Source organism: Bubalus kerabau, chromosome X (assembly GCF_029407905.1).
Source record: "Bubalus kerabau isolate K-KA32 ecotype Philippines breed swamp buffalo chromosome X, PCC_UOA_SB_1v2, whole genome shotgun sequence".
Taxonomy (NCBI): domain Eukaryota; kingdom Metazoa; phylum Chordata; class Mammalia; order Artiodactyla; family Bovidae; genus Bubalus; species Bubalus kerabau.
Genome location: NC_073647.1, coordinates 142,687,543 through 142,931,335, shown reverse-complemented (window position 1 = coordinate 142,931,335; position 243,793 = coordinate 142,687,543). Strand labels below are relative to the sequence as shown.

The 243,793-nt window shown below is 40.3% G+C and overlaps 3 protein-coding genes and 1 non-coding gene across 13 annotated transcripts; 1 reads left to right on the top strand and 3 right to left on the bottom strand.

Annotated features, from left to right (window-relative positions):
* Positions 1 to 290: 290 nt before the first annotated feature.
* On the bottom strand, positions 291 to 102,316 carry MAP7D2 (MAP7 domain containing 2). 5 transcript variants are annotated; one of them, XM_055564357.1, is made up of 16 exons: positions 101,536 to 102,310; positions 50,047 to 50,124; positions 48,453 to 48,616; positions 41,594 to 41,708; positions 40,621 to 40,686; positions 38,289 to 38,399; positions 33,543 to 33,673; positions 31,885 to 31,994; positions 19,145 to 19,422; positions 18,445 to 18,577; positions 15,152 to 15,374; positions 14,294 to 14,398; positions 10,704 to 10,760; positions 10,173 to 10,251; positions 6,089 to 6,275; positions 291 to 1,966 (listed from the first exon to the last, which is right to left on the bottom strand). In XM_055564357.1, exons 1-16 carry the CDS (start codon positions 101,774 to 101,776, stop codon positions 1,945 to 1,947), a joined length of 2,100 nt encoding a protein of 699 aa, XP_055420332.1. In that variant the 5' UTR covers positions 101,777 to 102,310; the 3' UTR covers positions 291 to 1,944. The 5 variants fall into 5 exon arrangements, with proteins under 5 accessions (XP_055420332.1, XP_055420331.1, XP_055420333.1 ...); XM_055564356.1 differs by having other exon boundaries at positions 40,621 to 40,719; positions 101,536 to 102,309; XM_055564360.1 differs by lacking the exons at positions 291 to 1,966; positions 40,621 to 40,686 and adding exons at positions 3,722 to 3,971; positions 36,324 to 36,446 and having other exon boundaries at positions 101,536 to 102,316.
* Positions 77,813 to 77,885, top strand: TRNAG-CCC (transfer RNA glycine (anticodon CCC)). The gene has a single exon. It is a non-coding gene; the product is annotated as a tRNA-Gly (tRNA).
* A 7,113-nt stretch (positions 102,317 to 109,429) lies between the features above and the next one.
* EIF1AX (eukaryotic translation initiation factor 1A X-linked) lies at positions 109,430 to 119,621 on the bottom strand. The gene is made up of 7 exons (XM_055563318.1): positions 119,386 to 119,621; positions 118,418 to 118,501; positions 116,289 to 116,392; positions 115,210 to 115,260; positions 112,329 to 112,410; positions 111,458 to 111,549; positions 109,430 to 109,536 (listed from the first exon to the last, which is right to left on the bottom strand). The coding sequence occupies exons 1-7, from the start codon at positions 119,399 to 119,401 to the stop codon at positions 109,531 to 109,533; spliced, it is 435 nt and encodes a 144-aa protein (XP_055419293.1). The 5' UTR covers positions 119,402 to 119,621; the 3' UTR covers positions 109,430 to 109,530.
* A 2,059-nt stretch (positions 119,622 to 121,680) lies between these two features.
* On the bottom strand, positions 121,681 to 225,886 carry RPS6KA3 (ribosomal protein S6 kinase A3). 6 transcript variants are annotated; one of them, XM_055563313.1, is made up of 24 exons: positions 225,392 to 225,449; positions 202,870 to 202,963; positions 201,850 to 201,949; positions 196,080 to 196,136; positions 172,597 to 172,713; positions 165,927 to 166,008; positions 157,466 to 157,546; positions 156,660 to 156,739; positions 155,956 to 156,062; positions 153,278 to 153,315; positions 152,904 to 153,046; positions 152,658 to 152,728; positions 145,194 to 145,282; positions 144,943 to 145,007; positions 144,759 to 144,861; positions 142,189 to 142,313; positions 140,091 to 140,216; positions 138,011 to 138,100; positions 135,657 to 135,815; positions 133,721 to 133,882; positions 131,075 to 131,151; positions 130,437 to 130,554; positions 127,939 to 128,079; positions 121,681 to 127,293 (listed from the first exon to the last, which is right to left on the bottom strand). In XM_055563313.1, exons 4-24 carry the CDS (start codon positions 196,119 to 196,121, stop codon positions 127,171 to 127,173), a joined length of 2,139 nt encoding a protein of 712 aa, XP_055419288.1. In that variant the 5' UTR covers positions 196,122 to 196,136; positions 201,850 to 201,949; positions 202,870 to 202,963; positions 225,392 to 225,449; the 3' UTR covers positions 121,681 to 127,170. The 6 variants fall into 6 exon arrangements, with proteins under 6 accessions (XP_055419288.1, XP_055419289.1, XP_055419291.1 ...); XM_055563314.1 differs by having other exon boundaries at positions 201,850 to 201,886; XM_055563316.1 differs by lacking the exons at positions 201,850 to 201,949; positions 202,870 to 202,963; positions 225,392 to 225,449 and adding an exon at positions 225,836 to 225,886.
* Positions 225,887 to 243,793: the final 17,907 nt, after the last annotated feature.

Sequence of the window (243,793 nt, the reverse complement as noted above, 5' to 3'; positions counted from 1 at the left end):
AACCTAGTATCTGGTTTGGTTTCAGCACACTTTTTTTCTTTTCTTTTTTTTTTATTTGAAAAGGGCTTTATTTCTCTTTTATTCTCAAAAGATATTTTCTCTACACAAAGAATTCTTTGATGACAGCCCCCCACACTCACCACCACTACCTCAGACTTTAACTTTATCCCTCCTTGTCTTCTGTTTTGCATAGTTTCTGAGAAGCATTCTACTTTCAGTTCTACTTCTGTATGTGATGTAACTTTTTTTTCATTGAGCCTACAGAACAAACAAAGCACTACACACCATCAGACTCTTTAATGAAAATGTATTTCACAGTAAACACAATGTACACGTCATGCAAATGAGGCATCACCATGATCACAATGGTGCTGTGAGGTACACCAGACTGCAAGAAAACAGACATTTAGCAAAACAGGGCTGTAAAAAAGATGGTGAGACAGTTTTTGAAAGTCAGATCATGCTACCATTTTCTGTGTGCTTGTCATAAAAGGGATTTTCCCCAGATAGTCATCAAGATCCATGGCACTGTATTATTGGAGGCATGTATTTTATTTAGTATATACACCATACACAAACATACACAGTTTCCATAACTAATAGTCTTACACTGTAGCTGGTTTTAAGAGCACATGAACAAGATTACTACTGAGACTTCTTTGTACATTCTGGTTGCAAACTTCAGTCAGAATTATGGATCTTTCCAAACTCTTTATTGTACAAGATAAAAAAAAGTTTTCAAAGAAGAAAAGGTTACTTTAATCTGAAAGTCACATTTCACCACAAGAAATGAAGAAAACATACTGCTGCTGCTGCTGCTGCTGCTAAGTCGCTTCAGTCGTGTCCGACTCTGTGTGACCCCATAGACGGCAGCCCACCAGGCTCCTCTGTCCCTGGGATTCTCCAGGCAAGAATACTAGAGTGGGTTGCTATTTCATTCTCCAATAGAAAACATACTATTATATGGCAAAAAAACGTGTGGAATATACATACATTCTACCGTCATTTTCCCCCGTCCAGATGTTTTTATGTTCAAGTCTATTATAGTGCCATTTTGGAGCCAGTTCAGGGCCCCTTGTCTCAGAGCACAATGCTTTTCATTTGTGCCTGCTTTTATTATAGTTGAACAAACAAACAAAAGGCCCAAGAGCCAAGAAGAAACAGCAACATGAAAAGCAACCACCTGTGCAGGAGATGCACAAATTATTCAATCCAGAAGCCACCCGAAGGTTTGGAGTGACTATAGCTTGGAGGATTTAAAGGTGCAACATGAAAAGGCCCTTGCAAGATTCAGGTGCCCAAGTCTGGAGGAATATGCCTAAGAGAGCAGACAGTCTTCCATGCTGTTCAATGGCTTCCTTAACTCAGCCAGACTCACTCTGCTGGCCGCCCAAGGAGCAATGAGAAGCAACACATTTTGCACGCGGCTAAGCTTAATAATATTAAATGTGGCTTCTTGATAGAAACTTCCAGCAAAGAACCTCAGAGATGAGGGAAACCCTCCAGAATTTGTTCTCCTTCTAAACAGAGCCAGGGAGATATGCAGCCCAGGTTCAGTATATGTTTAAATAGAGTCTGGGTAAATGTCTAGAATATTTAGAAAAGACATCTAAATGTTTATATGCTCCAAGTTTGGGGATAAGAATGGTTATAAGGTGACTTTTCAAGTCAAAATCACACGGGTTATTCAGAAGATCACTATGATAATAGAGGAGTACAGGAAGCGCTTTATCAGCAGCTAAAGCTCATAAATAGAACCATAACATAGAACTCTGCTAAAGCCCGAAAAGGCCACTGTCTCAAGCTTCTACTGAGAGTGGCCAGCGTTTGACATACTAACTAGGAATGCAGTTACATTTCAATTTAGTAGTTTAGAATTCAGCAGTTAAAGACGACTGAAGTTTCTTCAGAGGGCCGGCAGCTCAGATTTGACTACCAGCAGCTTCACGGCTTCTCCAAACACCACCTGTGTCAATTCAAAACCAAAACCAGGTGAAACCAATGTAGAGACAATCGTTTACAGTTTGTAGCATCTATTCTGTGTCACTAAAATGGTCATGCAGTGTGGGACTTTCTACCTTCTTAGTAACTACATTTCCTTGGCTTACAGTACCTCTCAATGGAAGTGCTGCAGCATTTTGTGTAGGACTATTATTTGGGGTGGGGGGGATCAAATTTTCTTCATGTGGGACTATCCTAAAACCTGCAGGATGATTAATGTCACAAGTTTTGCTTTCCAAATGTCAGTGCTGCCTCCAGCCATTGTGACAATAACCCGCTCCAACACATTTCCAGTGGGGGTGGTGCCAGCTCTGGCTGAGAAGAATTTGCTAACTAGACTATATGACAAATGAAAATATACAAGGAATGTAAATAAATTATTTAGCCAAGATTTTTTTTTTGGACAGGGATTTTGGACTTTTTTTAGTTAGAGAGGTAGAAAATAGATTTGAGGAGCCATGAACACTCTTCTAGGTTTTGTGGATTTTCTGGTCCTTATTTGATACTGAGGTAGGTGAACCAAAGGGTGCAATGTATGCTAACAACAAAAGAAACCTCTCACTAAATATTAATCCATGTAACTGTCAGGGAAATAGAACACTCAGGTGAATTTTTTAAGTGTCCAAAAAGTAGCTACTCTTCCAACCAGGGATATGGTTTATTTTAAAAACTACCTGTCACGCATTCCCTCTCATATGTGAAAAGGACCACAACTGCTTCCCCAAGAGCCAAGAGAAGAATCAAACTCTAAAATGTACCGTCTACAGCCAGTAGCTGAGGTCATGTAGAAATAAGCATTTGAGACATGGTGACCTCAGCCACATGACCTCCCCAACTTGTTTCCTTGTTTGAGAAACAGAAAGGTTGGACTAAATCACATCAGTTATCAAAGTACTGTTATAGGAGTGGAATATCATAAAACAAGGTGACTGACAGGATGTTGAGAACAGAAAACTTTTGTAACAGTCTACAATGGGAGGAGCAATTAGTTATGAAAGGATCTGATGATAGATTCTGTTTTCATCATTCAAAACTAAGCCCCAAAATCTGAAGTAAAGCCAACAGGAGGTGATTATAACTACACACAAATTCAGAGTGTTTATAACCCATAAATTTAACTTACTCAAAGAAGAAGCTTCTAGAAACACTTTGGGAAGAAAAAAGGGCCAAAGGAAGGGAACAAAAGCTTCAGGGCACAAACTTCAGTTCTTCCCCCCTTGCCTCAGGTATGATCCAAGAACAGATGTTTGCTTTGAAAGAATCCAGAAGAAGTCAACAGAACAGCAAATCACTTGGCCCAACAACTCACCAATGTATATGAGTGATTCTAGATAGAATGTAGGATATCACTGAATAAAACTAGCGGGGGGGCGGGGAGGGGGAATTCTCTTGCCTCTAAAAAGTTGCTACTTGAGACAGATGGCTGGTCAAACTTTTAGCCAGTGCTTCTACACACACTGCCCCAAACAGCAGGGGTGAGCACAAGGGGTGTGGTGCTGAAGGCTCTTGTCTAAAGGATTCATTTGAAATCTGTCTCAATTCTTGTGTGTGCTGCAGTATATACCATGAATTCACATTTATATTTGTGCTTTTTAAATAAAATTGACCATCCAGGAGGCTGAGTGATGTTTATCTTATCTTAACAAACCCAGGTTGAAGAGTTACAGATTTAGACTGTCATCAAAAGACTGTACCTTTAATTAAAGAGATGTTGTATTTGTCAACAGAAGGTGTTCAGAGTATTTTCTTGACCAGGACTGTTAAATCCTTCGATCAGGTTTTTGTTACAGTCATCCAGGCTGAGATTTTCACTGGATCTCTTGGGGAAAATGGGGGGGCCAGTGAAATCTAAGAGATCTTGAAGTGCTCGGGCATTACCAGTTCCATTTTGGTCCAGAGATACCCCAGGAATCATTTCACTCACTGGTGAAAATTCTGGGATAGAGATAAGCTCTTCTTTTGAAACAGGACTGGAGGGCGGAGGGAGAGAGGGAAGGAGAGAGAGATGGAGAGATAGAGAGACAGACAGACACAACTATTAATTCTACTTGTCATATTTTGTTATACTACTCTTCTTTCCTAGAGAAGATGGATTTAGAGCCAGAGTTTGTGTGTAACACATTATAAAAGATACAGGTTAGTTCAAGTCTGAGACACTGACAGAAATGAGGCCCCCATGAATGAGAACAGGGAAGTGGATTTGAGACAGGAGAGCAGGGGCAGCGCACAACCTTTAAAAGAATGACATAACCCTTGAGGATACGACAAAAACTAGTTAGAACTGATTAGGCCCAAGATGGTGGAAGACTGGACATCCACTAGACCTTGGGCCTCATTATATGCTCACTGTAATACATTAGTATACGATAAATGACACACGCGAAGTTGCCATGACAGTTTAGAGAAGTTCCACTGTGTGTCAACCATAGGGCCTAGCTCAGATGAGCAGTGGGCTGGGATGTGAAGTCCCCTCACCAGGGGTCTCTCTGAACAGCCAGAGTAGGGCTGCTGTCAGGTTTGTCTGTTGTTTTTTTTTTTTCCTCCTCCATAAGAGCCTGGAGAAGAATCTAGAAAAACTAGCTGAACTGCAGAAGCTCAGATGATCTGTCTCCCTCACACTGAACATAGTTAAAGCGAAGCAGCTGACCTAGCACCACTTCCGGTGGCTGGAGCCTGGGCAAACTGTTTCATTACTGGGAACGTCTGCCCCATTTCCACTGTGACCACCTCCATTCCCAGGATTTTATCAGCTGCTCAGAGCATGGGGAGGACAGAATGGTGCCATAAGCTTGGGCGCTGCCCCCAGGAGTCACCCTTCTCCAAATGCAGAGGCAGCCACAGTAAGAATGCAGCATACAAACAAAGCTCCTTCATTTCCTTTAACCTTGGCCAGTGCCAGGTCTCATCCAGTTCCCTCACCCAGAGGCAGAAAAAATACGCACAACTGCCTCAACGTGGCATGGGGTGGGTGGGTGGGTAGGTACTGCGTTATCCTTTATGATGCCTCAGCAGTTCCCACCTACTGGAGGGGACAGAGTGGCACCAATCAGGGGAAGTCTGCCAGGACAGTGGCGGGTGGTGGCAAGGGCTGAGGAGGTCCTGTTATCAGACTGCTCAGGACTCGCTCTACTGGGGACAGGGTGGCTGGACTCCGTGTTTTCACATTATGTGGCTTAAGGCCAGCTGCAATATTTACAATCAGTGTGCCCTGGGAAAGGCCCTGCTTCCCAACCCCTCACCCTAGGCCGAGGCTGGGAATTCACAGGAAGGAGAGAAGGGTAAGCTGCAGCAGGCTGGAGCTCTGGCAGAGCTTGTGCAAAATCCTGGCATTCCCTCCTGAACACAGAGAAGACCCCCACTCATCTCTGCCCCAAGCCCAGGCTGACTGAGCATTACTTTTGTCGGGGAATAATTTGCCAGGTGATGTTATCCAAAACACACCAGTTAAGAATTCCTTAAGTTGTTAGGATCTGAAAGCAAATTAGTTCCTTATCAAGTCTCCAATGACAAGTCTATTTAAACATGAGACACTGGACACAGTGGGTGGGCCCTTTTGGTGCCCTACCCAGATCCTCTTTACCTGCGGTTGTGCCCATCCTCCAGCTGCTATGGACTCACAGCTGACATGCTTCCTCTGGATGACTGCCTTGGCTGATGGAAGCGTCCCCACCCCAGATTCTCCACAGTCAACAGCTGATGAACACAGTGCCGTGAAGGCCCCGTCTTTATCACAGTCAGAGCCCTCTCTGGTGGAAGACCATCCTGCAGAGCTCCATGAGACCAGCTGAGACCACATCCTTGCTGAGTGACTTCCCCTGCCCAATCCTGCTTCCCTCCCACTCCCTTCTCCTGAGAGCTCTCCTCCACTAAAATCCATGCCCCAGAATCCCTGTTCCAGGTTCTGCTTCTAGGGAACTCAACCCAAAATACAGATATTACTTACACCATGGTTAGTTTTCCTGAATAGCAACTGCACCTATTTTAGGTGTGTACAAAGATTTGGGGGTGGAAAAGATGAAATCAGCTAAGGGATGGTGGAGGTATCTGGGGAAGAGATGAGGCTCAAATTCAAAAGCAATGTACTTACCTCATATCCATAGACTGAACTTCCTCGGTTGAATCATCTAGACTGTTTGATTTCCCATCAAGGGTGTCCAGATGAACAAGTCCCTCAACTGGTTTAAGTTCATCAGTGAAAACATCTTGAGGGAAAGTTTCTGGGGCAGCATGTTCCAAAACATTTACTTCTTGGCAGGTGTTCAATACACTGATTTCTGATAGAGAACACAAAGTCATTCAATCATAAAATATACCAATGAAATAATATGGGGAATATCTATGTAGGCAATTAATCCTCTGCTTTACCAATGACGCAACATCTTTTGTAAAAAGAACCCCAGGCAGTCACTTTCATACCAGGAAGAGAAGACAAATGACATCATCTGTGTTTGTGCAGGGCTCATGGCCCACTCTCCCCACTCCATGCATCACAGCTCTGTTGTGGTGAAGGGGCTTGCATAACTCAATGAAACCATGAGCTATGCCATGTAGGGCCACCCAAGAAGGACAGGTCATAGTGGGGAGTTCTGACAAAACGTGGTCCACTGAAGGAGGAAATGGCAACTCACTCCACTATTCTGCCTTGAGAACCACATGGACAGTATAAAAAGGCAAAAAGATATGACACCAGAAGATGAGTTCCCCAGGTCAGAAGGTGTCCAATATGCTACTGGGGAAAAGTGGAGGGCAATTACTAACAGCTCCAGAAAGAATGGAGCAACTGGGCCAAAGCAGGAACAATGCTCAGTTGTGGATGTGTCTGGTGGTGCAAGTTAAGTCCGATGCTTTAAAGAACAATATTGCATAGGAACCTGGAATGTTAGGTCCATGAATCAAGGTAAATTGGATGTGCTCAAGCAGGAGATGGCAAGGCTGAACATCAACATCTTAGGAATCAGGGAACTAAATGGACGGGAATGGCAAATTTAATTCATTATATTTACAACTGTGGGCAAGAATACCAAATGAAAGAGTCAACAATGCAGTCCTAAATGCAGTACTTGGGTGCAATCTCAAAAATGACAGAATAAGCTAGTTTCGTTTCCATGGCAAACGATTCAACATCACAGTAATCCGAGTTTATGCTCCAATCACTGGTGCTGAACAACTTTAAGTTGACCAGTTCTATGAAGATCTACAATACATTCCAGAACTAACACCAAAAAAAATATTTCCTTTTCATTGTAGGGGATGGGGAGGCAAAAGTAGGAAGTCAAGAGATACCCAGAATAACAGATAAGTTTGGTCTTAGAGAGTACAAAATGAAGCAGGGCAAAAGCTAGCAGAGTTTTGTCATGAGAACACACTGGTCATAGCAAACACACTCTTCCAACAACCCAACTCTATACACATGGACATCTCCAGATGTCAATACCAAAATTGGATTGACTATATTCTTTGCAGATGCTGAAGATGGAGAAGCTCTATACAAGCAGCAAAAACAAGACCTGGAGTTGACTGTGGCTCAGATCATGGGCTCCTTATTATAAAATTCAGGCTCAAAGTGAAGAAAGTAGGGGAAACCACTAGGCCATTTAGGTATTTGACCTAAGTCAAATCCCTTATGATTACACAGTGGAGGTGACAAATAGATTCAAAGGATTAGATCTGGTAGACAGAGTGCCTGAAGAACTATGGATAGAGGTTCATAATGTTGTATAGGAGGTGGTGACCAAAACCATCCCCCCAAAAAAGTAATACAAGAAAGGTCAACTGGTTGTCTGAGGAGGCTTTACAAATAGCTGAGGAAAGAAGAGAAGGAAAGGCAAGGGAGAAAAGGAAAGATACACCTAAATGAATGCAGAGTTTCAGGGAATAGCAAGGAGACATAAGAAGGTCTTCTTAAACGAGCAATACAAAGAAGGAGAGGAAAACAACAGAATGGGAGAAACTAGAGATATCTTTAAGAAAACTGGAGATATCAAGGGAACATTTCATGCAAGGATGTGCATGATAAAGGGCAGAAACAGTAAGGACCTAACAGAAGCAGAAGAGATTCAGAAGTGGCAAGAATAGACAGAAGAATAGACAGACTACGTAAGAAAGGTCTTAATGACCCAGATAACCACGACAGTGCAGTCACTCATCTAGAGCCGGACATCCTGGAGTGTAAAGTCAAGTGGGACTTAGGAAACATTACTATGAACAAAGCTAGTGGAGGTGATGTAATTTCAATGAGCTATTTCAAATCCTAAAAGATGATGCTGTTAAAGTGCTGCACTCAATATGTCAGCAAATTTGGAAAACTCAGCAGTGGCCACAAGACTGGAAAAGGGGAGTTTTCATTCCTCAAAGAAGGGCAATGTTAAAGAATGTTCAAACTACTATACAATTGCACTTGTTTCACATGCTCGGAAGATTATGCTCAAAATCCTTCAAATTAGGCTTCAGCAGTACGTGAACTGAGAACTTCCAGATGTACAAGCTGGGTTTTGAAGAGGCAGAGGAACCAAAGATCAAAATGCCAACATTCATTCGATCATGGAAAAGGCAAGGGAGTGCCAGAACAACATCTACTTCTGCTTCACTGACTATGCTAAAGCCTTTGACTGTGTGGATCACAACCAACTGTGGAAAATTCTTCAAGAGATGGGAATATCAGACCACTTCACCTGTCTCCTGAGAAACCTGTATGGAGGTCAAGAAGCAACAGTTAGAACCCGACATGGAACAACAGATTGGTTGAAAATTGGGAAAGCAGTAGGACAAGGCTGTATACTGTCACCCTGCTTATTTAACTTATAATGCAGAGTACATAATGTGAAATGCTGGGCTAGATAAATCACAAGTTGGAATCAAGATTGCTGGGAAAAAATACAACAACCTCAGATATGCAGATAACGCCACTTTAATGGGAGAAAGTGAAGAGGAACCAAAGAGCTTCTTGGTGAGGATCAAAGAGGAGGGTGAAAAAGCTGGCTTGAAACATTAAAAAAAAAAAAACTGAGGTCATGGCATCAGGTCCCATTACTTCATGGAAAACAGAAGGGGAAAAGTGGAAGCAGTGACGGATTTTATTTTCTTGGGCTCTAAAACCACTGTGGATGCTGAATGCAGCCATGAAATTAAAAGATCCTTGCTTGTTGGAAAGAAAGCTATGACAAACCTAGACAGCATGTTAAAAGGAAGAGACATCACTTTGCCAACAAAGGTCTGTCTAGTCAAAGCTATGGTTTTTCCAGTAGTCATGGATGGAAGTGAGAGTTGGACCCTAAAAACGGCTGAGCACCAAAGATTTGATGCTTTTGAATTGTGAAGCTAGAGAAGACTCTTGAGAGTTCCTTGGAGTGTAAAACCTGTCAATCCTAAAGGAAATCATCCCTGAATATTCATTGGAAGGACTGATGCTGAAGCTGAATCTCCAATACTTTGGCCACCTGATGTGAAGAGCTGACTCACTGGAAAGGACCCTGATGATGGGAAAGATTGAAGGCAAAAGGAGAAGAGGGTGGCAGAAGATGAAATGATTAGACAACATCACTGACTCAATGGGCATGAATTTGAGCAAACTCCAGGAGATAGTGGAAGACAGAGGAGTTTGGCCTGTTACAGTCCGTGGGGTTGCAACATCGGACACAACTTAGTGACTGAACAACAACATGACTCACCCAAGAAACTTGATGTCATATCCTGTACAGGTCCCCAGGCTCTTGAGCCACAAGGCAAAAGAGAAATGTGAAGAGTGACTTTGAGATGGATATATGTTTTCTGACTCTGGCTGCCATGAAACCTGAGGAGCTTTAAGAATCCATGACAGAAAAGAGCTGGACTATCCAGAAGTCCCGAAGGCAGGAGAAACTGCTGTAGAACAAGAGAGTCAGTTCTTAACAGAACGTGACCAGCAATTAAGCCCTCTGGAAAGCAGCCTAGCCAGCAGATGGCCCGGCTCTGGTGCTGGGGTTATTAGAGTAACTGAGGGACCTACTGGTTTTCAAGTGGACCTGTAGAGATGGAAACTCCCCGGGAGGGAGGGGGGTGGTGATGGGGAAAAGTACATGGGCTTTGTGCAGTGATAACACTCTTCAGACTGATAGGTGCCAGTTCTCTACAGGGAACACCATGAGCCCTCACTTTCTGAAATGAAGAACCTGAGAATCAGATCTCACACTCACCTATTTTGTTAGGAACCACGGGTTCTGTCTTATTTTCCACACAGAAAGCAGACTGAAGCTCCACTTTTGGGTCTTCTTTCTGAAAACAAACAGAGGGAAGGTAGGCTTTATGTACCAAGACAAGTGCTTTTGAAAAGCATCAGGGGATATTTGGAACCATGCTGAGCCATCTGTCCATTCCATGGTAATTCTTTGAATTTTCTGAGTGTATTATAAATCATCTGTGTTTCCCATAGTAATATGCCACCATTCTCTTTTTTTAATCTGTGGACTACAGTGCTTCTCCCTGCATCCCTACCTCCACTTCTCTGAGGAAATTTTTATTACCACCCCACCCCGGAAACTCCTCTCTTAGACTCTTCTTTCCTTTTAGACACCAACAGTCTTCTTAATCTAGCCAGGAACAAAGCAGGAAGAACCCATTTTTTTTCCTGGCTAATGCTCTCTGAGCCCTACAACATCACTGAATATATTCTACCATTATGTTCTTCTCAGTACATGAATTTTGAAAATGGCACTCTGAATGCCTACCTTCACTTCCAAAGACACATCACTCTTTCTTGTTCTCTTCATAATTTCATCTATTCTCTGGAAACCAAAAGGAAACAGGTAAGAGGACTACATCAAAAAAGATGTCCTTTTCATCAGAGGGGACTGGAATGCAAAAGTAGGAAGTCAAGAAATACCTGGAATAACAAAAATGTTTGGCTTTGTAATACAAAATGAAGCATGGCAAAGGCTAACAGAGTTTTGCCAAGAGAATGCATTCGTCATAGCAAACACCCTCTTCCAACAACACAAGAGACGACTCTACACAGGGACATCACCAGATAGTCAATACCAAAATCAAAATGATTATATTCTTTGCACTGAAGATGGAGAAGCTCTATACAGTTACCAAAAAGAAGACTGGGAGCTGACTGTGGCTCAGATCATGAACTCCTTATTATAAAATTCAGACTTAAATTGAAGAAAGTAGGGAAAACCACTAGGCCCTTCTGGTATAACCTAAATCAAATCCCTTATGATTATACAGTGGAAGTGACAAATAGATACAAGGGATTAGATCTGATAGAGTGTATGGAGAACTATGGACAGAGGTTCATGACATTGTACAGGAGGCAGTGATCAAGACCATCCTCAAGAAAAAGAAATGCAAAATGGCAAAATAGTTGTCTGAGGAGGCCTTACATATAGCTGAGAAAAGAAGAGAAGGGAAAGGCAAAGGAGAAAAGGAAAGATAAACCCACCTGAATGCAGAGTTCCAAAGAATAGCAAGGAGAGATAAGAAAGCCTTCCTTAGGGACCAATGCAAAGAAATAGAGGAAAACAATAGAATGGGAAAGACTAGAGATCTCTTCAAGAAAATTAGAGATACCAAGGGAACATTTCATGCAAAGATGGGCACAATAAAGGACAGAAATGGTATGGATGTAACAGAAGCAGAAGATATTAAGAAGAGGCGGCAAGAATACACAGAAGAACTATACAAAAAAGATCTTAATGACCCAGATAACCATGATGGTATGATTACTCACCTAGCGCCAGACATCCTGGAATGCAAAGTCAAGTGGGCTTTAGGAAGCATCACTATGAACAAAGCTAGTGGAGGTGATGGAATTTCAGCTGAGCTATTTCAAATCCTAAAAGATGATGGTATGAATGTGCAGCACTCACTATGCCAGCAAATTTGGAAAACTCAGCAGTGGCCACAGGACTGGAATACTCATTCAGTGGCCACTAAACGAAAAAGGTCAGTTTTCATTCCAATCCCAAAGAAGGGCAATGCCAAAGAATGTTCAAACTACTGCACAAATGCACTCATTTCACATGCTAGCAAAGTAATGCTCAAAATTCTCCAAGCTAGGCTTCAAGAGTATGTGAACTGAGAACTTCCATACGTTCAAGCTGGATTTAGAAAAGGCAGAGGAACCAGAGACAAAATTGCCAACATCCGTTGGATCATAGAAAAAAACAAGAGAATTCCAGAAAAACATCTACTTATGCTTTATTGATTATGCCAAAGTCTTTGACTGTGTGGATCACAACAAACTGTGGAAAATTCTTAAAGAGATGCGAATACCAGATCACCTTACCTTCCTCCTGTGAAACCTGTATGCAGGTTAAGAACCAACAGTCAGAACCGGACATGGAACAAAACCAGCTGGTTCAAAATTGGGAACGGAGTACCTCAAGGCTGTATATTGTCACCCCGCTTATTTAACTTATGTGCAGAGTACATCATGAGAAATGCCAGGCTGGATAAAGCACAAGCTGGAATCAAGATTGCTGACAGAAATGTCAATAACCTCAGATATGCAGACGATAACACCGTTATGGCAGAAAGTGAAGAGGAACTGAAGAGCCTCTTGATGAAAGTGAGAGGATAGTGAAAAAGCTGGCTGAAAACTCAACATTCAAAAAACTAAGATCATGGCATCAGATCCCACCACTTCATGGCAAATAGATGGGAAACAATGGAAACAGTGACAGACTTTATTTTCTTGGGCACCAAAATCACTGTGGACAGTGACTGCAGCCATGAAATTAAGAGATACTTGCTCCTTGGAAGGAAAACTATGACAAACCTAGACAGTGTATTAAAAAGCAGAGACATAACTTTGTTTAAAGGTCCATATAGTCAAAGCTATGGTTTTTCCAGTAGTCATGTATGGATGTGAGAGTTGGACCATATAAACAAGGCTGAGTACCAAAGAATTGATGCTTTTGAACTGCAGTGTTGGAGAAGACTCTTGAGAGTCCCTTGAACTACAAGGAGATCCAACCAGTCAATCCTAAAGGAAATCAGTCCTGAAGCTCCAGTATCTTGGCCACCTGATGAGAAGAGCTGACTCATTAGAAAAGACCCTGATGCTAGGAAAGACTGAAGGCAGGAGGAGAAGGGCATGACAGAAGATGAGATGGTTAGATGGCATCACCAACTCAATGAATGAGCTTGCTCAAGCTCCAGGAGATGGTAAAGGACAGGGAAGCCTGGTATGCTGCAGTCCACGAGGTTGCAAAGAGTCAGACGTGACTAAGTGACTGAACAACAACAACAAAGAGGACTACAAGACCAAAAATAGATACAAGTATCTTGGTCTGTATGCAATTTCACATTTCTCAGAGAACTCATAAAAGAGAAATCTTAGCAGAGGATAATGTGTATAGAAAGTGCCTCCATTGGTTTTACAGATATATACCTCTGCCATATGAACAAGGTCAAATGCTTAAGAAGTGAACTATTAAGTATCTAGAATCAATCATTTATATCCCATCTTTCTCCTTCCTCTCTTTAGATTAGCTAGAATTCAACAAATCACTACCTGTCATTCAAGAGGACCACCCAACAGAAACCCTAGCTGAAGAGCAGAAGAGGAGGCCACAAACTGGATACCACCTTAAACCCAACTTCACCCATAATTACATTAAATGTAAATGGTCTAAACATACCAATTAAAAAACAGAAACTGTCAAACTTGATTTAAATAACAAATCCTGACTCTATGCTGTTTATAGGTGTGCGTGCCCAGTCACGTTCAACTCTGCGACCCCAAGGACTGTAGCCCACCAGGCTCTTCCATCCATGGAATTTTCCAGGCAAGAATACTGCAGTTGGTTGTCATTGCCTTCTCCAGTGCTGTTTATAAGGGAAACATTTATAAGAACACAAGTAGGTTTAAAGTAAAAAAATTCATCATGCAGGTGCTAATCATAAAAAGACTGACAAAGTAGAATTTAAGACAAAAAGTATTACTAGAGATAAAGAAGGAATATTTCATAATGATATAAGGGTCAATTCAACAGGAAAACTTAATAACTTGAAATATAAATTCACCTAACAGTAGAGCTTCAAAATATATGAAAACAAAAATGTATAGAACTGGAAGGAGTAATGCACAAATCCATAATCACAGATGACATTTTCAATACCCATCTCTCAGTAAATAAAAGAAGATGACAGAAAACTCATAAAGATACAGAAGATGTGAATAGTATGATCAATGAACTCAACCTAAATAACAATTCTAAGAGCATTGTACTCAACGACTGCAGAATATAACCAGACTCCCTTCCTGTCCCTGCCTCATCCGAAGTACGCCTAATCCCTTAGCCCTCACCTTCTTCCTCTCCAGTCGCTCCTGCTCCATCTGTAGCATGATCTGTTCTCTTTTCAGACGCATTTGTTTAGCTGCCTCCTGGGCCTTTGCTTCTGCTGCTTCCTTCTGGTAGAAACATAGAAACCAAGGTATAGGTGTTACTAAGCTTAAGAAAACACCAGTTAATTCTCTGGGATTTGCACTTGTTCCTCCATCTCATCATCTACCCAAAGTGGATGCTGCTCCAATATTCAATGTGGATTTTTACAGCCTGCCCTATGACACAGCAGACATGGTTGGGTCTCACTCCTACGACCTCAGTCTACCATGCAAATCACCTGCAGACACTTTGCATACAAGGTCAAGGTCTTTTTGTGTCTGAGGGCAGTCTCTGACCATGAAGTATGCATGTGGCTAGGAGTTTCAGGAAGTTAATTCCTCAAAGTTACTTTCAACCACAAGGGGCAGGAGTTGGAAGATAAATAACCTGGTTTCCTCATCCCTCCAAGGGGTAATTCTAAGGCATATTCCATAGTCTCCTAGAGTTCCACAGGGAACAAGTTCCAGATGCCCACAGTAACCCACTCATCAGTGTGCTTACACTGGCTTTCTTCTCACTCCCCTACCAGCTTCCTAGGATCATCTTCCAAATAAACTGCTGACACTCAAATTCTTATCCAGGGTCTGCCTTTGGGAGAATCAAAACTGACATGTAACAAACATTGCCACTTCACTTGTGTTGCCCAAAGTAACTCAAATATATTAACTAGTTCAGTTAAAGAAAATGCTTCAAGGAAACATTGTAAGTCATTCAAATTTAACTAATTTTACCTAATACTAAGGCCCTTAAGGAAGTCTATATAAAGACTTGCACTGTACCTGCTTTACAATCATGGCTTTTTCCTGCTTTTCTTTTTCTTGTTTTTCCTTTTCTTGCTCTTCTTGCAACAGCAGCGCCTCCTTGGCCTTCCGCTTTGCCTCCTCTGCCACCTTCCTTTTCTCTTCCTCCTCTAGCTGCTTCTTTTCCTCTTCTTGTTTACGGGCTTCCTCTAGGCGAAGTCTTTCTTCCTCTGCCTTTCTTTTCAATTCCTCTCTCTCCAGTCTTTTGAGAAAAGAACTATTGTTACAAGACAGTGATGACATGCCCAAAAGACAAACCACCAAGAACTCTATGCTAACAGTAGAGCATAAGGTATGTGTGACACAGTCATAGACACATGTATGTGAATTAGCATCCACTTAAGAAAATGACTCATCCTTCCCAGAAAGCCACTCCAGTCCATACAGTTACCAAAAAATATTAACCAGGGTTGACTTCAAATTCTGTGATATCGAGAGTACTAATGTATTGATTTGTGAAAGACTGTAATGAAGAGACAGATGTTCCCTAATCAATTTACAAATGATCACAGCCCCATCATTCTTATTCAATGACAATTGTTTAAAAACTGAGAATAAATATTTAAAACCAACCTAAGCTAGAAAAAAAACTAGAAATGTCTGAATGGCTACATCTGTGCCAGACAGCAATTTAAGAACAGTGACTAGGAGCTCAAAAAGTTCACTTTGATTCTAATTAGAATATGACTTCTGAAGTAGCAAATGGAAGGAAATGCTCAACAGAAACCTGACATTTAATACAGAAATTAAAGCATCTATTTTCCATTTATTTTGTCATTCTTAAAAATTTTTTTTAGCTTTTATTCTTTGCTAAATGAAAATTAAATGACATTTAGGCATTTTTAACCCACAGGTGAATGGTTGGTGATGTAACAATAAAGAGATCTAAGCAGTGAGGGAAAATTCTGTACAGTCTTAAGTGCTTATTTTTACATTTCTAATGTTCTTCCTGCTCACGTGTCATTTCCTCATCTATGAAAAACTGTAGGTAACTATACTCATTTTGCAGTCAATTACTGACTGGCAACGTGCCACATGGCAAGACCAAGACTGCATTCTGACTGAACCACCTGCTGTGTGACCCTTCCTTGGAAAACCACTCAACATTTATGATGCCCATTCAAAACAATGGGAATAGCAACTTATCAGTGATACCTGCTTCCAAATAAAGATAATTTCTATAAATCTGTATGTTTTTTAGAAATAACTTCTCTTTGGAAGCATGCAGCACTGACTTACTGGGGTGTTGGTATGTTACTATAAAAGATCAAGACTTAAAAAGAACATTCTTGCATCCTAATGGTTGGCTTCAGAAATCGCAGAAGCTGCAGTGTGCAAAAGCTAGAACAATTGAAATTATTAACGAATATTCTAGAGAACTTTGGAGAAGAGCATTATGGGGCCTACTCAGAAAGAAACTCACAAGTTCTTAGATTCCGCAATGAAAGACTAGGATGCCCAACACAGGATTATAAAAACCAGATGTATCCATAACAAAATCTCTCCCAAGGTTAATCAGAGCAATATTTCAGTTCTTCTCTCTCTTCTAAAGAGCTAGTTGTGACTGTCTCAGGGAAGTTAATACACAAAGGATATGTTGTATATAAATTAACAAACAAGCTACTTCATCTTTCTCTTCATCCTCTGGATCTGAAAAGTCACTGTTTCTTCCATTTCACCATGAGGACTTCCAAGGTGCTGGATGCAATACCCATGAGTAAGTAACACATTCTCTTAGCCCCTAGGTCTCAATAATCATCCTCATCACTCAGAACACAAATTCCTCCCCAGAGGCCCATGAGCCCCTAAAATTCCCTCCATTTAACCACACTCTGTTTCCCCCAAAGTAGAGAAGAACCAGCTTCTCCTGTGTGAAGCCAAGAATCTCAAAATCCTCTGCAAGAATAAACATTCTTTCTCTCCCTGTTTAACGACCCAGAGAGAACACGGCTGTGTTCATTTCTCCAGCACCCCTCCGCTACAGGCAGCCCCACCCTGCCACTCTTGCCAGCATTACGGGTTTCCTCCCGAGTTCACCAGACCCACATGTAGTTCTGTCACCCATGCCAAACCCATCCCACTTCCTCACCAGGTAGCAAGTACCAGAAAGCTCTGCATTGCAGTCACCATTCAGTGGATGCATCCCTTATCCCCAGCCGTTGGGGAGGGTCTTCTGTATAAGGAAATGCAGGAGGGTGCTGGCTGGAAGGCAGATGGCTGCACCTGCCCCAGAACAAGCTACAAGCATGCAACTCATCTGCTCAGGGCCTGCACAGGCCCTGGCCTATCACTGGAGGTCCTGCAATTCAGCTTCCTCTCCTGGGACTTCCCTTCACATACCCTGTGGTCCACGCAACCCAGCCCAAGCACACCACTCAACAAAAAGACCTGCTGCTGTTGCCCAAAAAGTTTGAGGTGGGAAAATCATCAGAAAAGTCCAGAATTTGAAGAAGGGACCAGTCAGATCTTTCCCCACCACCCTTAAAAAAAATAAATCAGTAAAAGCATAATGAGAGACCATGAAAGACTTGTCAAGGTCACTTACAGATCAAGAGTATTCTATCAGTCTAAACTCAGAGCCAGTCGTGAAGTACTACAGCATGGTGGGCTTCCTGTTATGTTAATTCTCTCAATAGTAGTGGACTACACTCTGTGATTATCCTAAAAGCTTCCTATATCAACTTAATGATAAATTTACCTTGTCCTTCAACATGCATTTCTCTCTGAATACTAAGACTAGAAAAGGCAGAACTGTCTGTATTTTGACCAAGTGCTCCGGGGATAAATGCAGTGGTTCTCAAACTCTGGTGAAATACTGAGGCAAGACACAGCCTGGCCTGTGGATTTTTATCATAACCCTTAACAGACTGTGATACCCTCCAAAGTTTAGGGACCACTGCCATGACATCTTCTGTTCTGCTCCAGGATGGAGTCCCTGTAACTTGTGTCTCATGGACTATGAAGGTGGCTTCTGCCCCATCAACAGGTGTCTGCTCAACCCTCCTCTCTCTTACCTGGGGATGCGAGTTAGGATAACTGGGGGTGGGGGGGGGGACACGATTTAGGAAGCAAAATCAAGATGTTTACATCTTGGCATCTCCAGTCTTTTCAAAGAGAATCTCATTCTATAAACAAAACTCAAACTCTACTGATAGTTCTTCGAGGCCTGGCTGGTGCTAGAGTCCAGGCTGAGAACAGGGGCTGTCTGTAACATTGAGATTTAGGAGCTGGGCATTTACAGCGGTCTGAAAAGGTCTGAGCACCACCCATACTTGTCTTGTTTTTCCTTCTCCAGACGTTCCTGCTCCTCCTGTTCCTTCTGCAGCCGGGCCTGTCGTCTCTTTTCAGACAGGATCTTTGTGGCCTCTCCTGCATCAGTGGTGCCCGCTGTGGGCTTCCCTGAGGCTGCATCGGAGGAAAAGATCAAGGGACATGAAATCATGACTGCACTCACATGGCAGCTGCCACTTGGAATTGAAAAAGCCAACCCAGTGGGTGACGGGAAATGCTGCCGGGACCAGCACAATCAGCCACCGAGCAGAGGCTGCCATGGGCTGGCTGGGACCCTGGATGCATTCCACCGTGGAGGGCAGTGGAAAGGCGAAGAGGAGAGATGGGTCACCAGCAAGCCCCATGCAGCCTCCACCACTGCACCTGTCTGGGTGAACTCACCATGGTCATAGAAGCTTAGAGGACTACAGGAAGCCCCTCTCTGTGGGAAGGGCATACCCTGACTGAACATAGCTCAGCACCCCCCAGGGCTTCCACAGCCAGAAGCAGTGCCAGTCCCTCGGTCTCCTCTGCCAGGAGACACTCAGGAGAGCAAGGGGAAGGACTGGGCAATGTGCCAGCTGAGAAAGCAGCACCAGGGCATGGAGTCGTCTCTGGGGAAAATCCCCGTCTTTCCCCCAAACCCGAGGCTCCTGTGGGGATGGACTCAGTGGCAGAACCAGATGGGCAAGGAGGGCCTACCTCTGCCACCCTTGGCCTTCCCTGCCGTGGCCTCATGCTTCTCGTGCTTCTCGGTGGCCTGCCTGTCTGCCACGTGCTTCTCTGGGGCCTCCTCCTTGGGTGAGCTGGCTGCCTGCTGAGGCAGGGTGCCTTCCTTCTCCTTGTTGCTCTTCTCTTTGTCTGCTTTCTTCTTGGGTGTCTCCTGGCCAGAAAAGCTGGGGAGGCGGTACTTCACCGGAGATCCTGGGTATGGCGGCTTTGTGTTCTTTGGAGACTGCGGATATGCTTTTGAAGTTGCCCTGGAAAACCAAAACCACGGCATAAGATGATTACTGGGCCTGACCACAGAACCCTCTGTTCCGAAGACATCTGGCTCCAAAAAGCTGAACAATTTCATCCTTCAAGAGGGACAAATGTAAGGAGGAGCACACACTCAGCAGTCCCTGAAGTACTATCACCCTAACAGGAATGTATGGTACTTACAAGACATCCCCTACGGAAGGGACCATGTTTTAGGAAGCTCAGCTGATGACATCATGTCCTGATTTCACTTAAGTTTGATGACAACATGAGAGTAAAGTGTTAGGAATTTCCCCACCTCCTTTTTTTAGATGAACACCAAGGTTGGATCTGGCTTCAGCATACGGCAATGAACGAGCCCAGTCTTATTTTTTTCTAATTATGGCAAAATACACACAACATGAACTGTACCATCTTAACCACTTTAAAGTGTACAGTTCAGTGGCATTAAGTCAATTCACACTATAGTGCAACCATCCCTCCACTGTTCACCTCCAAAATGCTGTACTTTTTAAACACTAACTCCACATTCTCACCTCTCTCCAGCCCCTGGGAAACCACTTTACACTTTCTGTCTCCAAGGATTTGACTATTCCATATACCTCACATAAGCGGAATCATACAGTGAAAAAAAAAAATCACCTTTGCTGAGGTATAACTGACATCTAGTTCCTTTTCAAGTTCTGAGGAACAAAGTCAGTGAAGATGTGGGGAGAGGGGGTGTCTTTTTCAAGGTTCTCAAGGTTTAAAAGACTCTCTCCAGTTACTGGGAAGATGCAAAATGTAAGAACAAGCCCATGTCCATCCAGGGAAATACAGTTTTGCTAAAATATAGGACCTTGCCTTACATCTGTTGGAAATAGGTCCATTACATGTGTCCTAGCTGAGTCTGGCTCCTGGTGAGCTCTGGTTGCTGATGACATGGGTAACAGCCTAGATTCAGTTGCTGAGTATACCCAGAAGTTCACACATACTGGGGTGACATTTGTACAGAGTACTTTTAGGAAGAACATAAAGTACTCGGCTGACAAATTACAAATTGTCACTCTCAATCCTGTAGCAGGTTGAACAATATGAAACTGCTAACTGTCAACCATTGTGACCTATAAAAATGGCAAGTCAACATAATATTAAAGGCCAATTTCTCACCAGAGACATAAAGAGTTACCTAATCAGATACTGGTGGTAAGGAAAAAATAAGATCGGATCAATATTAAACTTGGTCTTGAGCTGGAAAATAATCCTCAAGTGGTATGTGCACTGGAAAAGATGCAGGCCAGTTTTCAACTGATGCTCTCATGGTAAAAGGCAAACTCTGGCTGTTGAAGAGAACACTTTTTCTCAGTCCGTGCCAGGCTGAGGGCCACACAGTGACCCAAAGAATATGACTTAAAAGTGACCTGGATTTTTAAAATTCAGATGTTTCAGCATCAACCATTTTACAGATATGGAATCCATCCAGATCCCACTTCCATGGTGAACTGTACACCCCTCCCCGGCAGTCCGCTCCCTAGCTGGACCAGTGTGAGACCAGGAAGGATCACTTCATACTAGCCACAGCAACTTCCCTTGTGCCACCATCCCGTTAAGTGTGGAGCCACCCAGAACCCCCTGACACCTTGGATGGTGCTTCCCCTCTGCAGACTGTCCTGCCTCAGTCCTGGGGCTCAGCTGACTCAGGCCCCACCATTTCCAGGGCATCTCTTGACAACCAGGTGTTTCTTTCCACATGCTCTAGATACCCCTGATTTTCTAATTCTGTTCCTAGACACCAACCAAATAAAAGCCAGGTAAAGAATCCTCTTGCCCCCTCCATATAAATATGCATATGTACCAGGGTTTCTCAACCCTGCCATGACATTTGGGCTAGATCTTTCTTTCTGTGGGGCTATTCTGAGCACTGTTTAGCAGCATCCCTGGTCTCAACTCACTAGATGTCAGCAGCAATCTCCACCACTCCCCCTCCAGAGGTTGTGACAATCAAAAATGTCTGCAGACATCATCAAATGTCCCCTCAGGAGTAAGATCACCCCCAGCAAAGAACCACTGAGGTAAGACATACATACAGCACCCCCCACATACCTTCTATGTGTATAAAGCAGATGAAAGTGGTGCTGCTCTGGTTGGAGGGGTGGTGTCCTAATCCCCACGCCTCCAAGGCCCACCAATGAGCTTCCTAAAGGGCCTTGGCTGGAGAGGGAATTCTTAGTGCCTCCAGTGTTCAGACAGAGTTGTACCTGGACCACCCCTCCAATAATGTGGAACTCAGGCTTCCTCTAACACCTTCCAAAACTCTGTTCATGCTTCCTGAGTGCTGTCTGCACACCAGCCCCCGAGCTAAGTGTATTTGTGTATGTATGTGTATATATGTCTGTCTTTTAGTTCTCAATAACCAGTTATGACACAGGTACTATTTTTTTTTTTTTTTTTAATTTTATTTTATTTTTAAACTTTACATAACTGTATTAGATTTGCCAAATATCAAAATGAATCCGCCACAGGTTTACATGTGTTCCCCATCCTGAACCCTCCTCCCTCCTCCCTCCCTATTCCATCCCTCTGGGTCGTCCCAGTGCACCAGCCCCAAGCATCCAGTATCGTGCATCGAACCTGGACTGGCAACTCATTTCATACATGATATTTACATGTTTCAATGCCATTCTCCCAAATCTTCCCACCCTCTCCCTCTCCCACAGAGTCCATAAGACTGTTCTATACATCAGTGTCTCTTTTGCTGTCTCGTACACAGGGTTATTGTTACCATCTTTCTAAATTCCATATATATGCGTTAGTATACTGTATTGGTGTTTTTCTTTCTGGCTTACTTCACTCTGTATAATAGGCTCCAGTTTCATCCACCTCATTAGAACTGATTCAAATGTATTCTTTTTAATGGCTGAATAATACTCCATTGTGTATATGTACCACAGCTTTCTTATCCATTCATCTGCTGATGGACATCTAGGTTGCTTCCATGTCCTGGCTATTATAAACAGTGCTGCGATGAACATTGGGGTACTCGTGTCTCTTTCCCTTCTGGTTTTCTCAGTGTGTATGCCCAGCAGTGGGATTGCTGCACTCTCTGACATACATCACAGCAGGATCCTCTATGACCCACCTCCCAGAATATTGGAAATAAAAGCAAAAATAAACAAATGGGACCTAATTAACCTTAAAAGCTTCTGCACATCAAAGGAAACTATTAGCAAGGTGAAAAGACAGCCTTCAGAATGGGAGAAGATAATAGCAAATGAAGCAACTGACAAACAACTAATCTCGAGAATATACAAGCAACTCCTACAGCTCAACTCCAGAAAAATAAATGACCCAATCAAAAAATGGGCCAAAGAACTAAATAGACATTTCTCCAAAGAAGACATAAAGATGGCTAACAAACACATGAAAAGATGCTCAACATCACTCATTATCAGAGAAATGCAAATCAAAACCACTATGAGGTACCATTTCACACCAGTCAGAATGGCTGCAATCCAAAAGTCTACAAGTAATAAATGCTGGAGAGGGTGTGGAGAAAAGGGAACCCTCTTACACTGTTGGTGGGAATGCAAACTAGTGCAGCCACTATGGAGAACAGGTACTATTATTACGGTCACTTTAAGGAGGAGGAAGCTGGGCTTAGAGAGGTTAAATAAGCCATTGAACTGTGGTCTGAACCTTTGACTTCCTGACTCCACTTCTTTCAACTTGGCCCCATTCCCTGTTTGCAGTATGGCTAAGCTGGAGTTTGGGGTCACCATGATCCCCAGATGTTCATTTTAGAAGGGGCACAGAGTAAGCACACAATAGCTGTCAGATATTGGTGTTAATATATGATAAAATAAAATCTGAGTTATCTTTACAGATGAGAACAAACCAAAAGCAGGAGGAAGCATAATGAGGGAAACCACAGGCCCTGCTACCTCATGATGACAATGTTCCATTAAGCATCATTTTCCAATTAGCTGCGAAAACCTATGTTTAGACTCAAACAGCCTGTATAACCGTATGGCAGGAGATGTGCTCAACAATGCCCTCCTTTCATACTGTCATCTAGGGATGCAATGATCCTATAACCACCAGGAGGGGGTCTTGAGGGGGCTGGTCCTATACACTGAGAAGATCAAAACAGGCCACTTACTCCCTGGAATGTCAAGCGCATGTTCTGTGCAGCTCTGGTGCAACCACTGCTGGGCAGTCAACAGTATAAAGAGTTACCCCTGGATGTGGGATTTGGAGAGGCCGGCCATAGGAAGGCTGCTGTTTTATGGCAGATGACGCAGACAGAAACATGTCCTCCTCCCATAAGCATTCCTAACTTGACTCATCAATTAGGAATGTCTGCTACTGAAAGGATTGGCAAAAAGCCATCTGCTCTTTTTCCTGGCCCTCATCCTCCTCCCCCAGGAGTGAAGCATGACCTCTCTGCTGGATGAGACAGAGCAAAGGTACCGGGTGCCCACCGCCCAGTCCATTATAATTGTCTAAGGGACCTGCTTGCAGCAAGCACACATCTGCACTTCCCTCAGGGGTGCCTGAGACATGGGCTCCCTGGGGTCCTAGTGCAAGTACCTGTCGCACATGTGCAGACATGTGAGGAGCTCTTCTGCAGACCCCACTTCCACCAGGAGGGTTTCCAGGGCTGGACTCAGGGAGGAGTGGGTAACAGGCTTGAAATGGCTACAGGCCCAATTCATTCTATAGTCCCACCTTAGCAGCAGAAAGCCAGCATCTGGATCCCAACATGATCCCATGGCCTGGTCTAAATGGCTCACGCTCAGAAGGGAAGGGAGCCCATTGAAGTCATGCCCTCCCCTCAGTCAGTGTGCTCAGAGCCTGTAAGAGGGACATGCAGGGCAGGACTATAATATCAAGGGGAAAGGCTGGCCTCGCCTGGGTAGGAGAGGTTCTGACAGCCTCAGACCTACTCAGCTCTGAGCAGCCTTGCTTCAACTTGCTTTAAGAGAACAGTCACACGTATGTTCTGTTCACACCACAGACTCTAAGGCTCTATTATAAATAAAAGTGGGCCAATTGTCCATGAGCACACATCTAAAAATAATTGCTACCTGAGAAGTAAGGGTGAATTATTTGGGATAAAACTATTAAGGAATAATTTGGGATAAAAATATTAAGGAATCTAGTTATATTCCCCTAACCCAGCCCTTGCCCAATAAAAAAATATAGTAATTTAGAACACACATGCACACACACACACACACACTTGTGTATACATACAAACATGAGCTTCAAATAAGAGAACAGTAAGTAAGTCATTGCCTTTTTTAAAAATACCAAATGACCAAACTACAGAATACAATCTTAGAAGTTCCCTATTTTATTTCCAAATCTGTAGAGTTTCCTGCTCATCCTGCCTCACTACTTCCTACATGGATGCAGTACCCTGCCAGCCCTGCAAGAGTTGCTGAACGTGGGCATCTTACACCAGGTGATGCTGGTCTGCCAGGCCCCGAGGCTCTCTGGCCCCCTGCTCACACCACTTACTGCAAGCCAAACCAAGTGTAGCAAAGCTCTTGTTTTCCCAGTTTCCTAGAAATAGATATCTTGGCTGATGAAAGAAATTAAACACAAATTAATCAGGGAACTCACTGTGCTTTCATAGTTTTATTCTAAAGTACCTTCTCATCTGTTTCATAAGGGTCTATTTGATTACCACGATAACCCAGTGAGGTACATAGGAAATTACTATTAACCATATTTTAGATTAAAAAAACCCCAATCCTAAATGCTTAAATGACCTTTCCCAAGAAGTATAAAGAGATGAGAGAGCCAAATCACTAGATTTTTCATCTTGCTTTTTAAAATAGTTTTTCCACTTCAATTTTTAAAAGCTCAATATCTCCAGTGATTAAAAACTTAACAAAAGGAATTCACAAATTTTGTTGGATTAACAGAGATAGGCCTCTTTGATGCACAAGGCAGGATTATATAACCTTTTGAGGTTCCGTGACTGGTAGGAAATATAAACAAACACCTCTGTAAGCAGAGCAGCAAGAAGACTCTCAGGAGAGGGTTGTCACGCTTCTGAACGTGAGTTTACTGCAAAGCATAAACCCAAAGGGCTTTTTTTCCTCCACATCTTGGAATCTAGTTCTATTTTTCTCCCAAGCCACTTGACTCCAGGCCAAGTAAACACAGCCCACCCACAGGATGGGAGGGGTCTGTTGCCTCATCAGCACAACTTGATCAACATGCTGACAAGTCTATTTGTCAATCACATTTTACTACTTTCTAGAGGGAAAAATGAGCGATTTTATACCAGAGAAAGCTGTGTATACCACCTCAACTCAGTGATCACAGCTATCATCACCAGTAATGAAACATGGCCTCCTGACATCATAGCCTCCTGACACGATGCACTGAGAAGGAACCAATATCCCTTCCACGAGACTCCTGCCCCCAATGTATAATCTGAGTCTAACCACGAGGAAACAGCAAACCAACTCAAAATGAAGGACAGTGCTAAAAAAAAAACCCCACTGGTCTGTGCTCTTTACAAATGTCAGGGTCATTAAGAAAGGCTGAAGAACTATTGCAAGTTAATGGAGACTGAGGTGGCAAGACAACTAAATGCAATGTGGGACCCTGGGTTGGATTCTGGACCAGAAAAAAGATGTTGTAGAGGATCTCACTGGGACAGCAGGCAAAGATTACAGTCTGGAAACTAACAACATCATGTCAAATGTTAACTTTCCTAACTTTTCACAACTATATTGTGGTCACACAAGAGAATATCTTCATTCTTAGGGATAAAGGGTCAGGATGTCTGCAAATGACTCTCGATTGGTTCTCAGAAAATGTGTATCTATGAAGACTGCATGAGAGTGAGTAGGGGATGGGAATGATGAAATCTGTGCAGCTACATGCTAACAGGATGAAAGGTATACAGGAGTTCTTTATTCTATTCTTGCAATTCTTCTATAGGATTGAAGTGATTTCAAAATAAAAAGGTTTTTAAAATTGGTCTAAACTCAAATTGTCCTCTACTAAGACTGACAAATACAGGACTAGGACTGGGTGAGTATATAATTATGGCTGTGAGGAGGGGGTATAACTTAACATTTTCAATTATCCTTTTCAAGAAAAATTTCAGGAAAGAATGTAAGTGTATCTGAGAAGGACGGTGGTAACACACACAATAGTTAAACCATCACTGCAGGGAGCCCTGGTCCACTGTAGATACTCACTTGGGCAGGGCAATGCTGCCACACATCTACCAAAGAAGCCTATGCAAATGGCGCTCGGCAGTGACTAATTAAATGCCCTCAACCATGAAAGACATAGACAGGTTGGCTCCAGGAGCCTGTGATTCTAAAGGGAGGTGCTTATTTTGGGCCATCAGACAACTTGCCTTAATTCCTTCCCTCATATGGACTCTCAGTTTTGTTTCTAATGCATGATAAAATGAAATTAACTTAGGTTCCTGATACAAAATTGATCTCAGGCAAGCTGTCTCTGAAAGTCATTATCTTTGGCAGATTAAATTTTCCAAAGATGGCCCCAATAATATCTTCTTCCACCTCACATGATCTTTTCAAGTTTATTTTTCCATTCCATTGAATCTGAGGTGTTTCCACTGCTTTGACCAAGAAAACACAGCAGAGAAGGAATGCTGTGCCAATTCAAGGCACAGGCCTTAACTGGGGTTTATGGGCCAAAATCCTTAATAGGCCATCTTGGACCTTAGGTTGTAACTGTAGCACCAGTTGACAGTGAACCATAATTGCACAGAAGACCCCCAGGGTGAGAACCTTCCAGTGAGTCCATGTTAATCCACAGAACCACCACATAAAAGACCCTAAGACCCTCCCGGTAAGCCCAAGTCACAGAGCTGTGAGAATTAATAACAAATTATTGTTTTATGCCACTAGGTTTTAGAGAGTTTGTCACAGCAGCAAGGGATAATGGATACGTTTCCCATCACAATGACCAAACCAATTTGGAATACATTTCTAAGAATCTGAAACCATTAGAGAGTATTTCACACAGAAGAACTAGGAGTACAAACAGCACCAACCAGCAGAGGCAGAGGCAAGACAGACTGGGTAAATCCACTTGGTCACACTCAATTTCCTTTCTCTAGGTTATAAGAGGCAATCTATGCTCCATCCACATCTTTAAGAGTGTTGCTGAAGCTAGTTTTCTAAAACCATACAAGTACCCGACAATGCCAATCAACAATGAAAATAAACTTAAACACTTAAAAGAGCAATGCTATTAATATGCACAGCTACCCTACAGTGATTTAACTGTTCAGATCTGGGATGAATCCAAAGGTGGAATTAAGATTGTTCAGAGAAATATCAACAACATCAGATATGCAGATGATACCACTCTAATGGCAGAAAGTGAAGAGGAACGAAAGAGTCTCTTGATGAGAGTGAAAGAGGAGAGTGAAAAAGTTGGCTTAAAACTCAACGTTAAGAAAACTAAGATCATGGCATCCAGTCCCATCACTTCATGGCAAATAGATGGGTGAAAAAGTAGAAACAGTGACAGACTTTATTTTCTTGGGCTCCAAAATCACTGTGGACGGTGACTGCAGCCATGAAATTAAGAGACACTTGCTCCTTGGAAGGAAAGCTATGACAAACCTAGACAGTGTATTAAAAAGCAGAGACATCACTTTGTCTAAAGATCTGTATAGTCAAAGCTCTGGTTTTTCCAGTAGTCATGAAAGGATGTGAGAGTTGTACCATAAAGAAGGTTGAATGCTGAAGAACTGATGTTTTCGAATTGTGGTGCTTAAGAGTCCCTTGGACAGCAAGAAGATCCAACCAGTCAATCCTAAAGGAAATCAACCCTGAATATTCATTGGAAGGACTGATGCTGAAGCTCCAATATTTTGGCCATCTGCTGCGAAGAGCCAACTCATTGGAAAAGATCCTGATGCTGGGAAAGATTGAGGGCAGGAGAAGAAGGGGGCAACAGAGAATGAGATGGTTCGATGGCATCACCAATTCAATGGACATGAGTTTGAGCAAACTCAGGGAGACAGTGAAGGGCAGGGGAGCCTGGCATGCTGCAGTCCATGGGGTTGCAAGGAGTCGGAAACGACTTAGCAACTGAACAGCAAAAACAGATCTGGGAGGAGAACAACGCACTGACAGAGCCATTCATCACAAGTCCCTTCTGCATTTCTGGATGAGTGTTCATGGTGATTGACTAGCCCCTATCCCATCCTATTCAAAGCCATGTCACTTCCAGTGTGCTTTAAAGAGCACACGCTTGGTCTACACAAAGGGAAAGCTGAAAATGCCCATGTGGTTGGGGTTTATTTTGTGTGATACCATTTTAAAAAAATCAAGTGTTTCTTTTTCATCTTTCTTCAGTATTGAGTATGCGAAAGATTATTTATAAAATAAAAAACGTATGAAGAATGATATAACAAACGTTCACACACACACCAACTAGTGCAAGAAGAAGCCATAATAGGCCAGGATCTGCCACATGTCCCTTCCTGACCCCACCTCCACTTCCTCCTCAAAGGTCATCATCACTCTGCATTTCATGTTTGCCATTTTCTTAGTTTTTCTAAAAATAATTTTACCACATTTATATTTCTAAAAACACACTGGTTGTGAACATCTGGGAACTCAGGATACATGGAATCACTGCTGACATTCTTCTACAACTTCCTTCTTCTGCTCTACACTGCATACCTGAAATCTACCCACTGCTTGTGGGCAGCTGAAATCCACTCTTCTTCACTGCTGTAGTTTGGTTGGATTTTCAGAATTTACTTGCAGTCTACTTGGCTTTCCATATGTCTCAGACCTAGCCCATACCCACTGTAGTTCACTCACTACTTTTCTTCCCTGGTAGAAACAACTTTCTTTCTGAACATTTTAAAATCAAGAAATGTTTGCTATTCCTTAGATGTCTTGACTTGGTAGTTCTGATTTGGAGGTGCCTGAGCAATCTTTATCACCAGGGCACCTTGTGCACAGGAAGTCCAGCTGCGGTAGTGTGTGCTCTTTCTCCTGCCTGTGCAAGAGATGGCATGTATAGGGCTCTGAAAATTAAAGCTAGTCTATCAATGTGTTGAAAGTGGTAGGAATCCTGTGCAGCATGGTACAGAAACCATTATCCCTCAACCTTTAAAAATTCCCCAAGTGAGGCATGCAGCCCAGAAAACAGAATGTTTAAGAAACTGCTCAGTGAGAGAATAAACTGATGAATGTTCCAGAAGGATTGAGGATCCAAAAGGCCTGAGTCCTTGGGTAGGTCTGGCCCCAGCACTGCCCATACCTACTCAGACCACTCTGCCCTCCAGATCCACCTCCCCCCACCGCCAGCTAAGCATCCACAGACTCATATTGAGCCCAGATTGTGCAACAATAAACTGAGTCAGCCCCTGCCCTCTCGGCAGCCAAGCAGGAAATCAAGTGCACTGAGGCACATGTCAGTTCATCCTGCTCCCTCACCTCATGCAGGGTGCTCTGCTCCAATGTCACCTCCTTGGAGCAGTCTTTCCTGACTACTCCCCTCTGCCATTCTCTGCCATCTGACCAAGGCTCATTTTTCTTCACAGAATTTATCACCACCTGATATTACATTTGCTGTTTACTCTCAGGCAAGCTCCACAAGGACTGATAAGAGCAGTGGACACAGAGTAGGTGCTCTACGGGTGTTTGATGAAGGAAGGACTGACACAAGTATGTTCTGTGAGCACAGCGAAGGGGGCAAATTCCAATCTGGCTGGTTCTGGAGAGGATGCCAGCTGAGCTGAGTTCTGAGGGACAAGTAGCTCAAGGTGAGCGGCTCTCTCTTTGGAGCAGGCCTAGAACTGTCCTTATTTGGGTCCACATCTACCTCCTCCGTCGCCGGGGGCCTGACCAAGTGGAGACTACTTTCATTTGCTTGGGGATTCTCCAGAGCATCTAGCACAGTGGCCTGCCCTCATTCATTCCACGAATACTTAGAAACCATCTACTAGGTGCCCAATACTGGACAGAGTAGAAATTTCAAATATTTCTCTAAATTGAACTACATTATAAAAAGTCTGGGATTGTGTTTGAGTCTCTTTAGTCAGAGAAAGATTTTACAAAATTCAAGTGTTATGTCCTTTAAAATATATTTCCTGAAACACAACCTTCAAGATTTTCAACTTCAAAGAAATAGCACAGAGCCCACTACAAGCCTGCTTCCAAAAACTGAATTCGTATCTCTATAGAGGGAACGCCCTCCACTCCCCCCACCCCACTGCCCAGTGCACCTCTGTAAAATGTACAATGATGGTAATGAAACTTGCCAGCTACTATCCAGGCAGGGACAAAGAGTCAATATCCAGCAAAGATAGGGTGGAATATGGAAAAACCCCAGTAGAAACAGGTTTTTCTCTCTGTTAATGTCAATGTCCCAAACTGATACCAGAGCAGTGATATGTAAATGGAAGGCTCAGAAATAAGACAGAGACCTCAAAGCCCACCTAATGGATTTAGAGTTTGCAAAAAAGCAATACCAAACCAAAGACAGGCAATACAGGCACAGAAAGAATGCAATGGACTTCAGGGGAAAAAAAAACACTATGAATTCAGTAATATGCTATGGAAAGATTTTCTCTATGGAAGGCAGATACATCAATAACCAGTATTAGCAATTTATCAAAACCACAGCAATGTCTGAGCAAAACAATATTAGTAGAACAGTCTCGGAAAGCAACAAATCAGAAATAAGAGCTGACATCACTTTGAAATATTTTTTTTTAATTCCAAAGTGTTCATTAAAAATCTGTGTTTCTTCCTATGTTCTCTGAACCAAACTGTTGTACTATAGAAGCATTATGCGATTCTCTTTCTATATATAGCTTCTTTTTTCCAAATTAAAATCATATTTCTCTTTCTTCCTCAGTACTTTTGAAGATGTTTCCATTCAACTGCTGGATTGAGTTATTTATTGAGTTATTCTTGTCAGTAAAATATTTAAAAGACTTAAGTCAGTGGTCACACAGTGTACATTTGTTTTTCAGTCACACAGGTTTTCATTGGTGAGTTCACTCAATTCTTAACAAAAGAATATAATGGCTTCATTATAAAAAAAACACACTGCTGATGGTGACTCAGAAGTTATTATTGCCTCTCTGTTAACAAAGAGACAGGTAAGATGAGAGGGTGTGAGAACAAGCATGGAGCACATGGGCTTCAGAGCTCAAGTACAATGCAATCCCTTCACTCCAGATGCAGCTGGAGAAGGCCAGAAAAGTAGAAGGGGACTGATGCGCTGAAAGAGAACAGGCCAAGTGGATCATCTCCATAAATCAGGGTCCAATATCATCAGGCAACAAAGCCCTCAAGACCCCATTGTTTATCCAGAAACATATAACACACCTCAGAGTGCTGGCCACGCCTTGTGGGGGAGCTGGAGGCACACGCCACCCCACACAGAGCCTCCCCCAAAATTGCTTTAAACATGTGACTGTGGCGAAAGAAAAAGAGGCTTACTTGGATGTCACAGGAGAAGACGACCTCTTAGAAATGCTTCTCAGAGGAGACATGAGGCCCACGCTGGGAACAGAAGCAGTTGCTCTTGGCCCCCTCTTCATCTTCTCTGTCTGTAGGAGACACAGAATAGGACAGCCATGGCCCATCACTGCTATGACTTCCATGATTTTTAAAAATACCCCAGATGGAAGTGATGCACAGCTTTTTTTCAGAAGGAACCAAACAAAGCTATACTGCTTCCCACCATGGGAATCTTTGCAGAAAAGCACCAGGGGATCATCCCATTTAGGTCATTCAGTTAGGGAAAAAAATTTCAGTCTTAAAACATAAAGACCTCCTTTTCCTTGTTATCTTACAAAAAGCTAACAAGGGAACCAGATTATGGTCCTGGACATACAGAATTTGGAATGACTACAAAGATATACAATCACTATAAAATAGCTATAGATGGGTGCGAGACAGTGAGCTGGGGACCTTGACAGTGTACCTGGTTTAACAGGGACTGTAACCTCTCCATCCCTCAACATCTCCATGGCCTGCCCCACATTGGCCCTGGGCCTGGCCCAGAGCAGATGCTCCATGACAGTGGTTCTCTTCTCTCCCTATTGTAACTTTTTGTAGCAAATCCTCATGGGGCCCACATTCATTAGCCCCCTTCCACAGTAATCCATCCAACAGTAAAACTCTAGCATCTGAAACATTCACTTCTCCTGTGAGAACCTCAGGATCATACTGGATTAAAAAAAATAAATATGGTATTACAAAATAGATGCCCAATGGTAATGTGGTATTTAAAATAAGTCCACATGTCATATGATACTCCTCCCTTTTACAGGTGGAGCTTAGTTCACTTCTCCTCAAGCATGAGTTGGTCTCTCTCTCTCTCTTTGATCTTTTGCTCTGGAGGAAGCCAGCTGCCATGTTGTTTGGACTCTCAAGCAGCTCTAAGGAGAAGTCCATGCAGTAAGGAATGGGGGCCTCCTGCCAAGAGCCACATGAACGAGCCATCCTGGAAAACCCCTGCCAAGTTTTCTGACGACTGCAGTCCTAGCTGCCTGCAGTCCTGACCACACCCTCATGAGAGACCCTGAACCACAACCACTCAGCTATGATGTCCTCAATTTCCGACCCAAAGAACCAGTGAGGTAATACACATTTGCTTTAAGCTGCTAAGGTTTGGGGTGATTTGTTACACAGCAAGTGGTAACTAATGAAAGTAATATGGCTATATAATTTCTAAACAAACAGACACAATGGAGGATACTGCTCAACATCTGCCTTACTGATGGTGTTATCAGGACAACAAAAATTTTCAAAGGCCACTACTGTGGATGAAGATTGACCCAGAACCTCAGTTCTAGTTGCCTGTAGAAGCAAGACTGGCCCAGAAGCAGACATTCTTAAAGAAGCAGAGAAAGGGCACTCGGAACATTCTTTCTGACCCCCAACCTGAGGGCTTTGAAAATCTATTTCAAGGCAGTAAGATTTAGGAGGGTGCAAAAAGTTACAGGATTTTCAAAGGTTGGGTGCCATTTAAAACCAAATCTTTTCCTTGAGCAGTCCCTGAAGACTGATGGAAACAGACCCCAGGTCAAGTGCAGGGAATAATCACGGTGTCAGATAACCCAGTCCCGAGGGGTGAATGGGTAGAAACCTACTGGAGAGGCCTCCACTCCGGCAGGGGCGCCTTTCCCAGCATCTCCTCCACCAGATGTAGATGCGATCTTCTTCCTCTCGACATTTCGAGTGGGAGAAGACTTGTAGGAAGATTTAAGGGAGCCAGCAGGAGCTACATGGGGACAGGCATGGGATACTAGAGTTACAGTATAAAAGCCAGAGACACAGGGAGAACAGACGGAAAAGTTGAAGGAGAGCAGAGAGTTGGGAAGAATACCACATTTCAGTTAAAACGTGAGACGAGCAATTCACATTCTCAAAACACGGCCATACTTTTTCTAGTATACGCAGAATAGATGTTATCTTAAAAGACTCCCATGCTCAATGCTCAAGAGTCTAGGTCATTTCAGGAATTCAAAATCTGGGCTTTGGAGCCAGGTGGACCTAGCACCATCACCTAATAGCTGGTTCACCTTGGGTAGGTTACTTAATCTCTCTAAATGTCAATTCCCTTGTACAAGAGAGAGTTAACATAGCAGACCTGACTACTGTCCTTAGAAGGCCCTGTTTATAAGGTTGACCCTTGTAAGCATCTGGAAACTTGGATTTCAGAAGGGTTCTCACCATTAACTGATGAGTAGGTCACTGTGCCTAAGCTGTTTGTACCAACATTATGATTTATGCTGAACACATGCTTTTCTTCTGAGTCTGGAATTTGAGCATGGACCTGGCAGAGGGTGCCCATGTGACCATCCCCCAATAAAAACACTGGGCGCTGAGTGTCTAATGAGCTTCTGTGGTTGGCAACACTTCACACGTGTCCTAACTCATTGCTGGGGGAATGTGGCCTGTGTGACTACACCGGGAGAGGATGCTGGGCGCCTACGCCTGCTCTTCCCTGGACTTTGTTCCATGCAGTTTCTCCCTTTACCTATTTTGCTCTGTAGCCATTTGCTGCAATAAATCATAGCTCTGAGACCTCCTAGAGAATCATCGATCCTAGGAGTGGTCCTCCTGATGCATTCTTTGTTCTCAAAATGGGGATACTTCCTACTTCCCAGGAATTTTTTGTTTATTTGTTTGAGACGTAATTCATATATCATAAAGTCACCCCTTTAAAGGTATATAATTTAGTGGCTTTTAGTATATTCAGAAGGTTGTGCAACCATAACTATGGTCTAATTCCAGAATATTCTCAATATCTGCAAAAGAAACTCTGTGCCCATTAAGCACCCACTCCCCTTCCTCTCTAGCAACCACTTGTTTGCTGTCACTCTGGATTTGTCTATTCCAGACATTTCATATAAATAGAATCATATCACTTGTGGCATTTTCTGCCTGGCTTCTTTCACTGAGCATAATGTTTTCAAGGTTCATCATGTAGCATGTGTCAGTAATCCATTCCTTTTCACAGCTGAATAATATTCTACTTTATAAATAAAAACATTTTTTCAATAAATTCATCTGTTGTTGGACATCTGGGTTGTTTCCACTTTGCAGCTAATATGAATAATGCTAAGACTTGTATACTTTGTGTATGCTTTCAGTTTCCTTGACTCTACATCAAAGAGTAGAACTGCTGGTTCATGTGGTAACTCTAACATTTTGAAAAACACGCCAGACTGTTTTCCAGAGCGCCTGCAACATTTTACATTCTCACCAACCATGTATGAAGGCTGTAATTTCTCCTCATTCTTGCCAATACATATTAAGGCTGACTCTTGAATAATACAGGTTTGAAGCACATGGGTCCACTTACACTCAGATTTTATTCAATAGTAAATACTATAGTATACTATAGTATTGGTTGAGTCTGTATGGGGAACCAAGACAGAAGGCTGATTATAAAGTTATATGCAGACTTTTGACTGAGGTGGCTGGTACCCTCAACTGCCAAATTGTTCAAGAGTCAACTGTATGATCTTTTTTCTTTGAATTTTAGTCATCCTAGTAAGTATGAAATGGTATTACGATTTTGATTTGCATTTCTCTAATGACTAAGAATGTTGAGCGTCCTGTCATGTGCTTATTGGCCATTTTATATATTCTCTGCTGTGCTGTTTCTACACAACTACCTGTAAACAGACAGAAGAAGGTAGAGAACTATATGTCATTTATACATTATCTCACTGAATACACTATATCTTGGGAACTGAGATGGAGACCCGACATGCCTAATGTGGGCATGGCGTTATTTGCAAACAGAGAACACTAGTCCCCATTCACCATGCCATGACAGTTTGATCTGCTTTGGTCAAGGAAAGGCTTTGATGATGTGGCCCAGTGTTTCCTGGACTTCAGTGTGCAGATCTGGTGGAGCCTGAGTAGTGAGGCTCTAGATATTTGTGCTTACTATGCCCAGCACTGTGCTATTTCATTTAACCCTCATGCCAATTTAAAGTAACTCCACTTTATAGATGAGGAAACAGAGGCTTAGAGAGGTTAATTAACTTACCCAACATGGTAAGAGCTAGTAAGTGGTAGGGCTAGTTATGGGATTTCTGAGATTGCAGTGTATAGGCTATTTTTACCAAACTGTCTGGTTAAAAAAGTCTACTAGCCTCCATAGCTCATGAAATGGATTTCTTTTCCTAATCCACATGCCCTCAATCATAAAATAACTTACTCACCTCTGTGACACTTGAAAGACAAGAAACATAGCAACAGTAAAACACTGGTGGATAGAAAATGTTATTAACCATTGAAGACATTTCATGAAGCCAGGGAATGGGCAGCAAGATACAAAAATTCAGGAATAACTCATAGGCTGACCAATACCACTGGGGTGCCTTCCTCAGTGTCACCAGCTTGGCCTCTTTTACCTGAGTCACTGGCCTGCTCAGAGAGCATAAGTGTACTTCTGCTTCTGGCTAAAGAAGCCTGTGTGGGTGTCAACAGTCGCATAACAAGAAATGTTTCCATGGGACTAAGGTGCATGCGATGAGCTGAGGGGTGGAATCAAATGAAAATTTTAAAAAGCAAAATCAAAACAAAATAAAATGCCTAAAACAACACAGTGCCTGATGAAAATCAATTTTGGGGTGGCAGAATGAATGTGGAAAATAAAAATACTGTAGCAAAGGATGGCTTTGGAGCTTGTTACAGTAAAAGAAAATGGACGATGTGTCATTTAGAGCTTGGGAGAGTGCGTTACTTCTCTTGGGGTGCCAGAATTCATTCAATATTCTACTACAGAATTACTGTATCACCAGAAGAGACTTAGCCCATTTTTCAAGATATAATATGGACTCAAGAAACCATTTACTCACCAAAGTAGCTCTAACACTGAAAAAAAGATTACTCCTACAAAACACTTGTTTTAGGTCCTCTGTTAGGAATATTTTATAACACACTGATTTTGTTAATGTAGAAATGTGCATCCTTTCATATTTTTCCCATATAAACAAGGGCAAAGATTAAATAAGAAACATAAAAATAAAAATAGCCAACTAATTATCAGCTTTAATGGAAGTTAAGTAGCAGTATTCATACTCTAAAATTTAGTGATGGAAATGTCATTTTGATGGTTTGGAACATATTGTATGATAATGGATTAACTTTTCAATTACTTTGTATTTTTTGGATATCCACTAGCCAGAAAAATGGTTTGGGAATTTCAAAGTTTCAATTAATAATCCACAAGCAGATAATTGAGTGGCCAGCAATATATAAATATCATACTGATTATCTTTATACATTAATCAATGCAAATATGAATTTAACATCAATTTGTTACCATATGAATGAATGAATGAAAACATACAGGACATACAAATAGAACAGATACATAGAGTTAAAAGCATGTAGATGTTTTCTCATCCAGCTCTTAGTTAATTCAAGGTTTCTAGCACTTACCCATGAACTGCATCAGAAATCATCAACACTGACACTCACGGGTTCTCTGACACACAGGACAGACCTCTGTGCTGGAGATGCAAAGTTAAAGCCAGAGGAAAAAAACCAGGAAGGCACACTGGCATCTTCAAAGTCACAAACATCATCCTGCTTACCCCCTGGTGATGACTTGACATGTTAAATATTCCACTGGCACCGGACACTTCTTCATTGATGCTAAGATACGCATTTAATGCATAGAGAGCTTCCCTCCCTTCCTTAACCTACACATTCTAAAAGGTATCAATGCAGACTTACAGTGCCTTCTCTGAGCCTCCATTAGAACACAGCTGAATCTATTCAGTTTCTGAAACTGGCACTGTCCTATATCCATCATCTCCCACCTCAAAACAGAAAATGCCACCCATCCTTTCGCCCTTTTAAAGATTTCATATTAGTTCTGAACTTCTATTTTCCAAACAGAAATGAGCAGGCTTACAGATCACAGACAAGAGCAGAGCCCCATTTTTTCACATATCTGAGTCTCCCACGTACCTCTGCCTCATCAATCCCGCTGTGTCTGGCTAACCAACAATAGCACACCAATAACTAGGCAGTTGCTTTTTTAACAGTCACATCTGTCCACTGGTCAATTAACTCCAGGCCATGATAACGTCTATGTGCACTGTGGAAAATGGAAGTCTCTTTCAGACTGGGAGACTAGCATTAACTCCTGTCCCTTTCCAACAATGACCTTGCTCTAAAGAGCAATGCCACTTTCCAAAGTCCCATTAGTGAGGCCCGGGGGCTCCCACACACAGATCACAAGGCTAGGAGATTGTGGGTATTTGAAGAAGGCTCAAGAGAGGGGCTCTCACAAAGACTGACATTAACACCAATGCTCACACTAGAAAGAAGAAAACTGGAGAGACCAGGTCTACATGTTCACTTGCCTCGGTCTGGGGAATAGGATATTGCCGCAGTGGATGAAGACAGGTGCTTACTCATGGGAGGCTCCGTCTGCTTTGGCAAATTCATGGTTGATGTTGAAAGTTTGTCACATGCTGCAGAGAAACGCATTAAAGACATTGGTATTCACACCACTCTCAACCAAGAAACACATTTTCCAAAGTGTTCTTCCTGTCCTCATCCACACGCCTCTAAAACCACTGCGGCACAGCACACTGCCTCCAGCTCCCTGCTCTCCACTGAGCAAGTCTGAGAAGGCCCGGGCCACAGCAACCATCTATTTGAAGCAAGTTCTTCTCTTTCACTGCTCAACTTTGTGCTTCTCTTTGATTTCAAATGTTCAACCTCACTCAACTGTTCAACTAAAGCCATGCTAATCCCACCAGCCAACCATTTCCTTGTGTCCAGGGACTTTTAAGTATATTCAGACCAAACGAAAACAAAACCAACCTGGACCGAGAGACCAATCACCACTGCCGAATGTTCTATGATCTGACTGAGACTGTGTGAGCTGAAACCGGACTTTTTCTGAGGTTATCTAGAGCTCAGGTTGCAGAGAGGAGTAATTTGTAAAGCAAAGAGCTGTATTTAAAGCAGAACAACCTTTAGCAGTTGGTTTCTTGCTCTTATCAAGAAATGGGGTCACAATGGCCCTTTCTCAAAAGGCTCTGACTGTTTATGGTAGGATTTCAACATGTGGTCCTGCGTTTGGTGCTCTTACTTGCAGCCATTATTTTAGACAGGCTTGTAAAGGAAACCATCACAACAACTGGAGAGGTGCTAACAGTACCAGCCAAGCTGTGTTGGAGCTTTAGGCAAAAGGAAAGATGTGTGGCCCCGGCTCTAAAGGAAGCAAACTCATCAATAATATTTTCAAAATCTGCTCTTCTATTCATCTTGTTTACAAATGAAAGAAGTGCCATGCGTGACAATTTTTCCTGACCAACTGATGATCCTAAATAATTTTTAAATAACTTAGACTGCAGTAAAACAATATTGTTTGGGTATAAATAAAATATTTAAACTTAAAATGTTATGAGTTTTAATATACTTTTCAGTGTTTCAGTAATTTTTTCAAGTATTTCAATGTTCTGAAAAAAATAACCATTAGAAATCACATAAAATCATGTCTCTAGGGATACATATTTCCCCTTCTGCCTCAGGCTCCCATATGGCTCAGCATGGTACTAGTCTTTGGAAATTCAATAGTTTGTTCATCATGGATTGTTCTGCAGTGATTTTGATTAAAATATTCTTTTATCTTGATTACTGAGATTTTGGGTGTTCCCTTAAAATAAGGGCTCTGGTCACATACCACACCTCACCCTGGCCCGGGGCTCTGGGTATGATTTCCAAGGAGTAATTGCCAATTCTACCTGCCCCTCTCTGTGGGTGGAAGGCCAGTGCCCACATGACAATGAATGTGGTCCAGGCAGCAAAGACTCTGCTATTCAGCAGCACCAATAAAAATTATTCTTTGTCAAAGAAATGCTGGAAATCAAGGATATTTATTCCTACTGCTATAATTTGACCTTCTGGGTAGGTGGTAAACATTGGATCCTTTACATCTTGTTTTTTCTTTGCCACCCAAAGATGGGTTGAATTTCTGAAGTCATCATTAAATGGGAGCAAGGTTTTGCTAGTTCTGTTCTTGATCTAGACCCTAAGAATTTCCCAGGCCTGTATACAAAACAGAGAGCCTATTAGAGACAGGAAATCAAGAACGAAGCCAATTTATCTCCTTGTCTGGATTCACAGTGTTAGTACTGATAAACTCAAATGCCTCTATAGGAATCCATAACATTCATACCTGCTGCTGCTGCTGCTGCTAAGTCACTTCAGTCGTGTCCGACTCTGTATAACCCCATAGACGGCAGCCCACCAAGCTCCGCTGTCCCTGGGATTCTCTAGGCAAGAACACTGGAGTGGGTTGCCATTTCCTTCTCCAATACATACCTAACACTGTATAATTATAGGTTTTGGTGACCAGAAGTGACTGAAATACACTACTACTTAATGCCTAAAACCAGTGATACATGAGAGTGTTAAAGATCTAAGTGCACAGAAGTCAAACACTGACAATATTTTCAAGGCAGAAGTTAGTGAGCTAAAGATGAAATGTCTCCAGGGTGCTAGGATGTAAGGCATGCATGTTCCACGATGACAAATAAAGAAATATGGGCACGTCATTTGTATCTCTAGAAAAAAAGTTCTAAGAAATCAATTGCAAAAGTGTTCCAGACAGACACAGTGATGGAGGAGGGTGACCAGGACAGTCATCACAAAACGCCATGGCACAGTGATGCTCAAATATACCGTTGGTTGACTCAGCAGCGGCGGCAGTGGTCCCTGGGTCCAAAGGGAGGGTGCTGGCTGCTAAACCTAGAGGAGGGGGTGGGGTATTTCCTGATTCACCTACACAGCAAAAAAAAAAATCAGACCAAAAAGAGGTAAAAGAAAAAAGTTCCAATTTCTGGTTGACTCTAGCTTGTATTAGGAAATTAGAAAAAGTAACTGGGATGGGTTGTTAACTTCTCCAGATTAAAACAGAAAAGTATATTCACTGACAAAAGGTTGTGTATGCTAAGTCACTTCGGTCGTAAGAACAATATAATAAAGTCATGAAACTGTACCACACATGTTAACTCATTTGCTCTAGGAAAGAGTTGGTATACAACTCCTGCATAACATAATGGCAGACACAGAAAAGAAGACACTAAAAAGATGGCAAAGCCACCCAGGGACTAGTAACAATCCATACATTAAATTAAACATCTGAAAATTTAAAGATGAGTATGAACTGGATAATGAAATAAATAAGTCACCTTGAAACAAAACTGAAAGAGCAACAGAAATAAATGATGTGGAGTGAAGAACCCCAGCCCCCTTTAGGGGTTACTGCTGCTCAGCCTTTCCCAGTCAAGCTGTAGCCATGACTTAGTCCACAGCCACTGACCTTCCCTGAAATCAGGTTACGTCTGGGCTTGCTAGGTGGATCCAATTAACCAGATTCTACATTCATTTTCTTTGCTTTTTCTTTTGCTTTACCTCAAAGCCCAGTTACTGTATCAACTGCTGTTTGCAAGCAAGAAGAATGAACAGATCTCTTTCACAAGAAATGCATACACAGAAAGCTTGGCAACTTTAAACATCACATCTGAAAAAGGTACCTGTAGACCGGTATAAAGCACCCCTAGATCCTGTGGGTGCTGGTCTGCCCATGGTCTCCCCTTCCTGCCCCGAGATCTCCCCACTGGGCCCTGCGATGCAAGGACAGTCTTTCACTCACCATCACGTCCTCCGGGCCCGGCAGCCAGTGATGCTCCTCCCGACGAGCACTTCTTCTTCAGCTCCAGCTGCTGCGAGCGCTCCAGAGACCTGCGCATCATCGCCTCCAGCCGCTCCTGTCCAGTTCATGCAAGAGAGAGCAGCATTAAGCACCCAGCCCCACCGCACTGCTGTGCCTCTGCGTGGGCGTGAGTCACCAGACAGGGCTCTCTGCTCTGCATCCAAAACCCAGGCACGCGTGCTCGCCCCACCACACCAGCGCTTTCTTAGTGGGCGGAGAGTAAACGCTGCGGCTACTGCGGGCTCCCAGCGTCAACACCTCTCCCTTCCCTGGAGAGAGGCGGCTGCTGCAGCAGCCAGGCTTTGATTTGGTTAAGAATAGTGCCAGGCCAGAGTTAACTCCTTGACACCAATCCCATCCAGCAGAACTGGAATTGTGCTCTAGAACCAACTGCATCCTCTCGAGTTGAAAAGCATACAGCACTATGATTTGAGCAAACTGAAATTAAGATATAATTTGAATTTTAGTAGCCTTAAGCATAACTTTTTGGGGTGATACACCATGACTTTGAAGTCTATTTTACAAGGTCCCATTTTCATCTTAGAACTTCTTAAAGGGGAATTAACTGTGTTCTCCATTGTAACACTTTTCTGCTCGTGATACATAGTATTCTGGGGATAATACTGCAGATTTCAAAATTTAAAAAGACACAAGAGTAGGGAAACTTGTGACTACAAAATTAAGCATTTATGTATTCTCACATGTAGATGGGGGGAAGGGGGGAAGAACTAAACAGTTTTTAGCCAGAAGATAAAAACAACAACCAGGTTTCTCTCCTAACAGAGCATTTATCAAAAGCACACACCTGTACTAACCCAACCATTCTTTTCATAAAGTTGGGCCTGATTGCTGGCAAATCTCTCCTCGGCACTGGAGTGAAGCTGTCCTAATTATGTGCTCCCCACAACCTCAATGACACTGCAAATCCCAAATCCACTCCCTGCCTCCACTGGAGAAAGTCTGCAGGGTAAGCAGTTACATGGACACCTTTTCACCCTCATAAAACTAACCCTGAGGTGCTGGGCTAATCTAGTAGAACTTGAAACCCAAAATATATTATTTTCTCATGGCTTAAATAAAGAAGTGAGCAAAATTAATTTAGAGCAGCACCAAAGAAGTGACTATGACTTAAGAAGTGGGGAAAGGCTCCTTTATTTCACTCACTTGAAACACAGAAAGGCCACTTAGGAGGCACGTGGATCTGCCTTTCTGTCCATACCAGAGGAATGAGATGAGCATTCTCCACATCGCAGACTCTGCTGCATAATTCTTCCTCCAAAGAGCACTGCACTAAAAGATGGCCTCTTCAGGGACCTATGAGCAGAAAGGGTATTTCTTTCCTCCAGTAAATCTCAGATTTGTATTTGCTATTAACTGTGCACTAGTTTCTGGCTGAGACTCTACAATCATGAGTGTGCATTTCCTGGCAGAATCCTGTCCTCACGACCCTGGCCCATTAAATTCTCATAGTTAGTCCCAGCAGTTTGTACAAGAAAAGATAGGGGCTTGGAGGAACTAGAACTTCTTAACTATTTGAGGACTGAAGTCTGGTCACTCAAGATTGGAGCTCAACGGTATTTCATTATGTAGATTTAGCATCAAGTATTTAACTTTTCTAAATGAAATCAGTCCTGAATATTCATTGGAAGGACTGATGCTGAAACTCCAATACTTTGGCCACCTGATGGGAAGAACTGACTCATTAGAAAAGACCCTGATGCTTGGAAAGACTGAAGGCAGGAGAAGGGGACCAGAGAGGATGAGATGGTTGGATGGCATTACCAACTCAATAGACATGAGTTTGAGTAAGCTCAGGGAGTTGGTGATGGACAGGGAAGCCTGGCGTGCTGCAGTCCATGGGGTCGCAAAGAGTGGGACACAAGTGAGTGACTGAACTGAACTGATTTAACTAATGACCTAATCTAAGTGTTGAAATCTTTCACCTCAGAGTGAATTTAGTGTTGAGTGGGTTATGGGAGACTGCCTACATGCCAGAAGGACCTCACAAGATAGTTGCTCATCTATTTGGACACTAATGAGAACTAAGAACACCAAGACTGATCAGCCAGCCACATCACTGAACAGCTATCTAGGGGCATAACCATAAGGGAATGCCATCCACAGCCAGACCTACTCCTGAGTCAGTAAGTTACCTTTAGAAAAAATACCTGTCATCCATCCCCAATCCACTGAGCTGCTCCAAACTCTACCATGAGAGATTAATTCCTTTGAAACATAAGCAGGCTTATGAAAATGACATTACCCCTGAGAGAAGACACAATCACTTTGTGTCTTCCACTTTGGGGGAGATGATGAAAAATAGGCGATAACCAAGGTCTCTGGTGGCTCAGTGGTAAAGAATTTGACTGCCAATGCGGGAGATGTGGGTTTGATCCCTGATCGGGGAAGATCCCCTGGAGAAGGAAATGGCAACCCACTCCAGTACCCTTGATTGGGAAATCCCATGGACAGAGGAGCCTGGCGGGCTCCAGTCCATGGGGTCACACAGTCAGACATGACTTAGCAACTGAACAACAACAAACCAAGCTCTATGGTGAGTGGGCTTATAAAACCCGAAGTTGTCAGAATGGGATGATGCTTTTTCCAAACATGTCAAACCAAAACTTCACTCTTATTAGAGGTTAGTCCTATTTGGTTCCGTATAACATAGTATGTGTGTGGATCTTTCTGTTTGAGCCTTCCTGTGATAAGACTGTAAAGAATCCTAGATTTAGAGTCAGAAGATATGAATTCAAATCCCACTTCTGCCTGCTATCTTTTAGCCCCATGATTCTGAGTAAATCATTTGATGCCGTCTTTGGGCATTAGTTCCCTCGTCTATAAAATGGGGATGATATTACCTATATTACAGGTCATTCAAATTTACAAGATAATAGCAAGCATAATAAGTCCAATGCTAACTGGATCCAAATTTGATGAGGAGGATTGTTAACATGGCAATTTCGAGCAGTGGTTCTCAAACATGAGTGAGCTTGCATCAGAATCCCCTGGAGGGCTTGTTAAAACACAGTTGCTGTGCCCCACAGCCAGAGTTTGAGTCAGCAGGTCCAAGGTGAACATCCTGAGAATACATTTCTGACAAATTTCCAGGAGATGTTGATACTGTTGGTCTTGGGATGGTACTGAGAACCACTGGTTAGAAGAAAGCTTGAGCACAAGGCAGCATGTTGAGAAACTTCAATCACATCAGAAGAACAGTATTAATAAATATCAGAGCTGCATACTGCAAATCCTGCCAAGTTCTAGCTCTCCTGAGTATCATCTGATCATCAACAGAGGATGGTGAAAGGGCAACGTAGACTCTTGTCCCTAGAATGTTCTCTCCTGGGTGGGGCTTAGCGGAAGGAAGGAATGAGGGCAACTTACCCTTGACCCCTTGAGGTCTGGCCCTAGATATGCCTGGATGAGCTTAACAGGAGAACCATGACCAGGGTGACGCTCTGAGTTGGCCAAGCAGTATAAAAAGCCTGTGGCAGGGCTCGGCCTGACCACTGTTACCCAGACAGCTATCTCAGACAGGAGTAGAGGGCTGACACGCCTTCCCCGTTGCCCTTACTCCATGCATTCTGGGAGTGATAGAGTGGGGACAAGCCCCCAAATGGTCCTAAGCAGGGCTCCGTGGAGGGCCTTTTTCTCTGGAAACAGACATGCACATCTGGCTAGAAAGCTATGTAATCACCATGGCCCTATGCCAGCCAATGCCCTCTAAGAGCAGCCAGCTCTCATCTTAAGAAGTTTTCATTTAGTTGAGTTCAGAAAGGTCTTGTTTTTACAATCAGCCTGGTGGGTTTTGTTAGGTATCAAGCAAGAAGAAGATGAGAAGCTGTGATGTGTTAAAGTAACTTACAGAGATGAAGGTACTCTTTGAAAGAGGCCTTTCCTGGTTATCTGTTTAGCAGGAGGAACAAGGAGTTGGTTCCGAGTCATGAAACTATACTTCCCTGAGTGGAGAAAGGTGAGTATACTGTGCTGTCACCCTTAACCCAGGGAGGTTAAGGTTCTGGTTCCAGAAGCTTGATGCTTGGGAGCTATGTGGCATGTGAGGGTTTCAAGAACCCACCTTGAGGAGAAGGCAGCCTGCAGCAAGAGAATGAGCTCAAGGTCAGGCTGCCAAGTGGACACTAGACTCCCCCTTCCCTAGGACAGGCCTGCCTACCTTCTAGCCTTTGACACCTCTGGGAGCTTCTGTGGTGTCAGAGAGGAGGCATCCACGCCAAGTCTGGGGCTCACCTGCACAGATGTGAGGTGTTACCAAGAGTGATAGCAAGACCAACAACCCTAGGAACCTGGAGCCAGGGCAGGGCTGGTGGGGAGGTGAGGAGTCAACAGGCCTTTTCTGAGCTTCTAACATCAGACTGGAGAGGCAGGAGTTGGTGGGGAACACACTTTCTAGCAAACTAGAGGAGCAAAATGGAGTGAACCATCTTCCTATAGAGGCTTCTCCCTGGTTGACAGAGATGGGCCCTGACAGAAAGGACTGAGATAATCCTGGCATTGTGGAGCATCTCCACAGCCACGTGCCAAGCAGAGAGCAGCCCTCGCAAAAGATCTCCAGTGAACCATGGAGGTAAATGCAAAGGCTTTCCTTCAGAAAGGCTCCCGCAGCAGAGAGCTATCCATCCCCTCCAAAGATCCCTCACGAGAATGCCAGTCGGACCTCAGCCCCAGCAAAGCAGTGATGACCAGGCTGTATGTGCAGAGTCCCTGATCTCCACTGAGGTCTCCTGGGGCTCTAAGGGCAGGAGCAGGTGGGGCAGGGAGCCCACTGCTTCCTCAGGTTGCTCTGCACCCATGGGAGGCCCAGCTCTCAGTCTTGCACTGCTGCGTCCGGGGAAAAGGGGATGAAAGCTTGGCGTGTGTTTGCCAGCCACAGGCAGGCAGGCCGCCCCAGTGCCTACCATCATCACATAAGGGGTGAATGGGAGCAGACAAAGCAAATAGGAAATTAGCCCGAGCACAAGCACTACCAAGTCAGCTGCATCAGGACTAACCAGCTGGCATGACATTCCCTCATCTGCAAGAGACTGGAGTCCGATGTAAAATGATTGACTTAAAATGCCTCTGGCACTGTTGTTCAATTAAAATAAAAGAGTACAGAATGCCTCAGAGGCGGGCCTGTATGGCACTGTCAGGTGTGGTGCAGGCTAAGGAAGTGTCTCCTGTGTCTCTGAGGCACCCTTTCCTGGAAATAGCAGTGACAAGCATTCCCTGCAATTAGCAGTCCCGCAGGGGTCAGGAGTGGAAGTGGAGGGAACAGGGAGCTGTGAGCCAAGGATGGGAGTATAGGAAGAAAGGGGCAAGCGAATCCAGCAACTCACGACAAATGCCCAGGCTGGGAAAGGAGAGGTCCGTCCTGGTCACTGAAACAGCCCAGCTCACTGTGGCTTTTCTCTTGGTCTCCACACCCTGTGCCACCATCTTTTCTGGGTAGCTCTCTCTTGACCATGCTTCAGCCAAGGTCAGCTGAAGTCAGTGAAGGGAGCAGTTATTCTGCACTAGTGCTTTGACGGCACTTTTACAAAAGTCACCTTCTTTAACTCCTGTGACCACCTCTCTGCTCTGGGCTGAGAAGAATGAGTTCTTAGAGGGGCTGTGGGACTTGGCCTTGGCTGCCGGCTGCTTAAGTGGGAGAGCTGGGATTTGCACCAGGAGCTTGCAAAGGCACATAGGGATCTGGCTGAGACAGCAATAGTGAACTGTGACTAAGACCTTGCCTCAGGCCTCCATCCGCTAAGAGGAACAAAGAAGTTGCCACTTAAGCCTGTCTGCTGTGGCCAAAGATGGTTCTAATTGTGTGTATGTGTGCATGATTGTGGGGGTTTTTTAAGTTAAAAAAAAAAAGACCAAAGGGTAAAGACAGTGATAATTCAGAGATTTAAAAGAAATACTGAATTTATACCAACATCTCTGTATCTTATGGGCTTCCCTGGTGGCTCAGATGGTAAAGAATCTGCCTGCAATGCAGGAGACCCAGGTTTGATCCCTGAGTCAGGAAGATCTCCTGGAGAAGGGAATGGCTACCCACTCCAGTATTTTTGCCTGGAGAATCCCATGGACAGAAGAGCCTGGTGGGCTACAGTCCATGGGGTCTCTAAGAGTCAGACACGACTGAGCAACTAACACTTCCACTTTTCACTCTATCTTACAGTGCTGGCAATTAACAAACCTCTATATTGTTCATAGTAAATGATGAGTCACTATACCTTATGAATAAAAAATGATCATCACCTGATACAAGGCTATGATTATACTCTTAAAATATATTTGTTAAGAAAATCTATACCCCAAATATGCTTTCTAAATATACTTTCAGAGTTTAGTAATAAAGGACTCTGTCAGGTAATTACATTCCATTTCTTTTTTAAAACATAACTAGAGAGAAAAGATGATTAAAGCAAGACCTGCATTAAAATATAAATAGACTAGCATATTTGTATTGGAAGGTAGGCTATTTGATTTTCCAGCAGTGACTACAAGATCACATTACCCTCTACACTCACAGCCCTTCCTCCAGCTTCGTGTCTGCCCCAGAAGCATGGATGCCTCGAGTAACCCTCAGGTGGATGTCACTCAGTCCCCACCCATAATCCCCTCTGAGTCTTATCATCAAAGAAGACATCTGAAAGAGGTCTTGGAGTCCACCAAGTCCACCCCCTGCACTTCAGAAACAAAGAAATTAAGGCCCAGAGAGGCCAACCAGCTTATCTGAGGTCACACAGCAATAAACTGCTAAGTTGAATGGATCTGTCTCTTTGCTCCTGTTCCGGCCAGCCCTCACCTCCTCCTCCCGGAGCTTCTGCTTCCTCTTCTCCTCCACAGCCGCCCTCTTCTGCTCCTCTCGCTGCCGCTGCTCTTCCAGCTTCTTCCATCGCTCCTCAATTTGCTTTTCATACTGGAGCTTGGCTCTCTTCTGTTTCTCCAGGATTTGCTGCTCCCGGGCAGCTGCGGGAAGGAAGGCAGAAAAAATGTGTCATTACCGGAGCACCCCATGCCATTTGGCTTAATACCAACAATGCAGAAGTGAGACTGAACCCCAAAAAGGAGCCCAGAGGGATCGTAGGCTGCAGTAACTGAGAGGAAGGGTTCTGGCACCTCTACCACTAGCTGGGTGACCCCAGGCCTATTAGCCACGTCTTCTGTCTGCCTCAGTTTCCTCCTCTGCGAGGTGGGGATGTACAACATCACAGCGTTGTGGAGACCGAATGAGACAATGCAGAGAAAGTAGACAGTCACTGCCCCTACACGTGGGAGCTCTGTCTGTCATCACCATCAAGTCAGACTTGTCCCAAAGGCTAGGACACGTCGGGGATTGAGAAATGAGAGCTATCAGGGTATCTTCATTCAGGGCACATTAGCTGTACATACACCGCACACCAGATGCTGAACTGGGTGAGAGTAAACAGAAGAGGATGAACAGGACTGCCTTCCTTCTTGAGACATGTACTAAAGGGCCTTAACTCCACCTGGCCAAGCAGGCAAGGGTTCCCTGCTGCTGCTGCTGCTGCTGCTACTGCTAAGTCGCTTCAGTTGTGTCCGACTCTGTGCGACCCCATAGACGGCAGCCCACCAGGCTCCCCCGTCCCTGGGATTCTCCAGGCAAGAACACTGGAGCGGGTTGCCATTTCCTTCTCCAATGCATGAAAGTGAAAAGTGAAAGTGAAGTCACTCAGTCGTGTCCAAATCTTAGCGACCCCATGGACTGCAGCCCACCAGGCTCCTCCGTCCATGGGATTTTCCAGGCAAGAGTACTGGAGTGGGGTGCCATTGCCTTCTCCAAGGTTCCTGGGAGGATGCAATGTCTGAGGTGACCAGGAGGAGGCAGTCAAGGTGAAGGATTCACAAGCTCCTCTTCCGTCTCAGTGCCCTAGGAAAGCCACTCTCTACCTACCTGAGGCACCCTGTGGGGAACAGCCCTGATGCTTCTGTCCATGGCCTGCAAGGTAGGACAGCCTTTCCCAATAGGACAGCCTTTCCCAATTGGTTCCCTGTCCTAACATAGAAATGGCCTTCTGTGTTGATTTCCTCTGTTCCTCCAAGGATGGCCCTTCAGCTGCCCTGGGCAGAGGTCACCTGAAGAGGGGGGTGGTGTGCAGAGAATGTCTCTTGTTCTTCAGCACCCTAGCCACAGCCGTAGTGCAGTGCCAGTAACAGAGCTTCAACACGTGCTCAGTGAGTAAATCAACTGCCCTGAGAATTATGTAATATCTGTGAGCAGACCAGTGGTAGTGATGGTTTGCTCCCAGTTTTCCACATTGACCTAGCAACTGTCCCAGTTCTTTTCTCATTTAGTCACAAATTTCTAAGAGTCCTGAGAAAAGACACCATCACATCTCTACTCCCTTGGACTTAAACAGCCAAAGTGCACAACTTACCAAGACATTTTTCTCTTTCTTCTCGTCTTTCTTTAGCTAGTCGTTGTCTCTCATCGGATTTTAAAAATCCTTCCATGCCTACAAGAGAGAAAACACCATCAAAGGCTTCACTCTCCCCATCTTCTGAGTGCCAGGGGGCGCTGGGGCCACACCCTGGGTCTGGACACACGCACACATCAGCATCAACATCACTTCACCTGCAGAGTGAAGTGATCCATCACTCCCTACCACAGGGGAGGATGGCCCAGACCTGAGAGTTGAGGAGCGGTAGCTGTGGCTGTCACGCTCACCCGCCAAACTGGGCTCAAGTGGCCCCAGGCCAGCCCTGGAGAACTAACCTTCCTCCTAGTTCTCTGGCTCCAGGCCTGGCCCCAGAGGAGTCAGAAAGCTCAATAAGGGACAGGCCTGGCAACATGCAGAAAAGCCTACCAGGCTTCCCCTGGTCTGGCTCACAGGGGAAGGCAGATGCATAAAAGAAGACACGATTATTACACAAATTATTGTTATTATTAGGGCTTCCCTGGTGGCTCAGATGGTAAAGCATCTGCCTGCAATGTGGGAGACCCAGGTTTGATCCCTGGGTTGGGAAGATCCCTGGAGAAGGAAATGGCAACCCACTCCAATATTCTTGCCTGGAAAATTCCGTGGATTGAGGAGCCTGGTGGGCTAACAGTCCACAGGGCCGCAAAGAGTCGGACATGACTGAGTGACTTCGCTTTTTTACTTTTATTATTATTAGTGAACATTCAGCTTTCTGGAAGAAGACAACTGCTGAGGGGCATGTATGAGTGAGCTGGAAAAAAGTAACGCTCAAGTTTGATTTTGGTTCTACTAAGTTTGCTCCCATGTCAATCTTAGCATTTTAGAATCACAAAGAAGGAATATAATGCACTTCTGTTTACTTGTTATTTCATTTTGTTTTATTATCAGTACAAGAAATAAAATGGAACAAATGGCAATTCCCACCTAAAATGTCTGGGAAACATCCCAGGAGCTCCGCATCTCCACTCATCTTGTACAGGACCCTAAAGGGCTTTCTGAAGCAAAGATGAAATGATCTTCCCAGTTGTTTTAGGATTAAAAATAATTTACTGTGCTTGCTCTGATCATTACTGATCATTCATTAGTATTACTTACACAGTGGTCAAGGACCACATTCTGGAGAAACTGGCTTTAGTGCTGCTATAACCGGACTGATGTGCCCAGTGCCTGGGTCTCTTCTGTGGTAATATCACAGCTGACTTCACGGCATGTGCCTTTCAGGGGTGTGCCTTCCACTGCCCAGGAGAGGGGCCTGGAGGCTTGGACCGCAGAGCAGCAGCAGGAATGCGGATAAGGATGGATGTGATAAGCTCTGGGTTGTCACAATTCCCCACAACCATCTAATTTTGCAGCCTGGATTATGCAGCAGGGATATTAAAGCTCAAGAGAGAAGTCTTGGAAAATCAACTCAAGTGCCACTTCCCATTAAAAAAAAACTGAAGTATAGTTACCTTCCAGTGTTGTGTGTCACTTTCAGGTGTACAGCAAAGTGGTTCAGTTATACATGTACATACACACATATATATATTGCTTCATATTCTTTTCTACTATAGGTTATTACAAGATACTGAACATAGTTCCTTGTGCTATACAGTAGGTCCTTGCTGATTATCTATTTAATATACAGTAGTGCATGTATGTTAATCACAAACTCCTATTTTATCTCTATCCCCCTTTCCTCTTTTAGTAATGATAAGTTTGTTTTCTATGTCTGGAGTTTATTTCTGTTTTGTAAATAAGTTCATTTGGTTTTTGTCAACTCTTAATCATTACGATTAATGATTAATGGCATCACTGACTTGATAGACATGAGTTTGAGCAAGCTCCGGGAGTTGGTAAAGGACAGGGAAGCCTGGAGTGCTGCAGTCCATGGGGTTGTAAAGAGTCAGACACAACCGAACTGAACTGAACTACAATGGTACCAATGACATGAACAGCATCAAGAATTTAAATGCCCAACTTCTCAGCTCATCAGTGCTGCTCTCCCAGTCTGACCCCTTTCCCTTACATCCCCTGAACTTGTATGAACTCCACTCACCTTCAAGAGCCCACAGTTTCCCAGATCCATGAACCTCTGTGCTCTCACATTGCTTGCAGAACCCTAATTTCATTCTGCTTAGCTGTAGAGCACTGTCTCCCTGCAGGGAGTGAGGGCCTACTGAGCCAAGGGCAGGTCTGCATCTCTGGGTCAACCCACTTGGGCCACATCCTACCCCCACAAGCCTCAAGGTGCATACACAACACTCAAAGACAGGAATGTGGTCAGTGGTAGGGTAGAGGGGAGAGAAAGCCAGATTTCTCCATGATGATTCTCTAAACATTTTCAAGCTCTAGTCTCTACCTTAAGCACTTGATTAATAAGGATTTGTTCTGTGTGAAAAGCTACAAAGAGAAGCCAACAACCCCTGGACAGATGCTGGCAACAGCACCCACTTCTACCCTCCAGATCTAAGATGCAGACTGAGAACCACTGAAAGTATTCTTTGAACAGAAAAAAAAAGAGGAAAATCTGAGGGAAAAAGGCCAAGCATATTTGAAATTGGCCATGATACCTTAAGGCTTTACCAACAGAAGGATGTCTGTTGCAGAGATATGCATGATTTTAGGCTGCCCCCTTGTGGGCACTTGTAAGAGTCACACCCTCAAATCATTTTTCAGAAAATCTTCATTATCAGGCTCATAGTCATGACCTGTTTTGTCATAACAGGAGGCTACAATGTACGAAACAAGTCCACTGCTTGAATTTACTTGGCCCAATCACCCCATGATGACAGAGGTACTATTATGACCCTCATCTTACAGGTACAAAAAAGGTACACAGAGGTTAACTTGTTCAAGGTTACACCATCAGAAAGTGGAGATGCAGATTCCAACCTAAGAACCTGACTCCAGGACTCACACTCTTAATCACTGCTTTCTCACGTGGCAAAAGAGGAAACGTAATAGCTCGATCTCAGCATTGATGAACGAATGCTTCGTGGCTTTCTGAGACTCTATTATACACAAGGAACAAGTTCCATCCTTGTCCCAAGAATGCATATGCAAATTCGGAGAGAAGTGCAAGACCAACTCATTAGAGAAGTACTGATTAAGCACTACTGTGAGCTGGGCACTGGCCAGCTGTGAACAGATGTGCTAAGTATTTGCTTCCTCTTCAAACTGATGGTTTGGAAATGTTTGGATGCTGCGTGGGGAAAGGGGATAGCCTGATGACCCCGGGGGCAGCCGTGCCACGGAATTTTGCTTGGGCCCCACTGAGGGGGAGAAAATGACTCAGTCCAAGGTGGGTAACCTAGAATCTCTATACGCTCTCACATGGCAGTGACAAGCCATTTTTCTCTGTTTAAGATAATAAAGATTAAATGCAAGGAACAATTCTGTTCCTCCATCACACTGGGCCTGTTTCAGGCACTCACTAGCCACATGAGGCTGTCAGCCACAGTACTGAAAAACAGTGAACCAGGAACCTCAAGGCTCACTCTCGTGATTCACACGTAACTGCCCTGGGACACACACAAATGAAGAAGAATTCAGCGTCCAATCAAGGTTGAGTTTTGCTGGGTGAGTAAGACTGTGGTAAGGCATCATTCTTCTACATAGCATCTGCCTCTCCTGATTAAAAGAACTGTCAAGCAATCATTTCTAGAATATCCATTTGAGGAGAAGCCAAATAATTATATCTCCATTTCCACCTCATGATCCCTGATGAACCTCTGGGGACCTCTGCCAAGAGGTTCTACCCAAAGGATGAAGGGGTACAGCACAAAGCAGACAGCCCCTATGTGTCTGGGGGCGTGGACCTGACCAGTTAGCATCACTGCAGCAACACAGCCTGAGAAGTCGAGGCAGACTATGATTCACAGGCCCAGGGCAAGTGACCTCAATACATGAATGCTAACACCACCAGGAGACTTCCACTAAAGACATGGGTATGGGTGGGTGTGTATGTGTGTGGGTGCGTGTGTGTGTTCAGTTGCTTAGTCGTGTGCAACTCCTTGTGAACTCATGGACTGAAGTCCACCAGGCTCCTCTGTTCCTCGGCTTTCCCAGGCAAGAATACTGGAGTGGGTTGCCACTCCCTTCTCCAGAGATCTTCCCAACCCAGGGACCAAACCTGAGTCTCCTGCATTGGCAGTGGTGACTTGAGCCAGGGTTAGCAACCCTAGCTTTGAGAGCTACTATTGCACTGAGAGTTAGTTCAGTTCAGTTGCTCAGTCATGTCTGACTCTTTGTGACCTCAGGGACTGCAGCATGCCAGGCTTCCCTGTCCATCACTAACTCCTGGAGCTTGCTCAAACTTTTGTCCATTGAGTCGGTGATGCCATCCAACCATCTCATCTTCTGTTGTCCCCTTCTCCCACCTTCAATCTTTCCCAGCATCAGGGTCTTTTCCAATGAGTCAGTTCTTCGCATCAGGTGGCCAAAGTATTGGAGTTTCAGCTTCACCATCAGTCTTCCAATGAATATTCAGGACTGATCTCCTTTAGGATGGACTGGTTGGATCTCCCTGCAGTCCAAGGGACTCTCAAGAGTCTTCTCCAACACCACAGTTTAAAAGCATCAAATTTTCAGAGCTCAGCTTTCTTTATGGTCCAACTCTCACATCCACACATGACTACTGGAAAAAGCATAGCTGTGACTAGATGGACCTTTGTTGGCAAAGTAATGTCTCTGCTTTTTAATATGCTGTCTAGGTTGGTCACAGCTTTTCTTCCAAGGAGCAAGTGTCTTAATTTCATGGCTGCAGTCACCATCTGCAGTGATTTTGGAGCCCAAGAAAATAAGTCTGTCACTGATTCCATTGTTTCCCCATTTATTTGGAAGTGATGGGACACCCCATGAAGTGGTGGGACAGGATGCCATGATCTTTGTTTTTTGAATGTTGAGTTTTCAGCCAGTTTTTTCACTCTCCTCTTTCATTTTCATCAGGAGGCTCTTTAGTTCCTCTTTGCTTTCTGTCATAAGGGTGTTGGCATCTGCATGTTGGAGAAGGCAATGGCACCCCACTCTAGTACTCTTGCCTGGAAAATCCCACGGACAGAGGAGCCTGGTGGGCTGCAGTCCATGGGGTTGCTAAGAGTCGCACACCACTGAGCGACTTCACTTTCACTTTTCACTTTCATGCATTGGAGAAGGAAATGGCAACCCACTCCAGTGTTCTTGCCTGGACAATCCCAAGGACAGGAGAGCCTGGTGGGCTGCCATCTATGGGGTCACACAGAGTTGGACACGACTAAGGCGACTTAGCAGCAGCAGCAGCAGCATTTGCATATCTGAGGTTGTTGATATTTCTCCCTGCAATCTTGATTCCAGCTTGTGCTTCATCCAGCCTGGCATTTCACATGATGTACTCTGCATATAAGTTAAATAAGCAGGATGACAATATAAAGCCCTGACGTACTCCTTTCCCAATTTGGAACCAGTCTGTTGTTCCACGTCTGGTTCTAAATGTTGCTTCTTGATCTGCATACAGATTTCTCAGGAGGCAGGTAATGTGGTCTGGGAGTCCCATATCTTTAAGAATCTTCCAGTTTGTTGTGATCCACACAGTCAAAGGCTTTGGCGTAGTCAATAAAGCAGAAGTAGATGTTCTTCTGAAACTCTCTTGCTTTTTCGATGATCCAGCAGATGTGCTGGCAATTTGATCTCTGGTTCCTCTGCCTTTTCTAAAACCAGCTTGAACGTCTGGAAGTTCACGATTCATGTACTGTTGAAGCCTGGCTTGGAGCATTTTGAGCATTACTTTACTAGTGTGTGAGATGAGTGCAATTGTGCGGTAGTTTGAGCATTCTTTGGCATTGACTTTATTTGGGATTGGAATGAAAAGTGACCTTTTCCAGTCCTGTGGCCACTGCTGAGTTTTCCAAGTTTGCTGGCATATTGAGTGCAGCACTTTCACAGCATCATCTTCCAGGATTTGAAATAGCTCAACTGGAATTCCATCACCTCCACTAGATTTGTTCGTAGTGATGGTTCCTAAGGCCCACTTGACTTTGCACTCTAGGATGTCCGGATTAGGTGAGTGATCATACCATCGTGGTTATCTGGGTCATTAAGATCATTTTTGTACAGTTCTCCTGTGTATTCTTGCCACCTCTTCTTAATATCTTCTGCTTCTGTTAGGTCCATACCATTTCTGTCCTTTATCGAGCCCATCTTTGCATGAAATGTTCCCTTGGTATCTCTAATTTTCTTGAAGCGATCTCTGGTCTTTCGCATTCTGTTGTTTTCCTCTGTTTCTTTGCACTGATCGCTGAGGAAGGCTTTCTCGTCTCTCCCTGCTGTTCAGCGTTAGTGCCACAGGGGAAACTGGGTGGTGGGTCCATGGGATCTCTCTGCAGTACTGCTACAGCTGCATGTGAATCTGCAATAACCTCAAAGTACAAAGCTTTCTAAAATGTAGTTTAGCCGCTCAGTTGTGTCTGACTCTTTGTGAACCGGTGCACTGTAGCCCATTTGCTGAAGTGTAAAACCCTGGGAGGGACCCAAAGACAAAGAGGGAGCAGGTGACACCTTCCCAGAAGGACAAGGGGCAGCCCTGCCCGAGTCACCTCTGCCTCATTCTTGATGCAGTAATGCTTCCTGGGGTGAGGACACTCAGGTAGTGTGTCCGTGAAACTGAGGCGTTTTCCTAGGTAATTCACCCCTAGAGGAAATAAGAATCAAACAGGGATCCTGAGCAGACAAACGACTATTTTATGTGAACAGAAGGGCATAAAATTTCATACTTCGCTGACCTGTTCTTGCTTAGAGTAACTTCCCATTATCCTTGGGCTGTGGCAAGACATTTTAAAAAACTAATTTAAAAATGTATTTTATTAGCCTCAGGCACTCTCTCCCTAGAATATCAATGAGCTGATATTAGTCAATTATTCATGGTATGTAATAACCATTATCGATATGCAAAGTTTTTAAGTGAAGCCAGCTGTGTTCGACTTTTAAAAATTGACTGCATTAAATGAATTTTCAAGTAATCTTCCTAATCACAGCTCACGTCTGTGCAATTACAATGACCAGACAAAAGGACGGGACTCAGGAATGAAGAGCTCATCAAATGGGAAGCCCCGTGTCTGCCAGCCCCTCCTGTGGGGGGCCCACCCCTCTGTGGACTGGCAGGCAGGGACGCACCAACAACTCGGTGATGATCTGTCTCAGGTCATGGAGACCACTGGTCCTCACCTGTGGCCACACAAGCCATCACCTGGGGAGCTCTAACAATTATGGGTGCCTGTGCCTCCCTCCCAGAGGCTGGCCCTGTCGGCTCAGGTGTGGCCAGGGTGCTGGTGCTCTAAGAGCTCCCGTGTGATGCTTCTGTTCAGAAGGACTGACACTGCTCCTAGCCTGCTGCTCTTCCCACTGCAGCACGGGTTGGAACCACTTGGAGGGCTTGTGAACCCAGAGTGCTGGACGGCACTCCCAGAGTTTCATGGAGTGGGCCTAGGGCCCACCAGAGAAGGGTGTCCAAGGCCCACACCTTAAGAGCTGCTGTTCTACTAGACTAGGCTGATTCTACAGGGCAAGGCCCTGCCTCCAGCTCCTCTCTGGATGTCCAGAGCCCAGCTAAGTGTGGGGCTCAAAGAGTGGGTCCCCAATCATGTCTGCAGAAGGAACAATCGGCCGTCTGCCTGCACCCTCCTGCACAGAGTCTGCCATGGCTGTTACTGCCCCCACGCTACTCTCTGTGCCTGTGCATCTGCCCTTACCCTCTAAGCCCCAAGACCTTGCACATGGTACTCAAATAGTTACTAAATGAGGGGCCATGAATATTATGTCCCTTTGATGGAAACCTCCCCATTTGTAGAGCATTAAACCAAGTATCAGAAGTGTCTATAAAAACGAGGAACATTTTAAAATATCTTTGTAGCCATTATTTTGCTGGATCTGTTCAGGAAATTCAAAGGTAAAGAAAGGAAGGCAGCTTCCCCCACAATTGCTAACAGTTTCCAGGTGATCAGGTCTCCTTTTAGAACCACCGATCTACTCCATTCCTTACCAGCTATAACCTTCTGAATTGACTTAAATTCTCTTTTCACTGCAGTGAAAAAGTCTGTATTACACTGTTGCCACCGAATTTGTTACTTCCAATGTGACTCTTTCAAGGATGATGTCATAATTTATATTAATACTTCAAAAAGAGGCAGGCCTGGAACTAGCATTTACGTTCAATAGCTATTGACTACTATAGCATGGAGGTGTACATATCCAGGTATCAAAACACATATTTAAAAAATGTATAGAGATACCAAAAAGTCCTTGAAAAGTTGGGAAATAGAGAATATAAGAAATAAGAATATATACAAATTTACACTGCTATTATGTTTTTATAAAATATGCTAAATTTCTAGCAGTTTCCTTTAAAACAACTGAATTAAATTTTCCCCCAAAATGTAAATGTTGTAAGAGTATTACTAAATGACTTAAATGCTTCCTAAATGAATGTCTTAAATCACAACTGCACAGCTAAGAGAAGGGCCAGTTTTTTTGCTTTTTAAAGTGTAGAATTGGGTCAAGTCCAAGCAATCACGAAGAGTATAGCACTTTGACATAAAGGTCAAACAATAATGGATCTCAGATCACATCATTCTTGCCCTGGAACCAGGAATCTGGTACATAATCATCACCAATCCACACAGATCTGCTAGGCTTACTGGAAGAAGGCAGGCACAACAGCCAAGTCCTACAGCAACTGCCCTAAGTTTCCTCTTCTGTAAGATGGGGAAACAGTAGTGCCTCTCTTACAGTAAGGATGTAACGAAAGCTCACGAGCACTGACTAACCATACCCAGGACACAGCGGGAGCACAGTGAATTCAGCTAGTCTGCGTTGCCCACGCTAGCCTGCCTGTTCCTAGTTACAGCTCTCCCTCTTCCGTTAATGAGGGCTCCTGCCCACAGGACCAACCATACTACCTTTCCTAACACAGCTGATGAGACAGAGTATGTACTATGCTGCCAGTCTAAAACCACAGCGAGCATTCCTTTCCTATAAAAATTATACTGGGAACACGTATACATGCCTTTGATGTCTCAGTCACCAACCATTACTTGTGTCTACACATGCTGGCATTCCCCTTCTGGTAACTCAGCAGAAATTAGATCTTATCCCTAGTAGGACAAGTAACTTCCTACTAAAAAAAGAATACACAGATGACATTTCACAAACACTAATTGTGAAGGCGGTATGTGATGATGCTGTTCTTCACCATCTCAACAGTAGATTGCCTAGTTAAACTCACACACATGTAAGCAGCCAGCCTAGAACTCCTGCCACAGCAACTCAGGCTCCCATAACCACAGGAAAACACACCACACCAAGTTATAAAATTCAACTGCACCCAGTGTGACCAACTGTACACAGGTTCGCAGCCTAGCCTGGCTTCTTCTAAAGGTACCATTTATTAAGCATGTATCTCCTGCCTGGCATCGTGTGCTCCAAGATGGAGAAAGTGAGACTCTCCCCAGGGGTTAAGACTTCTGTCCAAAGTCACAGCTGCTAAGTGGCAGAGCTTGGATTTGAGGCCAATCTGGCTGAGTCCCAAGCTGATGGGCATCAACTCAATAGTGAGAGGGAAGGCCACCTGGAGGAAGGAGCACAGACCTAGGGATCTAGGTGTGCAGAAACTGAGTAGCTGTTCCTACCAGGATTCACAAAGGAGGTGGTAAGGCTACTACTATACAGTCCAGAACAAGTCCCTGATTCCCTTGATCTTTAAACCCTTCTTTCAAATCTACAGTGTCTGCAGCTTGCCCCCACGGCCTCCCTGGCAGCCTGGGCCCCTGACTGTTGGAGGACTACTGTGCTAATTGAGGGGGAGAGGGGACTGGGGCAAGAAAATGTATGCACTGGTTAAAATTTACCTGATGGTACACTTTAAAGGTGTGCACTTTAGTGTAAGACACCTATTCCTAACACTACAACAACTGCAACAACACATAGAAAAGACAAAATTCAGTGCTGGCTGACTTGCCATATATCAGTAGTGCTCAAGGCTGCAAAGAACAGGCCTGGATCTCCCAGGCAACTGCATTCTCAGTGTGGCTCCGTGAAGCAGTGAGGGAGCTCCAAGGGCAGTGTGGGAGACAGGAGGTGAGCCTCAGCAGGGCTGGTGTGGAACTGAAGACACCAGCAAAGGCCCAGGGACTGGCTCAAGCTGCAGGGCTCTTAAAGAGCACGTGGTGATTTGAGAGAGAAGGGGTCTACACAGCCAGTTCAAGACTGCCTTGACACCTTCTCTTCCAGGGTCTTGTTACCTGCCTTTTTCACGCCTTTAACTGTCTCCACCCTACACCAGATCTCAGCTACTCATTGTCCAAAAGGCCTGGCTCTTCTACAGCCATCAGAGGAGCTATCGCCATTTGTATCACTTCCCCATTCATATGGAGCTCAGTCCTGGGGGCTTCTTCCAGGTTCCATCTAGTGGCCCTTCCAATAGTGCCCCAGTCAAGGGACCCTGAGTAATCCCTTCACCTCTCAGAGCTTTGGGCTCCTCTTCTATATAAATCAGGATCATTGCTACCTACTTTCCAAGGTTACAGTGTGTGTTGGGGGGTGGGGGTGCTGTGAAAATGCTTGGCAGCAGGAGGAGCCACAGTTGGCTCCCTTCCCCTGATGATATACGAGAACACAGACCAAACAAGTCATGGCAGTCATGCACTGGGTCCAGGCCCCAGACCATGGAATCTGAAGCTCTGCGCACTTCCGTCTCCCCATGAACCCCACAAAATTGCTCCAAGAGACCTGCCGCAACTTTCCACAAGGTCCCAGTTTACATTCTAAGATTTCCTCTCCTCTGCTGAGCCGACAATTCATTTGAAAGGTGAGGTGAACAAAGTCAAAGGTAGCTAAAAAGAAGACAACGAGCAGCTAGAAAAATTCAACTCGATTAATGATCTACTGAGCACTGCAGTGCAGAAACTTCCCTCCTACGCTGGCTCCTCATCTGGGAGGCACCTGGACTCCTGTGTTTCTACAATAAATTTAATACACGTTTGTGTCATTTCAAAAGGACCCACTGTTTGCAATATGACTTGCTAGCTAAATGAAACCTGCATAATTTCCCCTCTACCCTTCTGAGTTCTTGGCTGGGACCTCCTGTAATACAGATGGCACTTTTTTTAAGATTTATTTATTTTTGGTTGTGCTGGGTCTTTGTGCATGCACTTCTCATTGCGGTGGCTCTTCTTGTGGAACACAGGCTCCAGGGCACGCAGGCTTCAGTAGTTGCGGCTCAAGGGCTCTCGAGAGCACTGGTTCAGTATTTGTGGTGCACAGGCTTAGTTGCCCCTTGGCATGTGGGATCTTTCAGAACCCAGGATCAAACTCACGTCCCCTGCATTAGCAAGCTGATTCTTAAACACTAGGCCACCAGGCATGCCCTAGGCAGAAGTTTATTAAATATATACGTCATGTACATATAGGAGATTCTCAGGAAACCAATTACACTCTCCAGGATGGCCCAAACCATTACCTCAAATACCACCTGCAGCTAAAGACCAAAGAAAGATGTGAGTGAGAGGTGGAATTCATGGAAGGCGAGAGGAGGAAATTTTTGGTAAACACAGGCTCCCCTGCAATGCAGATAAGTCTCCCACGTTTAAAGTCATCCGTATCCACGGTAAAAGCCATCTTCCTAGTATAGGCCCCCTCTTCCTAATGTAAATTTCCTTTATAAATACAGATTTCCCTTACAAAAGGACCATTTTCAGAGCTTCTCAGGCGTCTGTAGTTTCTCAAAATAATCCTATGCCGAAGAGGCGTATTTCATATTTTGAGTAGTGTATTCTACCCCCTTTGCCAGCCAAGCTCAAGGCTCGCCAAGGCAGCTGGGTGGCTCTGCACTGATGCCCATCCTCCCAACCTTCCCTACCTCAAGGCTCCCCTGCTCTGTGTGCCTCACACAGCTATCTACAGCTACAGGCCTGTGGATCCCACCTGTCCTTTCCAGGGTGATGAGCAAGAAAGAGGGAAGTAGGAGCCGGTGCTTGAGAAGAGCGAACATGGGACAGCAGAGCACACCCAGACGCTTCTGTCACAGATGGGGCGTGCGGGGCCAGGGGACCGAGGTTGCCCTCAGGGTCCTTTAGAGATGGAGAAGCTCTGACACAGGGGTCTTTGGCATGAGCATCCAAGGCTGGCCTGTTCCAATCAAGGGGTAAGGCTCAATGTGAAGACAGAATGACCTTTGAAAAGCCCTCCTGTCCCCCAGCAAGGATGGAGAAGAAGCTGGGAGCCAGTGAGCGCTCTGGAGCCAGCTGAGCACAGGTTCCACTCTCACAGAGATCTTGGAGCATCAGGGGAGAGGGTAACGGAGGGGGAGAGGAGGGAAGGGGGGAAAGGGAGGGGGCAGGAGAAAGAGACACACACACACACATCCACACATACGCATGCTGCTCAGAACACTGCCTGCTGTGCTCAATAAAGGTCAGGTGTCACCGTTTCCGAGCCTAGCCCAGGGCTGTCCTTCAGTGGTTGGGCAGAGGTGGGTTCTAGGGTTGCACACCACAGGGGACGTGGTTGTTTAGTGTGGACTCAGAAAGGCCTTGGACATCTGCAAAGAGTGCCAGACACAGGGGGAAAAAATAACTCTTCTTATTTGCTTTTTTTAGCAACGAAGTACAAGACACTGAAAAATGTCGCTTTGAAGATGTGGACAGAACCCAGCAGGTAAAAGCTGGTAACGAGAAATAAACTGCAGCACTCTCATTATTAGTATTGCCATTTGATTTTCTCTTCAGGGTGGTGTGTATGTTTCATGATGATGACCATAAAAGGTGTGCAAAGGATCCCAAAGGGGCACTGGAGACCCTGCTGGCCCATCTTCATGCCACTCATGACCCAGGTCCCCATCAGATCCCAGATTCCTATGGTGGGAAGAGCTGTGTCCTTGAGCATGAGTGAGGCACCAGAAAACTCCCTCATTCTGTCCTCCCTTGTTTCCTGCCTCCCACAGCGACACGTGTTGGGTGATGGCAGTCTGTCCACCCTCCCTGTTAACAGGGTTGGCAAGAGCCTTTAGGGCCCCCTCCCTAAGGACAACCCTTTGTTCCCAGGCTGCCTGCTTCCCTACAGTCACCTCAGTAGGCTTCAGACCTGCACCTTGACCACTGCTGAGCAACTAAAGCATCTAAGTCTCCTGCTGTAGACCCATCTATTCCCAGTCTCTGCCCTGGGTGGCTGAGCCCCATCTCGGAGATGGCCCCAGTTACACCAGTGCATTGAGGGGCCAGTGACAGGCCAGCAGGACTGAACTGGAGGCCTCAGTGTGGTGCTTGGGCGCGCGGCTCCAGAAAAATGTGTTTTAAAACAAAATGCAAAGGGTAAATAAAGAGGTTAGAAAAACAATCACTCTTTGCATTGCAAACAATGTGAAGACATATCAAGAAATCTGAAAGCTGTAATAATCTCCTTTTCTCCCAGAAAAGCATGCCCAGCAGGATTGCTCGGCCCTGCCCCAAAGCACAGGCCCTACATCTGGCATCCTTAAACAAGGACGGTCTTCAAGGGCACTTCAAGGCCTCGAGACGGAAACAGCTTCCTGACTCAAATAGGCTGTTTTTAAATTGCGAGGACAGAGCAAAATGTGTGCCCCCACTCCATGTCATCCAGGGCAGTCTGGCATGCCTTTCTACACAGCCTTGCAGAGATCTTCAGCTTGCTAATTAAATTTACCCCACTTCACCCCATCTAAATACCTCTTTGGAAAAACAAAAACCACATAAATCTTAAAGTTCTCGTTATTCAGTAGGTATGAAGCCTACTGAGGTGACTGAGGAGAAGCAGGCAGCCTGGGAAGGAGGGGCTGTCCTCAGGGAGGGGGCCTTGGTGGGCAAAAGTTTATTTTGAAAACAGTAAGATTACAGATTGTAAGAGAAAAGATTAAGATTACAGATTGACAAGAGAAAAGGCAAATTGTGAATCTCACTCCTCATTTCTGAGAATGATTTTTGCAGAGTAAAACCACAAGGCCTTCAGAAGTGAAGTCTGAAGGTTCATGGCTCTGTGCAGGCTTCTCTTTGGGTTGTTCCATGGGAAAGGCTCCTGCCATTCAAAACAATGCATGACAAATGCCCGTTTGTGCACCACAGCTGGGTCTGAGCATGGCCACCTTGCCGGTTGTGGCTGTCACTGTTTATCGCCTTCTTTCTTATCACAAGAATATAAAAACTCATAATACGTGTATTTTCAAATCTTGCAAATACAATCACCAAAGAAAAATAATATGCCAGCCCATCACAGCAACCCAGCTTTGGATTCACATTATTTTAAATTAGCCAGACTGTCACACTTAAAGGTCACTACATGCATTTCTATTACAGCTGACCCCAGACCAGTGCTTATGTTACCACTGCCTTTACAAACAGCACACTAAACAATTCTCAGACTCTAGTACAGTGGTTCTCAACCAGAGCTGATTGTGTCTTCCAAGAAACACTTGGTGGTGTTCAGAGACATTTTGGGTCACATGACATGGGGCAGGCGTGCTGCTGGCGTCTAGTGGGTTGAGGCCTGTGATGTTGCTGACCATCCTACAGCGCCCAGGACAGCACAGCCTGCCCTGACAGACACACTAAAGAACGACCCAGCCGAAAATGTCAGCAGTGTCAAGTTTGAGAAACCCTGCTCTAATAAGTTGCACTACAGGTGAAAAGTGGAAAAACCTCCTCCTCACTGAATACAGCTTGGTTCTTCCCACATCAATGCACAATAGCATGAAAAAATCTAGAAAATGATATAGAATAAACATGATTCCCATTTGGACAATTTAGTTTAAAATGGTAGCAACTGATAGTAATATCCATTGTATTTTTAAAATTCTTCTTCAAAAATAGATAACAAGTATCTTAAATGTGCTTGACAGCATCAGCAGGGACAATTTATTCCCCTAGGCAGGACCATGGTGGCTAAAATTACTAAGAGTAAGTGATAAGGGTTTTGTAACAAGCATCTTGGAACAAACTGCCCCAGTGCTGCCTTCCTGGATGGCAGCACAGTGAAACCACAGTGCGAATCTGAAATGGAGGCAAAGGCAATAAAATCACAACAAACGTCCTGCACTCACAGGGGGAACTGGGGAAGGGGGGAAGAGAGATGGATGGAGCAGCTCTGAACCTATAAAATCCAACAAGCATTTGAAAAGTGGGTTTACTTGATTTGATCAGCACTAAAAGGAAATCTTATATGTTTGATCAAAGTTTTTTTTTAAACACAGTATTTCCTTTTGGGCACTTTTTTTCCCCATAAAGAATCAGCAAAATGTAGGATGCTTCACGACTGCAGACACTGTGTCCCTTTTTATAGTAACAGGAAGGATATTTCTGTTCCCAAGGCAACCCGAGGTTTCACTCATCAACATGGCACCAAGTACTTTCATGAAGCACAGTATTGATCTTTTGAGGTTTCAAAATTGGGAGTTCTCTGCCTAAGACAGGGCATGAGGGCCCCCCCCACCCTGACACCATATCTGAGTTGTGCATCAAACATAAGAACCAAGGATAAAGAGCAGGTATTATCAGGTAAAATACTTTCTGAAGTTTTTCTCCAGGTGCTCATTCAAGCAGATAACAAGGCATTTGGTCCAACTGGCTCTCAGACATTTGCTCTTTGCAGAGAGATGTCCACTGGGAACATGTAAGACCTAAAAGCAGTTCAAGGGTAGGGGAGTCCTGTGGGGCAGCCTGGTCCTTCTCAGAGCCCTGTCCCCACTGCCCTTTCGCTCTGCCCTTCACATAGCTAAGGCCATCCTGTACCCAATCCTCTCCTCCCAGCCCACGCAGGTGGGCCTGAAATGGAGCAGGACGGTATGTTCCTTGCCTCCCTGCTCCACCTTGTTCTCTGCCTGCCTTTGGCCTGTGGAAAACTTTCATCAAAGAATAAGTTTAATCAGAGAAATGAGAAATGCTGAAACAAAGGAAAACAGTCTAAGGAGACTAAATAATAACAATGTAGTCATTAAGCATAGTCAAGGACCTTTAGTCCTTTCTCAAGGGCTGTAGATAATATTCAGAGTCATATCCTGTGAGCTGTCTTATAGATACTAAAACCCCAGGCAGAGAAGTTAACTACATGATGACCAGACTGTACCCAGGACTTGAGCTGCCACAATTCCAAGAACTGACCGCAAAGAAATGGGAACAAGCGCACACCGGAACTGAAGATTAACTGTACCTACAACAACCAAGATGATGCTGGTCAGACCACCAATGACCAATCTGAAGATGACTGTTAGAGATGATGTACTCTTTCCACATGGAGTGCCCCCACACCACTCTGTCTATAAATGCTCTCACCTCCTGCGTCTTGTCAAGGAGTGGGGGAGTTGGCCTTTGGACAGATGTCCGCTACCCTCCCCACCAGTTGCTGGCATCTGAAATAAAGCAAACTTTCCTTTCCACCAACCTGGCCTCTTTACTAGCTTTTGAGCAGCAAGCAGTTGGATCCCCCATGCATTCCTTTCAGTAACAGGCCCAGGGCCTGAGCCACGGAAAACCTGATTGCCTCTGTGAGCTACACAGTGAATTAATAATCCAGATGAGTGTTCATGGGGATATGAACAGGAATGGAATGGAAAGGGAAAAATGCATTCTAGCCCAGAGAAGTAGATGCTACACAAAAAGGCATTTGCAATAGCAACAGAAAGTGGTAAGTTTGGTAGTCAACAAAGTGGTAAATTTGGGGAGCTTGGAAAGTAGCTAAACTGGAGACTTCAACAACAGCCAGTTTAGAGAACTAATGCTGGTGATGACGAGGATAAGCAACATCACTCATGCCATGCCCAGTGCTAAATATGTTACACTCTAAGCTCATTTAATTTCCCAGCAAATGTAAGTTCAGTTCAGTTGCTCAGTCATGTCCAACTCTTTGTGACCCCATGAATCGCAGCATGCCAGGCCTCCCTGTCCATCACCAACTCCTGGAGTTCACTCAAACTCATGTCCATCAAGTCAGTGATGCCATCCAGCCATCTCATCCTGTCATCCCCTTCTCCTCCTGCCTCCAATCCCTCCCAGCATCAGGGGCTTTTCCAATGAGTCAACTCTTTGCATGAGGTGGCCAAAGTATTGGAGTTTCAGCCTCAGCATCAGTCCTTCCAATGAACACCCAGGACTGGTCTCCTTTAGGATGGACTGGTTGGATCTCCTTGCAGTCCAAGGGACTCTCGAGAGTCTTCTCCAACACCACAGTTCAAAAGCATCAATTCTTCGGCGCTCAGCTTTCTTCACAGTCCAACTCTCACATCCATACATGACTACTGGAAAAACCATAGCCTTGACTAGACGGACCTTTGTTGGCAAGGTAATATCTCTGCTTTTGAATATGCTATCTAGCTTGGTCATAACTTTCCTTCCAAGGAGTGTCTTTTAATTTCATGGCTGCAATCACCATCTGCAGTGATTTTGGAGCTCAAAAAAATAAAGTCTGATACTGTTTCCCCATCTATTTCCCATGAAGTGATGGGACTGGATACCATGATCTTCGTTTTCTGAATGTTGAGCTTTAAGCCAACTTTTTCACTCTCCTCTTTCACTTTCATCAAGAGGCTTTTGAGTTCCTCTTCACTTTCTGCCATAAGGGTGGTGTCATCTGCATATCTGAGGTTATTGATATTTCTCCCGGCAATCTTGATTCCAGCTTGTGCTTCTTCCAGCCCAGCGTGTCTCATGATGTACTCTGCATATAAGTTAAATAAGCAGGGTGACAATATACAGCCTTGACGTGCTCCTTTTCCTATTTGGAACCAGTCTGTTGTTCCATGTCCAGTTCTAACTGTTGCTTCCTGACCTGCATATAGGTTTCTCAAGAGGCAGGTCAGGTGGTCTGGTATTCCCAACTCTCAGAATTTTCCAGTTTATTGTGATCCACACAGTCAAAGGCTTTGCCATAGTCAATAAAGCAGAAATAGATGTTTTTCTGGAACTCTCTTGCTTTTTTGATGATCCAGCGGATGTTGGCAATTGGATCTCCGGTTCCTCTGCCTTTTCTAAAACCAGCTTGAACATCTGAAAGTTCATGGTTCACATATTGCTGAAGCCTGGCTCGAAGAATTTTGAGCATTACTTTACTAGCATGTGAGATGAGTGCAATTGTGTGGTAGTTTGAGCATTCTTTGACATTGCCTTTCTTTGGGATTGGAATGAAAACTGACCTTTTCCAGTCCTGTGGCCACTGCTGAGTTTTCCAAATTTGCTGGTATATTGAATGCAGCACTTTCACAGCATCATCTTTCAGGATTTGAAATAGCTCAACTGGAATTCCATCAGCTCCACTAGCTTGGTTTGTAGTGATGCTTTCTAAGACCCACTTGATTTCACATTCCAGGATGTCTGGCTCTAGGTGAGTGATCACACCATCACTATTATCTGGATCGTGAAGAGGTAAGCGCTATTACAGGGTTTCCCTGGTAGCTCAGCTGGTAAATAATCCACCCACAATGCAGGAGAATCTGGTTCAATTCCTGAGTCAGGAAGATCCTCTGGAGAAGGGACAGGCTACTCACTCGAGTACTCTTGCATGGAAAATCCCATGGACGGAGGAGCCTGGTAGGCTGCAGTCCATGGGGTCGTGAAGAGTCGGACACGACTGAGCGACTTCACTTTCACTTTTCACTTTTGTGCATTGGAGAAGGAAATGGCAACCCACTCCAGTGTTCTTGCCTGGAGAATCCCAGGGACGGGGGAGCCTGCTGGGCTGCTGTCTATGGGGTCGCACAGAGTCAGACACGACTGAAGTGACTTAACAGCAGCAGCAGCAGAATACAAAAGTAGGAAGTCAAGAAACACCTGGAGTAACAGGCAAATTTGGCCTTGGAGTACAGAATGAAGCAGGGCAAAGGCTAATAGAGTTTTGCCAAGAGAACGCACTGGTCATAGCAAACACCCTCTTCCAACAACACAAGAGAAGACTCTATACGTGGACATCACCAGATGGTCAACACCAAAATCAGATTGATTATATTCTTTGCAGCCAAAGATGGAGAAGCTCTATACAGTCAAAAAACAAGACTGGGAGCTGACTGTGGCTCAGATCATGAACTCCTTATTTGCAAATTCAGACTTAATTTGAAGAAAGTAGGGAAAACCACTAAACCATTCAGGTATGACCTAAATCAAATCCCTTATGATTATACAGTGGAAGTGAGAAATAGATTTAAGGGACTAGATCTGATAGATAGAGTGCTCGATGAACTATGGACGGAGGTTCGCAACAGGAGACAGGAATCAAGACCATCCCCATGGAAAAGAAATGCAAAAAAGCAAAATGGCTGTCTGGGGAGGTCTTACAAATAGCTGTGAAAAGAAGAGAGGCGAAAAGCAAAGGAGAAAAGGAAAGATATAAGCATCTGAATGCAGAGTTCCAAAGAATAGCAAGAAGAGATAAGAAAGCCTTCCTCAGAGATCAATGCAAAGAAATAGAGGAAAACAACAGAATGGGAAAGACTAGAGATCGCTTCAAGAAAATTAGAGATACCAAGGGAACATTTCATGCAAAGATGGGCTCGATAAAGGACAGAAATGGTATGGACCTAACAGAAGCAGAAGATATTAAGAAGAGGTGGCAAGAATACACAGAAAAACTGTACAAAAAAGATCTTCACGACCAAGATAATCATGATGGTGTGATCACTCACCTAGAGCCAGACATCCTGGAATGTGAAGTCAAGTGGGTCTTAGAAAGCATCACCACGAACAAAGCTAGTGGAGGTGATGGAATTCCAGTTGCTGCTGCTGCTGCTGCTGCTGCTAAGTCTCTTCAGTCACGTCCGACTCTGTACAATCCCATAGACAGCAGCCCACCAGGCTTCTCCGTCCCTGGGATTCTCCAGGCAAGAACACTGGAGTGGGTTGCCATTTCCTTCTCCAATGCATAAAAGTGAAAAGTGAAAGGGAAGTCACTCAGTCATGTCCGACTCTTAGCGACCCCATGGACTACAGCCTACCAGGCTCCTCTGTCCATGGGATTTTCCAGGCAAGAGTACTGGAGTGGGGTGCCATTGCCTTCTCTGGGAATTCCAGTTGAGCTATTTCAAATCCCGAAAGCTGATGCTGTGAAAGTGCTGCACTCAATATGCCAGCAAATTTGGAAAACTCAGCAGTGGCCACAGGACTGGAAAAGGTCACTTTTCATTCCAGTCCCAAAGAAAGGCAATGCCAAAGAATGCTCAAACTACCGCACAATTGCACTCATCTCACACGCTAGTAAAGTAATGCTCAAAATTCTCCAAGCTAGGCTTCAGCAATACGTGAACTGTGAACTTCCAGATGTTCAAGCTGGTTTTAGAAAAGGCAGAGGAACCAGAGATCAAATTGCCACCATCGAAAAAGCAAGAGAGTTCCAGAAAAACATCTATTTCTGCTTTATTGACTATGGCAAAGCCTTTGACTGTGTGGATCACAATAAACTGGAAAATTCTGAGAGTTGGGAATACCAGACCACCTGACCTGCCTCTTGAGAAACCTATATGCAGGTCAGGAAGCAACAGTTAGAACTGGACATGGAACAACAGACTGGTTCCAAATAGGAAAAGGAGCACGTCAAGGCTGTATATTGTCACCCTGCTTATTTAACTTATATGCAGAGTACATCATGAGACACGCTGGGCTGGAAGAAGCACAAGCTGGAATCAAGATTGCCGGGAGAAATATCAATAACCTCAGATATGCAGATGACACCACCCTTATGGCAGAAAGTGAAGAGGAACTCAAAAGCCTCTTGATGAAAGTGAAAGAGGAGAGTGAAAAAGTTGGCTTAAAGCTCAACATTCAGAAAACGAAGATCATGGTATCCAGTCCCATCACTTCATGGGAAATAGATGGGGAAACAGTATCAGACTTTATTTTTTTGAGCTCCAAAATCACTGCAGATGGTGATTGCAGCCATGAAATTAAAAGACACTCCTTGGAAGGAAAGTTATGACCAAGCTAGATAGCATATTCAAAAGCAGAGATATTACCTTGCCAACAAAGGTCCGTCTAGTCAAGGCTATGGTTTTTCCAGTAGTCATGTATGGATGTGAGAGTTGGACTGTGAAGAAAGCTGAGCGCCGAAGAATTGATGCTTTTGAACTGTGGTGTTGGAGAAGACTCTAGAGAGTCCCTTGGACTGCAAGGAGATCCAACCAGTCCATCATAAAGGAGATCAGTCCTGGGTGTTCTTTGGAAGGAATGATGTTGAAGCTGAACCTCCAGTACTTTGGCCACCTCATGTGAAGAGTTGACTCATTGGAAAAGATGATGCTGGGAGGGATTGGGGGCAGGAGGAGAAGGGGATGACAGGATGAGATGGCTGGATGGCATCACTGACTCAATGGACGTGAGTCTGAGTGAACTCTGGGAGTTGGTGATGGACAGGGAGGCCTGGCGTGCTGCAATTCATGGGGTCACAAAGAGTCGGACATGACTGAGCGACTGAACTGAACTGAACAGACTAGAAATCCACAAAGCTAGTCCCCTGTATTTTCAGAATTTACAGTATTTCAGACACATGACTAACTACTGCTGAGCAAAATACCTGAGGAATCTTTTCATTTCTCTGCTAACCATCCCGGTCTAACTCATAACCAGCCAGTCTAGCCTCAAAAATACATAGAACAAATCAACTCAAGGGTTTAAGGTCAAGAATCTTTTAACTTATGGGTTCAGCAACTAATGTCTACACATTAAAGCTTGTGTACATATATGATGCATTACTATTTGACAAAAATATAGTAAAAATAACATTCTGTGTAAAACTAGTCCCGTTTGGAAGTCATGTCTCAGTGTCCTTGACCCAAAAGGCAGCCACTTTCAGCCAAGTCTGAGCAGTGCTGCTGCACGGCTGGTTCAACTCAAGTCTGGGACTCTTTGTAAACTGTAGGTAGCTACCAGTATTTTAAATAGTGCAGAACTGACTGTGAAGAAGCGAAACGGAATCTTTGGGGATGATGAAAGTGTTCTAAAACTTTATTGCGGAGAGAGCTGCACAACCATTAAATGCAAACTGTTCACAGAGAATGGGTGATGTTGACAGTACATAAATTGCACCTCAAGAAAGCTTTAACAGGAAGAAATGGAGCGGGGGAGGAATAGGGTCAGAGAGGAAAGGAACAGAAAAGTAAGCACCAAGTAGGAAAAGTAAGCACTGTTTTGTAAAGACCTGTTTCAGCTACATCAATACGCACACTGTAATATGTGTTTCTAACTGTGGAGTTACCCATGATCCAAAAATCAGTAAGGCCCTGCTTTAGGGTAATGACATCTAGAAGTGCTGTGCAGCCTTGACGGGAATCCCCTGGGGATCTCATTACACTGCAGGTTCTACTCAGTAGGTCTGGGGCAAGGCCGGAGTCTGCATTTTGAGCAAGCTCCTGAGTCATGTTGACACTGCTGGTCTGTAGACTCCACTCTGAGTAGCAAGGAGCTGGGGTATAAATGGAGGATGAGCTGGCAGGAATACTCAGACTTAAGACCGTCATCACCAGAAGGATCCTTTGAAAAATTTAATACATGTTTCCCAAATGGCCATGATCATGAGAACCGTCTAGGGGTTCTTCCTAAAAATACAGATTCCTATAATCAAGACAGTGTGGCACTGGCATTGGCATAAGGACAGACACAAAGATCAAAATGACACAACAGAGTCCAGAAACAGATCAACAAATACACAATTAGCTGTATTACAAGGTAATGTAGTGGGAAAAGAACAGTCTTTGTAACAAATGGTGCTGGAGCAAGTAGATATCCATATGCAAAAAATGAACCTTGATCCATACCTTACACCATATATAAAAACTCAAACTGGATCTATAAAACTTCTATTAATACCTAGGAGTATGCAAGGATTTCTTAGAACACACAAAAATCTCAAACTATAAAAGAAAAAACTGACATATCAAATTTCATCAAAATTTAAATCTTCTGCTCTTCAAGACACAATAAAGAAAATGAAATGGCAAATCAGACAATGAGAACATATTCACAATACACATGTGTGACAAAGAACTTAAATCCAGAATATAACAAAAATTATTTTTTAAAATGCCTGAATTTAACATAAAAACCATTGACCAATCTTACTTATGAATAAAGATGTATAGTTTTAAAATAAAATATAAGCAAATAAAAAATTCTTACAGTTAAATAAGTGAACAACTATTTAAAAAAATGGGCAAAAAGTGTGAACAGGCATTTCACATGCCAAGAAGCACATGAAAAGCTGCTCAATCTTCAATCATTAAAAAAATGCAAAGTAAAACCACAATGACAAATCATTATACAACCACTGGTATGGCAAAAAATAATAATAATAATTTAAATCTAACGAAAAACTAACCATACTAAGTGCTTGCATGGATGTAAAGCAAGTAGCCCTCTCCTACACTGCAGGTCAGAATATAAACTGCTACAAGCACCTAGGAAAAGAGTTTGGCAGCTCCTTTCCCAGTTAGAGCATCCATGCATCATATGACCCAGCAAGCCCACTCCTATGGATTGACCCAAGACAAATGCAAACGGGTTTACAAAGCAGTTTGCACCTGAATGCTCACAGTATCTTTGTCCATAACTGCCAAAAACTAGAAACAAATGTCCATCAGCAAGAGAATGGCTAAAATGGCAATGCAGCAAAAACACAAGTGCATTCTCAGTGAGAGAAGTACTCTGCAGCAATAAAGCAATGAATTACTTATATATACACACAACATGGATGAATCTCAGAAACATACTGAGTGAAAGAAGCCAGAAAGAAAAGAGTACACCCTACATGATTCCATGGACATGAAATGTTAAAAGTGGCGAAACTAATCTATAGTAACAGAAAGTAGATCAGAGGATGCCTGGGACTGAGGGTGAAGCATGTCTGCAAGGGGCTGTGATGGTCAGAAATGAATACATTCGTTGAAACACCAGTATTAGTATACTTAAAATGAGTGCATTTTCTCTGTATATCAATTATGTATGCAAATCTATGTACAACAAACATATATACTCAATAAAACTAATTTAAAGCAGATTCCCAAACTCCTCCTCAGACCTGGTGAAGTGGCATCTCCCAGGAGGCGGCGAAGAACCTGAATTTGTAACACAGAAAAGGAGGCCTAATGACATGAAGCAGTTTCATGAAGGCCCCAAATAAGTGGTTAACGAGTCTCTCTGTTCATAGGAATGAATATATATCAATATTTCCCTAATAGTAAAACAAAGAGGGAACAAGGCAGGATAGGGAGGGGAGATGAGAGCAGTGTTCGTGACATGGCCTGCTGTGTCCAAGCAGCATTTAATGGGCCATAATAAAAAGCAGTAAATAAATTATTTCCATTTAAGACAGTAAGAGGCCAGTTCACATTAATAAATCATTTCAATATCATTCTGTCCACATTTCAACCTGCTCCTCAGATGTGTTCCTGGGTCTGCGAGCTTGAACAGGACCATTTCCTAGGGGACTCTGCCCTCCTGCCACACCAAGCTCCCATCTTTTGTTGGCAGGAGCCAGAGTCTCCCTCCCCTCCAGGTCTTTGCAAAGCTCTGTCCCCAGATTGGAATACCCTCTCCCCCAACCCAGCACACACACGCTTAGTATTGACTGATGAGTAGCTACTTCCTCCAGGAAGCCTTCCAAGATCTACCTGGGTATCCCAGAAGGGAAAATTCTGTGTGCCGCCGCAGCCCATCCATCTTCATTTGTGCCATTGTGATACTCCCGCTTCACATACCCTTTTATTGTCTTTACCACTGTTTTCCCACTAGTCAGTCCAGAGAAGGCTCCAGGGAAGTATTTGTTGTCTGAACACTTCAAATACTATTCCATTCATGTTATCTGTGAGACCCTTAAGTCTAGTCTTCTCCATCACCCTCTACTCTTTGAATAAAATAATTCTTTCACTCAGGGAAAACAATTAAGTACCTACATCTGGCACATTTGGTTCTGAGGGCAAAATACTTCCTGTGCTCTTCAGGGAGTGGCAGGGTGTGGGGGCCTGGCTGGGCTCAGACAGGTGCCTGGAGACCCAGACACTGACACCCCAGAACCAGGCAGGTCTGATTGGGCCCCCCTGGAAAAGGTATCATCAAACCCACTGAGCCAACAGATCTGTGTCACAGCCACTGGCTGCGATGGAGACAAGCCTGGTCCTCAAAGGGATATGGAGAACTGACTGGTAACAATAGCTCATCTGTTATTCACCCCATCAGGATCCATTTTAGGAAAGCAACAAGGGCTTAAACCAGTGGCTCTCAAACTTGACTTTGCATCAGAATTACCTTGAGGGCTTGCGAAAACAAAAACTCTGGGCCCCTGATTCACTAGGGCTGGGATGTGCTAGTCGCTCAGTTGTGTCAGACTCATCATGACCCCATGAGCTGTAGCCCACCAGGCTCCTCTGTCCATGGAATTCTGGGCTGGATAGGGTTGGGGTGGGGCTCAGGAATTTGCATTTCAGACAAGCTCCCAGGTGGTGATGATATTACCCTCTGAGAAGCCCAGAGCTTGCCTTCCAGAGGCATCTTTACACACAGCCTCAGCCCCCTGTGTTGTCTTGGAAAAAAATCTTTCAGGCCCTCAGCTTCTTGTCAGCAAAATGGGTTTCATGCTATCTGCTTCTTGGGGTTGTATTAGGGATTAGAAAATACATCTGAAGCACGTAGCATGCTATATTTCATGGGTCACAGCTTTAACCACAAAGACATTTTCTGAAAAGGTATTTAGGAAAAGTCTTGTTTAGAATACCTCAGTGGCTGGAAGATGAAGGACCTGAGATCCTTCTGCTTTCCTGTTCAGTCATTCGAACTGTGTCTCCCCTTTGGATCACAAGATGCTGCCATGGCAGCAGCATCATCTTCTCACAGGAGAGCAGGCAGAGCTGGGATGAAGAAGGGAGGAGCCAAAATAGGGAGGAAGGAGCTCTCTCCTCAAGCTCATTTCTCTTGGATGTCAGAAAGATTCCGCAATGGTCTTCCCCTTAAGGCTCCTTGGCTGGTACTGGATTACATGGCTGCAAGGGAGGCCAGGAGAGTGGATACATGGCAAAGGGGAATGGAACCATCAAGAACAACTTAGGCTTGAAGTGACTCAAGGTTTGGCCCTGGTGCTGACTATCCCAACACCCCAGCTCCGAAGAAGGAAGGAATGGCTGCTCTGCTGTTCATCCTCCTGTGTGGATGCCCCACCGCCAGCCAGTGAGGGGATGGATGTCCCCAAACAAAGCCTGGATCAGCATGCTGCTGAAAACAGATCTGGTCCCAGGTACCAGCTGCTGAATAAACTTAAATTGCTCTCTCTCTCCTTTCTCCTTGTAAATTGAGATTACTTCTGCCTTTGCCACAAGGTAGAGGGAAGAACTCGGAGAAGGCAATGGCAAGCCACTCCAGTACTCTTGCCTGGAAAATCCCATGGACAGAGGAGCCCGATAGGCTGCAGTCCATGCAGTCACGAAGAGTCGGACACAACTGAACAACTTCACTTTCACTCATTGGCGAAGGACATGGCAACCCACTCCAGTGTTCCTGCCTGGAGAATCCCAGGGACAGTGGAGCCTGGTGGGCTGCCGTCTATGGGGTCGCACAGAGTCGGACACGACTGAAGTGACTTAGCAGCAGCAGCAGCACCAGATGGGAAGAACTAAATAAAAGAACAGGCTGTCCACTTTTTGTCTTTTTAGACTGAACTCTGAAAAACTAGGGCTGTGTTGACTGTGTCACACATCACAGGTCAGCACACGTCAGGTACTCATAAATGTCTGCAGAGTGTGCCAAGAGCCACTTTTAAGCACCTGTCCTTAGATTCTGTCAAGGCTGTTTCTAGAAACACCTTCTGGGGAGTTTTACACCAAAAGAGATGCTGCTGACATAGAAGCTAGAAGGAAACAAGGACTAACACAGATGACAAGGAGAAAAGACTAGCTGCTGTAAAAATAGAGCAAAGAGTGTTACCAGGTTGTGGTTCAGGCAGGCTTGGGTTTAGACAGGACATTCAAAAGACACTGCCATGGAGGAGGGCATGCACGACAGGATGTAGGGGTGGCAACTCGACTGTGTCCCTCCTGCTGACCTTGACCAGCTAACTGGAGCATGGGATCGGGACAATGCTGCGGCCACTTCCAGGTGGCGTACTTAGTCTGGCGTGCAGCAGGTAGGATCGAGGAGTGTCAGCATACACGTCACGTGGTTTTCCTCTCCCTGGATGAAATAACTCAGGGATGTTATTTTGACCAAAAGATGTTGACTGGGACTTCCCTAAGTGTCCAGTGGTTAAGACTCAGTTTCTTGTCAGTGTCACCCCCTGCACTTCCACTGCAGGGGGTGAGGGTTCAATCGCTGCTCAGGGAACAAAGATTTCACATGCCACATGGCAGAGCCGAGGAGAAAAAGAAAGAAAAAGAAATTGACTGACCTGGCCTTTGTGGTCATTTGAAGGGGTCACAAACCAAACTCAACAGTCTTTTGTAGGCCTAGAATGGCTCCTCAACAGCTCTGACCCATGAAAGGCAGTGTGTGATGTGCTTTATTTTCTAATCCTTAATACAAACTCAAGAAGCAGGTGTCATCCATATCATTTTACTGACAAGAAACTGAGGGCTTGAAAGGTTTTTTCCCCAAGACAACACAAGGGGTTGAGGCTATGTGTAAAGATGCCTCTGGGAGGCGCTCTAACACCTGGCTCCTGGGGCCCTGTCCTCCTAGGGGTCTGAAGGCCGAGCCTACACAGACACTAGCTGACTGACATCTAGAGCTAAGTCAAAAGTGGTCTCCCAGGGACTTCCCTGGTGGTCCAGTGGCTAAGACTCTGCACTCCCAATGCAGGGGGCCCAGGTTCAATCCCTGATCAGGGAACTAGATCCCACATGTCACAATGAAGATTGAAGATCTCACATGCTGTGACAACGACCCAGCTCAGCCAAATAAATAAATAATTTAAAAATAAAAGTGGTCTTCCAGACTAAAAGTGATACAAAACCTCTGCCATCAGAATCTTCACCAATTTCTGCTTTAAGAAATAAGCCAAACCCCCAAATTCCTCCTCAAACAGGAGCTTATACTATTTCTCTCAACCAAAGTATACAAGTAAAGAGAGGACAGAGCTTGTTCTAAGAGTACGCCACGCGCTCTCTCGCGTGGCTCAGAAATTCCACAGAGAGGGCCTGCTAGTCCTTGCTCCACTGCAGGAGCAACAGATAGAAGGGACGGGAGACAGACGCCGCTAGCCTGCAAACACACACTGCTGCTGGCTCCGCAGCACCAAACACAATTAATAGATTCAGGAAGTAGGGCTCTGACTACCTTTTCTGTCAAGGTTATTTGTTTTGAGCAAGATGGTTTGCCCTGATTAAAGCTACCAGTGGCCAACAGTAAATGATAAAATGTTTTAATTTGCCCAAAGGAAATGAAAATATCTGTAACTCCCAGTAAGAAACTAAGCTTAGCCAAATCTTTCCTGCATTGATGTTTATAATCAACACAATGTTTTATGAAAATTAGTTAATAAGATTTATAGTCTAAAAAAACGAGTAAAATGTGCATGCCACCCAGTCTCTGCTTCCCCAGTGTTAACTGCCCAGCTGGGCACAACTGTAACATCAACGGGGCTCAGATTCCATTCACAAGGCTTTGGCTTATTCCCTGCAAAACCTAACCTGGTACCTTGTATACAGCAAGCACACAATAAAGTATGCTGTCTTAATACCAGGGCATACATTAACTCCATAAATGGTAATTTATGGAGCTCTCACTCTCTGCTAGGCATTGTATTAATTGCTTTGCCCACATTCTCTTGTTTAAATCTCTCAACAAGCTGTGCAGTTGGATATTTTACTCTCCCCTTTGAGAGTGAACTGACATGTTCATCTAGATAATAAAGGGAGCAGAACCAGGATTCAAACCCAGGGCATCTGGCTACAAAAGCAAGCAAAAAGCTATGCTGAATGCAGGTGCAACCAGTAATTTTCTCAGCAGCAGTAACAGTGATTAGCATGCTACACACTGATACAGTTGACACTGGGTCACTCAAGTTTGAACTGTGTGGGTTCACTTACACACGGACTTTCTTCATTATTAAATACTACAGTACTACATGATCCAAAGTTGGTTGAATCCATGGATGTGGAATTGCATGTACAGAGGAACCGCCTATAAGGAGGAACCATGTATATAGTCCAGTTTAGTTCAGTCACTCAGTCGTGTCCAACTCTGCGACCTCATGGATTGCAGCACACCAGCTTACCCTATCCATCACCAACTCTCAGAGCTTGCTCAAACTCACGTCCATAAAGTCGGTGATGCCATCCAACCATCTCATCCTCTGTCGTCCCCTTCTCCTCCTGCATTCAGTCTTTCCCAGCACCAGGGTCTTTTCTAATGAGTCAGTTCTGTGCATCAGGTGGCCAAAGTATTGGAGTTTCAGCTTCAACATCAGTCCTTCCAATGAATATTCAGGACTGATTTCCTTTAGGATTGACTGGTTGGATCTCCCTGCAGTCCAAGGGACTCTCAAGAGTCTTCTCCAATACCACAGTTCAAAAGCATCAATTCTTTCGCACTCAGCTTTCTTTATAGTCCAACTCTCACATCCATACATGACCACTGGAAAAAACCATAGCTCTGACCAGACAGACCTTTGTTGGTGAAGTAATGTCTCTGCTTTTTAATATATGTATATAGAGGGTTGACTCTAAGTTATACTTGGATTTTCAACTGTGGGGATGGTGGGCACCCCTAACCCCTGCCTTGTTCAAGGGTCAAAAGTATTTGAAGATCTACCATTAGTGACTATTAAATATAATTTCTGCTAGAGAAGACGTGACTGAATTTACACATCTAGAAACTGCACACTTGATTTCAGTCCCAGAACTTGCTCACACTGCAAGGCCGGTCCAACCCAGAGCAGCTTCTGGCCCTGTGGTTCTGAATGGCCTAGTTTTCAAGAACTCTGCAGCCCAGTGGTCAAAAGGTACAAACTTCCAACAATAAGATAAATACATGCTGGGAGTGTAATATACAACACAATGGCTATAACTAGCACTGCTATTTAGGACAGTAAATCCTATGAGCTGCCATCACAAGGAGAACATTATTTTTTCCTTTTTTTCTTTTTATTGTATCTATATGACAAGAAATCTGTATGCAGGTCAAGAAACCTGTATGCAGGTCAAGAAGCAACATTTAGAACCGGACATGGAACAACAGACTGATTCCAAATTGGAAAAGGAATATGGCAAGGCTGTATACTGTCATCCTGCTTATTTAACTTATATGCAGAGTACATCATGTGAAATGCCAGGCTGGATGAAGCACAAGCTGGAATCAAGATTGCTGGGAGAAATATCAATAACCTCAGATATGCAGATGACACCACCCTTATGGCAGAAGGTAAAGAGGAACTAAAGAGCCTCTTGATGAAGGTGAAAGAGGAGAGTGAAAAAGCTGGCTTAAAGCTCAACATTCAAAAAACAAGGATCATGGCATCCAGTCTCATCACTTCATGGCAAATAGATGGGGAAACAATGGAAACAGTAACAGACTTTATTTTCTTGGGCTCCAAAATCACTGCAGATGGTGACTGCAGCCATGAAATTAAAGAACTCTTGTTCCTTGGAAGAAAAGCTATGACAAACCTGACAACGTATTAAAAAGGAGAAACATTACTTTGGCAACAAAGATCCGTCTAGTCAAAGATCCGTCTGTGGTTTTCCCAGTAGTCACGTATGGACATGAGAACTGGACTATAAAGAAAGCTGAGCACCGAAGAATTGATGCTTTTGAGCTGTGGTGTTGGAGAAGACTCTTGAGATTCCCTTGGACTGCAAGGAGATCCAACCAGTCAATCCTAAAGGAAATCAACCCTGAATATTCATTGGAAGGACTGATGCTGAAGCTGAAGCTCCAATACTTTGGCTACCTGATGCACAGAACTGACTCATTAGAAAAGACCCTGATGCTGGGAAAGATTGAAGGCAGGAAGAGGGGGACGACAGAGGATGAGATGGTTGGATGGCATCACCGACTCAATGGACATGAATTTGAGCAAGCTATGGGAGATGGTGAAGGACAGGGAAGCCTGATGTGCTGCAGTCCATGAGGTTGCAAAGAGTTGGACACGACTGAGAGACTGAACAACAATAATCATTTCATCATATATGTACATCAAACCATCATGAAGTGATGTATATCAATTAATTCTCAATAAAACTGGGGAAAATAAAGAAATTCAGCCTCACAGTGACAGAATGAAGGCAGGTAACTTAGAAGGGCGTCCCAGGGTGCAACAATGGCTGTCTATCCATCTGTCAGATGAATTCCTGTGGTTGTGCCCCATCTATCAACTCATTTACTTTGAGAGCTATTTAAGGAGGATTTACAGCTAACCTGCTAATGTAAGAAGAGGGAGGGAGGAGGAAGGGAGATGACAAGAAAGCAACAGGGAAAGAAAGCAGAGTGGGTGGCTAATACTATAATTTCGGGGGAAAAATCACTGGTAGACAAGGATCTAAGAAAGCTGGCCCCAAATTTGTAGAGACAGAGTACATCAGTGGCTGAGTTGCCTAGGACTGGGAGATGGGAGGAAACAGGGAGTGACTGGCAATAGGTATGGGATTTCTTTTGCAGGTGATAAAAATACCTTAGAATTGATGGTGGTGTTGGTTGTACATTGCACAATTCTGTGAATGTGCTAAAAAGCCAATGAATTGTACACTTTGAAGGGAAAACTCTGTGTGTGTGTGTGTGTACATTAGTTACTTAGTTGTGTCCAACCCTGCGACCCCATGGATTGTAGCCTGCCAGGCTCCTCTGTCCATGGAGTTCTCCAAGCAAAAATACTGGAGTGGGTAGCCATTCCCTTCTCCAGGGGATCTTCCTGACTCAAGGACTGAACCTGGGTCTCCTGCATTGCAGGAGGTTTCTTTACCTTCTGAGCCACCAGGGAAGCCTGGGAAAAACTGTATGGTATACCAAAAAAGAAAGAAAGCAACAAAGCAGGCCAACTATCAGAAAATCACAACAAAACCATCTCTAAAGTAACAAATGTTACAAACCACAAGTACATAAGCAGAACCAGTGAAAATCAGAGCACCCTGGTATGTATGAATGGTAGGTTATAACAAAAGTGGATGAGTTTTATTGTTTGCTTCAAAGCAGAACAATCTAAAATCTAAAAATTAAATATATAAGGCATTTTTTGGTAAACAATCTGTTTCATGTTTGAAAACAAAGTAGTTGCAGAATATGGGATCAGAACCAGAGAAGGAAGAGAACCAGTTCCAAGCCAGGCAAGGCCATCTGACAAAACAAACATAGGAGGTGCTACAAAGCAGCAAAAAGCCACATAAAAGCCGGCCTGATCCTACAGAAGCAGGCTTTCAGAGTATTCTTAAGGAGGGTGACCCATTTGTGAGGTTGTTCAATATCCTGTTCCATAAAACAAGGCCTCATAAGTAGCTGAAAATATGTCAGGTGGCAGGGGAGCCTTTCTGATTTTTGGTCCTAAAGCCCTACAGTGGGCAGAGTATTCCTCCTAAAGCCTGGGTGGCATTTTAAGGATCTGGTGCAAAGATACTTCTTTTTAAAAGTTTCATACTAATTCTGAAAGCGCCCTTCCTTACACCCAAGCCACCTTCAAGATTTTCTCTCCCACTCTAGTTCCTCAGAGGTCACAAAAATCAGTGACTAGTGCAGATGATTGCACAACCTTGTGAATATATTAAAAACCACTGAACTGTATACACTTCACAGGGTTGAGATTTATGTTATATGGACAATACCTCAAAATAATTTTTAAACTGTTTAAAAAATTAGAGACAAACACAGAATTACCACAGGACCCAGCAATTTCACTTCTGGGTATATACCCCAAAGAATGAAAAGCAGGGTCTCAGGACTTCTTCCATGGTGATCCAGTGGCTAAGACTCTGTGCTCCCAATACAGGGGGCCCAGGTTCGATCCCTAGTTGGGAAACTAGATCTCATATGCCACAACTAAGAGTTTACATGCTGCAACAAAGACAGAAGATCCTACGTGCCACAACTAAGACCTGGAACAGCCAAATAAAAAAAAATATTAAAATAAATAAATAAAAGCAGGGTCTCAGAAAGATACCTGCACACCCATTTCACAGCACTATTATTCACAGCAGTCAAAAGGTGGTAGCAACCCAAGTATCCATTGACAGATGAATAGATAAACAGAATGTGGTTTATACATATAGCAGAATATTATTCAGCTCTTAAAAAGAATGAAATTCAGATACACGATACAACAATGGATGAACCTTGGGGACATCATGCTAAGTGAAATAAGCCAATCACTAAGGGATAAATATTGTATGATTCTACTTATATGAGGAGGTATCTAGAATAGGCAAAAGTACCGAGACAGAAAGTAGAATATTAGTTACCAGGGACATGGGGGAGGGGATAATGGGGAGTTACTTAATGATACAGAGTTTCTGCCTGAGATGATGAAAAGTTCTAGAAATAGATAATGGTGATGGTTACACAATACTGTGAATGCATTTAACGTCACTGAATTGTACACTTAAAATGGTTAAAATGCCAAAGTTTATGTTATGTATATTTTACTACAATAAAAACCAATTAAAAAACCAGGGCCTTCACATCTAAGAATTCATACTTGATATCTGCTTCAAGGTTATAAGGCACTACAAAAAGGACTTCAGAGAGCAAACACCGTTTTTATATTACAAATTTGAGGCTGAAACATTTTAATTGCATTAGTCAGGTTTCAACCCATTAGGTAGTTAAGATTTAATGCTTATACATTTAACCTTGTCATTTGGAAGAAGAATCAAAAACAGAACAGCACAGATAAATATCTCTGCTTTCCACTCTATTAAACAGCCTGCAACCGTAAGATCCCTCACGACCAGCATTGTCTTATGGAGTTTTCTGCAGTGACAGGAACGTTCAGTATCTGTGCTGTCCAATACTGGAGCTGCTAGCCGCTAGTGCAAGTGGGGAGTTGAATTGTTTATTTTACTGAATTGTAACTAATTTACATATTCACACATAGCAACTGGCTACCATAATTGGTCAGCACAGAGTCTAAAATCCCAAACTTAAAAACATACAGCACACCACCCAACTCTCCTGTCTTGCCAAAAGCCAAATGCAGTTTCCATAGTTCCAGAAAGTCAGATGACCTTCTACTGAGCTCTGGGCCAATTTGTGGAGTGAAGCATCTAGCAATGGGTGTCAAAGAGGGGTACATGGCAAAAAATAAGAGTGTCCCTCTCTTCTCCCATGTCCTCTTTGGAAAGATGCTAACTGCACAAAGTGGGCAGAGAGAACTCAGCAAGAACAATGAAAAATAGGACCAAGGATGAGAGTCTGACATACAGGAAGGGGAAAAGGAATGCCATTAGCTGTATTGGCTCCTGAATATACAACTGTATACTTTAAGAATTTCAGTGTGTAAATTAAGCTCTGAGTGGCAGAAACAGCAGTAACATTCCTGTGCAGAAGCTGGACAGCACAGCTAAGAGGGGCCCCCAGGGACTATTTGCTGAGTGCCTGGCAGTGCTGTCCTGCTGGTCATGGGCACCTAAGTGCAAGTGACAGTGGTAGTCATTCCCATGCACACAGAGATTGTCTCCAGTCCTCTAGCTGTAATTGTTTGCTCATTTATAGCTTCACGGTCCAGTTTTATACTTTCTTTTTTTAAATTTAAATTTATTTATTTTAATTGGAGGCTAATTGCTTTACAATATTGTATTGGTTCTGCCACACATCAACATGAATCCGCCACGGGTGTACACGTGTTCCCCATCTTGAACCCCCTCCCACCTCCCTTCCCATACCATCCCTCTGGGTCATGCCAGTGCACCAGCCCCAAGCATCCTGTATCCTGCATCGAACCTGGGCTGGTGATTCATTTCTTATATGATATACATGTTTCCATGATATTCCTCCAAATCATCCCACCCTCTCCCTCTCCCACAGAGTCCAAAAGACTATTCTATACATCTGTGTCTCTTTTGCTGTCTTACATACAGGGTTATCATTACCATCTTTCTAAATTCCATATATATGCGTTAGTATACTGTATTGGTGTTTTTCTTTCTGGCTTACTTCACTCTGTATAATAGGATCCAGTTTCATCCACCTCATTAGAACTGATTCAAATGTATTCTTTTTAATGGCTGAGTAATACTCCATTGTGTATATGTACCATAGCTTTCTTATCCATTCATCTGCTGATGGACATCTAGGTTGCTTCCATGTCCTGGCTATTATAAACAGTGCTGCGATGAACATTGGGGTACACGTGTCTCTTTCAATTCTGGTTTCCTCGGTGTGTATGCCCAGCAATGGGATTGCCAGGTGATAAGGCAGTTCTATTTCCAGTTTTTTAAGGAATCTCCACACTGTTCTCCATAGTGGCTGTACTAGTTTGCATTCCCACCAACAGTGCAAGAGGGTTCCCTTTTCTCCACACCCTCTCCAGCATTTATTGCTTGTAGACTTTTGGATCGCAGCCATTCTGACTGGCGTGAAATGGTACCTCATTGTGGTTTTGATTTGCATTTCTCTGATAATGAGTGATGTTGAGCATCTTTTCATGTGTTTGTTAGCCATCTGTATGTCTTCTTTGGAGAAATGTCTATTTAGTTCTTTGGCCCATTTTTTGATTGGGTCGTTTATTTTTCTGGAATTGAGCTGCAAGAGTTGCTTGTGTATTTTTGAGATTAGTTCTTTGTCAGTTGCTTCCTTTGCTATTATCTTCTCCCATTCTGAAGGCTGTCTTTTCACCTTGCTCATAGTTTCCTTTGTTGTGCAGAAGCTTTTAATTTTAATTAGGTCCAATTTGTTTATTTTTGCTTTTATTTCCAATATTCTGGGAGATGGGTCATGGAGGATCCTGCTGTGATTTATGTCAGAGAGTGTTTTGCCTATGTTCTCCTCTAAGAGTTTTATAGTTTCTGGTCTTACGTTTAGATCCTTAATCCATTTTGAGTTTATTTTTGTGTATGGTGTTAGAAAGTGTTCTACTAGTTTTCAGTGCTAAACTTGGATTATAAGTAAATTAGAGAAAGCACAGCTCAGTAGGTCACTAGGTCCTTGAAAGGCAATACCAGTATTTATCATTATCAATATACTTATATTATATATAACATATATATATATACACACACATACACAAAATACATTGTGTGTATATATATAATAATAAATATATATAAATATATATTATATATACTATATATATTTATATATAATTTTATATTTTATATAATAATATATAAAATAAATACAACGTATATATACAATTTATATATACACTATATATGCTGTATACAACGTATATATACATGTTGTATACAATGTATATATGTTGTGTATATATATATACACAATATATATACGTTGCATAATATACAACATATATTATACACAAACATATAATTTTTATGTTCATAGACATGTTGTACTCAATGCACAGATGATGACAATGATACCTGTGACCTCAAGGAGCAGAGCTACATGCAAGACACCACACTAAGCACTTTGCATTCATTACCTCATATAATCCTCCTGTCAACTCTGTGAGGAATTTGCTACTATATTCATAAGAAGTTGTGTCTGGAAGAGACCATGAAACTAACCCACAGCCCCACAGTAAGTTAGTGGCCACACTAGTACCTGATCAGAAGAAGGTAAGTGATAAACTCATCAAAATTTTTTAAAAATTTTATTGTGGTAGGAATACTTAACATGATACTTACACTCTTAAAAAAGTTCAATGTGTACAATACGGTTGAACAGCAAATCTCTAGAACTTATTAATTTTATTTAACTGAAACTTTATACCCACTGATGAGTAACTCTCCATTTCCCCTCAGCCCCTGGCAACCACTATTACATTCTTTGATGCTATGAATTTGACTCTTCTGGGTACCCTCATGAGGTGGAAACATGCAGTATTTGTCTTTCTGTAACTGGCTTATTTCACTTATCATAATGTTCTCAAGGTGTTGTCTCTGCAGGTGCCCAGACCTGGATTCTGAGGAGGGGACTCCAAGCAATCAGGCTCTTAACCTCCTTGGTCCAAGATGACAAGGAACAAAGAGGGAGCAGGGTTTAAGTCCTAGAGGGACAGGGCTCAGCAGGAATGCAGGCACCTGAGTTTCTCTGCAATTTGAATACAGCAGGCAGAGCAGTTGAAGGCCAGGGGGTCCCCAGCACCAGCCCTACTCAGCCTGTCCCAGGAGCGTCTACCCTGAGACAGTAGTTTTCTCAGAAGACCGACTCCCTCAGGATCTGAGTGCTGACCAGCCAAGGCTCAGTCAGTGACACAGGTTTTTCCACAAGGGCCGGGAAAGTCCTCTGCCATGTGGCTGGCAAGCTCCTCATGCACACGCCACACCCGATGGTCAAAGTCACGGCAGCCAGGCCTGCTGCAAACACCCCAGCGCCTGGAAACAGAAGCCTGAGGCCTTGAAACCTGAGCACCTTCCTGGAGCCAGGTGCATGCCCGGCCAAGGAGAGCATCACGAACAAGCATAGGAAGTGGCCCCTCATGTCCAGATGCTCCTGAAGGAGCCACAACCCTGTCTGCCTTTGTCTCACACTTGTCCCACCTTCCAGATCAGGCTCACCAGCCCCAGGACTGCTGCGCCCATCCTGCCATGTCCAGGGGCATCGCAAAATCACTTTCACTCTGCCTCCACCATCCTCAGCAATCCCAGCCTGAAGCTTCCACGGCAGGTTTCAGTCTACACAGGCGACATTCCCTGGGGTCAAGGATGCCCGGCTTACCTTGAAAGGTCTTCCTCCCACAGGCAAGAAGCTGCAGCGTGCTGCTACACGAGCCAAGTCCAAGGAGAAGGAAAACCCAAGTCTCTGTGCAAGGTCCAAGTTCACCCTCCCCATAAGGCGGCCTGTGGGACTGTACGGCCCTCTCTCATTTACATACACGCTGAAGTCATTTCCAACCAAGGCCCTCAGGAGTTGAGGCCCATATCCCCTTCTAGGGCACTGCTCACTTATAGAGTAACTACCTTGGGAGAGAAGAGTGTGCAGAAGTTAGAAACAAGGCTCTCTGCTCTGGTCCTATTTTTGTTTGGGAGAAAACCCACCTTGAGACAGAGATGGGATTGTAAGCATAGGCTCTCATCTACACCTTTAGCTTTGCTCAGTTCTCTGCTGAAAACTGCCCTTAGTAATTTCTTACTCTCCAAGGAGCACTTATTGTACTGGCTACTCTGAGATTTGTCTCATGAAAAAGTGTACAGTTTGGCCAAGACAGAGGCATGTAAACACATATTTATAATGTAATAATGATCAGCTCAATAAATCTGTATCAGAGCAAAGGAGGACACACTGCCTGGGGGAGGCAGCTGTGTCTGTGCCCCAACGTCCGCTCCAAATGACTGCAATGAAAAAGACCGGCATGAGCAGGCACTGACAAAGATGGACAAGAACTGGGGCTCTCATGCCCTCCTGGTGGGGATACAAATGGAGGCAGAATAAGAGCCCCCTAGAGAAGCCCACGTTCCAAGCCCTGGACCCATGAAAATGTCACCTTCTGTGACAAAAAAGCCTCTGCAGATGTGATTAAGGTAAGGATCTTGAGATGGGGAGACTATGCAGGATTTTCCAGCTGGGCCCCATGTAATCACAAGGGAGGTAGGAAAGCTAGAGTGAGAGAGAGGACACATCACAATGGTAGCAGAAATTGGAGAGAAAAGGAGACTGGAAGATGCTATGCTACTAGCCCTGGCGATGGAGGAAGGGGCACAACCCGAGGGGTGCAGGCAGCCTCCAGCAGCTGGAGAGGGCAAGGAAATGGATTCTCCCCCTAGAGCCTCCAGAAAGACTTTGCTGACACCTTGACTTTAGCACTTCTGATGTCCAGAATTATAAGATAATAAATTCACATTGCTATAAGCCACTAAATTTGTGGTAACTGGTTATAACAGCAATAGGGAACTACGACCAACTGTTTGGAAAACAGTTTGGCACTATCAGCAAAAGCTGAACATATGCTTACCTTCTGACCCAGTAATTCAACTCCTAGTAATACACACAACAGAAATGTATGTGTATGGGCACCAAGAGATATGTGCAAGCATGCTCATAGCAGTTTTATTCACAATAGAAAACTGGAAATAACTGTCTATCAGCAAGAGAATGGATAAAACAAACTGTAGTATGTATAGTCAGATAATCTAGTACTACCCAAAAATAAAAAGAAATGAACCACTGATATCTGCAACATCATGGGTGACTCTTATAGACATAATTCTGAAAGGAAAAAAACAAGCACATAAAAAAACTAAATACTTGATTAAGAAGTTCTGGAGATGGATGGTGGTGATGGTTGTATAATAATGTGAATGTACTTGCTGCTACTTAACTGTACATTAAAAATGGCTAAAATGATAAATTTTATGTGATGTATATTTTGCTGTAATATTAATGTACATACTATAAAAATCTATTTCTATAAACCTCAAAAACAAGTAAAACTAACCTATAGTGAAAAGAGGTGAGAACAATGGCCACCTTTAGGGAGTTCTGTCTAGGAGGAGGCCCAGGGGAGCCAGCCGGGTACTTGAAATATTTAGTTTCTTGATCTGGGTGTTGGTTACATGGATGTACATGTAAACATTCATCAGACTGTGTGCTTAAGATCTGTGCACTTTACTTTCCAAATGCCAACCCCAAGTTTATTTCCACGTGATCTTATTTACCTGAATTAGTGTTATCAACACCATAACGGAAATGGAAGAGAAAAGAAAAACCCACCCAAAGTGTGTGTGGTCGGGAAAGGCTTCAGGGATGAGGTGAGATGTGAGCCGAGCATGGGCAGTGAGGCGCACGTGGGTGCAGAGAGTGCTGGAGACAACCAGCTGGGGGTGATCACTGACCAGAGAAGGATGCTGGAGGGGTAAGCAGGAGCCCTGTTCGAACACAACCAACCTGGGAAGCCACCAACCAACCTGGGAAACCCCAGCAGAAGTTTAGACTGTGCTTAGGCTAGGCTGATGTCACAGAAGGTCACACAAAAGTGCAACACGATGGATCCACGGCAGGAGGGTGACGTGGACAGAGACCCCTGAGGTTCCTGTGATAATGGCTGTGCCCTAAATGACAGGGTCTGACCTAGGCATTGGCAGTAGGGATGGGGTCATGAGAGATGGACACAGAACCCCCTGCCTTGGTTGTAATGGGAGGAGAAGGGAAGTCTGGTAAGTCTGCTGGTTAATAAGCTCACATGGCTGGTGATCCCGCTAATCAGAGTGGGCAAGACCAGACTACCTTTTCCCCAGCCTTCTGGGCTGGCAGTGGAGGACCACAGCATGTCAGAGTTGGAAAGCATTAGTCAGATGACCTAAAGTACCAGTGCACTCACAAGTAACCAAGTTCTTCTCCCAGGCCAGCACATGACACCACAGTTGTGAGGAGCAAGCTGGACAAGAGAGCTGAGGCTCGCCTACTTTAGTGAGCACGTCCTAGAGAAGGGAGAACTGATTCCTTCCTCATGGCTCCCCTCACCACCCTCACCTTCCACTATGGGCTTCTCCTGTGATCTCAGTCCCTGCCAACATCCTCATGGAAAAGTTCTCCCCACAGCCCATCCATATTCTGCAAAGCTCAATATTTCATCTCATGATCTGATGATGCCTTAGAAGTCAATCTGGCTTCTCCTCCAACCAAGCTGTGTAACCAAAACTGAAGCAGGGACAAAGAGGGCATCCCAGGGCCCCCAGGAGCCAGAAATAAGTCTTGTCTGGTAGATCTATCATGGCACTGCAGACAAGATGTGAACCACAAGAGCTTAAATGCCAGTTCTGGTCTTGGTGGCCTGTGCACATCTGAGAGGACCTGAATAACAAGTACTAAATACCAGAGCTTGTAGAGAAGAAACCAGTAAGAGATGGGACAAATTAGGAGTTTGGCATTAACATACACATACTACTATATATAAAATAGATAATCAGCAAGGACCTACTGTATAGCACATGGAACTCTATTCACTATTCTGCAATAATCTATATGGGAAAAGAATCTGAAAAAGAATGGATATATGTATAGGTATAACTGAATCACTTTACTGTACACCTGAAACTAAATTAACCATACTCCAAAATAAAATAAAAATAAAATAAAATAAAAATTAAATTAAAGAAAAAAAAGAATAGATGGGTTTGAAGGAATTTGTTTGAGCCCAAAACACACTCCTCATTTCTGATCTAACCTGACAAGGTCAGTAAACATCTAGTTAACTGCAGAGTCCAATTCAGGAGCTGTTACCACATATGGCTATTAACATTATTTTAAATCAGATACAAACAAAAAGTCAGTTACTCACTGCTCAATAGCCACATGTAGCAAGTGGCTACCATTTGGAACACCTGGAGAACAGAAAGTTCTACTGGACAGCACTGTGTATAGTATCTCGTGCTTGAATTGACCTGATCATAAGAGACACTAACTCTGAAATCTTTATGCACCACTACAGGGCATCTTTATACACCTTTAAAAAGGGGGCAAGAATCCTTTTCATTTTTAGCTAATAAAAGTAAAATTATGTACCACACAGGACATTCAACACTCTTTAGTAGAAAGGCACTGGGTCTTCTTGGGTCTCTCAACCAAAACTGAGAGAAAGTAAAAGACAAGTAACAAAAATGGAAGCTGGGGGGAAAAAAAGAAATAGAAGCTGATTAGGGTAGAGTGAAACAGTTCATTTCACTCCCTTGACTGTTTTGCGGTAAAAAGAGTTACTCTCACCCCAGAAGATTAAGGATACACAGAAATTGCGGTTAGTAGCTCAATCGTGTCCATCCGACTCTCTGTGACTGCATGGAGTATAGCCCGCCAGGCTCCTCTGTCCATGGGATTCTCCGGGCAAGAAAACTGGAGTGGGTTGCCATGCCCTCCTCCATATGCAGAAATTTATGGACCATTAATAAGAAGCAATTATTCTTTAGAAATAATTCATGACTGCCAAAAACAAAATCAAGTGAAGTGGAAACTGCCTCTTGAGAACCTATATGCAGGTCAGGAAGCAACAGTTAGAACTGGACATGGAACAACAGACTGGTTCCAAATAGGAAAAGGAGCACGTCACCCTGCTTATTTAACTTATATGCAGAGTACATCATGAGAAATGCTGGGCTGGATGAAGCACAAGCTGGAATCAAGACTGCCAGGAGAAATATCAATAACCTCACATATGAAGATGACACCACCCTTATGGCAGAAAGTGAAGAGGAACTCAAAAGCCTCTTGATGAAAGTGAAAGAGGAGAGTGAAAAAGTTGGCTTAGAGCTCAACATTCAGAAAACGAAGATCATGGCATCTGGTCCCATCACTTCCCACCTGGCAAATAGATGGGGAAACAGTGGAAACAGTGTCAGACTTTATTTTGGGGGGGCTCCAAAATCACTGCAGATGGTGACTGCAGCCATGAAATTAAAAGATGTTTACTCCTTGGAAGAAAAGTTATGACCAACCTAGATAGCATATTGAAAAGCAGAGACATTACTTTGCCAACAAAGGTCCGTCTAGTCAAGGCCATGGTTTTTCCAGTGGTCATGTATGGATGTGAGAGTTGGACTGTGAAGAAAGCTGAGTGCTGAAGAATTGATGCTTTTGAACTGTGGTGTTGGAGAAGACTCTTGAGAGTCCCTTGGACTGCAAGGAGATCCAACCAGTCCATCATAAAGGAGATCAGTCCTGGGTGTTCTTTGGAAGGAATGATGCTAAAGCTGAAACTCCAGTACTTTGGCCACCTCATGCGAAGAGTTGACTCATTGGAAAAGACTCTGATGCTGGGAGGGATTGGGGGCAGGAGGAGAAGGGGACGACAGAGGATGAGATGGCTGGATGGCATCACCAACTCGATGGACATGAGTTTGAGTGAACTCCAGGAGTTGGTGACAGACAGGGAGGTCTGGCGTGCTGCAATTCATGGGGTCACAAAGAGTCGGACATGACTGAGCGACTGAACTGAACTGAACTGAGGAGGGGGGAAAAAAGAGCAGGAACATGTTTCGCAGTAAGAAAACTGCAATTAGAATCAGAAATATTTTAAGGAGGGCTTTTTGTCTGAGGATATAACTAAATCTACTTCAATAATATTGGTTACCTAACTAAAGAAAATGAACAAAGTTTTGTTCATAACAGATATCTACATGAGCAAAAATTACCCACATGCAAAGAAAGCTTCCACTGAAGGCTGTTATAATATTTCACAACAAACTGTCACCCCTGACTGGTGCTCAAGAGAACCGAACACACAGTTAACAAGGTAGAGAAGTGCAAACTCTCATAAGAAGGGACACTGCCCCCCTGCACAAGGACATTTGCCTCTCTAGTCAGTGGAATACTGAAAGCACAGGCCTAGGTGCTAAGGGAAGAGAATATAGCACAATCTTGTGTGTGTGTGTGTGTGTGTGTGTGTGTAGTGGGAGGTGTTTTTAAAAATAAGCACAGCAGGAGAATCCTGTTTCGCGCAGTTTATGATTCAGATGGTTATTTCCAGTTATGGGTATGTATTAAAGTGTTGTTTCGAAACAAAGACACATAGTACTACTTAATAAAGGACTTTTGGTGTCTGGTGAAAAATTCAAGCTATAGGGGCATTTCCTGCTCTGTATTTATTAATTTCAGGTATTCCTTTATGTCCTCCTCTCTCCTTCCTTCTGCTTATACAAAATATAGCAAAAATGCAAATGAAAAGTGGGAGAGAAAGAGAAAAAAACAAGGGCAGGGATAAGAAAATGCATTTAATAGATCTACCATAGAAGTTGGTGTTGCACACTGGCTGACCTGCTAAACCAACAGTTAACTCGGTACCAAAGGCAAAGACAGATCAATTGCTCAAGATGGGGACAACTTGGTCTGGGCAGGGACTTGTCCTGCAGGCCCTGAAAGCGAGTGTGGGTTACCTGGCCCTGCCCAGTATGTTCCCCTAGAGCTAGTGCCAGCTTCATCACATCATCAAACCTGGGATACAGGAGGTGGCTCGGCCCCTGCATTCCCTGAAACTGTTCAATTACGTGGTCTCCACAGTTAGGGGGTGTGTCCTGTCAGTCAACAAGAACTTGGTGATCATAATCAGAGAGTGGCTTCTGTGAACAGGAGCTAGGAAGGCACAATGTTAGCCTTGGGGGAACGGCCAGACCTTGCCTCACAGAGCCCACCCTGAAGAGGGGGCTCCCCACTGGACCTGACACTGAATGTGTAGTGTGCATGCTAATACCACTCTCCTCCCACTGTTCCATCAATATTATACCATGCTTTTCCATGATGACAACCCCAAAATTTACCAGGAAGCCAAGCCTACTCCCTTTCCACACGTTGTGAATAATCCAAGACAATAATCCGTAGCAGGACTTTGGCACCTGCCCACACTGGGGAAAGCAAAAACAGCCTCTCCCCTTGGGAGCCTGAGGGTCCAGGCAGGTTTTGCCTTATTGCAGGGGAGGACATTTTATCAAAGCATCTTTTCATTTCCACACAAGAGAGCTACGATAGGCAGAATACTGCAGCATACATCCTGTTCTTCATGCGACACTCAATGCCATGGTGCCCTATGTGACCAACAGAACTTTCTGCCATGAGGGAAATGTTTTAGATCACCATGTCCAATATGTGAGCCACTAGCCGCAGTGACTACTGAACACCTGAACTGTTGACTAGTCCACGTAGAGATGAGCTGGAAGTGTCAAGTCTTCCACTGGTTTTGGAACACTTGGTGAAAAGGACAAAATGTGAGATATTTCATTAATAATTCTTTATATTGATTACATGTTGAAATGACAATATTTTGGATATACTAAGTTAGTTAAAGCTAGCATTCTATTTGTATTAGCTAGCACCAACCTATACTCAGTAGTTTTCTTTAAATTGTTCTTTAAATTGAATATTTTTTCATATTTTACTTGATGCTGAAAATATTCATGAAATTAGTTTGATGTATTAGTTGTACTTTTACAACACAAGGAAAGAATCCACAGGACTATTAATCTAAAACTGAGAAGATAAGTTTGTCCACATGTAATCTAAATCATCTTGTGTATCACACCCTTTGGGAAATGCTGCTGCTGCTGCTAAGTCACTTCAGTCGTGTCCGACTCTGTGCGACCCCAGAGATGGCAGCCCACCAGGCTCCCCTGTCCCTGGGATTCTCCAGGCAAGAACACTGGAGTGGGTTGCCATTTCCTTCTCCAATGCATGAAAGTGAAAAGTGAAAGTGTAGTCACTCAGTCGTGTCCAACTCTTAGCAACCCCATGGACTGCAGCCCACCAGGCTCCTCCATCCATGGGATTTTCCAGGCAAGAGTACTGGAGTGGGGTGCCACTGCCTTCTCTGTGGGAAATGCTAGTCCAGGGCAAAACTACTCAGAGTGTGGCCTGTGGACAGATGCCAGACTCCTTATGGTTCATTATTGTACACAGCAACAATATAAATTGAGAGCACATATTTAGAAACATTTGTAGTTATTTGACAAAGCAGTCTGATACCCATTGATATCCTGGAATCTGGCAAACAAGAGATTCTGTTAAATGAAACTTCTCTCCCTCTAAGCATTTTTGTTGATACAATTTTTGCTGTAGTTCTAAGAAATGAAGGTCATCATCAACTTTATACAGAAAAGTAACTGTGTACTATAAAAAAGGCACACAAAATCTTCATAAAATGTGTATCAACAGTACTAAGCTACATCTTGAGTAGGGTACAGAAAATGTGGGAGGCACAGCCCATGCACAAAAGGAGTTTGTTATAATCTATCTGGAATAGAACAGAGGCATGGAGATTAAAAATACTTAACTCTAGAGTCAAACACATTTGAGTTTGAGCCCTGGCTTGCCACTTAATGTGTGACCTTGACCAACTTATTTAAACCTCTTTTTTTTTGCTGAGCCTCGTGGCTTGCAGGATCTTAGTTCCATGACTAGGGATCAAGCCCAGGCCCTGGCAGTGAATGCACCAAGTCAAGGAATTCCCTTACTTAACATCTCAATTTCAAGGTACTCACCTGTTACAGTAAAGACTCTCTAGAAAGGGAGATTCCTCCTCTTCCAGTAGGTGCTTACCACATATCACCTCAAGAGGTGGAGTATATTTCCCCTCCCCTTGAATCTGGGCTGGCTCTGTGACTTGCTTTGACCACCAAATGCAGCAGAAAGGACATTCTAGGACCTTCAAATCTGCGCCATAAGAAAACTGGCAACTTGTGGTTACCCACTCTTGAAACACAGCTGCCAAACCACAGCTGCCAAATCATACCACCTGCCCTGTGAGTGCTTACTATGCTGAGCACATTATGAGTTCTATCCTATTAAATCCTCCCAACAAAGCCCACCAGACTACTGACCAGCATCCACCAGAAAACCCCATCTCTCATCTACCTGATTCAGCCCTGAAAATCCTTCTGTTGTGTAAGTCAATTAGTACAGCTAACACAGAAGGCAAAATGTCACTGTGGAGAAGAGTATGGACAGTCCTTAAAAAACTTGGAATGAATTCTTGCTGAGCTACCAGGGAAGCCCAAAACTACCATATGACCCAACAATTCTATTACTGGGCATACACCCTGAGGAAACTGTAACTGAAAGAGACACGTGTACCCCAATGTTCACTGCAGCACTATTTACAATAGCCAGGACATGGAAGCAACCTAGATGTCCATCGACAGATGAACGGATAAAGAAGCTGTGGTACATATACACAATGGAATATTACTCAGCCATAAAAAAGAATGCATTTGAATCAGTTCTAATGAGGTGGATGAACCTAGAGCCTGTTATACAGAGTGGCATCATAAAAAGGAAAACAAATATTGTATATTAACACATATATATGGAATCTAGAAAGATGGTACTGATGAACCTATATGGGCAGCAATGGAGATGCAGACATAGTGAACAGACTTGTAGCACAGTGGGGGAAGGAGAGGGTGGGCGAATTGAGAGAGTAGCATGGAAACATATATATTAACATATATAAAATAGATAGCCAATAGGAATTTGCTGTATGATGTAGGGAGCTCAACCTGGTACTCTGTGACAACCTAGAGGGGTGGGAGGGAGGTTCCAGAGGGAGGAGACATATGTATACCTATGGCTGATTCATGTTGATATATGGGAGAAATGAACACAATGTTGTAAAGGAATTATCCTTCAATTAAAAATAAATAATTTTTCAAAAAGAAGATAAAATGTTCTTTCAAAAAATGAACCACTTCAGAAGATGGAGCATTTGGATGAGAAGAAAACATCCTTTAATTTTGGAGAGGAAAGAGGGTTAGAGACAGAAATGACAGACTTTGACCAGTTGTGTCACCAGGCTCAGGACATCAAAAAATAAACAGTTTATAGTCAGACAGGCTTTCAGGAGTTTGCCCTGAAGGTTTTGCCAAGTCCAAGTCCATCAGTGCCATCACTCAACAAAGCCAGAACAGAAGCCCCAGACCAAATGCAACTTTGTCTCTCTGTCTCCTGACCAAGAGGAGTGGGAATGTCTTTCTCAAGGCCAAAGGGACTCATGATGTTAGAACACGTGCACAAGCTCAACTCGTTCCTCTTAGGTTCAAACAATTTTAGTATTAGAGTGGTCAAGAATGGTTGTAGGGAATTCCCTGTGGGTCCAGTGGTTAGGGCTCTGTGATTTCATTACCGAGGGGTTCAATCCCTGGCTGGGGAACTAAGATCCCACAAGCTGCGTGGCTGGACAATTAAAAAAAAAAGTTTCATATGCAACTTTGAGAGAGGATGAAGAACTCTGAATTTCTTGGGGCCGGACTCTCAACCTTTCCAACTTGGTCCCACCCTACTGTGGTCCCCAGGGGAGTCTCTCCTGAACTTCCAGTTTGCACCCTTCCATTCGCCTAATCTGGGTGGGAGGTGAGCAGGGACAGTTCAGTTCAGTCGCTCAGTCGTGTCCAACTCTTTGCAACCCCATGGACTGCAGCACACCAGGCTTCCCTGTCCATCACCAACTCCCGGAGCTTACTCAAACTCGTCCATTGAGTCAGTGATGCCAACCAACCATCTCATCCTCTGTCATCCCCTTCTCCTCCTGCCTTCAATCTTTCCCAGTCTCAGAGTCTTTTCTAGTGAGTCAGTTCTTCACATCAGGTGGCCAAAGTATTGGAGTTTCAGCTTCAACATCAGTCCTTCCAATGAATATTCAGGACTAATTTCCTTTAGTATGGACTGGTTGGATCTCCTTGATGTCCAAGGGACTCTCACCTCAAAGCAATTTCCTCCTGGCCAGGGAACCACGGGCAAATGAATTCAACTTAGGAAACAGTATTTACCTGCAGAAAGCACTGTAAAGTTCAACATGTTCTGTAATTCCACTATTTCAATCTCCTCCACCGACACACTCCTTTAATCCAACTTGTGAGTATTTACTCAACCCAGTGGAGAGTCGAACATCAGCTACAGACCTACTGTGTGCAAAAACTTTGAGGATGAGTAGGATGACCATCCAGCCACTCTCTGCACCAGGTGGCACTGTGAGAGGCACCTGTAACCTGGACCCAGGCCTTACTCTCAAGCTGATCATCTAATAGAAGGGACACTGAATGACCAGCTTGAGCATTTACTGTGTCAAGCACTGCTTTACAGCTACTAATTCCTTCATCTTCAAAGCAGTGCTTCTATTCCTTCCCCCCACCACGGTGTTCTTACACCCATTTTAAAGGTGAGAAAACTGAAGCTCAACAATGTCTCTGCAGGTAAGAAAGCAGGAAGAGGAGATATGGCATTCACACCCAGGCAATCAGGCCTCTGTTCACAGTGGGCACCCAACGAACATCTGCCGATAGAAGCTGGAAGGTTAATGTCATCACATGGGCGGAACAAGAAGAGTGCTTTCCTGCAGGTGCTACAGGCACAAAAAAGATGAAGTTCCTTAATTCAGACTAAGAGGGGCCTAGAGGAAGTGAATGCCAATGGGAAAAGTGGAGAAGGGCACATTTCAGACTGAGGGGAGCAGAGGACCTGTGTGACACCAAGGCAGTCTGACAGACTCTGGTGACAGTCTGCTGCCTCTCCCTGCCTTCTAAAGGTACTAAGCAGACTCAAGCAACAGGTGCTTGCACCTCATTCCTTATACCATGCACATAACAAAAGCACTAAAGAGAACAGTACTCTGGTCATTTCCATCCTGGGGTGTAGGTAAAGGGAAAGAAAGAAAGCATCACTGGGGGATAATAGGGAAAAATGCACAGGATTTCAATATCAGAAGAATCTGTTGCTAGAGGAAACAACCAGAAAGGTATTCCCATGAGACCTTCTACACCAGCTCCCAGGAAAACCACTTGCCGGCCCATATCCCCCCACTATGAAATTGTCTGAGAGCCTAAACATCTCTGGAATTTTTTTCTGGCCCTCAAAGCACTCAGCACAAACTTAGGAACAATGGTTGATCCTCAAGAAATGCAGGTTGAATCTCATCAGGAACAGGTCCCAAATGATAAAGCCTTGGATGGCCAAGAATAATCACTATCAGGATGGATAATCATAAAACCTCAATCATCAAGACTTCTCTGAGGATGACATTATTTTTCAAAGCACCTAGCCTCACAAAACCTGCTTTAAAAGAGCAAACCCTTGTACTACCTGACACCTAAATTGAATACTTCAATTTTTCCACACCAACCCTAATGTACATGGAAGTTTATTAAATATTTTATCTTTAAAAAAATCTTTTGTTTGGGGCCGCACCAGGTGGCTTGCAGGATCTTAGTTCCCTGACCAGGGATCAAACTCCTCCCCTCTGCAATGGAAGGGAGGAGTCTTAACCTCTGGACTGCCTGGGAAGTCCCTGAAATATTTTAAACCTTCACAGAACATGTCTTTCAGTATTTCCGATGTCAAATGAAGGAATACAGCTTTAAGCTATTTTTTACAATAAAAGTTTTCAACTAGAACTTAATAAGACTAGTACCCTTATTTGCGGTTGTTGTTTAGTCGTGAGGTCGTGTCTGAATCTTTGTGACCCCATGGACTGTAGCCTGCCAGGCTCCTCTGTCCATGGGCTTTCTCTTATTAAGTGCCTTCAAATAAAATAAAATACCACAGATGAATTTCAGGCCCAACCATACAGCTCCACCTTGACTCTACAACATCAAAACTACCTACTTATTTAAACTCTCGACCGAATTAAAAGATGAATTTTAACAACCTTCCTTTCCCAATGTTTTGTTCTATTAGGTTCCCCTCCCCCAACCTGGTTCTAATGGCTGCGTAGGTTTTGGGTTCTTCCCTAGCAGATGCGACCGAGTTTCTCAAGCAAAAAAGACGAAAACAGAAGTATGTGTTTATAGTATTTATATCACAGTCCTGTGATAATTGTTAAATTCTGCCTTTCAAAATATGCATGATGAAAAACGCAAACCGGTAAAGATTTAAGCCATCCCCTCCTTTTCTAAACGATACAAATGAAGGCCCCCCCCCCAAAAAAAAACCACTTCTCCCATGAAAATCTTGTTTTAAGTGATTCAAGAACATTTCCCTTGATTTCCTTCCCTTCCTTGGTATACCTTACATAAAATACGCAGATCCTCACGATGTGATAAATCTCCAAATCCTCTACTTAAGATCTGTGCGTTTTTGTGGGAAGCATGCTGTACTGCGGTACAAACATGTCTTAAAAATAGCTCCCATTAACTTAAAAAAAAAAAAAAAAAGGTGTTGTCAGGAAAAACACGAAATCGGTTTCCACGTTGCTTACACCCCCGCACTACCTGCAACCACTTTACAGAACGTTAAAAGACCCGAGACTAGCTTATCGAAATTCCGTCAAATGTCCTCAAAATCTCTGCCCGCTTCGCTCGTTTGTGGGCAGCCAATACGGGGACCGTGCCTCCTCAGCTCCCAGCAGCTGCAGCCCCGAGGGCCAGGGGCTCATCCGCCGCGCGGCCCCGCCAGACCCCGGGGCAGTGTACCCGCGGCCTCCGCGGGCACGAGCGGGCGGCAGGGGAACCCGGCTAGGGGCTCGCACCTGGCCGCTCCGCCAGTGGGCGACGCGCGGGTTCGGCCCCCCCGGGGACGCCGCAAAGCACCGAGCTGGGCTGCCGCTCGCGCTCGACGCCCGAGACGCAGAGTGGGCGGGCGCGCAGGCCCCGGCGACCCCCGGCGCAGGCTCGGCCAACCCCGGTGCTCCCCATGCCGGCTGCTCCAGGAGACTGGGCCAGACACTCGGGGCCCCTAGGGCATCAAGCATGGCCTCTGCCTCCACCCCTCACACCAAGCACACCTGCCACCCGCCCCGAGCCACCCCCCATTGGCACCCACTCACTCAGGTCACCCGAGAGGGAGTGTCCCCCTGTCACCGGCGCCGTGAGGGGCGCGGCCCTGGGACCCCGCGCCTAGACGACTCCCGGCACAGGTGAGAATGTTAGCCCCGCTCCGTGCCCCGCCTCCCACACCCGGCGCGGCCCGCCCCGCCCCCCTCAGGGGCCTGAGGCGCCCACGCGCTCGCCTCAGCCCGAGAGCCCCCTACCTGAAGGCCGGTGGTTGGGCGGTGAGGTCCTCACCGCGCCCGGTTCGGCCATCTTCCCAGGAAGCGGAGGGGCCCTCGTAGCCCCCTCCGTCCCGGCTGTCGCCGCGTAGCCGACACCGTGCTCCATCGGGATGCCGGGGCTGCACAGGCGCACTGCCCCTGCCGCCGCGCTGTGGAACCCGCGCGCGTCCCCCCCAAGACGTGCACGTGTGATGTGCGCACCGGTTCTCAAGCTGCGCATGCGTACCGCGTCCACACGCGAGGTGCAAACGAGTCCTCACGCAGCAGGCGCGTACCTCATGCACTTAGCAATATGCACACCCACTCTCACGCATCACGCCTACACGGCGTGCACATGCAATGTGCACACTAGTTCTCACAGAGCTCCCACACACCGCGTGCACGTTCGAGGCGTACACTGGTCTTCACAGCACGAAAGAACACACTGCATGGACACCGTTCCCCATACAGTGCTTACACACAGTAGGCAGCGAACACATCCCAGTGTAAACACACATCCTCACACAGTGCATACACTCAGTGTCATACACAGGAAATGCAGTTTCTCGCAGCATGCACTCACATCCTCACTCAACTTGCAAACACAGTGCACACACATCTGCCCACCCAGCACGCACATGTTCTCACACACCGTGCATTCAGATCCTCACACGGCTCGCATTAAGTTCACACACACTAGGCAACCACATACTTAGAGCTGCAGCTCTGGCAACAGGTCCTAGTAGGGCCTCAGGCAGGTGCCACTTGGGGCCGTGCCATGTGTGCAGACGTCTCCCTGGTCCAAGCACAGGCGCGCAGGGGCAGCAGGAGCTAGGTCCTCCCTCACTGCAGTCAGACATGCATCCACCCAGAGCAGACTCCGGGACGCCAGCTGGGTGAACCTTCAAGCAAGAGCAGGGGTATGTAGTCTGCCTTCCAACTGTGCCCCTGCTCCCTGTCTGACTCCACTTGAGGACTACTCAATGGTTCCTTCCTTACTGGAGCACAAATAATGCACACAGGTACCTGTAACAGTGTCTGCCTGCAATGCAGGAGGACCCAGGTTCGATCCTTGGGAAGATCCTCTGGAGTAGGGAATGGCAACCCACTCCAGTATTCTAGCCTGGAGAATCCCAAGGACAGAGGAGCCTGGCAGGCTACAGTAGTTTGTGGGGTCGCAGAGTTGGACACGACTGAGCGACTAAGAAAAACTATCACTACTAGAGGAATCTCTATAAGGAGAACATCTCTGCTGCAGCGTTCTCTGTTGGATGGTGACCAGCCCCCAGGTTTTAACTTACACCCCTCAGGGAAAAATGCATGATTTAAAAAAGAGGAACAGAGCTGAATGCGGGTTGGGGGGTGGGTGGAATGGGGGGGTATGTGATGATGATGAAAACGTTCTACAATAACATTATGGTGATGGTTGACTCTTAAATGTACAAAAAAAACACTGTACATTTTAAATGGGTGAACTTTATGGTGTGTAAATTATAAACACACACACACACACACAAAACCCTGACAAGTTGAAGCCCTCAGTACATTATAGCCTGGGTTCTGTGAAAAGCTTAGAAAGGTTGGCCTGTGAAGGGTCTGGCTTCTTCTTACAGTGGAAGCAGGAGTCTTGTACCATTGGACCACCATCTTTAAACATCTTAATTGTTATGTTAGTCTAATGCAGCAGTTCTGGTTTTGTTTCTTTTTTTTTTTTTTTTTTGCCTCAGAGACCCTTTACATCAGGGGTTGGCAAACTACAGCCCATGGGCCAAATGTAGCTCACTTTTACTTTTAATAAAGTTTTACTGGAATATAGCCACTGTCATTTGTTTACATCTTATCTCAGGCTGCTTTTGTGAAACACCCACAGAGCTGCTTAGTTGTAACACAGATCATAGAGCCTACAAAACTTAAAAATATTTTGGTCCTTCAGTAAAACCTAATTCCTACTTTACACCTAAAATTAAGAATCCCAAAGAACTTCATTATCTGCTGATGCTGGTACATATTTTCCAAAACTTTTTACCTGAACGTGCCCGTGTTAATATTGCAACACTCAGTTTTCTTTGAAGTAATAAGTTCACTTGGGGGGATATTTGTTAGAAAATTTTTAGATTTGTTCAACAATAAACCTAAATTTTAACATAAATAACATCTCTTTATTGTCCAGCTTAACTGAAAATTGAGTCTCGTATCTGCTTTTGTAGTCAATGTATTACAGTAGGTTGTTAAAACACACGAAGAAAGTCTAGCCTCTACGCCCTTGGAAAAGAGAGAAATAGTTTAATGCTTTCCAGGTAAGTATGTTCTTGATACTACATCCAATCTTGACAAATGGTAACTTCAAGTTAGTTGCAATGTACAGTCTGACACTGAATTGAGAGAGTCATTTCCTAGGCAGGTTGATAAGGAGTCTAGGGGTCGCCAAGGAGAGAGGGGTCTGGAATTCTCAAGGAGGAAGAAAGGACAAACTTTTTTTTCTTTCTCCACATTCCTTAGGATTATATAACAATAATGTATCCTGCCTAAGGACAGTCTTTGGATTAAACCTTCTGTTATCTTAAAATGTAAATTATGGGAGTAGACCTGGTCTTTACAAGGATGTATCCAGCACCCCACTCCAGTAGTCCTGCCTAGAAAAATCCCATGGATGGAGGAGCCTGGTAGGCTGCAATCCATGGGGTTGCTGAGGGTGGGACACGACTGAGCGACTTCACTTTCACGCATTGGAGGAAATGGCAACCCACTCCAGTGTTCTTGCCTGGAGAATCCCAGGGATGGGGGAGCCTGGTGGGCTGCCATCTATGGGGTCACACAGAGTCAGACACGACTGAAGTGACTTAGCAGTAGCAGCATCCTGCCAGAGGACAGTGTTATCTTAAAATGTAAATTATGGGAGTAGGTCTGAGGAGGTCTTTACAACCTCCAGACATTCTTTGGATTATATAACTTCATTGCTAACACTAGCAAGCAGGTACTTTTTCTGCCCCCTTCTGATGCCTATGTCAGAAGCTTTCTCTATCTCCTATATACTTTAATAAAACTTTATTACACAAAAGCTCTGAGCGATCAAGCCTCGTCTCTGGCCCCGGATTGAATTCTTCTCCTCCGGGGGCCAAGAATCCCGGTGTCTTCGCGTGATTCAACAACCTCCTTTCAGAATCAGTGATCTTTTCATACTAGCACACTAAAATGCAACAATCATTTAGAAAATACTGCTTGACTCTGCTACAATCTTCCAAATGTCAACACATTTCATTCTATGGTATTAAAGTCACATCCATTACTACCACCACTGACCTCTTCACTGTGAAGCTGTCAAGCTAATGGTGGCAGTTATCAATTTTCCCCAACTCTTTTTCACTTAAAACTCAAATTTTATCACCTGCAAAAAATGCTGTGTTTTCCTTGGCGTGACAGGGTCATTTCTTTCATTATCGAGAAAATGCTGACCACAAACCCAAGTTTCAATAATCAGTTTGTTAGTTGTTCAAGTAAAAATGGTATTCCATGAAAAATGATGGCTGGTTCAGTTTGCAACTCAATAATCACAGTTTTTCCCTGAGACAACTGTGTAGAAGAGATGTGTAGATGTGTAGAAGACTGCCACACAGAGTTAGCAGGGTGCTGCTGGGATTCTTCGGTTATATAACCACTCTTGACAGTGTCGTATAGCTGTCTCATACTTCCTTTGGAAGCTTTTTTCTTTAAGAATATAGCATACTTGTAGCTCGCACTTTAAAAGATGCTTGAGATACATTTTAAAGAAACAAATCCCTGTATAGAAGATTTGTTAACAAGATTAATCATTTTACTGCATGTCAGAGACACTGTAAAACTTGCTTTTTAAAGAAATTGTTACCGAATTTGCAAAAAGCCAACTAATTCTATACCTGACAGTCTGGTGGATCAAATCAGCAATGAGACCTTACTCAGATTTTGTCTTCATTTTTTGATCTTCCATTATCAGGTTGTGAACCAAATAAAGCTTGGATTGCAATATAAAAGACTAGCTTTTTAAAAGTGAGAAAGTTGACCTAAGAATAAATATCTACTTCTCCTATGTCTCTGCACAGTATAAAATAAGGTCCAGTGAATGGGATTCTGGGAATTTGAGATCCTTCTGGACACTGACCTAATGTTAGAAAATGTCTTCAGTAGGGGTTTGTAACAAATTCACTTGCCCAGAAAATCCTGTATCTGGGCCAAATGGATTCACTCAAATCAAACACAGAAATTAAAAAAAAAGATAATGTCTAGATTTCCCTCATACATCACAATTTTTTTTTAATCAAAATTTTAAGAATGATCATGAATAGTTTAGTTTGAAACATGATAGTTTAAAAACAATCAATTTCATACGATACTGAAAGTTATTTCATATTTTATTTCTAATTGCAATAGTTTGCATCTGATTCCAGACAATGGGAATCATAATTCCAAACAATGGGAAAAGAAACCTCCAAATCAGTACTAATTACCTGTCATGAATCTACAGTAAGACTGATTTAAGACTTAAGAATGAAATATGACCAGAGCTATCAACATTACTAAACTTTCTCTAAAGAAATATAGAGCAAGTTAGTATTTTGCAAAATATCTTTAGGCAATTTAGAAAATTCCATCTGTTAGTCTTATGCTGAATTAAATGAGGGTGGTAGCAATTATTTTAAATACTGTGCTGACATAAATATACAAATATATTCTACACACTTCTTTTATTATAGGAACCAAAGACTGCAAGTGAAAGAAATGATAAATTGAGAATATAAAAGGCATGCATATTGTATCTTATACAGTCCTAGGTATCAAGTGAATAGTAGTGGACACTGCTCTAAGTCCATCACATATGAATACATATTATTAATCCTCCCAATAATGCTGATTCTGCAGGCTGTTCTCTCTCATCTTACAGGGGGAGGGCCCTGAAGCTCAGACAAGCTGGACAAAGTGTGCGTGGTCACGGGCAGGTAAAGGGCAGAGTAGGGGCTGGGGCACAGGCTGCCTGACCCGAGTCCACGCTCTTCACTTATCACAAGGCCTCCTAAGCACAAGGCGGCTGTGGAGGAAGAGAAGATACAGTCCAACACACTCTCCAAATTCCTAAGAGTGTTTTATCACACTTACTAGTAAGACGTAATTCAGATTTTCTTTTCTCAATTTTCTTTCTGAAAAATGCAAGAATGCTACTTTAAGGCAAATAAATACAAAGTGGTATGCAAAAGTTCATAGGAGTCCAAACTGTATAAACAAAACTTCCCCTTAGTAATAAGCAGGATAGAGATCTAAACATCTCATACCAGAACAAATCTTTTTAATCTTTATGATTGTCAGGGAACATAAAGAACTTACTTTTTATTTCACTGTCAAGCCACACAACACTGGATGTTGTTAAATCTGTATGCAATCAAGTATAAATCTAGCTAGGTATTTTATTTGAAACATGCTTTTATCTATTTGATTACTCACTTGCTCTGAAGTCAGTATTGACAGCAGTTTGCATTTATTAAAGTTGTTATGCAACATCCTATATATTTACACAAGAGATGAGATTAAGTTAAACTAAGTCACTATGAGTTTTGTAAGCAACAACTATGTTTATGGGCTTCCCTGGTGGCTCAGAGGTTAAAGCGTCTGCCTCCAATGCGGGAAACCCGAGTTCGATCCCTGGGTTGGGAAGATCCCCTGGAGAAGAAAATGGCAACCCACTCCAGTATTCTTGCCTGAAGAATCCCATGGATGGAGGAGCTTGGTAGGCTACAGTCCACTGGGTTGCAAAGAGTCGGACACGACTGAGTGACTTCACTTTCATGTTTATAGCCACAATTCCATGGATGTGGTGAGTAAACCAATGGCCACTTCCTTAATAAAATACAAGAATTTTCATCATGCATAGTTTACAGGCTCCTTAAGAGGTGGTCTCTTTGAGAAGCTGGATGTTCAAGATTCAACAGTCAAACAATTAATTCTTGGCAAGTCTCTTTTTTTACACAAACATTTGGTTTGGTTATTTAACTACCTTAGTAATACAACTTATTTATACTCTAACTGGAAAAAACATTGTATAAAAACACAAGCCTGTCAAACTCAATAGTGGTAACTATTACACCCTCTTTGCAGCAAGAATCATTATTCTTAGATTTCAAACACTTTATTTTCTTTCAGGGCACACCTTATAGCACTGTATTATAGGAATCAAACAGCGTAACAAAATTTTTTTTTTCTTAACGACCACTTCCATTCCAAATTCATGTGAAATATAATCAAATTAAATTAATTTTTACATTAAAGACAAGCAAGTAAAATAATTCCTCCAAGTAGTGTTGCATATGAACTACAAGTTTACCCCAACTATTTTAATCATCGTGATTTGAGATCTTCTAGAGTGCAACAGCACCAGATGGGACTGTTACTACCTCAACAAGAAAAAAGTCACTTGCAAACACAAGCATTAGTGTCATATTTGTAATTTGAAAAGAATCTTTAGACAAACCATTTGTTAAGGGAAGTAGAAAAACCAATGTTGGAGTTGTACCACCCCTACCATGAACTGTAGCACAGATGCAGGGTCAAAACATTCTTGGTAAAATAATGTGGAGGAAAGATCTACATAGGGCACACATTTAGCAAAGCACTTTTATGTACAGAAGCCTAAGTATCTTAGGAGGTTTAGATTACTCCTTACGTCATTACTTTGTGATGACGACGATCACAAAGTCAAATTTTTCAAAGCTGTTTCCTTAAAAGTGTTAAAAGCTACAAGGACTTCTTTTATATGATTTCTACGTAGGTCTAGGTCCTGCCCTTAATTTCATCTTACTTGAAGTGATAATAGAAAACTAAGTAACACAGGGTAAATCTAAATTGCCAATAAAATACAAGCAAAAACACCTGTACACATAATACATCCTAAACACAAAATAAGGGTTTAATATTCTCTACAGCACAATACTGACTTTTATGTTTCTCCCTTGTATGCAGCTCTTCCACTCAGAAACTGTAGACCATCTTTTCATTTCATTGTTATGCCTTCCTCTTTTCCCAGCTTAGAGATACTTTCCAAAAGGCTTAATTTGTACAAGAAGTTATGAAATTAATTTTCATTTACACATAAGTTTATAAAGCGCTCAAAATCCCAGTTTACACACATATGACTTCTGAAAATAAAACTTTTTGAACATAATCTTTTTGTTTTGCAAAAATATTCTACATAGCATGTGATCAGTCTTTTGTTGTTTGGGAAATCATCCATGAACAGTAAGTTAGAAAAAAAAAGTTGATAACTATATCAATGTCTTCAATGTTAAGATAACTGGGTGCCACCTAGTGTTTGATTTCTGCAACTACTAACTCTACAAATTCAAAATTGCTATTAAAACCCAGGTTCTAAAAACTGCACTTTGGAATTGCCTTTTTCGTTGACAGGCTTACAGTGGCAAAATAAGATCATGAAAAAAAAGGATATGATATCAAAGTTAGTATAAAAATAACTAAATGCTACTTAAATATGAAAAACAGAACAATAATTTTTTACTTCATATGAAGATTTCTGCTTCCCTTAAATTGTACCAAAATCTTAAGGGAACTAGGTAACTGGAATATATAAAAATTCATTGTACAGTCAACAGGTAAGTCAAAACTAGGGCTTAATTATAATTTATGATGAGTGTATGGCAAGTGGTTTATTCAAAACATCCATTTACTTATTATTGGAAGTGGTCAAAGTAGGAAAGGCAGTAATCCATTTTCTTCCTTTTTTGAAAAAGCAGACGTCTTTTATCCAAGCTCCATTATACCAAAAGAACAAAGTGGCCTAACATTTCACTTAAGAGAATTCAGCATTACCAGTTTTTAAAGAAATACCTTAGAAACAAAATCACTCTGCTTTAGCAAATTTTGCTGCTAATGAAACTTTTATTTTAATGAGTCACAGTTAACATCCAAACTGTTGAACAATCTTCAGAGAAAACTGGAATGTGCGAGGCTGAGTTCACTTTAGATCTGGAAGAAAAAAAATCAGATCAACCAAAAGAATTTTTATACTCCAACAGTCTACCTCATGTAAGGGGCACATGCACCCTCTTTATCTTTAGACTATCTGGGAAACAAATTCAGTTTGAAGAGGAAATTCTGTACACTAGGATTTTCTCAATTCTGGTCTGCTGCCAGTGAATCTTTACAAATTCCTTCAGAATGCTATATGTTATGCAGAATATTATCTATAAAGATTAGTGTCTCTGTCCTTTCATGATATTGACTAGAAATTTATCTCAGGGGTGGGAGCAGACACAAGGAGTGTTACTTCCTCAAGAAAGGGCCAAGTGTGATACCAAATTCTCCTACCAGTCAACCTGGTTATAGAGGTGAAGGCAAGAACACACAGAAACCATTTGGAGAAACACCTTGGGGAAGAATTAGTGTTCTCAGGTGATAAAGCAACACTTACAAAACGTACAAGCCAACTCAAATTACTTTAATAACTACTGTCTTTATTATCCCAGTTCTGAGGAAGCACTGGCACAAATTTAAAAGTATTTTTCTTAGAAAAGCTTTACCCTATCTAGATCCTCACCCTATCACCTCTGCGTATGTGACTTCAGACTCAGGCATGTTCTCTGACTAGGTTCTTAAGTTCCTAAAAAAGGTCTTCTACCCCATCTGTCAGAATCTTGGGATCACTCCTTGATCTATAACACAACAGCTCCATATCAGGTTACTGTCACAGAATATCATCGATAAATCTACTGTCCAAGTATTAACAGTTTAGTCACAGGAATCCTCTGGCTCAGGGGTCTCCAAATGGAGCTAACATTAAAAATAGAATGATGGATTTATTTCTTAACCCTTATTAATTTTCTATTTAAGGGTATGCTTTAAAATACAGTACTGTAGGTTTTATGCTCAAATTTTCTTTAAGTCATGGTGTATTCTAAATGGTTTGGAGATACATCAAAATATGTAAGATGGACTGACAGATGAATAAAAGTATAGATAAAAACGTGATACACCAAGTTTAGAAATATGTTAATTATAAAATCTTGGTGGTAGGTACCACTTAACTCAGTCTTCCTCAAGACCAGTTTTTGCTTTTTTGCAGGGCAGCTATGCCACAAAGTTTGTGGGATCTTAGTTCCCTGACCAGGGCAGTGAAAGCACAGAGTCCTAACCACTGGCAATCCAGGGAGTCCCTTTAACAGGGCTTTTAATGTTATGTTGTAATTCCAATGCTTCATACCAAACTGGTTCAAACAAGATTATTCTTCTAATATACTAGTTTCAATTAAGAGAAGGCATGTTTGTACAATACAGGAAATATAGCCATTTATATTAATAACAACTATAAACATACTATGCTATGCTATGCTAAGTCACTTCAGTTGTGTCTGACTCTGTGTGACCCCATAGGGCAGCCACCAGGCTCCCCCATCCCTGGGATTCTCCAGGCAAGAACACTGGAGTGGGTTGCCATTTCCTTCTCCAATGCATGAAAGTGAAAAGTGAAAGTGAAGTCGCTCAGTCGTGTCCGACTCTTAGCGACCCCATGGACTGCAGCCTACCAGGCTCCTCCATCCATGGGATTTTCCAGGCAAGAGTACTGGAGTGGGGTGCCATTGCCTTCTCCGATAAACACACTATAACCTTTCAAAATTGTGAATCCATATATTGTACATTTGTTAACTTACATAATATTCTACATCAACTATATCTCAATTAATAAAAGAAAAGGCCTGTTTCTTGGATAAAATCTTATTTCTCACAATTTCTTAACAGCTAAATTTCTTAACAGCTCTCTCTCTAGATACTCTAGCAAATACTGATCTTTTCAGGAAGAAATATTGAAAAAGATCATAAAATTCTCATAAGCACAAACAATTTGACTAGCACAAACGAAAGTTAAGAAACACAAGGTGCATCAACTTACATCATCAATGTCTTCATCATCATCTCCGATGTCATCAAACTGGATTTCATCATCATCTCCAGGACCAAATGTATCAGTTTCATTGATTTTAGCTTAAGAAACAATAACAAATATAGTCATATAATATAGCCAAGATGTTAACAAAAATGAATTAAAGTGCCCACTGAAAGCAGTAGTTGGGTATCAAATGCTGAACTACACAAGTCAAACTTTTAATTTAATCTGTTTCATTATCAAAAATATCCTTGTAACGTCTACCTAACAACCCTAGTATATAGAACACTATTTTACACAACAACATCTCTAAGTCAAGATAGAGATAGCTTTCTTTTGTTCACAAAGGTATTTTTAGTGAGGCTGGCTCCAATTAAACAAACTCTAAACTATTACAACTTCCAGCTACACTTCAAAAAAGGTAGCACATGTTAACGACCCAGAAATTATCAAACACATCAATCAGAAAAATTTGGTTATATCATGCTTATCCCTTAATTAACAGAAATGAACCAAGAACTGCTAGTCCTATTCCCAGATATATTAGTATTTCCTAGACTGCAAATGTGAAGTAAATAATTACAGCAGGATTTTCACACCCAAGTAAAATAATGGTTTTCTTGGTAATATGCAACAACCAAAATATAGTCCAGGGCTCATAAACGATAAATCCTCACCAAAAATATAGTTATTAGAAACAGAATCTCAATTACTTTCTTCTTAAGGTGTCTAGTAATATGAAGTGAAGGTAGGCATACTTGGATTGAATCACATAAAGACAAAACTAAATATGCAAAATCCAAAAAATTCTATCAAAATTCCTTCATCTAAATCAAGGATTAACAGCATATTAATAGGTTAATAACTCAGACATTACCATGTTCTGGAAGCTCGCCATATGCCTTCAGACTTCTAGCCTCATCTGCATTGTATTTTAAGATTACATCAGCTTTATTATCCTTAAAAAGAGACACATAATGTTTAAAAATAATTATGCCAAAATACTATCCATTAATTTCATAAATTAGTTTCAAACTGGATAAAAAATTAAATTTCACTGTTGTGCTATTAAACTCTTCTTTTCTTAAATTTTAAAGTTTTCTCCTACCCTCTGAAAAACATTCTTGGGTTTAAGTCAGTCTGAAGAATCTTGCATATGTAAGCAAATAATGTTCAACAAGCTTAGGGAAGACATTTATATAGATTTCACTTCAAAAGAAGCAGAACTGTGCAGACCCAATTTTTTAATTATTTAGTTACCCTGTGATTAGAAGTCTTTTGAAAAATAAAAATTCACTGGGACCATAATTTATAGGTGATTAAACACTAATTCAAAAATTGAGACTGGGATAATGACCTAAGGGAATTATTATACTTTTCCATAATCAGTGGTTCTTAGGGTACAAATCCATCAGAATCTCTTCTGGAGCTTTTATGTCTATGCTTAGTCGTTTCTGACTCTTTGTGATCCCATGGACTGTAGCCCACCAGGCTCCCCTGTCCATGGAATTCTCTAGACAAGAATACTGGAGTCGGTTGCCATTTCCTCCTCCAGGTCATCTTCCCAATCCAGGGATCTAACCCATGTCTTGGCAAGCAGATTCTTTACCAGTAACGCTACCTGGGTGGAGCTTTTATATCTCCTGATAAATTAGGAGTTGTGGAATGAAGCCCATGAGAGTGTATTTGTAAAATACATGGCTATTTCTGATGCAAGTGTCCCACTGAAAATGAATGCTTCACAACATTCACACTTTCCCATCTGAAAAGAATCTGACTTAATTAAGGAAGAAAAACAGGTTGAAGCTGATTGTCACAAGTTCAAAAAAATTTTTGGACCTGAAAGAAGGTCCAAAGAAAGGCAGGAAAGTGATCACAGCGACCCAAGAATGGTATGATTCAGGACCAGCACTTCTCAAAAAGCATTATGTACAGAAGCCCAAGGGGATTCTGGTTAAAACACACATTCTGATTGAGGCGGCCTGGGGTGGGGTCCAAGATTCTGCATTTCTAACAAGTAACTGAAAGCTAGTGATACTACTGGCCCCTGTACCACCCTCTCAGTGGCAGGGGCATAAAAGAAGGATCATGGGAAATTAAGAATCAGAACATTTATTGTGGCTGTCATTTTAGAGTATCAATATGAATGCTACTCAGGTGGCACTAGCGATAAAGGACCCACCTGCCAATGCAGGAGATTTAAGACACTCGGGTTTGATCCCTGGAGGAGGGCATGGCAACCCACTCCAGTATTCCTGCCTGGAGAAGCTCATGGACAAAGGATCCTGGTGGGTTACAGTCCCTGGGGTCACAGTCAGGCACAACTGAAGCAACTCAGCACGCTAGCACGCATGCATGAATGTTACATCTTTCAGAACCTTGACTTCCGTATCTGTCAAACAGGGAATTAATTCTACTTCTGAGGTTCTCTTTAAAATCAAAAGAAGAAAATTAAAATAATTAAAATAATGAGTTTAGAGCACTCTATCTCAATGTCAGCACTGTTTATGTTTTCAGCCATATAATTCTTTGCTGTAGGGACAAATCTGTGTGTTTTAGGATGTTCAGCATCACCCCTGGTTTCTATCAATTAGATGCCAACAGCACTGCCCTTTACCCGCATGTGTACAAACCAGTCATGTCTCCAGACACTGCCAAATGTCTCCTGGAGGAAAGTCACCCACAGTGGAGAACCATTGATTTAAAGTAGTAATTTTAATTCTTTATTCTGGAACATACATTTAAAAAATCAGAGTATGATCAGAGTTATAAAAATAGAAACACTATCACTCAAAATGTAAATATATACATGGTGATGAGTTCCAATAGGTGGAAACCAAATAGATTTCACAGACTCACAATGGGTAGAGTCTCCAGGTAGAGATCACTGAAGGGCAACTACCATTTTCTTCCCTAAGTTCCCATCTAAATTTAGAGCACAAGAGTTGGCTATGACTGAGTGACTGAACACACACACTTTTATCATGATTTGTCTTGTAATTACTTGTGTGCCTCTTATTCTCTCCATAAATATATACATGGTGATGAGTTCCAATAGGTGGAAACCAAATAGATTTCACAGACTCACAATGGGTAGAGTCTCCAGGTAGAGATCACTGAAGGGCAACTACCATTTTCTTCCCTAAGTTCCCATCTAAATTTAGAGCACAAGAGTTGGCTATGACTGAGTGACTGAACACACACACTTTTATCATGATTTGTCTTGTAATTACTTGTGTGCCTCTTATTCTCTCCACTGTCAGGCCATAAGCATTTTGTAGATGGCAGCCTGACTCACTCAGTTGTATCCCCTAGAGTAATGGTTTTCGTATTTTTATTTCAATATGTATAAATTTAAAAAATTGGGGCAGGCAGGCAATCCAACATAAAATTACATTTTTATCCTGCCAACTAAGAACACTAACAAAACTACAGTATAGTATCCTTCATTCCAAAAAGGGAACTTCTAAATATCCAAAAGAGAAAAAGGAGCATTTAGCTTCATGAAAAATTCACACTGTGATTCTTCTATAGTGAAAATGCAGACTCCATAGACTGGCACTGGGGAACCATGATCCCTGGGGTACCCAGCACAATGCCTATGACAGAACTGGCCCTTAAGAAATGTTTATTGACACAATACCGAGCAGCCTACTTGCCTGGAAACTAGTCAAATTTGGTTATGACTTATGTTCTAAACATCAGTTGCTCACCAAATTCAAGCAAGTAAACAATGAAAAATTTAATAATATTTTTACCTGGTAGTCCCGTAGACCAACCAATATAATGTCTGAGGTATTTATCCAGACCTATAAAAGCCAGAGCAGGTTACATTTAAAATAAAAATATTCAACCAAGAGCAATGTTGAGTCAGTCTTCCCACAACACATACATACTATTCACTCAACTATGGGTAGAGAGTATCTACATTTAGGGGAAAAAACTACAATAAGCAGCTGAGCCATTTTAAAGTTTCTATCATTTGGGATATTAGAAAAATAACAATCTTATTTAACTACTTGACAGTTTAATAATTCCAGAGGACCAACGATTAGTTTAGCAATTAAGGGATTTCTAATACTGAACCACTCCAAGTGGTTAGTTACCCATTACATACGAGAATAGTAAAATTAGAAATGTGGTTTTACCTTCCCCCCATGTACTCAAATACACACAGGAAACAAAATCCCTTTAGTTTGGTAACAGAAGCATTAATGACCCAATTATTTTTTTAATCATAAAGTCAAGATTAGAGGGACTTCTAACCAACCTCATGAATAAATAAATCTGCCTGATCAGCTACACTGATGGGAAATTAATCATTTCTTTCCAAGGCTGTCCATTCATGATTTCAATTAAGGAAATTTAACATTAATACAACACTTATTTACCATTAGTTCATATTCAAATTTCTTAACACTCCTTACAACTATTTTCCCCAACCCCAAGTCAGAACCCAAATAAGGACCACTTATTGCACATAACCAATGGGTCTCTTTAATCTTCTTTACATTGAAATAGACCTTCCAGCATTTTTTTTTTCTTTCATGACAGTAACATTGCATGTATTGGATTGGCCAAAAAGCTGGTTCGTGTTTTTCCTTAAGTTGTTACGGCCAACCCAATATTCATAGTCAGATGATTTTGTTTTACAACGTGCCCCTCAATTTGGGCTTGTTAATTATTTTCTCACGATTAGATTCAGGTTAACCACCTTGGGCAGGAATACAACATAAATGATGCTAAAAAAAGGTCCCTGGCCCATAAAAACCTTACTGCCATTTCTCCCCCTTTAACCATAATTTTATATTAAAGTAAAACAAGTCTCCACAGCTACCTTCTTTCTCAGTTTCCCTCTGATGTGGCACAATCTCTTAACACCATCGAAACACATCGCTTCCAATCTTCCATTTCCCAACATTTTGATTACTTGGGCATACTCTGGATGAGGGAAAAGAAAAGGGTATAGGACATTGCTCAATTTCTGATAAAGGTAACTTAAAGTCCACATAAGTTCATTAGAACACATAGGTGTGTTGGTTAGGAGTAAGTATTTGCAGTAAAGTTAAGTACAAGGGCGTGATAAACACCTACTATACAGCAGAGCCAGAATCAAAGCTGTGGAATGCCATGTCCAAGACAAGCTGTCTCTATTAGAAATATTTTAATTACCTACTTACTCACTGTGAGTTAAGTAGACTGACCATGGTCTTCATCACTGTATGCTCTACTTCTGGAGATCAAAGTGGCTTGTCCCAAAATATACACTAAAATGTTCCTCATCAATCGCTCACTTTGGATCCTCACCCAGTTATGGATCTCCTTTCCCTCAGAGGAAGGTTAGCCTTTAGAGACTGGTCACAACACAATTTTTGGTACACTAGCAAATAAAAGCAGCTTGAACGTTATTCATGTCTTTGTGATTATTTTGGTTTTTGTAAAGCTGGAAAGATGTTCCCAGGCAAATGCCAAACTTTTAAATCAAAATCTTTCCAAAACGGTACTGAGGAAGCCACCCTGTTTTGCTGCCATTTGAAAAACTGAGATTATACCCTGGCTTGCACAAGGGTCATCTCTCGTGGCCCAGAAGATTGGAGATGGGGGATGGGGTCACTCCAGAACTTTTCGCTTACTCAAGTTGTGTTTAAGAAGAGGCTATCCACCAGTGTGTAAATATAATGAAACCTAACTTTCAAAGGTTCACCTGTGGGATTGCAAAGTGGCAGTGTTACTCAGACTGCAGTGAATCTAGCACCCATTTACCACCTCAATATTGCTGGTCAATTAAAAGGCAGCCTCTCTTCCAAAGAGGGAGTTTGGGGAAACATGAAAAAGAACTAATGGTAGTCAAAATAAAGTCAATTGCTAAAGGAGGTAAAAATGACCAAGGGTAAGAAATAAAAAGGTCTTTCAGCCAGATACTGTGTTTCATTTTCAGTGGCTTATACATATTCATGGTATGAACAAATTCATCAAGTTCTATAAAAGGGACAATTAGAAAAAGTTATTTGTTAAAAACTGCTGGAAATTACTGAGATAAATAGAAAAATTTAAATATGATTATATACTGGACAGATAATATATTCACGTTAAAATACCTGAGAGTGAGTTGGTGATGGACAGGGAAGCCTGGCATGCTGCAGTCCATGGGGTCGCACAAAGTCGGACACAACTGAGTGACTGGACTGAACTGATAACCTTAGTTATCTGAGAGAATAGACTTGTTCTTAGGAGACACATGATGAAGCATTCATAGTAAGGGAAAAGTACCATAGTACCATGATGTCTGCAATGAACTTCCAAATGGTTCAAGACGGATGGAGACACACACAAACACACACGTGCACATGTGAAGTGTTTAAGGGAATTCATGGTACTTAAACTCCAACTTTTCTGAAAGTTTGAAATTACTCAAAATAAAAACATGGGAAACTAGTGTTATTACTTAAAAGTCTTAATTGGTTTGAAAAGGTCAAGTCAATGGTTCAGTTTCATTTCACTGTATTTTAGAAATTATTGATAAATGCCAATACAACTGGAGAAGTAAGGGAAAGGCTTTGGATTCATTTAATAACCATGGTCTATTGAACACACTATTATGTAGCACCATTCACTATCAAAAAAAAGCCAACCAAGTCATGGAATTGTCAACAATATAGCTTTTGAAGTTTAGTTCCCTCTGAACTGTTCAATTCATTCTTAGTTCTGAGGGTGTTCACATAAAACAGTGAAACATACGTATTTACAGAAATGCCATCAACCCTCAACAAAGGCTGAGTATACACGAAATAACTACAAAGAAATGCTCTGGAGAAGTGTGGGGAATGAGAAAGCGAGAAGAGCAAGAAGGGACACTGCATTTTTTGCTCCAGATTATGAACAGTATCTTTTATGTTTAGAAATTGAATATCTTTATTTACAAAAGAGAACTATTACTGAAAGAAACCTAACTTATTAAATGCTTACCTTGCCCATCTTCTTTGAACACCAGCTCTCTCTTTTCAGATTCATTCTCATTCTTGCCTCTGCGTCTGTTTTTACCTCCTTTACCTAATAGTTTTTAAAGAAAAAGACATTATCTGAAAAACAGTAGAAAAAGAAACTAAGGCTTATAAAACATTCATGACTAATTTTATAAAATAAGGTCTCTCTGTACCTGCTCTCCCAAATGAAAGATCTGTGTGCAGAAAGATAAATGGGCCAGAGGTGGGCCCGGCAGAGTTCTCACTACTGTAATGGAACACACTGATTTTTGCAGTAGTAGAGGGAGAGAAACAGTTGTGGCAACTCTGAGAGTTTACATTGGATCTGTAGAATACATCAAACCAGTAAAAAAGCAAGGTCCTAACTGCCTGAACTTGAAAACAACCAAGATGTCCTTCAGTAGGTAAACGGATAAACTGATATTTCCATATAATGAGTACTATTTATTAATAAAAAGAAGTAAGCTATCAAGCCCCCTTTACACGGAAAGGTAAGAGTCTCAATAACACCCAGCAACTGCCCATACAGAATCCCACGCGGGAGGCGGCAGTACTGATGGCCACTTAAAGCAGCCATCACCCTGTGAAAGTTAACAACTGCCGGTAAGGCCACAGGCGCCCATGCGGGAAGCCCAGGCCGCACGGAGGTCTACCCACAGGTCCCTATAGCGCCGGGGTCTGTCTGGCGCGAATTACGAGCAGAAGCACACGTTTTCCCACAGGAGGCCCCTCAAAAAATGGCGTCGGCTCCACCCCAATGTGACCAAACTGGAAGCCTGAAGTAACTTCCCAGCTCCTCCCCCAAGACCAGAATCGCGTCCGGATAGTCTAGCTGTGTGAAGGCAGGCCGGAGAGGAAAGTTATTGCAGCCTAGGCCATGCGTAGGCCGCGGACAGAGCAAGGGAGACCGGGCAGAGGAGAGTCGTGGTCCTGAGGTACAAGCGGCATTACCTTTATTCTTAGGCATGGCGGTGACGACGCACTTGAGGCGTCCCCGACTTCTCTCCGAGTGGTGGCGGTGACTCCTCCGAAGGGAGACGCGTGAGATAGGGTGACACGAACTGGCTGCGAGAGACCAGGTCGCGTCTGCGGGAGTCTGGCGACGGACGTCTTCCGAGATCCGCCTTCACCGACGCTCGGCCGCAGCAAATGGCGTCCCGCCTGCTTGCGTCCCTTATCTCCACCTCCCAACGTCAGCAGGCCACGCCCCCTTCTACCTACGGCGCATGCGTGGCTGGCTGACTCCTATTGTTAGATAGGCAGACGCGCTTTCAGACCGTTAACGGCCGTTGGTGGAGCCCCGCGGGGGGCCGGGGGCGGGGCACGTGTGCCCGAGTGCAGGGGCGGGGCCATGAGCCCGGGGGCGGGGCACGTGAGCCCGAGAGCGCGGCACGTGTGCCCGAGAGCAGGGGCGGGGCCATGAGCCCGGGGGCGGGGCACGTGAGCCCGAGAGCGGGGCACGTGTGCCCGAGAGCAGGGGCGGGGCCATGAGCCGGCGGCGGGGCCATGAGCCGGGGGCGGGGCACGTGTGCCCGAGAGCAGGGGCGGGGCCATGAGCCGGGGGCGGGGCACGTGTGCCCGAGAGCAGGGGCGGGGCCATGAGCCCGGGGGCGGGGCACATGTGCCCGAGAGCAGGGGCGGGGCCATGAGCCCGAGAGCGGGGCAAATGAGCCCGAGAGCAGGGCACGAGTGCCCGAGAGCAGGGGCGGGGCCATGAGCCCGGGGGCGGGGCACGTGTGCCCGAGAGCAGGGGCGGGGCCAAGAGCCCGAGAGCGGGGCACGTGAGCACGAGAGCAGGGCGCGTGAGCCCGAGAGCGGGGCACGTGTGCCCGAAAGCAGGGGCGGGGCCATGAGCCCGGGGGCGGGGCACGTGAGCCCGAGAGCAGGGGCGGGGCCATGAGCCCGGGGGCGGGGCCGCGAGCCCGCGAGTAGGGGTGGGGCCGTGAGCCTGGGGGCGGGGCTGTGAGCCTCGGAGCAGAGGGAGTCTTGGAGGCAGTGGGCGGGGCCCAGGCGCAGCGGTACAGGCGTACTCAGGTAGCGCCCCCTGCTGCCTGGCGCCAGACTTCTACTCAGTTCAGTTCAGTCGGTCAGTCGTGCCCGACTCTGCGACCCCATGGACTGCAGCGCGCCAGGCCTCCCTGTCCATCACCAGCTCCCGGACTTCTACTGCTTTGTGGCAAACTGACGTCTTCAGGTTTGAGCTGCGGGTTCATTAATCTCACAGTTCAGTTTATTACTTGTCCCAAAGAGTAATATTTACGTGACACTTGTTACTACTTTATAAGTGTTCCCTACCTCACTGTAAACCTAATTTGGCGGAGACCAAATCAGTTGCTTACTATTACCAGCATTTAGCAGAATGTCTGGCACACAGTAGGTGCTCAGTACACACAGGAAGGGAGGGAAGAAGACAAACTCAGCATTAGGGGCTTAATTGTATCCTCCCAAAATCTGGAAAAGACTGATGCTGGGAGGGATTGGGGGCAGGAGAAGGGGACGACAGAGGATGAGATGCCTCACCGACTCGATGGACATGAGTTCGGGTGAACTCCGGGAGTTGGTGATGGACAGGGAGGCTGCCTGGCGTGCTGCAATTCATGGGGTCGCAAAGAGTTGTACACGACTGAGCAACTGAACTGAACTGAAAATTTGCATATTTAACTCATAACCCCCAATACCTCAGGATGAGACAGGGTCTTTAAAGATGTAATTAAATTGAAATGAAATCATTAAGGTAGGCCCTGATCCAATATGACTAGGTGTCTTTATAAACAGAGATTAGGACACAGCACAGAAAGGAACACCGCATGAGCAGGAAGGTAGCTATCTACAAGCCCAGGGGGGAGACCTCAAAGGAAACCAATACTGCTAACACCCTGGTCTCAGATTGGTAGCCTCCAGAATGGTAAGAAAATAAATTTGTTTTTAAGCCACCCAGTCTGTGGTACTTTATTGGTAGCTTCAGCAAACTAATACAGCTGACTATGCAGGAGGAAGAGCTCCACTTTTAAGTAAGCTTATTTTAAATCACTTTTCTGAAAATGTTAGCATTTCAACATTTTCTAAGGAAGTGGACATTCCTAAGTGACAGAGAAATAAAGTACAATTGTCAAACAGTGGTTCTCTACCAGGAATGGTTGACAGTGTCTGGAGATACTTTTGGTTGTCACAACTGGGGAAGGAGGGCCATGCTGCTGGCATCTAACAGACAAACCTAAGCAAAATAATCTCATAAAAGGACATACATGCATTTATTTGAAACTTTATTATATAAATTTTCATTTCTTTTAAAGATTACAAAACCTGTTCTGTGACAGGAATACAAGCAATATTGTTCCAGGATTATTCGTGGATACATCTGAAAGAGCTTAGATTATACATTAATAGTATGATTTGAAAACTTCCCAGATTAGACTCTTAAGTAAAACAATTTAAAATACTCAGTGATATTTAATCCTTTACAAGCATTTCATAATCATGGCAGCAGTGCCAAGCATCTGATGAGATTTAACCACCAATAAAAGGTACAATACATATAAACTCATGATATGGTGTCATGGGCTTCTGGCATGCCTTACTAGAGAGAAACTAGTATAAAGTAAAATCATATATAAGAGTAGAAAAATATTTGTGACTTTTTTCTTTTTTAAAAACTGTTTAAGTAGATACCCACCCCTTTCCCACCCATGGCCAAAAATGCAAAATAATTACATCCCTTAGGTGTATACCTTCCCTTTTGCTTAGGGTAAGAATTAAGATAAACGTAATACAGGTATATAATCTTAAGAGTTAAAAACTCATCACCCATAATTATTAAGGATGCTAAGGAATGGCAATACCTTGAAGCTTTTTTTTTTAAATTAAAAAAGAAAGCCTTAGATGGTAAACTACACTTAGAGAAACGCAAACCAAAACCTTTGTCCTTATGCCCTTGCTTTATATTTAAAAGTTCTACTTTAAGTACTTGTTTGAAAAACTCAGTATACAGTTCACTCAATACTATAGTGATAATAGGAGTAAAGATTTTCACTTCCATTAGATATTGAACTAATCTACTTAGAGAGGACTATTATAGCAACTCTCTTCTCACATACATTTACATACATTGTACTCCAATGGTATGTGCTCTAAAGAGGTTTTCTTGAGGTTTACACCTGTTTAGTCTCTAAAAATTTTCCTTTCCACTAATCTCTATTCAATGTCATATACTTTGCTAGTTGCTCTGGGAGAAGTCATGGACATTTAAACAGCTTATCATGCACTTCAAGGTTATATGGCAAAATAATGAGGAAAGTGCCTTTAGAGGTAGGAAGTAGGCTCTCATCCCAACCCTTGGTATGCCCTGTTATGAACAGTTAAAAGACTGGAATCAAAGTGGTAAATGTGAGACAGATAGTAATACAAGGCTTAAGAAAATTAAGTTGACTTTGCTACTAGAATTCATTGAGAACACTCAGTCACACTGGAACCAGTTACAGGTCATTCGATCACACAAAATACAGCAGTGTCAAAAATATATAAAGCGCACTGTAGATACAAAATCTTCTTGGCCATCCATATTTAGTTATTATCATTCTGTAGACTCTTCACTAGAAAAAGTGGTTAAGCATGGCTCTGCAGAACACCACAGTCCCAAGAAAGCAAATTGAAAAAAAAAACAGCAAATTTCATTCCTTCATTAATTGGTCTCCACTAATGGTCACTTGGGGAGACCAGCAAAATGTAAGCAATCTGGAGGTGAAGAGAGGGCTGTTTTCATTAATTGAAATAAAAATGCTGAGTTAAGTCAACTTATCTGTGAATTAAATAAGGCTCAAAGTATACATCCAGTTTGTTAGTCACATGGAAGTGGACAGAAGCTCTAGGACTAGTTGGAACCCCCTGGTTTAAGCACCAAGGTCAGCTATGGAACTCATCGTATTTGTTTATCACAGAAAGCAGACCTTTTCTGACCATTTACATTCCTGAGATATCTGTCCTAATGCCTTTGTAAATTTCAAATGCTCGATACCACCATAAGAGAGAATTTTCTCTATAAAATATAGTCAAGCAACCTGAAAATTTTCAGCTCATGTATAAAGGCCAGGAAGTTGAGAAAAATTACAGCCATGTTGAAGTGTGTACTGCTGGCTTTTGTGGTGATGCACATTTGTACTAAGCTCCCAAATCGTGAATGCTTTTCTGCTGTCACCTGAGGCTGGATGTACCCTAGTGCTTTTCCTACCCAACCCATTGTGCCCAATCATGAAGCCTTTCCTGAGCTGAGGGTACAAGGTACAGCTGACAGACTAGCCCCACTTCCCATGATGTTCTCTTGTCCCAACAGTAACCATTTCTTAAAAATAGTTGGGAAAAGGTTGACCCAAACCAGCTCCTTGTAGCCCACTGTGTGTGAAACGCGGAATCTCTACTGCATACACACCACACCCTCTCCAGACACTCACCAAGTGACTTTTCCCACATGTCAGTCTCCAGCCTCACAGCATCCCAACTTTGTGCCTTGTCAAAATTATTATATTTTTGGACTTTTGGGGTTGCTTGCAAATAAATGAATCTATATCAAATCTGCTAAAGTGAAGAGTCTATTGTACTTAGAAAGAAGACATGTCTATGAATTAAGAACTGAAAATTATTTACTTATACAAAAAGTTCAGAGGGCAAAAAACTTACCTTAATTTAGCATCATCGCTTGAAAGGGAAGATAGAAAACACATGGTACAGTGTAATCCAGATTTTCCAGTATGTGCTTGGTAATGTTAAATTCAACCTACCATTCTGGATATTATTTTGGATTATAAGCTAAGAGGAGGTTTGTGAAAGTGGCCTGTTAGTTTAGTTCCTTCTTTCATACTGAAATATCCTTCAGACTGAACTAAAACCTCCTGGGAGGTAACCAGCAGCACTAATGGGAAAGGGCCTCACTCCAATTGTAGGGCCCAAGACAAACTGGACTTGAAGAAATTAATGGAAAGGTTATCCCAGCAGAGGCACTACATTTAGAGCACATTGTTGGCCAAGTTTGTCTGCTCTAAGTCAAAGGCAATAGGAACACCAGAATCACAGATGAAATAAAGTATGAACTGCTTTTTAGGCAGAAGGCCTTCAGTTTTGTGAACATATAACCAGTTATCTCCAATAAAACTGGCAGCTCTTCTAGGCAGAGAAGGCAAAGAAGGCATTCATGTACCAGCAGAGGACTGCTCCAAGAACTATAGTTTTTGAACAACTCAGCACATGGTCGTGTGATAATATGAGGGGAAGGCAGCACGGTGTTATGAGGGAAAGAAACTGAATGGGAAGTTAAGGATTCTAGTCTTTGCTCTGGGTCTCAGGTTCTTTACATGCAATATGAGAAAGCTGGACTAGACAATTTATAAGGATTTACACATTTACTTCTGGTTTTAAAAGACTACAATTAACAATACACCTAAGCACTTATGAAATAGCATCAGTGTCAAAAATCTGAAAAGATCTATTTTCTGCCTAGAATTACGTAAGTGACAAGAATTTGGGATGACTGGAAATGGCAACCCACTCCAGTACTCTTGCCTGGAAAATTCCATGGACTGAGGAGCCTGGTGGGCTACAGTCCATGGGGTCACAAAGAGTCGGGACACGACTGAATGACTCCACTTTTCTGGTTTGAAACACTTAATAGAGGAGAAGAAAAAAAAAAAAAACAAACCTTTATTTCCAGGCAATGGAAAGCAGGTGTTAATCGTTAGCATCCATATACTCAAGAATATTTTAAAACTTTCTCCATCTAGATTTTTTGAAATCCTTCCTCTTATGTATTTTTTTATTTAGAAGATAAATTTATATTTGATTTCTAGGCAATAATCATTTTGTGTCACCTGGGCAAATGGCATGATCACTTTTCTCTTTCTCTTGAATTACACAGAGGAGAAGTTAAGGAATAACAAGTGGCTTCCAAGACATTTAGATAAACCATGCTTTCTTGGCTTTGTACTCTCAGGGGGAAGATTTAAAGCTTCTGGCAGGAAAAGAGATTTCTGATGTAAATGGCTTAGTACATGACTAGGAAAGATCTGTTCGGGCACATTCTCGACGAGATAAGTTAAAACACCTTTTCCTTGCTCGTATGTTTATTGTATTACATACTGATGTATGCTAGGTAGCTTGGCAAAGATACAGGTAATAATGGATGCAGACGTTTCTTTAATGAAATTGTGGAAACTACCAAATTTGATGTAGATAATGAATAAGCAGATACAGTGCCCATTGTGAAAACTGATCATTTCTGAAATTAAAGACAGCATTATATGAAACTAACACAATACTGTAAATCAACTATACTCCAATAAAAATTTTTTAAAAAAGAAAAGAAAGCATTATATGGCTATAAATCATCAGGAGGAATTCAGAAAACACTCAATGCTAAACATTCACTTAGTCTACCTCAGCTATGATTTAAGGTTAGAACAGATAATATTTGATCCAGAATGTTTTATTCCCTAGAATAAGAAAGTTTAAGTCCAAATTTCATAGAGAGGCCCATGGCCTTTATTACATTCAAATTAGTGTTTAATGTAGAGCATCTTAATGGGATATAATTCATTATGATTTATCTTTTTCTCCCCCCCCCCAAAAAGCATACTTTTCCTGCAGGTATATAAGAACAGTATCCTGTTATTCATAAGCTAAATTCTGCAATTTGATCTATTTAAACACGAAAAGTCCAATGGGATTTCAATGACCTGTTGCTAAATTTTCCTTTGCCATCTCTTCACCATGCCTTTTAAAGGTCTTTGATGTATATTGGGAAAAATCCCAAATGTATGCCAAATTCTAAGTATGGAGACGATTTAAGATAAAAAATGTAAGAACTACTTCCTTAATTAAGGAAAAAAGACCCTAAGGATTTTGCAAAGTATACGGACTAACTTCATAGGTGTACTCTTGATGTCTGTCATACCACACACATACACACACACACACACACACACAGTAACTTTCTCTATCACAAAAGCTCTCTAGGTTAGCCTGACAGAGCACCTGACTTTAAGAAACAAACAAACAAATGAACCAGTGAAACAGACATGGGGAAAGATATGTACATTTTGGAAGTATTACATTCAAAGGCTGTTCTACAATCTGGCCATTTTGAGGGCTGTCCAACAATACTGTTAATCCAGGTGAACTATTTAACCAGATTTAATAGTCAATTGATTAATAATAGATTCCAAGTTAAACAAGGCATGTATACGTTAAAGAAAGCAGTACAGAAATGTACTGTATATGAACTGTTTACAAAAACATACAAAATGTTGGATGGCACAAGGGATACAGTGCTAATAGAAACGGATTGTTTAAGCTAAGTGCTTAACATAAACTGTCCATCCCTATAACTAACGAAGAATATTTAAGGGACATGAAATATTTCCTATAAAAATAATGCTATGTGGTGTAGAGTACTTTATTCAGTGTATTTTTAGGTGGTATTCATGTGTTCATTATTATTCTTGTTGATTCAGTGAATATATCTTCATCATGTTTCCATTTTCATTTCATCCGAAGCTCCAGGAAAATCTAACTTGCTAACAATCATTTAAAGCGAGAAGAGACAAAAGCGGGAGCAGCAGCAGGAGCAGCAGCATTATGGGTACCAGCTGGGACAGTGTGTGCTTGCAGGTGCCTCTCAGATATGTGCTACCTGTCACCAGAACTTGTGCTATCAACTTACACCATGGTACCAAATATCTCACTGAGGTCACTTCACAGGGCTGTAGAGGTGATTTTTTTAATACCTCTCCGCTGAGCAAGAGTAGAGCGGCCTACTGGTTCCAAAACTGGTGACTGATTACGGTTTAAAGCAGAGTATGTAGCTGCCATGGCACCCTGAAAACAGGAAAGAAAGGTCACAAATAATGACAGTGGGTAGTCACTTATACACAGAATATGAAATGAATTTTCCCCAGATAATTTCTTCACATACAAATTTATATAGATTTTATTAGGCTCATAATGAAAATAACCACACTAGTCAAATTCTCTGATCTAACTAAAATTGAAGAGGGCAATGAGGGAGGTTGAAATTATGGATGAGAGAGGACAGGGGTGGGCTCATAACAACCAGTCCTTACTTTTCTCTGGACTATTCAATTGTTTTTTTACCTCTGCAATCCTTTACCATGAGAGTCAGCAAGGAATGCTGTTTTGGAACTTGTGTTTTACCACTGCTGACAACCTCAAAGAGTCTGCTTTGGGTTGTGTGTAAGAAAGAAAAGTACAAAGAAAAGTCAGGAAGTCCACAAAGCTTATCTGATTAATAAACTCAGCAATCATTCCTAAACTAGCTTCAGGATGGTATTTTGGCATGCCTTGGCTTTTTCTTTTCTAAATCACCCACTGTATGAGAATCTCACCTGAGAAGTGGATGCGTGTTGAGAGGCAGTGAAAGGGCAAGGTGCTGTGGTACAGAGACAGCATCTCATAGTCTCCCCTGGAGGGCATGTGGCATGCATGCCCCAGTGGGCTGCTCACCTTGACCAGATGTGGTGCATCCTGTCTGTTGAGTTGGTATTGCGGCAGTTGGTCCCAGTGGACAATCCAAGGATGTCTGAGCACAAGGGCAGCGGTCAGTCTCTGGTGAGGGTCCACATGAAGCATCTTTGACACCAGGTCCTGTAGTGGGAAAAAGAATAAAACAAGCTTAAACCTGTTATTTGTTTTCCTATAGCACCTGATACTGTGTAATATTCTTCCTTGGCTTCCATGACACTATTCTTTCTGAGGAGCAGACCTTTGGGTACAAAGCAATTTGGTCAATATGACAATGTTTAAAAAAAAAAAGTAAAAACTTAAGTCTTTTGTTTTCTCCTCCCTGAGTTAACAATAATTCTGGTGCATTGCAAAGGGTGAATTTACCACATTTTATGTATCTTTAAGGATTTTGGCTCTTTTTTCCCTCAGATATTCTGATTTTCTCTACATTTTCGTTGGTTTATTTCTAAGTAACTTTCAGCTACTTAAGATTTTTTTTGTACTACTGGTAAAACTGAAAAGTAGGATATAACTGTCTAATAACAGGAATTAATTGGAGTGTTCTAAATGCTCCCTCCAAAGATTACAGTTATTTTTATTTTTTTTCTACTTCTCAATTTTGTGGGTATTCAGCATATTACATTATAATCACAAATATTAACTGGACAAATTAGCAAAACTTATTAGTAATCATGTGGCATTCATAAAATAGGCTGTGTATTGGATGTAATTTTTTTGCATTATTTGTATCTCATCCTCACCTGCCTTTCACTCAAAAAAAATCATAAAATGCAAGTGAATGAGAACCAAATTATAAAAATCATAGAGATAAGCTAGACTTGCTTTAACTTATTAAAAAACCAGGCAATGTATAAACTATGGTACTTTCTATGGTAACATTACTTGATATGCCTGACAACCAATTGTGACAAAGTTTGCAGTGGATCCCAATGGTTAAAAATTACTACTCCGCAGTGACCTTGAAAAAGGAAAATCTGATCAGTACAATGCTTAGTATTTTTCAGCAGCTCCCCAGCAATTAAGAGAAAATCCCAAATCCTGAGCATGACTGACAAAACCTTTCATAATTGCGGTTCATCAGTGACCCTCTTACATGTACCTTGTACTAGTCACATCAAACTCCGTGCACCACCCTGGAGGTACTGTGCCATTCCCATGCCATCATGACCATGCATGGGCTGCTCTCTCAGCCTGGGATGGACTACATCCTTCTGCTTCCCAAAGCTGCCTGGCAAATCCCTTCAATGCTTCTGGAAAGCCTTCCATGAAATCTTTCTGATCAAACATCATCTGTGAACTTCTTTAGCACAGTAAGCAGAGCATTGTAAAAGCACATGTGACACTGAACTGTATATTTCTGGCCATCTTACAACTAGATTGAGAGCTCTCTGAGATCAGGAATTCCATCTGAGTCCCATCTTTTATCCCTGGCACCTTCACTTATTAAGCACATTGCAGGTGCTCAATACATGAATTTTAAAAAAGTAAAAAGTACCAAGAAAAATGAATTACCTGGTTTAAGAAATTTTATTGTTAAACAAAGGGAAAAGCTAACATATCATTTAAAATACAGTTACAATGCTAAATATTATCTACACAGATATTAAACTAGTCCACTGAGGCTTCATATCGATGCCAAAATTATCTATAGAAATTTCTGACATATCCTATTTACTAATGCAATTATTTCAAGTCAAGCATCCACCTCTAAGAAAAAGGAGTGAGCACTTTTTACCAATATGTATCTTCCTCATCTCCTCTATGTTTTTCTTATTTTGAAATGGAAAACTTTGCTCTTCCTTTCAAACAGAATTTTCTTCAAATGAACTGAAAGTGAAACTAGAGCAGAGTTAGAAGGCAAATCAATGCTATTCAGGGGATGGCAGGTTTGCTAGCAAGAAAGGCTTTTCAAATGGATTTCAATTAGACACTATAAAGCTAAACTACTATTTATTGTGAAAAAGATAGACCCCTTTCTTCATAATATGGACCAAAAATAGAACATGGTACAGTTACTCTAGGGAACAAGGACTTTGGAATCGGCTGTTTCTTTTGAAGCACCTACTCATGCCTGGTGTGTAACTGTGGAGAAGTTCACACTAGATTTCTGGGCTTTGGTTTCCTACTGTGAAATGGTGACACTACTAGCTATTCTACAGTGTTGTTAAGAGGATTAAAGGGGATAATTTAGGTAAATTGCAGTGTGAGGCACAGAGGAAACACACAAATCATGAGGACCACCACAAGTATTATTCATCATGTTCATTAGTAAGAAGTAGTATGAAATATACAGATAGTAAGGCCAAACCAATCTATTCTGGGAAAGAAACAACATAAGTGGTCAATTTTTGAGTCTGAGGTATCTGGTGACATCATTTCAATACTGCTTTATCAAGTTTCTAACTGATATTATTTTTTCTCACTAGGGATTATGAAAAATTATTTTCTCAAAAGCTTTAATAGGAAGCCATACTTACCTTTGCTGTGTCTGAAACAGAATTCCAGTAGCCACCACTGAGTGAGAATTTTCCACTGCCTATTCGAGCCAGTATTTCCTCTGGTGTATCATCAGGGCCATTTGCAAATGGAGTGTAACTAATTTATAACAGAATAAAATGCTAATGAATAAAATTTCTTTTTTCATTGGTAATTTTCATATTTATTTGCAATATCCAAAAGTACTCTAAGTAGTTCATTTAATGTTACACCTCATTAAAATCTACTTAAGTAAAAATTAACAACAATATGAAGCTTCATAAAGTACCAGGTCAAGGTATAGGTTATGAAATATTAATTTATATTTAATATACAATAATATAATTAAGACATGACATACTATAGAATAAAATATTTAAAACAGTATATGTTTATGACACAGAGTACAAAAAAGGTATGAAAAAAATCAACTCATAACCTGAAGAACTTAATAATAGTACATTACAGAAAACAATAATACAGGTATAATAGTGATACACACACATACACATAGAATTGTATTGTTAAACAATGAGAGAAACTATGGAAAGAAAGTATTATAAGAGATTAAAAGATAAATCTAGATAATGTAACCAAAATATTGATGAATAAATGCTTACAACATACGGTACACACTCACCCAGTAAGCATTGTGTAGAGGAGGACACCAAGACTCCATATGTCACAAGCAGCATCATAGCCTTGTCGTTTTAAAACCTAGAAAAAGTAAAAATTAGTATTAACACACTATTGTTTACTATACAGATTTGGATAGGCTGTGAACTAAATTATGTCTCCTAAATCAATGCATACAAGAAAAACAGAGCATGATTAACAAACAAGGCAATATAGTAATACTACTTCTAGAAACTTCTACTAATACTTAATATATATAAATTTAAATTTTTATATTCAGATTAATTTATCAAATGCTGCTGTGGCACACAGAGGACTATAAAAATAAACTGAAGGTAAATTTCTTATTTAAATGTATTTATATTTTGTAAGGGGCTGCAGAACTAACAAAACAAAGAAAATATAACAGTATAAATGGTATAGGGCAAAATTGTACTTTTATATATATACTCAAGATTTAATCATTACTATTATCAGGCATACACTGTGACAAATACAAAACAAACTGTTTTCTGTAAGAAAATCAGAATCTTGCAAAGGAAATAAACATATATGTAGTTAATTCAACATGATAAGTTTTCTAACAAAACTGTTTTAAGGATATGGGTATAAAGATGAAAAAGCAATTCACTCTTGACGGGACGGAGGGAAGGCTCGGAGGCAGCCTGTTGTATTGGGCTGATAAGGAAGAATTCAGGAGGCAAAATCAAGAGGTGGGAGAGAGCAGGGGCAAGAGAGCTGAGCCTGCTTAGCGACATGTAAGTTCAGTGTGGCCAGATTTCCACACAGGGGATTCTATAGAGAGACTGAAGACTTCTTTTAAAGGTTTTTAAATTATTTATTTGGCCACACCATGTGGCTTCTGGGATCTTAGTGCCCCAACCAGGGATCGAACCTGGGCCCCAACAGTGAAAACACCAAGTCCTAACTACTGGACCACCAGGAAATTCCCTGAAGAGCTTTTTATAAATATCATGTTAAGGAATCTAGGTGTTTTTTTCCCCCTGCAGGCAATCAGATGTCATTGAAGCATTAAAGAGGAAAATAAAATGAGTGGATGTGTATACCAGAAAGATAACTCAAGGTATAGAGAAAATGCTGGCAAGAAGAGAGAATGGACACAAGGCCACCGCATTGGAGGCAATTTGTAGCAAACTAAGTGAAAGGCTGTGAGGATCTGTACTAAAATAGGACATGAAGAGGAAAAGACATAAAGATAAAATGGGAAGGATGCAGTAAAGATTGGATGTACAGGGTAGGGTAAGGGAAAAAAGGTCTAAAATATTTAGGAATCAGAAAGGAAAGGATCTGGTGATCCAATGAATGTGGAGAAATAATACAGGAGGAGGATTTTGGGAAGAGTTAAGAGGTCAGTCTAAGGACAGTTTGATCATAGAAGATTTCCTGAAGGTGAATTTAGAGGCAGGATCTGAAGCAAAAAAACATTCCAATGTGCCAAGACATAAAAGCTACATGGTGATTCCAAGATTCCAAGACTACTTATATGAAGTAGGAAATAATCATGAGGAAAAATGAGATGGCTGGATTAGGGGGACATGCTTGGACACCAGTGTGTAGTCAGAGGCTGTGGAAATGTCAACAAAAAAGGAAAAAAACCTGTCCCTCATCAATTCTAGTATCACTGGGAGAACTGAATCAAATAATCTTAAAAAAATTTTTTTCTATCTAAAAAGTAAAGTTTGGAAAACAGAGAGGGGAATCCAAATCTATAATACAACTAGTCTAACGTTATCAACTATTATCATTTTTGTGAAAAACCTAGCACATGGTAAAGCACAAACTTTGTAGCTGGGTTGCTTGGGCTCAAATCTAGATCTGACCTCAGGCAAATGGCATCACCCCTCACTGTGCACCTTGTTTCTTGTAAAATGCAAATAAAAGTACTCACCTCACATAGTTATAATGAGAACAAATTATTACACCCAAATTAAAGCTGAGAGGATGAAATCTGTTAACATACGTGCCTGACATGCAAGCCTTATATTAGGATTAACTATTGTTTTTTATTATCTTGCTTCTAGTTATAATTTTTTTACATAGTGATAATCCAAAGGCAAGAAATTTTGAGGGCAAAGCATTGGATTTTAGAGATGCTATAATGGGGAACTGCAATTTCTTAGGAAAAGAAGAAACCTGATCAAAGCAGTGCTTGAGGAAGACTTCAGCAGCTTTGCAACATCTTTGTGGACTGATCAGACAATGACAAAGGGGAACACCATGCACCTAGGCTGTGGCAGTCACCTGGGGCTAGTGAAGGAAGCAGGGGCTAGGAAGGCAGGTCTGTGAACAGAAGAAGCCCAAACTGGTTATAGGGGATAACAGAGATGCTAACTGGCTACAAAGCTAAGACAAGAAAAGACCATGATGTTTTAGCTTTAGAAATATAGGAAGATGGTGACAAAAATCAGGAAATTCGAAGAGTATCAGGAAAGAATTTTCCAGGCAAGAATACTGGAGTGGGATGCCATCTCCTTCTCCAGGGGATCTTCCCGACTCAGGGTTCAAACTCAGGTCTCCTGTATTGCAGGCAGACTCTTTATCATCTGAGCTACCAGGGAAGATGGGCAAAACAAAGCAAATGAGTCTTTAAATATACTGAAATATTGCAAGCAAACTCTTTCACAATTACCTCTGGTGCAACAAAATTTGCCGTATAACAAGGAGTCATGAGAAGACCATTTTCTGCTCTTAGTTGTTTAGCAAAGCCAAAATCACAAATGCGAATAGATTCTGGATTGCCCGATTCATCCACATAAAGAATGTTGCTAGGTTTCAAGTCTCTGTGAACCACCTAATTGAAATACAAATTAAAGAGCTGCATTAACAATATGTCTCCATTATGGAAAATTATTTATCACAAACTTAACAAGATGATTGGTAGTGACCTTCACATTATTCCAACAGTATAAAATACTGATAGTGTAAGTATAACTCTCTCACGCAGAACTGTGGCAAGGAAAGGAGGAAGTCAGAACAGTATTTATCTCCCCCCTCACTTTGTCCAATTAAGTGGATTAATGAAAAATGCAAATAGCAGTAATATCTGTCTCCAAGTTATCCACTGTTCAACAAATATTAACTGAATATCTATCATGTACCAGGGTATTATACAAGGAGCTGCAGATACTCTGATGAACAAGACCTGTAAGATCCTTGCCTTTACATGCCAGGAGCTTACCCAGTAATAAGGGAGGCAGAGAATAAATAGGTGAGTGATGGGGCACAACTCAGGAGGGTCAGGAAGGGACTCTAGAGGAGGTAACAACTGACTTTAGATCTGAAGAACTGAATGTAGAAGCCAGAGAAGTGGGGGTAGTTATTCTAAGTAGAGGGAATGGTGTGTACAGTGGATAAATACAATAAATGTGTGGACAGGCTCAACGGAACAGGCATGGGGTTTAAGGGTAAAAAGGAAACAAAAACCCAGATTTACCTAAGTACTGCCTATGTGATATCCAAGCAACAATGGCACACACACAGAAAGATACCATTCCTTTAGAGTTCTGAATTACTTTCTCCCTTTAATCACCTACTGGAATACTTCTTTTATCTTAAGTCTCTCTGATGCCCCTTATTACTTATTAGACTTATGTGTTTCTTCCATCACTCAATTCTGAGTTTATGTTCTAATCAGTAACCTCAGTTTCACATCCTAACATCCAGAACTTTACTTCTCCAGACCAGTTATTATTTTAATAACTAATTACTGCTGAGGCACTAAGAAAAGAACATAGAAGAGTTAGATGACTGCAAAGTCACAAATTCTTCAGTGAAAACTGAGTTCTATTAGTTTCCAGTCACAGTAATAGGCAAATCTTGAGCAGCTACAAGTAAAGAAGCTCTAGAATTAAATGAACACTTTTCACTTGTTAGCTTCTAGGGGCAAAGACAAAGAAAACAAGAATAATGTACTGAAAATAAACTCCTTAGGAAGAGGTCTGTTATTCTTTTCTTGCCTCCCATTCCTCTTTGCTCCTCTGCTATTCTTCTTTCCTCCCTCTCCCCGCTCTCCACCTCTCTCTTGTTCCTCTTCCCTCCCAGACTCACTTCTTAAAAAAAAAAGTTTTTTTTTTTTTTTGGTCCATTTACTAAAAATCTGTAGGCAGGAATAAAGGAGGAAAGCACCCACCAGTCAGAATGCAGGTGGCTCTTTGGCCTAGTTTGTTTGAAGGATTTCCTTTTATAAGTGAATACAACTCTGGTTCTTGTCTAAACTCTAAATGGGCCCAATTCTCAAGAGTATGCAGTGGCCTAGCAAAAGTGGTGCTGTTTTCTAGGTCACAAAACCTCACGTACTTCTTGGGAAGTGTAAGAATTTAATGTTTATAAACAAGCTAAAATTTCAAAGAAGAACTTCAGGCTCAATGGGAGAAATCTGCATAGTGGAAAAACAGCAGAATTAACGTAATATAGTTATTTTTATTTACATGCATAAACTAACTTCTACCTTTGTAATTTCAGCTTAAACACTAAGAGTGAAAAAGAAAAAAGGAATTTGTATTTTATACCAAATTTCATAAGGTGTTTTATATACATTAAGTTAATAAAATGTTAAAAATACTTACCCCTTGTGCATGAAGATATTCAACAGTTTTGGTAATAGTAAACAGGACAGCACTGGCCTCTCGTTCAGAGAAAAATTTCTGCCTAAGAATTTTATCCAGCAATTCACCCCCTTTCATAAGTTCTGTCACTACATACACATATTTTCCATCATCATATACCTGTAAAATTCAACACCAAAAATGCAAAAAGTTATGTGAAGCTTTACATGCGCCCAGCATGAAGTTTAGCATAGCAAAGAGAAATTAAACCTCCATTTATATTCAAGGAAAATTTTACTTATCATAACCAATGAAGGATATACAATTTGTAAACAATTTTATACACATAAAAACTTTAAAATAGGAATTGATGAGACAATGTCAGAAATAAAACCCTCTGATTTCCTTCCGTAAAACTTAACTCAAGGCAATCAAAATAGCTATGGGTATGGAATGTGAAGGGGCACTGAACTTCTGCTCTTAGGGTGTGTTCCTCTTGATCTTTCTACCTACTAATGATGAGAGGGACTGCTACAAAGACATGTGATTGAGACTTTCCTGGAACTTCTACAACTGCAGAACTTCTATATTTATTTGCACAGTATAGTGAATTATTCTGATTTTGATTAAATTGAAGGACAAGCTGTGGCAAGAATTAAGTAGGAAGATTAAGTAGCAAAGAGAAATTCCATTCAACCATACAGAAGTATACCAATTCACTTCTAATGTAGAAAAAGCAAGCTCAATGTAATTTTGGATTTATATTCTAGGCAAGCCCAAACTGAAATAACCCTCTCCTTAAACTTCAGGCCTTTTTATTCCCCTCTTCTCATAGAGTTACTGCACAGCTCTGTTTAGCTCCCTAACAGATACCATGTACTGGGGCCCCGAATATGGAGAAAACAAGGTACCTGCCCTCAAAGTTTTTATTCTAGTAAGGAGAAACAGACATAGAAATGAGTTTTAAAAAAAAAAAAAGAAATGAGTTTTAAAAAATGTTGGCGATGCTGTAACAAAAGTGGGGATCATTTTAGAGACTTTGGAATTTGACATGAAGGAGCAAAGATATAAAAAATAGCAATAGCTTAGGGAATTCCCCAGGCAAGACTGAGATTAACTATTCAATATTTTCTACATTTCCTTTTTAATGTACTTGGTTGGATTCTTGGAGGTTATATTAATTAAAGAGTCACTTAAGTGAAACAGCTTCACACTTTAATGGATTATATTAACCTCCTCTAACAATGAACAGTGATACATTATTCTGAGGAAACTGGAGTTTCAGTTAGGAAGGAGAAGGAAGGATAAACGCTGGAATTCACAAAACCTCAGAGGTGAAAGGTACCTTAGGAGTCTTCTGGCTGAGTTGGCTACATGACATTTCTGGTCTATAACACCCAGACATGGCATCTAAGCCCATATGAGCACGATCAGCAAGAGAGGACTTAATACTGCCTGGGGAGTTTGCACCCTTTGTCAACATCTCTGTTATGACAAAAGCCAATGGTAGCAGGAAGGGGAACTTCACTTGTTTTGGGGGTGGTGGTGGGCAGAATATGAAGCCTGAAGGACATAATGCCTTAGCTAAGTCTTAGATTGTGGTAATTAGCCAGGCAAAGAAGGGAAACGGTATTCCCAACAGAGCGAATCATATAAAAGAAAGAGCAGTAGAAGAAAACACACACACAAAATTGTACATACTTGAGCATGGCTGGAGCACAGGGTATGTGAGGAAGTGTGAAAACTACAGACGGAGGAAGGCAGGGACCAGAGGTGATGGGCAGCCTGAACTACAGGCAGGAAAGTAACGTGGTTACTTCCATAGAAGTGGTAGCTCCCTCTGGCAGTACTATGGAAGACAGTTTGGGGAGCCTATGGAGCCTCCCCTATGGCTCAGATGGTAAAAAATCTGCCCACAATGAGGAAGACCTGGGTTTGATCTCTGGGTTGGAAGATCCTCTGGAGAAGGAAATGGCAACTCACTCCAGTAATCTTGCCTGGAGAATTCCATGGACAGGGGAGCCCGGCGAGCTGTAGTCCATGGGGTCGCAAAGAGTCAGACAAGACCAAGCGACTAATACACACATACACACACACACACACACACCCGGAACCTGACCTAGTTCAACCTGAATATAATTGATACCTAAGTGTTCCAATAAATACTGATATTAAGAGCAATAATATCATTAGTACTTTTCTTCTTAAAGGCAGAAAAATTAACTATATACATGATTTTTTTCTGTAACTTGAATTATGTATGTTGTCCTCTATTTTTTTTTTTGCTCACTATATTGAGTCCTTTGTCTAACACATGATTCCAAATGTGAGTCAGACAACTGATTCAAATGATCTATGTTAAACAATCTACTTACATCCTTTAGAGTAATAATGTTTGGATGCTGTCCATAACGAAGAAGAATTTCAATTTCTTCTGTAGGGTCTCTCTTGCTTTTATCAATAATCTAAAAGGCAAATATTTATCATAAAATTTCATGAACTATACAGTATAAACTTTAAGTATTTACAGCTATAGACTTAGGTGTTATTTTGTGTAAACATTGTATTTATAAGCCACTTATCAACAATTTTTACTCAAGTACCTGGCCAGATTGTCTAATCAAAATTTGAATGCCAGTCTTGATATAGATGGTAAGGCCATAAACTCTATGCCCTGAGTGACATTCACATCAGGTCTGTCTAGTTTAAGTTTGTAACAAGTTTAGGATTTAACAAAAGCTCAAAAGCCTCAAGAAAAGGTACCAAGAACACAGTTAACATAATTTTCTTCCATTTTTAAATGTCTTAAGACCTTTGGGAACTCAGTTAACTTCTAACCTCTATCAATATAGATAATTAAGAAGAGCAAGATGTATCTTTAAAACCACCACCAGAGTTTGTTTATTGTAATTCAATACAGTTATTGGATTACCTTTACTTTTTTAAATAAAATGCTTCAATGGAATATCCCATTAGCTGTAAGCTACTTATAAAAAATTAATTAACAGTTAAGTAGAACAAGCTTATTTTTGAAGCTAGGCAGAGAGCTAAACAGAATACCATACCTAGAAATTCTACTTGGCTAGAATTAAGTTTAATTATTATAATAAAGCCCTTTAAAATACTAATTTAGCTTTCCAACCCGTTTATGTCAGCTGCTTCTTAAGAATATTCCTGTAAATGTTTTAATCTGTTAAAGGAATATTATATTTTTTAAAAGGCAACAAGTTTTGCTTTTATTTCATCCAAAAGGTAGTCTAAAACAAATTTTGTGATCTTCATACTGTCCATTTTAAAATAACTTAGTAATTAATATATGTAATAAATACCCAAATGCTCCATCATCCTAGGAAAGAGCTTGTAACTCTCAATATGAGCTAAACCCGCTATCTGAAATGGACTTAGTTGTGAAAACAGTTCTTTATTTGGAGAATGGGGAAGACAAACATACAAGTTTCCACTGTGAGCGACTGCAAATGATAGTGTGGAATCAGGCAAATGGATGATAAAGAGGAAAGATACAGGGAAAAGACATGCCAACTCAAAGGAAATGATTTTGCACTAGTCCTGTGAAAACCAGAACACATTGGGAGGCTTTATTTTTTAATTTTTAAAATTTACTTTATTTATTTATTTGATCACACCATGCAGCTTGCAGGATCTTAGTTCCCTGACCAGGGATTGAACCTGTGCCCTTGGTAGTGGAAGGGCAGAATCTTAACCACTGGACCACTGGGGAAGTCTGGTTTGGACTCAAACTTTCTCATAGAGGCATGTGTCTTATTTTTTGGCTAAGAAATTCCTTATTGTCTTAGGACACTTAACTAAATTAAAACAGCTAATGATGATGTATTTTATGACACTTGTTCTTTTATTGGTTCACAGATCCTTTTAAATGTGAAGGATGTATCAATATTTTTGCCATAAAAATGTATACATACAAAATCCAGCATAAAATTTCGAGGAACTCCCTGAAGGCTTAACTATAAATGGGGACTTCTGAGAATAAAAGGCATGATACTAAAAACCAGGTCAGGTGAAAACTGGTACCGCCTTCCTCAAACTGTATGTATGCTGCCTTATCTTTCGAGCTTACAGGGGAATCTTATGGTTCCAGATTAAGATCCTGAAGATCACTAGTTAGACATTTAAATTACCTTACTTTTTTATAACAAGAGGACACACTTAGCAAAGGAGAGTGTAATTTTTAACTGGTACTAGCATGTATGAATAAGAACTGTTAGAGTTGCATTTTATTTATTTTTTATTTCTTAAATAACACTTTATTATTACAGAAGCAATACATGTGTATTGTGGAAAATTTAAAAGCACAGAAAGCAAAATAAAATAAAAACATCACATTTCTACCACTAGTCATACCTTAATGTACATCCCTTCAGATCTTTTTCTTACTTTTAAGTATTAGAATTGCATTTTAAATCTAAAAACACTTACCTTCACTGCAAACTCCATGTTTGTGGCTTTATGTATACATCTTTTGCAAACAGAGTAGGAGCCAACTCCAATATCTTCTTTTACTTCATACCCATCAGTAAACTGGATACTGTTCCTGTGCAACTGCTACAAACACAATTATAAGTTGATAAAGAGCTCTGTAATGACTTTGGTACATTACGTAATACGGAAACATCAGCATGTACTGTAAATGAATTTAGTAAAATTAAGAGTGAATCTTAACTGCACTCATTCTTCTACAACTTTATATTTCAGAAGTGTCTATGATAAAATGTACAGCAAGAAATACTCCTTTTTAAAAAGCTTATGTTAAAAAGAGAAAACTGAATATGTAGAACAAAAAACATGGAGCTACGTGGTTTTTGACAGCCTTGCCTGTGATCATTCCCCATTCTACTATCCAAACGGCTACAAGTCTTTGAAGCAAATGGGGAGATGTTTGAAACCTCTGGTATAGAAGAAAAGATTAGAAAGATTCAGAATTAGAATATCTGGATTCTTGTCTTAGATGCACCACTTGTAGGCCATGTACCCTTGAACTTGTGTATTCTCAGAAGGTAAGGATTATAGAAAATAATGTATCTGAAGGTGATACCTATTTTATTGTCACTTTGGACTATCACTAGCCATGCCCTCCTTTCTCTACCCTCAAGTCATAGCTTCATTACAACTCTGTCTAGAGAAGCTGCTAATGGCTTGAGGACTAGTAACAAGGGGTAGGATGATGAACGGCAAATTACTAGTTCTACAAACAGACTGAGGGGAGTTGTTCTGCTCTTGCCTATAGTATCGAAGACACCCCTCAGCATGCCTATAGGTTAAAACTTGAATTCTACAGAAAAAATGTTTATGATTTCTGTTAGGTACAGAAGTTTTGACTTAGAAACTTGCCATACATCACATGCCTGTCATAGTAAAAGGGACAGACTATTTAAACATGAACTTTGTTAAAAAAAAAAAAAAAAAAAAAAAAACACCCAGTGTTTAAATTGATTTTCTAGAAAGTGGAAAGCAAGAGGACTGACTTGTGAAAAAAAAAACTTAAGTGCAAAAGCAATATAATCATCAGGCAAATTGAAGCACTATTTATACCTTAAAAACAGCTCAATGTTTCAAAAGATGTATCTAGTTCCCTCTATGATTAGGAAGATGAATTAAATTTATTTCTCAATGATACTAGGATGGGAAGAAATAAAATCTAATGGTTTGTACTACTTGTGTTCCTCTAATAATATTTAATTTAGTAGTGTAGTTTCCTGTTACTTACACACACACACACACACACACACACACACAGAGTCACTCAGAAACCTGCTTCTGTAACTTCTTTTTCTCCTGCACTGATCAACAGAGGGGAAAAGGGAAGTAGGGGGCACCCTAAGGCAGTATCCACAGGCATTTTTTCCTAATGACAATGCAGGCTCCAAAAGCATAAAGACACAAACCTGGAAAACTCAAAATTTAAGTTCATTTTTATTTCTTATCTATTTCTATGCCAGAGGTTGGCAAACTATGGCCTGTGGCCTAAATCTGGTTTAATGCTAGCTTTTCTAAATATAGTTTTATTGGCACACAGCCATGTTAATTCATTTATGGACAATCTATGGCTGCTTTTGTGCTACAATGGCAGAGTTGAGTAGTTGCAATAGAGATCCATATAGCCTACAAATCCTCAAATATTTATCATCTATTCCTTATAGAAAAAGTCTGCTGACCCCTGTTATAAAACATCAGTGAAACAGGAGACCTCAGGTCATCATATGTGATCTAATAGAGACAGAGGATGAAACAAACTAGGCCTGATAAACATTCTGAGGCACAGGAGACAAGAGAGACAAGATGGTAATATTGATCTAAACTCTCTTAGAATTCCACTTTCAAGTCATATAGGTATCCAGGATTTTGGCACATGCAACCTTTTCAAAGGCATACAAAAGAAATTTCTAAGGGTCAATGATATATAATGCACTTTAAGCTGCTCACTTAAAGTCAACAGATCAAATCTAACATAATTATTCACACAATGAACTATATCTTACAACATTTCAAATTTAAAATTACTTATACATTCACTCACCTGAACAATTGAATGCACACCAACTGTCTGCATAGCTTGGCTTTCATCATCTGAGGTAATAGCAACAAAACTAAACCCTCGAAAAAGCTGATGTGCATTAGCACTAGGTGGAATGCCAGGTGAATCTGAAAATAATAATAAATTACTATGAAGGCAACTGCTTTGAAAGGTAATTAAGGGAAGAACTGTCCACATTATGACCTTTCTCACTTATTCTGGAATTCTACTTCTCAGGTATTCAGTGCTTTCAGGATAACTCAGTGAGGCACTGTATCAGAACTGTCCTGATGGCTTACTGCCATCACAACTCGGACATCCTAGTCCCTTAGAGCCCAGAAAAGAGCTAATTCATTTGAAGAATATACTAAATGAATGAATTACTGGGTTACTGTTATTCTATATTAGCACTGTCCCAAAGAATTTCCTCCAGTGATGGAAATTTTCTTTATCTGTGCTGCCCAATATGGTAGCCTCTAGCCACATGCAGCTACTGAGAATTCGAGATGTGGTTAGTGTGACTAAGAAGCAAAGTTTTTAATTTTAATCAATTTAAATAGCCACATATTGCTACTGGCTACCATATTAGATGAGTGAGTGAAAGTGAGTGAAGTTGCTCAGTCATGTCCAACTCTTTGCAACCCTGTGGACTGTAGCCTATCAGGCTCCTCTGTCAGTGGGATTGTCCAGGCAAGAAAACTGGAGTGGATTGCCATTTCCTTCTCCAGGGGATCTTCCCCATCCAGGGATCGAACCCAGGTCTCCTGCATTGCAGGCAGATGCTTTACGCTCTGAGCCACCAGGGAAGCCCATATTGGACAGTCCAACTCTAAATAATAACCTAACAATGCTATGGCTACTGGTTAGAGGGAGATACAAGGTTCATCTACAGATAATTTAGGAGAAACAAATTTAGTTCAGTAGTCTCAAGACATAACGGCAGAATCTAGAAATCTAAACTCCAGTTAAAGTTACTAAATATATAAAATATCAAATGTATATATATAAATTATATATATATATATCTCCTAGGACAATCATGGTATGCAGTCCTTAAAATATATTTTACAACATTTACATGTATACTTATTCAAACATATCCATGGAATCTATTGGCATTAACAAAACAGAAAAATACTTTCACAATACAGCTAATGTTCACTATAAAAAGAAATAATAAAAGCATAATAAATGTGTTATTAATAAATATAAAAACCCAACTAGGTATACTAATATTTATAAACATACTCTAAAGGCTATAGGCAAGCAAAAAACAAATAAATCTACTTAAACATCAACTCCACATATAATTCTTTTTAATATTAGCTTGATATCCTCAGCAATAATATATTTAGTGAATTTTACATTAACGTGGCAGTATTATACTGAAAGTGAAAGTCGCTCAGTTGTGTCCAACTCTTTGCGACGCCATGGACTATACAGTCCATGGAATTCTCCAGGCCAGAATACTGGAGTGGATAGCTTTTCCCTTCTCCAGGGGATTTTCCCAACCCAGGCATCAAACCCAGGTCTCCTGCATCGTAGGAGGATTCTTTACCAGCTAAACCACCAGGGAAGCCCAAGAATACTGGAGTGGGTAGCCTATCCCTTCTCCAGGGGATCTTCCCAACCCAGGAATCGAACTGGGGTCTCCTGCATTGTAGGCAGATTCTTTACCAACTGAGCTACCAGGGAAGCTCCATTATACCGAAGACGTCTGCTAAGAGAACCTATCTGGGCAGAACATAAGATAGAACTACTCTATTCTAAGATTTTCCCTCTATCAAAATAACTTGTATTAAGAAAGCAAAGTAAAATACTTCCATGTATCATCAAGTCTATGCATGTCATTGCCTATGCATTTGATAAAATTCTATTCGTGTATTAATCCAAATTTCTAAGACTGCCTTATAAAAATAAACACCCTTCAATGCTAATATTATAGGCTGTCAGGCTTTTTGGCTGTAAAGCTTTATATCCAGATTTAAATGATACACACAAGTACATTTGCTATTTATTTACTTGTCAGTGATAAACCTGGGATTTGATACACCTAAAGAAGAGAATATTAAAGTGCAAAACACACCATTATGTATAATGCACATATAAATTAATGAAATATAGCTTACCATTTAAAAGATCACTTCTCTGTAACAGTTACAGCAGTAATTTTAGGATATCCTAATACAGGATATGAATCATTTTGAAGTTATCACATCTCACATAAAGTTTAAGCTATGTTTGGGATTTGAACTTTAGAAGTATTTCCACAAACACTATTTATGCTGGAGTACTTCATGTGAACATAGCCACAAGTAAATAAATGCACAACCAAATAATGTTTTCAAATCAGTTTAAGGCACAACATAATTTGCTAAAAGATTTAACAAGGACCTTAATTTCTATAACATGCTATAAAGGATTTACTAATGATCTACTTATTGCAGCAGGGATATTGTATGAAGCAGAGAAATGAGGACAGCATAAAGATTTATATTAGATAAGCTTTTCTGATTGAACAAGAAAAAATATATAGACTGTCTTATATTTGGGTTTTCACATTTTCTCCTTACCTTTGGGAGTTTTTGCAGTAAACTCAGGATCAAAATAGAAAGTATCTTCAGGCCTGCCAGTTGCAGGTTTAAAAGGTGGATGAATTTCTCTTCTATACAGTTTCTGGAAGGGAAAAAGAGAGCCTTAGTCATGTGTTAATTATTAAAAAAAAATATTTCAAGCAAGTTTTCATTCGATACTTACATTCCAGTCTATAGTTGAGAAAAATGAATGTCTTTTAATTTCTTCAACTCCATCTGGTCCTGCACCTATCAAAAATTAATTAGCTTTGATTAAATGGCAATTTTATTTCAAGGATAGATATACAATGCTTATTTAGTCTTTACTTTTAACACCTGCCCCAGTACTTCATAATTCCACAACACAAATATCCATCCACCCCCTAGAAAACAAATATCACCAAACACAAAAAAGAAACAAATTAAGAATTTTACCTAATCTGTTTGCAGGATTTCGTTTGAAAAGCATTCGTAAAAGACTCTGGGCTTCTGGGCTCAAAAACTGTGGCATCCCAAGTTTGGCTCTAAATAATAAATCCATACAATAACATTTTATTTTTTGCAGGTATCTGTATTTTATTTTTAAAATGAACTTTTAATTGTAAGATAATTGTGGATTCAAACTCTGTTTTAAGATATAATACGGAGAGATCCTATGTATCATTTACCCAATTTCCCCCAATAGTAACATCTTATAAAACTATACTGGGGTATCTCAACCAGAATATTGATATCGATAGAATCCACTGATCTCCTTCAGATGTCTCCAATTTCTATTGCACTTATTTGTCTGTGTGTTTAGTTCTATGTCATTTTAAAGACTGGAATTGATTTATATTTTTTTTAGGTGTACAGCATAGTGATTCAGTATTTCTGCAGACTATATTCCACTTTCAGTTATTATGAGATAATGGCCATAATTTCCTGTGCTATATAGTATATCCTTGTTGCTTATCTATTTTATACATACTGGTTTGTATCTGTTAATCCCATACCCCTAATTTGTCCCTCCTGCTTCATCTCTTTGGTAACTGTGTTTTCTATGTCTGGGAGTCTGTTTCTGTTTTACATATACATTCATTTGCATTATTTTTTGATTCCACATATAAATGACATCATACAGTATTTGCCTTTCTCTGTCTCACTTAGCACAACGCCCTCAAGGTATATCCATGTTGCTGCAAATGGCAGAAACATTCTATTTTATGGCTAACCATTTTGTGTGTGTGTATGTGTTTGTGTGCGCGTTCACACGCGCACCAAATCTCCTTAGTCCAATCATCTGGGGATCTGGGTTGCTTCCATGTCTTGGCTATTGTAAACAGTGCTGCTATGAACATTGGGGTGCATGTATCTTTTTGAATTATTGTTTTCATTTTTTCCAGATATATGCCCAGGAGTGGAACTGCTGGATCATATGGTAGTTCTAATTTTAGTTTTTTGGAGAACCTTCCTAACTGTTTCCATAGTGGCTGCACTAATTTATTTATGTTCCCACCAAGAGTGTATAAGGGTTCCTCTTTCTCAACATACTCTCCAACACATTTTTATTTGGTTGCTTTGTGCGGCTTGTGAAATCTTAGTTCCCTGACCAGGGATTGAACTTGGGCCCGTGGCAATGAAAGTGTGAAGTCTTAACCACTGGGCCACCAGAGAAGTCCCATCCAGTATGTGTTATCTGCAGGCTTTTTGATGACAGCCATTCTTACAGGTGTGAGTTGAAGTTCTATACCATTTTATCACATTTCTAAGTTCCTGTAGCCACCACCAGAGCAAAGGTACTGAACAACCAGGATCCTTCAAGTGGCTCCTTTATAACCCTACCCACCTCCCTCCTTCCCTGATTCCTAAACTCTGGAAACCGTAATCTATTCTCCATTTCTATAAATTCATCATTTTAAGAAAGTTAAAAAAAAAAAAAAAAAAAGAATGCCATGTAAAATGGAACCATATAGTATGTAACTTTTTTCATGCAGCATAATTTCCTTGAGATTCATCCAAGCTGTTGTATTAATAGTTCATTCCTTTTTATTGCCAAGCAGTATTCCATGACAAGGACATGCCACAGTTTGTCTATTTACCTGTTAAAGGACATCCTAGATTGTGTCCAGTTTGGGGTATCATGAATAAAGCTGCTATGAACATTTTGGTCAAGGTTTTTGCATGAACACATAATAGAATGTTAGCCCAAAATCTTGTAATGAATTTTTTTCATTTTTCAGAATTTTTTAAAGAAGCTCTACTGTAAAAGTAAGGGCATCTGGATCTATTCCTAAGATCTCTGTGACTTTGGGAAAGCCAATCCCCCTGAGCCTGTTACCACTTCTTCATAAGCAAGGGGATATGGATGTTAGATTAATGGCTGCCAAATGGTAGACTTGGAACCCTTTCTCAAAAGGAATTTAAGAAATCCAACATTTAAAACTGTTAAGAGAACATGTGTTTCCATATACCTATTTTTTCCTTCCATTCCCTTTAACAGCCCTGAAAGGAAGAGGAGCTGGTGGCAAAGGGGTCTGTGGAACATCTAAGATGTCTGTGGTACAGTCTGAAAACCACTGGCTTGGATAAGCTTGAAGGTCTGTTTCAGCTCTAATATATAATTTTATTCTTTTTCTCAACCTACAAATTAAGGAAACCAATGATCCTGTAAGTATGAAAATAATAACAGAGATGGACAAAATGGCGAGTAGAGAAATTTCTATTTCAGGAATAGATCCATTTATTATTCAGTGAGTTGTTATTGAAGCTACTATGTGCTAGACACTGCTTAGAGCTGAGCATACACATAAAGACAGCCCCCAATGGTGAGTGATGAAGATGGGTATAGGTAACTCTTGTACATTAAGAGACAAATCCAGAAGGGCATATGTGAAGAGTGCTAAGGGAACATGTGTGCATGCTCAGTCTCTCAGTTATGTCCAACCCTTCTGTGACCCACGGACTGTAGCCCGCCAGGCTCCACTAGGACTTCCCAGGCATGGGTTGCCTGGGAAGAGTGGGTTGCCATTTCTTTCTCCAGAGGATCTTCCTGACTCAAGTATCGAACCCATGTCTCCTGTTTGGTAGGTGGATTCTTTACCACTAAGCCACCAGGGAAGCTCAAGGGAACCGTAGGGGATATTTATTTTAATATGGGAGATTATAAAAGGCCTTAAGTGCAATTAAAGGTTGAGAATCTATTCATTTGGTCAGTATTCCTTCAATACTTTACCAAATAACATTAATTTCCCTAGACACTAAGCAATAACAACAAAATATTTCATGATCCAATGAGCTTGTGGAATCTCATCTATTATACCCCATGCTGGAGACATAAAATAAAAATATGTTGTATATTAAAGGTTGATAAACTTGAGTTAAGAAATCAGTATTTTTCTAAACATTTGTTTTTGGCATCTCTTTTTCAGACAATACCTATTAACATCTTCTATAATTAGGGTTATGTTAAACAACAGAAACAAGGGGAAACACCACCATATTGGATAACATGAATATAGTAGAGATCTTTAAACAGTGGACTAACAGACCATACTTATTTTCAAGAAGGCAATGCCAAGGGAAGTACAGAATGATCTTGAGTGGTAAAAGGTGGTGGGCAGTGGGCTTTCTACTTAGAAGCTTGACCCTATAGTGTGGGTAGGAGATCACCATAGGTAGGAGATCTGAGAGCTATAAGCAGTACAATACAGAGGAAAGGCTGGGAGAGTGAAATATTTCTGAGAGTGAATTTAATGAATACCTGTGAATGCAACAGGAAGAAATTAAGAATGATTTCTAGGTTTCTGGCTTGGGAAATAGGGTGCATGGAAATGCTGCTAATTGGGAATACAAGAATAGGAACAGAACAGCAAACAAAGATAAATTTAGCTTAAAAGTGTTAAGTCATGCATGTCGTTTGTTTTGGGTGAGACATGCAGGTGAGTAAATGGAAATACAGGTTTGGTGTCTGGTAAATTAAGAAAGAGTGACTTGGGAGTAATTAAAATATTTAATAGTTATTGGAAAGATTGATATTCAGTAAAGTGAGTCCAGGGGGGAAGAAAAGCACATCAGAGATGAAACCCTGGGGAATGAGAACATTTAAAAGGTGGTCAGGAAAAGAACAATTTGGGCATTAAAAGTAATGACTGCAACTGGCTGAATCAAACAGATTATTAATTCCCATGAGCTTGTTATAGTTTTTTTCAAAAAAGGAAAAATTTAAAAAGTCAAAAGTAACATAAAAACCCAACTCACATTGGACATCACCCCCAGTGGAAGTAACTAGGGCTCTGACAACTGGAAATAATTAAGAAAAGAATCAAATATTTATTTTGCATTTGTTTGAGTCTAATTTCAAGATAACTAAATAAACCCAGCTGATGAAGAAAAGTTTATCATTTTTGGAAAACACCAGCTAATAAATGAAAAAATAACAGAAAATACACCATTTAAAGTCCCTAATAAAAAACTGTTTCAAGTAATGATTATCAATGGATGAAACCATTAGATGAAAGCCTGACAGGGAACTTAACAATGGAGGGATCAGCTATAAGCACAAGAATTCATCACATATAGTGGTGCAACACAGTGTTGTAAGTCTCCTGATGTGATGTAACAGGGTGCAAAAGCACAAGCTATGGAAATAATCTTGCAAAAAAGTTTAACCAAAAATGGGATAAAGGAATAAGTGAAAAAATACCACAAGGAGAATTTAAGAAACATCCACATTCCTGGGAAAAGACTAATTGTTATATAACCATGGTAACAAGTCACCAGAACCAGTCAATTGATCAAAGACGATCTGCCTAGGTGAACAGCCTTCCCTTTTTGTTCTTGCAAACCGACCATTCAATAACTGCTGTTCATCTGTGAAAATTAGCCAAACAAGAATGAACTAACTCCAATAACCAGACCTGAGTACCAACAGTCCCACCCAAGTAACTACACTCTTACAAATGATGTCAACTCACTTAAGGCCCTGAAAACCTGCCAGTTCTTGAACTCCACCTTTCCTCCAAACCCTATACAAGAACAGTGGTCTACTATGCTTGGAGAGATGTGGCTAAACCACCATCGCTTTCCCTTACTATCGTAAGCAACAGAACCACCTTTATACTTTTTGTTTCAGATACTGAGAAGTGGTCTTATCTTTTGACAACATAAATTTAGAAAGTGAAATGATATAAAAGTGACTTAATTTCTACAAGTAAATGGCAGGGGAAAAACAGGAGTACACTGTTCTAAATAAACAGAAACTTAAGAAATATAACCAAAGGAAATGTGCAAACTTGATCTGGGACACAGTTTTGGAGAAAACCTGAAAGATCTGGTTAAGGATTGATATTAGATGACTATTACCATGCAAATTGAAGCAGCTAAGAAATGACATGCCTGGAATGCTTGAAATATCTCAGGAAAGAAGAAAAAAAAGAAAAGACTAGACAAAGCAAATGCAGCAAAATCTGGATGACTCTTGATTGGTATACGTATGTTCACTGTAATCTATTTTTGCAAACTTATGCTGGAAATTTTTCATAAGAGATTTTATAAAGAGAAAGGCAGGCAGAGAAGGAATAGTCAAGTAAAAGAGACTAAAACAGGAACGGTTAGAGAGGTGGGAGCAACAGATAAAAAGTAGGAAAAATTAAGTGGGGAGGAGGAGGCCAGCAGGGTCAAATATTCCTCAAAAAGGCCTTCCTTAACTGTCCCCCCTAAAACGACTCCTGCCCTCACACTTCAAGAGTACCCTGGCTTACTATCCCCACTGCTCCTATTACTATAGTAAATTATTGTATTTGTTTGTTTAGAGTAATTCCTTAGTTTCCCCCACTAGAACGCAAACTCTGTGAGACGACAGAAGATCCTGTCAGTCTTGTTCACACTGCATCCTAAGTACATACATACAGCAAGACCTCAATCATCTGTTGAATGAACTGTGGAGACAAATGATACAGAGTCACCTTTCAAACAATCTGTCACTAATTTGAGCAACCAGGAAATTACTGGTGACTATATAGTGAGAGACGTTTCAACAGGGTGGTAGAAGTGAGCAACAAACAGGCTATGGATATGATAAAAGCAGCCAAAAAGGTAACAAAAAGCACAGACTATTCTTTAAAGAGCCATTGTATCAAAAGAATGCAGGAAGATGAAGCAGAACCTTGAAAAAAAGGCCAAGTCAAAGAAATGGTTTGATTTTTTCAACACTAGAGTGTGAGTGTTAGTTGAAAGGAGGGGCCAGAGTAGATAAGAGTGATGAAGGTTCAGTGAACATTTGTTTACATAGCAAATACTTTTTAACGTTTTTTTTATTATGAAGGATAACATAAAAGTGCAAAAAACAAAACAAAACAAAAACCCCAAACCAAAGTACACAGCTCAATGACTGACCACAAAGTGAACAGTCATCTGACCAAGAAATATAAGATTTCCAGAACCACTCATCCAATGTAACTACTTTCCTTATTCTGCCACAGGCTTTTGCCATCTAAATATGGACCCTAAAAACTATGTTTTAGTTTGTCTGCTTTTAAAACTTTATAAATAGAACCACCTATGTAGTATTCATTTTTTTTTTTTTTTTTAATTTTATTTTATTTTTAAACTTTACATAACTGTATTAGTTTTGCCAAATATCAAAATGAATCCGCCACAGGTATACATGTGTTCCCCATCCTGAACCCTCCTCCCTCCTCCCTCCCCATTCCATCCCTCTGGGTCGTCCCAGTGCACCAGCCCCAAGCATCCAGTATCGTGCATCGAACCTGGACTGGCAACTCATTTCATACATGATATTTTACATGTTTCAATATCTGAATTGCTTTTGCTCAACATTCTTGTGAGGTTACGCAAGTTGTATATAACCGTGGTTTGTTAATTTTCTTTCCTGTATGGCACACTACACCCATGGGCAAAAGACTTCAGCCTATTTTTGTATGGCTTTTGAACTACAAATGGCTTTTACATTTTAAAAGTGTTAGAAAGAAAGAATAAACAATACAAATATCTGATAGAGACTGTGTGTGGCCTACAAAGTCTAAAATATTTATAGATAGTCAATCCCTGTTGTAGTCCATTGTATGAATTTACCATAATTTATTAGTCCATTCTTCTGTTAACAATCTAATTTCTAACTTTTGGTTATTATAAGTAATGTTGCTATGACTATCTGAGTACTGGTTTCTCAATGTGCAAGAAGTACCCTGATACATTTTTCAAGTTCTCTGCACTGTGTTCTTACATAACTTCTAGATTTATTTCTAGGTTTGATTTTTTTATACTATCATAAACAGAATCTTTTTTTAAAAATTACATTTTCTGTTGCTAGTATTCAATCATGAAATAGATTTTATTTATTGACCCTTTATCCAGCAACTCTATCAAGCTCTTATTAATACCAAGGATTTATATGAAGATGTGCATTTTCTATGGACACAATCATTTTAACTAAAGGACATTTTTTCTTTTTTTTGGCCATGCCATGTTATATGGCTTGTAGAATCTTAGTACCCTGACCAGGGATCAAACCTGGGCCCCTGGCAGTGGAAGTCTGAAGTTCTAACCACTAGACAGGCAGGGAATTCTCAATGACAATTTTATTTCTTCTTTCTAAATCTTAAACTGCACTTCTTTTGGTTGCCTTACTGTACTTGCTAGTACCTTCAGAACAATGTGAACAGAAGTAGAATAATGGGCATATTTGTCATATTCCAAATCTCAAAGGTAAAGCTTTCAGTATTAGCATGAAGATAATTATATGGGTTTGTTCATATTTCAACCACATAATATGAATATCATAATATCAAAGAATTTCTTATTTATTATACTATATCTAACACTCTAAAATCTCATTTTCTAGTGTGAAGCACTGATTTTTAAATCTCATCAAAACACATGCACTCAAGGCATACTTACTTAAGAATCATAGTCATTGTTTCTTTTCGATCTTTTCCTTGGAAAGGTAGTGTACCAGTGAGCATCTCAAACTACAAAGAAAAATAAGAGGTATTAGTAAGTATAAAATTTTATCAAAAAGACAAAAAGCATCGTTTTAATGACAATCAAATCCTCTAAAATTGCTATAGAATAAAATAAGTGACATATTTTTACTATAGTCACTACTGAACTTTTCAAAAAAATACAAAAAACCTCAAACCTTACCATTAACACACCGAAAGACCACCAGTCTGCACTCTGAGTATGACCTCGACGATTAACTACTTCTGGAGCCATGTATTCCACAGTTCCACAAAAAGAATATGCTTTCTTTTCATGGTCAATAGACTCTTTACTTAGGCCAAAGTCTGAGAAAATAAATACCAATTTCATAAATACCCTACAATAATTTGCACATACAAAGTTTAAACGTTGACTTCCAAAATTTACATTAATAGTTCTAATATTTACATTAATTACTTAAAAATTCTAATTCAAGTTTTTAACACAATATGTTACTTAATATTTATATCATGATCAACCTTACAGGAAATTATATAGAGCAGGAGAGACTATTTTAACAAAATAAGGATTTTTACCTGTTAACTTGATATGACCTTCTTCATCAAGAAGAATGCTGAAAGACAACAAAGTCAGAAAATCTTTTCAAACCACTAAAGAGAGATTTTTAGAAGCTAAAACTGAAATTACTTTGTTAAGCATCAGACCACTACAGTCATTCCAAAACATTGCTTTAGACTGTGAATAAGAAGGCAAAGGTAAAGGAGGAGAAAAACTATTCTTCTGGACACACACATATAACAAATCCTAAAGGCAAAGTGATATAAACTTGTACTAAAGAGACAGGGACACTTGAGAACTATGAGGAAAGGAACTAAAACCTATTCCTGTAAGTTGCTCTTTCTAGTGACTTTCTGCATAGGTAGCCTAACTAAACTCCCTAGTGCTTGAACAATAGACAAAGGGTCTGGAAATTTAAGCCAAATGTGTTAGAGCTGTCACTTTCTTGGTCTTTTAAAAGGCATCTGACTTAGTCATTCCTTCCTAGTTTATTTTCTGACACAACTTACACAATCCTCTTCTCTTCAACACACCTTCCTCACATTCCTTGCTTTTCTTTGATTCATCCTTTTATTGTGTATATTGGTATTACCCAGTGTTTTCTTTTTCAGTAAACTGAGAGCTCCTTGAGACTTTGACCTTATTCATCTTGTAGTTCAGTGTCTGGCACAGCACAGATAAGAAATGTACATTGCACGAATGAGACCAGTCTGTAAAGGGCCAATACAGCATGCCAAAGACTTTGGAGTTCTTCTCAAGGGTAATGAAGATCATAAAAGATTTACAAGCAAGGAAGGCAGAGATAATCAAACCTGTGATTTTAGAAAACAATTTAGAAGGAAAAATAAAGAATATTTATTGTGCTCTTAGGTATGGGTTATGATAAAGAACAGAAAGCTAACCAAAAAAATCACATGGATCTCAATGAAGTTATGAGCCATGCCATGAAGGGCCACTCAGGACAGACAGGTCATGGTAGAGAGTTCTGACAAAATGTGGTCCACTGGAGAAGGGAATGGCAAACCACTCCAGTATTCTTGCCTCAAGAATCATGGACAGTATGAAAAGGCAATATAATATGACACTGAAAGGTCAGCGCCCAGGTCAGTAGGTGTCCAACACGCTATGGAGGAAGTGGAAAAATAGCTCCAGAAAGAATGAAGAGGTTGGGGCAAAGTGGAAACAATGCTCAGTCGTGATGTGTCAGGTGGTGAAAGTAGTCTGATGCTGTAAAGAACAATACTGCATAGAAAACTGAAATGTTAGGTCCAAGAATCAAGGTAAATTGGATGTGGTCAAGCAGAAGATGGCAAGAGTGAACACTGACATATTAGGAATCAGTGAACTAAAATGGATGGCAGTGGGTGATTTTAATTCAGATGACCATTAATATCTACTACTGTGGGCAAGAATCCCTTAGCAGAAATGGAGTAGCCCTCATAGTCAATAAAAGTCTGAAATGTAGTACTTGGGTGCAATTTCAAAAATGACAGAATGATCTTGGTTCGTTTCCAAGGCAAACCTTTCAACAACACAGTAATACAAGTCTATGCCTCAACCTAATGACAAAAAAGCTAATGGTTCTATGAAGACTTGCAAGACCTTCTAGAACTAACACCCTAAAAAGACGTCCTTTTCACCATAGGGACTTGCCTCCAAGTCCATCCACACTGCTGCAAACAGCAAAATTTTGTTTTTTTATGGCTGAGAAATACACACATCTTTTTTATCCATTCATCTATTGGTGGATGGTTAGGTTTCTTTCATATCTTGGCAAGTGTAAATAATGCTGCCATGTACACTGGAGTATGTGGACTACATCTCAATAAAACTATTTTTAAAAATTCTTTATAGAACAAGGTTCTTGTTTATATCCTTTTAAAAAAAAGGATGAAAAAAACCCTCTCTTGCTCAAAGTGGTAGACAGTGAACACTGACAAATTAAAGCACAGAACTGTGTGCAATTTTTAAATATTAGTTTCTTGGTAACCACTACTATAAAAGTAATGCAAAATTTGCTCAACTCACACTAAAAATTTGAAATCATGTCAAGAAGAAAATTTTCAATAAATGGTATTTGGAGGAAACAATTAGCTCCATGACATCTCTCATACCAAAAATTTTCTAGATGGAGTTAAAGTAAAAAAAAAAAAAAAAAAAAGAAACCATGAAATTAGAAGAAGAAAAAATCTGATCATGAATTTAGCCAAGTTAGAGAATTATGGCTCCTAAGAATAGAAGCCATAGAAGAGATCTCAAAAGATTGGTAGACCTGAGAAAAAAATACTTGTGCAGGTTAAAATAATATAAAAATTTTAAATAAACTAGAAAAGCATACCTATAATAATGTCAAAGGGTAAAATCTTAGCTTATAAAGAATGGTCTCTTACAAATCAATGAGAAAAAAATAATGCTCCAAAAGAAAAACTAGCAAAGGCAATGAACAAAAAAATCACAGAAAAAGACAAATTGCCAATAAATCTATGAGCATAGGTTTGAATGTAAATGAAAACAAGATAATGTGAACAGATATTTTGATTAACAGAAATGTAAAAGTATGAAAATACAGAGGGTTAGCAGAAATGTGAAGCACAGGTACTCTAATTCAATGTTTGTGGTAGTTCAAACGTTACTTTGTTTTACCGCTTAAATAATTACATTACATTGTATTAAACTTAGCAGCATGATTCCTTACTTTTCTGGTTTTAAGTCTCTATAGATTATTCCCAGGCTGTGTAGATGGTCTAAAGCAAGTGCAAGTTCAGCCAAGTAGAATTTGACATCTTCTTCTGTGAACATCACCTAAAATAAAATAATAATTTTTCTGTCTTTATTTTCTTTCGGTGTTTGCTATTTTTATTTAAAGTTCCACTCTACAGTTTAAATATTAAAAGGTATAAATATGCTATTAGATGTTGTTTCCTGTACAATTCACTTATGGAAGATATTTGCAAAGATGATTACATCAGCCAATTAATGACTTACTAAATGCTAAATATGTACTGTGTGGGAAATAATTTTACATTTTGTTAAAACAACTATATTCAGATTGTGCCACTGTTGCCCCACCATAATAAAATCTTCAGAAATGAAAAATGATCTTTACAACGCATGCTGAATTTCCACTACTGACTGTTCAAGGATATTTGTTGATATATTATTGCTTCTGAAAAACCTAAAACTAAAAGAAGCAGGACAAAAGACAGTTTATCAATTTAAAAATCTACCTTCAGAATAAATTCAAAAGTTAGGAAAATAACTCTTTTTGGTTCTGATTCTTCAATGTAAGAATCGTGTGCCACTTGAGAAAATATGATAAGCATAATATTGAAACATAACAAAGCTTTACTTAAAACAGGATGCATATAAATAGATTTAAAATAGAGATTAATTATATACCTCTTTGGATAAGCGTGTAAACAAATCTCCTCCCCTGAGAAAATCCAATATAAGATACAACTTCCCTTCAGTTTGAAAAGCTGAAAGAAGAAATAAAAATTTCCATTTAATTCACAGTTTAATTTGGGGGGCTTACATTAGGTCAACTCATTCACAAATAAATACTATTTTAGCAATTAATGACTATATCATATATCTAAACTAATTTTTATTTACAAGTTAATCACCAATTCCTCTTCATTTTCATGTAGAAATGTTAAATGCAGTGTTTCTTATTATGGAACCACTAGAACATTTGTTAAATTTTATTCAGGCAATAGTCTTTCAAGAATACAATAGTTCTAAAACATGTGGTCAGTAAGAAAAATTCCTAACAGAAAAGATTTACTTAACCATGAAACAAAATACAAAAACCATGTCACTTAACTACAAAAAAAATGTGGACTGGTTAGCTTTAATTACATATAAGAACATCAGGATGTCTATATTAGGGATTTTTCTTGCTTTTAAGTTAGGCTGAAATATTGGCACATTATTATAACTTTAAAATGATTATTATTACCCATTCCTATGGCTAATTACTCAGAAACTATAATGTTTAAAAGAAACATGAAGCTAAATGCAATAAAAGCTTTTAAAATTTATCTAAGAAGTAATGGTTCAATTTCCATGACTTACTAGATGTATCTACGAGACATATATGACTATATACAAGTAAATATTTATATACATTTGTATATCTGCATGTAATCAGGGAGTGGGAGAATGAGGTGAAAGGATGACGTAGGAGGTTGTTCATAACTTACCATAATGCAACTTGACGATAAAAGGATGGTTAACTTCTACCAAGATATCACGCTCCATTTTTGTCCGAACACGGTCTCGAACTATAAAATATTGTACATATGGCTATACTGCAATAGCTTCCAGAGACAATCTTTGAAATAAAATCTCTTTGGTGACTACATTAAATAAAATTTTGCTTATATGTATAAAAGTATGAATTCACACAGAAATAAAATTATTATGTATAAATAAAACTATTTATTACTCTTAAATTTTCAACATTAACTAATTTTAACTAAATTATATTACCAGAAAAAATTGGATATATTTATAAAACCTGTGTTCTACATTAAAAAAATAGAGAACATATTAGATGTTGGCTTTAACATCAGAATCTAAGTATTTTGATCAAAGTTATGAAAATTGGCCAAAAAAGAAGCAACTTTAAAAAAATGGCATGTTAATGAAGTATTAAAACACAAAAATATGAAATAGGTTTAAACACCCCTCCCTACCAATCATATCAACTCAATTCAACATTCATTCATTAAGCATCTAAAATATGTGGCAGACAAGGTGAAGGACAGATATACACCAAAAAGTCTATTTTGAGGGAGGCAGGAGAATAGAGATACTGAGAGGAGATACTGTGGTGCAGCTAAAAGAGTAAAGATTTTTGGAATTAGAAAAATCTGGATACCGATCTGTGTAATCTAGAGCAAGTTACTTAAACTCTCTGTGCCTCTATTACTTTCATCTATAAAATGGGGCTAACACCACTATATCTTTGGGAGCTGTGTGACCATTTGAGATAAGGTTTGTACATCCCAGAGCCTGATATAAGAGATATTCAATTATAGCACCATGTATATATGATAAAGTTATAGTACCATGAATATGATAAAGCAATAAATGATGTATTACCACCAGGAATAAGTACAAGAATTCAGAAAAGAGAAAGATGAGTTTTACTTGCACAGGAAGGCTAGAGTGAAGAGGTGTTTAGGACTCTCACAGTAGAATTTAGATGGGCAACAAGGATTGGACACAGAGAAGAAAAGTCCAGGTATAGAGTACCAGTGCAAGCAAGGACATGGAGGCATGCATGATGCACAAGAAGGAATCTAATCAGTGTTGAAACTGGTTCGGGGTAGCGGGGGTAGGTGGGGGTGGGGGGAAGGAAGGGGAATGTGGGGGAGGATGTGAAGTAGGGAGGATTCAGATTCCTGACAATTTGGAATGCCAGGATGAATTTACATTTGACCCTGTATGTGGGCAAAGATCTCTTTTACCAACAAAACATTTTCTGAGCAAACTTCTGTGTGCCAGGCACTGTGAGATACAAATAAAATAATCTTCAAGAAGCTCATAATCTGGTGGGAATGAGACAAGTAAACTGATGAGTAATCATCTGATAACTACTCTGTTGGTAGCTGAATGGATTTAAGAGTTGAAAATAATCATTCATTAAAGTTTTTTTTTCTTTTGTGTAATAAGGACAAATCACACATAACTTCTATTTTTCAGGCCAAAGAGACTGCATGGTTATGCCAAAGATTAAACAGAAAGAATGGGAGAGTCTTTTGGGGGCGCAGGGGTGGGAACAAAGTGTTGGTTTCCTTGTCAATTAAAGGTGACTACTGATATTTAAAACTCAGATATAAGCCCTCTGGAAAAAATAAACAAAGCTTAAAAAAAAATCCTACATTTGCCATTCTACCAGTTTTCTACCTCCAAATGGGAGATTTTGGTGCCAGTGACTGAAAATATGCAAAACTGGAAAAGGAATCAATTGCTTTGATATCAATACAGTTTTTTACCTGACTTGCTTTGTTGATATATCAAATTCAGTTATCAATCTCTGATTTTGTTATTTTGTCCTATCACTACTACCCTGGTGCCTCATGTCCAACAGGCCCTTTCTACTATTTATGTGAATGAGGTTCATCACCTAGGTCTGCTGACAATTCTATTCTACTCTAGCCCAAAACTGCTCTTTTTTCCATTACTACCCATAGAATCTTGGATTATGTTCTGGTTACTTTAAAGCTAGATTTCAAATTTCTATCTCTTTCAGTAATTATACAAAGCTTATTATTTAAAAATCACTCCTCTGCTCAGTAAGCAGCAAAAATACCTATCATTATATTTACTGTATATCACTCTTCTGTTATTCTACTGCTATAAAAAAATTACTTGGGAGTTAAGAGCTATAGTTTAGTGGCCATGCTAATAACTAGATGAGTTACCCTGGTAAAATCCTTTGTTCAGGGACTTTCTGCCTCCTTCTGTATAAAATAAGAGGCTGGAACCAGATAGTTTTCTTTTTAATATGATTATCTTGTCAGATAGTTTCCTTATAAGCAACATTGATGAGACCTTGTTTAGTTCAAAATGAACAGTAAGATTCACTCACTAAAGAATTCCTTCCTTTTGTTGGAGACAGGTCTGTACAATAGTTCCAATCAGGTTTCTTTTATGTATATAAAGACCTAGTGACAAATATAAATCATCTTACCATCAAGAATTTTGATTAGGATATTAGTGGTTCAGAAGAACCACTAATTTTATATTAGTTAAACTCTAAATCCTGAAATAGAAGTTGTTAATACTGACTCATGTTGGCAAAGCAACTACATTCCTCAGGAATAATTTGTATTACATACTAGTTATTAGATTTTAAACTCTACTTGACTTGAACATGAGAACGAATAAGAAGAAATGCTGTTTGTGTGTCTAGAATTACATATTAAACAAATGCTTTAAGCAATAGTTTACAAAACCTTTTAGGCCCACATATTAGGACAAGAGTCCCTATAAACTCAACCTAACACTATTGACTTCTTTTTGACCCCATTCATTGTATTAATAGAAACTTCAAAATGGAAAGAGACTTCTAATTAAACATTAATGTTTTACTTTCTTTCTTTCAAAAATCCTAATGAAATTATAATAATGGGAAAATTACACATAAACTCACAAGGACAAAAAAGAGAAGACACAGTAGCAGAAACTGACTAAGTGGTAACTCACACAGCAGATCAGAGAAAGCTAAAATCTAAGCTTAAGGAAAAGAAGCCAATGAGAATTCAGAAAATTCTTGCCACAAAATCGCTTCCAATCAGCTTTTTGGTACCTCACTCTTAAATGAGGAAAAGAAAGCAAAGAATTCCCAAGAATTTAAGAAAAGACTCTAAACATGAAAAATAGCTACCAAAATAAACAGAAAAGTATAGATCCTGATTCAAACAAACTGTAGAAAGAAAAATGAATTCTAACAATAGGGACAACTGGAAATCTGAACAGTTATCAGACATCTGTACAGTAAGGTTTTTTCAGATATAATCACAGAATTATATTACTTCTTTAAAGAGTCTTGATCTTCTTGAGATACACACCAAAACATTTATGCAAGAAATTATACAACGTCTGAAAACTGCTTCAAATATCAAAACAGGGAAAGGGGAAGAACACAGATAAAAAAGATTGATCATGAGTTGAGAAATACTGAAGGAAAAAGAAGAGTATATGGGGGTTCTCTATATTTTTCTGTTTCTTTCTGTAGATGTTTGACACTCTCCATAATAAAAAGTTTTTAAAAATGAAATAATTAGAGAACAAGTAAAAATCTAGGAAGTTAAAAATAATGGTAGAAACAAAAAGTCAATAGAGGGTTGGAAGATATTTGATAACATTTCCTAGAAAACAGGAAAAAAATAAAAATAAATCAACAAACTCAGAGGTTCAACATATCCGAAGAGTAGAAGTTGTAAAATGGAGAAGAAATTTGACAAAATACTTTCCCAGAACTGAAGAAATGAGTTTCTGGATTGAAAGAGACCACCCCATTTCTGGTACAATGAATTTTAAAAACCCACACTAAAGAAAATTATAAATTAAGTGAGGGGGTAGAATAAAGGCATTGTCAGACATGTAAAGTTGTAAAAAAATTTACTGTCCAACCTTTCTGAAGTACCTCCTAGAAGATGTATTCCACCAAAACTATAAAGCAAACTTAGAAAAAGGTAGATACAGAATTTAGGAAAGGAGATCTAATCAGCAAAGATGTGAAGGATATGTGACTTCAGTATACTATCTGGCTCAGTAAGGAACAGCTTTTATAAAGCATCATGGAAATATTACTAGGAGGACATGAAAAGGGAAATTGTGTGTAGATGGTAGTATAAAAGAACTAAATCCAAAACTTCCATGGTAGGAAGTCAAAAGATTATGTCCCCTTATGAAAATAGGCAAAGAATTACAATATAAGAATACTGAATGTACTTTACAATATCGTATTGGTTCTGCCACACATCAACATGAATCCGCCACAGGCATACACATGTTCCCCATTGTAAAGTAATTAGCCTCCAATTAAAATAAATAAATTTAAATTAAAAAAATAAAATACACATCATCACACAAAAAAATAAAATAAAATTGGGCAAAGAAAAAAAAAAGAATACTGAATGTAGAGGTAAAAGGCATAAGTAGTGGCTAAAGAGATTGAAGTCATTGTCTCTGAGGGTCAAGAATTGGGATAGGGAGGAGGATAGGAAAAGCACTGATATTTTATAAGACTCTATATGCAGATCACTTTGAGAAAAATAAAAATTAAAATTTAAGAACACACCAGCAACCTACAATTCCAATATGTCAAGTATCTTCACTTTTCTATGGTCTCTTCTATAGCTTATATATTTATACTTTAGGTAGACCAATTTGTTATAATGTTCACTTGCAAATTTTTATTACATTCATTTTTATGCTCACATTTGAAATAGTTCATTTAAATAATATTCTATTAAGTGGTATACCATAATTTTCTAAATAGTTCTCTATTTTTCTTTCCTTGCCAAATTACATTTTTTTTGCTCTTTTTAAAAATTTTTTTTTATTTTATTTTTAAACTTTACAATATTGTATTGGTTTTGCCAAATATCAAAATGAATCTGCCACAGGTATACATGTGTTCCCCATCCTGAACCCTCCTCCCTCCTCCCTCCCCATACCATCCCTCTGGGTCGTCACAGTGCACCAGCCCCAAGCATCCAGTATCGTGCATCGAACCTGGACTGGCAACTCGTTTCATACATGATATTACACATGTTTCAATGCCATTCTCCCAAATCTTCCCACCCTCTCCCTCTCCCACAGAGTCCATAAGACTGTTCTATACATCAGTGTCTCTTTTGCTGTCTCATATACAGGGTTATTGTTACCATCTTTCTAAATTCCATATATATGTGTTAGTATACTGTATTGGTGTTTTTCTTTCTGGCTTACTTCACTCTGTATAATAGGATCCAGTTTCATCCATCTCATTAGAACTGATTCAAATGAATTCTTTTTAACGGCTGAGTAATACTCCATTGTGTATATGTACCATAGCTTTCTTATCCATTCATCTGCTGATGGACATCTAGGTTGCTTCCATGTCCTGGCTATTATAAACAGTGCTGCGATGAACATTGGGGTACACATGTCTCTTTCCCTTCTGGTTTCCTCAGTGTGTATGCCCAGCAGTGGGATTGCTGGATCATAAGGCAGTTCTATTTCCAGTAAAACTGATGCAGGGACATTATTCTTAGTGTTTTCAAAGGATAGAAAGCTGGGATCGGGGCCATCTGGACGGGCTCGGAGCGTTGAATTCGCGGACTCTGGTCAGTTGACGCGAACAGGCTCTGGCGGGCCTCTATTTTTCAATATTTATAAGATTTTAAATTCTTGATATTGTAAATACTGTTGCAATGAAAAAATGGCAAGTGCACAAAATCTTCCTTTAAGATTATTTCCTCAGGTTACTTTAGCAGCAATAATGGCTTGCTATACTTAATGCAAAACAGCTTTCTAATTTATGTTGCCATCATATGAAAAAACTCATTATTTTATATGCATTTATCAGAAAACTGAGACATCTTTCCAAATATGGTTTATTTTATCCCCTTATATAAAATGTAATCTAAAACCCTGTAGGTGGAGGTTGTAATGTTGTTTCTTAGGAACTCCTAACCCAATCATTCCTTTTACATTTATTAGTTGGAATTCTACTGTAAGAAAGAGCTTTCCGTTGTTCTCCATGAATTATTTTATGGATTAACCCATGGATTCTTTATTCAGTGGGTTGTAATCGATCACTATCATTAATTACTGCAATGTTTAAACTGTCCTAGATTTGGCCAGTAGGAGTCTTTTAATAAATTCCTTATATATTACTATTTTGTGATATCTAAGGCAAATAATCTCCTGATTTCCTATTTATACTACTTTTCATTATATGAAGGGCCAAAAATTTTTGTATTGTCAATCTGCTTATAATTTGTGATTTGCTCAACATTTCTTCACAAGTTTCCTAGGATGTGTTAAATTGTAAAATTCAGTTAGATTGTTGTTTACTATGGTATATGGTTTAAGAGAAGACTAACTTTTTTCCAGGTTGTTCAGAAGGATTTCAAGCAAAATTTATAAAATCAGTATTAAATTTCTCATTTTCTGGACATATGCTTTGTCATACAGCACAGCAATTAATATTTTTGCAACAAATACATTAAACTTTAATATATAATACTTTTGTACTATTTTGTCCCACTGGTTTATATACCTATATTATTTCCCCCTCAAAATACATTAAATTATTACTGCTTTCGGAGAAGGCAATGGCACCCCACTCCAGTACTCTTGCCTGGAAAATCCCACGGATGGAGCCTGGTGGGCTGCAGTCCATGGGGTCGCGAAGAGTCAGACACAACTGAGCGACTTCACTTTCACTTTTCACTTTCATGCACTAGAGAAGGAAATGGCAACCCACTCCAGTGTTCTTGCCTAGAGAATCCCAGGGATGGCAGAGCCTGGTGGGCTTCCGTCTATGGGGTCGCGCAAAGTCGGACACGACTGAAGTGACTTAGCAGCATTACTGCTTTAATAAGCTTTAAGCCTGATAAAGCTTGTTCCTTTCTTCTTCTTTTTTAGAATACTCTTTGAGGCATATGTTTTCAAGTGAAATTTTGAATATTTCAAGGAAAATGCAACAGGAATCTTGAGGATATGGAGCTAACTAGATGACTAGTGGAATACTGAGAATCTTATTAGCCTTCTCTAAAAGAAATTGGGCATGTTTTTCCTTTCCTAATATCTTTTAGGTTTCTCAGAGTTTCATTGTTTCCTTTACATATATTATGCACAACACAAGTGCTGTTATATACATGAAAACAAACTACTTCTGTTGCTTCTGTAAATGAACTCTCTTAAATAAGCTGGAGAAGACTTCTGAGAGTCCCCTGGACAGTAAGGAAGTCAAACAAGCCAATCTTAAAGGAAATCAACCCCGAATACTCATTGGAAGGACTGGTGCTGAAGCTGAAGCCCCAGTATTTTGGTCACCTGATGTAAACAGCCAACTCACTGGAAAAGTTCCTGATGCTGGGAAAGATTGAGGGCAGAAGGAGAAGAGGACGTCAGAGGATGAGATGGCTGGATGGCATCACCAATGCAATGGACATGAACTTGAGCAAACTTCGGGAGATGGTGAGTAACAAGGAGGCTGGCATGCTGCAGTCCATGGGGTCACAAAGAGTCAGAAACAACTGGATGACCGAACAACAGATGTAGCTTTATAACATGGGATTCCTGAGTATGAAGTTATAAAAAATAGTGACACAGAGTAGGACACTAAGGATATAATTTTAATGCCCTGGTCCCAGCAAGAATCAACTAAGTAGTAGGTCAGGAAGTGGACACTAGATAGGAAAGAAAAAATACATTCAGGAAGGAGCAAAAGAACAGAAGCAATGGATGGTATTTTTAGAAGATGAAATTTCTTGAAATGATGGCAAAATCCAGCGTGAGTTACTAATTGGGAAGAATAACATCAGAAATAGTAATTGATCATCATAAATATTCCTTCCAGAATATTTTAAAACCTTTAGAAAATACAGATAAAGTTGAAGAGGAAAAAGAGATGTTAGGAATCAACACATAAAACAATTAGAGGTTATGTGGTAAAAAAAACCCAATACTACTTTTAAAAAGGAAGATTTAAGTATTTTGAAATCTAGGTACAATTTTTTCTAAGAGACTGTTTACCTACAAGAACCAATTTGCAGACCAGAAGTCAAAATGATAAAGTCCTTAGAATAAAAGCTACTGTGTGTCATAAATTAACTAGTACATTTTTAAAATATTAAAATACTAATATGAACTGGTAAACGTATCAAACCTAGTTTTAATATTCTAAACTTCTATTTGCCTAAAACCCAAGAAAAATTTGTCATACTTCTTTCTAAACATGGCAACTCCCATTATCACTAGTCATATGAGTCCTAGTCTTGTAGGAAAAAATCCACTAAAACAAAGTCTAAATTTAAAGACAGTAACAGGTACAGATTCAGAATTTAAGTAACTGGCTGAGAAATCATATGAGATCAATTGAGATTTTTCATCTGTTCATACTACACGAACACTACAAATTGCAGTAGCACTTACCTTTCAGTGTGGCCTTCTTCAGTACTTTCATGGCGTAAAGCTGTCTAGCATCAGAGCCTGAGATTTTTTTGACTAAGAAAACCTGTGTTTAAATAAGAGAAAGTAAGTTTTACAAAGTATCACAAACTATGCTATTGCTAAAATAAGACTCCTATTGTAATACAGCTTATTAGAAAGATTCTGGTACATTAACTATTTTCCTTAAACTCTATCAATTATAAACACAATGAATCGTAAACAGTGGTTATAACTTTAGGTGTCAATATAAGTGAACACATTTCTTATTGTTATTTGCCAATTCCCTGAAGATCAAATAACATGTAAGACAAGGAAAAATCTTTAAAACATGTAGCAATCAAAGTCTAACATGTTTAAAGTATAACACAGGTGGTAACTACTCTGCTTTTAACAGAACAAAAATTCTGATTCCATAAAAACTGTTATACAGGAGTTCCCGTTAACCATAATTTTCTGCTGATTCAATTCTGTTGAATAGTCTTTTCTATATAAAAACTGCCGCAATTTCTCATTTACTGGGCAGAGCAATTTATTTTTATTTTTAAATTGAAGTATACTTGATTTACAATGTGTTAGTTTCTGGTGTACAGCAGTGATTCCATATATATATATTCATTCTTTTTCATTTTGGTTTACAACAGGATATTGGATATAGTTCCCTGTGCTATACAGTAGGACTTTGTTGTTTATCTATTTTATATATAGTAGTTTCTATCTGCTAATCCCAAACTCCTAATCTATCCCTCCCTTATCCTCTTTCCTCTTTGGTAACCATAACTTTGTTTTCTATGCCTGTGAGTCTGTCTCTGTTTTGTAAATAACAAGGTCATTTGTATCATATTTTTGATTCCACATATACGTGATATCATAGGATATTTGCCTTTCTCTTTCTGACTTACTTCACTTAGTATGATAATCTCTAAGTCCATCCATGTTGCTGCAAATGGCATTCGTTTTATTCTTCTGTATGGCCAAGTAATATTACATTGTGTATACACACCACATCTTCTTTATTCATTCATCTACTGATGGACATTTAGGTTGCTTCCATGTCTTGGCTATGTAAATAATGCTGCTATGAACATTGGGGTACATGTATCTTTTCGAATCAGTTTTCTCTGGATGTATGTCCAGCAGTGAGATTGCTGGATCATATGGCAACTCTAATTTTAGATTTTTAGGGAACATCCATAGTGGCTGTACCAATTTACACTGCCACCAACAGTGTAGGAGGGTTACCTTTTTTCCACACCCTGTCCAGCATTTACAATTCGTAGACTTTTTATTGATGGCCATTCTGACTGGTGTGAGGTGATATCTCACTGCAGTTTTGACTTGGGCAGAACAATTTATAACACTTATACTGAAGAAGCCTACTCATAAATACTTAATGTAAGCTAAGTCAGAACCCTGCTTCCCCATCTTTTAAAAATAAAATATACACATATAACCTAAATATTAAGAATATAATTCCCAGGTATGTAACTGAGCTTCTTGATTTTCCAAATATTTCCAAAATTCAGTGTGAGATTTATGCAAAATGAATAAAGCCTGCTCTAAATAACTCATAGTCATACTGCTGCTGCTGCTGCTGCTAAGTCGCTTCAGTCGTGTCCAGCTCTGTACGACCCCATAGATGGCAGCCCACTAAGCTCCTCTGTCCCTGGGATTCTCCAGGCAAGAACACTGGAGTGGATTGCTATTTCCTTCTCCAATGCATGAAAGTGAAAAGTGAAAGTGAAGTCGCTCAGTTGTGTCCGACTCTTAGCGACCCCATGGACTGCAGCCTACCAAGCTCCTCCGTCCATGGGATTCTCCAGGCAAGAGTAATGGAGTGGGGTGCCACTGCCTTCTCCGCAAGGTCATACTATAACATGGCTAATACAAAACTATCAATATATCCCCTCTACTCATTTTGACCATGAGTTTCATGATCTTTTCCATCAAACTTTTAAATAGACTTGCTAAAGTCTGTTTAAATAGACTTTTAACAGACTTCTTTTTTCTCCTACCCATTCTTTTAACAGACTTCTTTTTTCTCCTACCCATTCTTTCCTAGCAGTGCTATTGAGCTGCCACAGATGCTAAGAAGAGACACAACTATAATCAAGGAATAATTCTAGGGTCAGCTCTCAATTATCTGCATCAGCACACTAGACTATTAGCACAAAATCAAAAACTGATTCATTCAACTGATTCTGGTGCAAGGCAGAGTTCCTCACTTTGAGAAATTTTTCCAAAGACAATGGGCAATGACCTCACTGAAAAGTGCCACAATGTACACAGAAACCCTGATGCAGGGTATGCTTCTCTGCCTAAATCTTTCCCCTTGTCCCCCTTCACTGGTGAAACTTTCTTTCAGCCAGCTAGCAGTGAGCCAACTTGGGGAGAAAAAGTGTATTCTTAGTCAGGGTGGTTCCTAAGAAGGAATGATATTCAAATATTAAAGGCAGTCAGAGATTATGAGTATTTCTGATCTGAAATAAATTCTGATTAGGTAGGGATAGTGAGGATTTATATGATATTTATATTTATTCTTAAGAGTCCCTAATCAAGTTTCTTTGGGCCATTCTACAAGAAATATTGTCTTCATGGGTTGCAAGCTTTCTTCACCCTTCTTTGAAAGCACCCTCTTATTACCTTTCAGCACATCTTAGTTTTTGCAAATGACTTTCACAAGGATTTGTAATGCATCATTCATGATAATTTTGGGAAGCAGGCCTACTAAGCAATATCTATTTTATAGCTGCCCAAGCTAGGGCTTTGAGAGGTGAAATAGTTCACTTAGTCACAGTGGTGACATCAGGATAAGAATTGGGCCAGCTACCCAGTTTCAGCGAAAAAGTTGGCTTAAAGCTCAACATTCAGAAAACGAAGATCATGGCATCTGGTCCCATCACTTCATGGGAAATAGATGGAGAAACAGTGGAAACAGTGTCAGACTTTATTTTTTTGGGCTCCAAAATCACTGCAGATGGTGATTGCAGCCATGAAATTAAAAGACGCTTACTCCTTGGAAGGAAAGTTATGACCAACCTAGATAGCATATTGAAAAGCAGAGACATTACTTTGCCAACAAAGGTCCATCTAGTCAAGGCTATGGTTTTTCCAGTGGTCATGTATGGATGTGAGAGTTGGACTGTGAAGAAAGCTGAGCACCGAAGAATTGATGCTTTTGAACTGTGGTGTTGGAGAAGACTCTTGAGAGTCCCTTGGACTGCAAGGAGATCCAACCAGTCCATTCTAAAGGACTGGGTGTTCTTCGGAAGGACTGATGCTAAAACTGAAACTCCAATACTTTGGCCGCCTCATGCGAAGAGCTGACTCATTGGAAAAGACTCTGAAACTGGGAGGGATTGGGGGCAGGAGGAAAAGGGGACGACAGAGGATGAGATGACTGGATGGCATCACCGGCTTGATGGACGTGAGTTTGAGTGAACTCTGGGAGTTGGTGATGGACAGGGAGGCCTGGCGTGCTGCGATTCATGGGGTCGCAGAGAGTCAAATACGACTGAGCGACTGAACTGAACTCAGTTCTGTGCTTCTGCTCAGGGCCCTCTTATTCCGCTGCCTTTGGCAGGTCACCAGTCAAGCACAGCAGTAGCAACAGCAGTCCCAGATGCCATTGGATCTTCTCCCACCAGCATTTCTGACCTTTCTAACTCCCCCATGAAGCTATTCTAGGCTGTGACAGGTCATCCCTGTTTCCTTGGCTTAGATTGGCTTTTGAGGATGAGTAAGAAAGGAGACGCCCTATTTTTAATGTTTGCTATTTTTAGTAAGGTATTTAAGTTACTCTTAAAGAAATAAAGGGAGAAGCATGCTAACTCCTGGAAACTTCAATATTATGTTCCCTGAAAATATAATATGCTGAAATAAGTCCATCTATTTTGGTTTATCTGTAATAAATTACATGATAATACAATCTCATAGCAGATATTATGTGCTTGACCTTACATGATTTAATTCTCACTACTACTTTATGAGGGTAGGACATTATTTACTCATTAATTCTTTCCAGAACTATATGCTAGGTACCGTGCTACAGGATCAACACTGAGACATGGTACAAGGCGTGCATGGCCCCTGCACTCATGGAACATATAGTCTAGTGTGGGAGTTAGCCAATTAATGAATAACTACTCAAACAAAAGACTGCAATTGTGGTGAGTGCTGTGAAGATGAGGTATGTAATGTTCTGCAAGGGTAAAAGAGACAAATATGACCTAGCCAGGATGGCTGGGAAGACTTCTTTGAGCTCATAAGCATGACAGGAGCTAACCAGAGGAGGAAGAGGTGGGGTGGGACACAGTGTTTCAGGCAGAGGGAACAGCACGTGCAAAAGGCTTTCGCTTACAGGCTGAAAAGGAGGCCCATGTGGCCAGAACACAGGTAGCGAAAAGTATATAAAGCGATGTTGATGAGGTAGTTAGGGGGCAGACTCAGGGGCTCCTCTATCATCTTAAAGAATTCGTCTTTCTCCTGAAAGCAAAGGGAGGCTACCAAAGGTTTAAGGGGACGGAGTACAAGACTAGCTCCTCTTGGCTGCCCTGTAAATAATGGCTTGAGGCAAGAATAAATTTGGGAAGCCCAAGGTAGGAGCCTTCTTCATTAGGTCAGGGAGAAATGGTGGTGGCATAGACTGAAGAAGTGGCAGGGAAAAAGAGAAAACAAGCATGATTTGAGAAATCTTTACTAGATCAACAAAACTTGTGGACAAATCATACTAGTAGAGGTGAGGGGAGAGGGAAGGGTGGGGACTAGAAGGATATGTTAAGAATGGATGCCATTCATAGTGATGGAGAAAAATAAAACAGGAGAGGTTTGGGTGTTAGGGGAAAATCATGAGTTTGGTCTACACACATTGAATTTAAATTGACTTTAAGGTATGCAAAAAGAAAAAAAAACAAGTAGCTATACATAGAGTTCAGAGCTTGGAGGCACAATCTAGACTGAAGGTGCTAATCTCTTAGGTCAGCTGTACATGGGTTTTATTAAGATAGTGGACATAGAGAAAGTAATTAGGAGCAGGTAGAGAGTGAGGAGAAGGGAGCCTAGAATGGAACATTGAGAACTTTAATACCTGATGACTGCCTAGAAGAGGGAAATGGTGCTCTAAGAGGTTCAGTAACTTGCTCAAGCACAAATAGCAAGTATGTAGGAAAAAAAGAAAGAGAATCTACCTCTGGCTGACCTAGAGCACAAACTTGCAACCATTATCTTCTTTTGGCTACTTAATCTGTATTTGGATTAAAAATACCATTCTGGGTTTGGAAGAAGTTAACAGCTGTAACAGATTACCTATGTTAGCCAAGAATTGCTAAATAGTCCCATTAAAATACACAAGAGAGAAAAACTGGTGTTATTCTGAAACTTGCAAAACATGTTATCTTCAAATGCTTCCTCAGCGAGGTGGCAAAGAAGTATTGCATGGTGAAAGTTGAATGCACTCTCAGAAAGTTCCTCTTGCTGAGAAATGTACTAGATAAACAGGTCAAGTAGTAGTGATTATAAAGCTATATTTCCCAAAATGGAGTACAGGAAGTGCTCCTGAGGTATGCAACAGGGGGAAAAATGATAAAGATGTTGCAATTTCAGCTAGTGGATTTGGGAAATATTTTTAGATATTAAAACAGACACAGATATCACTGATTAGAATGCAACCTTTGCGTTCATTTTAAAGACAAGCTAGAAGTCCCCCAATTTCATATCTGTAGTGCTAACCCCCAAACCCTATTTCCTTGGAAGTACCTATTCACTTTCTGCTGGAATTAGGGATATTCCAGAGGAAAGACTGATATGCAGTGTTAGAATGTAATGCAGGATCACCTTCCAATTCTACACGAAGCCTCAAAAAGAGACCAGTGTATCACAGGAACATTTTGTGATTTTTTAATCATTTGAGAAGTGCAATTAGAGAGGTTGCTGACAAAGGTCGGTTTAGTCAAAGCTATGGTTTTTCCAATAGTCATGGATGGATGTGAGAGTTAGACTATAAAGAAAGCTGAGTGCTGAAGAATTGATGATTTTGAACTGTGGTGTTGGAGAAGACTCTCAAGAGTCCCTTGGACTGCAAGCTCAAACCAGTCAATCCTAAAGGAAATCAGTCCTGAATATTCACTGGAATGACTGATGCTGAAGCTGAAGCTTCAATACTTTGGCCACCTGATGTGAAGAACTGACTCATCTGAAAAGAGCCTGATGCTGGGAAAGATTGAAGGCAGAAGGAAGAGGGGACGACAGAAGATGAGATGGTTGGATGGCAACACCGACTCAGTGGACATGAGTTTGAGTAAATTTCTGGAGCTGGTGATGGACAGGGAAGCCTGGTGTGCTGCAGTCCATGGGGTCGCAGAGTCGGACACAACTAAGCGACTGAACTGAACTGAACGCCGTGAAGATAAAATGAACGGAACGCCGTGAAGATAAAATGAACTGAATACTGCCAGTTTACAAAAGTTTCCAATGTATTTTTGAATGGTTTTATTCACTTTCTCACACTTATTGACAGTGAGAATTGTAAAAACACAGAAAATACCTCTTTGTAGGGAGATCAGTAGTATTTCAATAAAATATTTCCATTCCCCATTTGTATGAAATACACATTAATTTCAAAAAACAACTTTTTAAAAAGTACATATTCATGACTTACCTTTCCAAATGATCCCTGCCCTAATACTTTTAAAAGTTCAAATTGGGAAGGATCTGCCTTTTCATGTCCTTCCTTTACATGATGTGTGATTGCAATTTCTTTGATACTGCCTTCTTCCTGTTGATGCAAATGTAAGGGGATAAAACAGAGTTAGAGCTACTTCCTCTGGCTATAAATCAAACAATATAAATTTAGTGTATTCATATTAGAAATCCTCAAGTTAACATACATAAACTGCCTTTACTGACCCATCAAGTAAAAAGAGAACACATGCCAAGCAAATATACTTTAAGTTAAATGTCAGAGACAGAATAATACCAGCCAACCACACAGGCCAGTTAAACCTCTACATAACATTAGCACTGAATATTTTCAAGTCTTCATGCTTCCTAATGGAAATAATCAGAATAATTACTTTCATTGGCTGAGGGCATAGGGTGTAAAGAAATCTGAAAACAGATCAGACTAATCTGCTATGCTCTGATATGTGGCTGTATCAGGTAGAATCAATACTATACACAAAAAAACCTGATTATTGGGGAGAGGGATTGAAACATATTCCAAAGTAAATGTGGAAATTTCTACCCTCAGCAAGGCCATCTGAATTAGCATGCTGAAATTTATTGTGTTTGAAATATCTAAGTTACTTCCTGTTTCTAGGACAACCTGAGATCTGAGAAGGGGAGAAAGGGATATCTCTAAAGCACAACATCAAAAAATATTTAACATTTGGATGGAGGATTAGATAGAAAAAAAAGTGTCTTTCCAGCATGATGGAATAGTAGAAGATCTTAGAGTTAAGAAAAGGATAGTTAAAGATGGTGGTGGTTTTACTATATTTGAGAGAAGGTGTCAGAAGAGAAAGGCTGAAAGTACATATAAGTATACATATAATTTCAATTATTTATTTACCCTGAGATCAGAAGATTAAATACACCTTATTTAATCAAGACACATAAAAATCAGCCCAAAACTACAATAAAACAAAACCCAACAAAATGAGAAACATAAGCTTCTCACAGACTATTATCATACGCTATATATTTTAGCACTTTTTTTCTTGGGTTAAGTAGGATGTAATTTATTAGGCTGCAACATTTTTTCATCTTATAGTTCACAGCAAATACCCACTACAATTATCTGTCACAAATAAAAATGCAACACAGGCAGGGAAGGATTACTGATTATAACCGTTCTGCATTTTGTCACAGGCATTCAGAATTAAGCCTCATTCCACAGTGTGAGCTACAATCAGGCCACGGATCTCACAATAAACAGCAGTTACTATTCAAGAAAGATTTCATTTTTGATGACTACCCTTCCTTTCCTTTGAATAATCACACTAAGCACCTACTATGTATTAGCACAGTACTGGGAATACCTTTCATTCTATTTCTAGTAACGCTGTCTAGATATAATCCGTCATTACCTTTCCTGTAGGAAACTGAAACTAGCTTGGTCACTCATCATGCCCCTTTTTGCCACTGCCACTCCAATTCATCCTCCTGACAAATTCATTTTCTGAAAGTAGATGCTCCAGTTACATGACCAACTGCTCAAAAACTTCTCCAAGTTTTCCCAAATTAAATGCGCTGCTTCACCTTGGCACTGGAGGTCCTCTGCAACATGGTCTCAACTGCTTTTTCTGGCATTATTTCCCAACATTCCCTTATACAGTCTTTTGTCAGACTGGGTTATTTCCTGTTTCCTAAATTTTTTGTCTTTAAAATCTAAGTAATACTTACACATGGGTAACAAATCAAATAGTGGCAGAATAGTTTAAGATGAAAAGCAAGTCTCTTCTCACCGCCATACCTAAGCTTTAAAAAAAAAAAATCTAATTCTTTCTGCACTAACTTTGATAATTTTTTAGCTTATTAACTTTACGACAATGCCTACTGATTTAAAAATAAGATGAAGGACTTACTTATATGCCCCTGCCATCCATCATCTTCTTCCCTACTATCTGATAATTATTTTCACAAAACCCTCTCATTTTTTTGATAAGTTTTAGACAGGATCCTAACTCTTCACTTTGTAAGAGGGTAATAGTGCCCATACATTCTTTTCCTCAAATTACCCCCCACCTGCTGATAGCTTCTTTGTATTAATATTTAAGGCTGTATTAATATTTAATTTAATATTAAGAAAATTAACATCCTCTCTTGTAACCACTACCAAATTCTTCTTGCTCTCCTCAAAGCCTGATTCTAAAAGCTGAATGCCTATACAAGCAGCAGCATTTTCATGACAATACATTGTTTAAACGAAGGCTAGGAGGTTTATTAAATTTCCTTTCATACGGTCCCTAACAGTGACTTCTGGGACAATCCAAGGGGACTTGAAATCTTAGCTTTTAATCATACTTTCTATTCTTCTGAGAGCCTTTCTTACCCTCCCTCAGGAAGGGATGTTCTCTAGACCTTGCTGCATAGGTATTATCTCGGGATATATCTTCAGTGCTTTCCTGGTTGAATTTACTATTTTCAGTTTCCCACGTTTCTCTCTTTCTTAGATCACTCCCTTCTAACTTCCTAAGAAAAGTGATGTGGAAGAAAACTTTCTGGATCTCACACATCTGACAATGTCTTTATTTTGTCTTCACTTTTGTATAGTTTGGCTTCCTACCAAATTTTAGAATAAAAACAACCTTGCCCAAGAATGTTGGCGCCATTCGTCCACTGCCTTCTAGCAGTCAGCGCTGCTGCTGATGCTAGTCTGATACACACTTTTTAGTACGTGACCTGGTTTTTCTTTCTGGAAGTTTTAAGAATTTTCTGTTTTTGTATTTCTGAAATTCCACATTAAGTGAGATAAAAATGGTCTCCTCTCCTTCAGAATGCTAGATGCTTGGTAAACCTTTATAATCTAAAGACTTGAATTTTTTAACTCTGGCGGAATTCTAACATTTCTTTGATAAATTCCTTCCAACTACTCTTCAGGGTTTTTCTTTTTACAACAACTCTATCAATTGGACATTGTATGTCTGGAATTTAATTCTCATCTTTTTTTCTCCTGGTTTCTGTCTCTTTTCTGAGAGACATCCTTGACTTTATTTTCCCACCTTCATACCAAAGTTTCTATTATGGTAAATCTTGTTTTAAAATAAATCTTCAAATCCTTCTTTTCTCAGCTTCTTTTTTTAAACAGCACTTTCCTCCACTCCCCTACCACATCCTCCCCAAAATGGATGCAATCATTTTGAGGATATTAGACTTTTAAAAATCTTTTTCTAAATTGGGAGTGCAGAGAATATAAAAATCGTCCTTGGGGGTAAAGAGAAAAGATCAATGTCTCTGGCTCAAGTTCCAAAACCTTGCCACTGTTCTATTCCCAACACATTTTTCTTTTCCTTCCCAGTTGAAATTTTTACTAATCATATCAGTAAACCATTTTCTATCTACTTTTACGTATAAGTGAAGTCACAGTAGCATAATAGGCATGATATCCTTGGTTGGTATCTTGATTCCCAAATTGTGCTTTATGTTAGAGTCTTTCCAAGTTATTGGACCATGAATATTTCAGAAATGAGCTTGAGGTTCAATTAGGACGTTATACTAATGCTTGCGCAATCTTGGATAACAGATAGGAAAGCAACAGCATGCTCTTCCAGCTCATATTTGGAATCCAATGAGATAGATGCAGGGAAGAATATCAAATTTCTGAAGATACAGATAACCAAGGACAGACTGACATTCACATGTGACAAACCTATCTTTATGTCACTAAATCAACTGCTACTGAAATCAATCTGTCATAGGAAAACATAGAATTACAGCTTGATAGTTTGTAAAATTGTGTTTTTGCCTTTAAGTATACAGTGAAGCAACTATAATTTTATGGGAAAAGAATTTTGTCAATGAGGTAGAGGAGAACTATACATTATAACCATTATAATTTTTCTGTGAGGCTCACATTTTTACATTTTCTAGCACAACTGCACTTTAACTGATCTATGGATATCTGCCCATTCATTGGAGAAGGCAATGGCACCCCACTCCAGTACTCTTGCCTGGAAAATCTCATGGGCAGAGGAGCCTGGTAGGCTGCAGTCCATGGGGTAGCAAAGAGTTGGACACGACTAAGCGACTTCACTTTCACGCACTGGAGAAGGAAATGGCAACCCACTCCAGTGTTCTTGCCTGGAGAATCCCAGGGACGGGGGAGCCTGGTGGGCCGCCGCCTATGGGGTCGCACAGAGTCGGACACGACTGAAGTGACTTAGCAGCAGCAGCAGCCGCCCATTCATTATCACAAAAACTTAGCTTGCGTAGTTTAAAAAAGTTGTAACAAATTTCATATTTTTATTTTTACAAAGTCCACATTTATTTGATAAAGGTGTACTTGTAGGTAAAATTGTGAGGCTGGCAGCTGGTCTACATCACAATCCTGTATCCTTCATCTACATTCCCCGCACTTTCAGACACTTGGCACTCCAGCCTAGGTGTTCAATACTCTCAACTTATGAATGGGAATTAATTCATTCATCCATTTAAACATTTATTTATTGAACACCTAATACATGCCAGGCACTCTTCTAATTGTCTGAGACATATGATAAATGAAACAGAACAAAATCTTTGCTGTTCTGGGAGAGACCGAATAATAATAAGTAGTAGTAGTATTACTACTAGTAATAGTAGTTATAGTAAGTTCATCTTAGAACATGATACATACTGTGGAAAAAAGATATTAAGTTGGATAAGAGGGATCAGAAGTGCATGGATGGAAAGAAGGCCTTGCAATCTGAAATAAAAACACCAGGGCAGGCTTTACTGAAAAGATGCTATTTCCTGAAGGAGTTGAGGGAGTCAACCATCTGGGAGAGCATTCCAGGCAAATGGACAAACCAGTGTGAAGGCCAGTGTGGTGCACACAGGGAAACTAGTGTTCGGATCAGAGAGTGAGAAGGAGAGGAAGAAAAGGAAAGGTTCAAGAGGGGACTAAAACAAGGCAGCTCTTGTACTTTTCCTTCGTGACTGCCTGGTCCTGATGGAAGTGTTTCTGATCTATGACATATTCTCTTAGGGTCCTTCCTTTTTGTTAGAAGGCAATTCAGATTATGGGCCCGGCAATGGCACCCCACTCCAGTACTCTTGCCTAGAAAATCCCATAGACGGAGGAGCCTGGTGGGCTGCAGTTCATGGGGTCGCTAGGAGTCAGACATGACTGAGTGACTTCACTTTCACTTTTCACTTTCATGCATTGGAGAAGGAAATGGCAACCCACTCCAGTGTTATTGTCTGGAGAATCCCAGGGACAAGGGAGGCTGGTGGGCTGCCATCTTTGGGGTCACACAGAGTCAGACACGACTGAAGCGACTTAGCAGCAGCAGCATGGTGCTAGGTATTAGCAATACTAAGATACTGAAAAGTAACTGCTCTTCAGGAATTTACCCAGGGTTTCAAAAATGTACTACTGGGGAAACACTTGTTGAGATATGACCCTGATAGATAAAACAAAGTCCGTTCAGTTAAAAAAAATCTGTAATTTTTGGAATTTGTAAAGAGTATCATTTTAGACATTACAGAAAAATGGCAGAAGAAAATTCATGGACAGATGGATCTTTTGGTGCTCCTTCCATCACAGAGAAAGGTCACCTCATTTGTTTCCCAGGACCAAGAAAAGGTCCATAGGTTTTGTCTTAAATGGTCTTTGAGGTCTTTCCCTTAATAGGGAAAAATTAACTCAATGTTTCCTTTCCAAGTTGAAAGGGAAAAAATAGAATTTTGTTCTTAAAATGTTTTTTTAAAAGGATTAAAGAAAAGGAACTGAAATTGATGCTGCCTACCTGAGTTATAGAAAACATAATATTTTAGCATCCGAACATCAAAAAACCAAACTGGGTGACATTAACTGATTTTAAAGAGTGATTCAACATTTGGCATTATGCCCTGCCTTGTATACATAATTTCCTTTTTCCTCCCCTCCCTTGAGTCAGGAAGTGTGTTCTTAAGGCATTTGTATTTTTAAAATTGTTTTTAATGTCAGAAAACATTGTTGAAGCTGGAAATAAAACATTTAAATATTCCTTAGTAAAAGTCAATAAATAAGTATTTTCTACTCATGGATATGTAATCATTTTGTGGCCTATCATAAAAAAAAAAAACTCTGACAAATGAAATTATAAGATTATATTTACCTCGTAAATATAATCCAAAATTAAACACTGCTTTCTATATAGATACTTATAGTTCCATAATACACATTTTTTTAATTTTAAAAAGATATTTTAATTTTTTGGCTGTGACACATAATTAGGCTGCTTGTTCAAGTTGTGGTGAGAAACTACATTTTAATTTATTCTAGATTACAATTTGACCAAATCCAATTTACTTGATTTGCTAATGAATGATAAATATGCTCAACATTTCTCATTTAATCAAATTCTTTAAGAGAATATTCCAACCAGTTTATTGAATCTATGCTTGAAAAAAGAGCACTGCTAGTTTCCCAAACTAATATTCTCAATAACTGCTGCAAAGAGCACTAAGTTTTCTCCCAGTCGGGAATCCTGATCAACAAATTTAATTCTCTTTAAAAAGCAGGAGGACAGCACAATTCTCATGGGAAAATATCAAGTTGATTTTGGCATGCTTTTAGATTAAATACAATGCAAATTATCATTCACAAACACATTTTAACAAAGTTATGCTTTGAAAACTGTGCCTACTCTAAGATAAAATTACCCGCTTAAAATATAATTGATTAAAAACTTCAAATTTTTGAAAGAACTAATTTCAACAAAACTCTGCTTTTAAGTTCTTGACTTTAAAATAAGACATTCTCCTACAATGTTGCTTTCATTATTATTACATGGTAATCTCGTAAATACTAGTACGTTTCCAGTTTTGTTCAGGCCTAGTTTAATACTGAGAGTTACAGTCATCTGTTTTATAATACAAAATTATACACACTAACAAGATAAACATTACTTTAGCACTAAAAAGCCAATGTAAAATAACTGTAGAAAATACACAGAGTTGAAATGTATAATATAAATAGCTAGTTTACTTTAAGCAAACAGAAATAGCATCCTTTAAATGTTCCTTAAGAACTGGTTTTGAATTCTGAAAAGCTACTTAAAAGAACATATGAAGTAAAATAATTGTTTAATTAGTGTAATTATACTTAGCTCCAACCGAAACATTTTAGTCTTTAAAGAAGTTGAACAAAGCTTACCTGTATAGAGCGAACACGAAAAGACAGAAATTTAAACATGGCTACGAAACCATGATGGTGATAAAAGAATTTCTGACGGTAAAACTTAAGTTAGAAAGGGAAGGCCAAGCCCCTGCAAAGTTTTCCCCTACCAGCTGTTCCGGCAATTAGAAAATTTCCTGTCAGGCGGGTCCCGAAATGCTAGAGAAAGAGGCCTGACAATTTTCCTGTGGTAAAAGAAAGGAGAACCGTAATGGCGAGGGCACTAATGTAGCTGATAGGTAGGGAGGCCAGAACAGGAAACCAAAACAGATTTGCTGATAGCAAAATCCTGTTGAAATGTTCATACGCCTGGTTCCCAGAAATCTGGATGACTTTCACAACCAGTAAAATGAACATTCTTTTATTTCAGAATCCTGAGATAGGTTGGTATTTCTTAAGGTATTTCTTAACTATATGACACTTTAAAAGCAATGGAAACTAGTCAGCACTGCTAAAATAATAAGTCATCCATTCACATGTGAAATTTTACCCTGTGTAATGTTTATACACACACTCCAAAAGACAGTTTCAAGACTACTTTAAGGTTACATGTAGACATATAATGGGTGTTCCCTGTCAATGAGGAAGAGTTTCCGAACTATGGGAAGAAAATGACCACATGCAAGAAACTTTTTGATTGTGATGTAAGGACAGATTCTTCCTATCTTAAATGAAAGTAAATTACATTTAAATTCTTATTGGTTTCTAAACATCAATTATCAACTAGGTTAAAGACTTCAAGGCCCACAGTTAAAATTCACATTCCTAGCTGATAAAATCTAAATTAAAAAAAAAGTCCACTCCCTGGGTTATTAGTGAGCAAAAGGAACATTTACTGAAGTAAATCTGGAAAAGAAGGAAGGGTGAAACTACTGTACAATCCCCTACTCCATTTCATCCTCTAATAGCTTCCAGAAGTTCTTCTAAGGTATTTTTGCTTTGAGAAATATTTTTTAAAGTATGCCAATATTCAGACATGATCACTGAGACAGTGTCATTTAAACAAAACCAAACGACAGAAGCATCAAGATCTGTGGGGAAATACTCTATTTAACGTACACAATCTATGTGGAACCAATAAAAACCTCAAATGTTAATCTACATAACCTGTACCAATTTCATAAAAATCACCGAATTTTCAAGAACTGAAGAGCATTTAGAAATCAGCAGGTTTGCTCCAAGCATGAAGGAACTACGGTGAAGGCAGGCACATATTTGATGACAGAGCTACCTACCATGAGAGCTCAGTGCTGCTGTCCTGTATTGAGCAAACATTAGAGGGCCTATTAGGTGTTTGGAGAAGGCAATGGCACCCCACTCCAGTACCCTTGCCTGGAAAATCCCATCGACGGAGGAGCCTGGTAGGCTGCAGTCCATGGAGTCACTAGGAGTCGGACACGACTGAGCGACTTCACTTTCACTTTTCACTTTCATGCATTGGAGAAGGAAATGGCAACCCACTCCAGTGTTCTTGCCTGGAGAATCCCAGGGACAGAGGAGCCTGGTGGGCTGCTGTCTATGGGGTTGCACAGAGTCAGACATGACTGAAGCGACTTAGCAGTAGCAGTATTAGGTATTACAGATACCATGTGAAAGGCCACGGCTCTTTCTGCTAGATCAAATTTTTATGGCCATGTTCTATAAATGACCTAATACAGTTGAAGAATTTAAAAAAAATTACTCGATTTGAAAAATTATTCTATGTAACCAAACATATTAGAATCACCTGGGACTCGAACAAAGAGCCAAGATAAAATTTTCAACTGTGCCTGGGAAACTGCATGTCTCTTGATTAAACATGCATATCTTAGTTTTTCAGCAAGGAAAGCACTTAAAAAGTTTTCCATCAGAACATAAACCCTCCCATCTCCCAAAATCAATTACATAAGGATCCTTACAATACTGCAAAAGGGCAGCAAGGCCAGGACAATCACCCAACAATGAACCAGTCTCTCAACATGAGGTGCTTCTTAAGACTGTCAAGAAGAGGCAAACGTCATGGTTATTCTACAACCAACTAAGGTGCACAAAACAAAACAGGAGTGTCCCCGTACAGAGCAGTCACCAACTTTACTCTTGTAACATTTAAGAACAGGAGCAACCAAATAACCTTTTTTGAATTTAAAGCGTTGGTCTAAATTGGCTTTAATGACTAGTGATGCTCAGGTTAACAATTCACATTTTACTGTGAGTTATGCTTTTTAATATTACCCCTAAAATATAAAGCAATATTTCAGACAACAAAATCTGAACTAAGTCTTCCTCAGTTGAAATGATACCTTAAGTAAAACAGCATGGTACTGCTGTATAGAAGATAAGCATAGCGACAGAAAAGAATGGGACGCTTTACCTCTGAGGGAGATGTGGTGGTATTTGGCTACCTGTTTAGAAAATGCAAGCATAAAGGAAAACATTGATATAGATTTGGTTATAAAATTTAAAAACTCCTTTACATCAAAAGGCACCATAAACAAAGTTAGAAGAGTAGCTCAATATATATCATTGAACAATTGCTTTACTTGGGTGTTAGTTATCTCCTAACCAGAACAAAAGCTCTTAAAGTCCTTCAGGACATTGTTTATGGCATTTATTAGTGTTTAAGCATATCCCATTGTCCCTACCAGATTAATCTTTGGAACAGGCACCATACTTGCTTGTATCCTTATAGCAAACACCACATAGGAGAAACTCAAATAACGGCTGCTCAATTAAGTATCATATACTGAAGTCTGAAATGGACACTACTTGTGTGGTTGTACCCATGAAACTAGATACTATTGTTAATATTCACCTGCCTCTAATAACTTTTAACTATCTTTAAATTTATCTTTTAAAATTTTCAGCTAGTTTTTCATTTTTGTGTCTTATTGGTTTTATCATTCACCTTATTATTTAAGTAACTTTCATTATAAAAATTATGCATGTCCAGGATAGAAAGCTTAAATAATAAAGATAAACAAAAAGGAGAAAAACAAAAGAGGGGAAAAAATTCACTATGTCAATGCTTTCTAGTTTTTTTCTGAATATATACATGCACACACTTGAACCATACTACAGAATATTATCATTTTTTTTTCTGTAGAGGGTCAGAAAATATGGCTTTGCAAGTCATACTGGTGTCAACACCGCCACTGCAGCAGGAAGAAGAATGGGTGACGTTGTGTTCCAATAAAACTTCATTAACAAAAATAGGGGGCAGGTGTCAGGTATAGTTTGCTGACTCTTGTTTTCTATTATTAAATCAGCCTCAATGTGTCATTAATGACTGCAGAGGATTCTACTATATAAATTCCCTGGGGTGCTGGATATTTGATCTATATCACTAGAATGTCTCCATGTTTTGTGTACATTCACAGTTTATCAGAAATAATTTCTATAAATGGCACTGTATTTCTAGAGGTAGTGCATGCGAAGCTGTTTCAGTCATGTCTGAATCTTTGCAACCCTATGGAATGTAGCCCACCAGGCTCCTCTGTCCATGGGATTCTCCAGGCAAGAATACTAGAGTGGGTTGCCATTTCCTCCTCCAGGGGATCTTCCCGACCCAGGGATAGAACCTGGGGATCCCATGTTGTGGTCAGATTCTTTATCGATTGAGCCACCAGGGATGGAACCTTCTAAAGGAGTATACAGCATTTTAAAGTTTCTTGATCCTAACTTATTTGGCAAGTTGTCCTCCAGGAATAACGTAAATAATAATGAGAGAACCATACCAAGACCTCAGGCAAGGGTAAACTACAGCCAAGCAGGGGCAGTCAAGGGCTAAATCTGGTCATGCCCATCACTATTTACCTAACAGCTCCTGCTGGTTTTGCCCTACATAATGGCTACCACTGACGTGAGTGGCTGCCACAAAGCCCACGTGCCACAAAGCCTAAAATACTCACTACCCAGCCCTTTATAGACATAGTTTGCTGACTCATGGTCTTGAGTCTTCCAACAGAATGAGCAGCAAATGCAAAAGCCCTGAGATTAGGAAATCAGCTTAATGAACTCAAAACACAAAGGAAAGACCTTGGTGGCTAGAATGTGTGAACACCAAGGAAAGAGAAGGAAATGGGGAGGTAGGTTTGGGCCACATAAAGCAGGGTTTTACAGACTATCAAGAAGTTTGGATTTGATTTCCAGTGTAATGGGAAGCTAAACTGCCTCATTTTAGGCAGCAGCATCAATACTGATTCCCAAAATCTGTAAGCCCTTTTTGGCTTTTTCCTTTCTAATCTAATTTCCTTCCCCTTCATATTTAATCCATCAATAAATTCTACATATTTTATCTCTGAAATATACCTCAAATCTGTCTGTTTCTATTTCCTCTGACACTGTCAGTACAAGCCATTATCATCTAGTGCCATCTAACTGATTTTCCTTTTTCCAAATTTCTCCTATATAATCCTTTTTATTCACAGCAGCCAGAATAATTTTAAAACAGAAATCAGGCTGGGTCACACCCCTATCTCACATGCTTCAATGGCTTCGAATTCCAGACTAAAACTCAAATTTCTCATAGTCTATGGAGCATAAAGCAAACACTAATAAATGCTACCTTGATCCTAACTTGGGAATATACTCAGAAAATCGTTCAAATACAGTTATCAATATTTGGGTTTAGACATATTTTAATCATGTTAATATGAGACAATTTCCTCTTTACTAAAAGAAGAATGAATATTGAATTTTGTAAAGTGTCTTTTTATTATCTATTAATATAATAAACTTAGTTTTTCTCCTTTGACTCACTGATTTGATAACTTAGATCAACAGATGTCCTAATATGCTTGCATTTCTGGGAAAATTCCATTGCTTTATTATATATCTGTATTTGATTTGTAAATTTTTAGAAGGACTTTTGCATCTGTATTCATAAATTAAATTGGCACAATTTCCTTTTCTGTGTTCTTTCATTTTCAGGGCTATGCTAACTTTATAAAACAGTCTAGAAGGTGATACAAATTTTTCATATGTTTTAGGACAATGGCAGTACATATTAGGAGAAGGCAATGGCACCCCACTCCAGTACTCTTGCCTGGAAAATCCCATGGATGGAGGAGCCTGGTAGGCTGCAGTCCATGGGGTCGCTAAGAGTCGGACACGACTGAGTGACTTCACTTTCACGCATTGGAGAAGGAAATGGCAACCCACTCCAGTGTTCTTGCCTGGAGAATCCCAGGGATGGGGGAGCCTGGTGGGCTGCCATCTCTGGGGTTGCACAGAGTCGGACACGACTGAAGCGACTTAGCAGCAGCAGCAGCACATATTCTTTAATAACTTAAAGTTCTCCCTTCCTATGGGTAAAGTCATAGTTTTTCCATTTTTTCCTAGATGAAATCATTCAGGTTTTCTTAAAAAACACATATTTCAGCAAGACTTTCACATTGGCATAGAGATATACTTCATATGAAAGTGAAAAAAGTGTCAGTCACTCATTCGTATCCAACTCTTTGTGACCCCCTGCACTGTAGCTCACCAGGCTCCTCTGTCCATGGGATTTCCCTGGCAAGAATACTGGAGTGGATTGCCATTCTCTTCTCCAGGGGGTCTTCCTGACCCAGGGATTGAACCTGGGTATCCTGCACTGCAGGCAGATTCTTTACTGAGTCACCAGGGAAGCCCATATTATGTGAGTTGCCAGTCCAGGTTCAATGCATGATACTGGATGCTTGGGGCTAGTGCATTGGGACGACCCAGAGGGATGGTATGGGGAGGGAGGAGGGAGAAGGGTTCAGGATGGGGAACACATGTATACCTGTGGCGGATCCATTTTGATATTTGGCAAAACTAATACAATTTTGTAAAGTTAAAAAAAAAAAAAAAAGAATACTGGAGTGGGTACCTATCCCTTCTCCAGCAGATCTTCCTGACCCAGGAAATGAACCGGGATCTCCTGCATTGCAGGGAGATTCTTTTCCAACTGAACAATCAATAGCTACAATAATAAAGACTCTTTGCAACCCCCCCCCCAAAAAAAATCAAATTTAAGGAAAACTTCAAGCTTACCTAATAGAATAGTATAACAAACCCTCATGAATCCAGCACTCAACTATAACGATTATCAACTCATGGCCAATTCTGCTTGAAATACTCACTTTCCCCCACTCTCATAACTAATTATTTTGAAGTAAATCCCAGACATTATAATATTTCATCTGTAAATATTTCAGTTGTTATAATGTTTTAATCTCCTTCCTATCTGTGGTTATATCTTGTTTTGCTTTCCTAATGTTGTGCATTTCCTTTTGTTTCTTATTTTTCCTGTTTTCTAATTCATCCATTTTGGAATTTAAATTCTTCTTTGGCTTTTTATAGGTTTACTGTGTAGTTCTTTTTCCAGTTTCATTCACTGAATTCTCAATTCCTTTCTTTGAATTCTCATTTATTAATAAATCTTTTTCAAGTATAATTCTAACAATATCATTTAACATACTACTATATGCTAAGAACCATGTTTCACATGAAATTATTTCAGTTACTTCTCACTGCAATGAGATAAGTACTGTTATCCACACTACAGATGAAGAAACAAAAGGTTAGAGAGAAGTTAAGGAACCTGCTGCCCAAGTTCAGAAGTGGGAATGGCTGCGATGTTGTTGGTAAGAGCACAGGCAGGCAATTATATCTGGGGAAAGAGTGTGTATATGTATGGCCAGTGGCTGACGTAGGCCAGACACCAGGAGGTGCTAAACCTTTTGATATGGCCCTGAAGGAATACGGCTCAGTAGAGGGTCCACAGCAGAGTTTCTGAACACTTTTTCTACATCACACATTATATTTGTCTGGCAAAACCTGAACTCTGGTCAATTATCAACCATCTTCATGACTCTATGAGAGATGAACTCTGCTGGAGAAAAATCAACTGGTATAATAAAAACTTAACATGTTCTTAACCAATTCCTTCAGATACAGGGTTTTTTTTTTTGTATGAATCAAATTTTCAGATACTAAATTTTCAGATATTTAAGTATAGGGGAAGAATTCTGTAGCACACATCCATTAATAAAAAATGTTATAAAATGCTAAGGTTGTAAGGTTTTAAATCAGAAATGGGAAATAAGTTTAATGACCATCAACCTGAACCAAATGGTAGTGGCTTCCTTGAACATGGAGAGGGGTTGCTTCTAAGCCCTGTCTCAATGGAAAGCACACTATATTTCACTCACAACATCTCCCCTGAGCATGATGTAAGAGCAATGGGGCAGCACCAGAGTCCCAGACTGGCATCTTGCAGTAGGCAGCAATATACCCTAGGCGGTATTGCTGGTCTCCTTATTCACTTTTTCCTGCTTAGCCTGGAGTTCTTTTCATTTAGTCATTTTCGTCTAAAATGGGTAAATTAAGAGATCCACTCAAGTACAGAGGTTACAACTTTCAATACACCAGTATTTCAGGTTGACTAAATAAACCATTCACATTTCAAAAGAACTTAATCAAATGAATATTCTTTCTTTCCAATTATGGTTTGGATCACTCAAACTCTGAAAAAATGAGTATTGTGATAAGCAGACTAGAGCAGAGGAGAAGCAAATTTGGATCAGGGGGATTATATGAGTTAGGCAAGTTATGATTTTTTTTTTTGAAAGGGAGTGTGCATGTGTGATTTTTAAAAGCTCTTAGGGGAGGAGAGAAGGGACACTAGAAATTAAAAATAGCCCTGAAAGAGGGTGAAAAATGTAGTATAGGAAATCTTACATGCTTGGAAATTTTGTCTATTATACATATACTCCATTTAATGCCACCATGCAGTGCTAATTATAATACTACTTAATCTCAGAAATATTTTTCTAAGTGGCATATACTTAAATCTACTAGAGCATATTTTCCCCATGCTCTAAGTGCTAAAATATACTCTCAGCCTATGAGAGTTAGAACCACAGACAATACTCTACACAATCAGTCAGTAAGTGTCATCAATGTATCACTCCACAAATGCTCACTGCCAATGAGAACTCTATTGTACTTTCCTGTGTTGAGTGGGTTATTCACTGACTATTATCTACTCTTCTAGGGCTTCTCTTTCTGTAGTTTGTATTTAACCCATAACTTCAAAAGCTACACAAGTGTGTGCTGGACTTATGGCTATGATTGTCATTTCTGGATGTTCAAATCCAAGTCTTAAGAGAGTTTGAGGGAAACTTCAAGGACATGGAGGAAATCAACAGGGAACTGGTGAAATTCCCTTGATGCTGTGAAGGCCATCAAACACATCACTGCTGCCTTAGGCATGTGTAGACATTGGAAAAAACTATTATTAAGTCCCATGGGGAGACTTGAGAAGAACAGGACACTGCCTATGTACCTCTACCTGTGTCCTTCACAGGGTGCTGCTCTTTAACTTGGCATCTAAGGTCATCTATGACCCATCTCCATTGTATCTTTTAAAACCATTTTTACCACTGCTACTTTTAACAAGCTTTTTCTAAGTCTTGACAATCATGCATGTGACTCTGATATAAGAGCTACAAAAGACTGAGTTGATATATAGTATTTAGGACTGTAGTAATATAATACAAAGTTAATGTTATGAGCAATTCACATACGCATGGCCATTAGAAATATACAATAAAAGGAACGGAAGGGCCAAAGGACCAAATTAAGAGAAAGTCATTTCTCAATTTTGTCTGAAGCCAGGTCTACTGTCAGCCACAAAATTACTGGATACCACCCTTGTTTCTAAAAGGCATACTTTCTCCCTGGTGAATAGTCTGAGAGAGCAGGATCAGTCTCTGGGAGGAAGAGGACAGGAAAATTAACACTTATCGGGCTCTTCCTTTGTGCTAGGTATTTATCTCCTTTAATTCTCAAGCCTCAGAAGAACCTTTGCCTGCCACTGTAAGAACCATTAAGAGAATTATTTCCCCACTAAACAAGAAACTGCTTTAAAGATTCCTGGATGATTATGGAGACTTTAACAGCTCAGACACCCTATTTCCTCAGCATGGATCATCAGAGCATGGAGTCCTCTGACCAGATGAGAAAAGATAGAAAATTTTGGAGTCCAGGAAGGTATCCTCACTTGAGGAGCTATATAGTAACTTATCTTCTACTATGAAGGCAATCTCTCTCTCCCAGCCTTAGCAGAATAAAGGATAAAAATAAAGTCTAACAGGTAAGGGAGAAGAACAAAATACACTGGCTAGAGCAAGTTAACTGGTGATAAATTCAACTAATTATACATAAATATGAATTAACATGCAAAGATGGCTATTAAACATGCAAAACTTCATTAAACTTCATGGGAAATAGATGGGGAGACAGTGGAAACAGTGTCAGACTTTATTTATTGGGGCTCCAAAATCACTGCAGATGGTGACTGCAGCCATGAAATTAAAAGATGCTTACTCCTTGGAAGGAAAGTTATGACCAACCTAGACAGCATATTGAAAAGCAGAGACATTACTTTGCCAACAAAGGTCCATCTAGTCAAGGCTATGGTTTTTCCTGTGGTCATGTATGGATGTGAGAGTTGGACTGTGAAGAAAGCTGAGCGCCGAAGAATTGATGCTTTTGAACTGTGGTGTTGGAGAAGACTCTTGACAGTCCCTTGGACTGCAAGGAGATCCAACCAGTCCATCCTAAAGGAGATCAGTCCTGGGTGTTCTTTGGAAGGACTGATGCTAAAGCTGAAACTCTAGTACTTTGGCCACCTCATGCGAAGAGTTGACTCACTGGAAAAGACTCTGATGCTGGGAGGGATTGGGGGCAGGAGGAAAAGGGGACGACAGAGGATGAGATGGCTGGATGGCATCACCGACTCGATGGACATGAGTTTGGGTGAACTCCGGGAGTTAGTGATGGACAGGGAGGCCTGGCGTGCTGCAATTCATGGGGTCGCAAAGAGTTGGACATGATTGAACGACTGGACTGAACTGAACTGAACCATGCAAAAAAGGCAGAGGTACCAGAGATCAAATTGCCAACATCTGCTGGATCATCGAAAAAGCAACAGAGTTCCAGAAAAACATCTACTTCTGCTTTATTGACTATGTCAAAGCCTTTGACTCTGTGGATCACAACAAACTGTGGAAAATTCTTAAAGAAATGGAAATACCGGACCATCTTACCTGCCTCCTGAGAAATCTGGATGCAGGTCAAGAAGCAACAGTTAGAACTGGAGATGGAAAAACAGACTGGTTCTGAATTGGGAAAGGAGTACATCAAGGCTGTATATTGTCACCCTGTATTTATATGCAGAGTACATCATGAGAAACGGTGGGCTGGATGAAGCACAAGCTGGAATCAAGACTGCCAGGAGAAATATCAGTAACCTCAGATATGCAGATGACACCACCCTTATGGCAGAAAGCAAAGAAGAACTAAAGAGCCTCTTGATGAAAGTAAGAGAGGAGAGTGAAAAAGTTGGCTTAAAGCTCAACATTCAGAAAACTAAGCTCATAGCATCCGGTCCCCTCACTTCATGGCAAATAGATGGGGAAACAATGGAAACAGTGAGAGACTTTATTTTTTGGGGCTCCAAAATCACTGCAGATGGTGACTGCAGCCATGAAATTAAAAGGCGCTTGCTCCTTGGAAGGAGGACCAACCTAGATGGCTTATTAAAAAGTAGACACATAACTTTGCTGACAAAGGTCCATCTTGTCAAAGCTATGGTTTTTCCAGTAGTCATGGATGGATGTGAGAGTTGGACTATAAAGAAAGCTGAGTGCCAAAGAATTGATGCTTTTGAACTGTGGTATACTCTTGAGAGTCCCTTGGACAGCAAGGAGATCAAACCAGTCAATCCTAAAGAAAATCAGTCCTGAATATTCATTGGAAGGACTGATGGTGAAGTTGAAACTTCAATACTTTGGTCACTTGATGTGAAGAACTGACTCACTGGAAAAGACCCTGATGCTGGGAAAGACTGAAGGCAGGAGGGGAAGGGGATGACAGACGATGAGATAGTTGGATGGTATCACTGACTCAACAGACATGAGTTTGAGCAAGCTCCGGGAGTTGGTGATGGATAGGGAAGCCCGGAGTACTGCTGTCCATTGAGGTCACAAAGAGTCGGACATGACTGAGTGACTGAACTGAACATGCAAACATTCCTGGGGCAAGGAGATGGAGGAAGGTGATAACTACTTGTTTATTCTGGTACGGATCAATTTAATTAGATAAATTTTCTAATATTTTATTAGACACATGAAAGAAATAATTGTACTTCAAGTACATATAGACAAGAAAGGGTTGAACCTTCAGAAAAGCAGAAGAAAGGAAAACAGCAATAAATTCTAGAAGATGGAAGAAAGGTGGATTAAGATATGGGAAGGAGGCAGACTGCAGCGCAAAGAACAGAAGGAAAAGCAGAAGAGATGAGGTGTGAAGAAGTAAAAAAAAAATTCAGCCAGGATGAAACAACTCTCCCAACAAACAGAAATCAGGGGACATGTTTAAGAGACATCACAGGGGCAGCTCCATGTCAAGAAGGTCTGAGTGAAGGTTAAAAGGTCAAATAATGCAAGGCTTATATAACCAAAAAGTAGCAGTACCTAGTGTTTCCAATACCCTTTCAGCTCTATTCATTGTTCCCTCTGGTATTTATATGACAGCTAATAACTTTATACTATTTTCTTCTGACTCACCAATTTCAGTTACTACCTTTAGACATCCTATTATAGATGATAACTCATAACACAAGCTTTGGTTAAATCAATATTTAGTCTTTATAAATATTATGACTATGCAAACTCTGTTCACTACTTGAAGGAATATACTATAGTTACATTTCTCATACACATTTTTTTTTAGTTTATAGTTGTTTTGCTTTAGAACTTGCTTTCTTTTCTTTGTACCTATCTCAAATTCTTCTCTCTGTATCTCAAGTGAATTTTCAATACTCAAAACCTATTGGATAATTCATAACTTCTAACATCTTCTCCCCCGAAGACAGCCCTCCTGGAATCATCTTTCTGCTTCAATCTGGACTGAGGACTGTCTAAGTGGACTGAATGAATTAATCTTCTAAGGCATCCTTTATTCATCATAATGGGAAGGAACTTTCTTCATTGTGCTTTTGCAAATGTTGGGTCTTTTGTTGCCTGAATCTCTTTCCTTCAGTTAACAGTCTTCTACTGTTGGCAGAGCCCATTTTCTAGGAACTTCCAAAGAATAGGTACATGTCTGAAAATATCTTCCTTGAAAATCACTTTCACTAAGCATCTCAAAGGCATTGCTCCTTGATTTTCAACTTTCAATGCTGAAATGTCTGATACTGTTCTTATATCCACTCCTTTATATATGGTATAAAAAAAAAAATCTCTAAAAGCTTATCTTAGTCTGTTTGGGCCACTCTAACAGAATACCATACAGTGGGTGGCTTATAATAAACAACAGAAATTTATTTCTCACAGTACTATATACCAGGAAGTTCAAGCCCAAGTTGCCAGCAGATATGGTGTCTGGTAAGGACCTGTTTCCTGATTCACAGATAGCCATCTTCTTGCTGTGTCTTCTCGTTACACAGCAAAACGGGTGAGGGAGTTTTCTAGGGTGTATTTTATAAGGGTCCTAATACCATTCATGAGGGCTCTGCCCTTGTGACCTAACCACCTCCCAAAGGCCCCACCTCTAAATATCATCACATTGGCTTCAACATATGAATTTTGAGGAAACACATTTAGCCCACAGCAAAACTTCTCTTTATCCCTGGATCTTCTCTTTATCCCTGGTGTTTTGATATTTTATAAGGACCCTTCTTTAGAGTAGGGTGGTCTTTCTGGCTTATTTTAATTATTATTATTATTAACAGGCTTTCAGTAAGCCATTTTAATCCAGAGACTCATGGTCCTCATGTTGAAGGAAAAAAACTTTTTCTGTTATTTTAGTATTCTACTTAATCTAAGAGCATGCTTATCACTATGACATTAAGAAAGAGAAAGTGATGCCAATTAAAATGTGTCACACCTTCAATCATAACAAACATTCTGATTTCAAAGATTATTAAGATATAGGGAAAAATATCTCTCATGCTACTTCTTTCCTAATTTCTTCCTCTCCATTTCCCCACTGTCTCTTTCTGGAATTCCTATTAGGTAAATGTTAGACTGCTTCTCTTTCATTTTCTCTCCTATTTTCTCTTTGTCTTATTCTATTTTTTGAAGTTTCCTCAATTTTAGCTTCTAAATATTCTACTGAAATATAAAATATTATCACATTTTTAATTTCTAAAAGTTTCTTTTTCTAACTAAAAAAATAGCATTCTACTTCTGATTTAGAAAATCAATTTCACCTCTTAGCATTCAAAGGATATTAATTTTTCTTTTTCCTGCATTGTCTCTTTCCCTTAAGACCTTATTCTTTCATGTTGGAAGCCTTTCTCAAGTATCTGGTGATATTTGGCTTTTAACTCATATTTAAGAGTGAGGAGGCACTAAGAAGTGGACCAAATATTCTGGAGCTTGTCAACTGGTAGGCTTTCTTGTATCTGGCCAAGCAGCCAGCCTTTACAATAAGATCTCCCAAACAGCAGTTATCTGAAGGTCTTTTATCAGGGATCATTGTTTCTTCAGGAAAGGTGACTCCACTCTCCTGTATGGAGGATATGGTCCTGGCTGGTGAAACGGGTAGCGGTAGGGGATCACAGTACCATTGAGGAGTAGCCTTTCACTTGATCTCCCTGTTTCCAGCCCAGTGTCTCATCCCACTTACTACTATGCCTGGGCTTCTCCATGTCTGGAGCCTCTCTGGTTAATTTTTCTCTATGAAATACTTTCTGTCTCTTCCAGGGGTAGGAGAGGGGATACAGTGAAGGCTTTTTATGTCGACATTCAACCAATCACTATTTTCAGCCTGGGCCATACCTCCACTTTCCATAGTACTAGATGACCTCATTTTTGAGCTCTTCTGGGGCTCTGGGGCCCTGAACAAGGTTTCCTTCGTACTGATATACCCCTTACCAGCATGTAGGTCCTATAACTCCATCTTTTTATGATTCTTTTATCTGCTTTTCATATTTATATATTGTGGTTCAAATAACTGAAGTCTTCTAATTTCAAAGACCACTTTTCTGTTTTTTATTCTCCTTGTTGTTTAGGGTGATAATATCTCAGAGAAGAGGACAAAAACAGCTTTATTTTGCCATTTTAAAACTACAAGTTTCCCTTATGTATTTTTGTGTCTCTAACAAGTTAGCAGAGTTCTTGGCACCAAACAGACCTTCATTAAATACTTCATTAATGAATGACTAGATATAGTCAGAGTACAGACTCAGCTGCTCTAACAAAAAGACCCCAAATGCAAAGGCTCAAACAAGAGAAGTGCCTATTTTTCTCTCACAGAGCATTTTACAGGTACAAGGTTAGGTTAGAGTGAAGAAGTGTCGCTAGGTCCTTAGGTCATTAAGGATCCAAGTTTCTTCTTTCTTGTTATTCTATATCCATTCTATAGTTTTGTTGTGGCCAAAACTGGCTAATCATCACACTCTGCATTCCAGCCCATGGGGGGGGTTCAAAAAGGGGTCAATCAACCTACATGAAAGTCTACCAGTCCCATACATAGTTACTATCTCACAGTTTCTAGGGGCCAGGAATCCCGGCCACCAAACATGTGAGCTTGGAAGCAGACCCTTCTCCAGTCAAGGTTCAAATGAGACTTTAGCCCTAGCAAACTCCCTGACTGTAGTCCATGAGAGACCCTGAACAAAAGGACGCAGTTAAGCCATGCCCATATTCCTGGCCTACAGGAACTGTGAGTTAAAAAATGTATGTTGGCTTAAGCTACTAAATTTAGGGTAATTTGTTACATATAAAATAACTACTGTTGCTGCTGCTAAGTCGCTTCAGTCGTGTCCAACTCTGTGCGACCCCATAGACGGTAGCCCACCAGGCTCCCCCGTCCCTGGGATTCTCCAGGCAAGAACACTGGAGTGGGATGCCATTTCCTTCTCCAATGCATGAAAGTGAAAAGTGAAGTCACTCAGTCGTGTCCGACTCTTAGCAACCCCATGGACTGCAGCCTACCAGGCTCCTCCGTCCATGGGATTTTCCAGGCAAGAGTACTGGGGTGGGGTGCCATTGCCTTCTCCGAAAATAACTACTACAACATCTCAACTTTCACTATTTAACAGTAACTGACAAAAACATGTAATTGTACATTATAGGCAAATACAATTTAAAAGTATAAGGCTAAGAAATATTTGATAGTCTTCTGGATTTAATATCATTAAAGAAATATTAAATATTAGGCTTTCATCTTATACCCAATTCCTATAATGGGGAATGATCTCAACAACTTAACCCACATTGCTGGTAGTTTCTTAGTCCTGCACTTTTTCAACCTATCTATCTCTAGAATGCAATCTTCTTTCAGATGTAAATGTCACTAATGCTGGGAGTACTCAGAGGGAAAGTATGAGCCATGTATGTAGAATATCACAATGGAAAATGATTTGATTTTATACTACAGAGAATAAAAAATTTGAAGGTTTTCCTTCCAAAGGAATTGTTGTGCAAGAAAAACAAGGTGGCTGATGGCAGAAAAATCAATATTAATACTTGTTTTTATATTTGCTTACATGCTAATAAAGATATACTATAGACCAATGAAGTAAAATGATCCAAATAATCTGGGAGGTGCAGAAATCTAGACCAAATCTGAAGGCAGCCTCAGGCACTAGGCTCTACATGTTAGCCAAGACTTAATTCATGCGTTCCTTTACCTAACAAGCACTGATGGAACATCTACTGGGTACTGGATGGCGGATATATGGATGTAAAACCAGGAATAATAATAAATAATGTAAAACAATAATAATAATTGTCTTATATACAGAACAAAATGATGATAATAACTAAGCTGCTAGCGATGGTTATCTTGTAAGAGGAGACTATTTATTTATTTGTTTCTTTAATATTTACAGAGTGCCTATTATGTGCCAGGCATTGGTCTAGGTGCTGGGATTCAGGACTGAATTAAAAAAGCAAGATGAGGAAACAGTGAACAATGATTTTCAACATTAAACATCTCTAAAAAGCATGACCATTTATTTATTTCACCAATAAATCTATGGTTAGGTTCTTTTTTTTTTAAAGCAAGATTTAAGTTACTAATGAAAAACTTTCAACAATATAAAGTCTGTCTTTATAATCTGTCTTAAAATCAGGCTTGTCAAACAGTTTTTAAAAATATCACCGGCATATTCAAGAATGTATTTTGGTAAAGTTAATGTGAAAGCATCAATAAGTTTCCAACACTGTAAAATCATTACTTTGCCCAGTTTAAAAATAAGAATGTTTAAATTTTATGGTATCTGATTTATCTATATCCCTATGATACAATATTTTACTTACAGTTTGTGGATTAATCTCTTCCTCTCCCATAGGTTCATCCATAATTTGCTGTCCATTCTGTGAAAAGCATAGCAAGTAGAAAGTTACCAAAACAGATTTCACTTCAGTTCGAGTCAAATGAAGGCAGACAAAAAAAAATCATATAGGAATATTTTCACTCCTAAAGGGTTCTAATGAAATAAAGAACCACCATTTAAGTATGCAGTTGCCAATTTGCAACAGGTTGTGCTTCAAAAGTTAATGTATAAATTGATGTTTAAAATTATAAAAATATTTTTCCATGGAAATGATGTAATAACTGATGGTTACCTTTCCAGGTAATCCCTGGCAAGCCCTTGAGTTTATTTTAATAGTTAAATGCATTACAATGGTCTTATTTAAACCTCACCAAACATCATTTACAATAGTTTCTATGGCAAAACACATTCTAAATTCCAACTCCATTGATAAACAATCAGGGCAAATGATTAATTATTGGGGGGAAAATTAAGCTAAATCTCTACATCAATAGAGATTCCAGATGGATTAAACATTTAAGTGTCAAAAAGTAAAATTATACAAGCATTAGAAGAAAACACAGGTGAGTACTACTTATGAGGTAAGAGGGGTAGAAATCATAAAGGAAAAAAATGACATTTGAATCCATAAAAGTTTAAAATGTCTCTGTCAGACATAAAAAAGATAAAGACAAATTGATTACAAAAAAAAATAAAAGCAACATATGACAAAGGGTTGGTATCCTCAATACATAAAGAACTTCGTTTTACAAACCTGTAAGAAAAAACACTGAACTTCAACAGAAATGAGCAATAAGAGAAAAAACAGTTCAGCCTTAGTACTAATCAAAGAAATGTATTTAACTGAAAGATACTTTTGACTTTCAAATTGGTAATGATTTACAGAAAAAAATAACACCCAGTGCTAATACAGGTATGGGGATAAGAACACTCTGGATATACTGCTGTAGCAAGTGTAAATCAGCACAACCTTTCAAGAAGGCAATCTAAGCCTATATTTAAAAAACAAAAAGACACATAAAACTTTGAAATGTCTCATTTCAACTTTTTAAAAAAATAGACACGTGTGCAAAGATGTACATATAAGAATGCTCACCATAACTTTTTCCAAAAAGAACTCCAAATTGGAAACCTAAATTCCTAACAATAGAGAACTAGTTAAATATATTATGGTACATCCATATAATGGAATACTATGCAGTCACTAAAAATGATGATAAAGATGTAAATTTATTGACATGGAAAGACACTCACATGTAATAAGTGAAAAAGCAGTTTACAAAACAGTATGGATTGTAATGATCCCATTGTAAATAAATATATACATGTTTTAATGTATATATTTGTATGGGAAAAACTCTGGAAGGATATACACCAAAATGTTAACAGTGACTATCTCTGAGTGGTAGAATTTTAGACAATTTAAATTGTCTTGCTTATTTGGATTTTCTAATGTGTCTACAATGTCTACAATGAATATGTATTATTTGCGTAATTAAAAACAAAAGCAAAAGTCAGGTATACGTAATGTCTTCTCTAACTCCCTCACTGGAAAAAGGAGTAATGTCCCTGGCCACTTGTTAATTCAACAAAGTACAAGGATCTAAGCTAACCATCTTTAGAGAATTATCAACTAGGAAATAAAAGGTAGGCATCCACTACCCCATATCCCACAAGAGACATCTGGTCCGAATTTGAACTCCTCTCTGTACTCTCCCTATCTCTATTTATTCATCCATCCATTCATCCATCCGTTTCATTTCATTCATGCTATCTATGTTCTAGGCACCAAACTGGAGATGAAAACTTAATGAAACATACCCTCATCCTAAAGATCCATCCTACAGCATCTCATAGGTTTACTGACCCATAAAAAGGGCAACTTCCATTTTGAAACACTCACAGAGTATGTGCCAGGGTTAGGAAATGCCCATACAAGATTACAAAGCACAGAAATGGTGCCAAAATACAGAAAAGGAGGAAGCAGGTGTAAAATCTTTATTTTCTGAAGACACTTTCAGAGGCTATGTATTGTCCACTCCTATGGTAAGGACTCAAATAACACCAGGATACATCTTTCTCTTATAAGCCACAACCATTTATTCAACTGAACACTGATCATTTTTATCCAAATATCCCAGAAAAACCTTTAAGGAGCTCTTAAGAACACTGGTTTTGGAGTCAGATACCTAGATTCAAAGTCCTGCTCTTACACTGATTATGAAGCCTTGGACAAGTTATTTAAACTATCTAAGCTCTTTCTTCATATGGAAAGTGGAGATTAAAAAGTCTTATCTTCAGAGAGCTTTGAAGACTAAATAAGATAATGATGTAAGACCTGTCAGTAAACAATCAAAGTTAGCTATTTTAATTATTGTCAAAATTCAATCACTCCCTCTGCAGCCCACCAATTTGCTACTTCTCCTGCATTCACTGTCTCAGTGAATGGTATCATCATTAATCTAGGAGCCCAAAGTAGATTTTCTCATTAATTGTACATAGTGCTCTCCTCCTATTAACACAGACCTACTCAATGGCTCCCCATTATTTGGCTTTTAGAACCCTTGGTTTAACTTGAGCTACATTTATATTTTCCATGGGAATATAATTTGAGAATCATCTGTTCCTTGCAATTTTCAATGCAAAGAATCACAGCTTGTAACTTACTTTTTGGTATAGGAGAATCGGCACTAAAATCTGAATTGGTAGACCAGGGGTAGAGTCCTAGATCTGCCACTTAAAAAGCTTTATGATTTGGGGCAATTCAGAGTCTCTTGATCCATTACTTTATATCTGTTCAAAATGGGGGTATCTGCCCTGTCTACTCAAAGGGTTGTCGTTAAGCTCAAAACTGAGATAACTCATAAGAAAATACATTATAAACTGTAAGAAGCTGTACCAACACAAATTACTATTATTAAGGTAAGGTAGGTTCAAAAGGATAAAATAATACTGCATAAAGTCATTTTGATCTTAGTTTTCTGTTCCAAATACACAAACATACTCATATCATATGCTTAAATTCTTTCTATCCCCTTCTCACCTATGAACACTATTAGGACAAGAAAGTACTATACCTCACTGGGCAGCTTACTATACTATTTCAGGAAAAGCACTGACTGCTAGATAATGCTCTTCTTCATATAGTAACTTTCCTCAAATGCAAATTCTTTTTAAGAGGATTACTAATACACGATGACTAACTTGTCTGTACTCTATCTACAAAGTCATGGAAGTAAATCTACAGCTGTGACCATAAACTCAAAGAACACCTCAAGTCTGTTCTTTTCTAGATAATTCAAGTTCCTTCAAACACTCCATTTAGAAGATCAGACCACTTTCTTTTCTGAGCATGCAACCAATTCATCTTAAATGGTGGTATAGAGAATTGTGCGCAATTAACTGTAACCTTGATATAACCAATGCAGAGTAAAGGGCATATCACCTCCCTTGTTCTACATAATACACTTATATTAATGCAGTTCACAAATGCATTATTTTTGGAATGTCCACAACACATTGCTGAGTCATACTATTTCTTTCTTGTTTTCTGTTGGTTAAATTCTTGTTTTCTTCACTTACACTGCAACTAAGCCCTCTATCCTCTATCTTGTACTTGTTACTTAGTCTTAGAGTCTTAAATTTTTTTATTCATCTTTTTCCAGTTCTGATTCATTGCTACAACCTCTATAGATTAGATTCCAACTCTGTCAATCAGCTTCTTCACTATTTTCATCTTTATGTAATCCATAAATTGTACAATGCATTCTCTTTTCTGAATTTTCCACCTGGTTAATTAATACAATATACTAACAAAGCGGTCTAAGAAAAAAGTTAAGTAAAATATAATCTAAAGGTATTTTATGTTCTACATTTTTTTCAAACTACTGTTTCAGCCTTTTTTTATATAATTATTTTTAATTGGAGAATAAAAACATCTACTTCCTTTCTGAGTTTATGAAAGATTTAGAACTTTGAACAATTTAATTTTTAAAGCAGGGAAATATAAAAGCTAATTTTATCCTACATACCAGTGTAGCGTTACCAAAATCAACCCTAAAAGGCAACTTTACTTCAATAAACCTTTTATATCACTTCAGCAAAACAAGGATTCAAATGCTAACTATTTAGAAATGAGGATAATTACCTCTGTGGCTAAGAATTTTCCCTTCTGAAAAAGGACTCTTGACTTCACTAGAGATTAGGTTACATGGACCACTAATGTGACTCACTATTGTAATACTTACAGTTTCAAAAGTTCAAGAAATAATACTAATTAAACAAGAAAATTTCTCTAATTTTAAGAAACAAATAGAAAAAAACATGTGCTCTGAGTCTGGCTAGTAGCAGGTTTAAACCCCAGTCCTGTCACTTACTGCTGTAGTTAACTAGCTAAGTTACTTAACATTTTGAGCCTCAGTTTTTTCATTTGTAAGATGCATATAATATCTACTTCACAGGGCTGTTGAAATTAAAAGGACTCACCAAGGGACAGTAGATGCTCAGTAAATGCTACTTCCTGTCCCCTCTTTGCCTTCAATTGACTGTGTAATATTTCTATTTCTACAGTTAGCTTCCAAAAGTCATAATGCAATGAAGAAGTACAGGAGAGTATTGAGATACCTGTTTCACCACTTACACAGCCAATTTCCTGCCAAGCAGGGTGGAAGAGATCATTCATATGTGTGATATATTTTTATACAATGTGGCTAAAGAATGAGTACGAGTGAAAAAGAATAGTTTAAATGCGAGGCAAACGTATTTATCCTCTCTCATCCCACCATAATGCCTTCCAGCCAAAAAATCACAGAGCTTGGCAGACTGTACATATGCAAATATTATGTGAAATACTGGAAAAGGTTAGGAAATGCTAATCATGCTTTACTCTGGTAGTTTGAATGTGTAAAAGTCAAAAATTAGAATAACATACAATATGGGTCTCACCAGAACAAATCAGACAAAGGAGACTGTTAGCCTCAGTTCAAATCAGTAATTCTGAACCAAGGTTTCAGGACTTCTAGAATATTGCAAAGTATTTTAAGGAAAATTTTAAAAATGTTAAAATCAAGAATATTTCTCTAATTAAAATTTTTTTTAATTTTAAGCAACCCTATTAAACAGATTGTTTTGCTGTAATGGTGTGTTACTACCATGCACATTTCTAGGCTGCTTGGTAGTTTGCTATCACTAAATATAAAATAAGTTTTAAAAAATACACTGAGTCTAGCAGAAGACCATCTTGCACAAATACACTAGTACTACAAAAATGATTTGTGACTCATAAATGCTACCTTGAACTTAGCAGGACATATCATCTCGTGACATCCTACCACCTAGAAATGAAATATACATATGAACATTGGGAGAAAAGAATTCCTCATAGAGAACAGCCTAAAACAACAGGAAGGGAGGAGGAAAAGAACAGGGCCAGAGCCTTAGTGTACTAATCTGGAGATCCAGGTTGTAGATATAAACAAGAACCATGCCTTTTTTTTTTTTTTAACCATCCTCAAGTTTCCACAAGTATATCTGCCTTCCAAACTCCCTGATATCAGCAGCGGTTTTCCTGCCCAAAGCATATGGCAGAGGATTTCCATGAAGGTGCTGACGATGAAGCATGAGAAACCTCTCTAAAACTTCAGTTAAGATAGCATCAAATTGTTCAGAATCCAAAGAATCTTCTATGCAATCACATTGAAACAATAAGAAACAAGCATTTTATATTCTTAATAAGGAATGTATATAATCCTTACCAATGTGACAGGATTAAGAATCAGCTCCTCATTTATCCTAAGGAAATATCAGAGATGTGCATAAAGACTATGTACAGTGATATTCATCATACTCATTATACTGAAAAATAGAAAACAATCTAAATGACCAACAGGGGACTGGTTAATAAAGCATAATACATCTATTCATATGTAGTAATACTATGCAATGGTTAAAATCAGGGCCTCAAATAAAAATTAATGATGTAAAAATATGACTGCAATATATTAAGTTAAAAAGGATACAAAACTAAATCATATGATCCCAATTTTGCACACCCCCTCCCAACATGTGTGCATGTAACTGGAAAACATATAAAATCTTATCAGTAGTTACCTGGGTCATAGGATTTTCTTCTTTGTACTGTATTTTCAAAATTATATGCATTTATTATATATTATTTTATAAAGAGAAAAAACAATCAATGTAATTAGAAAAATCCATTTATTTCTAGCTAAGGTGCCATTACATGGGCTTTGCTATTCCTCTAGCAACTAAAGGTCTGCTAGTACTCAAGACTATTCTATTTTATAGACTAGGGTAGGAATGACCACTGGTTATATTTACATTATTAAGTTTTAGAAGAATCTTTCAGAAGCTTTTTTTTTTCCTCTCTGATGGTTTCCTGTGGTTGTGGCCTCAGAAAATAAATAAGTCTTTAGGCCTGAATCCATCTCATTTTTTTGGAGTGTACCCCTAAGGGGAATTCTGCTTATGAAACAAGAGTATGTTGAGATAAGAATAAAGAAATGAAAACATGGTAGCCAAAATTAAATCTGCATTATGAATAGCAAGTATCAGAACTGACACTGCAGAAAACAGAATCCATGCCACAGAGGACAAACTTGAGTAAATGAAAAAAAAAGGAAAGAAAAGATTAAAAAACTATGGAGGACAGACGTAGAAATAATCTATGAATAACAGATGCTCCTAAAGAAAAACCAGCAGTTTAATCAATCAAAAGTATAAGAAAACTTTCCAGTTCTGAAAAAAAAAAATACCTGAGACTGGAGACTGAGAAGGTTCAACAGAGATCATCAACACCAAGACATGTCCTGGCAAATGTTTTTAAATGTCAAGGATAAAGATATAATCCTACAAGCATACAAGCAGAAAAAAATAGGTTATTTTCAAAGGAACTAAAATCATATTGACCTCAGATTTCTCCTCTGCAACAATAAAATGCCAGAAGACAATGAAGTAATGACTTACACAGAGTTAAAAGGGAAAAGTTAGGATCTAAGAATTTTATACCTTGTCCCAGTTCTTCACATCCAAAAGTTACAGGAAATTATTCTTAGTTCTGCAAAGTCTTATAAAATTTCACCACCATGGTAGTACCTTTTTTCATGAACTGTTCAAAGGTATATCTTAGACCATTGAAAGAGAATCAAAATAAGAATTCAAAAATACTGAGGTAGGAAAGAATTGGTAAAGTATATTGACACCAACTTAGTATCTAGAAATAACTGAATAAAATAATTAACCCCAATAAAGGAGAAAGGGTCACTAATGAAGAATAAATAACTGATACAAGTATATAAACAATATAAAACTTTAGCAAGTTTTTGATAAAATAAAGTGGACTGAAAATAAAAGAGGTAGTGGAAGAAAGGAAAAACTAAGATTCTAAATTCTGTCTTTCCTAAAAAGACATTTAAAAACCACTGCTTTTAGTAACTAGCTAATAAACTTTGGAATGCTTTGAAAAACCATGAAACAACTGAGAAATTATAATTATTTATTGCAGTCCAAATCAGTGGAGAATATAATAACTGGCCAAGACTGTGAACAGTGCCTTACGTAGGCATCCCATTCAACCCTAAGCACATGAGGTAGGTATAATTACCCCTATTTTACAGATGAGGAAACCAAGGTTCAGCAAAGTTAATTAGTGAATGGCAGAAGCAAGACTCAAACCCAAGTCTTTCCAGCTCTGTAATTCTTTCTTCAAGTTTTCATAACCTCCTCAAACAAAAGAATCCATAAGGCAGCAGAAAGAAACCAAGCCACAAGAATAAAAAAGTTAAAATAAGATGATGGAAATAATTCCTATTTTACACCTATTTACACTAAGAACTGTAAAGTATCTACTTAAAACTGAGTATCTTAAAGGATATTTGATGCTATTACAGAATTATTGATGTTTTTATGAGTGATGATGGTATGTTAATTAGATGTTTAAAAAATTCTTTATCTTTTAAGAAATACACATGTAAATATTTATGTCTGAAATGATATATCAGCTTCAAAATAATCCACTGGAGCCAGGGAGGGGAAGAGAGAGAGTAGTGTGTGTGATGGGGAGTACAGATGAAACAAGAGTGGGCATGAGTCAATAATCTTTGAGGCTGGGCTATTGAAATATGGTGGTTCACTATTCTATTCTCTCTACTCTGGTTATGTGTTCAAAATGCTTGATAATAAAAATTTAATGGTCTTTAGTGCATTTTTATAAAGCTTAAAAAATTGACATAATTATTTACTGCTTTAAAGAGAAACCCAAACAAAAACAGATAAGCATAAAAAAGCACAAAGAAAAAGAAGAAAGCAAGTGTTTGCAATAATAAGGCCAAAAATAAAATGTGAAGCAAAAACCTTAAACTGATTAAAAAGGTGATTTGATCTGGACTAAAAATATAATTAGTACTTAATGCATACAGTAATAATAATTGCTATCATTTACTGAGCAATTATCACACACTAGGCAAGTCCATCTTTGATGCTTCTAACAACTCTGTGAGGCATTATCACTAATTTACAAATGAGGAAGTCAAGACGGGTATGTCAATCTTTGAAAGCACTGACACACATGCACATGTATCCTCAGCCCCTAACAAAATGCCTTGCTGGCATACATTAGGTGCTCAATAAATATTCGTTGAATAAGTAAAAAAGTCTAATATCCTGCCTAAGGCAAATAAGCAAAGCCTAAATTCAAACCTAAATCTGATTCTAAAACCCCTACTCAATCACGTTTAAATCTTTTCCTAATGATATTTCATAGTAAGAGTAAAGATGTTCTATTTTTTCTTTTATTTCCTTTTGTGCATATTTCTCTTTTTCAGATTTTCTACAATTAGCCTGTGTTTTTTTCAAACAAGTCATTAAAAATAATATAATGCAAAACAGTACTGAAAAGTTAATCACAGACTAACCTAATCACAAAACACAAATACGGACATGAAATAAACGGAAACAAGTAGAAGGGGAAATTTTAGCACACTAACATAAACTAGCATAATGAATAGAAAAGGATGAAGCATTTGATGTAACTTACATTAGAATAGGTAGATACTGAATTTTATACTGTGAAAAGAATATGGGTTCAACTGTCTATAAAGTTATAAAGATGAACCATGTTCCAGGCCATGAGGTAAATCCAAAATTCTTAAAAGCAGGAATTGTACCAGTATTTTATGATTATGATAAAAAAATACTGAATAAGGAAATAAATTACTCATTCAGAAATTTATATTATTCTAAGTAACTACTGGCTCAAGGAAATAATAATAGCTATTATCTCTGCAATTATTTTGTTCAAAGTACAGTGTTAGCTATGTTACATATATTCTCTCATTTAATCCCAATTAATCATTAATAAACCATGAGTCATGTTATTATATAGAGAAGAAAAAAGTTGAGAATAACCTGTCCAAGGTCACAGAGGTATTCAGTTTGCAGATAAGACAACTGAACCCACATCTGAATCCAAAGCTCACACTACTACACAGAAATGCCCTATTACTGTTCAAGTATAGGCAACTACCTGTGCTCATTTTTCTCTATAAAATTTTGTAATAAAAAGTGGAGAAGACTAGAATTCTTCCTCAACACATGTTCTGAAAATGTCTGTTTATATTTCAAACTGCATAATCTCCTAAAAAAGATTCCTTTGAAAACATTCATATTCTCGAGGGCAATTAAAAAGGAAGAAACCATAAAATCAGATAAAGTAGGGAATATAAGGTAAACATGATTTGCTACTAAATTTATTTCTAAAAAGTCACTATTTTCTGGTATTTATCTGCAATCCATAAGAGTTTCATGGAATCTTGGCCAGTGTGCAGTTTGTCTGCCACTAGGTGTAGGCTTCCCTCATAGCTCAGATGGTAAAGAAGCTGCCTGCAATGCAGGAGACCCTGGTTTGATCCCTGGGTCAGGAAGATCCCCTGGAGAAGGAAATGGCAATCCACTCCAGTATTCTTGCCTGAAGAATCCCCACGGACAGAGGTGCCTGGTGGCATGGGGTTGCAAAGAGTCCGACACGACTAAGCCACTAAGCACACAACTGTAGTCAAGCCCTTAAGCCTCTCTGATTTGTGGTTTCTTCATGCATAAAATATATGGATATCTAAGAGCTCTTCCAGCTTGAAAATATTATAATCCTGTGACTTTAAGGATTAAAAGTATTTAAAATTTTGTGGGCTTTTTTACACCTCAGGACATTACTAATTCTGTTTTTAAAGCTGTTCTGCACATTATTTCTAACTCTAGTTTCTTCTTTCTTTTCTGCATCCAAAATACAGTTTTATCTGTATCCTTTAGGGGTGCTTTGTATTCCAATGTAAACAAGGATAACGTCAAAGAATGGAATGTACAAATGCTGTCATTTGAAAGAGTGCTGTGCTTTGTCACTCAGTTGTGTCCGACTCTTTGTGACCCCACGGACTGTAGCCCACCAGGCTCCTCTGTTCATGGGGATTCTCCAGGCAAGAATACTGGAGTGTGTAGCCTATCCCTTCTCCAGGGGATCTTCCCGACCCAGGAATCAAAACAGGGTCTCCTGCATTGCAAGCGGATTCTTTACAAGCTGAGCTACCAGGGAAGCACTGAGCTACCAGGGAAGCCCCACTTCAAAGAGACGTACTAATAAAAATAAAATAAATGAAACATGGTTTTTCTGTGCAGATTAAGCAACCTAAAACAATTTTATAATTTCCACAATCCAATCTTACTGTTCTCATTTTACTAGTACAGTGTCAACTTATGTTTTAATCTCCTCTGTGTACTCCCAATGCGACTTTTGCCTTCCTAACACCTTGAATCCCACCTCTTGGTACTTCATGGAGTTGACAGTATTTCATAAACATGTATGATGATCAGAATCACCTAAGACTCCTGTTAATAATATACTCATTACCTGGCCTTACCCCAAACCAAAACTGAATCAGAAGTTCTAGAAGCCCCATGGCTCGGTATTTCATTTTTTAAACAGGCACCTGAGATGACTCCTGTAATTAGGTAAGTCTGGGAAATCACAGTGTAGAGAAAAGATCATGGGCTTTGGAGCCTGACATATCCAGTTTCAGAACCTGGCTCTGCCCTTTATTATAGGTGTAACTTTGGGCAAGCTACTTAACATGAGTCTTAGTTTTCTAAACTACAAGATTTGAATACTAGCTATGCTGGAGGCTGTAATCAAGTTTAGTGTGCTTAGCCATTCTGGCTGCTCAGTGAGTGTTAACCTCTCTCTCCTCCTGCTTATCTTGCCAAAGGGGGTGACAAATGCAAATACTTAAGAATATTCTGATGAGCCCCTTACCCTAATGGGTCCACTTCCATTTCTAGGGCTAAAAATCTGAGTAGTAATTTGCTAATGCATTACTTGGTTTGGCTAATTTAGGTCTTAGGGAAAAGTCTAATAATTTCTTCTGGTTTCTGGAGGCTTATTAATGAAGCCCTCCTATCTAAAAAAGATACACCATTATGCTGAGCTTCAAAGCCCAAGCTTTATTTGCTATAATAAACAGCAAGATTTACTATAAATTGGCAAAATTACCAATTACTGTTTCCTCATCGGTAAAACAAGTGGTGCTTAAATGTTTGCTGAACTGAACCCAAAATGTTACTGATAACATAATTGTTAATTAAAATAATTAAACTTACACACAGTCTTACAAACACCCTTACGAACAAAAAGACAGCAATAATAGCTTGCAAAAGAACCAAGATGTAGGACTTGCTCAAATACACAATAAAAAAGAACTTAACACCTAAGCAATATCAACTGTATCTTAACACGAAGTGTATTAGACAAGTTTAGAACTGAAATAACTTAGGAAAAAACAATCTAAACTACTCATTCATTAACATAAATGCATGCATTTATGTACACAGATACATATATTTAAAATTATCATACGTCTACACACAACCTGGCATGGCAGCAAGGTTTACATATGAAAAATGAGAAATATAGTTTATAATTACAGCTAGATAATGAATCCTAGCTGTATATATATTAAGCATGTTAGTCAGTCGTGTCAACTCTTTGTGACCCCATGGACTGTAGCCCACCAGGCTCCTCTGTCCATGTATTAAGCATAAACACTATTAATAAGAGTATTCGACTCAAATTGTTATATTAACTGTCCAGATAAGCTACAAACTGAAAGAAACCTAAACAAATCAGAAAAAAAATAATAAAACTCTGGGAATATTCATTCAAGACAGAGAAAAGGTTACCCTCAATTTTTAAAAAAATAAACAAGAAAATAACAAACACCAAATCCTGTTGAAAGTAATTTAAAGAATCATAGCTTTTCTCTCAACTCATTCTTTAATGCAACTATTTTCTTTCATTTAGTTCTGGTCCTTTGCTTATTTCCATACACTTAATATTTTTACTGCTATTTTGAATTAAATCTTTTCCCATTATCATTTCTAACAAAGAAAACTATTTATCAACTTAAAAATATATACTCTGTTTAATACCATCTTATTAGACTATCATTGGTTTTAACAAACCTTTTTAGTGGTTTCCTTAGATTACCTAAGTAGATGATTATATCACCTATGAATAGTTTTGTTTTATCCTTCTTTTGAATATTCTTTGATTTTGTCTAACTTCATTAGCAAACTCTTCTAGAATGTAAAATAGAGGTGAAAACAGTAGGCATACTTTTAATGAGATTGCCCCTAATATGTCTCTATCAAGCATGATGCTGGCTACTGGTTTTAGACTATTTTTTAATAACATTAATGACACATTCTTTTATTTCTATTTCACTGTTTTAAATGGATAATAGATAGTGAATTTTGTCTAATGCTTTCTCAACTTTTCCCCTAACTTTTTAATTAGAAATGATTATATATTCACAGGAAGTTGCAAAAATAATACAGAGGTCCCATATACCCTTAACCCAATGGTTACATCTTACACAACTTCCTGTCAAAGACCAGGAAATTTATACTGGTACAATGCCCAGACCTTACTCAGATATCACTGGTTTTACAGGTTCTCACGTGTGTGTCTGTGCACTCATGTTACACATTTTATCACATGTATAGATTCTTGTATCTACCACCAGAGTAAAGATACCAGTTCTTTACCACCAGGATCCTGCGTGTTGCCCTTTTATAACCATTCACCTCTCCCTCACCCTTCTTCCTAACCCTGGCAACCACTAATCTAGTCTCCATTTCTACAATTTTGTCATTTCAAGAATGTTATATAAATAAAATCATATGGTATGTACCTTTTCCCCACTCAGCATGAATTCCCTTGAGTGTGTATCAATAATTCATTCCTTTTAGTTTAGTAGTATTCCAGTATACCACAGTGAGAACATACCACAGCTTGTTTAACCATCTGCCCACTGAAGGACATTTGCCAACTTTCGGATATTACAAATCAAGCTGCTGTGAACATGTATGTACAGACTTCTGTGTGGACAAGCATTTTCAGTTCTCTGGGACGCATGTCCAGGAATGTGACTGCTGGGTTGTACAGTAAGTGTATGTTTAGTTTTTGAAGAGATGGCCAAAGTTTTCCAGAAAGGCTGTATCATTTTACTGCCCCATCAACAACATATGAGAGAGCCAGTCCGTCCACATCCTCACAACACTAAGTAGTGTTAATATTTTTCATTTTGGCTATTTGTTAGGGAAATTAAATAAATAGTCTTGATTAGGCTTCAGAGACAAAGCAGAGTAGGCCTCTGACCTTACTTCTAACCTGCCTGGACACTGCCCAGATGGTGAGCTGACTGAGAGTAACTGCCTGCTGTGAGTGCAAGACTTGCAGCACCATATATAAGATGGGGGAAGAATCTTGAGATGGTTGTGCCCCTGGAGGGGGCCTGGGCAACCAAGCCCCAGGCTTAGCAACATTCAATTTTTACATGACAAAACCAACAGCTTTAACATAAAAACCAGAGCTGCAATTTCGTCACAGATTGATGATGAAATCAGTTTGCACCCTGGGATTATAAATGGGAATCCTGAATCCTGAACTGCAATCTTTGAAGTCTTACCCATAGACCAGACGCCCTGCCTGGGACCCTTTCCCAATTGGAACTCCAGATGTGCTGACATGGGACTTCGCAGCATTGTTTTAAGTCTGGATATTGGTCAAAACCCAATTTGGTGATGTATTCTCTGCTCTTGCTATTTCTCTTTTAATATTAGTTTATTGAAAGTTAAGCTAGATAATTCTCTAATATTTGTATTATTTATTTGTATATAATGAGTGGCTTATTTTGTTAACAAATCCTTTGAACCTGAGACCAAAGTGAAATCTCAGCAAAACAGTATTCTAAAAAGCATGCAGATATCCCTCACTGTGGTTTTAATTTTCATTTCTCTGATAGCTAACCATGTTGACATGTTTTCATATGCTTATTTGTTTTCCATATAGCCTCTTTGATGAAATGTCTGGACATTTCTAATTGGACTATTTTCCTTTGTTACTGTTACGTTTTGAAAGTTCTTGTATATATTCTAGATACAAGTCCTGTCTCAGAAACAGGTGTACAAATACTTTTTCACACCATCTGTAACCTGTCTTTTCATCTCTGTAACAGGATCTTCTTCATAGACCAAACATTATAAATTTTGATAAAGTCCAATTTATTTTCTTTTATGGGTTGTGCTTTTGGTATCTGGTCTATGAACCCTTCCCTCAGCCCACGGTCCTGAAGATTTTCTCATATCTAAATTCTAAATGTTTTATAGAGTTTTATAGTTAAATCCATGATACACTTTTGATTAGTTTTTGTATAAAGATTAAGGTTTAGGTTGATGAATTTTTTCATCTTGCATGTCACTTGCTAATAGAGACTATTTTTTAATTTCTTCCTTTCCAATCTGTTTGTCTTTAATCATGTGTTTGCACATTTTAAATATGTTTCTTCAACTGTTTAATACAGTGGACTACATCAACTGATTTTTGAATACTGAATCAGTCTTACATCCTTGGAATACAACCCACTTGGGTCATGGTGTATAGTTCTTTTTATATTACTAATATTTTGTTGAGGATTCTGTGTCTGTATTTCTAAGGGTACTGATGTGTAGTTTTCTTTTCTGCACTGTCTTTATGTTTTGGTATCAGGGTAACACTGGCCTCAAAAGATGACTTGTGATGTTTCCCCATCTATTTTCTGGAAGAAAATATGTAGAATTCATGTTATTCTTGATGTTCCAGATCGTTCTTTTATCACTTCCTTTCTGCTTGAAGAACTACCTGCAGTCATTCTTTCACAGTCTTACTACAGACACATTCTCGTAGCTTCCCTTCATCTGAGACTGCTTTGGTTGCACTTTCATGATAGAAGGATATTTTCACTAAGTATAGAATTTGGAGTTGCCAGTTCTTTTCTTTCAGTACTTAAAATACAGTGTGCCATTTCTATCTGGCTTCCATCATTGTTCCCCTGTAAGTAACAGTTCATTTCTAACTGCTTTAAGATTCTTTGTCGTTTAGTTTGATTTTTAAAAAAATTTAATTGTAAAATACATGTAACGTAAAATTTAACATCTTAACTATTTTTTAGTGTACAGTTCAGTATGTTAAGCATATCCACATTGTTGTGCAACCAATCTTGAGAATTTTTTCATCTTGCAAAATTTAAACTCTATAGCCATTAAATAATTTCACATTTCCAAAGGTTTGATTTTGATGTGTCTAGGTGTGGATTACTTAGGTTTACCTTATGTGGGGTTCAATCAGCTTCTTGAATCTGTAGGTTTGCATCGTTTGCCAAACTGGGGAAATTGCAGGCATTATTCCTTCAAGTCCACCTTTTTTCTCTAGCTCTGAGATTGTGGTGACATGAATATTAAATCTCCTGTTAATGTTCCCCAGACCCCTGAGATACTCATCATTTAATTTATGGTTTATTTTTACTCTGATATTCAGATTGAGCAATTTCTACCACTCTATCTTCAGTTTTATTGATTCTTTTCCAGTCATCTCCATTCTTTTTTGTTTGAGTGTGCCACATGTGGGATCTTAGTTCCCTGACCAGGGATCAAACCTTTGCCCCTTGCAGTGGAAGCCCAGATTCTTAACCACTGGACTGCCAGGGAAGTCCCTCTGTTCCTCTGTTGAGCCCATGTAGTAAGTTTATTTTGGTTATTGTATTTTTCGGTTCCAAAATGTCAATTTTCTGCTTTATTTCTTTTCTGAGACTAATTCATTTGTTTCAAATTTTTATACTGGCTGTTTTAAAATCCTTGTTAGACAACCAACATCTAAAGCATCTGACTATTGGTATCTGGTGCCTTTTTTTCTCATTCATGGTATGATTTTCCTAATTCTTAAGCAAACTTCAACTGCAATAATGGACATTTTGGAGAATTTAAGACTCTGGATCCTATTTACTCTTTTTTAGCAGGCAGTCTACCAGCTGAGGTGTAGTGTGAGGGCAGGGTGAGTGTGTATGTTCAGCTTCCTGCTGGGCTCCGCCAACACCACCCTGGCAAAAGTAGAGCAATGACTCACACTGCCTTTTTGCAGATGGGTGGGATGGAAGTTCAGCTTCACTCTTGTTCCTAGTGAAAGTGGGGCACCAACCCGCACCACCCTGTTGCCACAGAGTAGGGGTGTAAGCTCAGCTCCCTGACAGATCCCACTGACAGTAGGGAGAGGGGAAGTGGAGGGTTGACTCACACTGCTTCATTCCTGCAAGGCAGAGAGGAAAGTTCAGCTCCCTTAAAGACCCAGCTGACAACAGGAGAGGGGAGAGGGGGGGAGTGGAGTGCCAATCAGCCCTGTCATCCACCACTGTTTTGCCTTGTAGCTGCCAGATGGGGGTGGCACCTGGGCCTTACTGCATCAGGGGAGGGGGAAGCAGTGTTGACTAGGCCATCTCCAACCATCTTGCTCTACCTTGTTGATGCTGGGTGAGGGTGAAGGCTCAACACTTCACTAACACAGGGCAGTGGGGAGGCTTAGCCAGGACTAGCCCTGCCTCACACTACCTTGTTATGTCTCACTTCTTTCAGGTTGGGGTGGAGGCTCAGTGGTTGCTGGACCCACAGACACTACTCTAGTGAGAACACTACCTCCTTCTGTATGGAGTGGGACAGGGGTGGCGGTGAGAGAATATTGGGTCCCTGCACAACCTGCCAAAACCACCCAGCAGGGGGAATCAAAGTGCTGTCTGCTTTTGCTAGGCAGGAAGGGAAGATGAGGTCCCTCAGCTGCCCAGCCAACACCATGGGGTGGAGGAATCCAAGTACTGCCACTTGCTGCTTAGGAAGTAGGGTGGGGTTTTTCTGTTGGTGTTTGGCTATAGTAGGGTGGGTGTTGCCAAAAAGGTTTACTATTGTTAGCCTACCCTTCCCCCCCAGTCTGGTTAAAGAGAATTGGCTTTTCTTGGAGTCCGTTTTGTCTGTGCCTGTTGTTGGTTCCAAGTTGGAGGCTTTTACAACACCCTCCAGGATATATGGGAGGTGATAAGAACACCCAGAAAACTTACTATTTGTGTCATTCCTTTAGTCTCAAAGTCTGCAGGCAGTCTGCCTTCTTATTTCCACATTTCAGAGTGTTTCTGTGCTTGTTTGTTAGGTGTTTTAGTTGTAAAGGAAGACCTAAGGAAAAAAAAAAAAAGACTCCTCCATCTTGGCATAAACAGAAGTCTCCTCCAAATGACTACTTTTTATGTTGAAATAACATGTGTGTGTGTGTGTGTGTGTGTGTACATGTTAAAAGAAACTTTATTGGGTGTCTGGGGTAATAACATTTATTTTCTAAGTTTCCACATTATGGTTAAAAATGCACTATGGAAAACCGCTATAACATCATAAATCATAATTTCCCCCTAAAGATCCAATTATGTTTATATTGTTCCTAGCAAACTTAGCTTGCTTAATGTTATTCAACTGTCTGTCCACCTCAATAATTTCACATTGTAATATTCCAAAGGAAAGAACTCTATTCATTATCACCTAGTAATATACTACACAAACTCAGAACAGCCAGGGGGGAAAGATCACTTTGAAACTCATTTTGAGCTCTTCTTTTTAATACTCTAAAGCAAATTTTATTTTTAACTTGCCAGTGACACCTCTAAGTAACTCCCCTTACTGCTACCAACATCCATTTTGATAGCTATTCTTGAATTATACGAAGAGCCAACAGGAACTTGAAGGAAAGAAGGCAAACAGGGGTTTTGCTTTGCATTTTTACTTCTTTAAATGAAACATCTGTATATCTCACATTAAGAGATGGATTCTTGAAAATTCATTTATTTATATTTAATTTCAGAGATTGTAGACTTTTTGTTTTGATTGGTCTTTGATTTATTGCTATAGTCTTGCTTTAAGTAAGAAACTACAGTATAACACGACTGAAGGCTGAAGGGACTGTAAGGAAAAATATCACCTCAATTTTTGCTTTCTTTCTATAATATTTTAAAATTAATCTTTTACTCCTAGATGTGTTTCTTTAGAAACTCTGCTCTAGCTGGGAGGTGGGCCCAGGTGATGAGGTAGCCTAAGATATTTCCACAGAATGTAGGTCTCTATTCACTCAGTTGGAAAGCTATTTAGAAAAAGCTTTTTATCACCTCTAAAAATGAAGCAAATCTTTTAAAAGTACAAACTGAAACTAAGTTTTCTGAGAACAATGTATATAGCATGACATAAGTAAGCATCTTCTATATTAGCATTAGAGTAAAACTCCATTTAAGTTCCCTAATCAGCAACAAAACATGCGCAAGAATTATGGATACAAGTAGACAATGAACACATGAAAAATCCTTCACATCCTCCTTCATTACAAAAATGTAAATCAAAACCACAATGAGATACCACTTTCACACAAACAGGGTAGTTATAATGAAAAAACAATAACAAGTGTTGGTGAGGATGTGGAGAAACTGAAACTCTCATACACTGCTGATGGGAATGTAAAATGGTACAAGTTCAGTTCAGTCTACTCTCTCAGTCGTGTCTGATTCTTTGTGATCCCATGGACTGCAGCATGCCAGGCCTCCCTGTCCATCACCAACTCCCAGAGTTTACTCAAACTCATGTCCATTGAGTCGGTGACGCCCTTCAACTCATCCTCTGTCGTCCCCTTCTCCTCCCGCCTTCAATATTTCCCAGAATCAGGGTCTTTTCAAATGAGTCAGTTCTTCTAATCAGATGGCCAAAATATTGGAGTTTCAGCTTCAGCATCAGTCCTTTCAATGGTACAAACCAGTTGGAAAACAATTTGCCAGTTTTTCAAAAAATTAAATACAGACTTACCATATGACACAGCAATTCCACTCCTAGGCATATACCCAAGAGAACTGAAAACATATTCACATAAAAACTTGTAGACAAATGTTCACAGCATTTATAATAGCCCAAAGTGGAAACAATTCAAATGCCCATCAACAGATAAATGGTTAAACAAAATTGCTATAACCATGCAACAGAATATTACTCAGCCATAAAAGTGAAGCACTGATACATATGCTACAGCACTGATGAACCCTGAAAACATTATGTTAAATGAATGATGCCAGACACAAAGGCCACATATCATATAATTCCATTAATATGAAATGTCCATAAGAGACTAATCTACAGAGACAGAAATTAGATTATTAGTCACCAGGGGCTGGGGGAAGGAGTGAATAGGGAGTAACTGGCTAACAAGTACGGGATTTTGGGGGTGATGAAAAAGTTATGAAATCAGATAGTGATGATGGTTGCACAACTTTATGACTATACTAAAGACTACTGAATTACATACTTCGTAAGAGTGAAATGTTGTGGCATATAAATCATATCTCAATTTTTTAAAAAGATTAACTGGGGCTCTTTAACCTAACAGTTAAAAAAACCCAAAGCGTGAAAAAAAGCCACCAATGATTGTGTAACATTTCTTTAAATTTCCTTTTCTTTCACTGTAGCAAGATAATTGGCAACTTTTTCAGGCTCAGTCAGACCCTGTTTTCTGGCACTCTGAGGGAAAGTTAAATAGATTTTTTTCTGAAAAGAAGATGCAAATATAAAGAGGTAATGATTTAATAAGCTGCAATTAAAAAACAGCAGTTATTCAAGCACACACCTAGGGCCTTCTGTATGGAGAGGGGTTAAGTTACATCTGGGCAAACCTCCTTTTTCAAGTACAGTAGTTTTTGTTTCAAATTCTCACTTGTAAGACAGCTTAAAAATTGTAAAAATTTCCCATACAATGTCAAAAATGCTGTTTCTCAAGCCAGCTCACAGGTTATTTTATCCAAGCTCTATTTGAAGAGTAATATCCATTTTGCTTTTCTAAGTCTACCTATACATTCCCATAAAAACATGTGCTCAGTACAAACCATATGGACCCTTTCTCCCTTAGGAGGAGATGTCATTTTGACTCAGTCACTCACCTATATGCTGTTCTCAACCAAAGCCGGGCAGTCTAGCAGAAAATCAATGGAATTTTCAATCTGTGAGACTTGGTGTTTGAACTCTGCCTCCTCCACTTAATAGCTGTGCAATCATGAGCAAGTTACTTAACCTCTCTAGGCTTCAGTTTCCTCATCTGTAAGTTGAGGTTAATTACATCTATCTCATTCAAGTTGATACACACAAAGCGTCTAGTCAAAGAAAACAGAGAGAGTTGTTAGTTGCTCAGTCACGTCTGACTCTTTGCGACCCCGTGGATGATAGCCCGCCAGGCTCCTCCATCCATGGGATTTTCCAGGCGAGAACACTGGAGTAGGTTGCCATTTCCTCCTCCAGGGGATCTTCCTGACCCAAGGACCAAACCCAGGTCTCTTGCATTGTAGGCAGACTCTTTACCATGTGAGCCACCAGAGAAACCCCAGTCAAAGAAAAGGCATTCAGTAAATGTTAATCTCTAAGATGTATCAATCTACTTTCCCAGTATTTATTAGTACAGTATAGTGAACAAAAGGCACCATTTCGGATTGCCAAATTTCCCCAATGCTTCGATGTTACCACTTGAATGAGAATGTCACCGTAAAATTAGTAGAGTTGTATAAATTGCAGAATGGTTATTTGAGGTACATGTATCACTTATCAAAATCTTCAGGGTAGAAGATAGACAAGACAAAGCTGATTAAACATAATTTGAAAAAGCATATTCAATATACTTTTCATTTAGAAAAAGCATTAAGCCTATTAAGTTTAAAATACAAGCAATAGAAGGTAGAGTTGAAAAACACTGGTGTAGAAAAAAGGATTCAACTTGTATTCTATAACCTAGAATTGTACTGTTGTATGTGGTAGCCAATAGCCACAGGTTACTATTAAAATTTTAAAGTTAATTTAAAAAATTCAGTTCCTCATACTAGCCACATTTCAAGTGCTCAATAGCCACATATAGCTAGTGGCGACCAAACAGTGCCTGTCTAGAAGTTGTTTAAGTGAATCTCTATCATTTTATATTGTTTTCAGATACACTCTTCTGCTCCTAAATGTGAAGAAGCAAAATAAGATCCTGCATAACTGAGGTTTTTAGTATAGATTCTACAAGATTTCTGGAGTGAAGATATCTCCCCAAACACTGCACTTGAGATGTACTTCAATCTCTTAATGTCAAAATGAACTTTTGTTTCAGGTTATCATTTGACATCTGCTTCTAACTCATATCAAATGACTAAACCAAATTTCCTATAACAAGTTTTGTGGCCCAAAGGATTAGAGGTAAGCTCACAGAAATCTAGATGACCAGGTCAGAAATGAAGATGAGATCATCATCACATGTAAGATTATAAAAATCAATTCACACGGTGGATAAAACATAATTAGTTTTTAAGGTATGTAAGAGACCATGGATAGAATATTAGTTAAGACAGGCAAATCTGACTTAAGTTATGCTACTGCTGTAATTCTATTTATACTAATAGAGGAAAAGAATAATAGGAAGTATAAAAATGCTTTTGGATTTACACATAAATGTATGGTTATGTAATATTCAGGGAACTAGCACTGTTTCATGGGGAACACACACACACACACACACACAAATACCCTCCAAAAGACAATGTGGAGAGCTGACTCCAGGTGGGACAGCAGGCTAGCTTTCAGTCTTGCAGCTGGCTGATCTTTAGTTCATTCACATTTCTTTCTAGCTGACACCTTCAGGAGAAGAAGGTAAAGATTCAGAGTAGGTAATACCAGTAATTGAGCTATTCCACTATGGTAGGTTGAAACAAAATCAGCTTGTTAGTAGGTAATATGTCCATCAAACATCCCTGATTCCAGAGGTATGTGTACATGATGGACAGAGATCAGAAAAAGGCTAAGAAAGTCATTTTACATTATTTGTGAAAGTTTTAGTCACTCAGTTGTGTCCAACTCTTTGCAATCCCATGGACTGTAGCCCTCCAGGCTCCTCTGTCCATGGAATTCTCCAGGCAAGAATACTGGAGTGGGTTGCCATTCCCTTCTCCAGGGCATCTTCCCAACCCAGGGATCAAATCTGGGTCTCCTGCACTGCAGGCTGATTCTTTACCATCTGAGTCACCAGGGAAGCCCTTACATTATTTAGTAAGCTGTAAGTGTAAATTTTTTAAAAGATGAAGTAACAGTATTCCCAAGTTAAAAACAGCTGCATCAAAATATTATTAATCCTAGCTATTTTCTAGTAACTGTAAGTTTGAAGCAATTAATTAAAAAAGAATGGGACAGGTAGACAGACTGACAGCAGCATTAAGTAGCAAGTGATAAATTTTTTAAAAACTCTGAATATTAAAAATAAGTTACACAGCAAGTCAATAAGGGGGCCATTTAGTAGGGGCAATTAGCTTGATATTAAGATAGAATATGACCACTAATTTCAGAACATTGGCTTTTAAAAGTTTAAATTATTTAAAACTTTAATTTAAATTACTGTATTTAAATTTTAGTCCACTATTAAGATGGAAAATTGTTACACAAATTAATTTAGAAAGACTTCAAAATGAAACAAAAACTTTGACAGTTACAGAAAAAAAAGCTTTGATACAGTCAATTAAACATAACAGCTTGTTTCCAGGCAATACTGGATCCTATTACTATAGTTATCAGACTTTCCAAAATTGTGTTCTGCAAAGCACTTATGTCCTTTGAGACTTCAATAGACGGTTCACGAAAAAAGGGTGCTGACATCAAGTCTCAAATGCTTTGAGATATTTCCTTTTTGCAGATTCATCATGTACATCATCTTAAATTTCTAAGATGTTGGGCAGTAAAGACATTGGTCACATCTCATTTAACTCCACAACCCTCAAATTTACTTGATTATGTCATGATGCTGTGTGTGTGTGTGTGTGTGTGTGTTGGAGGGAGAAGATGGTTGTTGGGACACAGACACATTTTGCAAATTTTCAGAGACTTCTCAGTTGAAAATACCATATGCACTATTGAAAGTTGCTTACATACCAGTATCACATAACAGAATAAAATCCAAAGGATTGTATTTCTAGACAGGAAAACCCAGCTACTCATGGCATAATCAAATAACCAAAACAAACATGGTTATAGTAATGGGGAGGGAGGTGTGCAGTATTAATTTCTGTCCCTAAAAAAGGAAATTAACAGAAGTGACCCTAAAATATAAAAAGACGCACACATTTTGTTTTGTTACTTTTTAGAGTGAGTTAAAATTCTACCTATTGATACTACGTATTAAGTTTATTTCTTCACAGACATACCTCCTTCAAGAGGCTGACATATACAGTATATCATATTTCATCAATTACTAGATACCATCATGTGTTAAGATACACTATTATTTTATATATCACTAAGGGAAAAAAACTACTAACTAAATGACATGCCATGGATTGTGAAAGGGCTTCCAATTTAAGCATTATTGAAATATGAACATACTTTCCTTTCTTCCTTCCACACATACTCCTCAAAATGTTATTTATCTGTTTTCCCCCTTTAAAGACACTATCGAAGAGGGGAACAATACAAAAAAGGGTAAGATTCAAGAGATTTCTGTTCACCTTACCCTTACAATTATATTCCGATATTACAAAGGTTCTTTTAAAACAGGTCAACCAAATAAACGATTTTTAATTGTTCTGTTTGATTCTGGAAAAACTACCCCAGAAAAAAAATACAGAATTTACTAAAATAGTTCTGTTTGAGAGATGATTCATTATAACTATTAAACACTTAAACCATGTACTGAACCAAATGCTTTACATATATTATCATTTAATTCCCATCACAACCCAATAAAGTAGGTATTATTTTTATGCCTGTTTTACAGATTAGAATGTTAAAGCATAGAGATTTTAAATAACTTGCATAAGATTACAAAGATATTAAGTGGTAGAGGCAGGGCTCAAACCCAGATCTTCATGGCTGCAAAGTCTGTTCTTTAACACTTTGCCATACATTCAAATTATCCCACAAAGTGGAATAAGTAAAATTGAAATATTTAATTGCTAGTAACTAATGTATTTGCTTGAAATAGCCAAATGCATTGAATGATAGTTATGTTTTATATGGATACATTTTATACTGTTTTATATAACATATATATTTGTGTTTGTTTTGTTAACTGACACACTTTACTTAACAATTAAGATTTAGTTATCTTGCTATTTGGTATAAAATTGAAAAACTAGAGTAACTGAGATTCGATAATTGTTCCAGATTAATGACACAGGAAACTGTTACCAACTCCTCAGGTGGCGGGGGATGTGATGCCGGTATAACTCTAATGCCAAGTATTAAAATGCAATTACTTGTTTTTTTTCTTCCTATTATGTGAAATAGGGAGTGGGATGTATAAAATATTACATTTACTCACTTGCATTCCAATGCTTTAAAACTTGTTATCCACCAAAAAACAAACAACTGAGCACTATTACACTCATGCATTACCAAGAGACCACCAAGATGTCACTGTTGTACACTGTAACCTGAAAGCACTGGGTCTAAGACACTCAGTCTGCACTGGACAAGCTGGGCCACGTGAGGCCACCCATCGTCCACAGCCCAGCAGACCACACGTCCCCGAGTATGGAACTCTAGAGCGAATCTTGTCAATGATCACAATGGCATACATTTTTTAATGGATGATAAATTAAAAAAAAATCTTTACAACAACTCTTTTGCAATTCAGACTTCTGATAAATGATCTGCTATATTTTTGATCATTCTATAATTTACCAAATGTCATGTCCTTGGTCAAGGGTGCACATCCCAATTATGCCACTCTTTTCATATAAAAATAAGATATACTCATTGTGATTTCCAGAAACAATGATGAAAAGGCAGTCTGCCTTTACCTGTTTAATTGGATAGGCTTCTCTCTTTATCTTAAAATTTAAATGTATCAAAGAAGTTTCTCATTTTGGATTAACCCCATTAGTATAGGATCAAGCTGCCAAAATAAAGCAAAGTTTCCTAAATTTAGTTTTAAAAAACTGATATTTAATATTATAATCACTGAAAACAGCAAAGTGTTCAATAATGTGTCACAGTTACTCGACAGTTGACATGTAACAATACCTGTCCTCTCCTCAGATCTTCACTTGGGGGAAAGAAAAAAACCTGAAAAGTGGTAAAAATGAAACAGGAAAAGGAAAAGAAACTTAATAAAACATTTTTTTCAAAATCAAAGATCACACTTTAATAGAATGTTTTTCCCTACAGATGAAATATAAGAAATCTAATATTGATATAGTGGAAATACTACAGAAGCCAATATAATCTTTGAGATCACAAATGGTTGCACATCCAGTGAAGATGGTTTCCAAAACAAGGGTCTTGTTTTTTGTAAATATTTATATAATTAATATTTTTCAATGCATTATGGGTACATCTTATTTAAAGGAATTCAAAGTAGCTATTATATTTTTACATAGCACATTTCTATAAAGCAAAGAGAATCTCCTTAATTTTATTCTTTTTGAAAATTATTCATATTTAGGTTTACTATAATTTATCTTTACTAAAACTGAGAAAGTGTCACTTTAAGTTAGGCTTAAGATTCAGTAAATGTCCCTAAGAACAGAGGCTGGAGTTTGTAGAACTGATTAACCACAATCCCTTGATATCCATCTCCTAAACCGTCAAATATTCAAAAACACACTACCATCTTAAATAATTCATTAGAGTTTTGAATTAACCTGGAGCATTTAGGAAGGTATTTTGTTTTTAATCTTGTACCAACCTTGACTTTGCTTACATAGTACTTCCTTTATTAGTCTAAATTTGCTTCTTTAAACATTTGGCATAGTTCTAGCCTATCATGTTCTGACCCATGTTTGAGTTCAACCACAAGGGTTTTTTTGTTTTGAGCACTATGAGACCCATATGAGGTCAAGAAGATATATAAAGGAATCAACAAACTGCCTGTACTTTTGGTGAAGCACTCAGTTCTTTTAAGATTGCTCATATTTCAATTTAAGATTAAAATGGTAAGAATAGAAATAAGACTGACAATTACCCTATTCCTGACCTTCATAATTAACTCACTGGTCATTTAGGGGGCCTATATTATGTATATGCCAGGCACTGTGTCAAGTGCTAAGGATATAGAGAAGAAAAAAAAAGTCTCAGCTTTGAAGAATTCAGTCTCCTAAGGAAGAGACTATAAATGTAAATCTCTATAGAGAAGGACCCTGAAATCTTTTAGCCTGATGAGAAACATTTTGGTGTTTTTACTCAATGACTTTTTAAAAACGATTTTACTCTAATAAAATACAATTATTCACTGATAAGAACTTACTGGGGAGAAGATGGCATAATACTAAGTCCAATATTATACATCCAAATGAAAATTTTCAACCTTCTTCTTACTGGTTTCAATATTTTCATATTTGTGTCAGAAGTAATTTACTTGAAACAGCTGAATAAGCAAAAGCAATAAAATATCTAAAGGCAATTTGTTAGAATCTAATTTTAATAAATCTAGGCAACACTGGCTCTGATTGAAATACCTTATGCCAGAATTTCAAGAAAATTACTTGAAAATGGCAAGTTGTGGAAACCTATCTGCCAGGGTCTGGAAACCATGACAGTAACTGAAATAAGTAAGCTTTAACAAATGAGACATCTTATAATACCATAATTGTTTCTGAAAAATACATGGCCTCTAACTATTGGCTTATTTGTTTGTACTGATTTTTTCCACAAAAGATATGAAACATCTACCCTAGTATAAAGTAAAGCACATGAATTATATTCACCTGGCTTTGAATTATGGCTCTGCCATTTACTATTTATAATCTTTGTGCCCTTAACTTCTGAAATCAGTTTGTTAATCTGTAACAACGGAGACCAAGATCCTACTCTGTTGGGGGGATTGGAAGGATGAAATAGCATGAGCACAGTATCTGGCATATAGTAAGTGCTAAATAAACATCAGTTTTGTGTTTTCTTTAGCTAAATGCATGCTGCATAGAAAAAGGATCAGGTGGAATCTTAAATGACTTTTTTTTTTTTTAACACACTGATAAATGCCAAGCAGAAATGTGGACTGATTAAGAGTAGCAAATGTTAACGTTTGCATCTACAAATCAAGCTCAAAGCAAATTCAGTTTCTTTCCACAAGGTCGGCAGTTTGAGAATATACTTTATTAACCTTTTACCTATGGTACTTAAAGCAAAAATTTTTTCTGAAGAAAAAAAAAAATGAATGAAAAGAGTCCCGGACGCATTGTTTTTTCACACTATCCATTCGAAAGATGATTAAACATTCTAAATTTGATTTCCTTACAAAAAAATTTACAATATTCGACTGGCTAGCAATTTTAAATGAAATTCTCTTTATTTCGCCAGACTTAAAAACCTTATTTCCTTTAAAAAATATATTTTTAGGAAACATCTATCAATGTGTTTTCCATGGAAGAACAGCGTTTCGTTTAGGTTTTAAAAATATGATCCAAGTCGCAAAATGCAAAGCACCAACCGTAAGCACTATTACAATTCTGCTTGTGATAAGGAGAGCAAGTAAACATTTTACTTTATTCAGCAGCGGAGGTGACCAGGCAAAAAGTGCAAAGTGATTTGAACTGATCCCCGTCCCCCTCCCCCTCCATTCTACCCAAGAATGCAAGTGTCCCGCATCTCAGATCAAAACTGAGCCTCGGTCTTACTGACGTAACCAGTAACCCTATCCACCTCTCACACTGCGGAGGCCGGCAGGGCAGCGGCTGCCGCCAAGTACACCACTCATCAGAGCCTGCCCCATTCCGCCCCCGCGCTTCAGTCATGCTTTCCAGAAATGGGGTCACTCACTCAGTAACTATCACACACACGCAGCCTATCATCCTGTAATCCCCCAAAGTCCGCTGTGGGGATAGAAGACAGCAAAAAGTCAAGAAGGAAGAATCACAGACGCGCCACCATCAGGAATTGATTTTCCGCTCCGGAGAGGAGCGCTGATGCCTTGGAATGGGTCTTGTCTGGATTATTTTCACAGACCCCGAGTTGGTTCTGGGACAGAAGCGGCTGCGAAGAGCCGGGGAAATTCTGCCTGGCCCTGTTTGGTCATATCGTTTGGGTTTGGGTCACCAGGGTGGGTATCATCAGGGACGGTCACCGGATCCCGGGCGAGGTAAACCAGAAAGCCCTTTACTGCGGCCGCTGATCTCCTTGAATATCCCTGTATCATCTCCGCGGACAGGAAACTCAAGTTAAACTCCAAGAGACGGGGTCCTCAAGCTCAGCGACCTCAGAAACGGGGCGGGGGGGGGGGGAATAGGATGGAGAACCTCAGGCTTCCACTTTTTCCTTTGCAGCAGCAAAAACTACTGCGGCAGATGGGAGGGGGGCCAAAAACCCTCGACTGTCCTGCACCCCTTATCCGAAACCCCCCCCCCCACAGGTCGCTACCCCTGCCCCGGGCCGTTCCTGCCCACGCGCGCCCGGTTCCCCAGGGTAGCCCTGTCCCCTGGCCGGACTCGAGAGTCCCCGCTCTCCAGTGAACCCAATCCACACCCCTCCCGCATCCCCCAAAGTCACCAGCGTCCAGGGAAGCCCCCGACCAAGCAGGGCCAAACTTCCCAACTCCTCGCCGGCCCCCGCTCCGCGCGTCCTGCTCCCCCCACGCAAAGTTGATGAAAATCGGCTTCTTGCAAAGCCCCGGCGCCCACTCCAAACCCCACGCGCCACCACACCACAGCCCCTCTAGCGAGGGAAGGGAGAGGGGGTGCGGGTGGGAGGAAGAGAAGGGCAAACAGATCAACCCCAACTACCCAAACCGGAATCCCGAACCGAGGGGAGAAGCGAGCAGCAGAGGAAGGGGCCGAGTGGCCGGCTCCTGGGAAGAGAGCGAACCGGCGGGGGCGCGGGGAGGGGGCGCGCCGGCCCCAGCCGCCCGGTTGCACTCACCTCAGCGCTGTCGGATGGGCTCTCCACAGCCATCTTCTGCCACGGGTCCGCCAGCTGCGCCAGCGGCATCTTCCCCCCCGGCCCGCCGCCTTCACCGCCTCCTCCCTCCCCGCCCGCCCCGCGGCCGGCCCCGTTCCGTCGCCGCCCGAGCCCCACGGCAGAAGCGGCGGCAGCAGCTGCAGCAGCAACGGCGGCTGCCCGAGAGAGGGCTCGGCGCCGACACCGACCCTCGAACGCCGCGCGCCCGGCTGGAGACGCCCGCGCGCTGAGCGAGAGCCTCGCGCCGCTGCCCGGCACCGGGTCTCGCCCCTTTCTTCCTCTCCTCCTTCCGCCGCCGGGACTACAGCTCCGCCCCCCCCGCCGGTTCCCGCGCCCGCTCCCAGCAGAACAGCGGCCCCCGCGCGCTCCCCCACTTCCGCTCACAACATGGCGCCTAAGCGATACCTGTCTCTCAGAGCGAGGCTCGGCCGCCGCCGCCACCGCCGCGCGCACCCGGGGGCGGGGCCTGGGAAGACACGCCCCTGGCCGCGGCGCTCCGCTCGTCCCTCCTTCCTCGCCCCAGCTTCAGCTTCTGGGCCTCGCCTTCTTTCAGGAAGGGCAAGCGGAGAAATCTGGGGGCGTCGGCGCGAGGTGGGGGAAAGAGCGGGAAAGGAGGAGGTGCGAAAGGCTGAGAGTTTCTAAGAGCCACGGGTCCGAGCAGGTTGAAGGCTCCTCGGGGATGTAGAGAATAGTGGTCCCCACCCATCTAGGGAGAGACCGGCGAGGCATAGGGGGTGCGGTACGGTACCAAGGATCCGGGGAGGGGTCGTGGGGTCTTTTCGGCCCGATTCTTCCGTGGGTGCATGTGGGCGCGCCGAGTCTATGGGCACATCTCGTAATGGCCCAGGACCCACCCTCTCCCAGGGTCATATGATGGGCATTCACCTGCCCCTCCACCCCCCACGATGGGGACACAGAAGGCTTCGTGTCCTGGAACCGCTTGGGGCTTCGGCTCTCGGTTTGAGTCAAGGCTCTCCAAACTGACGCTTCTGTGTTATATTATTTTTAATATCTGGAATTACTTCGTCTTGCATGAGTCGACCCCCCCCCCCCAAGTCCGCAGAGCCCTCGGGCTTCAGGCACTACCCTCCAAGCTCGCCCCCTCCCATCCCTCCCCGGTTCTCCGCAGCCTAAATCTTCACGAAGGAGAAAACAAGGAGGTTCTTTAAGGCTGCCAGTCTCAGCAGAGGTTGGGGAATTATTTTAAAATATCTTGGTGGCAGGAGCCCGGGATTCCTGCTTTTCTGTTGACTTTAAATAAAAGATTAGATTAAAAATCAGGCTGGCGGTGAGTGGAGGAGGGGAGAGAGGGAGGGCTTCTAACTCCTGCCCAAGACAGGGAAGCCCTAGGTTAAGGAATCCCAAGCCCCAGACGGCGATGGAGCGCCAGAAGACCGGGAGAGCGTGAAGGGAGAGGCCTGGACGTCTGGAGTGGATGGGGGCGGCGGTTTCGACCCCATGTTACCGGCGCCAGGTGCCCGGCGAGCTCAGTGCGCCCGGGCAGAATTGTGTAAAAGTCGCCGGGCTGAGTGGAAAGCTACCGCAGCCATTGGCTAACCGCCCTACAAGGAAAAGGAAAAAAGTAAAGGGAAATCTCCAATCTCCAAGCCGGTCAGTGCTTCCATCCCTTCAGGCCTCTGCCCAGGCGTCTGAGTCCTCCCACGCTCGGCGACCACAGCGCGTCCCCCGCTGCGCTCCTGTGCACGCCTCTTAACAGCTCCTTTCATCCTCCAGGGACCCACACACCTGGAGAGCCCTGGCCTTCCTCCCTAACGCAGGTGTGAGGATGAGATTAGAGCCCCACACCTAGCCGCCCAGCCAGGTCTGTGCGGGCGGTGCAAGGTTTCTCTCTGGGCCGAGAGAGGCAGGTGTTAGTTTTTTCTGCTGCTTTCGCTGGCGCGCCCCTGGGCACAGGCTCGAGGCCCCGGAGCCCCGTGGCCACCTGAAGAGGCTCCATCTGTTCAGGGAGCCTGAGGAGGCGGCCGGAAATCCTCGCTGCGCGCCCTCTCCTGCAGGCTTGGACTCAGGGGGACAGCTCAGGGTTGAGCAACATCTGGGCAGGCTCAGCGTGGTCTGTGGGGTGGGGGTGGGGAGGACGGAGCTCGTGATTTTGTCACCTCCCCCAGCATGCTGATTCAAGTGCTGCAAATCCAATCTGGACCCAAACCTCAGCTAATTTGGCAGCCACCGTCTCTGTAACTCCTGACAGCAAAACCAGCCTGCAGTAATTTGAAGATAAGGAATTGTATATCGTTTTGCATTTATGCACAAAGTGCCAGATTTATCTTTCATTTATATTGCAAAGCACGTTACCATTCCTTACAGCAAAAAGAAGTCGGTCAGTTTGGTTAGTTTAAGGTAAATTAGTCCCCCGCCCCCAAAGGTGATCAATTATTCCAATTAACATTCTTTAGTAAAAACATACAGTTGAAAAGAGTTATGTGTCTAATACTGTCCAACGCTAAATACTCCACCCAAAGGGTGAGCCAACCTTTTAAAAATAAATCTAGTTGTTTGCATACTGAAAAGTTGATTTCAGTAGGGAGTTGATTCAGAGGAATAACTTTTAAAATAGCGAATTCATCTGAAAAAGTAGTGTGAACAGTGGTCACATTGCAGGAGTTAAGCATTAAATGAACTTAATAATGGGCTAAAGTACCACTAGCACAGCTGTCCTGCAAATAGGCTCAAGTTGATAAGTATGTGAATTGATTTGGGAAAACACTATTCTCCTTCCTTTTGCCCAAAAAGAAAAGAAAGCGATTTTTTTCTTTTGGTTAACAATAAACTTTTGGCTTCTTTCATTTATTAAATCCAAGAGTGGTGCAACCACTCACTCTTGCTGGGAGAATTGGGGAAAATCAAATAAGGCTGGGGGATTTGTCTTGCAGGTGGCAACAAAAGGAGTTATTTGAACATAGAAGGTGATATTGCCCTGAGCAGGATTACTCCCCGCTCCCCTTTAAGAAAGGAAAACTCTTAGGTAATCAAAGAATAGCTGCCTCTAGAGAGCATCTGTGCAGGGTAATATGGTAGCCACTAGCCACATTGTGGCTCTTGAAAACTTAAAACAAGGTTGGCTGGTTGCTATTGAGATCACACCAGATTTCAAAGACTTAGTACCAAAAAAGAATGTAAAGACCTCAGTAATAATGACGAGTTGATATTTTCAATATACTGAGTTAAAATATTTTGTTAAAATTAATTTCCTGTTTCTTTTTACTTCTTTAATGTGGCTCCTATAAAATATATACTTACATATGTGGCTTACTTGTCAAGACTGGCATTATAGCTGTACAGGACAGCTCTGTGTTAGCATTTTCCTTTAACACTGAGCCTTTTATGTATTCCTAAAGTCCTGTAATGTTAAGTGATGCCCTCATATTCCATTGTCTTTTGGGGCTCCTCGGTGCAAAATCTGAAGAAAGGGTTGATTTAGTTACCTACTGATTCTACACCCCTTCCCCCAACACACACACCTCTCAGTCAGAACCAAGATATTGGAAAGTTATTACTTGAAACTACAGCAAAGGGAAACAGCAAACCTCAGTCAAAAATCTGGATTAGATTTCCAAGAAATCATTCCTGATGTATGACAGGACAACCAGATTTAACCTCCTCTGTCCCCAACAATTTCCTGCTATAATTATAACCTTTGTATACAAGTTTAAATGGGCATTTACTTAACAAAATAACATTTGTTCAAAAAAAAAATGGAGTTACATCAGTCTGGAAAAGTTACAAGATGACTAAACTATGGCTCATGGCACAATTTCCACCTCATATACATCCAGTACTCCCAGTTATAGGTTTGTCCCTATAGAAAACCCATAAAATGTACTCATCAGTACCTCTCTGAAACAGGTGTTATCCCTCTACATTATCTGAAACATGTTTACTTTCCATACAAAAAAGTAATCACTCGAGACTATTTAACTATTTCTTTGCAGTAAGAAAGAAAGATAAACCCTGGGCTCGAATTTTATCTTGCATAAGACAATAATTAAACAAAATACATGGTGACATATTTTTTTCATGTGTATGAATTTCATCTTTTCTTTGAAATTTCCCAAGTAAAAATTAATCGTTTCCTGATTGACACACATCTTAAGAGACAACAGATATTTCTAAACCTATCTGGACATTTTATTTGAAAGAATTCAAGTTTCAGAAAATGTAAGATCTTCTCTAGATTCTCCTATAGATATTAAAGTTCAATGATTCTGGAATTGCATGTGGTGCAAGATGCTCATAAAATCTATAAGGAATTAAAGGGAAGACGATCTATGATACAAATACTTGAAACATTTAACATTCTTCATGGTAAGGCAGTACAGGATCAGGACAAGAGTAGAGCTAGGCCTATGTCTAAACTCCAGGTTCCTTTACATCTCTAAGCTTCAAGTTAAAGGCCTAGAACAGGGTCTGGCATGTAATAGTTGCTCAATAAACAATGGCAAAATAAGATGTTTTCCTCATCTGAAAACAGGATAACAATGCCCCCCTTGTAAATTTTGAGGAAGATTAAATAGAAATAATGTCTGGGATGCATTAAGCACAGTGCCTGCCACATAGGAAACATTCAATAAATGGAGCTATTGTTACCAACTTCAGAAAGGGAGTATTCCTGCATACATAATATAATTCAAAGACTTTACTCCTAAGTTACTTCTTTCCATTTGTTGTGTGATCATTTCATTAGGGTATAATCTATTTCTTGAGGGCACTCTTATAGTGATATGAGACACACACACACAAAATGATACTGTAACTTTCTGTGGAATTCAAATAAAAGAGCATGTAGGGTAACTTACTGTTCTGGTTTTCAAGCCACATATGTTGAAATGCAAATGATTACAGGTCAGTTGCCTCATAGGCTATGATCAAAACTTTGTTTATGTAATGCTCAAAAGAAACTACAAATGTATGATTCAAAGTTAACATTACCTGACTCATACTTACACAGTGAGGACACAAGGAACAGGGAAGTATGGAGGAGAGGTCTGTGTCAGACATGCTTTAATGTTTTCCTTTATTGGTTTCCAAAATGTTTAATCCTTAGAGGTGTCACTTTGTTTCAGGGTTGTTTGAAGGGGAAGAATTATGGGGCTTTGAAACTTGACAAGGAATTGAGAAGAGCCATTCCTGGAGCTTTCATAAGCTACTGTTTTCCTTCAGTTTTCATTTTACTAGCACAGAAAAGACCCACTAAATGTTCTTGTTTATAAACACTAATTCATAAGAGGGAGATAATACATTAAAATTTCATTTTCAAACTGATATTAAAAACAACTGCTTTAACATTAACCAAAAATTACAGTATAAAGTACTCCTTCAGAGAATAAACATTCCCATTTTATAACTATCAATTTAGTTTGGTTGGTTAGAGCAGTGCTTCTCAAATCTTTTTTCAGTCCACAAACCATTCTGAAACAAAAACCCAAGAACCAGTAGTTCCTACTCACCACTATGGAAAAACAAGAAAAAAAAACTTTATGGAACTGTTGTTTTAGAACGTGGCTATTATTGTGGGGGGTTTTATTTTTAAAGTTTATATTTGTGCTTTTGAATATAGATTTGCATCTGCAACCTGAAAAGATACTTTAAAAAAATGCTAACTTTTTTAGTGATGTACATTTAAGATCAGTCTATGATCAGACTTCAACTGGGGGAATGAAATTTGGGTAAAGCTATTGTAGCAAATAGAGCTCTATTCCTAGACCACCAACTGAACCTCGGATCTCCATGTTTGGGAAATCTGCAGCTTTAATCCCAAAGATGTGTCAAAAATTATGTGAATGGGGGCAGTGTCAAATCAGGTCTGTTGCAGATAATAAGGCGTATTTGTAAACGAAGTATGTTTTAATCAAACAACACGTTGCTTATGATTTCAGTAGCTTGTTTTCAAGTTATGTTTCAGGTAAGTAGTAAATAAAATAAATGCTTTGGGGAAGTATAAATATTAAGAAATTTCTTTACTTAAAAAATTGAATTTAAATAACTTACAACTGTCTACTAACTGAGGGATGAATTCTGTAGATTAAATGAAATTTAAAGAAATCCTATTGAATGAAACAATATGCAAATGTTGAGTGTGTGTGTAAGCCAATTAATAAACCAATTAGAAGTTGCGTTGGCAGTTTTGGACACTTTACAGCAACAGACAGACATTTATTTCATAGGTACTATATGTCAGGTGCTATGGTAAGTGTTTCATGTGTATTAACTCCTTTAATCTTCATTGCAATCCTAAAAAATACTAAATATATATTAATAGCACCTAACAGCTCATGAGTACTTGCAAATTGTTAAATGGTTTACATATGTTACTGTGTTTCATTCTAACAAGAAATATTGTTAGCAAAAGTTAGTGTTGTATTCTCATAAAGAATGAATGTTTTCCACTATAATTAATTCTTTCAAAAAATTTCAGGACATTGCTTGGGGGAAATGTACCATAAGATATAGTCAAATAAGTACTTAAAAGTATCCTTGTTAAATATATCTGCATGTCATGTTGCTTTCTGGAGACAGCAAGCTTCTATGACTATCATTTTGGAAAAAAAAAAGAAAATAAATTTTAGTTTCTCCAAAGATCAATGTAAGGCTTTTGAAAGGATGCTAAAGGAGATAATTTTCAAATGAAAACTTTTCCTTCCATAATTCATCATGGGTCTGTAGACCGCTGTTTCAGGTTGAATTCTGTCCACCCCACCCCCCACTCCCACATCATATGTTGAAATCCTAACACACAGTGCCTCAGAAAGTGACCTTATTTGGAAACGAGGTCATTGTAGATATAATCAGTTAAGATAAGGTCATACTTGAGTAGAGTGGACCCCTAATCCAATGTGACTGTTTACCTTATAAGAAGGCCATGTAAAGACAGAGGATTGGAATATTGCATCAACAAGCCAAAGGTTGCTGGCAAACCAGCAGAAGCTAGGAAGGGGCAAGGATTCTCCCACAGGTTTCAGAGGGAGCATGGCCCTGCTGCCACTTTGATTTTGAACTTCGAGCCTCTAAAATTGTGAGCAATAACTCTGTTATTTTAAGATAACAGTTTGCTGTGTTTCATATGGCAGTCCCGGCAAACTAATCCAACATAGAAAAGATTTTCATTTATACACTTGCATAGCATTTTCACTTCTGAAAACACTGCATCTACTATTAAGGAATTCTGAAAATAGTTGGTGCACCTCTGTAATGAATGGTGCAAAAAATAATGATAGATAAGAACTTGAACTATGTTTAAAAATGGACTAGGACTAGCAGTTAGAATTTAATTCCTTCAGGTTAAACACTTACTGCTAACAAAAATAATCCCTGATTTTTACTTATAGATCTCTGGAATCCAGATTATTCTATATGAGCAATCTCACCCCCACCATGCAGTTTATTTATTTATTAGACTGAAGTGAAAAAAAAATATTCTATAGCATCCTAAATCTTTCCTTCTGTCTGAGTGGTCAGTATTTGGGCTAATTTAGTTTTTCATTTAGAAAGTAACTTGCCTCTACTTCTCTCCCTGTATTTCTCAAGGTAGTTTATGGCATTATCATCTACTTAGTTCACCAAATTAGAAATCAAGGTTTTATCCTGTCATCCTACCGCACTCCCTCTCGCCTCCATCCCCTGCATTATCTGACAGCTAGATTTTGCTGACTCTGCTTTCTCACCTATCTGACTTCTGTCAAACTCTTCTACTCTAGCACCCCTACCAGAGTTTGCCAGATCCAGCCTATATTATGACAGCTCCCTTTAGAACCTGGGCTTTCCTGGTGGCTCAGTGGTAAAGAATACGTCTGCAATGCAGGAGCCTCCAGAGATGTGGGTTCAGTCCCTGGGTGGGGAAGATCCCCTGGAGGAGGTAATGGCAACCCACTCCAGCATTCTTGCCTGGAGAATTCCATGGGCAGAGGATCCTGGCAGGCTGCAGTCCATGGGGTCGCAAAGAGTCGGACGAGACTGAAGTGACTTAGATGCACACGCTTTAGAACCTACCTGACTTTCACTCGTTCTTCACACCATGGCCAAAAGTTGCTTCCTAAAATGAAAATCTCATCTTGTTTATCCCCTGCTTAAAACCCATGGTGGCCTGCCTTACCTCAGGATAAAGTTCCAGCACCTTTGCATAGATGCAAGACTCCTGCCTTTTTCTCTAGTCATTAATGGCAATTGAAAGTGAAAGCTGCTCAGCCATGTTCAACTCTCTGCGACCCCATGGACTGTAGCCTGCCAGGCTCCTCTGTCCATGGAATTCTCCAGGCCAGAGTGGGTAGCCATTCCCTTCTCCAGGGGATCTTCCCAACCCAGGGATCGAACCCAGGTCTCTCACATTGCAGGCTGATTATTTACCGTCTGAGCCACCAGGGAAGACTTAATGGCAATTAAGAAGGAATAATTAAGGATTTATCATGGCTTTTCTTATATAAACTGTATTTCAGGCCAACCCAACCATGTAATATTAAATGATGAAAGTTCTTTACAGGATTATCCTGTAGAAGGAATGACAGACTTAGAAAATGATACATTTTGAAAACCATAATGAAGGAACTGATTCAGGCAACAACTGTAAATGAATCAAGCCATTAGATGAAAGGTGGATGGAGAACTTGAAATTGGAAGGATCAGCTATCACCACCTAAACACAATGATCCATCTTAGCATCAAAAAATGTGGGACAACCAAGCACTGTCAGCCTTTTCTGTTACACAATAGGAAGCATATAAGACCACCTATGAGGTATTCTTTCCAAAAACCTGAAATGGGATTAAATTAAGCCTCTAGAGGTGTGCTGTCCAATACGGTAGCCACTTGTCACATTTGGCTATTTATGTTTAAATTAAGGAAAATAAAATTTTTAAATTCAGTTTTTAAGTCCCACTAACCACATTTTATTTGTCAGTTTTCACCTGTGGTTAGTGGCTATGGTATCAGTGCACATTATAGAATATTTCCACTGGGGCAGAGAGTTCTATTGGACAGAACTGATTCAGAGCTAAATTCTATTTTTGGAAAAAAGGGGGTTAAAGTAAGACATTAAATGACACTAGAAGCAAGCAAGTAGACTAGTATGAAGAATATGATATATTCTTCAGGTTTAGGTAGTTTGGGCTCTACAATAATTCAATGGAATGAATAAAAAGGGGGAGAGAGCAATGTTTTATATTAAGAGAGACAACCAGATGTAATGTGTGGGCCTTGTTTGGAACCTGATTTGAACAAACCAATTGTGAATACATTTTGGAGATAATCATGAAAATGTGACTATGGATGGAATTTGGTGGTTTTCAAATTTTACTGAACTTTGATAGCCCATTCAGCTCTTTGGGATGCCCATTTCCCTGCCTGACTTTAACATCTGCAGCAGCTTCTAGCGAGAAGGACTCTAGGTTGGCCCACAAGACAACCTGAGTGTAATGAGAGAGGAAGCAGGGCACGAGGCAGAACCAGGCACATGAGAACATCCAGGATGGCAGAACAGTTGTCTCTTCCCTGGTGGCAAATGGACAGCCCAGAGCAAACAAATCTATGAGTGCAACCAACCTTCAGAACTACTCCAAGTATGGATGCCGGCTCTTTGGGAGCAAGGCAGGCTGTTTCTGAGAAGGATTGGATGCAGATTGTGTTATTAATAGGGAATAATCAATTTGATGTGAAGCTAAGAGACCACAATTGGGGTCCAGGATCAGGAGATAGGGCTGGCATGAATGAGAAAAGAAGGTGAATCTGGGGTTGGAATTTCCACCATGATCTTCCAAACTCGGGTAACTGGAAAACCATGTGAACTCCAGAATCCTGGAGAGAAGAGGTTCAGATGAGCAGATTGGTCTCATCTTTTCTCCACTGTGGAAAGGCTAAATTCTAGAACCTTTATCTGACAGTGGTCCTTATAGACAGAAGAGAAGAGAACCATTTTCAAATCCCACTTGCTAGATTGGTTTCTATTAGTTCTGGACTGGGCAAAATTTGTTTTCTTTGGTTCTCTTTTACTTTCTCTCCCCAAAATATGGGTCATGTCTTAGGTCCTATCTTCTACAAAATATTTTATTTTTTAATTATGATAACAAACATAAAATTTACTATCTTAACCATTTTGCAACCCCAAGAACTGTGTAGCCCACCAGGTTCCTCTGTTCATGGGATTCTCTAGGCAAGAATACTGGAGTGGGTTTCCATTTCCTTTTCTAGGGAGCCTTTCTAACCCAGGGATTGAACCCGTGTCTCCTGTATTGTAGGCAGATTCTTTACCACTGGGCCACCGGGGAGGCCCCTTTTAAAGTGTATATTTCAGTAATGTTATGTATATACACATTATTGTGGAATTAAACCATTTCCCTTGTGGCTTCCCTGGTGGCCACACCTGCAATGCGAGAGACCCGGGTTCAATCACTGGGTTGGGAAGATCCTCTGGAGAAGGGAATCCCATGAATGGAAGGGAAGGGAATTGCCTGGAGAATGCCATGGATGGAGGAGCCTGGTGGGCTACAGTCCTTCTTGGGATCACAAAGAGTTGGACATGAATGAAGCGACTAATACTACTACCCACTCCAGTATTCTAGTCTGGAGAATTCCATGGGCTATAGAGTCCATGGGGTCGCAAAGAGTCGGACATGACTGAGCAACTTTCACAACCCATCTCCAGAACTTTTTCATCACGCAAAACTGAAACTCTGGACCTTTTCAACAACTGCTCTCATTTCCCCCTCTCCTCTATGTCCGCCACCATTTCTACTTTCTGCTTCTGGGAATTTAACTACTTTGGATCCTCTTATAAGTAGAATCGGGCTTCCCTGATAGCTCAGTTGGTAAAGAATCAGCCAGCAATGCAGGAGACCTGGGTTCGATCCCTGGGTTGGGAAGATCCCCTGGAGGAAGGAAGGGCTACCCACTCCAGTATTCTGGCCTGGAGAATTCCATGGACTGTATGGTCCATGGGGTCGCAAAGAGTCGGACATGACTGAGTGACTTTCACTTTCACTTTTCATAAATGGAATCAAATATTATTTGTCTTTTTTATGATTGGCTTATTTCATTTAGCATAATGTCCTCAAGGCTCATCCATATGTAGCATCTGTAAATTTCCTTCCTTTATAAGGTCAAATAATATTCCACTGCGTGTATATACAATTTGTTTATCCATTCTTCTGTCAATGGACACTGAGGGCTATTTCTGAATAATCCTATTATGAACGTGAATGTGCAGATCCAAAGTTCTTTGTCGATATGGTAGATTGCAAAATGGCCATATGTTATTCCCTTTCCTGTATCCATGCCCCTTTTTGATGTGTTTGTATTTTCTCTTACCAAAAGTCAAGTTTATTTCCTTACAACTTGAATTTGAAACAGCCTGATGACTAGCTTTGCAATAGCATAAGATAGAAGCAATATGGTACTGCTTCCAAGTCTGAGCCTTAAGAGGTCTTTTTTGGACATCTGTTTGCTCTTTTGGAACCCATGTGAACAAGCCTAGGTTAGACTATTAGAGAATGAGAGAGCATATGGAGCAGAGATGAGCCATCACATATGAGGCGTGAAAGATGCACATTCTACATAATGGATAGGTAGCAATTAAGGAGTCATACAGTTCGAATGGTGAGTTTTATCAAAATCCATTTTGACATGATTCCAACCATTGTCAGCAGAGTTGACTTGGCAGCCATACTGGCAGATACTGAGTGAGCCCACAAGAGACTAATATAAATGTCCAGCTGAACCCAGCCCAAATTGCTAACCCACAGAACTATGAGCTAGACAAATGGTTGTTGTCTTAAGCATTTTTGATTGGCTATGCAGCAATTAATAACTAATACACATTACTTCTCCTTCAACTATATGCATTCTTCCTCGGAGATCGAATCCAATTGCATAGGGACTTCAATGATCACTACCATACTGAATGACTCCAACTCACTCTTCCCAGCTTTGCTCAGCTCTATCTTGAATTTGGAATTCCATATTTAATACTCCATTTGGATATCATGTGTAATACTCTAAACTTACTATTTGGAAAGCTGGATTTGTCATCCAATATTTAACCTTATATCCTCTATTGATGCTTTTATTTCTGTTGGTGGTACTAACATTCTTTCAGTTAACCAGTGAAACCTCAGTGCTATCTCTGATTCCTCTCATTTCTTCCCTTAGTCAGTCAGATGACAGTTTTCAAAGTTGTTTTTTTTACCATATTTCCTCACTTTATAGAACTACTCACTCATCAAAACTTTCTCATTATTCTCTCATCTCTGGCCTCTGCATCCTCAGATTGATCTGATACACTGATTTTATTTATTTTTGAAATAACTTGTTTCCTTTACATGCACTTTGCTGCTAAATAAGGGAAAGGACTTTGGATAAGGGTGATTTGTTTGGGGAAGGAGTGAAGGTGAAAGTCACATGAACACAGTACTTCTTAAACTTTACCATGTATGTGGAATCTTGGGAATCTGTTAACAATGCAGGTTCTGGTTCTCATACACTGATTTTGGATTCATTCTTCTAAGATACAGAGTGATGAGTTCACTTCACAGGTTTATTCATTACCAGCATGTTTTCCTTGGATGTGTGTGCTCAGTCGTGTCCGACTCTTTGCGACCCCATGGACTGCAGCCTGTCAGGCTCCTCTGCCCACGGGATTCTTCAGGCAAGAATACTGGAGTGGGTTGCCATGCCCTCCTCCAGGGGATCTTCCCACCCAAGGATCAAACATGCATCTCCTTTGTCCCCTGCATTGGCAAACAGGTTCTTCACTGAGCCACCTGTTTTCCTATTTCTACTGATTTGAACATCTGGGTCATCTCCACTTATTCATTCCACTGATCTTTTTTTTTCTCTTGAGTGTGGGTCAGGTTTTCCTGTTTCTTCCTACATCTAATAATTTGGCTTTGTATCCTAGATATTGTAAGTGACGTGTTCTAGAGATTCTGGATTCTGTCCTGCTTTTCCAAAGGAAAATTTTGTTTGTTTTTTGCAGGCAGTTAACTTGGTTGAGCTCAAATTCCAAACTGTCTCCCTCATGGTGGGCAGCAGCTAAAATCAAAGTTCAGTGTTTGTTTTTTTTTTTAAACCTTACCTGGGTTTCTTGGAGTCTTCACTGTACATGTGTGCAGAGATTTAGGCAACATTTCAACACAGAACTTAAATTACTTCCTTTCTGTCCCTCTCCATTCACAGATTCCTCCCCACAACCCATCTCCAAATTTTGTCCTCTGATTCTTTAGTCCAATAAAACTGCAGGTTTAGCAGCCCTCCTTGGTGTAGACTGGAACTTGCCTTCAGGCAAAAACTGTAAAATGAATACAACAAACTCACAAGGAGTTGATGCTGTCCTTCAAGGGATGACCTCCCTCTAGTACCTTCCTGCTTGTTTGCTTTCCAGTGTCTTCAGGTAAGATGTAAAAAAAAAATCTTGTCCAGGATTTAGAGTTGTTATCTAGAGAAGGGTGGTCACAAAGGAGCTACTCTCACATTATCAGGAACAGAAGCACCCCACAGATTTAAAAACTTCCATGATTCTCCATGGAAATCTGTGGACCAAATCTAGGATTTGGTATCTATTATAGGATATCTATTATAGGTTCTCTCCGGAGAAGGCAAAGGCACCCCACTCCACTACTCTTGCCTGGAGAATCCCATGGATGGAGGAGCCTGGTAGGATGCAGACCATGGGATCTCTAAGAGTCGGACACGACCAAGTGACTTCACTTTCACGTTTCACTTTCATGCATTGGAGAAGAAAATGGCAACCCACTCCAGTGTTCTTGCCTTGGAGAATCCCAGGGACGGGGGAGCGCACAGAGTTGGACACGACTGAAGCGACTTAGCAGCAGAAGCAACAGCAGCAGCATAGGTTCTCTCTAAATGGATCACCTGTGCTACCCGACTCCTGCTAAGCACTTTGCTTTCTCTGAACTTTGTTCACTCTGTTCCTTTCTATTAAATGGCCTTCTCATCTCTGCCTATCAAAATGGCTATCAGGCATTCTATTCTATTCTATTCTATTCTATTCTACTTGATCAACACTTTCTCCAGATTGATCTTATCTAGATTATGGATTTAAATACCATCTATATGCTAATGGTCCACAAGTCTGTAACCTCAGCCTTTAATGCCTCCACTGGGCTCCAGATTTGTGTGTAACTGTCTACTTGATATCTCCACTTGAATGTCCAATAGGTATCTGAGACTTAACATGGTCAAATTAGAATTCTTGTTTATCTTTCTCCTCAGTTCCATTCCCTCTGCAGGCCTTCTCAATTTCAATAAATGTCAACACCATTCATAAACCACAAGGCTAGGAATCATCTCCAATTCCTCCAATTCCCTTACACTCCACCTACAATCCATCAGCAAGTACTTTGGCTCTATCTTCACAATAGATCTTGAATCTGTTCATTTCTCTCTAGCCCTCTGGCTATCATTGGAATTTTTTTTAAATTATGTATTTAATTAATTTATTTTTTGGTTGTGCTGGGTCTTTGTTGCTGCTGTCATTGGAATTTAAGTCAACATGATCTCTCACCTGGACTCTTCCAGGTGCCCTGAGAGGTGTTCCTGCTCCCACTCTTGAAAGTGAAAGTGAAGTCGCTCAGTCGTGTCCGACTCTTTGCGATCCCATGGACTGTATTCTACCAGGCTTCTCTGTCCATGGGATTTTCCAGGCAAGAGTACTGGACTGGGTTGCCATTTCCTTCTCCAAGGGCTCTTCCTGACCCAGGGATCAAACCCAGGTCTCCTGCATTGCAGGCAGACACTTTACCCTCTGAGCCACCTCCTTATAATTCCTTTTCCACCTTTCAGCCATGGTGAACTTTTAAAAAAGCAAACCAGATAATGTTACCCTCTTGCTCAATCATTCATGCCTTGCCAAAGCACTTAAAGTCCAAACTCCTTCCTATGGCCTACATGGTCTTATGTGATTTGATCCCTGCCTACCCCTTTGACTTCATCCCCTATCACTCTCTCCTTTTCTCATTACACTCTGCCCACATTAGCCCTACTTCTATTTCTTGATTTCACCACTCTCAAAAAAAAAAAAAATATTTACTCGTTGTCTGTCTTCCCTGTTGGACTGTCCTTTCTGTGAGGGCTGGGACTTTTCCAATAAGTTTTTCTTGGAAAAAGGAATGAATTCAACATCAATGCACTGTCTCCACAAAGCCTTCCCTGTACTTCTCGGAAGGCAATATGCTCTCATTCTCCTTGAATTTTGTGTCCACATCTCTTTTAACATTTACCACTTCCCATCTCATGTTATAGTCATTTGTGTATGTGTTTTATCTTCCCAAACTAACTGTGATATCAGAATGGGCAGAATCCCTGCCTGATTCATCTGAATATTCCCCACATGGCCTACTATAAGGCTTTGCACAGAGCCATGTTGATAAATGTTGAGCAAAATGAATAAATAACCACGTCAATATTTATTTCTATTGAAAGGGAGTATCATTAACACTAAAAACAGTACCAACAACTGTCTCGGTTAGGCTGTTGCTAAATTCCTTTGGAATTAACAAAACACAATTTACTAATGTCTATTTTATGAAATGTTTTAAGTGGTTTGTAGGGTTTTAGTGCTTCATTAGAAATGGTGGAAACTACTGAAGTATTGTGATTGAGATGCATTTGAACAAACTGCCTAAAATGTTCATGCAACCAATATATCTAAATGTTCTAAAAACATACCAATGAGTCATGACTAATTCAGCTAGCAGAATTTCGTGGGTACATTCTATATAATGGATAGGTAGCAATTATGCAGTCATACTCATAAAGTTTGAATGGTGAGTTTTATCAAAATCCATTTTGACATAATTCCAGGTCCTGAAATGGAAAAGTTTTCACTTTAATTATACAAATCTCAGATCTGAACCTTAAATAGACTGCTTTTCATGATCTCATCTTTCTCCTTGGCTCAATTTTACTTATTCTTTCTAGTTTCCCAGCCCTTGCTGCTGAACTATTATTTTCCCTGGTACTGTTTCAAGCTTCTACTCAGCATCTAAACTCCTTCACCAAGCTCATTAATGTCATAACAGCTTCACCTCAGAGAGAAATACATTTTTATGTTTTTTTCATCTCATACAACTGTCCATAAGTTTTATTGCCATAGTTTGTTGGTCATTTTTAGCACTTTTTACTTGCTTTATTAACTTTTTATAGAAGCGACACCAATGTTTTTACTGTGGATTATTTATTTGGGGATGATTTTTTACCTGTTTCCATTTTCTCTACTTTTATATTCTGTACATATTCTGTTGTATTTTGCTCAGGTTCAACAAAGAAGAGTTTTAGTAAATTGAAAAGAGACATTGAAGCAAAGCCAACACAGAAAAATATGTGACTAAAAACTAAGTGACCAAGGTAGATGAAATGCAAAGTTAAGATGCTGCTAATCTTGAACTGCAGAAGACATTGCTCATAAATGACATTGTGGAACAAAGTATTAAATAATTCAAGACCATTGATGTCATTGTTATCTGCACGAAAACATCGTGCAGATGATGAATAATCTTTTCTCTCTTCAAGTTTTTTGTATGAGAATTTTCTCCTTCTCATTCAAAGGTTCTATTCTACTCATTTTTTAATCCCAGTGGTTAACCCTGATGACTCGGATAGTAAAGCTTTTAGAGTAGTGCACAAAAGTCTAGGCAACATGAAGTGAAGCCAAAGTATCGCTCTTTTACTCTGCTCAATGTTGTGTGGCAGCCTAGATGTGAGGGGAGTTTGGGGAAGAATGGATACATGTATATGTATGGCTGAGTCCCTTCGATGTTCACCTGAAACCATCACAACATTGTTTGTTAATTGTCTATATCCCAAAACAAAATAAAAATTTTTTAAAGTATTGCTCTTTTGTCTTTGTACCAGAGGAGGCTTATCAGTCAGGATGTTTTTGACTGCAAAGAGCTGAAGACCCAACTAAAAGAAGCTTAAGGAACAAGGAAATTTGTTATTTTATATAAGAAGAGAAATAAAGGCAGAGGGATTGCAAGGTTAACTAATTCAGTGACTGACAATGTTACTAAAAGCCCAGGCTCTTTCTATATTTTTGCTCTGCCATTCTCAGAGAATTGGTTTGCTCCTCAAGCTTGTCCCATCATGGATGTAAGATGGTCACAACAGTTCCAGCTGTCATATGCAGGCAACAGAAATTTATGTTCTCATAGCTCTGTTGGCGAGAAGTCCAAAGTCAGTTTTTGGCAGGGTTGGCTCCTTCTGGAGCTTTTGAGGGAGAATATTTCATGCTTTCCTCCTAGTTTTTGCTGGTTGCCAGCAACTCTAGCGTTCCAGGCTCGTAGATGCATCTCTCCAATACATGCGCTGTCTTCACATGGAGCTCTTGCTTGTGTGTCTGTGTGTCCTCATATGGCCCTCCTATAAGGACACCGGTTATTGGACTTATGGCCTTCCTAATCCAGTATGACCTCCTGTTAACTAATTACATCTGCAAAGACCCTGTTTTCATGTAAAGTCACATTCTGAGGGCCTGGATGGACATAAACTTGGGGGTGGGTGCCATTCAATCCAGTATAGTGGTTAAATGCTTTCTAGACTCATTTGAACTTTGACAATGTAATGTGAAAGAAAGAATTTTTCTCAGGGAAAGTCAGTAGGCTGTCTTAAGGGAAGTGATATGAAGAACATTTTAATGAACTTCCTTCATTATTAAAAAATTACACTCTCATACATAAGTATTTAACACATTCCTCTACATACAACTCTGTTAAACCTACTATTTTATTTTTGAAGGACTCCTTTCCTATTCTTTGAATACATTATAAGTGCTGTGCTGCTCTTTGTTTAATGTTTATGGATGTGTGAGATGACATGAATACTGTAGGTAGCAGACAGCTTGCTTTACAGTGCTGCTGCTGCTGCTGCTAAGTCGCTTCAGTCATGTCTGACTCTGTGCGACCCCATAGACAGCAGCCCACCAGGCTGCCCCATCCCTGGGATTCTCCAGGCAAGAACACTGGAGTGGGTTGCCATTTCCTTCTCCAATGCATGAAAGTGAAAAGTGAAAGTGAAGTCGCTCAGTCGTGTCCGACTCTTAGCGACCCCATGGAGTGCAGCCCACCAGGCTCCTCCGTCCATGGGATTTTCCAAGCAAGAGTACTGGAGTGGGGTGCCATTTTAATGACAAATATACATTTGATAAGGTTTCAAGGAAATTATTTTAAAATAAAGAAAAATAGAAAAAGCAAATCCTGATTTGATAATATTTAACAATGCAATATAATTTCCCCAAGTGTGTTCAATCAGTTGTAAAGTTCTTGATGCAATCTTCTGCAAGGCTTTTTCCCTCCATAAACATAAACTCAAGGAAACCAATTCTTTTTTAAAAATTAATTTATTTAT

What these genes read in the sequence shown, in the direction of transcription:
- MAP7D2 (XM_055564360.1), bottom strand. Translation starts at nt 101,776, where the DNA reads ATGCGCAGCTTGAGAACCGGTGCGCACATCACACGTGCACGTCTTGGG. An exon ending in TCTTCTCCTGTGACATCCAA is followed by an intron (nt 19,423 to 31,884) that starts GTAAGCCTCTTT and finishes TTGGTTTTCCAG; the next exon opens with GGCAACTTCAAAAGCATATC. An exon ending in ATGTGTCTTTGGAAGTGAAG is followed by an intron (nt 10,252 to 10,703) that starts GTAGGCATTCAG and finishes GTTTGTTTTCAG; the next exon opens with AAAGAAGACCCAAAAGTGGA.
- EIF1AX (XM_055563318.1), bottom strand. An exon ending in GTTCAAAGAAGATGGGCAAG is followed by an intron (nt 116,393 to 118,417) that starts GTAAGCATTTAA and finishes TCCCTCATCCAG; the next exon opens with AGTATGCCCAAGTAATCAAA. An exon ending in GAGGGAAACTGAGAAAGAAG is followed by an intron (nt 115,261 to 116,288) that starts GTAGCTGTGGAG and finishes TGGCTTTTATAG; the next exon opens with GTCTGGATAAATACCTCAGA.
- RPS6KA3 (XM_055563312.1), bottom strand. Translation starts at nt 225,460, where the DNA reads ATGCCGCTGGCGCAGCTGGCGGACCCGTGGCAGAAGATGGCTGTGGAG. An exon ending in TATCGTCAAGTTGCATTATG is followed by an intron (nt 156,740 to 157,465) that starts GTAAGTTATGAA and finishes TTCTTCTTTCAG; the next exon opens with CTTTTCAAACTGAAGGGAAG. An exon ending in CTCTACACAATGCTTACTGG is followed by an intron (nt 130,555 to 131,074) that starts GTGAGTGTGTAC and finishes GTTATAAATTAG; the next exon opens with TTACACTCCATTTGCAAATG.